At 42.7% G+C, this 288358-nt stretch overlaps 2 protein-coding genes across 2 annotated transcripts; both read left to right on the plus strand.

The window, feature by feature from the left end:
• The first annotated feature begins 7465 nt into the window (after positions 1-7465).
• On the plus strand, positions 7466-142331 carry LOC144694267 (uncharacterized). The gene is made up of 47 exons (XM_078564609.1): positions 7466-7490; positions 11214-11312; positions 11688-11795; positions 12491-12589; positions 12988-13104; positions 13802-13900; positions 18662-18754; positions 23122-23220; positions 23620-23724; positions 30716-30808; positions 39612-39791; positions 43247-43501; positions 44453-44590; positions 50646-50768; positions 54279-54404; positions 55964-56089; positions 59912-60025; positions 60787-60897; positions 61390-61503; positions 64764-64877; positions 66213-66338; positions 72532-72665; positions 74324-74497; positions 77170-77355; positions 81342-81478; positions 81958-82079; positions 96248-96472; positions 99007-99234; positions 100313-100432; positions 101867-102078; positions 106164-106233; positions 107517-107684; positions 109428-109544; positions 109688-109951; positions 112737-112883; positions 114406-114590; positions 114846-115026; positions 118368-118493; positions 119811-119933; positions 121997-122113; positions 125265-125504; positions 127729-127851; positions 132301-132423; positions 134026-134154; positions 135699-135818; positions 138563-138688; positions 142192-142331. Exons 1-47 carry the CDS (start codon positions 7466-7468, stop codon positions 142329-142331), a joined length of 6501 nt encoding a protein of 2166 aa, XP_078420735.1.
• Positions 137852-240148, plus strand: LOC144693881 (mucin-4-like). The gene is made up of 37 exons (XM_078564020.1): positions 137852-138688; positions 140006-140128; positions 142192-142308; positions 145460-145699; positions 147924-148046; positions 152495-152617; positions 154220-154348; positions 155893-156012; positions 162404-162523; positions 164957-165553; positions 167741-167874; positions 174863-175027; positions 178201-178356; positions 179186-179316; positions 185250-185338; positions 186521-186703; positions 187057-187206; positions 187313-187432; positions 189790-189998; positions 190162-190243; positions 191330-191503; positions 194645-194746; positions 197093-197332; positions 197610-197744; positions 199636-199814; positions 202050-202212; positions 202310-202408; positions 205275-205391; positions 212909-213103; positions 214340-214455; positions 217348-217406; positions 223414-223619; positions 224153-224321; positions 227080-227256; positions 228375-228418; positions 235069-235175; positions 239301-240148. Exons 4-37 carry the CDS (start codon positions 145534-145536, stop codon positions 239349-239351), a joined length of 5130 nt encoding a protein of 1709 aa, XP_078420146.1. The 5' UTR covers positions 137852-138688; positions 140006-140128; positions 142192-142308; positions 145460-145533; the 3' UTR covers positions 239352-240148.
• The last annotated feature ends 48210 nt before the right edge of the window (positions 240149-288358 follow it).

Genomic DNA, 288358 nt, shown 5'->3' on the forward strand with positions numbered 1-288358 from the left:
AAGTGAAACAACAGGTATTTAAAATGCTAGCCAATTGTCAATGTTTAACCTTCACTCTGATAAATCATATTTTAAATAAACAGCAGACAATTCTTACCTTGACCATTGTAATCAAATACCTTTCAATATTGCAAAGGTCATCTCAGTTTTCACGATGCCTTGTCTCTGAATACCCTTCCATTTCTATTCCCATAATATTGGTTTAGCCATCAATATTCCAGACATATGCAGACCTATCAACATGTTTGAATTCTTTTCAAATTTTCAATTGTCTTTTTCCTACCTCACAGAATGAATAGAAACTCAGAAATCACAGGTGTGATTGTGCTTCTTGTCACAACAGCTACAGTCACTTCTCCAATCAATATTTGACCCAAAACAAAATCAGTAAATACGCTTACGCAGCAATATTCTTATTTTCCCTAATAATGGTTGTAACTTGTCTCATGACAGACAACTTTGACGAGTTGTTAAAGTTCATTGAAACTTGATATGGTGCATCATCTATCAATAAAGCTCCTTCAGTGGCCAAATATAAGCAACTCATTCATTTCAAATGCAAACTATATGAATTTCCACTCATTGTTCCCCTGAAGAAAGCATTGATCAAACATTTTCAGCTCAGTTCAGTAACATTGTAGTTTATTTTACACATTTTATGACGATACGTATAAGAGCTTTGCACTGATTACTGACATTTCTATGATTAGAAGATGGGACATCTTCTGGAACCTCGGAAGGAAGTACTTCAACAGAGGCAGTCACCACTGTGACCACTTCCCCAGCAACTACAACACCAGAATCAACAGGTATAATCTATTGCAATCTAGCAATCCAATATTATTGAATGCATGAATTACAATACCTTGTTTCCGAAAACTAAATACAATCAATGATCTTCACTGGTATTTTGTAAACTGAAGAATGAAAAGAAACCAGCCAAGTTTATGCTCCCTGTAAAAGTAAACCTTATGATAAATAGAAATAAGTTTTGTAACAACCTGCTTAAAATGCAACGTGTAGTGCTTAAATATAAGATCAGGCACAGTCTCATAATTAATACCAAACCAATACACCATTTTCATGTCAATCATTTTTGTTTATTCATGTCATTGAAATTATCTTCATCATTTGACAGCCTTATAGCGCAATGAACTGGATTAAATGTTTTTGTTAGCTCACAACTCTTTTCACCTCAACAGCTACATCATCATCATCACCTTCAACATCAGAAGAAAGCACCTCAATAGCCCCATCTACAACGGTAACATCTTCAACCGCTTTAGCCTCAACAAGTGAAACAACAGGTATTTAAAATGCCTATCCTTATTTGCTGATGTTTAATTGTCAATGTTTAAACTTCACTCTGATAAATCAAATTTTAAAAAGCAGCAGATAAGTCTTACTTGAGCATTGCAATCAATAATTTTCTGTATTGTAAAGGCCATCTTGGTTTTCACTATTCCTTATCTCTGAGTACCCTTACATTTCTACTGCCATAATATCAGTTTAACTATCAATATTCCGGACGTCTACAGATCTATCAACATGTTTGAATTCCTTTCAAATTTTCAAATCACTTATCCCTAACTCACAGAATGAATAGAAACTCAGAAATCATAGGTGTAATTGTGCTTTTTGTCACAAATCCTACAGTCACTTCTTCAATCAATATTTGATGCCTAAACAAAATCAATAAACACACTCATGCAGCGATATTCTTATTTTTCCTAAAAATGGATATAAGTAGTCTCATGATCGACAGCTTTGCCAAGGTGCTCAACGTTTATTGAAACGTGGTATCATGCATCATATATCATGGAAGCTTCTTCAGTGGGAAAATACAAGCACCTCCTTCACTTTAGATGCAAACCATATGATTACATTATCATTATCCTCATGAACAATGCATTGGTCAAATAGATTCAGTTCAGTTCAGTGACATTGTTGTTCATTTTTCACAATTTATGATGATTACTGTGTGGGATTTACACTGTTTATTGACATTTCCATGATTAGGATACGGGACATCGTCTGGAACCTCGGAAGGAAGCACTTCAACAGAGGCCATCACTAGTGTGGCCTCTTCCCCAGCAACTACAACACCAGAATCAACAGGTATAATCTATTGCAATCTATCAATCCAATATTATTGATTGCATGAATTACAATACCTTGTTTCAGAAAACTAAATACAACCAATGATCTTCACTGGTATTTTGTGAACTGAAGAATGAGAAGCAACCATCCAAGTTTATGCTCCCTGTAAAAGTAAACCTTATGATAAATAGAAATAAATCTTGTAACAACTGCTTAAAATGCAATGTGTAGTGCTTAAATGTGAGATCAGGCACAGTCTCATAATGAATACCCTTCATATCATTGAAGTTATCTTCATCATTTGATAGACTTATCATGCAATCAGCTGGATCAAATGATTTTTAGCTCACAACTCTTTTCACCTCAACAGCTACATCATCATCATCACCTTCAACATCAGAAGAAAGCAGCTCAACAGCCCCATCTACGACAGTAACACCATATTCAACCACTTTAGCCTCAACAAGTGAAACAACAGGTATTTAAAATGCTACCCAATTGTCAATGTTCAACCTTCACTCTGATAAATCAAACTTTAACAAAGCAGCAGAAAAGTCTTACTTGACCATTGCACTCAAAATTTTATTTTTTAGTATTTTAAAGGCCATCTTGTTTTTCACTATTCCTTCTCTCTCAACACCGAAACATTTCTGCTACCATCATATCAATGTTTATCTATCAATATTCCAGACATCTGCAGATCTATCCACGTGTTTGGATTCCTTTCAAATTTTCAAGTCCCTTATTCCTAACTCACAGAATGAATAGCAACTCAGAAATCACAGGTGTGATTGTGCCTCTTGTCACAACACCTACTCTCACTTCATCAATCAATATTTGATGCCTAAACAAAATCAATAAACACACTCTCACAGCGATATTCTTATTTTTCCTAAAAATGGATATAGCTAGTCTTTGCCAAGGTGCTCAACGTTTATAGCAACGTGATATCGTGCATCATATATCATGGAAGCTCCTTCAGTTGGAAAATATAAGCATCTCCTTCACTTTAGATGCAAACTATATGATTGCATTATCATTGTTCTCATGAACAATGCATTGGTCAAACGGATTCAGTTCAATTCAGTGACATTGTTGTTTATTTTTTACAATTTATAATGATACCCGTGTGGGTTTTACACTGTTTATTGACATTTCTATGATTAGAATATGGGACATCTTCTGGAACCTCGGATGGAAGCACATCAACAGAGGCCATCACTACTGTGATCACTTCCCAAGCAACGACAACACCAGAATCAACAGGTATAATCTGTTGCAATCTAACAATCCAATATTATTGGTGGGATAAATTACAGATGTTGATTAAAACTTCTTTCCGAAAACAAAATGAAACCAAGGACGGTTACTGGTACGTTGTAAACACAAAAATGAAAACAACCCAGCCAAGTATATATTCCCTGTAATGGTACAGCTTATAGTAAATAGAAATAAGGATAGTAACAACCGACTTGAAAATACAATGTGTACTGCTTAACCTTGAGATTGGCGCAGTCTCAAAATAAGTACCAAACCAATTCACTGTTTTAACGTCAGTCATGTTTGTTCATTCATGTCATTGAACTTATCTTCCTGCATTGCTGCCATCAACAGGAGCATTATTGCTTTCTTTCACTGACAACTCTTTTAACATCAACAGCTACACCATCATCATCACCTTCAACATCAGAAGACAGCACCTCAACAGCCCCACCTATGACTGTAACCACATCTGCAGCCATTTTAGCCTCAACAAGTGAAACAACAGGTAATTAAAATGCCAGCCAATTGTCGATGTTTAACCTTCACTCTGATAAATCATATTTTAAATAAGCGGCAGACCATTCTTACCTTGACCATTGTAATCAATACCTTTCAGTATTGCAAAGGTCATCTCGGTTTTCACGATGCTTTGTCTCTGAATACCCTTCCATTTCTATTACCATAATATCGGTTTAGCCATCAATATTCCGGACATCTGCAGATCTGTCAACATGTTTGAAATCTTTTCAAGTTTAAATGTCTCTTTTTCCTATCTCACAGAATGAATTGAAACTCAGAAATCACAGATGTGATTGTGCTTCTTGTCACAACATCTACAGTCACTTCTCCAATCAATATTTGACCCAAAAACAAATCAGTAAACACGCTTATGAAGCAATATTCTTATTTTCCCTAATAAGGGATGTAACTTGTCTCATGACAGATAACTTTGACAAAGTGTCAAAATTCATTAAAAATTGCTATGGTGCATCATCTATCAATGAAGCTTGTACAGTGACCAAATATAAGCAACTCATTCATGTCAATTACAAACTATATGATTTTCTATTCATTGTTCTCCTGAAGAAAGCATTGATCAAACATTTTCAGCTCAGTTCAGTGATATTGTTGTATTTTACACGTATTAAGACAATATATATAAGAGCTTTGCACTGATGGCTGACATTTCAATGATTAGAACATGGGACATCTTCTGGAACCTCGGAAGGAAGCACTTCAACAAAGGCCATCACTACTGTGACCACTTCCCCAGCAACTACGACACCAGAATCAACAGGTATAATCTATTACAATCTAGCAATCCAATATTATTGATTGCATGAATTACAATACCTTGTTTCAGAAAACAAAATACAACCAACGATCTTCATTGGTACTTTGTAAACTGAAGAAAGAAAAGAAACCAGCCAAAGCTTATACTCCCTGTAAATGTAAACCTTATAAATCAATAGAAATAGGCATTGCAACAATCTACTTAAAATGCAATGTGTAGTGCTTAAATGTGAGATCAGGTACATTCATGGCTACCAAACCAATACACGATTCTCATGTCAATCATTTTTGTTCATTCATGTCATTGAAATTATCTTTACCATTTGGTAGCTTTATAGTGCAATCAATTGGATCAAACGTTTTTTTCGCTTACAGTTCTTTTCACCTCAACAGCTACATCATCATCATCACCTTCCACATCAGAAGAAAGCGCCTCAACAGCCCCAACTACACAGATAACATCTTCAACCTCTTTAGCCTCAACAAGTGAAACAACAGGTATTTAAAAAGCTACCCAATTGTCAATGTTCAACCTTCGCTCTGATAAATCAAATTTAAACAAGCAGCAGGCAAGTCTTTATTGACCATTGCAATCAATATTTTTCAGTATTGCAAAGGCCATCTTGTTTTTCACTATTCCTTCTTTCTGAACACCAAAACAATTCTACTGCCATCATATCAATGTTTATCTATTAATATTCTGCACATTTGCAGATCTATCAATATGTTTGAATTCCTTTCAAATTTTTACTTTGACTTTTACTTTTATTTTTACTTTGACTTTTAAATTTTTACGTTTTACGTTTAGTCACTTATTCCTAACCCACATAATGAAATCAGAATTCAGAAATCACAGGTGTGATTGTGCTTCTTGTCACAAATCCTACAGTCACTTCTTCAACCAATATTTGATGCCTCAACAAAATCAATAAACAAACTCACACAGCGATATTCTTATTTTTCCTAAAAATGGATATAGCTAGTCTTTGCCAAGGTGCTCAACATTTATAGAAACGGGATATCGTGTAGCATATATCATGGGAGCTCCTTCAGTTGGAAAATATTAGCATCTCCTTCACTTTAGGTGCAAACTATATGATTGCGTTATCATTGTTCTCATGAACAATGCATTGGTCAAATATATTCTGTTCAATTCAGTGACATTGTTGTTCATTTTTTACAATTTATGATGATACCTGTGTGGGTTTTACAATGTTTATTGACATCTTCAGTTTTCACGATGCCTTGTCTCTGAATACCCTTCCATATTCCGGACATATGCAAATCTATCAACTTGTTTTGAATCTTTTCAAATTTTCAATTCTCTTTTTCCTACCTCACAGAATGAATAGAAACTCAGAAATCACAGGTGTGATTGTGCTTCTTGTCACAACAGCTACAGTCACTTCTCCAATCAATATTTGACCCAAAACAAAATCAGTAAATACGCTTACGCAGCAATATTCTTATTTTTCTTAATAATGGATGTAACTTGTCTCATGACAGACAACTTTGACGAGTTGTTAAAGTTCATTGAAACTTGATATGGTGCATCATCTATCAATAAAGCTCCTTCAGTGGCCAAATATAAGCAACTCATTCATTTCAAATGCAAACTATATGAATTTCTACTCATTCTTGCCCTGAAGAAAGCATTGATCAACATTTTCAGCTCAATTCAGTGACATTGTAGTTTATTTTACACATTTTATGACGATACGTATAAGAGCTTTTTACTGATTACTGACATTTCCATGATTAGGATACGGGACATCGTCTGGAACCTCGGAAGGGAGCACTTCAACAGAGGCCATCACTAGTGTGGCCTCTTCCCCAGCAACTACAACACCAGAATCAACAGGTATAATCTATTGCAATCTAGCAATCCAATATTATTGATTGCATGAATTACAATACCTTGTTTCAGAAAACTAAATACAACCAATGATCTTCACTGGTATTTTGTGAACTGAAGAATGAGAAGCAACCAGCCAAGTTTATGCTCCCTGTAAAAGTAAACCTTATGATAAATAGAAATAAGTCTTGTAACAACTGCTTAAAATGCAATGTGTAGTGCTTAAATGTGAGATCAGGCACAGTCTCATAATGAATACCCTTCATATCATTGAAGTTATCTTCATCATTTGATAGACTTATCATGCAATCAGCTGGATCAAATGATTTTTTAGCTCACAACTCTTTTCACCTCAACAGCTGCATCATCATCATCACCTTCAACATCAGAAGAAAGCAGCTCAACAGCCCCATCTATGACAGTAACACCATATTCAACCACTTTAGCCTCAACAAGTGAAACAACAGGTATTTAAAATGCTACCCAGTTGTCAATGTTCAACCTTCACTCTGATAAATCAAACTTTAACAAAGCAGCAGAAAAGTCTTACTTGTCCATTGCACTCAAAATTTTATTTTTTAGTATTTTAAAGGCCATCTTGGTTTTCACTATTCCTTCTCTCTGAACACCGAAACATTTCTGCTACCATCATATCAATGTTTATCTATCAATATTCCAGACATCTGCAGATCTATCCAATTGTCAATGTTCAACCTTCACTCTGATAAATCATATTTTAAACAAGCAGCAAACAATTCTTACCTTGACCATTGCAATCAATATTTTTCAGTATTGCAAAGGCCATCTTGGTTTTCACGATTCCTTCTCTCTGAATACCCTTACATTTCTATTACCATAACATCTGTTTAGCCATCAATATTCTGGGTATCTGCAGATCTATCAACATGTTTGAATCTTCTCAAATTTTCAATTCACTTATTCCTATCTCACAGAATGAATGGAAACTCAGAAATCACAGGTGTGTTTGTGCTTCTTGTCACAACACCTACAGTCACTTCTTCAATCAATATTTGATGCCTAAACGAAATCAATAAACACACTCATGCAACGATTTTCCTATTCTTTCTAATAAGGGTTGTAACTAGTCTCATGACAAACAACTTTGACAAGAACAAAGAACAAACAAAAGTACAGCACAGGAACAGGCCCTTAGGCCCTCCAAGCCTGCGCCAATCATATTGCCTGTCAACTAAAACATTTTGCACTTCTGGGGTCTGTATCCTTCTATTCCCATCCTATTCATGTATTTGTCAAGCTGCCTCTTAAACACCATTATCGTATCTGCTTCCACCACCTCCTCTGGCAGCGAATTCCAGACACTCACTACCCTCTGCATAAAAAATTTGCCTCGCACATCTCCTCTATAGTTTTCTCCTCTCACCTTAAATCTATGTCCCCTAGTAATTTACTCTTCCACCCTGGGAAAGAGCTTTTAACCATCTACTCTGTCCATGCCACTCATAATTTTGTAAACTTCTATCAAGTCGCCCCTCAATCTCCGTCGCTCTAGTGAGAACAATTCGAGTTTCTCCAACCTCTCATCATAGCTAATAAGCTCCAGACCAGGCAGCATTCTGGTAAACCTCCTCTGCACCCTCTCCAACACCTCCATATCCTCCTGGTAATGTGGCGACCAGAATTGCACGCAATATTCCAAGTGTGGCCTAACCAAGGTTCTATACAGCTGCAGCATGACTTCCCAGCTTTTATACTCAATGCCCCTGCCAATGAAGGCAAGCATGCCATATGCCTTCCTGACTGCCTTATCCACCTGCGTTGCCACTTTCAGTGACCTGTGGACCTGTACACCCAGATCCCTTTGCCCGTCAATGCACTTAAGGGTTCTGTCATTTACTGTATAATTCCTGCCTGTATTAGACCTTCCAAAATGCATTATCTCGCATTTGCCCGGATTAAACTCCATCTGCCATTTCTCCGCCCAAGTCTCCAACCGATCTATATCCCATTGTATCCTTTGACAATCCTCTTCACTATCTGCAACTCCTCCAACCTTAGGGTCGTCTGCAAACTTACTAATTAGCCCAGTTACATTTTCCTCCAAATCATTTAGGTATACTACAAACAGCAAAGGTCCCAGCACTGATCCCTGCGGAACTCCACTAGTCACAGCTCTCCATTCAGAAAAGCACCCTTCCACTGCTACTCTCTGTCTTCTATGACCAAGCCAATTCTGTATCCATCTTGCCACTCACCTCTGATCCCATGCGACTTTACCTTCTGTACCAGTCTGCAATGAGGGACCTTACTGAAATCCATGTAAAAAATATCCACTGCCCTTCCATCGTCGATCATCTTTGTCACTTCCTCGAAAAACTCGATCAAGTTAGTGAGACACGATCTCCCCTTCACAAAACCATGCTGCCTCTCACTAATATGCCCATTTGCTTCCAAATGGTAGTAAATCCTGTCACGAAGAATCTTCTCCAATAATTTCCCTACCACTGACATAAGGCTCACTGGCTTGTAATTTCCTGGATTATCCCTGCTACCCTTCTTAAACAATGGAACAACATTGGCCTTTCTCCAGTCCTCTGGGACCTCACCCGTAGCCAGTGAGGATACAGATTTCTGTCAAGGCCCCAGCAATCTCCTCCCTTGCCTCCCTCAGTACTCTGGGGTAGATCCCATCTGGCCCTGGGGACTTATCCACCTTAATATTCTTCAAGACGCCTAACACCTCTTTTTTGATCTCAACATGATCCAGGCTATCTACACACTCTTTCCTAGACAAATCGACCGCTAAGTCCTTCTCTTTGGTGAATACTGATGAGAAGTATTCATTTAGTATCTCTCCCATTTCTTCTGGCTCCACACACAGATTCCCACCTCTGTTCCTGAGTGGGCCTACCCTTTCCCTGGCTACCCTCTTGCCTTTTACATATGTATAAAAGGCCTTGGGATTTTCCTTAATCCTGGTTGCCAGTGATTTTTCATGACCCCTTTTAGCCCTCCTGACTCTTTGCTTAAGTTTCTTCCTACTTTCTTTATATTCTCCACGGGCTTCATCTGTTCCCAGTCTTCTAGCCCTTACGAATGCTTCCCTTTTCTTTTTGGCTAATCTCACAATATCCTTCGTTATCCAAGGTTCTTGAAACTTGCCATGCTTATCCTTCATCCTAGCAGGAACATGCCGGTCCTGAGTTCTTATCAACTGACGTTTGAAAGCCCCCCACATGTCAGTTGTTGATCTGCCCTCAAACATCCGCCTCCAGTCTAGATTCCTCAGTTCCTGCCTAATATTGTTATAATTAGCCTTCCCCCAATTAAGCACCTTAACCCGAGGACTCTTGTTATCCTTATCCACCAGTACCTTGAAACTTACTGAATTATGGTCACTTTTCCCAAAATGCTCCCCTACTGAAACTTCGACCCACTGGCCGGGTTCATTCCCTAATACCAGATCCAGTATTGCCCCTTCTCTAGTTGGACTATTTACATATTGTCTCAGGAAGCCCTCCTGGATGCACCTTACAAATTCTGCACCATCCAAACCCCTAGCACTAAGTGATTCCCAGTCAATATAGGGAAAGTTAAAATCACCCACCACAACAACCCTATTGCTTTTACATCTTTCCAAAATCTGCCTACATAACTGTTCCTCAATCTCCCGCCGGCAATTGGGAGGCCTATAGTAAACCCCCAACATTGTGACTGCACTCTTCCTATTCCGGAGCTCTACCCATATTGCCTCGCTGCATGAGCCCAACGAGGTGTCCTCCTGTCGTACAGCTGTGATATTCTCCTTAACCAGCAGTGCAACTCCCCCACCTCTTCTACATCCCTCTCTATCCTGCCTGAAACATCTAAATCCTAGAACGTTTATCTGCCAATCCTGTCCATCCTTCAACCAAGTCTCTGTAATAGCAATAACATCATAGTCCCAAGTACTAATCCAAGCTCAAAGCTCATCTGCCTTGCCTGTTATACTTCTCGCATTATACTTCTTGCATTGAAACAAATGCATTTCAGACCCCCAGTCTCACTGTGTTCAGTAATTTCTCCCTGCCTGCCCTTCTTCTTAGTCCTACTGGCCATATTCACTGGTTCCCAGTCATTTATTTTACCTGCTGATCTATTGCTCTGGTTCCCACCCCCCTGCCATACTAGTTTAAACCCTCCTGAGTGACACTAGCAAACCTCGCAGCCAGAATATTGGTGCCCCTCCAGTTTAGATGCAACCTGTCCTTCTTGTACAGGTCCCAGCTGCCCCGGAAGAGATCCCACTGATCCAGATATCGGAAACCCTCCCTCCTACACCAACTCTTCAGCCACGAGTTCAGCTGCACTATCTCCCGGTCTGGGAGGAGCTGCAATTGGTTACACTTCTTGCAGATGTAGTTGTCTGGGACACTTGAAGCGGCACAGATTTCCCACATCCCACAGGTGAAGCACTTCACCCCAGCAACTGCCATTTCTAGAACTCAAAGATTATTGAAACTTGATATTATGCATCATATACCATAGAAGCTCCTTCAGTGGCAAAATATAAGCATCTCATTCACTTTCGATGCAAACAATGTGATTGCATTATCATTGTTCTTGTGAATAGTGCATTGGTCAAACAAATTCAGTTCAATTTAGTGACATTGTTATGCATTTTTACAATTTATGGTGATACCCGTATGGGTTTTACACTGATTGCTGACATTTCTATGATTAGAATATGTGACATCTTCTGGAATCTCGGAAGGAAGCACTTCAACAGAGGCAATCACTACTGTGACCACTTCCCCAGCAACTACAATACCAGAATCAACAGGTATAATCTGTTGCAATCTAGCAATCCAATATTATTGGTGGGATAAATTACAGATGTTGATTAAAACTTCTTTCCGAAAACCAATTGCAACTAGTGATGGCCACTGGTATGTTGTAAACTCAATAATGAAAACAACCCAGCCAAGTCTACACTCCCTGTAATGGCACACATTATAGTAAATGGAAAAAAGTCTTGTAACCTCCTATTTAACATACAAAGTGTCGTGCTTAACATTGAGATCCTGAACAGTCCCATAATAAGGACCAAACGAATCCACTATTCTCATGTCAATCATGATTGTTCATTCATATTATTGAACTTATCAATCGGAGCATTATTGTTTTATTTAACTGACAACTCTTTTAACATCAACAGCTACGCCATCATCATCACCTTCAACATCAGAAGAAAGCATCTCAACAGTCCCATCTACGACTGTAACCACATCTTCAAACGCTTTAGCCTCAACAAGTGAAACAACAGGTATTTAAAATGCCAGCCAATTGTCAATGTTTAACCTTCACTCTGATAAATCATATTTTAAACAAGCAGCAGGCAATTCTTACCTTGACCATTGTAATCAATACCTTTCAGTATTGCAAAGGTCATCTCGGTTTTCACGATGCCTTGTCTCTGAATACCCTTCCATTTCTATTACCATAATATCGGTTTAACCATCAATATTCCGGACATCGGCAGATCTATCAACACGTTTGAATCTTTTCAATTGTTCAAGTCTCTTTTTCCTATATCATGGAATGAATGGAAACTCAGAAATCACAGGTGTGTTTGTGCTTCTTGTCACAACATCTACAGTCACTTTTTCAATCAATATTTAATGCCTAAACAAAATCAATAAACACACTCATGCAGCGATATCCTTATTTTTCCTAATAATGTATATAACTAGTCACTTGACAGACAACTTTGACAAGATGCTCAACGTTTATTGAAACTTGATATCGTGCATCATATATCATGGAAGCTCCTTCAGTGGAAAATATAAGCATCTCCATCACTTTAGATGCAAACTATATAATTGCATTACCATTGTTCTCGTGAACAATGCATTGGTCAAACAGATTCAGTTCAATTCAGTAACATTCTTGTCCATTTTTTACAATTTATGATGATACCTGCACAAGTTTGAAACTGTTTATTGACATTTCTATGATTAGAATATGGGACATCTTCTGGAATCTCGGAAGGAAGCACTTCAGCAGAGGCAATCACTACTGTGATCACTTCCCCAGCAACTACAACACCAGAATCAACAGGTATAATCTGTTACAATCTAGTAATCCAATGTTATTGGTGGGATAAATTACAAATGTTGATTAAAACTTCTTTCTGAAGACAAAATGAAACCAGTGATCGTCACTGGTATGTTGTAAACTCAAAAATGAAAACAACCCAGCCAAGTTTATACTCCCTGTAATGTTACACATTATAGTAAATGGAAAAAAGCCTAGTAACAAACTACTTAAAAAAACAATGTGTAGCGCTTAACTTTGAGAGCTGGAGCAATCTCATATTAAGTCCCAAACCAATACACTATTGTAATGTCAGTCCTGTTTGTTCATTGACCTTATTGAAATTATCTTGCTCATTTGATGAGCCTAATGCTGCAATCAACAGGAGCATTATTGCTTTTTTTCATGAATAACTCTTTTAGCATCAACAGCTACACCATCATCATCACCTTCAACATCAGAAGAAAGAACCTCAACAGCCCCATCTACAACTGTAACCACATCTTCAGCCGCTTTAGCCTCAACAAGTCAAACAACAGGTATTTACAATGCTACCCAACTATCACTGTTCAAGCTTCACTCTGATAAATCATATTTCAGTCAAGCAGCAGACAATTCTTACCTTGACCACTGTAATCAATATCTTTTAGTATTGCAAAGGCCATCTCGGTTTTCACAATGCCTTGTCTCTGAATACCCTTACATCTCTATTACCATAATATCGGTTTAGCCATCAATATTCCGGACATATGCAGATCTATCAAAATGTTTGAATTCCTTTCACATTTTCAAGTCACTTATCCCTATCTCACAGAATGAATAGAAACTCAGAAATCACAGGTGTGATTGTGTTCCTTGTCACAGAACCTACAGTCACTTCTTCAATCAATGTTTGATGCCTAACCAAAATCAATAAACAGACTCACGAAGCGATATTCTTATTTTTCCTAATAATGGATATAAGTAGTCTCATGACAGACAACTGTGACAAGGTGCTCAAATTTTATTGAAACTTGATATTGTGCATCATCTATCATAGAAGCTCCATCAGTGGGAAAATATAAACATCTCCATCGCTTTGGATGCAAACTATATGATTGCATTATCATGACTCTAGTGAGCGATGCATTGGTCAAACAGATTCAGTTCAATTCAGTGGCATTGTTGTTCATTCTGTACATTTTATGATGATACCTATAAGAGTTTTAGACTGATTATTGACATTTATATGATTAGAATATGTGACATCTTCTGGAACCTCGGAAGGAAGCACTTCAACAGAGGCAATCACTACTGTGACCACTTCCCCAGCAACTACAACACCAGAATCAACAGGTATAATTTGTTGCAATCTAGCAACCCAATATTATTGGTGGGATAAATTACAGATGTTGATTAAACCTTCTTTCCGAAAACAAAATGCAATCAATGATCTTTGTAAGTATTTTGTAAACTCAATAATGAAAACAAATCAGTCAAGTTTATATTCCCTGTAATGGTAAACATTATAGTAAATAGGAAAAAAGCCTTGTTACATCCTACTTTACATACAATGTGTGGTGCTTAACTTTGAGATCCGAAGCAGTCTCATAATAAGTGCCCACTCACTTCACTTAACTATGTCTTTTTGTAGCCTCCTTATGTCCTCTTCACAGCCTATTTTCCTACCTAACATTGTGTCAACAGCAAATTTGGTAACCATCCTTTCAAACCCTTCATTCAAGTCATTTATATCAATTGTAAACAGTTGAGGTCCCAGCACTAATCCCTGTAGCACACCACATGTTATATCTTGCCAACCAGAAAAGGGCCCATTTATGCCTACTCTCTGCTTCCTGTTAGCCATCCAATCTTCTATCCATGCCATTATGATGCCCTCATACCACGAGACTTCATTTTCTGCAATAACATTTGATGTGGCACTTTATCAAATGTCTTCTAGAAATCTAAGTACAGTACATCCACCAGTTCTCCTTTATCCACAGCATATGTTACTTCCTCAAAGAACTCCAATAAGTTGGTTAAACATGATTTCCCTTGCACAAAACCATGTTGACTCTGCCTGTTGACCTTGAGCTTATCCAAGTGCCCTGCTGTAACTGCTTTGATAATAGCTTCTAACATTTTCCCTACAACATTTGTCAAGCTAACTGGCCTGCATTTTGTCTGCCTCCCTCTTTGAATAATGGATTTACATTTGCTCTCTTCCAATCTAATGGGACCTTTCCCAAATCTAGGGAGTTTTGGAAAATTAAAACCAATGCATCAGCTATCTCACTAGACACTTCTTTTAAGACCCTAGGATGAAGTCCATCAGGAGCCAGGCTCTTATCAGTATCACTTCTCTGGTGACTGTAATTTTCCTGCCTTCCCCCCCCTCCCCCCAACTTCCTGGTTTATACTTGTATCCACTGTAGTGAAAACTGATGCAAAATACCTGTTCAATTTATCTGCCATCTCCTTGTTTTCCATTATCAATTCTCCAGCCTCACTTTCTATAGGACCAGCACTCACTATGTTAGTTAATTTCTTTTTTTAAAGATTTATAAAAAAACTCTTACTATCTATATTTATATTTCTGGTTAGCTTTCTCACACTATTTTTCGCTCCTTATTAGTCTTTAGTCATTCTTTGCTGTTCCTTATAGTCTGTCCAATCTTCTAACCTCCCACTTTGCACAATTGTATGCTTTTTCTTTAAGCTTGATATTATCTTTAACCTTTCTAGGTAACCACAGATGGTGGTCCGTCCCTTGGATCTTTTCATTCTCGTTAGAATGTATCTATTTTGTGCATTCTGAAATGTCCCCTTAGATATTAGCCACTGCGTCTCTGTTGACCTATTCCTTAGCCTAACTTGCCATTCGCTTCCAGCTCAGCTTTCATGCCCTCATAACTGCCCTTATTTAAGTTTAAAAACATAGGGCAGAATTTTGCCCTTGGCGGGGGTGGGTGGGGTCGGTGGGGAAGCCGACCACCGCCCGCGATCGGCTCCACACCGCAATTTCATGTGGGCGGGCCAATTAAGGTCCGCTCTGCATGGATCGCAAGTGGCAGTGCTCAGCGCTGCCTGTGCTAGCGGGGGGAGGAGGGGAAGTCGGATCTAGCGCGTAGTTTGCGCATGCATGAGAAAGAGTGCTTCAATCTCCCTGAGGCACGGAGCTGCCTCAGGAAGATTGAAGCGCTGTGTATAAAAAATGAAGAGAATAAAAATTTAATAAAACATGTCCCATCATGTGACTCTGGCACACGCCTGCTGAACAAAACATCGCGAGGCTGTGCGATGACGTCAGGACGCACGCCTGATGCACGCTATTTTACACTCGGGCATGTTGGGCATTGCCCGCACGCTAAGGGTAATATTCTGCCCGTAGTCTCAGACCCACTCCTCTCTCCCTCAAACTGAATGTAAAATTCAATCATATTACGGTCGCTGCTACTTAGGGGTGCCCTCACTATGAGAGCATTAATTACTCCGATCTCTTTGCACTATACCAGGTCTAGTATAGCCTGCTCTCTGGTTCGCTCCAGAACATGCTGTTCTAAGAACCTATCCAGAAAACATTCAATGTGCACCTCATCTAGGCTATCTTTGCCCATTTGACTTTTCCAGTCTATATGTAAATTAAAATCTCCCATAATTATCGCCGTGCCTTTCTGACAAACTCCAATTATTTCCTCCTTTATGCTCCACCTTAACATGTGGTTACTGTTAAGGGGCCTGTACACAACTCCCACAAGTGACTACTTGCCTTTACCATTTCTCATCTCTATCCAAACCATTCCCACATCCTGGTTTCCTGAACTGTGCTCATCCCTTTCTATTGTGCTAATACCATCATTAATTAACAGAGCCACCCCTCCACCTTTTCTCGCTTCCTGTCCGTCCTTAATATCCTGCACCCTTCAGTATTCAGGATCGCAGGGCACTGGCACCAGTGCTGGGAAAAGTGGACCTGTACCACTGGGACGGTCTACACCCAAACCGTGCTAGGACCGGTGTTCTGGTGAGTCCTCCTATAGCCATGTCTCTGTAATGGCTATACAATCATAGTTATTTATTTCCCAGTGCGCTCTCAGTTTTGAATGCTACATGCATTCAGATACAGAGCTTTTAGTTTTAGCCTTTTATTCTTTTGATAACCTCTTGTTTAATCTGGTGATTTACTATTAGATTTGTACTCTCTATCCCTCTGAGTCCCCTTACCTGCCTCACTCACAGACACACTTTGTCCCTGACCACTGACCAAATCAGAAGACCCTGTCCTAAGAGGTGTGACTGCCTCCTGGTCTGAAGAATCCAGGTAACTTTCCCCCTTCCCTGATGTGCAGCAGTGTCTATAGTTTAGCCCAGCTCATTAAGTCTGAGTTGGAGCTGCTCAAACTTCAAACACTTATTGCAGACGTGTTTGCCCTGGATCAAACTGGTATCAAAAGGTATAATCTATTGCAATCTAGCAATCCAATATTATTGATGGGATAAATTAAAAATGTTGATGATACCTTGTTTCAGAAAACAAAATGCAACCAATGATGTTCGCTGGTGCTTTGTAAACTCAATAATGACAATTAATAAGTTTATACTCTGTGCAATGGTAAGCTTTATATCAAGTAGAAAATGCTTACAACAACCTCTTTAAAATGCAATATGCTATGCTTAGCTTTGAGACCAGATGCAATCTAATAATAAGAATCAAAGCAACACATTACTTTCATGTTGATCATAGGCAGAATTTATAGCCCAGCGGATGGGCGTGTGCCCGACCTGACTGAACGTGAAATGACACGTGATGACGTCAGTCAAGCATGCCGATGTCATCGCACGATAGTTAAAAGGCCTATTAAGGCCATTAAGTTGTCAACTGACTTTAGCTTTTCACTGCCCGTTCAGCCTAGTGGTTGGCGGGCAGGCGAAAAGGCCAAGGGGCCTTTGCATTTTTTTGGAAACCTCATCCATGGGCGAGATGAGGTTTCCAAAAGCAAATGCAAATAAAATAAAAACTTTATGGGCAGAATATTACACTCGGCATGCAGGCGCGCACCCAACACGCCCGAGCGTAAAATGACATGCGTTAACGTCGGGCGTGCGTCCCGACCCATTCGCGCACTCGCACGATATTTTGTTCGGCGGGTGCGCACCGGAGTTGGCTGCGTGCCTGCTGATAATTAAAAGGCCTATTAATGCCATTAACAATCTAATTAAATTCAAATATAGGCAAAAAGGCCATCCACGAGTGGGATGAGGTTTCCTAAAGCAAATAAACATGAAATAAAAACTTTATTTTGGAATTAAAAACATGTCCCATCTTGTGCGACAGAGTCACATGAGAGGACGTCTTTTGTTAAATTTTTACCGTCTTCATTAATATTTTTAAAAAGTGCTTCAATCTCCCTGAGGCGCTCTTTCTCGCGCATGTGTGAACAGCACGCTTGGCCTAGCTCTCCCTTGTCACCCCGCTCACTTAGGTAGAGCTCAGTGCTGCCACTCACGATCCACACAGGGCAGGCCTTAATTGGCCCACCCGCGTGAAATTGCGATGCGGAGCCGATTGCGGGCAGCGGTAGGCTTCCCAATCACCCCCGCCCGCCCCTGCCGAACACTCATGCCAAGGGCAAAATCCTGCCCTATGCTTTAATTAAAAACATGCCCCTGCTCACGTGACTCTGTCACATGAGGGGACATGTTTCATTACATTTTTCTGCTTTTTATTATTTTTAAAAATATCTCTTCATCTACCTGAGGCAGCTCCGTGCCTCAGGGAGATTATTCAGCGCGCTCTTGCGCACATACGCGAAGTTCGCGCTAGGCCTGCTCTCAGTGCCCTCCGGCCCCTTACCCCAGCCCGCACAGCGCTGAGCGCTGCCGCTTGTGTATTACACTGGGCGGGCATTAATCGGCCCACCAGCGTGAAATTGCGATACATTGTGGATCGCGGATGGTGGTCGGCTTCTGGACTGCCCCCGCCGATTGCACATGCCAAGGGCAAAATTCTGCCCCATGTTTTGAATTCATGTCATTGAACTTATCTTCCTCATTTGATGTGCCTTATACTGCAATCATTGCATTCTTTTCTGACAACCCTTTTAACATCAACAGCTACATCATCATCACCTTCAACATCAGAAGAAACCACATCAGCAACTGTAACCACATCTACAACCACTTTAGCCTCAACAAGTGAAACAACAGGTATTCACAATGCTGTCCACTTGTCAATGTTCAACCTTCACACTGATAAATCGTATTGTAATGAAATACAGTAGTCTTATGTTGACCACTGCAAGCAATATTTTTCAACGGTAAAGGTTATTTGTACTCTCATGATTCCATGCCTGTGAAGGGTGTTACACTTCTTTTGCCATAATATCAGTTTAGACATAATTATTGAGAACATAGGCAGAACTAGGATAAAAACAAAATACTCCGGATGCTGGAAATCTGAAATAAAAACAGAAAATGCTGGATAAACACAGCAGGTCTGACAACATCTGTGGAGAGAGAAACAGAGTTAATGTTTCAAGCCTGTTAACTCTGAAATGTGTTTCTCTCTCCACAGATGCTGTCAGAGTTTTTCCAGCATTTTCTGTTTTTATGATAGGCAGAACTAGCATGCTTTCTGATTCCTTGACAAATATCAATAAAAGAACAAAAAAAAATCACAAGAAATAGGAGCAGGAATGGACCGTATGGCCTATCGGATCTGGTCCAACATCCAGTGCAATCATGTATCTTGGGATTCAACTCTAGTTTCCCAACCACTCCCCATATCCCTTGATTCCTTTAGAGACCAAGCATTTGTCTATCCCCATCTTAAATATAGTCAACAATGGAGCATTTAGAGCCTTTAGTCTAATCAGGCACAAAAGATCTGAACTCAAGAGAGTGAGAGTGACTGCCCTTGACGTTGTAGCAACTTTTGACTGAATGTGGCATCAAGAAGCCCTAGCAAAACTGATGTCAATGGGAAGCAGAAGGAAAACTCTTCACTGTTTGGATTCATACCTAGCACAAAGGAAAATGGTTGTGATTGATGGAGACTGTCCCAGGCCCAGGACATTGGTGCAAGAGTTCCTCAGGGCAGTGACTTGGGCCCAACCATCTTTAGCTACTTCATCAATGACCTTCCTTAAGGTCTAACTGGGAATGTTCACTGATGATTGCACGATTTTCAGTACTATTCACAACTCCTTGGAGAGTGAAACACTCTGTGCCAATATGCAACAGACCTGGACAACATTCAGCTTGGGCTGATAAGTGGCAATAATATTCATGCCACACAAGTGCCAGCCAATGACCATCTCCAACAAGAGAGAATCTAACAATCACCCCTTGACATTCAATGATGTTCGCTAAACCCCCCAATAGCAACATTCTGTGGATTACCATTGACCAGATACTAAACTGGACCAACTGTATTAATACTGTGGCGCCAACAGCAGGTCAGAGGCTGGGTATGATGAGGTGACTAACTCATCTTCTCATTCCCCAAAGCATGTTCACCATATTCAAGGCAGGAGCCAGGAGTGTAATGGAATACTCTCCACTTGCTTAGATTAGTGTGACTCCAGCAACACTCAAAATGCTCGACACCATCCAAAACAAAGCAGCCTGCTTGATCAGCACCCAATCCACAAACTTAAGCATTCACTCCCTCCACCACTGGCACACAGTGGCAGCAGTGTGTATTATATATAAGATGCACTATATCAACTCACCAAGGTTTTTTCAACAGCACCTTCCAAGCCAGTGAACTCCACCACCTAGAAGGACAAGGGTTGCAGATGCATGGGAACACCGCCACCTGCAAGTTCCCCTCCAAGCCATACATGATCCTGACTTGGAACTATCGCACCATTCTCTCACTATTGAGGAATCAAAATTGTTGACTTCCCTTCCCAACAGCACTTTGGGTATATCTACACCGGCTGGACTGCAGCAGTTCAAGAAGGTCACTCACGACCAGCTTTTCAATTGCAACTAGGGATGGGCAATAAATGCTGGCCTTGCTAGTGATGCCCACATGAAATCTTTATTCTAATGAAAGAATAAAATATGCATAGGCCTCTGGGGTGGAGAAGTCCAAAGATTCTCAACGCTTTGAGTGAAGAAATTTCTTCTCATCTCAGCCTGAACTGACCGACCTCATCCTGAGACTGTGCCCATGTTCTAGATTCTCCAGCCAGGGAAAACAACCTCCCAGTTTCTACCCTGTCCATCCCCTTCAGAATCTTGTATATTTCAGTGAGATCACCTATTACTCTCCTAAACTCCAGTGTATTTAGGGCCAATTTACTCAGCCTCATCATATGATGACCCTCATATCCCAAAGACCAATCTAGTGAACTTTCGCTTTACTGCCTCCAATGCAAGCATATCCTTATTTAAATATGAAGACCAAAACAGCACACAATCCAGGTGTGGTCTCACCAAAGCCCTGTATAATTATAGCAAGACTTATTTATTCTTGTACTCCAATCCCCTTCCAATGAAGTCCAACATGCCATTTGTCTTCCTAATTGATTGCTGCACCTTGCAAAATTCTGTAGATTCTGGAATGATCCCAGCAGATTGAAAGTTAGCAAATGTGATACTGCTATTCAAGAAAGGAGAAAAAGAGAACACAAGGGAACTACAGGCTAGTTAGCCTGACATTCATCATTGGGAAAGCGCTGGAATTTATTATTAAGGAAGTCTTAACAATGCAGTTAGAAAATCATAGCATGATCAGATAAGGTCAACATGGTTTTATGAAAGGAAATCCTGTTTAACAAATTTATTTGAGTTTTTTTGAGGATGTAACTAATAGGGTAAATAAAGGGGAAGCAGTGGATGTAGTATACTTGGATTTCCAAAAGGCATTCAATAAGATTCCACAGTAGACAAGATAAATGCTCACAGAGTTTGGGTAACATATAAGTATGGAGAGGATTGGTGAATAGAGAGAAGGCGAAGAGTGGGCATAAATGGGACACTCTCAAGTAGGTAGGCTGAGTTCCTTGTACAAGCACACCCAAGTCTCTCTGAACATCAAAATTTACATGTTTCACACCTTTTAAAAATATTCTGCTTTTCTATTCTTATGATCAAGGTGAATAACCCCACAGTTCCCCACATTATACTTCATCTGCCATCTTGTTGCCTGCTCACTAAACCTGTCTATATCACTTTGCAGCCTCTTTGTGTCCTTCTCACAACTTACATTTCCACCTAGTTTTGTATCATCAGCAAACTTAGATACATTACTCTATGTCTTGTTGTCATCAATGTGGATTGTAAGTGGCTGACACCCCAGTACTGATCCTTATGGCACTTCACTATTCACAGCCTGCTTATTGGAGAGTGTCCCATTTATGCCCACTCTTCGTCTTCTGTCTGTTAACCAATCCTCTCCATACTAATGTATGACCCCAACTCCATGAGCATTTATCTTGTCCACTGATTCTGCCTATGATCAACATCCTACTGTTAATTTGCAGCCAGACCTGTTTTTGATATTTACCCAATCAACCTTAGCAACTTCTCCCCGCAAACCTATGTAATTGCCTTTGTTTACTTTAATTATTCTTCTTTATGAGTGCAGTGTGTCGCTTTCAAACTTAACATGGAATTCAATTGTATTATGATCACTAGTTCCCAGCAGATGTTTTACTTTGAGATTATTAATTAACCCTGCCTTTCTTTAAATTCGTTTGTGGGATGTGGGCATCGCTGGCTAGACCAACATTTGTTGCCCATCCCTACTTGCCCTTGAAAAGTTAGTGGTGAGCTGCCTTCTTGAAACACTGCAGTTCATGTGGTGTAAGTACATCCTTGGCGCTGTTAGGAAGGGAGTCCCAGAATTTTTATCCAGCGACAGTTCCAAGTCAGGATGGTGTGTGACTTGGAGGGTAACTTGCAGGTGGTGGTGTTCCCACACATCTGCTGCCCTTGCCCTTCTAGATGGTTCCCATGCTTCTGCTGTCCTTGCCCTTCTAGGTGGTAGAGGTTGCAGGTTTGCCTTATTACACGATACTGAATCTAAAATAGCTTTATTCTTTGCGTTGGTTCCAGAACACGTTTCTCCTGGAAACTGTCACAAAAACATTCTATCAAAATTTCCAGTTTCACACCCCTATCTCACAGAATGAGTTCAAACTCAAAAACACAGATGTGACTGTGCTTCTTGGACTTCCTAATTTCTCCTTCTACAGTCACATCTTCAATTCTAATTTGATGCACAAACAAAATGAATAATCTGACTAATCCAGCCACATTCTTATTTTCTCTAAGAGTGAATGTAACTAGACCAACAACAGACAACTTTGCCCAGAAGTTCAAAGTTTAAGGAACAATACTGTCTCATGTCACAATCACAGAAGCTTCTTCAGTGAGAAACTATAAGCATCTCATGCACTTCAGGTCCAAACTATCCGATTGCATAACTATTATTCTAGTGAAAGCTGCTGTAACCAAACTGCTTGAGTTAAACTCATTGATATTTTTAGTCAGATTGCACAATTTATGATGGTACCTAGAAAGTTTTGCCCTACTTTATTAACATTTCTGTGATGTCTTAGAATATGTGACACCTTCTCAAGCCTTAGAAGGAAGCACTTCAACAGAGGCAATTACAACTGTGATCACTTCTCCAGCAACAACTACACCAGCATCAACAGGTATAATCTATTGCAATCTAACAATCCAATATTGTGGACGGGATAAATTACAAATGTTGATAATACATTCTTTTGCATTGAATTCATCTAATGACCTTCTGAGCTGGTGCTTTGAAAAGTCAACAATTACATTAAACCAGCCACATTTTATACTCTCTGAAATCGTAAACTTTACAATAAATAAAACATCATGTAACAACCTATTTAAAATGCATTGTGCAGTGCTTAACTTTGAGATCAGAATGATTCTCATAATAATTATCAAACAGACACATTATTTTCATGTTGATCATGTTTTTAATTCATGTCATTAAACTTATTTTCCTCATTTGGTGAGCTATATGCTATATCAACAGAAGCTTTGCTTTCTATCACTGACAATTCTCTTAACATCAACAGCAACATCATCACCATCTTCAACACCAGAAGAAAGCACATCAACAGAACCATCTACAACTGTAACCACATCTTCAACCACTTCAGCCTCAACAAATGAAACAACAGGTATTCACAATGCTATCTGATTGTTAATGTTCAAGCTTCATGCTGATAAATCATACTTCAATGAAGAAACAGAAAATAATCTTAAATTGACCATTGTGAACGTTATGTTTCATTGTAAAGGTCTTTTGTGCTCTCGCAATTTCTTGTCTGTGATTAGCGTTACATTTCTTGCCAAAATATCAGTCTCGACATAAATATTAAGAACATCAGCAGGACTATCACGTTTTTGGATACTATGAAGAGCTATCATAATTTTCAAATTCATTTCCTGCCTCACAGAATGGGGTGAATTTTATGTTTCGAAATTGACACCGCTGTCTCCCTGTGCATGTGTAAAATCCAGTGTGGTAACCCAGCATCATCATGCTGGTCTCATATAATGCCAAAGCCAGGCCGGTGTCAAAATCAGCAGCCCTCCCATTTTAAAAACCTAAGTAACAAGCTATTAAGCTTGCTAATAGGGCAATCGACATGAATTTTACATTGCTCACACCATTTATTGGTGGCACATTTGAAGAACTTTCAGTGGGAGTCACGCCAGGCATTAGGATGTGTTGCAGATGCAGATATAAAGGCTCAAAGTGGGACTGTGGCTATATTCAGCAGAAGCCTTTGATGTTGTAGGTGGGAGAGTTTCATAACAGTTTCATAGGAGGAGAGGAGAAGAAGGAGGGGACCTGGCCAGGAACAGGTATGCCCTATGGTCCAGCAAGGTGTACAATCTGCTGCTGTAAAAGGGGTTGCAGAGAACAGACAGCGACATCAGGTAGGCAGAGGCACTACCCTGCCAACCGCGTCTACAGAGTGAGGATGATATACCCCTAGATGTCTGAACGACAGTGCCTTAGAAGGCTGTGTCTCTCAAGGGAGACAGTCACATCCTAGTGTGACATGCTACTTGAGGTGATTCTCTCCAATTGTGTTGGAGATGCTTGTGGTGTTAAAAGTAACTGTGGCCAGGGAGGTGAAGAAATACCTGGACACTTCATACATTTGTGTTGTCTGTTTTGGTCAGTGGTGAGGGACAGGAGGGTGGGACCATGAGTGAGACAGGTAATGGGACCGAGCAGATAGTAGTGGAGGAGCCTCAGACTTTGCAATTGTGCGGATGAAAGCAAGGTCTAGAGAGTGGATGAGCAGACTGGCCAAGGGATGGCGGTACAGGAAGCCATTCAAGTCGGTGGAGCAAAAACGACTGTAGTGATAATAGGGGACAGCATAGTCAGGGGGTTAGACGCTGTTCTCTGCAGACAAGAGTGAGAGTCCAGAAGGCTGTGGTGTCTGCCTGGTGCCAGGATTTGGGATATCTGCTTAGGACTGGAGAGGAACTTACAGTAGCAGGGTTCGACCCAGTCATCATGGTTCATGTAGGTACCAACGATATAGGTAGGGCTAGGAAAGCGGTTCTGCATAGAGAGTATGGGGAGCTAGGTACTAAAATAGCAAAATCTCAAAGGTAAAAATCTCTGGATTATTACCTGAGCCACATGCAAATTGGCATAGGGTAAACAAAATTGGAGAGATAAATGCGTGGCTCAAAGACTGGTGTGAGAGAAGTGGGTTCCAGTTCATGGGGCACTGGCACCAGTACTGGGGTAAATGGGGGATTTACCATTGGGATGGTTTACAGCTGAACTGTGCTGGGACCAGTGTTCTAGCAAGCTGCATAACCAGGGAAGTAGAGAGGGTTTTAAATTAAATAGTGGGGGCAAGGGATCAAATTTGGGAAGATGTGGTAAATCAAAGAGTGGAGACAAGGCAACAGAGAAAGGTATTAATAGGGGAAATCAGCAGATAAGACTACAGGTTGCAAAAATAATAAAGGACAAAACTAAAGGTTCTGCATCTGAGTGCACATAGCATTCAAAACAAAACAGATATACTGATAGCGCAAATAGATATAAAAAAAGTATGATCTGATAGCCATTACAGAGACATGGCTACAGAATAACATAGACTGGGACCTGAATATTGAAGGGTACGTGACATTTAGGAAGGACAGGAAGCTAGGAAAAGGTGGAGGGGTGGCTCTGTTAATTAATGATAATATTAGCATAATAGAGAGGGACAGCTAAGTTCAGGAAATCAGGATGTAGAAGTGGTTTGGATAGAGATGAGAAATGATAAAGGAAAGAAAATCACTTATGGGTGATTTCTAGTTCTCACCGGGGCTCCTGGCCTGCCCGCCAACCTTAAGGTTGGACGGGCAGGTCCACTAATTACTTTAATTGATCTGTCAATGGCCTCAATTGGCCATTGACAGGTTGGTAGGTGTGCAGCAGATTTTGCTGTGCACCCACCTTCCTGAAAATTTAAATGGGGCGCGGTGATGTTGGGAGTTCCACCCAACGTCACTACTTGTCATTTTGCACGTTGGCGAGTGGGCCCCGCCCCCTCTCGCCGATGGTAAAATCCAGCCCATAAAGTCAGATAGTAAGAGTTTCTAGAGGCATTTAAAAAAGAAGAGGAAACAAAGTGAGCATTGGTCCTATAGAAAGTGAATCTGGAGAATTAATAATTGAAAATAAGGAGGAGGCAGATGAATTGAACAGGTATTTTGCATTAATCTTCACTATAGAGGATACAAGTAACACCCAGAAATAGCTGTAAATCAGGAAATAGAAGAGGAGAGAGGAACTCAAGAAAATTACAATCGCCAGGGAAGTGGTACTGAGCAAATTGTTGGAGCTACAGGCTGACAAGTTCCCGGGTCCTGATGGACTTCATCTTAGGGTCTTAAAAGAAGTGGCTAGTGAGGCATTTGATGCATTGGTTTTAATTTTCCAAAATTCCCTAGATTTGGATAGGTTTCATTGGATTGGAAAATAGTGAATGTAACTCCATTACCCAAAGAGGGAGGGACATAGAAAGCAGGAAATTACAGGCCAGTTAGCATACCATCTGTCTTAGGGAAAATCGTAGAAGCTATCATTAAAGACATAAGCAGGGCACTTAGATAAATTCAAGGTAATCAGGCAGAGTCAACATGGTGTGAGAGGGAAATCGTGTTTAACCAATTTATTGGAACTCTGTGAAGATGTAACATGTGCTGTGGATAAAGAGAAACTAGTGGATGCACTGTACATAGATTTCTAGAAGGCAAATAATAAGATGTCAGATCAAAGGTTATTGTGGAAAATAAAACCAAATGGGCCTGAATCTTGCGTTCCAACGTTGGCGTGTGCCCAACCCAAATGCGTGTAAAATTGCGCGAAATAATGTTGGGCGTGCGTCCCAATGTCATTGTGCTCGCGCACAACATTATGGCTGGCGGGAGCATGCGGGAGTCAGAAGCGCGCCCGCTGGTAATTAAATGGGCAATTAAGCTCATTAAGCAGGTAATTGTCAGCGATTTTATGCGGCCCGTCCACCTTTAAGGTTGGCGGATGGGCCAAACAGCCAGGCAGCCTTCACATTTTCACCACAAACTACATCCAGGGCAGGATGAAATGTCCAGGGTTAAATACAATAAAAGAAGGTGTTTGATGGATGATCTGCTATGTAGTCAGCTGCCAGGTGCTTGCATTTACAGTATTGCCACAGTTTGCAGCAGCTTATTGAGTTCATTTCATTTTAAAATTACTGCAGCTCCCTGAGGCAGTTCCACAGCAGCCTCCAGTCTTCAGGGAACCCGAGCCCACACTCTCCCTTCTCTCGGCACCCACGCTCTTCCTGCACCCCCCCATCGGCAACACTGAGCCTTTCTCAGTACGCTATTCACACTGGCTGCCCGTTAATTGGCCAGCCAGCGTGAAATTGTGGTCAGGGGCTAATTGCAGGTGGAACCACATTTTGCATCCGCTTCTGGGCCCGCCGATCGCACACGCCCAACGTACACAGGCCATGGTGTAGGGGGAACATATTGTCATGGATAGAAGCTTGGCTAGCTAACAAGAAACAGAGACTATGCATAAATGGGTCATTTTCTGGTTGGCAAGACGTAACAAGTGGTGTGCCACAGGGATCAGTGCTGAGGCATCAACCTGATACAATTCATATAAATTACTTGGATAACGGAACCAAAGGAATAGTTGCTAAATTTACTGATTACACAAAGATAGGTAAGAAAGTAAGTTGTGAAGAGGACATAAGGAGGCTACAAAGGGATGTGGATAGGTTAAATGAGTGGGCAAAGATCTGGCAAATGGAGTATAATGTGGGAAAATGTAAAATTGTCCATTTTGGCAGGAAGAATAAAAAAAGAAGCATATGATCTAAATGTTGAGAGATTGCAGAGCTCTGAGATGTAAAGAGATCTGGGTGTCCTAGTGCATGAGTTGCAAAAGGTTAATAGGCAGGTACAGCAAGAAATTAGGAAAACTAATAGAATGTTATTGTTTATTGCAAGGGGAATTGAATACAAAAATAGGGAGGTTATGCTTCAACTATACAGGGTTGGTGAGACCACTTCTGGAGTACTGTGTACAGTTTTGGTCTCCTTATTTAAGGAAGGATGTGAATGTGTCAGAAGTAGTTCAGGGAAGATTTACCAGATTAATACTTGGAAAGGGCAGTTGTCTACTGAGGAAAAGTTGGGCAGGTTAGGCTTGTATCCGCTGGAGTTTAGAAGAGTAAGAGCAGACTTGATTGAAACATATAAGAACCTGAGGGGTTTTGACAGGGTGGATACAGAAAGGATATTTCCCCTTGTGCGAGAATCTAGAACTAGTGGTCACTGTTTAAAAATATGGGATCGCCCATTAAATACAGCGATGAGGAGAAATTTTTTCTCTCAGAGGGTCGTGAGTCTTTGGGACTCTTCCTCAAAAGGTGCTTGAAGCAGAGTCTTCAGAGAGGTAGATAGACTCTTGATAAGTAATGGGGTGAAAGGTTATCGGAAGTAGGCAGGAATGTGGGGTTGAAGCTAGAGTCAGATCACCCAACGTCTTATTGAGTGGTGGAGCCGGCTCCAGGGGCCGAGGGCCTACTCCTGCTCCTAATTTGTATGTTTGTATGTCCTGCTCCTCAGAGGTTAACATTGGTCCTTTTTGGGAAACAAATAATGAGAATGAAGGGCACCATCGTCATTTGAGGAGACATCAGAGAGATACGTTTCCTAAAAACACACACGAGACATTGGGAGATGTTGACCAAGATTTGGACCTTAGACTTTGCAAAATTGAGACACAGATTCCTCTCCAAATTCGGCGAGCTTCTAAAGTCAAAGCCCAGCAATGCTACCTCACTGCCACCTACCCCAGTTCCCCAGTAACCCCCCTGCCCCTGACCTTCAGCACTGTGTTCAGGAGAGAGCTATGTGCCCTTACCCTTGGAATCTCACCACCCCGGTGCCTTCCTGCACCTTGCCTCACCCAATCATGATACTTCACCAATTCACTGCCAGTTCCTGCACTTCCTCCTCTAGAGGGGTGAAAATAGCCATGCTGGCTTGACCATCTCTGGTTGTGGCCCTCTCTCAGGAATTATGTGCCCTCTTCTGCAGATAAAGAAGGACATTGTGATGAATATGCTGTGCTAAAATCATGTTTTCAAATGTGTGGCCAACATGTCCTTTATCAGTGGTCAACAATTCTCAATGTTCCTCGCTAACTAACAGGTGGTGCAGTTCAAAAGCTCCCCTCTGCCAGAATCCCCCAGCACCATGCAGAGTACGTGGCATTCTTCTTAATGCCACCTTGTGCATTTGACCAAGACGCTAGGCAATCCTACATTTGACACACATCACATCCTTACATCCTTCCATAAATGCCCATTTCTGCAATAGTTAGTCTGATGGCAGATCATCAGAGGTCATTCAGTCTCTTATGGCACTGCAGCCAAGTCCTTGCGACGACCCCTATCTGCTGACCTGCTCTGCAACCTCCATCCAGGTTGCTTCGGTCAGGTTGGGAATTCCTCTTCCCATCAGCAGGCATGAGGATCTCCTCCCATTCACTCCCAGGACTCACAGGGAGCCATCATCAAACTGTGGGGCCGACCTTGGTCTGGGCCTCTCAACAACTTCTGCCTCTGCCATATGGTGGCCTTACAGCCTTTATGGAGAGACATAGATAGTTCAAGGATGGGACCATAAATCTGAGTCTCTTTCTGAACACTTGGTATTCAGAAGGTAAATGGGTAGGTGCACTCAAATGTTCTTTCCTTCCTGTCAAGGGACCTGAGTGAGACAGTGCTGGCACAATAGTCACCAAAATTTAAAATAAGTTCTTACCTGCTGCTGCTCTAATAGTTCAAAGGATTTAACACTCTTTTGGGTCAAAAATTCAGTCTGAAAACCACTAATTATGGTGCTGTTGCCACCAACCCATACCAGGGTGCCTTTAAATGGATGGCCGTGACCAACCTCTGGTTCATGTCATGCCCCCTCACTCCATGGAGCCTTGGCTCACTGTCCATTCTTCTCATAGGTTGTTGGCTGGCTTCCCGCTGGGTGAGGCTGGAGTTGACAAACCACACGCTTCTGGGTCAGACTCCCAATAACTGCCGAGAAGCAGAAAATTCACCCCAAAGTGTTCAAACTCAGAAAAACAGATGTGATTATGCTTCTTGACACAACATGTGCAACCACTTCCTGGGTCCAAATTTGATGCACAAACTAAATCAGTAAACCACTGATCCAGCATATTCTTATTTTCTCTAACAATGGATATAGCAGACAATTTTGACCAGGAGCTCAAAATTTAATGAACATTGATATCTCATGTCACCATCATGGAAGCTCCTTCAGTGGGAAACTATAAGCACTTCACTTCAAATCCAAGTTATTCAATCGCATAATCGTTATTCCAGTGAACACTGCTGTAACCAAAATATTTGAGTACAACTCATTCAGTGGGATTTTCCAGTCCTACCAGTAATGGGCATTGGCGTGGGTGGGATGGGAAAATCTTTCTTTGCTGCCCGCTATGACGCCCGCCACTGGCAGACTCGGAACATCCTGGCCATTGTCATTTTTAGTCAATTTGCCCAACTTACTGTGCCGAGAAGAGTCTTGCCCTGTTTTATTGACATTTCTATGATTCTATCTCAGAATATGTGATGTCATCTCGAAGCCCAGAAGGAAGCACTTCAACAGAAGCAATTACAACTGTGAGCCCTTTCTCAGCAACACCAACATCAACAGGTATAACCTATTGCAATCTAACAACCCAATATTATGGAAAGGATATATTACAAATGTTGATGATACGTTATTTCATAAAACAAAATGCAACCATTGATCGTCCGAGTTGCTGCTTTGAAAAGTCAAAAATGACATTAAACCAGCCTCTGTGATGGTTTTTTTTACATTAAATGAAACAGCTTGTAACATCCTATTTAAAATGTACTGTGTAGAGTTTAACTCTGGGATCAAGAGCAGTTTCACACTAAGTATCAAACCAATACACTATTTTCATGTTCATAATGTTTCTCGTTCATGTCATTGAATATAACTTCATCATTTGATGAGCTTTATACTGCAAATAACAGGAACATGACAACTCACTCACAACTCTTTTAACATTATCTTCACCTTCAACAGCAGAGCCATCTAGATTTGTAATCACGTCTTTAACCACAGTCTAGTAACCCAACATCATAGAAGAGAAACAATACTAATGTTGGCAATACTTCCTTTGATAAAACTAAGTGCTGCTATTGAGAGCTGCTGCTTTGAAAAGTCAATAATATCATTAAATCAGTCCCTCTGACTTCTATAATGACATCCACTGTAACCTTTTAGAAAAATACTTCTCAAAGAGCATACTTGCAATTTAACTTTGAGATCATGACATACTTATAAGTATCAAACCAACACACCATTTTCATGTTGATCATGTTTCTAAATCATTTCATTAAGCTTACCTTCCTCATTTGATCTGTTTTATTCCACAATCAGAAGGATCATTCCTTTCTTTCATTGACATTTCTCTTCACATCAACAACTGCATGAACATAATCTGCAATATAAAAACAAACTTCAGTAACAGAACAATCTACAACTGTAACCACTTCTTCAGTCAATTTCACCTCAAAATTTGAAACAACAGATTTTCACAATACCATCAAATTGCCAATGTTCAACCTTCATCCTGGGAAATTATATTTCAGTTGAGGTGCAGACAATAGTCTTAATTTGGCCATTGTAAATAAAAATCAATAGCATAAAAGCCTTTTATGCCTTTACAGTTCAATTTCTGTAAATAACTTCACATTTCTTCTGCCATAACTCCAGTTGCGCCATCACCAATAAGCACATCAACAGAAACAACATCTTTGCAGAAGGGATAGGGAGAGGCAATAGAGATTTGATGTGGCAGTTCTAAAGGGTGTGTGGAGACAGAAATTACCTGGGAGTTCATTTGTGTCCATGGATCTCTGAAGGTTATAGGACATATTGAGGGAATGGAAAGCCAAAGGATATGGAATCTTGGGTTTCATAAATAAAGGTATTGAGTACAAAAGCAAGGAACTTATGCTGAATCTTTAGGAAGTTCTGATTATACCGCAACTAGTGCATTAGGTCTATTTGTTCTCATCGCACTTTAGGAAGGATGTGAGGGTCCTTGAGTGGATGCAGAAGAGATTTGCTGGAATAGTTCAGGAATGAGGGGTTTTAGCACAAGGTTGGGTTGGAGAAGCTACGGTTGTTCTATTTAGAGCAAAAGAGATTGAGGGGAGATTTGATAGAGGTGTACAAGATTATGACAGGTTTAGATCAGGTAGACAAAGAAAAACTGTTCCCGTTAGCTGATGGCACAAGGACTAGGTGGCACAGGTTTGAGGTTTTGCACAAGACGTGGGGATGGGGGAAAATTTTTTTTACACAGAAAGTGAGAATGAACTGCAACTCACGTCTCATGAGGGTGGTGGAAGCAGAGATGATGAATGATTTCAAAAGGAAATTGGGTGGGCACTTGAAGGAAAAAATCTAGCAGGGCTACAGGGATACAGCTGGGGAATGGGGCTGAATGGATTGCTGTACAGAGAGACAGCATAGGTTTGATGGGCTGAATGGCCTCCTTCTTTGCCATAATGACTCTTTGATTGTATGACTGAAGTTAATTAAAGTTTTAATCTCAGTTTCCTAGCTCATCATAACATGCATTCAAGGTCAGAAATCACATAAGTGTTACTGCAGTTACAGTTACTTTGTGGCTCCAAATTTGATACCTAAGCAAAATCAGTAAAATACAAATCTGACCATGTCATTATTCTTGCTAATTTTGGACTTTACTGGTCTTAAAAAAATCTCTGACAAGAAGCTGAAAGTTCAATGAATATTGATATCTTGTGTCAAAAGTGATGGAGGCTCATTTAGTTCTTTTTCAAGCATCTCATCCACTTCACTATTGCATAATCATTATTCTCACAAACATTACTGTAATCAAATTACTTGAGTTCAGCACATTAATTTTGTTGGTCAGGTTGCTCAATTTATGATGGTATCTATTAGATCTTTGCCCTGTTTTACTGACATTTCTATACATATTAGAAGCTGCAACATCATCTGGAATGTCAGAAGGAAGTACTTCAACAGAGGCAGCTTCGACTCTGATCTCTTCCACAGCAACAACATCTCCAGCATCAACGGGTATAATTTATTTCAATCTCGTAATCACTTATCATTAAAGAGAAAGATTATTGATTTGATAATATTTCTTAACAATTGCATTGTGCATGAAGAATTCCATGCTTTCCCATCCAGTTCTACCAAAACTAATTTATATTTTAGTTATTACATTAATTCCTGTGTAAGCAGTTTTGTGCACTCTCACCTATCAATAATCAACCAAGAGCATCCCTCGCCAAGAGTGGCTTGGTAAATCCATCCCTCACCAAGCTGCAGGAGTCCTAAAGTACTGGCCATCATTCAGTCCTTTTGGAGACCAAGTGCACTCTGGTGCACTGAGGACACCTTCCACTGTGTTACGTGATGTGTGACACTATCCTGGTGCTTTGTGATTTCATCTGCTTTCGCTCTGACATTCTCGTTGGATAGTGATGATGGATTAAGAATAGTTAGCAGCATGCAAAAGTTACAACTAGTCATAAGTTCGGCTTCTTTCCGGTCAGGGAGCATGGGAAGAATCAATATGTGTGAAGTAGGATATAAATATAATGTTCAAATGCTTTCCCTTCCGACACACTAGCTTTCATACTGTCCCTGATCACCCTCCACCATTAGATTGCGGGCTGTATCACGATGTCAGATGGTGATTAATTCCATAGCTTGCTAGGAACTCCATGAACAGACTGGAAACAAACTGTGGTCCATTGTCTGTAGTAATAGTCCACGGCAGACCCCGTTTTGTAAACAACTTGTCAAGAATGTAATGACCAAAGTGGTGGTTATGGATTTTGCTGTAGTGATTTCTGGCCATTTATTATATAAATCATGAGCAACAAACAAAAAATGTTGATTCCATGGGGCTACTTGCATTTCTCCAAAAATCTCAATTTGGAGTTGTTGCCATAGATTTGTTGCCATGGGATTGGCTATAGAGGTGCAGGATACAGTTTAACAGATTTTTCACTAAGTGGATTTTTCACTACGCAGAATCTAACAAAAACTTCTATGCCACAATCTATTGCTGGTGACCAGAAGACTTCACGGGATCATTGCTTCATCTTAACAACACATTTATGGGCAACATGCAATAAACGTCACTGTAGCTCTTCTGGGATAACTGCTCAAGTTCCGTGTGCAAAACAGTTGTCATCAAACAATGCAAGTTCATTGCGTATTCTGTAGCATGGGACCAGTTCTTAGTACTTTCTGCAGCACCCTGTCTGCCACCAATTTGGCTGCAACTCCCCACGCATAACAAGAAAGTGCTTGAGTCCATTGTAAAGGATGTGATAACAAGACACATAGGAAATATCAACAAGATTAGACAAAGTCAGCATGGACTTATGAAAGGGAAATCACATTGGACAAGTCTACTGGAGTTTTTTGAGGACGTAACTGGTAGAATAGATAAGGGAGAACCAGTGGATGTGGTGTATTTAGATTTTCAGAAAGCTTTTCATAAAGTCCCGCATAAGAGATTAGTGTGCAAAATTAAAGCACATGGGATTGGGGGTAATATGTTGGCATTGATTGAGAATTGGTTAACAGACAGGAAACAGAGTGGGAATAAATGGGTCTTTTTTGGAGTGGCAAGCTATGACTAATAGGGTACCGTAGAGATTAGTGCTTGGGTCCCAGATATTCACAATATATTTCAATGATTTTGATGAGGTAACCCAATGTAGTATTTCCAAGTTTGCTGATGACATAAAACTAGGTAGGAATGTGAGTGATGAGGAGGATGTTAAGAGGCTTCAAGGCAATTTAGATAAGTTGAGTGAGTGGGCAAATACATGGCAAATGCAGTATAATGTGGATAAGTGTGAAGTTATCATTTTCGGTAGGAAAACAGAATGGCAGAGTATTATTTAAATGGTGATGGATTGGGAAATGTTGATATACAAAGGGACCTGGTGTCCTTGTACACCAATCACTGAAAGCAACCATACAGGTACAGCAAGCAGTTAGGAAGGCAAATGGTGTGTTGGCCTTCATTGCAAGAGGATTTGAATGCAGGAGCAAGGATGTCTTACTGCAGCTGTACAGGGCCTTGGTGAGACCACACCTGAAGAATTGTGTGCAGTTTTGGTCTCCTTACCTAAGAAAGGATATACTTACCATTGAGGGAGTGCAGCGAAGATTCACCAGACTGATTCCTGGTATGGCGGGGTTGTCGTATGATAGATTGGGTTGACTAGGCCTGTATTCACTGGAGTTTAGAAGAATGAGAGGGGATCTCATTGAAACATATAAAATCCTGACAGGGCGGAACAGACTGGATGCAGCGATGATGTTTCCTCTGGCTGGAGGGTCTAGAACAAGGGGCCACAGTCTCAGGATACTGGGTAGGCAATTTAGGACTGAGATGAGAGATTTCTTCACTCAGAGGGTGGCGAACCTATGAAATTCCTGACCACTTAATGCTGCGGAGGCCAAGTCATTGAATATACTTAAGAAGGAAATAGATTTCTAGATTCCAAAGGCATCAAGGGGAATGGGGAGAGAGCGGGAGTATGGCATTGAGATAGGGGATCAACCATGATCATATTGAATGGCGGAGCAGGCTCAAAGGGCCAAATGGCCTACTTCTGCTCCTATTTTCTATGTTTCTGTGTTTCTATTAAGATTCACAATCACATGTGAAATCATCATGATCACATAAACTTCAATTTTGCAAGTTGCTTTGCTATTGCTAATGCCGTCTGCAATAATAGCACAGTTAACCATGCCAGTCACTCGATTCCGTGAATCTGCGAGATACTTGACCTCAAAACTGAACAGATGAAGATAATCTGACCATCTGTCGATGCATAGAGATGCCCAGATCCTGAAGCGGCTAACAATGTAGTCAGTGCTTGACGATTGGTGCGGAGAGTGAACTTTCTACCGTAGAGATACATATGTTCACAAGCATACATACAGGCTAGCACTTCCCGCTCTCCATTAAGACCATAAGACAGAGGAGCAGAAGTAGGCCATTCGACCCATCGAGTCTGCTCCGCCATTCAATGAGATCGTAGCTGATCTGATAATCCTCAACTCCACTTTCCTGCCTTTTCCCCATAACCCTTGATTCCCTTACTAATTAAAATTCTGTCTATCTCAGCCTTGAATATACTTAATGACTCAGCTTCTACAGCCCTCTGCAGTAAAGAATTCCACAGATTGACTGCCCTCTGAGAGAAAAAATTCCTTCTTATCTCTGTTGTAAATGGGCACCCATTTACTCTGAGATTATGCCCTCTGGTCCTAGACTCTCCCACAAAGGGAAACAGCCTCTCAGCATCTACCTTGTCAAGCCCCCTAAGAATCTTATTTGTTTCAATAAGGTCACCTCTCATTCTTCTAAGCTCCAATAAGTACAGGCCCAACCTACTCAACTCTCTTCATAAGAAAATCCCTCCATCTCCAGGAGCAACCTAGTGAACCTTCTCTGGACTGTCTCCAATGCCAGTATATCTTTTCTTAGATAAGGGGACCAAAACTGTTCACAGCATTCTAGGTGTGGTCTAACTAGCGCCTTGTATAGTTTTAGCAAGACTTCCCTATTTTTATACTCCATTCCCTTTGAAATAAAGGCCGAAATTCCATTTGCCTTTCTTATTACCTATTTAACTTGTATGTTAGCTTTTTAGGATTCATTCACAGGACCCCCAGATCCCTTTGTGCTGCACCTTTCTTCAGTCTTTCTCCATTTAAATAAAATTCAGCTCCTCTATTCATCCTGCCAAAGTTCATAACCTCGCACTTTCCCACATTATATTCCATCTGCCTCGTTTTTGCCCATTCACTTAACCTGTCTATATCCCTCTATAGACTCCTTGGCGTGGAATTTTCCGGCCCCGTCTAGGGCCAGCCCCACCATGGGCGAGGCGATGCCCCAGCCAGAAGTCCGTTGACTTGTGGCGGGACTGGAAGCTCGCAGCAGAGGGTGGGTGTGGAAAATCCCGACGTTTGTGTTATGCTCACCACTTGCTTTCCCACCTATTTTTGTGTCATCCACAAACTTGGTGATAGTACATTCATTTCCTTCATCCAAGTCATTAATATATATTGTAAATAATTGTGGCTCCAGCACTGATCCCTGTGGCACTCCACTAGTTACAGGTTGCCATCCTGAAAATGCTCCCCGTATCCCAACTCTCTGTCCTTTGTTGGTTAGCCAGTCCTCTATCCATGCTAATATACTACCCTCAACACCATGGGCTCTTATCTTATTAAGTAGCTTTATGCTTATCGAACGCCTTTTGGAAATCCAAATATATTACATCTACTGGTTCCCCTTTATCTATCCTGCTTGTTACCTCCTTAAAGAATTCTAATAAATTTGTCAGGCACGATTTCCCTTTCATGAAGCCATGCTGATTCTGCTTGATTAGATCATGCATTTCTAAATGTCTGCTACTACATCCTTTATAATAGACTCCAACATTTTCCCAATGACAGATGTTAAGCTAACTGGCCTACCTGTTTTTTGTCTCCCTCCCTTTTTGAATAAGGGTATTACATTGGCAGTTTTCCAATCCTCTGGGACTTCTCCAGAATCTAAGGATTCTTTGGAGATTACTTCCAGTGTATCCACTATCTCTGCAGCTATTTCCTTTAATATCCTAGGATGCAACTCATCAGATCCAGGTGACTTATCGGCCTTTAGTCCCATTAGTTTCCCTAGTACTTTTTCTCTAGTGATAGTTATTGTATTTACTTCTGCCCCACTTTTGCCGCATAATTATTTAGTATTTTTGGTATGCTATTAGTGTAGAGTTTGTGTGCTCAGTTTCTGACAACAGGTGTGATGTCTAGGCAATTGGTTGTTTTCTTCCTTCACCGCACTTTGAGAGTACAGCTCCTAGCACATTTCTTGACGCAACTGTTGTGACATTGGTTTCCACATGTGGATTGAAATGTGCAAGGACTGGCAGAGATGCTATTTTCATCTTTAATGTGTCAAATGCTGTTTGCTGTGTGATTGTCCATTTCCATTATGCATTTTTGTACAGTAGCTCCCAAAGAGACTTCATGGACTCTGCGTACTGTTGCGATCTCAGTAGAGACCAGTAACATTTTTTTTTAAAAGGAAATACAAAGTCCTAGTTATTTACTAACAAAATGAAGCCACAAGATTTGTGACTTAAAAGAGAAGCATTTTAACTTCATAAAAGTCAACAAAGCAAACATTAATACTATCTGTCCTATACTCTAACATCCAGAATTGACATGAGTTAAACATGAATTAACAAGCAGATTATGGTTGAATATAAACTATATTTCATGTTAGTAAGTATTTTGACTTCAACTGACTATTTTCAGGATAGGCAGGGAATTCACATTAAGTGGTTCCAAGTTATTCAGAAATCAGAATATACTTGCAGATGTCTTCCTCCAGAGTATTATGAAGTCATGGACACTCTTCATTTCAACAGTGATGCTAATATGTCTTGGAGCAGACATTTTACATTGCGGATATTGAATCATATCCTCCCCAACATGAACATGAAGATAGCAAAGACAAAGGGAGCTGAGAGATTTTCTGATAGTATGCAGTAATTAATGTAAAATAGTCAGGCACATCACTAAGTAAAATAGACTTTATGATTCTTATTACAGAATCCTATACCTGCCAGACGTTTCTTCTTCCTTAGTTCTTTGCCTGAAGGCAGACCCTTGGTGATTATTTGTTGAACCAAGGTAAAGAGCTGGGACTTCTTGCTGTGGGTGGGCTACAGATGCAGGCCTTGAGTCTATCTCAGACAGAATGGAGATCGAGCCCTGTGCTCTTGGCATTAATATGGTCCACATGCTAGTTGTCTAGCCAACTGAGCCTACCGCACCCCCACCCCCCACATAATGATTGCTACCTTTATCGATTTTCTCAAGCTTTGATTGTATCAGCAAACACTTTGCTTTGTTTAACTGTAAATGTCTTAATATTAACGATTACTACAACATCATCTTTAATATCAAAGTAAAACAATCTGCGGCTGTCAACAATGGATTTACAATGATCAAGCAGGAGCAACTCCATGGCATTTTCCATTCAATATGTTGGATCGGCTATAGATTATACAACTTGGGCAAACCTTTAATGACACAGCTGTTAAACTCCTTGCTGCTTAAAATTGTCCTATATGACTCCTTTATCAGTTACGTTCAAGTTGATTTTCATTGCAATTGTGTGAGTACCTGTTAGAAGTTTGCTTCTATCTGAATTAATTTCAAATTGAAATCAGCCTTAGAAATCAACATGGACTAGAACTTCACCTAATACATGACAGAAATAAAAACACAGAATACTAATTCACCACACTCTCTTATTCCCTCTGATAACTTTTATGACTCTGTTTAAAGAATGTTCTTAATCTTTTCTATACAGTTATGCAGAATATGACTACTTCCAGAGCAACAAGCTCTACATCATTTTCTCAACAATTTAGTACTCCAGCATTTGAAACATCTACCATTGACTCCACTATTGTCATTACTACACATTCTCTACCTACCAGCACAACAACGATGATTACCACAGCAACATGCCCTGAATTTACTGAACAAGGTATTGTAGCATTTACTTCTCATATTTATGATTCCTGAGCATTTTAATTATTCGCCCCTTTGTGATTTTATGACAGAAGAATGTAAGTAAGAGACAATCAACTCTGCAATGTTCCTTTTACCCCCAAAGTATAAGCTGAGATTTCAAATGTTCCTCATTGAAAACCAACAAACAAGTCCTAGCTCTTCCCAGTTTTGGTGAAATACCAGGAATCGATAAGGCTGTTGTAACCCAACTATCCAGTACCAAAGCTAAAAACAAATGTCCTGGTATATCCCTAGCACCCCAACTGGGACCAAACCAGAGCTCTTTATAAATCTACCACTACTCATTGGAACCTGTACTTTATCTTCTGACCATTCACCCAAAAATCTTGGGGTAGAAATTTGGGCAACAGTACAAAACAGGCACCATCGCATCAGCTTTCTGTTATCAGTTCTATTGAAGTCATCAAAGCTGAGTATAATTGGCAATTTATGTCCTGCTCATGTTGCACAACCCAAGATAACCTTCTAATCCATTATCTTTCTGATGGCTTCAATGTGGAATCTACCCTAAATCTCTCTTCTGCACAGTCTAAAATTATTAATACGATGAAATCTGACAACACTCTTTCAGCAGAGACCTGCATTCACAGACAGTGTAAATGAGGGAATCAAATCTCTAGGGGATAATTTTAATCTCACCACTACCTCATTTTTCAGCATGAATGATGAAACAGTGATACAAAAATGCTTTTTTTCATAAATCTTGCCTATTTTGAAAAGGCCTTTAATTAGGCAGCCAATGTTCCCACCTGAAACAGATGGGAGGCTCATTAAAATATTTGATTTGGGATTTTATAAGGTATTTAGGATTCCAGTGCAATGTAGGTCTTCACTAGACAGAGCACATACTGTGCATGATTTGCTCAGTGGGACTGGAAATAAAATGTCAACCAATGATCCTTAAAATGACCAATGGAAGCTATTTAGAAAATAGTTGTGGTTGGTTGCTTCTTTTCATTATTTTTGTGGACCAGAAGAGGCAAGAGTGTATCTCCTAGACCCCATCTTGTCTGTTGCCAGCCTGTCTGCAGAGTCGCTGCTTCCTCCACCCCAAGGTGTTCTTGTCAGCTCAGCTCTGTTGAGGAATCACCAGGTTTCCCTTTGCACCCTCACCTCCTAAGTTATATGTCCGTGCTCCTCTTATGTTTCCAGCTGGATAGCTGGGTTGCGACAGGCATTTAACTATAACCAGGCTCAAAATTGATCAATACTTCCAGCAATAATGGACAAGTGGTGTGATTGCTTAGTACCCGCCTAAATCAAGAATGACCCCATAATATTTTAGCACCATCTCCCATTTCCTATGGGCAGAATTTTTGGGTCGGTGGGCAGGTGCGATCGGCAGGCCCGGGATCGGCCGGGAAACGGACCACCGACTGCGATTTCGCGCTGGCTGGCCAATTGATGGTCAACCAGTGTGAAACGCACGCTGAGAAGCTCAGCGCTGCCGGGGTGGGGGGCGAGAAGAGGGCAGGTGCTGACATCAGAGCAGGCGCGGGCGAGGGCCGACAGAAAGCTCCATGAAGGCAGAGAGCTGTCTCAGGGAGCTGAAGACCTGAAAAGCATTAAATAAAGTCTTTAAAACCAGGAAAAAAAGATGTGCAACCATCACTATCAGACGCCTGAACATGTACGTGATAAAAATGCTGTCCTTAGATTTTTCTTTTTCTTTCATTTAGTAACAGGAAATGCATCCTGCCCTTGGATGAGGTTTCATGAAAAATGCAAAGTCCGCCTGGCCAATTCGCCCATCCGCCAACCATAAGGTTGGACGGACCACGAAAAGTCGGAGACAATTGCACCTTTAATTACCTCAATTGGCCTCTTAATTGTCGGCAGGCGTTCTTTTTGACTTTTGTGCCTGCCGACCGAAATAACGTGCAAGCGTGGGATTTTGCACGATTTCATGTCCAATCAGGCCGGGCGCGTACCCGCACGCCGAGCTAAAAATTCTGCCCTATGAGTGCAGCTTCCTGCTGGGGACGTAGACTCACAAAATTACCCCTATTGTGTCACATTTCCACTGTTTATTCCCTTTCCTCAGTCTCACCTTGGTTTCCTTATTGGGAAGAAACCTACTATGTAGTGCTGCAACAAAAGCACTGCTAAAATTTAAATCCTGAATTTCCTTGGGATGGGTGGAATATAATCCAAATAGGTGAAAACAGGTGTATACAAGAGACCCCAGTAAAGTTAAATCTTCACCCAGAGGAGCAAATTGTGGGAGTCTCATCTCCATGGTGCGGATGCGATAATTTTGTCCAGACTTTGGGAACTTGGAATATGAAAAAGAGACAGGACGGGAGGGTGGCATAAATTGCCGGAAATCAGCTTGTTCCTACCATTGCTGAACTGGGTACTGGCACCCAGTTGAGTGGAATTTCTTAATGAGGTCCAAAGGAGCATTACCCTCCCTTTGCCTTTTATTCCATGACATCTTTGTCACTTAATCTCTCCCACCCAGTATCCCAGGCCTTCCCTTTTGTTCTTCTCCCCCCTCCCTCCTTTCAACAGCATATAACCTACCACATTTCTACCCTCCTTCAGTTCTGAAGAAGAGTCATATTCGACTCGAAACATGAACTCTGTTTCTCTCTCCACAGCTGCTGCCAGACCTGCTGAGTATTCCAGCACTTTCTGTTTTTATTTCGGAGTTCGAGCCTCCACAGTACTTCTTTTTATTTTATCCAAAAGAGCATTGCGCATTAAGAACACTTTGAAAAATAATTGACTGGCCAAGTAAAATTGGACACCCGATAAAGGGGACTGATTTCAACTCCACAAGACATTGCAAGCCAGGCTGTCAGCTTTGCCCACATGCAGCTGGCATCCAAGATGTGTTGATACTAATCCTCGTACTTACCAGTTTTATGTAAATGACCTGGCCCAGAAGCCCCAGCAGGGTCAAGATCAGGGTCTAGATTTCTGTCCTGCCATTGTTACCACTACAGAGCAGGACATTCAGCCCCCACATCATCTTCTTAGTTCTTCTTTTCTACCGAGTACACTAACTCCTTGAAGAAGGTTAATCGGTTTGGTAGATATAAACTGCCTTCCATAAAGTCATGCTTTTTATTTCTCTAGGTTCTCATTATTCAGTTCTTCCGGATGCCTTCTAATATTTAGTTACTGCAGATGCCAGGCTTATTGGTCATTATTTTTCTTTTTTTATGGTTCTGTTTTATAATTGTTATGTTCCCTCTTCTCCAGTCCTCAGCATATATCACTGTTTCCAAATGAACCCTAAAATACCAGTCAGAAGATATCTGATTTAATTTGCCATGTTCATAAGTACCTTATTGTGCTGTCCTTCAGGGCTATCCATTTGTCTTGTTCTTAGTGTCAACCTTCCATGCATTACTTTTCATTCTTAATTTCAATTATGCTCTATGATATATTTTATTTTAGATCTTGGAAACATTACAGCAGAAAATGTCGGAAATCAGAGTTTTACCTTAAAATGGTTGGATCAGACCTTAGAATCATGTGGAAGCTATAATATTGAGCAATCACCTGGAGGTGGATCGTTTCTTTGTACTTTCAACTTCAGCAAAAACACCTGTAATTTTGTTGATTTAAGCCCAGGTCGAACTTATACACTGAATATTCACTTTATCGATAAAGACAACAAAACTCTAACACGTACTTTGAATGTTACTACAGGTAAGTTATAAAATAAAACCTAAATTGCCAAATTTCTAATGTTTCCAGGTTTAAGTGCCCCGGGTAGGTGGGAAGGGAGCAGGAGAGAGAGTGAGAGAGTTAACTGTTGGGAAATCCAGATATAAGGGTTTCCTTGTCAAATTTATCGGTAAGACATGAATTAAATTTTTTGAATCATATTCCCAGCTGTGATTAGCCATACAGTATTGAGACATGGCTGGTTGGCCAGTTTCAACTTTAGGCATCAAGGGTGGGGGGGACGAATATCAGAGGACATCAGGCTTTAGGGGATTGAACATCGGAGGGCATATCGCAGGATAAGCTGTCTAATCACAGATGGCTTGGCCAATCAAGGCAGTCGGATTTCCAACTTGGGGTGGTTTACAGGATAGCTGGGGGAAACACTTCTGCTCTGTATAAGATTGGAAGATCTTGGCCTACAAACCATGCTGAAAAGGCATGTTTCATCCAGCCGTTCCCACCTTCATTCAGATGTTGGATTTCCCAAAGCTTGGAAAACACAGGCCCCATGAATTAAATGTAAAACAGAGGTTAAATCTGAGGCAAACAGTCTCTGATATATTTTACCGATGAACCCGTCTCCAGAGAGCTACTTGTGGAGATGCCACTGGTGTAGGCAGCTCACGCAGCGGCTGTGTACCTCTGGATGTGAGCTACCCGGGCAGCACTGAGTCTGTGCCCAAAAATGGCCCCAGAAGAATTTCCACCATCCAATCAGGTTATCTGATGATTTCCGCAGCCAAGCAGGTGTGAAAAGTTACATTTCAAACAGTGGATTTTCACTCACTGGAAGCGAAGTTGCAGAGTCATAATACTTACCTGTTAATGAATGGACATTGTTCATTTACTGCTCAGTGATAAAGCAGTAATGAAACATTGTATAAGTCGAATATTCATATAGCTGAACTGCATGTGTTGTTGAACTTTCAGATTCAGATGAATGCAGCAATGGAGATAATCAGTGTGAGCAGATTTGCATTGAACGCAATAAGTTTGAAAACAGTCGAGGCTATGAATGCAAGTGCAGAACTGATTTTGAATTGGATTCAGATGGAAAAGGTTGCACAGGTAAGAGGAAAGCAACAGAATGATGCTTTTAGTCATTATATTTACCTTAGGCATGTATATTTTATTGGAACCATTTATCGATGATGATCATTCACACCCCATTCATTACATTTCCCGATTATTTAATGCTGTGATGTGACTACAGTACATCAATCTTCAGACTTGAAGCTTTTGATTGAACAATCACAATTTATTTTGTTTTGGAGTTAATTTTCAGCCACTGAGAAGTAGGCAGAAAGGGGCACACAGACACAAGACTACATCTGAGTGAGATGTAGATTGAGTGAGGAGTTGGGATTTTGGTTCAGGTGGGAATTTGGTGTAGAGGGGGAAAGAGGTGCTCCTTTTCCTACTTCTTTTTATCCTCCAATGGATGGTGAGTTTCCTTCCTTGTCTCCAAACTAGGTGAGTGCAACTTTCTAGTACTTTAGCTGTGTAAATTATTAATTAACTGACTAATTAAATAAACAAGGGTGGACAGAAATGGCAGGGTTGGTGGTGTGCTATGACTGCAGCATGCACTGCCAGCTCAGACAACCATATCTGCAGAAGGTGTCTGTAGCTTAGGCAACTTCAACTCCGAGTTGCTGAGCTGGAGTCTGAGTTGCGGGCACTGGGGGGCATCAGGAAGGGGGAGAGTTACCTGGACACTTTGTTCCAGGAGGCAGTCACTCCCCTTAGGTGAGGCAGAACTTTAGAGTTGGTCAATGGTCAAGGACAGGAGGATGTGACTGCAAGTCAGGCAATAAATAAGGGGAACCAGCATGTTGTGATGAAGCAACTTCAGCCCCTGACTTTGTCCAACAGGTATGAGGTGCTTGCTTCCCCTGTGGATGAGGAGAAGGACTGCAAGGTTGATGAGTGGACTGATCTTGGCACAATAGCGAAGAATGTTGTTCAAGTGGGGGAAGTGAAGAAGAATGTGAATGAAGTGAATGAAGAATAGTGATAGGACACATCATAGTCAGGGGGATAGATACTTTTCACTGCAGTTGAGAGCGAGAGTCCAGATGGCTGTGTTGCCTGCCAGGGTTCAGGATGTCTGCTCAGGACTGGAGAGGAACTTGCAGTGGGAGGGGGAGGATCCAGTGGTCATGGTCCATGTAGGCACCAGCGACATAGGTAAGAGCTGGAAAGAGGCTCTGCATAGAGAGTACGAGGAGCTAGGCATTAAGTTAAAAAACAGAACCTAAAAGACAATCATCCCTGCATTATTACCTGAGCCATGTGTAAATTGCATTTGGTAAATAAAATTAGAGAGATGAATGCATGGCTCAAACACTGGTGTGGGAGAAGTGGGTTTCAGTTCATGGGGCACTGGCACCAGTATGGGGGAAAGTAGGGGGTGTACCGTTGGCTTGGTCTACACCTGAACAGTGCTGGGACCAATGTTCCAGCGAGCTGCATAACCAGGGAAGTAGAGAGGGTTTTTAAGTAAATAGTGGGGCCAAGGAATCAAATTTGGGAAGATGTGGTAAACCAAAGAGGAGGGACAAGGCAAGAGAGAAACATATTAATGTGGGAAATGATAAACAGACCATGACAGGAAGGGACAGAAAGTACAAATCTAAGAGTAACTCAGCAGATAAGACTATAAGTTACAAAAATAATGGAAGGACAAAACTAGAGGCTCTGTATCTAAATGCACGTAGCATAAGAAACAAAACAGATGAAATAACAGTGCAAATAGAAATAAAGAAGTACAATCTGATCGCCATCACAGAGACATGGCTGCAAGGTGACATAAATTGGGACCTGAATATTGAAGGGTGCATGACATTTAGGAAGGACAGGAAGCTAGGAAAAGGCCGAGGGGTGACTCTGTTAATTAATGATGATATAAGCACAACAGAGAGGGACAACCTAAATTTAAGAAACCAGGATGTAAAGAAGTTTGCATAGAGATGAGAAATGATAAAGGCAAGAAGTAATTTGTGGGTGTGGTGTGCAGGCCCCTTAACGGTAACCACATGGTAGGATGGGGTATAAGGGAAGAAATAATGGGAGCTCGTCAGAATGGTGCGGTGATAATCATGGGGGATTTTAGTTAACATATAGACTGGAAAAATCAGATGGCCAAAGGTAACCTAGATGAGGAATTTATAGAATGTTTTCGGGTAGTTTCTTAGAACAGCATGTTCTGGTGCCAACCAGAGAGCAGGCTATACTAGACCTGGTATTGTGCAACGAGATAGGATTAATTAATGACCTCATAGTGAAGGTGCCCTTAGGTAAGGGTGATCATAATGTGATTGAATTTTACATTCAGTTTGAGGGAGGGAAGAATGGATCTAAGACTAGTATTTTAAACTTAAATAAGGGCAATTAAGGGGACGTGAAAGTAGAGCTAGCTAAAGTGAGCTGGTAAACTAGATTAAGGGATAGGTCAATAGAGGTGCAGTGACAGACATTTAAGGGGATATTTCAGAATACTCAGGATAGATACATTCCAATGAGAAAGAAAAATTCCAAGGGGAGGACCCATCATCCGTGGTTAACTAAAAAAGTTAAAGAAACTTAAAGAAAAAGCATCTGATTGTGCAATAGTGGGTGGCAGGACAGAACATTGGACAGAATATAAAAAACAGCAAAGAAGGACTAAAGGATTCATAAGGAGGGGAAAATTAGAGTATGAGAAAGCTAGCTAGAAGTATAAAGGCCGATAGCAAGAGTTTCTGTAGACATTTAAAAAAGAAAAATTAACAAAGTGAGCATTGGTCCTATAGAAAATGAGCCTGGGGAATTAATAATGGTAAATAAGGAGAAGGCAGATGCATTGAACACATATTTTGCATCAATCTTCATTATAGAGGATACAAGTAACACCCAGAAATAGCTGTAAATCAGGAAATGGAAGATAGGGAGGAATGCAAGAAAATTACAATCACCAGAGAATTGGTACTGAACAAATTATTGGAATTGTGGGCTAACATGTCCCCGGGCCCTGATGGACTTCATCTTAGGGTCTTGAAAGAAGCGGCTAGTGAGATAGTTAATGCGTTGGTTTTAATTTCCCAAAATTCCCTAGATTTGGCGAAGGTTTCATTAAGTTGGAAAATAACAAATATAACAACTTTATTCATAAAGGGAGGAAGACAGAAAGCAGGAATCTGCAGGCCAGTTAGCTTAATATCTGTCATAGGGAAAATGTTAGAAGCTATCATTAAAGATATTAAAGCAGGGCACTTAGAAAAATTCCAGTTAGTCAGGTAGAGTCAACATGGTTTTGTGAATGGAAAATCATGCTTAACCAAGTTATTGGGGTTCTTTGAAGAAGTAACATGTGTTGTGGATAAAGGGGAACCTGTGGATGTACTGTACTTAGATTTCCAGAAGGCAGTTGATAAGGTGCCACATCAAAGGCTTTGCGGAAAATAAAAGCTCATGGTGTAGAGGGTAACATATTGGTATGGATGGAAGATTGGCTAGCTAACAGGAAACAAAGAGTAAGCATAAATGGCTAATTTTCTGATTGGCAAGATATAACGAGTGGTGTGCCGCAGGGATCCAAGCTGGGGTCTCAATTTTTTACAATTTATATAAATTACTTGGATGGAGAGACCGAAGGCATGGTTGCTAAATTTGCTGATGACACAAAGACGGGTAGGAAAGTAAGTTATGAAGAGGACATAAGGACGCTACAAAGGGATATAGGTAGGTTAAGTGAGTGGGCAAAGATCTTGAAAATGGAGTATAATGTGGGAAAATGTGAAATTGTCCATTTTGGCAGGAAGAATAAAAAAGAAGCGTATTATCTAAATGATGAGAGATTGCAGAACTCTGAGATGCAGTGGGATCTGGGTGTCCTAGTGCATGAATCACAAAAGGTTAGTATGCAGGTACAGCAAGTAATTAGGAAAGTTAATATAACGTTATCTTTTATTGGAAGGGGAAGTGGATACAAAAGTTGTGAGATTATGCTTCAGTCGTACAGGGCATTGGTGAGATCACGTATGGAGTACTGTGTACAGTATTTGTCTCCATATTTAAGGAAGGATCTGCTGGAAGCAGCTCAAAGAAAGTTTACTAGACTAATACCTAGAATGGGCAGGTTGGCTTATGAGGAAAGGTTGAACAGGCTAAGCTTGTATCCACTGGAGTTTAGAAGAGTAAGAGGCGACTTGATTGAAACATAAAATCCTGAGGGGTCTTGACAGGGTGAATGTGGAATGGGTGTTTCCTCTTGTGGGAGAATATAGAACTCAGGGTCCCTGTTTAAAAATGTGTCACCCATTTAAGACAGAGATGAGAATATTTTTTCTCTCAGAGTGTTATAAGTCTGTGGAATTCTCTTCCTCAAAAGAAGGTGGAAGCAGAGTCTTTGAATATCTTTAAGGCAAAAGTGGATAGATTTTTGATAAGCAAGGGGGTGAAAGTTATTGGGGGTAGGTAGGAATTTGGAATTGAGGTTACAATCAGAATAGTCATGATCTTATTGAACGGTGGAGCAAGTTCAAGGGGTCGAGTAACCTACTCCTGCTCCTAATTTGTATATTCGTTTGTTTGTATGTACTGAATAGGAAAACAAATTTTAAGAAGATTTTCTACAAGGTTGAAATATTTACTTGAATATATAATTTTCAATATGCCAAAACTTCAAAACTAGCTAACATTTTAGAAATGACTTGGTGATATTAGTGATAAAATATTTCGTCCATTCCTGATATGTTCCATAATGGGAATAAACATCAAGAGAGAAGAAAAACAGGCTGGCAATTCACCGACATCCTGCACTATTAACGCAATCAGATTTCCACCAATATCAGTTCACTATTTTGTTGCTTTTTAATATTGGAGCTGAGAATTTTGTTTCAGTAGAACTGGGGAATGCCTTAGAGGGCATGATGGGTTCCTACCTTCAGTACCATGGGGCGAAATTTTTAGCTTGGCAGGCGGGCGTGCACTCGACCTGCTCTAGCATAAAATGATGCACGTTGATGTTGGGCGAGTGTCCCGACGTCAACGCTCAGTAGCGTGATATTTCATATGGTGGGCACGCACCGGAGTCAGCAGCATGCCCGCTACCAATTAAAAGGCCTGTTAGGGCCATTAAATTTGTCGCTGCCCGTCCAACCTTATGGAATTAATTAATTATTAATTAATTAATAACATGTCCCTGCTCATAGCCACATGAGGGGACATGTTTTATTACATTTTTTTTTTGAAAATGCGTCAATTCCCTGAAGCAGCTCTGTGCCTCAGGGAGATTATGAAGCATGAACTCGTGCTCATGTGCAAAGGTTGCACTCGCCCCACTCTCACTACCCCCCACACCCGCATAGGGAGCGCTGAGTGCTTCCGCTCGCATTTCACGCTGCGCAGGCCTCAATTGGCCCACCAGCGTGGAATCGCTTTCCGGCCTCAATCGCGGGTAGTGGACAGCTTCCCGACTGCCCCCGGCCAAGCCCACCCAACAGGGGAAAGATTCTGCCCATGGTGTAGGTGTGCTGGTGGCACTGTGCTGTGATTATAAGTTTGATAAATAAATGTTTTTTTTTGGAATCAGACATCAAAGTGTTTAGGTTTTTGTTCCATTTAAATTTAACACATAATGCCAGTGACAATCCTTGCATCCAGCATTGCTATGGTGCAAAACTCAGAAAGTGTACAGGATTTCCGTATTCAAACAATACGCCCGCCCCAATATTTATATTGTTCACTTCTCAATCACGTTTAGTGGCAAATCCCTGAATAGTGGGACAAGAACCTTTATACCATGGAGCTTATGTGGAAAATCCAAGTTTCCATGTTTGAGATATTAGTGTAACAGAATTACTGAGCCTGAGAATGTGATGGTGTTAAATTAATAAACACAATTAAACAAAATAGCTTTCAAAAAATCAGTGAAGGTTAAGAAATTATGTTATTGCTTATCAACTATAATATTAAAAACAAGCATTACTCTATTCAATTCAAGGAGTTTATCTATTTATATCTACATTATGATTGCAAACTTTGAAACAAAAACATCATGAATGCATGGAAGGTGTTATTCTAATAGGGAACAAAAATGGAGTGAACCTTTTAACAATTTCTTCTGTGTCTGTCATTACAGCTATTGACAGTTGCGAACTCAGCTGCACAAATTCAGAATGTTTTATTAGCACATCCTCTAATCAACCTACATGCCAGTGTAATAAAGGATACACTTCGAGTGAACCAGGCACAGTCTGCAGAGGTGAGATATTATGAATACTACTTTTACTTATTTTAAATATATAAGGCATGAAATGGAATGGCGATACCAAAGCTTTCGTGCAGTGCACTGTGCTGCTGGCTGCTTCTGGCACTGCAGTGTTGTGTGAGGAGAAGGCCACATGTAGGAACATGCCCTATGTGTAGGACAGGGCTTTAATCAATGCTATTCTGCCGTCACACAGTCCAACTGGTTTATGTGACGCCAGGATGCCAAATTTCCACCATAAGGGTCCAGGTCACAAATTCGTAGATCACTCTGAAAACAATAAGCATTCTACTGCAAAATGGATCTTGCACAAGTGTTCTTTAAAGGACCAGGTACTCAGTTTGCAGATAAAGCGACTTTCAGAAACCTTTTCTATTGCAAAGGTTCTGGAAGTGCTCTGGAGTGTTTCTGGAGGTGCAATAGTAAGTTAGTGGATATGCCAAGGAGTGTTGCTGCATCCTCATAGGGAGGGCAGAGGAATAGATGACCTGCCCACACAAAAGCAGTATAAGACCAGCAGTGGCAGCGCCTCTGGATTTTCAACATAAGGAGATGGACAAGGAGAGGGCAAGCTCTGCATCTTGATCACTGCCATGTTGAAGCTATGGTCCTTGACAGTGACAAGAGGCTGCCAGGTAGGCCAGCCAATGTACCCAGCATCGCAGTTGTGCATGTCCATCAGCACGCTCCTATACATTACTCCATCCAAGCCCTCATTTGAGTCCTCTGCAACAGAACTTGTCTGCGATCGTCCTCTCCATCCTTTCCCCCGGTCTGGTTGCAGCCCATTCATTCTCATGTGACTCACCAGGTGCTGATCTCAATGCTATACAAGCATCTAAGGAAAGTGCAGTGTCAGTTTCTGAGCTAGTGGCTGCAAGTGTCAGATCAGATTTTGGTGGCCTTGTCATCAGTGCTAAACATGGCCTCTTTCTCTTCCTCCATGGGCTGCTGTTTTTGGGCAGGTGGCAGCCCTTGGGTGTCTAAATGCATGAACTTAGAAGGAAAAGATTGATGTGAGCGAATGGAGCTGGATGGGAAGCAAGAGGTCCTTGGTCACATCATCAATAGATTGTTCATCATGCCAATAGCAGAATGAATGTCTGCTGGGAGTCGAGAAGGGGCATAAGGGAGGACCATGTCATTATCCTCAATGTTCTGAGCAACTCAGATGTCACTGGCTCAGTTGCAGCTGACCTGATGATACAGAAAATCATCTCCTAGGGTTCAGGAGATGCAGGTGTCCTTGACCTCCACCTGTTCAATTCTCCTCCCTTCTGTTGTGTATCACTTTGTTCTGCAACAGGAGGGCAGAATATCAGCAATTGGAACATTGTATTTGGGTGATGTGACTGCCACAGTTGAACAGCTATAGGCATATGGAGTCTGTGAGGAGTGGCTGGGAGGCTGGCAGCATTGGAAGGTGCTAGAAAGAAAGGTAGAATGTCTGGATGTTAGGTGTGAGTTCTGAGTGCCAGGGACTGGTGCTAGAAAATCGATGGGGGTGCAGTGAATTGAGCAGCATGACGGGTTGGTGGTGTGTTGGATAGGAGATGTCATATGATGATGTGTTCACTGACCTTGACCACCTGTGAAAGGTTATTAGACTTTTAGTGGCACTGCTGTAAGTTCCTCAGATCCAGACTCTAGTTGACCTCTGTGGCCACCAGCACCTCCTTTCTGAGAGAGATCCTGCAGGGCTCCCTGCCCCTGTCCCCAATCACAAAACCATATGATCTCTCCTGTCCATCTCCATCACTAATGCCTCCGGCATCGCATTCGCCACCTGGAATCCTTTCTCTTCCCTGGTGTTCACTTTGCCATCTTTTAAATTACAGCAATATTTTTCACTGTTGCTTCTCTTTAGGAGGGACAGCCTACTTTTAAGAAGAACAGGCTGGCTGCGTCCCATGGTACTCCCCACCCACACACACACACACACACACACACCCCGCCCCCCCCCGCCCCCCCACCGCCGGCCATGCTGAGTGCAGAGACAGCTAGCAGCATTAGGAAGAAGACATTAGCATGGGACCCACCTGGCCAGATGCTGCAACCATGAAGATAAGGTGGATGCACCAAATTTGCATGCTGTCCAACTCAATTTGAGTGGGCGTTGGCAAGTTACGAATTGCGACCCAATTTCTAGCCCATAAATATGTTGTGGTACAAAACATATATTTCTGGGTCTGTATAACATTGTGTTTGCAATTTTCTGTCTGTGGCACTATGCAAAAGAGCCTGAATAATAGACTAGAATAATGGAAGTCACTGATTTTGGGAAAGCTAGAAGTTTGGTAAATTTTGTTGCCCTAGTGTCTTTGACAGCCACTAAGTGTGTTGCACTTACGTTACGGTTATAAATAACTAGTTCATGGTTCATAGTAATATCTTAGATGGAATTCTTAGTCCTGGTAAGATTAAAGTTTAACTGTAGAAAATGGGATAAATGCAACTAGGCAGCTTGAAGACTATTACACTTAAAAGGTTGGGGCCATGTTGACTTATGGGGTTAACGGCTAGAAAGGTAAGATCATAAAACAGCAGGCGGAGAATTGGAGACGAGGGCCAGGATTTTGCAGGAGGGAGCTGCCGCGGGCGAGGCAGCGCCCGAGACAGAAGTCCATTGACTTGCGGCGGGTCCGGAAGATCCAGGTGGTGGGCGGGTGCAGAAAATCCCGCCCGAGGTGTCTACAGAGAGTAGTTTTGTTTGAGGAGTTAAAGCTACTATTAATTTAAAGACATTCATTGAGCCCTGGAAAGCCAGTTCGTCATGGAAATGGGTGGAGCTTAAACAGCTCCAGGGTTCTAATTCATCTGTGCGTTTGCTGGTGGAGTAAGCATTCTGCAGCAGGGAAAAGGGCCAAACCAAGAAGGTGCCCAGGCAGCAAAAATGTCGCAGTTAACTGGCTCTGTGCATGATTAAGAAGACCAAATTCACAGGGTTCAAGATAGATTGGTGGTTTGAGATGACATATGAAAAATATTGGTCCAAAAATTACTGGAAAGCTATGCATCCCCTCTCATAATTAGTGCCTAAAAAACAGCAATTTGTGGTGAGTTATCAGTTTGTATTTCCAGTAATTTTTCTCTCCACTGGCTGGCTTAGTAATCATGCCAGCCTGTGCAATGACATGGAGAATCAATGTGTACTAAACATAAATTACATGAGAGAAAAGGCGCTCATATTTTATCTAACAAAGGAGGAAAGTAAATGTGCAATAGCTGTGCTAAAGCTGAAAAAAATTATTTTTATCTACCTCTGGCAAAATAAAAGTAAAATGGTGATAATGAATAATTGCGCTCTTCTTTTTTACCTAATATTTCATACAAATTACTGTAACAAGAAACAACAATATTTTTCCTTTTTATTTCACTAAATTATAAATTGGACTTTTATATGAATGAACATCTAATATTTATCTGAATACAAGAATTTTGTAAAGCAATCTCACTCCATGCTGTAAATAGCTGCCAAATGGTATTCTTTCTCTCTTTACACAGATACCAATGAATGTAATTCACAATTAAATAATTGTGACCAAACTTGTCAAAATACTCTTGGTAGTTTTACATGTTCATGTCAACCTGGTTATCTATTGGATCAAGGAGACAAAGGAAGTTGCCATGGTGAGTCTGAATTTCACTAAAATAGATAGAAAGGACAAACATCACATAACAATTTATGAGATATCAAAACTGAAGGATTCTTAGGAATCAGAAAACAAGGTAGGATGATTTTCTTGCCAATTATTCAATTAGGAGAATAACATCACTTTATCCTTATTTTCTCATATAAAATAGGCTTGGATACAGGATTGATTGAGTTGCTTCTCATCCGCCTCTCGGGTCTATTGCTTAAAAGAAGCAGAACCTTGGTTTACAGAAGCAATTGTTAAATCTTAATGAGAGTATCTCTCTAATGAGAGTGCACTAGTATTTTTTTCACTTGTATGTCCCAAATGACTGTGTTTTAATGATCATTAATAATTAGGGAAGATATGTCGATTTTATATCATTTTTAATACTTCCCATTCTGTGGGAATATATAACTCTAAATATCTAACTAAAGTTTTAAAATGCTGTATATTTTCACCAACCATTTCAGAATTGCATTAACATCCATTTGTTATGTATCTACAAGTTAATAAATAATTCTTATTCTGATTAACTATCATGAGTGCAGGAGCACAATTATCTTGACCAATACAATGAAGATCAATATGTTAAAATGCTATAGAAATACCTAAAATGTTACATGAATTTAAAGTAAAAAGTCTTTATTAGTAATTATGATGCAAAAATGTCGAGGTCTCTTTAGAAATACTATTTATATTTGATTAATGCCAGTTGCAACTAAAATCCATTACACTGTCAATTAGCATGGGCTGACCAGAAATTCCTCCACATATTACATGCATTCCACAGGTAAAGTCATGTATCAGATAATGGTAGCTCATAATTATATCAACAAGGTAACTCTAAAATCACATTCCATAAAAATAATATAGAAATCCTTTATCATAGATCTTTACTTCTTTATTAGTACTTAGCAAAGTTAGACTTCCCAAATTGGCACTCGCACAGGAATAACTAGTATATCTTTTCCTACTATAAGCAAGAATAGAATTGCCTAGCCATAACTATTGTTCATGGGATTGGCTTACTTTTAGAGTTCATTTTCTAGTAGATGCAACTTAAATATGACATATGATACTTTAGTTTAAGTAATATCACCAAAAAATGTTAAATGATGTGCATATAAACATTGTTCATGTACAGAAAAGGTTGGCATAATTTATGGAAAGTTTATGAATTTGGGATCTTAGTGTCAGTCCATAATGAAACTTATTCCTCAATCAGAGCATGCTTTGTGACAGTTTTTTTTAACTGGGTTATATTATGAAATATTATAGTGAAATATTATTTTTGTTTTGTTATTTATGAAATCTCAAACAAATACTTTGAATATTCCCTAAAGCAAGTTTTTTTGTCATTTTAGTATTGATCAATGTAAAAGCTCTCCCTGTGTCAATGGAGAATGTCTTAATGCTGATACTGATTATTTATTGAACTTATATATGAATGAAGTTCCAATATTTATCTGAATACAAGAATCTTATAAAGCAAGCTTACTCTATTTGGTAAACAGGTGTCAAATTGTATTCATTCTTTCTCTCTTTACACAGATATCAATGAATGTGATTCACAATTAAACAATTGTAACCAAACTTGTCAAAATACTCTTGGTAGTTATAAATGTTCATGTCAACCTGGTTATCTATTGGATGAAGGAGACAAAGGAAGTTGCCATGGTGAGTCTGAATTTCACAAAAATGTATAGAAAAAACAAACATTGCATAATAATTTGTGAAAGACAATAAATTGTTTTGATATCAGAACTGAAGGATGTAGTTGTTGAACTGATTGTTGAACTGAATTGTTGAAATGAAGACAGTGTGATAAAGGTTAGTTTATGCACAGTAGGAAACAAGAATAAAGTGCCATTAGTTTGTCAAGTCCTTACATTCAACACTTCAATGTATGATTTCTCTAATTAAACTTTGTTTAACCTCCCTCACACTAGGGAGTTGAATATTCATGTATAAACCTTCCAGGAAACCAAAAACTTAAAATAACAAAGCAAAACCTCCATTATATCAATGTAACCTCAACTTGTATTTTTCAGTTCCACATAATATTTGATCATGACGTTTTTATATACCCTTATTGGGCAGAATTTCCCATGCCCACTGGAATTGGGCATGTTTAGCAGTGTGAATGGACAATATGGCGAGAAGGCCAAAAATTGGTTTCATGGCGTTGTGAAACCAATTTACAATCGTCCGCTCTGCCTGTCATTGGCGGGCCGCGTTTCCCACCTTCAGACATCGGGACATCATTGTAATACATCTGCATATCATAAGCCCAGCTCGCCGGAATCACCCCCCCCTATGCTGGATCATCCGATCACGCCAATGTGTTTCACAACTGTATATAAGCAACATATACCTGGCGAGCTGCACTTTGCTTGGGACTTCAAGGTTTGTTTGCCTACCTTGCTTTGGGCAGCACTCACAGTCATCAGCGCCAGGCTTCGCAGGCAGCACCATATCACTTTTAGGGGATCACATGGACAGGTCTCTACCTACCAAACCAGCCATAAGATGGGGATGGCTTTTCAATGGCTACTGGACTAGGGTTTGCTTGGGTAAGGGGAAGAAGTGGCCTCAGGCAAGGAAAGAGGCTGCAGGGAGAGGGCTGTACAGGGGAAGAAGGTGTCTCCCAGGGTGTGTCTGGGGGCACAAGTTGATCTGCGTAAGTGGCCTCAGATGGTGAGGGTTAAGGAGGCAGTCTTCAGAGGAGATGAGGCCAGATGGAGATGTGAAGGTGTGTGTGTGTAAGAGAGTGAGTGGTAATATTCCTTGAGCTGGCAGTGAATGAGATGCCAGTGCATGTGTGATGGGCTTGAGTGTGTGAGTTTAGAGTGATGAGACGGTTGCTTTACCCTGGCGGCATGGACAAGATCATTCACCCTCCATCTGCCTTGGATGGCCAACATCTTCTGTGTAGCATTGGCACTGATCACCACTGCCATCGCCTACCAAGCTGGAGTAGTAATGTTGCTGCCCCTCCTGCGGCTAGAGCAGGGTTAGAGGGCCTCCATGGCATCCAAAAGGCGCTTGAGGGATGTATCACTAACCCGAGTGTGTTGCAGTCTTCTTGCCTTTTGGGGCCATGTTTTCTTTGCAGCAGTCCTGGTCTGGAAGCACTGAGAGGTGTGCACGCGGCTGCACTTTAAACATGGCGCCCAGCGTGATGAAGCAGCAAGGTGACGGCATGGTGGGCAAATCGAAACTCGCCTGTCGTAGAAATGGTGTGTTTCCAAGGAATGCATGATTAATGAGGTGGGATTGGAACTTTTTTTTATTCATTCATGGGATGTGAGCTTCATTGGCTGGGCCAGCATTTATTGCCCCTCCCTAATTGCCCTTGAGAAGGTGGTGGTGAGCTTCCTTTTTGAACCGCTGCAGATTATGTGGTGTAGGTACACCCACAGTGCTGTTAGGAAGTGACTTCCAAGGTTTTGATCCAGTGACAGGGAAGGAACAGCGATATATTTCCAAGTCAGGATGGTAAGTGAATTGGAGGGGAGCTTCCAGATGGTGGTGTTCCCGTCTATCTGCTGCCTTTGTCCTTCTAGATGGTACTGGTTGTAGGTTTGAAAGGTGCTGTCGAAGGAGCCTTGATGAATTCCTGCAGTGCATCTTGTAGATGGTACAGACTGCTGCTACTGTGCATTGGTAGTGGAGGGAGTGAATGTTTGTGGATGTGGTGCCAATCAAGCAGGCTGCTTTGTCCTGGACGATGTCCAGCTTCTTGAGTGTTGTGGCAGCTGTGCTCATCCATGCAAGTGGAGAGTATTCCATCACACTCCTGACTTGTGCCTTGGAAATGGTGAACAGGCTTTGGGGAGTCAGGAGGTAGGTTATTCGTCACACTATTCCTAGCCTCTGACCTGCTCTTGTAGCCACAGTATTTATATGGCTGGTCCAGTTCAATTTATGGTCAATGGTAAACCCCAGGATGTTGATAGTGGGCGATTCAGTGATGGTAATGCTATTGACCATCAAGGAGCGATGGTTAGATTCTCTCTTGTTGTAGATGGTCATTGCCTGATACTTGTATGGCACAAATGTTACTTGCCACTTGACAGCCCAAGCCTGGATATTGTCCAGGTCTTGCTGCATTTGAACATGGACTGCTTCAGTATCTGAGGAGTTGAATGGTGTTGAACATTGTGCAATCATCAGTGAACATCCCCACTTCTGACCTTATGATGGATGGAAGGTCATTGATGAAGCAGCTGAAGATGGTTGGGCCGAGGGCACTACCCTGAGGAACTCCTGTGATATCCTGGAGCTGAGATGACTGACCTCCAACAACCACAACCATCTTCCTTTGTGCTAGGTATGACTCCAACTAGCGGAGAGTTTCCTCCCCCGATTTCCCATTGACTCCAGTTTTGCTAGGGATCCCTGATCAGTCAAATGCTGTCTTGATGTCAAGGGCAATCACTCTCACTCACCTCGGGAGTTCAGCTCTTTTGAACCAAGGCTGTAATGAGGTCAGGAGCTGAGTGGCCCTGGCAGAACCCAAACTGGGCGTCAGTGAGTAGGTTATTGCTAGGCCATTTCAGAGGGTATTTAAGTGTCAACTACATTGCTGTGGGTCTGGAGTCACATGTAGGCCAGACCAGGTAAGGATGACAGATTTCCTCCTCAAAAGGGGCATTAGTGAACCAGATGGATTTTTAAACAATTGACAATGGCTTTGTGGTCATCATTAGGCTTTTAATTCCAGATATTTATTGAATTCAAATTCCATATATGCTGTGGTAGGATTCAAACCCAGTCCTCAGAGCATTACCCTGGGTCTCTGGATTACTATTCTAGTGACAACACAACTATGCCATCGCCTCCCCCACGATGATACAAGATAATGGTACAGCGTGAAAGCCGCCATTGCAGCCAATGAGTAAAACATCCTTTTTCCAGCCCGCTACCGCACTTAGTGCAAATCTGGGATGATTCCGCCCATTGTTTAAAACTCAAGACAACACAAAAGATACAGATTATGCAAATTATGTCCCATTTACTTTAGAATAAAATTATGACTCATCAGCTTTCTTCAGTAAGCATTTCAAGTTTACAGGAACATTACACCTTTAATCCAGGGTCTGTGTAAGTCATTTCAGTCAGAGTAGTAGCAGGGTTGCAATGACTTATTTCAGCATTATGTGGAAGGGCAAAGTTCGCTGGAGTTCCTGTTCTTGGTCACTCTCTAGCAATATCTGTTGGAAGTATGTATTTCCATTTGTATGGATGTCAGTTGAGGACAAGATTAGTTTTTATTCTGATATCATGTTTTTTCCTCGTCTCCTGGAGTCAAGTATCTTACCAACAACAAGCCTCACATGTGAATAGGCACACAGACTTTGTGCTGGAGTGATCAGTGCCCATATCACAGCATTTTTAAAAATTCATTAGGAGCAGGGAAAAAACAGAAGTTGAAAATGAGGAAATTTTGGTTCAAAATTGTCACTACATTTTTCATATGTTGGCATTTCCCCCCAGATATCAATGAGTGCTTGTCAAGTCCATGCAACGGGAAAGGTTCTTGCATCAACACACAGGGTTCCTTTCATTGCAAATGTGTAACTGGCTGGACTGGGAAAACATGTTCAGAAGGTAAGATATTCCATTAAGGAGACTGTATATCAACTGCAGATTTTCACTTTTTATCACTGCCTCAGAATAGAGTTTTGGTAATCAGAATTTTGAAGAAGCGTTTTGAAATATCTGCTAAAGATAACTTTTAACAATCTTAATGCAATCTTTAACTATGCAAAAAACTCTGGTTGCCTGGACTGTTCTTTCATTATGATATTTGTGGAAGAAAATTACAAATTATTGCACTGTAATTATATAAAATGTCAATTATAAATATTGCCTAACTCAGCAGACTTCAGGTCAGCGCTGAGTCATTGGTGCATTATTATTAGCACCTGCCCAACATCCTGATCCTGACTTATTTTGTGGGGTCACTTTTACTTGATGTTGTTGACTTTCCAGTCAACTTTGGGCCTGGCATTAGAAGCTGCTCAAAGCAATAGATGGATAAAATTTAAAGTTCGTGGCCACTTTAATTCAAGTAGCTGCTCATGTGGGGATAAAATTTTCTTTTGCGAATGCCTCTATTATTTGCTTCTCACTCTCCAGGTGACCCCTTTCCTTCCTGATTGCTTTCCTCTAATTATAATGTTTCTTTTCAATCAATTTAAAACTTAAGTATCCACTCAATTAATATTTTGGCATGTAAAGAATTTAATTTACATAACATGTAAAAATAGCATTTTATTGAGTCAATTTATAATCACATGAAGAACAGGTTTTTATTTTTAAATAGTAATGGAGTCGCTACATGGACACTAATTGTGACTTGTTTTTAGATGTAAATGAATGTTTGGCTAATCCATGTATGAATGGAACATGTTTGAACACACGAGGAAGTTACCAATGCCAATGTTACGGGGGCTTTACAGGACGAAACTGTGAAACTGGTATGCAGTACATTCTGAATTTCTTTGTGAAGTCGAAAAGAATTGTTTTAAGGACCATGGCCGAAATTTTACAGCCCCTCATGCCAGCTGGATCAGAAGATCCCGCCAATGTGAACGGCGATTTCAATGGCTCGCCAGCCCCGCTACAGGGGAGCCCACCGCGGGGGTGGGTGGGGGGTGGGGGGTGGGGGGGGGCTGGAAAATTCCAGCCCGTGATTCAAGATCCTGCCACATTACAAGTATGCTTAGAGTTTAAACTGTTATGCGTCCAGCTTTTGGGAACAATCTGATCCACAATCAAACAAAATGATCTGTACCTGAGATCCACATACAAACATATCAACCTATTTAAACATTTGAACAAGTTATAATTACGCTCCTTTTACTGTATTTAATTTTAGTGTCTTTTTCTATTTATGCAGGAACAAAACATATGAAGTTATTTCAGTAGTGAATATTTTTATGTGTATTTTATTTTGTTTACCTTATCAGATATTGATGAATGCTCCAGCAACCCGTGCAAGAACAAAGCCACCTGCAGAGATTCCACAAATGCCTTTGTCTGCGACTGTTTACATGGATATACTGGTGGACTCTGTCAAAATAGTGCGTTGTATATCAATTTTCTGTTTAGTGAACTAGACAAACAGTTCATTATCATACAATGAGAGATGAATAATACTTCACTCTACGATTTGATTGAGGGTTTTGTAACTTCTCCTTGGGCACGATTTTCCCCTCGTCAGGCAGGAGGGTCCAGGAATGGCCGCGAGACTGACCGCCGACCGTGATCCGGCTCTGACCGCGATTTCAGGCTGGCTGGCCAATGAACGGCCAGTCAGCATGAAATGTGCACTAAGAGCCTCAGCGGTGCCGGGGTGGGGGTGGGAGGAGCGCGAGCGCTGAAGTGTGCGCGTGCGCAGGGGAACGCCCACTGAAAGCTTCCTGAAGGCACCAGAGCTGCCTCAGGGAGCTGAAGATTTTTAAATACATAAATAAACTTTTCCACAAATGATATAAACACGTCCCTACATATGACTCAATCACATGTGAAAAAAGATGTTAAAAATATTTTTTTGTATTTTTTAGTAACCATTGGAAACCTCATCCCGCCAGTGGATGAGTTTCGTGAAAAATGCAGCGGCCGCCTGGCCCATTCGTCCGCCCGCCAACCGAACAGTTGAGCAAGCGGTGAACAATACAACTTAATTAATTGCTTAAGGGCCTTAACAGGCATCTTAATTGTCGGCGGGTGCACTGCCACCTCTCGCGCACGCCTGCCAGCCAAATGAATGCGCGATGACGTCGGGACGCTCACCCGAGGTCATCGCGCACTATTTCACTCCCATTCAGGTCGGTTGAGCACCTGCCCGTTGGATGAAAAGTTCTGCCCAGGGTCTCTGTTTCAAAAACAGCAGAAAGAAAACTGTAACTTAAAAGCCTTTCACTAGGCACTGACTCCCCAAAGCTTCTCCACCATCTATAAGGCACAAGTTACGAGTGTGATGGAATACTCCCCACTTGCCTGGATGAGTGCAGCTCTAGTCACACTCAAAAAGCAAGGCCCACATGCCATGAATAAGTTTTTAAAAAAATAATTTCATCAGAAGGTTGTGAATCTTTGGAATTCTGTACCCCAGAGTGTTGTGGATGTTCCATTGTGGAGTATAGTTGAGTATATTCAAGATTAAGATAGGTAGATTTTTGGTCATTTGGAGGATTGAGGGATATGGGGCATGCCAGGAAAGTGGTGTTGATTGTACTGAATGGTGGAGCAACCTTGAGAAGCCATAAGATCTACTCACGGTCCTACCTCACATGTTCGTACATAAAGATTTTGAAAAATTACTATTATCAATGATATATTTACATGCTTCTTATAACTTGTGCAGATCTTTGGACAAAAACTACAACATTTAGTTGATAGAGCAAAAAAAATAACAATGAAGGTAGAAATGAGAAATCTTTATTTTGCCATCCAGCACATTCAGGGTCATATCTGACCATCTTACACATTTTTTTGAAAAAAAACAAGCAAAATTTATTGCAGACTCTGTAAATCTGAAATAAAAACAGAGAATTCTGAAAACGCTCAGCAGGCCAGACATCATCTGTGGAGAAACAAGAGTTCACATTTCAGGTTGATGACTATTTTCCAGAATTGGAAGATGCTCAAGATGAACCCCTTTTAAGCAAGTGCACAGCCAGGGAAAAAGGGGTAGGGATGGTGAACAGGAAAAGAACAAAAGGGATAGGGACTGACAGTCTGGAGAACATGACGAAGGGATGATAATGCAAGACCAAAGGAGGTAATAGTGGAACAAACACAGAGATAGTTGATAGGTGCAGAGAAAATGCATAAATGGCTGGACATTGTCCGTGAGAAAATGCTAGGTGGTTCTAGAGCAAAATTTCAACACTTCAAGTATTCATGTACCTAATTTCCTAGTGGAGAACATAAGAAATAGGAGCAGGAGACGACCATATGTTCCAATGGGCCTGCTTAACCAACCAATATAATCTTGGCTGACCTTGGACTTCAACCTCATTTTCCTCCTGCTTCCCATGTCCCTTGATTCCATGAGAGACCAAAAACCTGTCTTAGCCTTGAATTTTCAATGATGGTGCATCCACAATCCTCTGGGGTAGAGAATTCCAAAGATTCACAACCCTTTGAATAAAGAAATTTCTCTCCATCTCAGTCCTAAAGATTAGCCCCTTACCTTGAAACTGTACCACCCTTTTCTCGATTCCCCAGCCAGAGGAAGCAACGTCTCAGTATTTACCTTGTCAAGCCCTTTCATAATCTTGAATGTTTCAGTGAGAACATGTCTCATTTTTTAAACTCCAGAGAATATAGACCCAATTTACTGAGCCTCTCTTCATATAACAACCCTTTCATCCCAGGGACCAATCTAGTGTATCTTCACAGTTACTGCCTCCAATGCAAGTGTATCCTTCCTTAAATATGGAGACCAAAATTGCCCACATACTCCAGGTGTGGTCTCACCAAAGCCCTGTACATCATCCCTTTGTCATGTAGCAAGACTTCTTTATTTTTGTATTTCAATCCCCTTGCAATAAATAGCAACATGCCATTTGCTTTCCTAATTGTTTGCTGTTTTTGTGTTAACTTTTTGTCTTCCTTGTATGAGTACACCCATTTCTCTTCAAATATCAATATTTCCAAGTTTCACTTTTAAAAATATTCTGATTTTCTAATCTTATACTCAAAGTGAATAACCTCTACTTCCCCACATTATACTCCATCTGCCACCTTGTTGCCTATTTACTTCATCTGTCTATATCAATTTGCAGCCTAGTTATGTCCTTCTCACAGCTTGCAATCCCACCTATCTTGTGCACTCTAGCAATCCTAGCCCAGGTATTCAACAAACAGATGATGAGGAAAAGGGAGGAGGAAGAAGGGAGGAGGCAGCCAACATATATCTTTTCCAGTCAGGCTATCCCTTATTGTCTCATCCGACTGTGGTACCAGCAAACATAACCCCAATTTCCCATTCCACACACCTTAGGCAAAATCTTGTGCTGTTGCTGGCAGTGAGCTTGGAAGTGGGGAGGGGCATGTACTGAGATGGGATGGTGGCCTACCCAAACCCCACTACCTCCCTGCCTCCATCCAAATTAAGTTCTGGATGGGAAGGCCCATGGTCGACCTTCCTGCCTCACTGCCAATTCAGGTCCCTAAGTGGCCAACTGAGGACCACTTAAGGGCCTCCCGCTGCCACTTGTATTGGCGGGCTGGTCACCATGCTATGTCATAAAGAAGAAGCAGTTTGATGACAGGTTAATTGTAACATATTCTTTATTACAGCCTGATTAACTTTTCCTTTGTTTAAATACAGTAATTAATAACTGTGCTAGCAAGCCGTGCCAACATAATGGGTTCTGCCAGAACCGCGTTAATGACTTTAATTGCATATGTCGTAACAATTGGAAAGGCAAAGACTGCAATACAGGTACAGTAGAAGTATTTTACTTTATTCACTTTGGTTTAATACTAAAGGCAAAGAAACAAAATCATGGAAGGCAAAGAAACAGAAAATGAGAATTATATCAAAGCAAATCAGTAATTGGTTCATTTATATTTTTACCTTACATGACAGGAGTTTTGCTATTTATTACTAATCAACTTGTAAAATTTTAAAATAATATTTTCCCTCCTAATTATTATTGAACAAATAATTACATACAAATAGAACTTGTTGTGATGCTATTAGCTGGTGTTCATATATAGTCGCCTGGAAATTCCTAGGATTAATGTCCACTAGTGTAAGTGCAGTACAGCAGAGCTGCTGTTCACTCTCATCCAAGATTATCCAAAGCCTTATGAATGAGGTCATTTTCATAGCTGGGGATTGCCACTGGTATCTGCAGGAATGAATCAGCCACAGCCTCCCAAGGCAATCTGCTCTTCAGAGGTAAGTGGCATCCACAGCGGTCCAAATTGGCTGAAGATTAAAAATATCAGAATCTTCAGCTCCCATTGGGAGCCATTCCAATTAGAGAAGGTAATTAGTCCTCTCTGAAATCTATTAATTTTCTTTAGTAAAGATTTGGAGCCATCAGAATGCCTCAAATGGACTCAAATTCCAGGCTCAACTGGTGCAAATTCTCCTGTGGGAATAATTGGAGGAATTTGCCAGGGAAGTACCTCTAACATTCCTCTTTGTTTAGGAGGCAGGTGGAAGATGCACCTGCAGTTTCCCGTCCCCCTTCAGAATTTAAAGGTTCAGTCCAAATGGGGCAGGATTACAATGGAGCTGAGGAGAAATAGGGCACAAGTCTTCTCTACCGAGTGGGACGATTCTATCAGAAAGTTTTATACGAAGGTTTAGTAGCCAGGATTTGTAGTGGATGAGTTGCTAAAACCAGCTCTTTCATTTGGGCCAGAAAAGAAGGCAGTGATGAAGGTGATTGCAGTTAGCAAAGAGAAGGAAATGTAGCTTAATACATTTGTCACTCATACACCTGTCAGGCACCAGATCCTACCAGAACGTGAATAGATCTGAAGGGAAGGAAATAGAGAACTGATACTTTGAGAAATAGTTTATTTTCAATTTGTTTCTATCCTAAAGCATCTTAACACACATGCTACCAAATTTGGCATAGCGCACATTGTTTGCTCCGATATAAGTTAACATTTGCTACTCTTTGTATGGATAGTTGTGATATAGAACAAGTATTTTTAGCTTGTTACTTTTTGCTGCTTCTTATTAATAGAGAAATAGGTTAAACAGACACTTGTCATATTATCATTTTAAAATTTCTAAAACTTTTTCTTTCTGATTCAGATGTGGATGAATGTTCCACTGGCGTTCACGATTGTGACCGGAATGCGGGAATATGTAATAATACATTGGGATCCTACACATGTTCCTGTAAAAATGGGTATGAAGGCAACGGCTTCATTTGCAGAGGTACAATTTCATGAGAAAATTATCGTGATCAATATGGTAATAAAATGTACCCAAAATTTAGTCTCCTGATTTCACACCTTTGTCCATAAACTGCAATGACAATCCACAAAAGAATTCATACATCCAAATTATTACTTTATTATAGTCATCTTTAGGATTGATCATTTCAAGCATGAATTATTAAAGTACTAAAATAGATTGCAATAATAGAGTAACATTAAAATAGATCAAAAAAGATAAAAGCAAAAAACTGCGGATGCTGGAAATCCAAAACAAAAACGCATTTTTGTTTTTGATTAAAATAGATCAGTCAGTTTTATGAAGTAATCACTAATAATAATTATTAAAATTTAATGAATCATGCAATCATCTGCTACATTATACAGGTTTAAAAACTTCCCTATGTTAATCCTAGAGTGAGATGTGGCATCATTTTATTGGCATCTATCTTTCATATTTATCCTCAATATAACATTGCTTTTAAAAACACTGCCAATAAAATGATTATTCACCAAACATACCGTAATAATTAGGTAAGTAAAGAACTGACCCAATATTGTGAATGTAAACATGTATAAGACTTGTTCGTGCCACAGGGGAGAAATTTATTCACGTATCACTACATCAAAGCTGCGACAAGTAGACAACGTAGACCCCCAAAGACAGACAACACTGCCGGTTGCTGCCTGCACAGCCCATACAGTGTTCTGCAGATGCAGTGTAACGTGGATAAGTGTGAAGTTATCCACTTCGGTAGGAAAAGCAGAATGGCAGAGTATTAGTTAAATGGTGATAGATTGGGAAATGCTGATGTACAAAGGGAACTGGGTGTCCTTGTACACCAATCACTGAAAGCAAGCATGCAGCAAGCAGTTAAGAAGACAAATGGTATGTTGGTCTTCATTGTGAGGATTTGAGTACAGGAGCAAGGATGTCTTACTACAGCTGTATAGGTCCCTGGTAAGACCACACATGGAGTATTGTGTGCAGCTTTGGTCTCCTTACCTCAGAAAAGATATACTTGCCATAGATGGACTGAAGCGAAGGTTCACCAGACTGATTCCTGGGATGGCAGAATTGTCATATGAGGAGAGATTGGGCTAACTAGGCCTGTATTCACCAGAGTTTAGAAGAATGAGAGGGGATCTCATTGAAATGAAAAAAATTCTGACAGGGATGGACAAACTGGATGCAGCGATGATGTTTCCTCTGGCTGCAGGGTCTAGAACAAGGGGTCACAGTCTCAGGATACAGGTAGGCCATTTAGGACTGAGATAAGGAGAAACTTCTTCACTCAGAGGGTGGCGAACCTGTGGAATTCTCTGCCACAGAAGGCTGTGGCGGCCAAGTCACTGAATATATTTAAGAACAAAATAGATAGATTTATGGGCTCTAAAGGCGTCAAGGGACATGAGGAGAGAACGGGAGTATGTCGTTGAGATAGAGGATCAGCCATGATCATATCGAATGGCAGCGCAGGCTCAAAGGGCCAAATGATCTACTCCTGCTCCTATTTTCTATGTTTCTATGGGGTGAATTTTTCCCCCATCGGGGGGTTGTGTGGGGGCGGGCGCAAACCCGATCAGCGCCCCCGACCGGGTCTGCAACGCCATTTTACGGCCCAGCGTGACACGTGCCCGGAAGCGCTGAGCGCTTCCTGTGCGGGCGGGGGGGGGGAATTCCCTGAGTCGGGGCCTGCGCCCAAGTGCAGAAATCTCCCTGAGGCAGTTTAAGTTTTAAAAAGCTGAATAAAGGCAAGAAAAAATTTTAAGACATGTCCCCTCGTGTGACAGTGTCACATGAGCTGGAACATGTCAATGAATTTTTAAAAAAAATTTTATTCACTTTATAAACACTTCATGAAACCTTATCCCGCCTGTGGATGAGGTTCCATGAAAAATGCAAAGGCCGCCTGGACTCTTTGCCTGCCCACCAACCTTAAGGTTGGACGGGCAGCTCAGTCTATTCGTTTAATTAGTTTTTAAATGGCCTTACTAGGCCTTTGGCAGTTCAATCGGCTGCGCGCCTGCTGAACTGAAAATCCAAATGGCGTGCGGTGATGTCAGGACGCATGGCCAACGTCACCCTGCCTCATTTTAAGCCTCGGCGAGAGGGCCCCACCCCCGCTTGCCGAACCCAAAATTCTGGCCTAGGTTTCTAAACTCCAGTGGATACAAGCCTAGCCTGTCCAGAGTTTTCTCATAAGATAACATGCCCATTCCAGGTATTAATCTAGTAAACCTTCTCTGACAAGCTTCTAATGTATTTACATTTTTCCTTAAATAAAAAGACCAATACTGTACACAATACTCCAGATGTAGTCTCATCAATGCCCTGTATAACTGAAGCATAACCTCCCTACTCTTGTATTCAATTCCCCTCGCAATAAACAATAACATTCTATTAGCATTGCTAATTACTTGCTTCACCGACACAAGAACCTTTTGCGGTTCATGCACTAGGACACCCAGATCCCTCCGCATCTCACAGCTCTGCAAACTCTCACCGTTTAGATAATATGCCTCTTTTTATTCATCCTGCCAAAATGGACAACTTCACATTTTCTACATTATACTCCATTTGCCAGATCTTTGCCCACTCACCTAACCTATCTATATCCTTTTTAGCCTCCTTACGTCCTCTTCACAACTTACTTTCCTACCTATCTTTGTGTTATCAACAAATGTAGCAACCATAGCATCGGTCCCTTTATCCAAATCATTTATATAAATTGTTAAGAGTTGAGGCCCCAGCACTGATCCCTGTGGCACACCACTCATCACATCCTGCCAACCAGAAAATGAGCCTTTTAAGCCTACTCTCAGTTTCCTGTTAGCTAGCCAATCTTCTATCCATGCCAATATGTTTTCCCCCACACCATGAGCTTTTATTTTCCACAATAACCTTTGATGAGGCCCCTTATCAAATGCTTTCTGAAAATCTAATTACAAAACATCCACCAGTTCCCCTTTATCCACAGCACCTGTTACTTCTTCAAAGAACTCCAATGAATTGGTTAAACATGATTTCCCTTTCATTAAGCCATGTTGACTCTGCCTGGCTACCTTGAATTTATCTAAGTGCCCTATTATAACACCTTCAATAATAGCTTCTAACATCTTCCCTATGACAGATGTTAAGATAACTGGCCACATGCATAGCAGCCTCCAACTTATCAAGGTTTACCCTGTGCAATAGAGCCTATCACTCCTCCAACTTTTGTAAAGACAAGATCTGGAAGAGTTCTGAAGCCTCCAGACTGTCTGAATCTGTAAACACAGAGACTTAAGAGAGGGGAGAAGGGGTAGCAGAAGTAATGTAAGTATGTTGGGTAAACACAATTGCATTGTACATATATTATACTACATAGTAAAATGGTCTGGCATAGAAAGGGTTAATGTGGATTGGGTACAGTACTGCCCACACTGTGATATAAAGGAGCACATGACCCAAGTCTAGAGGGCAGTCTTGTACTGTACAGAGACCTGTGCAGAAGCAAGCATGGAGACTGTTCCTAGCTCAAACCTTATACTGTAAATATGCATATAGTTGCTAACAGTTAATAAACACTTACTGCTAAACTATACAAGGATCAGAACCTCTTCATCAGGCCTACTGAACAACACACAACATCTTAAACAGAGTGCTCAACATGCACCTATTTTAGCAGCATAAATTGCAAAAGATTTGATTGCTAACCCGCAATGAAGAATTGGTTTTTACTCTGCTCTGATTGAATTTTCTACCTGCCTCTGCTTCTCATGAGATTAGGTGCACCTGAAATAACTGCTGTTTTTTATATAACATATAAATAGGAGTCATATGGTGTAACTCCTGCCTGCGGCCAGCTTCCCTACATTTCTATTGCAACAGGTCAGGAGTGAGGTCTGTGTAAAAACAGGGCATAAGTTTCCTGTAATGTCTGGCAATTGTCCAGAGAATATTGACAGTGTTTTCCTAATTTGTAGGTGAGTACTTTTAAAGCCTGAATCTAACCTGTGATAGAGGTTTGCAATTTCTGTCCACAGTTGGGGTATCTTTTGGAATTCCACGGTAACCTAGATTATTTGGTGAAGGAAGAGAAGGAGAAAAAATATTACATGCCAACAAAGAAATGCAGCACCTCAGCAGGGGGGCACCGTTCCAGTGTCCAGCGACTGACAGACCTACAAAACATGTTTTAACCTTACTGAGGAACAGTGCTTTCAAAGACTTTGGGCAGAATTTTGCCCTTGGTGGGCATGCGGGCCCCACCGGCTTGGCGGTGGGCGGACAGCCGACCCCGGCCACCGAAACGGGGCCCGCCGCCATTTTGAGTGGGCGGGCCAATTAAGGCCCACCCAGCGGCCTTCCCGACAGGAAGTGCTATGCGCTTCCTGTGCGGGGGGGGGGGGGGGTAGGGAATCCCCAGCTGTCAAAGTGCGCTCTTTCACGCATGCGCACGAAAGAGCGCATTACTCCTTGAGACTAAGTGCTGTCTCAGGGAGATTAGTGAAAGTGCACAAAAGTTAAAAAATAGAAAAATAAAAATGTTATTAACATGTCCCCCTCATGTGACAATGTCACATGAGATGGAACATGTTAATAAAAACGATGTAAACTTATTTATACTTTTTAAAAATGGACATGAAACCTCATCCCGCCAGTGGATGAGGTTTCATGTATTATCAGGAGCCCGCTGGGGCTCCTGGCCTGCCCGCCAGCCTTAAGGTTGGACGGGCAGGTCTTTAATGATCTTAATTAGCCTGTCAATGTCCTTAATTGACCATTGACAGCTCAGCGGGCGGACAGCTGATTTCACTGTCTGCCCGCCTTCCTAAAAATTTAAAGGGACTGGGATGACGCCGGGTGTTCCTCCCTACATCATTCCGCGTCATTTTCCTGTCGGCCAGCAGGCCCCGTCCCCAAATTGCCGACGGGAAAATTCTGGCCTTTATTTTGCCAGGATAGTGATAAGGGAACCTTGTTCTGTGGAATATGGGGAGAAAGAACCTCATGCTCCAATTCATGGCAAGAGCAGTCCTCTTTGTAGCAGTGCATTGAAATTATTTGTTTAACGATCATTTATAGGCTGCCACAAGTGACACAGGATTTTCTGTGTTCCAATTTTGGAGCCACTCTTCAACATAACTACAACTCCTTATTCATAAATCATAGAAATTTACAGCACAAAAGGAGGTCATTCAGCCCATTGTGCCCTGCCACCTTTAAGAATTTATGTTTATGGACAGCAATGTCTGTCTGCTTACCTACACTTTTCAAAATTATATCATTTGTGGTAGTCTGTCTTTCCATATTCATCTTCCTAAAGTGCATCACCTCACACTTCTCTGCATTGCACTATTCTGCCATACCTCTGCCCATTTCACTACTAAGTCTCTATTACCCTGAAGCGTATGACTATCTTCGTCATGATTTACTGATTTACTGAGTTCTTTTCATCTGCAAATTTATAATGCTGCTCCCTAAACCTGCATATTGGCAGTTGAAAAAATTTGCAATGTGCAGTGGATCCAAAACTGACCCTGGGAAGCACCACAGTGAAGCATTCTTGATTCATTCTTGGTATCATTCTATTGATTCTTTTTCCTAATCTTTGCATAGTACTACCTTCCCTATTTAGACATTCCAGTACTTCATGCAAAACTAACTGCATCCTTAATATCTGGTATAAATCCAACATAATTTCTTTGTTTTTATATTCAATTCCGTATGTATAAATATCTAAAATACCATTTGCTTTTTTGGGATATTTTGTCTGCACACTTGTGTTAAAGATATATATGACTGTACCTCTCAACCTCTCTACTTACACCTGTGTTAAGAATCTAACCAATTAGAGTATGGGTCCATTCTTGTTACCCCCATATTCTACAAACCTGCAAAGAATTCAAATACAAAAAGATGAAAGTTAAAATTTAAATAAAACTCTAAGAACAGAAGTCAAATAATTTCTACACAAGGAGTATTAGATTTGTGGAATAAATTACCTGGAAACTTAACAGATAGCAGTTACAACACTTTTATTCTTGTGGCCCTCTTCAAACATTGTTTTTTTATTTGTTCATTAAGTTCTTCTTTTCCCTACCTAGCCATTAATGTTGTCAACAATTGAAAATGAGCTAACGCAACTCATTTGCATTATGACTGCATTTGATTTTAAATGACATAATTGTGCTTTGTCCCGTTGTAGAAAAACGGCTATTTGACTATGGAGCAAATGTTGGGGATATAAAACTCTCTGGAACAACACGTGACTTTAACTCTCCAATCATCAACATCCCATCTGGCTTTCCTTTTGATGATGTATTTTACTACAGATTATATGTATGTTTAAGTGTTTTATTGTAAACAGTTAATTTTACAGTAGAACCTGCTTTAGCACTCACTAGCAGAGATGCTTATTTATATTATGCTTAGTGAACATATTCTACAATTCAAGTGTAAATCAAAATGAATTACAAAAAAAGTTTTAAAAATTGATTTCACATGATAATTTTCCTTTTTGATGCATAAGTTTAGCAATGTTTCATACTTAAAATGCAGAAGATCAAAATTTCCCAATGATCAATTTATTACGTGTATTGATTCATGTGGAATTGAGTCATGCACACAACAAAGGACATAGGCTTGATCCACAATCGGTACAGAGGATAATGATAGTGACACTAGCCATTGGTTTGAACATTCAGGGTTGCAGAGAAGAAAAATCAGTCAGGGTTCCCAATCCTAAACACTATCTAACAGCTTTGGGAGTGTATGCTTGTGAATAGTGACTCAAGACACATTGGGCTCAGCTTGTTGACAATCATTGTGTAAGCTGTCATAAAACTATACAGCACAGGAGTATTGCTGAAAAAATAACAATTTATACCATATGTGAAGAGAGCCCTCTCTTCACATACAGTATAAATTGTTGTTTTTCCCCCTTATATTGGTATTCTTGCAAGTGTCCTGATGAGTGCAAGACGAAAAGCTTAGACATATCTCTTTTTTCAGCAATACTCAAGTTCTGTGCTACCGATCGATAGCACAGGAGGCAGCTATTCAGTCTATGTCAGTGCCAGCTCTTCGAAATTGCTGTCCAACATGTCCCACTTTCCTGCTCTTTCCCTGCAGCTCTGCAGATTTCTCCTTTTCGTGTATATATCCATTTTCCAACATAACGGCTCTCCAAATTTTACCATCCTGCCCACAATGATGTCCGCCAGTGTTGGGGCCAGGAAATTCCACCCTATGTTAGTTTGGATGGGTGAGAAATGGACCTAAAGCTCCAAAAGTGAGGCCCCAAGTTAACTCCTGAGCCTCATTTAAAATCTGTCTGCTGACTTCCCAATCCTTACAGGCAGGATTTTTTTCATATTCATCATGGGATGTGGGCATCGCTGTCTAGGACAGCATTTGTTGCCCATCCTTAATTGCCCTTAAAAAGGTGTTTTCTTGAACCATTGCAGCCCATGTGTTGCAGGGATACCCACAGTGCTGTTAGGAAGAGAGTTTCAGGGTTTTGGTCCAGCGACAGGAAAGGAACTGATGAGAAGCGACAGACAATCATGTGCCACTTGATGACAGCAGGCAGTATCTTTTGCTGTTTTGGGCTTTTTTTTTGCCCTAATATGTCCCATCTGAGTTATCTGCCAGTGGGAACTTTGCAGCCACTTTCTGCTTAGGCCACGAAGTAAGAATTACATTTTGGCCTCAACCATGTCATCGGGGTCCGATAAGCAAATTTTAAAAAAGATCCCTAGCCAGCTTTGGGCTGGTGCCCTTATCTGAGCATTAACTTGAAGGATTTTAACTGGCCACCAATAAGGTTAAAATTGCTCCTATTGCAATTTATTTTTTACCTGTCACTATTCCAAGCAACAGCATTACTGAAAATTCCATAGGAAGCATATCTCAACAAATCATAAGCACATAGCCAATGAATTGCTCTCAGTTGAAACCAAAACAACAAAATTGTATAATGAATTATCTTTATATAGTTTTCAGATAATGGATTGATTACATTTCAAAGACACAATGATTATCTGCAGTATATATACTCAAGTCCATTCTGGGGATTCTTTTCCTACTTTTATTTTCTGCAACCACCGATGATTGCTGTTTTCTGGGATGATGCAGACTTGAGAAGAGGAACAGGATGCATTTACTACCAGGTACGGATCAGACTTCATCTTTACCACAGAAAATACTTTATAACCATCTGAGGATATATGAATAAATAAAGCCATAAGTTGAAACTTCTTATATCTTTCAAATTGTGGATGCATGCTTGCAAAATTTTACCATTAGTAAAACAAATAAAAAAGTCAAAACTTTTGATAGTATAAGGCAATTTAAATGATCTATTTCTACTCAAAATGAAATATAGGCCAGAATTTTTACCTTAATGGGCGGGCGGGCCTCACCAGCTTGGCGGTGGGCGGGCAGCCGAACTCCGCCGCCAAAACGTGGCCCGCCGCCGATAAGGTAAAAATTCTGGCCTAGTTACACATGTTTTAATGAGTACATAAGGCGATAGAGAGACTTACCAGGGACACAGCGGCCGGGATCTGATAGAAACCTGCTATGCACTTCCTGTACAGGGGGGGGTGGAGGGATTCCCCATCTGTCAAAGTGCGCTTTTTCACACATGCGCGCGAATGAGCGCACATCTCCCTGAGACTAAGTGCTGTCTCAGGGAGATCACTGGCAGTATAAAAATATTTAAAAATAGAAAGATATTAAAATTGTTAACATGTCCCCCTCATTTGACAATGTCACACGAGATGGGATATGTTAATAAGAAGCACATAAACTTTATTGAAGTTTTTAAAAACGGACATGGATGAGGTTTCATGTATTATCAGAAGCCCACTGGGGCTCCTGGCCTGCCTGCCAGCCTTAAGGTTGGACGGGCAGGGCATTTAACAAGCTTAATTATCCTGTCAATGGCCTTAATTGGCCATTGACAGGTCGGCGGGCGGACCACTGATTTCGCTATCTGCCCGCCTTCCTCAATATTTTAATGGACTGACGTCATCCCACGTCATTTTCCCGTCGGCGAGCGGGCCCCACCCCCAAATCACTGATGGGAAAATTCTGCCCATAGATTTTTTTTTCTAGGCCAAATTTGAAAACTAAAGCTTCTCTATCTGTCCCAAAGAGTGTCAACAGAGATCTGGAAGCATCGACTCCCAGAATAAAGTTGGCACAATCCTGAGCCCACAGGCAACATTCTCCCCCCGGCAGGGGGGAAGTGCAGGAGCGGGCGCAAGTGGGCAGGTTTCCGATTGGCACCCCCAGTCAGGGGCACGCCACCATTTTACGTGGGTGGGCCAATTAAGGCCCGCCCAGCATGAAGTGCGCCTGGAAGCGCTACGCGCTCCCTGTGCAAGCCGGAGGTGGGGCGGGGGGGGGGGGGGGCGAATTCCCTCAGCCAGGACTGCGCTGTTTTGTGCATGCATGCGAAAAAGCGCACAGATCTCCCTGAGGCAAAGTGCTGCCTCAGGGAGATCGGCTCCGATTTAAAACTTTGAAAATCTAATACTCCTTGTGTAGAAATTTTCCTGCTATGTCCCTCATGTGACACTGTCACATGAGTTGGAACATGTCCATAACTTGTAAAATACTCAGCATTTTTTAAATCACTCATGAAACCTCATCCCGCCTATGAATGAAGTTTCATGTTTTTTCACAAGCCTGCCTGAGCTCCTAGCCTGCCCGCCAACCTTAAGGTTGGACAGGCAGGTCCATTAATGAGTTCAATTGGTTTTTTAATAGCTTTAAAAGGCCATTGACAGGTCGGCAGGCGCGCATCTGAGTAAATGACGCGGGGTGACGTCGGGCCCCGCCCCCACTCGCCGACCGGAAGATACTGGCCCACATGTATGTCAGCCCCACCCTGACAAGACAGGGGACTCCAAGAATCATTCACCTTGAGTTCATTTGCAACCTGACATAACAAAAGGTTATCACAAAAGGTCAGCTTTTCCATTTGTGTTGAACGTTGACCATTCAACAGCTGACTGAAAAATTCCATTTCACAAGGCCCAATTTGTTCCACTAAATAGCATCATCAGCTCTTTAACAGTTGCTGTTGCACAGCTTGCAATCCAGTTCATGAGCTTGTTGGTCAGGTGCAAGTGAGCTTGCTTTGCAAATTCATGCAGGATCAGCTTTTAAACACCACTACAAGCTGGTTCCAACAACTCTGCACATGATCATAAAATTGGCTTTCTAAGCTGACACATAACAACATAGAGCAAATACTCAGAAACTCTATGGAAGATAATGAACTTAGAATCACCTATTGACTGCATTATTTGCCCTTCACTGTTGGTGAGTATTGGAGGGCTTATAGATAAAAGGCAGTCTGCTATACGTGTTCCTTCATCGTCCAGTATCCAGCCACCCTGGGCAGCAATTCAGGAGAGGACTGTGCCCCATAACAAGCATTAACACTTCTCCAAAAAAATGATTTACCTTCCCAAAGTTTTGTTGTGGCCAATCAATTGAAAAAAAATCAAGGTGACCGTAACAGAACCAAGAATTTTTATAGTTACTGCAGTACCAAACTACTGTGAATAATTAATTCTGATCAAAGGTTATCAGCTTGAATATTAACTTTGTTTCTCTCTCTACAAATGTTGCCTGACCTGCTGAGTATTTCCAGCCTTTTATTTTGTTATAGTTACCGCGTTTACTGAACCACGTTTGCTATACCATGTATTAATTGTTGTTAATTATAAATTCCAAATAGTTTGGGGTTTTACACAATTAATTTCATCATAAATTTTCCCTAAGCATGCAAAACAAAGGTGGACTAACAACAGCATTTTTTTTTCAGGAGTTTGATTTCCAAGTCAGGACTGATTCTTATAGTCGGAATTTCCAGAATGATCTGAAAACACAAGTCAATGATTACTATGGGTCGGAACTTGGCAATCCAAGCTTCACGCCCAAGTGGGCACTCAAGATCACCTGGGATAATGTCCTTCCATACTCTGGATATCAAAACGCGGATCCTGAAGATGTAAGTATTTATTAAATTTCCATTGCTGTGTTCAAATTTTCTTGGCTGCCTCTTTACAAGGCCTGTCGATGAATGCTGGAAAGTCTGATGCCCTACTAAAACCTATGCCGAACCCCAGCCATATTCTCCTAAGCCTCCTGAGCTGATCTGGTTAAATTTAAAAGGCCGAAATCTTTATGGGTCTTGCCCTTCTGAAGGTCTCCACATCTCCGCTCAGCGTGCCAGTTTACCAAGCAAAGGTCAGATCCTCTTCCAGTTAAAATCAGGGCCTATGGCCGATACCATAATGATGTGATACATGTGGAATTTTTCACACACCTCAATCAATTTTTACAAACGTGGGGAGAATTAAGGCCCGCCCAGCGTGACGCACACCCGGAAGCGCTGAGTGCTCCCTGTGTGGGCGGGGGGGGGGGGGGGGAGGGGAGGAAGGAGAGTCGGGGCCTGCGCTCTTTCACGCATGCACGAGAAAGAGCGCAGAAATCTCCCTGGGGCACAGAGCTGCCTCAGGGAGGTTAATTTCATCATCAAAAATTGAAAAAAAAGAATAAATAAAATTATTCAGACATGTCCCCTCATTTGACATTGTCATATGAGCTGGGACATGTTTATGAATTTTCTTGAAATATTTTATTGAATTAATAAACCCTTCACGAAACCTCCCGCCCGTGGATGAGGTTCCATGAAAAATGCGAAGGCCACCTGGGCTCTTCGCCTGCCCCCCCGCCAACCTTAAGGTTGGACGGGCAGCCCTGACAATTACTTCAATTAGATTATTAACAGCCTTAACAGGCCTTTGAAAGCTTGGCAGGCATGCAGCCGACTGCGGTGCGCGCCCGCCGAACTAAAGATCGGAATGATGCGTGGTGACTTCAGGACGCACGCCCGACGTCACCATGTGTCATTTTATGCGTTGGCGTGCAAGGCCCACCCCCGCACGCTGAACAGAAGATTCTGGCCTGTGATTCTGGATTAAAAAACATTCAGCCTAACTCTGTCCAGCCATTTTACGTGTTTCTATTTCAATGTAGATCAATAAGTCACACACTATATACTGCTCCTACAGGTGAAGCATAAAACTAACCGAAGTTAAAAGCAAACTAGACCATGTTTTGACATTTTAATGTCAATGAAGATACAAATACAGAGAGCAGAATTTTCCATGCCCCCTGGCGTTGGGCATGTTCGGTGGCGTGAGCGGACAATATGGCAAGAAGGCCACAAATTGGTTTCAGGACGTCGTGAAGCCAGTTTGCGGTCGTCCGCTCAGCCTGTCAATGGCGGGCCGCATTCCCCCCCCATCGGACGTCGGGAACCACATTGTAACACATCTGTATATTATTATAAGGTCAGTTTGCTGGAATCATCCCCCCACACCACCCCCCCACCCCGCTGGATCGTCCGCCCACGTCGGCAGGTTGGCATGCCAATGGGTTTCACAACAGGATATATAAGGCGTGCACTTGGTGGGCTGCACTTTGAGGGGAACTTGGATGTGAGTGCACAGTGCACAGTGACATTGCACAGCCCTCGCGCTCGCCTGTTGGGCTTCAAGGTTGAGGCGCGTTTGGGGAGGGGGGGATGCAAGGGCAGCCCTGCGGTTGAGGTGACTTGGGGGTGTGAGAAAGGGCTGCGCTACAGTTGAAGGTAGTGTACGAGGGGCCTGAGGGTTAGGGAGGTGGCCACGCATTACAAAAACCTTGTATAACGTGACCATTCCTCTGCACCTGAGACAGTTCAGACGCAGCCACATTGAAATGTGTGGAGTTGGTTCTCTAGCTTATCTGCCCACTCAAGCAATGCAGTGGCATGAAAGTGCCACCAAGTGCTCCAGAGCTTTTCACTCCTTGGGCACAGACTGCAAACTAATGAATGTGTTAGTGGACTGCAGAACAGTTGGACAACTGGGCACCTTGTACAGGGCTCCAGAGATGACCTCTGTGGGATATCACAAACCTCCACCGACAAAAGCATCCATGAGGGCACAGATGTCATCCCCGCAAGGGCACACAACTTTGTGCATTTTGCCGGGACCAAGAGAGCCAGGATGCAAGAGTGATTGGATTTGCCCAGATCTCGGGTTTCCCACAGGTGCAGGATGCCATCGACTTCACTCACGTGGCGCTCAGATCTCCGTCGCAACAAGAAGTCAACTATAATAAATAAGGGGTCAACTATGTCAACCGCAAGAGCTTCCATTCGCTGAATGTGCAGCTGGTGTGCGACCACCACAAACGCATCCTGCCAGTCTGTGCACAGTTCCCAGGGAGTGTCCACAGCTCCTACATTCTCAATCAGTCACAGATCCCTGATGTCTTCCAGGTCCATAGAGGCTGCAGGGTTGGCTCCTAGGTGACAAGGGCTACCCGCAGAGGGCGTGGCTGATGACACCCATGCGGCAGCCTCAGACTGTAGCAGAGCGAAGATATAATGAGGCTCATGCTGCAACTCATACCTTGATGGAACAAACCATCGGGATGCTGAAAATGAGGTTCCTGTGCCTGAAGTGGTCTGGTGGAGCCCTGTCGTATAGCACACAGAGGGTGTCCTGCATCGTCATCACCTGCTGCACCTTTACAGCCTAGTGCTGCAATGGGGAGAGCAGCTGGCTGAGGAGCAGATGCTGGAGCTGGAGTTCCCCCCCGATGAGAAGGACATCAATGGTGATGAGGGTGAGGAGGTCCTCAAAGGTGATGATGACAGCGAAGAGGCCCTTGCACTGGCCAGATGACGCAGGTGTGCTCGGGAGGCCTTCATAGCTGCTATATTTGTGGAGGAGGATAATGACGACATGCAGTGAGGAGACACCATGGATTCTCACATTGCATCTATGAACGTTTGACTTCTGTCTGGCTTATGGCAGCGCACATACCCTCTGTGAGAATGCTCCTGTCATTGAGATGCAGTGGAGGCCCTAATAGTCACTCGATTGCAGGAGGATGATGACACTCCTCTGATCTTCACATAACCTCTGAGAACGTCTGACTCTCGTCTGTCTGAGGGCAGCTTACTTGCACTCTGTGATCAGGGTCATATCATGGAGACGCAGCCATGCAACTTTAAAAGCTGGATTGAGACACTTGCATTTGTCTTGTGCATAAAGATTTCACACCTGAGTGACCAGAACACTGCTCATCAGAACCAGGAACCATAGGTAGGGAAATATTCTTGGGAGTTTATTGACAATAGTGAACGTCATGTACAAGTGAATAACACCCATACCCAGGCTGTGCAGCTATATTTTCTTAACTTTCCTAAACCTGCTGCTATGTCTTGGTGCCCTCCGGAGGCAGCCTGCTGACTGCTACGCCCTGTTGTCTGCGATGAATTTAGCGGGCGTTCTCTGGAAGGCCGAGACCTGGAGGGCACTAGCCTGCTTTTGGGGTCCTGCTGTGTGGCAGTGGCACCCTCCTTGGCCTGTGGAGCCGGAGCTGCTGAGGTCACTGGAAGAGGGGATTCAGATGAGGGCTCTGTAGATGTCTGATGGGTTTGTGAGTGTGTGAGTTAAGAGTGATGAGAAGAGTAACTTACCCTGGTGGAACGAAGGAGATCGATCATCCTCTTTTGGCACTGGGTGGCTGTCCTCTTTTGCAGGGCGTTGGCACTGACCAGCACTGCCACCACCTCCCAAGCTGGATTGGTGATGTTGCTGCCCATCCTATGGCCAGAGCGGGGGTAGAGGACATCGCAGCGGCCCTCCACTGCATCCAAAAGGTGCTCCAGGGAGGTGTCATTGAAACTGGGGGCTACAGTCTTCTTGGCTTTCTGGGCAATGTCTTGCGTGCAGCAGTACTGGGACGGAAGCACTGGGAGGTGTGTGCACAGCTGTACTTTAAATATGGCACTTGGCGTGATGAAGCGGCGAGGTGATGGCGTGACGGGTGAATGAGAGCCTGCTGAACCTTATTTTTCTATGAAATTGGAAATGTACCATTGCGCCTTAATTTTACATTAATGGAATGACAAATGTGACCTTTCTTTTCCAGACCAATACGTACCAGGCAGTTATAACAACGGATGGCATCTTCTCCTTCTGTTTAATTCAATTCAAAGATGGTGGAATGAACTGGAAATATCACCTAAGGCCTTCCTATAAAAACTATGCTCTCATGGGATACAATAGGTATTTACAATCTACAGTCTGTGCTGTACTTTAAAAGAGAGATATCTAAGACACTGGTTTCTCAATTCATTATTTTGTTATGGCAGAATACAATATTTCTTAGCAACAGGTAAAGGCATTTGGTGCAACAGGCCTTTGACTCTTTAATTGATCAGAACTCCACCTATGCCTTATATTTTTTAATCCCTAGTCTTTCTGAAACTTATTTAAACATTCTGATGAATGACCTTTCTGGAAATATTTTCCACAAGTGTATTAGTGTTGGGGCAACATAAACCCCCAACTGGAATCTCTTGTTAGCTCAAATTTGTAATTTGTGTCTCTTGGTACTTGGACCCTTCACCATGATGAATTATTTGTCTAGAATGTCTTTTACTGTTGCAATGCTCATTCTCTGCTTGGCTCAGGCACCAGTGTTTATTTTCTGTTCATTCATTGTATTAAAAGTTGACACTATTTCATTTTTATTTCATTTACAGTGGATCTAAAAGTTCACGCCGTGATTCAAATGCATTTCCAGCATTTAATGACCCCCAAACCAGATTTTATGTGTCACCTTATAAAATCTACCACCCAGATAAATACCCAGGCTTTAAAACAGGTTGGTCATTTTTATAGTAATATTAAAACATAACAAAATCTATTAATGCAATGCTGTTTTAAAGGGTTTGTCTACCACAGACAATATCCCCTTGAATAATGTAACATAAAATTGGGAAAACAGTTAAATTGATGTTTAAAATGTTCATCATATAATACAATTTGGTTTCAGTGACAATGCTTGAAGTGATCAGCCAATTGTACTCATTGATCTGTTCTATCACAAATTGCAACCCACAGGTCACTATGAGATTGCATTTATTTATAATGATCACTCCGCTGCTTTTCAGAATTTTAACAGGGATTTGCATCTGCTCCATAGGCCTCATTGTTTTTCAATGATTGAATGCCAGGCTGGGCTATGGCACCAAGCCAGATAGGGTATTGAGGAATGGAGTTCAGGACATTTGTGTTGTAATATGCCTTTAAGGGATAGCAGCATGCCATTACTTTAAGGGAAGTGTGTCATGTGATCCAGCCTCAGTTTCGCTTCAGCCTGGAACAGAAGACAAACACACAGTTCTGCAGCCCTTATGTCGTCAGACTTTCTATCCATGTGTATATATTCCCATGTGCCTGTTCTTAATAAATGAATCCACAACGTGTTTGCACAATCCTTTATGAGCAATTGGTGCCTTTATATAATTATAACACACACAAAAGTTCAAGTCGAACACAGTCTCAGTTGAGGAGTTCTTTCAAAATGTTCTCTCCAGTGAGCACTGACTGCCTCCGTGCCCTTGATGAGCTACCCTCCATTCTTGTCTCTCAGCAGGGTGGGCTCTTGAGTGCTTAGCCACAGATTGTCTTGACCGCGCTGAGAAAACCCCAAATATTATTAGTGTGTATGAACTGGGATCTCAAATGTGAGACTAAGGTCTTGGTTTACCAGGCAGCAGTGATTTCTGTACTTACAAATGCCTTGGAGACTGGCACAACCTATAGCAGGTACCTCAAACCACTGGAGAAGTACCACCAGCAGTCCCTTTGCAAGATCCTCTAAATCCAGTGGCAAGAAAGGTTGTCCATTAGCTGCATCCTCTCTCAAGTCAACATGCCCAGCATCGAGGCATGAATCAGTCAAAAACCAGATCTGTTGAGCAGGACATGTAATCTGTACACCTGACACTCAACTCCCAAAGCAACAGCTCTGCTTGGAACTTGATTGCCGCAGGAGGCTCCCAAGAGGAGAGTGGAAAAACTTTAGGGATAACTTCAAACCATCCCTGAAGAGGTCAAATATCCCTGCTTATGCATGGGAGCCCCAGGCTTGTGACCGACCTAAATGGAAAAGGCTCATCTGGAAAGGCACCGAACACATTGAGAGGCTTCATCAGGAACATGCAGAGGTGAAATCGAGGCGTTGGAAGAAGCGCATAAACCTCAAAACAACCCATCTACTAATCCCTTCAAGCACCCCTGTTTTGCATGTTGCAGAGTCTGCAAATCACGCATTGGACTTATCAGCCATCTCAGGAGCCATTGATCTGGAGTGCAATCAAGTCATCCTCAATCCCAAGGGACTGCCTAAGAGAGAGAATGATCGCTGAGATTTGGTTACATTAGTGAGATCAGTGACACTGTACCCAAATCATTGTCTATTGTTTCATCATGACAAATAATTTCACAGCATTGAAATACTCACCCAAAATCTAATAATTTAGAACTGATTTTACATTGGAAAAACTTGTGTTAGCAGTACCAGTAAAAACATGACTGTACTTCCTGGCCACCAGGCTTTGTGAGGGGCCCAAACATAATTGCCCTTGAGAAGGTGGCGGTGAGCTGTCTTCTTGAACACCACCACCTGCAACTTCCCCTCCAAGTCTTAAACCATCCTGACTTGGAAATATATCACTGTTCCTTCACTGTTGTTGAGTTAAAATCCTGCAAATCACTCCCCAACAGCACTGTGGGCATGCCTACACCACTTGGACTGCAGCTTTTCAAGAATGAATAAAAAAAATGTCCATGTGTTGTAGGTACACCCACAGTACTGTTAGGAAGGGAGTTCCAGGTTTTTCATCCAGCGACAGTGTGGGAATACTGATAAAGTTCCAAGTTAGTGTGGTGCATGTGGCACGGAAAGAAACTTGCAGGTGGCGGTGTTCCCATGCATCTGCTGTCCTTCTCGATGATAGAGGTCATGGGTTTGGAAAGTGCTGTTGAAGGAGCCTTGGTGAGTTGCTGAAGTGTATTTTGTGTATGATGCACACTGCTGCCATTGTTCGTCATTGGTGGAGCAAGTGAATGTTTATGGTGGTGTATGGGGTTCCACTCAAGTGGGCTGCATTTTCCTGGATGGTGTCCAGCTTTGTGAGTGTTGTAGGAACTGCATTCATCCAGACAAGTGCAAAGTATTCCATCACAATCCTGACTTGTGCCTTTTAGCTAGTATTGATGCTACTCACTGCAGAATTCCCAGTCTCTAAACTGCTCTTGTCATCAGTTTCATTTAAGTTTCGATTCAATGGTAAGCCCCAGGATATTGATGGTTGGGGATTCAGTCTTGGTAATTCCCTTGAACATCAGGGCAGCTGGTTAGATTCTCTCTTGTTGGAGATGTTCGTTGTCTGGTTCTTGTGTAGCAGGAATGTTACTTACCATTTTACAGTGTTGTCCAGGTCCTGCACCATTTTGGGCACAGACTGCTTCAGTACCTGGGTAGAGGCAAATGGTATGAAACACAGTGCAACCACCAGCAAACAAATCCAGTTCTGACATTATGATGGAGGGAAGACCATTGATGAAACAGCTGAAAACATTTTGGCCTGGGACACTATCCTGTGGCGAAGTCCTGGGGCTAAAATGACAATCAAAACCTTTTTTCTTTGTGCTAGCAATAACTCCAACCAATGGAGAGTTTTCCCCCGATTCCCTTTGACTTCAATTTTGCTGGGACTCCTTTATGCCACACTCAGTCAAATATTGCCCTTCTAATGGCAGTAATTCTCACCTCACCTCTTGAATTCAGTTCTTTTGTCAATGTTTGGATCAATGCTATAATGAGTTCTTGGTCTAAGGGGCCATGAAAGAACCCAAAATGAGCATTGGTGAGCACATTATTGCTGCTTAATAGTGTGGTCGCTGACACCTTCCATCACTTTTCTGTTGATTGAGAGTAGACTGATGGGGCAGTAATTGGCCAGATTGGATTTTTCCTGCTTTATGTGGACATGACATGCGTGGGCAATTTTCCACATTGTCGTTAAATGCCAGTGATGTAGCTGCAATGGACAGTTTGACGTGGCACATGGTTAGATCTGGAGCACAAGGTTTCAGTGCTAAAGCCAAATGTTCTAAAGGTTCATAGCCTTCATTGTATCGGAATGGTAGCATAGTGGGAACTTTAACTAACTAGTAATTCAGAGGCCTGAAATAATACTCTAGCGCCATGGGAAGGATTTTCAATCACCCGTGGGGGTCAGAATTTTCAATCACCCATGGGGGTGAGGTTGGATGCGAGCATGCTCTGAAAGTAGTATGCCTTAATGGCGTGTCAGTCTTCTGATACCTGTGAGACGCGCTGTTATTTTTAAAGGGAGGGAGCTGGCAAGCCACATGTCTCCAATTAACTGGCTGTTAAACTCATTGAAGAGCTTGTTAACAAGCTGAAGAGGGACAGAATGAAATTTTCAAAGGTAACAATGGAAAGTGTGAATGGTTATGACATGTTAGTGCACAGTTGCTGGGAGCACAGCGGGGAGCGATTATTTATTGCTGATTTTAAAGCTTGCATAAAAAGGAAGGGTCACACTGAGCTGCTCAGGCAGTGGCACAACGTTGCCACCTCTTGAGCAGCTTGGCTTGAGTACTTGAGGAGTGAGCATTTGTGCAGTTGTGTCAACTATGAGGCTGCCACTCTGTTCTCCTGGTTGCTCCATCCCTCCAGGCAATGGCAAGCCCAGAGTGGCTGCTGTTTTCCTTTCAAAATTGTCCGTCACTAGTTCCCATCTTCTCCCCATGTCCACCACCCTTAATTGGATGCCAAACTCACCTCTGGGTCAATTAAAAACAAAAAACTACTGCAGATGCTGGAAATCCAAAACAAAAACAGAATTACCTGGAAAAACTCAGCAGGTCTGGCAGCATCGGCAGAGAAGAAAAGAGTTGACGTTTCGAGTTCTGCTGACGGGTCATGAGGACTTGAAACGTCAACTCTTTTCTTCTCCGCCGATGCTGCCAAACCTGCTGAGTTTTTCCAGGTAATTCTGGGTCAATTAAGGCCATTTTCATTCAAAATTGTGGTATGTGATTGATGCCGTTGAGTTGCTGTGTTGAGATCTGGAAGTGGATACATGTATGAATAAAAATGAAGAAAAAATCCAAAGTCTTCATCGGTTTCTTGATAACACATGGAGTGAATCAAATTGACTGAAGACTGGTATCTGTGATGCTGGGGACCTCAGGAACAGGCCGAGATGAATCATCCATTTGGCACTTCTGGCTGAAGATGGTTGCAAATGTTCCAGCATGTCTTTTGCACTGATGTGCTGAGCTCCCTCATCATTGATGATGGGATGTTTGTGGAGCCTCGTCCTCCAACTAGTTGTTTAATTGTCCACCACCATTCACTACTGGATGTGGCAGGATTGCAGAGCTTTGATCTGATCTGTTGATTGTGGAATCACTTAGCTCTGGCTGCTTTCATTGTTAAGCATGCATATAATCCTGTGTTGTAGCGTCACCAGGTTGGTATTTCATTTTTAGGTATGCCTGGTGCTGCTCCTGGCATGCTCTGCTACATTCTTCATTGAACCAGATTGATCCCCTGGCTTGATGGAACAGGATATGCCAGTTGATGAAATTATGGTTGAATACAATTCTGCTGCTGCTGATGGCCCACAGCGCTTCATGGATGCTCAGTTTTGAGTTGCTAGATCTATTTTGAATCTATCCCATTTAGCACGAAGATAGTGCCATGGAACACATTTGAGGATATCCTCAGTGTGAAGGTCAGACTTTGTCTCCTTATGGACTGTGCAGTAGTCATTTCTGCCAGTACTCTTGTGAACAGATGCACCTCCGACAGATAGAATGGTAAGGATGAGGCAGTTGATTTTTTCTTCTTGATTCTGTCACCACCGTCACAGGGCCAGTCTGGCAGATATTTCCTTCAGGACTGGGCCAGCTTGTTGAGTAGTGATGCTACCTAGCCACTCTTTGTGACAGACATTGAAGTTCCCTACACAGAGTACATTCTGTGCCTTTGCCATCCTCAGTGATTCTTCCAAATGGTGTTCAACATGGAAGAACATTGATTTATCAGCTAAGGGGAAGCGATAGGTGGTCATCAGCAGGAGGATTCCTTGCCATTTTTGATATAGCGTGAGATTTAATGGGGTTCGGAATCAATATTGAGGACTCCCAGGGCCACTCCCCCAACAAACTACTGCTCCTTTGCTACATGCCTGCCTACATTCAGCATTTATACTATCTGTCATTTCACACCTACAATTGAAGGCTTATACACAACTCCTGTTACAGCCTTAATTCCCTTTCTATTTTCTAATTTAACACTAACAGCTCCACTGCCTTCTTAGCTCTCATTATATCTCCCCTTACAATAGAAATGATTGCATCCTTGATCCTTATGGTTACTCTACCTTCTTCACCATTTTCACAAACTTTCCTGTAGACCTTTTAACTTGCCTTATTTAGTCCCCAGTCCTGGCCATCTTGCAGCCATGTCTCTGTATTGGCTACTAAGTTGATTTTGTGCCTGAAATTCATTCAATGTTTCTTATATTCCATGTGTTTGTATAAACATTGGTTATTATGTCACACACCCTAACTGTCCTTCTGTTCTATTTAAACAGAATTAATGCAGGAAAATATGTTGCATTAAGATACTTTGCCTATGGCACATGACATATAACTATATAAGTAAAACATCCTCCTATCCACAGATTATGCTATTATTGTATCTTTTTATAGATGAAATTCGTGAACTGAAGACTACTGCTTCTATGTCAAAGCCAGTATATTATATAGAAATTCAAAGCATGTGTCACATGTGGAATCAACATGTTGATTGTTGAGACCTCACAAATGAGTGGGCCTAGATAGCGGGATTTGGGAGGGAGAGGGGGTCTCTAAATCCTGACAAGCTGAAATGAATTTATTTTATGCCCTACCAGAATCTCTTAAACCAATCAGAGTAAATGTGGCAGGTACAGAACTACTATCGCTTAATTGCAAATTATTTCCAGGCTGTGTTTATTTCTGCTGCAGCAGTAGAGGGAGCACTTCCTGAACATGTGCAGTGTCAGCCTGAGTGTCAGTGTCAGGCAGTCAGCTGCAGCATCAAAACAAGCAAGTTGGCTTGACACGCACAAGCAATGCTATGCAGTCCTCAACCAATTTGCAAGTTTTGGTTTCCACTTCACCTTTCATTTACCAACTGTTCCCTCTGTAAAATACACATCTGATGATTCAGTGAAAATCGCCGTAGTCCCAGGGGATGAGAGAGACAACTGGTGGTGAGTTTAACCTGAGGGTCACCACACCTCAGGCGAGGGGGTGAGGTTGGGAAGGCGGAGCCTCCACGGATGGCCTCAGCCGGTACGGGAGTTGAACCCACACTGTTGCCGTTGCTCTGCATCACAAACCAGCCGTCCAGCCAGTGAATGCTAAAGAAATATAATCAGGAAATTTCAGTAAATGAGATTCCCAACTTCCAATGAACTCTCAGACTGTGGGGAGTTAATGGTAATTTTTTTTGCTTAATTTTTTTTGGTGTTTTGAATAAAATACTTAAGAAGAAATTTATTAGCTTGTGTAGGATTCAAAACATTGCCCTTGGGATTAAGAGCCCAACTATCATCCAACTGAGCTCCCTGGGCTGTGAAGGGCTCCCCGCACAAAGCCTCAACAGGCTGAGGGGAAGATAGCATTTAATAAGCTCATTTATTTTGTTTATTTTCTGGTCTCATTTAATATGTATTGTGGGGAGTTAATTGGAATTCTGTGTGTGCAAGGGGAGGTGGTGGGGGTGGTGCAGGGGGGAGGATTGATGCCTCTGTAGATGTAGCTCTGATGCACAAACATTCCAACCTGCCGCTGGAATTAGGAACAGTTGTACCTGCGCAATCAGCTGTAGTGTGGCTCGAGTGCACATGTGCAGCTGCTTCTGTGGAGCTTTCAGTTGGCGGCAGAAGTTAGAGTTGTTTTCAATGTGGAAGGCCATTGAACATACGGACGTATGAAATAGGAGCAGAAGTAGGCCATTCGGCCCTTTGAGCCTGCTCCGCCATACGATAGGATCATGGCTGATCTTTATGGGTTTCGAGTTCAACATTCCCATCTAGCTCGATAACCCTTGATTCCCTTGCCTAACATGAATCTACCTCTGCCTTAAAAATATTCAGTGACCCCGCTTGCTCCACCCTCTGAGGCAGAGATTCAAAGTTGCATAACCCTCAAAGAAAACATTTCTTCTCGTCACTGTCCTATAAGGGCGACCCCTAATGTTAAAACTGTGCCCCCTAGATCTGGACTCACCCACAAGAGGGGACATCATTTCCACGTCCACCTTGTCAAGATCATTCAGGATCTTATATTTTTCAATCAAATCACCCCTCACTCTTCTAAACTCCTTTGGAAACAAGCCTAGCCTGTCCAATCTATCCTCATAAGACAAGCTGCTCATTCCAGGTGTCAATCTAGTAAACCTCGTCTGAACCACCTCCAATGCATTTAATTCCTTCCTTAAGTAAGGAGACCAAAACTGCACACAGTATTCAAGATGCGGTCTCGCCAATGCCGTGTATAACTGAAGCATAACATCCTTACTTTTATGTCCTTAATAAAGGATTAGCCTTCTTTATTACATGCTGTACCTGCATACTAACTTTCTGTAACTCATGCACGAAAATGCCTAGGGAAGAATTTTCCCCCCGTTGGGGGGGGAAGTTCAGGAGCGGGCGCGCCTCCGATCAGCACCCCTGATTGGGGGCGCGCTGCCATTTTACATGGGCGGGCTAATTAAGGCCCGCCCAGCATGATGTCTGCCAGGAAGCACAATGCGCTCCCTGTGCGGGCAGAGGGGGATTCCCTGAGCTGGGAGTGCGCTCTTTCGCGCATGCGCACGAAAGAGTGCACTCATCTCCCTGAGGCTAAGTGCTGCCTCAGGGAGATCAGAGCCAAATTTTAAAATGGTACATGCAGACAAATGAAATTTTCCTGACACATGAATTGGGACATGTCCATCACTTTTAAGTAAAGTTTTATTAAATTTTTAAAAACCTACATGAAACCTCATCCCACCCATGGATGAGGTTTCATGCTTTTTCTGAAGCACTTAAGGTTGGACAGGCAGGTCCATTAACTAGTCTAATTACTTTTTAAATGGCCTCAATTGGCCGTTGACAGGTCGGTGGGCGCACAGCTGATTCGGCTGAGCCCCCGCCGACCTGAAAATTGAAATGACGCTGGGTGATGTCGGGAGTTCCGCCCGACCTCATCCCACGTCATTTTGTGTGTTGGCGAGTGGGCCCCGTGCTCCCACTCGCCGACCTCAATGTCCTGGCCCTAGATTCCTCTGCACCTCGGAATTCCACAGCCGGTCTTCATTTAAGTAATACTCTGTTATTTATTCTTCCTGCCAAAGTGAACAACTTCACATTTTCACACATTATACTCCATCTGCCATATCTTTGCCCACATCTTCAGCCTATTTATATCTACCAAACTCCTTATGTCTTTTCACAACATACTTTCCTACCTATCTTTGTGTCATCTGCAAATTTAGCTACCATGTCTTCACTCCCCTCATCTAAGGCATTGATGTAAATTATAAAAAGTTGAGGCCCCAGCACAGACCCCTGCGGGACTCCACTTGGCACGTCCTGCCAATCAGACAAAGACCCATTTATGCATACAGTATGTTTTCTGCCAGCCAGCCAGCCAATCTTCTATCCAGGCTAATATGTTACCCCCTACATAATTAACTTTGATTTTCCACAATAATCTTTGATGTGGCACCTTATCACTTGCTTTCTGGAAATCCAAGTACAATATGTCTACAGGCTCCCCTCTATCTACAGCACTGGACTAGTAATCCAGAGACCCAGGGTAATTCTCTGGGGACCCAAGTTCAAACCTCACCATGGCAGATGGTGAAATTTGAATTCAATAAAATGAATTCAAGTGTGATGATGAGCACGAAGCCATTGCCAATTGTCATAAAAATCCATCTGGTTCACTAACGTCCTTTAGAGGAGGAAATTTGCCATCCTTACCTGGTCAGGCCTACATGTGACTCTAGACCCACAGCAATGTGGTTGACTCTTAAATGCCCTCTTGGCCTAGCCAGCGACACCTGCATCCCATGAACAAATACAAAACTACATGTTAATTTTTCAAAGAACTCTAATGAATTAGTTAAACATGATTTCCCTTTCTTAAAACCATGCTGACATTTATTTTTTTCTAAGTGCCCAATTATAACCTCTTTAATGATCGATTCTAACCTGACAGACATCAACCAGCTGGCCTATAGTTTCCTGTTTTCTGCCTTCCTCCCTTCTTGAATAGAGGGGTTATGTTTGCTACTTTCCAGTCTGATGGAATCTTTCCAGAATTCAAGGGCAGAATTTTGCCCTCGGATGGCGTGCGGGCCCCACCGGCTCTGCAGCGGGCGGACAGCCGACCCCCGCCACTGAAACGGGGCCCACCGCCATTTTGAGTGGGCAGGCCAATTAAGGCACGCCCAGCGGCCTGCCCGACAGAAAGCGCTGGGATGCAGGGGAGGGAATGCCCAACTGTCAAAGTGCGCTCTTTCGCGCATGCACATGAAAGAGCACACTGCTCCCTGAGGCAAAGTGCTGTCTCAGGGAGAGCAATGACAGGTAAGAAAAGTCAAAAAATAGAAAAATTAAAAAATTATTAACATGTCCCCCTCATGTGACAATGTCACAAGAAATGGGACATGTTAATAAAAAGGACATAAACTTTATTAGACTTTTTAAAAACAGACATGAAACCTCATCCCGCCAGTGGATGAAGTTTCATATATCATCAGGAGCTCACTGGGGCTCCTGGCCTGTCCACCAACCTTAAGGTTGGATGGGCAGGTCTTTAATTATCTTAATTATCCTGTCAATGGCCTCAGTTGGCCATTGACAGGTCGGCGGGCGGACCAATGATTTCTCTGTCCACCCGTCTTCCTAAAAATTTAAAGGGACCGGGATGACGTTAGGGGTTCCTCCCGATGTCATCCCGTGTCATTTTCCCGTTGGCGAGCAGGCCCCGCCCCAAATTGCCGACGGGAGAATTCAGGCCTAAGTAATTTTGAAAAATAAACACCAACATATCATCTACCTCATTAGCCACTTCTTTTAAGACCCTAGGATGAAGTCCATCTGGACCTGGAGACTTGTCAGCCCACAGCTCCATCAGTTTACTCAGTACCGCTTCCCTAGTGATTAATTTCACCAAGTTCCTCTCTCCCCTCCACCTCCCAATTTACAGCTATTACTGGAATGTTTTTGTATCCTCTATAGTGAAGACAGAAGCAAAATATTTGTTCATTTCATCTGCCATTTCTTTATTATCTACTATTTACTCCCCATTCTCGCTCTCTAGAAGACCAACACTCACTTTACCTATTATTTTTCTGTTTAAATACCTGTAGAAACTCTTGCTACCCATTTTTACATTTCTAGCTAGCTTCCTCTCATAGTCTAATTTCTTTCTCCTGATTAACCTTTTAGTTATTTTCTGCCATTCTTTATATTCTGACCAATCATCTGAGGTGCCACTCATCTTTGCACAGTTATATGCTTTTCCCTTAAGTTTGATGCTTTCCCTACCTTCTTTAGTTACCTATGGATATGGGGTCCTCCCCTTAGAATTTTTCTTTATAGTAAGAATATACTTATTCTGAGTATTCTGAAATATACTCTAAAATGTCTGCCACTGCTTCTCTATTGATCTATTTCCTAGCCTATTATCCCAATTCACTTCAGTTAGCTCAGCTTTCATGCCCACATTGTTGTCCTTATTTAAGTTTGAAATACCAGTCTTAGATCCACTCTTCTTCCTTTCAAACTGGATGTAAAATTCAGTCATATTGTGGTTGCTGCTACCTAGGGGTGCCTTCACTCTGAGGTCATTAATTAATCCTGTCACATTACACAATGTAACCTGCTCTCTAGTTGGTTCCAGAACATGCTGCTCTAAGAAACTATCTCGAAAGCATCCAGGCTACTCTTCATCCAGGCTACCCCTGCCAATCTGATTTTTTTCTCCAGTTTATATGTACCCTGCACCTGCAGAACAAATGAAGCACCCAGAGGCTTGTTGTACAAAAACACATTTAATGATATGGTGCAAAAACAAAAATTGCTGGAAAAACTCAACAGGCCTGACAGCACCTGTGAAGAGAAAGAGTCTGTATGACTCTTCTTCAGACTCTTCTTCTTTAATGATATAGTGCCTGCCATAAAGTTAACAAATGAAATTCAGAGGTGTTCTCCATCACACCAATTAAGAATTAAATTAAAAGTGGGGAAAACAAATATCACCATGCTCAGGCCATGTTATGATTAAGGTGCTTTAAGTTTGTGCTTGCGGGTGCTATGTCTAGGTGCTACCTCCTCGCTGGCACCGGCATTGGAGACAGCCTGCTCACTGTGCTGTCCTGTTGGCATTAATGACTTTGGCAGGTGTCCTCTGGCCCGTGGAGCCTGTGCTGGCACCGCCTGGGAAGGAATTTCTGCCCTCATCCAGAGCGCCCTGAGACGAGCCCGTAGAGACGACAGACAGCTCATGCGCCAATGTGAGGTCGCTCTGGACCTCCTTGCTCAGCACTCATGGATGGGCACCTAGCTGGGATAGTGCCCAATCCATCTCCCACACTGTCGGTGACCACCTGAGGTCATTGCCGGTGTGAGGGCTTGTAGGTCCGAGAGAATCCCCAGGAGCCCCTGATTCAGCTCCTGGAGGAGCCTCTCCATGAGAGTCGCCACTCTCTCCATGCAGGAAGCATTGGGCTTGGCCATGAGGGTCATTGCATTGCTCATGCTCCTCAAGGACTCCTCCACAATGGAGAACATGGCATGCATTCCCTCATGTATCCCTGCCAGATCCTCCCGCACACCCTGCTGGGACTTCCAGCATCTGCTGCCTCAGGGACGACTCCAGAGGCTCATCATCAGCCACTGACTGAGCATTGTCCTGGTCCCCTGCACTCCTCCGACTGCCAGCACCCTTAGCACACCCTGCCTCCGCTTGCACCTCAAACAAGTGTGAATTGCCCTCATCAATGTGCTCCGAGATACCAGCCACTGATCTAAAGCCCACTGAGGTGCTGGTATCTGTGCTAGTGCCTGCTTAGTAGAGATGATGTGACGCAGGTGCATTCTGTTGGGTGCTGTCCTCTGGGGTCAGTGGTGGGCCTTCAGGCTCCTCATCCTGATGGGCTGCTGGTGAGCCTGAAACAAAAAACAAGGACATGTCATTAGTTGAAGTCATTACATTGTGCATGCCTGGCACCCAGATGAGACAGAGATATGCATCAGGGTGCTTTCGTCTTTCCATTATCAATGGGGACTACAGGTTTGAGGCTCACGTCAATATAGAGACTACAGTGGAATGGTTGAAATGACAGACATTCTGACCTCAGTGCACTGCACTCTTACCTCGCTGTGGCACCCCAGCCTCACCATGGCCAGTTGATCTAGGCGCGTGGCGCCTCGCCAGTTCCAAGGCCTCCTGCTCATATCGAGTCAAGATGAGTAGGTGGGGGGGGGTCCCCCGCCATTGCCCACCTCTCAGCATTGTTATGGGATGTTTTCTCCTGAAAGGATAGAGGAGCATTGATTAGTCCACCCTCAACCTGCAGCGCCACTGCAGCCTGGCCAACTCAGCCTGAGGAACACCTCACAGGGCTCAGCCTATTCGTAACCCTGGAGCTGCAAGACACTCATTCCAAGCAGCCATGGCTCACTCCCTTGACCAGATGCTTCCTCTTTGGCATTTGGCACTCACACTGTAAGACCTGTGAGGTCTAAGGGGTTGGGGGGGGGGTGGAATGGACAGCTCTTAACTGCTGTGCTAAGTGTCTAATGCCAAAACAGTGCCCACGCTCCCTGATCGCAGGAGATCATTGAAGAGCTTTCAACACTGGACTCATGTGCGCCTCAACACATCAAGGCAGCTGACCCTGGATGCCACCTCCTCCCAGGCCCTTTTAGTGAGGTGGGGGGCCTCCTCCATCCGTCCCTGGGGACAAGGATTTCTCACTATGCTGCCATCTCCTCCAGGAGGGCAGCAAGGCACCCATCAGAGAAACGCGGGACTGACTGCTCCTCCGACCTGCCCTCCCACCTGCCGTGTCCACCAGCAACCGGATCCATCATGACGGCTTCGCATCCCTCCATGGCAGCCTTCCAGGGGCTGCCTGGGCAGCTTTTTAATTGGTCGCCAGGTTGCCATTGGACCCTGCGGACATTGCACTCCCGCCCCCGCCCACCCCTTCTCGCTGTTGCCGCTGCCCCAATTGGCCCGCCCGCGTAAAATCGCGGGTGGTGCCCGACGAGCGAAAAATTCTGGTCAGAAAGATAGAAAAAGCAAATGAACACCTCCTTCCTTTGTTCACCGCACTCCCCCACTCACCAAACTCCAAGTCTGTACTCAGTTTCCTCAGCTGCACTCATTTGCCTTAGCTGCACTAAAGAACCCGGAATTTATATCATATAAATTATCCCATTAATAGTGTGCTCATGCCATTAAATAGCAGCCTTAACCTTTTTGTGGCAAATTTGATTCAAATTTATAGCTTAAATGCAGCAATTTCTTGAAACTCAGAGTAATTGACAGCAAGCTCTGGTTTTTGCAAGGCCAATATGAAATTAAATTTATCAAGCAATTTATGGTGTTTCACAATTCACAGTGCATCTCTTTCTCAGCACAAATCATCAGATTTTGTATACAGTAACAACACTTTGCTGCTTTAATACACTCTTATTTTGCCATCAAATTTTGCCATCAAATTCTGGCTCTTAAGTCTTTTACTATCAGTTGACTGGAGTTTATGTCCATTCCAAGTCTTTAACCCCAATGAAAATATGTTTAATATGTATTACCATCACTCAGTTGAATTGTGATTTTTGTTTTGTGGGTTGTAGTTTTTGTTGAATTTTTCTCATTTTAAATTATTTACAGGCAAAAATGGACGTTGGGCTTACCGCTTGGAAAGAAATAACCAACTTACAAGAAACCCAAGACAAAAATGCATTGATTGGTATTTAAGTGAACCTGTGCCATACTGGAGTTTATTCACGTCCCCTTGTCCCTGCTCATATTGGCAGGCTATATTTGATCGTGCCTTTATATGGGGAGGCAGCATATATTATTATGGATTTGATGTTAAAGAATCTCAAAATAATGGTAATTGTGTAATCAGAAATAATTATATTAGTAATATTGAACATCAGCAAGCATCTACAATCTAATATGAGGTTTTGTTGTTGAAGTCACTTCAGAATGTTCCAAAATTTTTAGTTTACGGTGTGGTGGGTTTTAAAATTCTTTTTCATCGGATGTGGGCAACGGAGGCCAACATTCGGTGCCCATCCACAATGGTCCTTCAGAAGGCAGTGGTGAGCCTATTATGCAGAAAGAAAATAAATTTTTTTTAAATTTGAAAAATAGGACCTTTTTTTTAAAGGGATAAATGTGAGAAATTGGCTCACATGTTGCTGCTAGACTTAGCTCAGTTTCCCGGGGGCAAGCAGTTACTTGCACAGCCCACACAACATTCAACATTGATATCATTCAAGAAAGCTACACAAATGAATTTATTCGTCTAAATATTTGAAAGCACAAGTTTTGGGGTTGCACTTGATGTGGTAGGAGTTTGTGTATGCTCCTATGACCCTGAGAACCATGCTGGCGGGAGTGTAACTCTCCAGACAAGTTGAAAGGTAGAAGCCAAACTAATAGGAAGTGAATCAGTCTCATGACATGTCCATGTAAAAATGCTTTTTGTTGTGAAAACAGCCCAGAGACAAAAGGAGTCTATTACAGACTTACAAATATAACTGAGGAGAACCACAATAGAGGTTAGGGACAAAGGGAATGTATTCTGTTTGATGGGTCATGGCAAGTAGTATTCCCTAGGAATCTGTACTGGGGTCTCAACTTTCCGTCAATGACTTGAATGCAAATACAGAGAGTCATATATTCAAGTTCACAGGAGGCATGAATAGGTTGCGTAGATGGGAAAAGAAAATTACAAAGGGGCATAGACAGATAGGTGAAACAATGACATGTGAAGCTCAATGTGCGAAACTGATGTCATCCACTTTGGACCTCAAGAAAGACATTCAAATTTTTATTAATTGCAAGAAACTAAGGGCTTCTGAGTTGCAAAAACACTTATGTATTCATCAATGTCCCCTTGATTTTTCTTTTGTTGTGCATGGCCTATTAATTTACAGAACCTGTAAGTTTTTTTGTGTGGCGGTACATTTATGCTATCTTAAAGAGAATGACCTGAGCACAGCCTGCACGATAACCTCCGGATTTGGCCACGCAGCTTAGAGGAAACCTTGATGTCCATGTAAACAAATCACTAAAAGCTAGTGCTCAGGTACAGTGAGTAATGAAAAGGCCAATGGAATGGGGGCTCAAATAGAAAAAGGAGGAAGTAGTGCTTCATTGGACAGAGCCTTGGTCTGACGCTATTTGAAGTACTGCAGTCACTTTTGGGCACAGCTCTTCAAGAAGGATATTTTTGGCCTTGGTGAGGATACAGCACATCTTCAGCAGAATGAAACTCAAGTTTAAAGGATTACATTTTGAGAACAGGTTGTGTAAACGTGGCTTTATCCCCATTAGATTAGAATGCTGAGGATTTATCCGATTGAGGTGTTTAAAAATTATAAATGGATTTGATATGGAGAAAGTATTTCATCTGGTGGGTGCATCCAGAACAAGAAGGCACAATCCTAGAATTGAACGGGGCCATTTAGCAGTAAGCAGGAACCTTCAATTCACCCAAAGTGTAGTAGAAAATTGGAACTTTCTTCCACAAAGGCTGTGGATGCTGGGTCAATTGAAAGTTTCAAGACTGAGATAAACATTGTTCGATAAGGTTATCAAGGGATATGGATAAATGGATTTGAGATGCAAATCAATAATTATCAGGTTGAATAGGGAAACATGCTGGAGGGGCTGAATGACCTACTCCTGTTCCTCTGCTCCTATGATCTATTGGGCATAATGCTAGATGATATTCTGCTGCAGTCAAAGAGCTTTCTGAGCAGAGTGCTGTGAAAGAAATGAGTTTCTCCATGTGTCAATAGGCAGTAGAGATCCTAACTAACTATTCTGGTTTGGAGTCAGAAAGAACTGGGGAAAATGCCAACAATGGCTTCCATTGATTATAATGCCTTAAGTTAAAAAAAAAATCCAGGGTGGTCCACAAGCATTAACACGAGGGTAGGAAAGAAATTAGGAAGAGTAATAAAAGTTTGAGTGGAGAAATATGTTTTGAGGAGGTTATAAAGGTGAGAGAGATGTAATGATAGAGGAGTTTAGGTAGGAAGCTCCCAAAGCTGATTGCCAGAGTGAGCTGAGTGAAAGGGACCTAAGTCAGAGAAATGGAGAGTTCGGGGTGGGATGGAAATAGGGTTGGAGGGCAGTGATAAAGAAGGAGGACAAGGCCATGAAGGTATTTAAAAGTTAGATTGAGAATGATAAATTTGAGGCATTAAGGGACTGGGAACCAATGTAAATCCATGATGACTGGATTGTTCAATTAGTGAGACTTAATAAAAGACAGATTATGTGCAGCAGATTTTTGTAAATGAACGTTAGGTAGGGTGAAAGATGGTAAGACAAGTGAGGGGATGGTAAGACAAGACAGGAGATTGTGTAATAGAATACAAATTAAATGTGGAAAACAATTCTTTTCCCAGCTTACTACATCACAATGCAAAGCAGATTCAGTCAGCAAGGTTCTGGAGTGAGATGTTACTATTCATGGAATGGTGGTCTAATCTATGGTGAAAAAGAAAAATTCCTCCCAACACCATGGACTTACTACAACTGGTGGTTTTGGTGGTGGAGGGGATACTTTTACTATAGACAGCAGTGGAACTATTTTTGGAACACAGTTTTACCATCTCTGCAAAAGCAATACAAAGGTAAGAAAAATACCTTCTACTTTATGTAATGTTTTAAATTACCCACCACAAAAATCAAAGAAAAGTGTTGTACTTTCGAAAATGCTAGAAATACTCACCAGGTCTGGAAGCATCTGTAAAGAGAGGATCTGAGTTAATGGGCTAGATTTTAAAAGCAAGTTGGGGTTTGGATTGGAGGCGGGTGGGCCCGCTATTTTGCGCCAGTGGCAGTTATGCTGGTTTGGTGTCACAGTTCTGACCCCGAGCCATTTTTGGAGAGGCTGGGTCAGGGTTGGAGCTGCTACCCATCCACAAGTGGAGGGTAGCCGATTAAGATTAGGGCCAATTCCACCACCAACAGTTATTTCCAGTCAGCAATGCGGGCAAGAGACATTGGCCTGAACCGTGGCCAGGCAACAATGGAATGTTCAGCTTGGGGAGGTGGAATGGAAGGGTGGGGGAAAGAGCAAAGGAGCACTAGACCCGACTCCCCCACCTCCCCCTGCCCGCACAGGTAGCGGCTCAGCTCTACCTATTGTGTATTATGTTGGGCGGTCCTTAATTGGCCCTCCTGCATGAAATCATGGTGCGTAGCTGATCACAGGCGCGCGTCAGCTCTGCAACCGCCTCTGCCCGCTCCCGCCGAGCCCACCTGACCAATGAAAAATCCTGGCCTATGAGTTCAAGTTGGCCCTGATGTTACAACCCCTGGATTATGCTACAGTCTGACTAGATATTGGCCAGTAAAAGGATCCCTGATAATAAGGGATGCTTAGGGGATTATTAATAATCAGTAGGATTGTGAAACTAAATACCAACTGGTTGCTGTAAATCTCTGGCAACTATTATTTTCATTTCATAAAATAGAACATTTCCAGTTATCTGTGGATATTAATGTGATAACACTGCAATGGTGTTTTGTTTAGGATAAGACAGCCTTTTTAGGAAAAACTCTCTTTCTTACTAGGGCCAAACCTAGAAATGGAATGGGCCAGGGAAAGTGAGGAGTATTCCCCATATCTAATGCTAGCATAGGACATGTTCCTTGTTAATCCTGATTATTTGTTGTTGTTAAACTATTTTTTCTGGCACTGTTTAGAAATGGAAGTTGACCCATACCATGACTGCTGCCGAGACTCTGGAGATGCTTTTTACTGTAATCTTTATCGATCGAGGAGACCTCTGGATTTCTGCTTCGGATATATTCCTCCACGGATAGGTATTTCATTTAAAGAATACACCTCACTTTGGATATATTTTTCCTTTCAGCCAAAATTTTCCATCTTTTCTTCATCAGCCTGAACTCATCAGTTTTATTCTCATGGTAAAGTCTTCAAATTTACATAACTCGCACAAAAAAAGAATGATCTTTTTTCACAATAAAATAAATTTTCAAAGAGTACGGAACATATCCTAATTGACTTCAAATAACAGTGTGCATATCTGAACTTAATTTCCATCAATTGTGCATTTAAGTAGTTTATAAGCAAAGTATTCAATCTTAACCATCAAATTCTAATCTGCTCCAGCCTAGTAAGGAAATGGTGGCATCCTCACTTAGATCCCATTTAAAATGCAATCTAGATCCTATTTGTTCTGACACAGCAGTTGGTAAAGCTGAGTTATTTAAACATCCCAGAGGGAAACTTTAAACAACTGTCATAACTTATATTTTTAAGTGGTATGTTTGAGATGCAGCTCTAAACTCAGGCGTAAAACTACCAGTTCTCGAGAGGTTTTTATATCAAACTGCATGAGACATTTATTAATTTACATAAGTTAAATATATACGCATGGCTACAAATTACTATAATCATAACTTTTAAATTCCCAAACTAATCTCCATTAAAGCATCAACAATCTATAGACTTCAAGCAGACACCAAGCAAAGCATTTTCACCTTACAAATTCAAAACGAAGTTCCTTTCACTTTGGTTCCTTTGCAGATACAGTTGTAGGCTTACAGGTTTTGATGTTACACGCCTCTGCTCTGCACATACAAAACTGCTGTCTGTTATTCCCAGTGCATGTTTTTGAATGTAAGTTCTCATTGTATCACCAGCCCCTTTGAACTCCACCTCTTCGAACAATAAAAACCCCTTTCATTGTATCAAATTTATTAGTAATATAAACATTGCTTGGTCTCTGCTATCTAGGTGCTAGATTTCACTCCCATTCTTGAATGCTCTATTCAACAAAATGCAAATGGACTTTTAATTCCAAAATTTTATTGAATTTAAATTTCACTATTTGCCATGAGGTTCCTAGAGCATTACATCTCAAAACTAGTACACATCAAAGCACCCAGTCTAGCTGGCTTTAATCCAATTAAGACACACCCCAGACTAAACCTCTTTTTAAAAAATTAATTTCTAACATTATATACATTAATAGCTTTATGACATATTGCCTTCATAGAACTTTGTTGAGTATTTATTTATGTAGGAGGATTTTTTCAGAGTGTAGCAGGTATTTCATGCATCCCAAAGCCAGCAATGTTAAATGGGAAGAATCAAGCAGGAAATTGAGTCCCTCAATTTTAACTACATGGTGACTCCATTCACAGCCAACAAAGATAGTTAAACTTTCCCTCAAAGTTTCCATTTTAACTTGAAGAAAATATTTATGAAGCAATTTTTTTTCAACTCACCAGGTTTTTTCTTTGGAGATCCTCATGTCGTGACCCTGGATAATGTAAAATATACCTTCAATGGCCTGGGAGAATTCATCCTATTAAAAGTGAAAGATGAAAATGATACGCTGGTGTTCAACTTACAGGGACGAACCCTCAGAGCTGGAGAAAATAGAACATCACAGGCGACAAGCTTTGTAGCGTTGGCAGCACAAAGATCAAATGGAACAAAGGTGATTAGTGCTGGATATAAGAAATTCACAGTGGACTGTGCACTAAATATTGTACATTTTTGTAATGAGGTACTAACCTTAGTTGTAGCACTCATGCCTTAAAGTTAGAAGATCTATAGGTTCAAGTCCCTCTCCAGGATTTTAGCATCTAATCTATGTTGACATTTCAGTGCAATACTGAAGGAGCGTTCAATTGTTCGAGCTGCCATCTTTTGGATGAGACATTAAACTGACATCTGCCGTTCAGGTTAATATAAAAGATCCCAAGGCACTATTTAAAGAAAAACAGAGAAACTCATCTGGTGTCCTGGTCAGCATTCCTCTCAATGGGCATCAATAAAAATAAGTTAACTGGTAGCTTAGTTTGTTGTTTTTTGTGGGACCTTGCTGCGAGAAAATCAGATTTGTCTGCATAGCAACACTCACTACACTTCACAAATAATTCATTATTTGTGAGGAGCTTGAGATATCCCAAGGAAGTAAAATCTGCTATATAAATGCAGTGTCTTCTTTTTGTGATTATCTTTACTAACCATAAAACTAACTCTTGAACGCAAATGTGGTCTTGACCCACCAAATATCCTGAGAAAAAATAAAAGAATGGCTTTCATTTAAATAGTGCCTTTCATGACCATTGGCTATCTCAAAGTGCTTTACAGCCAATAAAGTACTTTTGAGATGTAGTCACTGTTGTTATGTAGAAATGTGACAGCAAGTCCCCTCACAGAGCAATATGATTTTCTTTTATTTGTTCATGAGATGTGGGTGTGGCTAGGCCAGCATTTATTGCCCATCCCTAATTGCCCTTGTTCAGAGGGCAGTTAAGAGTCAGCCACATTTCTGTGGGCCTGGAGTCACATGTAGGCCAGACCAGGTAAGGATGGCAGATTTCCTTCCCTAAAGGACATTAGTGAACTAGATGGTTGCAACAATTGACAATGGTTTCATGGTCATCATTAGACTTTTAATTCCAGAATTTTATTGAATTTAAATTTCACTATTTGCCGTGGTGGGATTTAAACCGAGGTTCCCAGAGCATTACCCTAGGTCTCTGGAATATTAGTCCAGTCACAATACCGCTATGCTACCACCTCCCCAAACGATGGCCAAATAATTTGTTTTGATGATGTAAATTGAGGGACAAAAATTGGCCAGGACACCAGACATAAAACCTCTGCTCTTTTTCAAAATAATGCCGTGCTACCTTTTACCTTCACATGAGCGAGCAGACAGGGCCTTGATTTAATGTCTTATCTGAAAGACAGCACCTCCGACAGTTCAGCACTCCCTCTGTTCTGCACTGGAGTGTCAACCTTGATTTAGTGCTCAAGTACTGGAGTGGAACTTGAACCTTCTGACAAACTGAGCGATTACTAAATCTAGAAGCAATGTTCTATCTTATGCTGTTGAAATTAGTAATGTATATTTCCAACATTTATATGGCTGCATTACTCTGGGGTTGGATTTTTGTCATCAGTTCGGGAACTGCAAGTCCAGCCATTTCCCGATGTTCAGGTTCCGACTTCTAAATGCCAGCCCGTACATCTGGTATTTTGGTTTCTGGGAATTGGGTGTGGGCTGGAGTCATGTCCACTGCTTCCTGAGGAAGCAACGGAGGTGGGCAGGTGGTGAGGCCAGTACGTTAGAAAGCCTGCCTACATTTACTGAGACATCACCCCTTTTTTCTCATTTATATTAATGCGGGTATCGCTGGCTGGACCAGCATTTATTGCACATCCTTAATTGCCCTTGAGAAGATGGTGTTGAGCTGCCTTCTTCAACCGCTGCAGTCGATGGGCAGAATTTTACATCCGGCGGGTCAGCACGGGATCGACCCAATCGAGCGTAAAATAGTGCGCGATGATGTCGGGTGAATGTCCCGACACCATCGTGCATTCCTGTGATATTTCAGTCAGCGGGCATGCACGAGAGTTGGTAGCGCGCACACTGACGATTAAGAGGCCTGTTAAGGCCATTAAAGTATTAATTGAGAGAGATTTTTCACTGCCCGCCCAACCTTACAGTTGGCAGGTAGGCGAATCGGCCAGAGGGCCTTTGCATTTTTGAGGAAACCTCATCTGCACGCAGGATGAGGTTTCCGACATTAATTTGAAAAAAATATGTTTTGACATTATTTTCATTATGTTTGTGTTCATGTGAGTGTGCCCTATGTGGGGACCTTTTTTTCAGATTTTTAAAATCTTTATTTTTGGTTTTAAAATTCTTCAGCTCTCTGAGGCCGCTCTCCACCTTCAGGGAGCTTTCAGTGCACGCACCCCCACGCCTGTGCTGTCGTCAGCGCTCGCCTTGTTCCCGCCCCCACTCCGGCAGCGCTGAACCTTTCAGCACACATTTCATGCTGGCTGGCCGTTAATTGGTCGGGGGCCGATCACGGGCGAGGACCCTTTCCCAGCCGCACGAGGGCCTGCCCGCCGTGCCCGCCCGAGAACCCGAAAATCCTGCCCCATGTGGTGTAGGTACACCCGCAGTGCTGTTAGGAAGGGAGTTCCAGGATTTTGACCCAGCGACAGTGAAGGAACGGCGATATATTTCCAAGTCAAGATGGTGCGTGGCTTGGAGGGGAACTGCTGCCCTTGTCCTCCTCGATGGTAGAGGTCACGGGTTTGGAAGGTGCTATCAAAGGAGCCTTGGTGAGTTGCTGCAGTGCAACTTGTAGATGGTACATGCTGTTGTTACTGTGCATTGGTGGTGGAGGGAGTGAATGTTGAGTGTGGTGGACAGGCTGTCGAGCAAGTGGGTTGCTCTCCCCTTGATGGTGTTGCGTTTCTTGATTTCAGTTCACTTCATGGTTGTTAGGCTGCTAACCCTCTCATCTCACCCACTCACCCACCCTCCATGCCTCCTCATATCTCCTATGGCCCCTCCATGCCCCCATGCATCCTCCATATCCACTCACCCAGTATCCACTAAGTACAGGACCAATGAGCCATATATAACACAAAGAAGTCTTTGAAATGCTCATGAATTTGTTAAAAAACACAATCAGGCATTCAACATTCCCTCTGAAGAAACCTTTAATCTTATCCACATAAACACATAGGCTTTGAAAAATCACTTCAAATGGACAGCAGGGTTATAGTATGAGGAGAGATCGGGACAGGCCTGTATTTACTGGAGTTTAGAAGAAAGAGAGGGGATCTCATTGAAACATAAAATTCTGACGGGGTGGATAGACTGGATGCAGGGATGATGTTTCCTCTGCTGGGGGGGGTCTAGGACAAAAATTGCTAGAAACCCAGTAAAATAGTCAGAAGTGTTTCTCTTTTGTGCTGTTTATAATGAATTGTAGGTACTTTAGTTTGGAATTAATTTACAATTTCACTGGCAATAGAAGGGAAATCATTCTGCTCTGTTTAGAAGTTGACTGACACACAGTGAACAAAATACATCCTCCTCATTCTCATTCGACTTTATTCTAAATCAGCACTGATATTCCTGACCAGGCACCCTCTGATGCTGACATTAGAGTCTAACATTTCTGAGTACATGTCGACATCAAGAAACCTTACCTGCCACCAGCAGAAATCACAAAATCACAGGCATCTTGTATTAGTGCTAATTCTGGCCCACATGTAAACCTACCTTCCTGGCCCTCAATCCAAGTCCTGGCAGGGTTGATCTGATGGAGAAGCCATCACTGCCCCCAATTATTCAGGCCTCAGATTAAAATCGCAAATCGGACCATTATGAAGTCATTGAAGCCTGACCCGAATATTAAAAGAGGCCCCTCCAGCATAGGGCAGGTTTCACTTCCATCTGCACTATAAAATTATATTCAGTCAGATGGAAAGGAGTAGATAAGTTCCCAGCTCCATTTTAACTCTTCCCATCCCACTTCACTTCTGTTTAGTTTCTGTCAGGCAAGGGTAAAACCAACATATGCTCAGAAAATGTACTCCAGTGTCCAAAGGGGATTTTTCTATTTCTTCTTCAGCACTTGCATGACCCCAAACTTTACAAACAAGATTTTTTAAAAAGCAATAGAGTGCATATGACTGCATTTGCAAAGATTTGCTATCTATCAGTGGGTAAGTACAAGTAGTGAAATTATTTTTCTTTTACAGGTTCAGTGGAACATCAATGATAACGATGAAATAATTCTCATGGTTGATGGAAACATTGTAAACGTCACAGGTTAGAGTGAATAGTTGAACTTTGACTTCATTCATTACTGTCTGCAGCAGCCACAAGCCAAATGCATAAACGTCTAAGGAATCTACAGTGGTAATAAGAAAAATCAAAGATATTTCGTGGAATTTATGGGGGAGAGACTCAATTTTGGTGCAGAATGGGCATGAAGTTGGTGACATGCCAACTCTCCAATTGGGAGGCACAGACTTCTTTCAGGTTTAGGCCTCATTCAAACATTTTCGCCAGGCTGGTTTCTCAATTTAGAAAATCACCACTTTGTTGTTTGTTGTTGGAAAGGGGTGTTGGGGGGGGTGTGCTGAGAATGGGCAAAACAGAAGAATATTATAGGAGCCCAAGGGGCACCCATCCTCCTGGCCCCACAAAAATAAGTGATGATATCCCCACAAAAGCTGTATTTTGGGAGCGGCTTCCAGCATTCCACTTAAGGACCATCCAGCTTCACCTCTCAGCACAGAGAAAGGTGAAACTGAAATGTGCTGTGCATGCCCCACCCATTTTTCTGTGAAAGTTGTAAGCAGGGCCCTAAAATAAGGGTAGGACCCTGATCTGCATATCTAATTAGCCTCCTGGATGGTTTGAGCCAAAGACCTGGGAATCCATTTAATGATCTATCTGAAATATGATTCAGGCAGGCAAATGGGTGTATAAGATCGCTGATCGGCAGTTTTTTTAGTTGAGAAACAGGAATCCGGTATTCAGACCCTTGCTCAATTTCACTGTTGAAGCTGAAAAGTTCAAAAAAGCTAATAAGAGTTTTGTTTGCTGATAATCTCGGCTTGTTATATCACAGTTCATCATCTATCCACTGCATTTATTGATATCTAGATTTTCTATATTGGCATATGAATGATATCATTGTTTTAATTTACAAAGTTCCCACATTGGTATGAATAGAACTGTGCATCCAATCATTCAATGTTGATGAATGTGTGTATCAGTTTTTAGTTATTGTTAATTAAAGGCATCCTAGACTCAATTTATAACTATCTCTATTCACAGAAATACATGATTATCAATTTTTTATAGTCTACAGAGCTGTTGATCTGCAACAGGATTTGATCTTAATATATTGATTACAGTATTAATTGATAATTTTCCATTGTCCTTTTTTTAACATTGCTTTGTTTTAATGTGGGACTTGATTCAAAAAAATGTATTTCTTATGAATGTTAGATTTATTGAGAAAACTGTAAATTACTTGAACTGGCAATATAGGAGATAAAACATTAATTAAATTAGATTTTTGTAATCATTCTTCTTTACAGAAAATTCTACCTTTATAAATCAAGTGACCTTACAAAAGACAAGCAACAATGAAACAGTGGCTACTTTTGAAGGTGGAACATCTGTCACTGTCTCAGGAACAAAGGGGACTTTGGCTTTCACTACTTCATTAGATAATTCTTTAAAAAATAAAACAGAAGGTCTCTTGGGTGAGTGATGACACCACTTTCAAAATGTGTCCTTATTACAACTTAACAATTTTACACTTTGTACAATTGTTACACGTTTTAATTCAAATACAGGAGCATTGTAATTTGAATACTGGAAATCTGAAATAAAAAGAGATGTTAGGTGTGCTCAGCAGGTCTGGCAGCATCTGTGGAGAGAGACAGATTGAGCCCAATTTTAACTCTGTGCAAGTGGATGGGTTTTGAGTGAGTTAAAATCTCACCCATTCACTCAAGGCCCATTAACGGTGTTTCTCTTTCCACAAACCTGCCAGACCTGCTAAGTATTTCCAACATTTTTTGTTCTTCAAAGATTCAAGGAAATTCACTTGTAATGTAGGTTAGATTGTCTGTCAGTTATTAGGAAGGAGCAGGAACCCTTTCCCAGCTAACAGGAAATACGATACATATTTAATGACTAAGCAAAGGACAGTAACAGTGGATCTTCCAGCCCCACCACTGTATAAGCAACAAACACAAGCAGTAATTTTAAATTTCAGCAATGGTTTAAACTGGGCAATATCAGTTCGACTGCCTTTTAGACGCCCTACTTGAAATTGGCCAGTGTGTATAACAGGTGGTTGACCCAACATTATCACTGAAAGCTAAAGTTGCCCCATGGTAGGTAATTTGAACTTCTATCTCTGGGCAAAAGAAATAGGCAATAGTGAATCGGACACTCATTTTACACACAGCCAATTTTTAAAACGGGGGTGGGGGGGCAACTCGCTATAACTCATTTTTTCATCTGCCACTGAAATGACCCCCACTGAATTTTCACCAGGTGGCTCAACAGGTAATCTCACCTGTAATGGCATGTAATGTGGTCCTTTAAGGAGAAAGATAATTTATTGTGCGGACTAGTTTAGGTTGACGAAACTACAGTTTAGCAACTCGGTTAATTCGCTCAATTAAACAACTCACACAGACTAAGGCAGAAATTTTCTCATAATTGATAACAAATCTACACATCTTAATATGGCACATGAACAATGATATGCCATACAAATATTTACAATGACATGTGGACTCATAAATCATAAGTTCAGCTTGCAAACTTGATTTATTACTTATTATTATTGATTTAAGAAAGCTCTTTGTAAAATCATTTTATTATCAATTGATGTTGTGAAATAACTGTTTAGCATGTTTGAAATAGAACTGAACAATCCAGATATTTCAACAGAGAGTGAAGACTAGGCTCAATCATGGCTTTGCTTTAGTCTTTCAGATTAGACTCAAGTGGCTGTAAAAGATCCCGCTTAAGTAGAGCATGAAAGTTCTCCCTGGTGCCCTGGCCAATATTTTTTCCCCAGCCAACATCACTAAAAATGGTTTATCTGCTTATTATCACTTTGCTGTGTGCAAATTGGCAGTGATTCTCCTACATATGATGTTGTGACTATACGTCAGAAGTGCTTAATTAGCGGTAAAGTTCTTTGGAACGTCCTGAGGTCACGAAAGGTTCTACATAAGTGTAAGCTCTTTCTTTATTTTAGTGCCTGAGCTAAAGCTCTGGATGAGTTAGAGCTGAGATGCATCAGTTTTGAAATTCCACATCAAGGTTACCTCCAGTGTTGCTTTACTTTTTCCATATGTTTATCTGTTGTCGTTTTAAGTGATAATATGAGTGAATAATTATAACAATCCAGAAACAGAAAAAGGTGTAGGAATTAGTACTAGCTTTCCACGTAATACAACATTATTTTCCATTTCTACATCTAGGTGTCTGGAATGATGATAAAATAGATGATTTTAAAGCCGCCAATGGAACGTACCTTGACTTTGATGGAACAAATTTGCCCAAAGAAGCTCAGATATTCTTTGATTTTGGCCTGACATGTAAGCACAGCTTTCACATTTTTCAAAACCTTATTGCTAGGTGATAAGTAATGAATAATATGGATGACTGATTCAGCATCTAACTAATTATATGACAATGACAATATTATTCTTATTACATTTATCTTTGTGTGTGTTTTTAGGGAAAACAACTGTGAACAACAGTGTATTCACATATAACACAACCCCAGGAGAGTCTTGGTACACCTATAACAACAATACTTTTGTACCTAAGTTTTATGATGAGCTTTTGCTAACCACTGAAAAAGAGAAAATCGACAAAGCTAATGAAACTTGCCAAGGAAACGATGACTGCATTTTTGATGTTTTAAGTACAGATGATTTTTCTTTTGGAGCAGCAACATTAAAAAGTCTGACAACATTCGCAGCACAGAACAGCACAATGAGTATGTATGCATGCCTGTTAAATAATTAAAGTATTGTTGACACATAGTCATTCACAATATTTGATAGAACAGTGGTTCTCAGACATTTTTGGTTGAAGGACCCCTTTTCAAATGGATGAATATTCACAGACCTTCCTATCTAAGTATTGTGGAGTAGACCATCAGTGTTCTTAAGCAATGGTTCTGTTACCTGGACCATCAATGGGGAGCCTCACAGTACTCAACGGAGCATGTATTATCATTCATGAAATAAAAACAGGAAGTGCTGGAAATACTCACAGGTCTGAAAGCATTTCTGGAGATAGAATCGTTTTGAGTTGAGTATGAGTCTTCGGAACTAAAGGAAGGTAGAAATGTGAAAGCAAAATACTGCGGATGCTGGAAATCTGAAATAAAAACAGAAAATGCTGGAAAACTTCAGCAGGCCTGACAGCTTCTGTGGAGAGAGAAATAGAGTTAATGTTTCGAGACCGTATGACTCTTCTTCAGAGCAAGGTAGAAATGTGATGGGTTTTATGTCATTGAAAGGGAGCTGAGGGAGGAAGAACAAAAGGAAAGGTCTGGGATAGGGCAGGCGGTGGGATAGATTAAATGACAAAGATGTCATGCAACAAAAGGTAAAGGGAGTGGTAACAGTTATAGTAAAGAAATAAAGCATTTGTCCAGAGTGAGTGCGAATGGCACAATAATGAACAGCTCTGTCCAAAAGCAAAAACATGAAAAACAAGATTAAGACTAGCACATGGCAGAAAAAAAACAGAATCAAAATGGTGGGCAGAATTCATGGTCTGAAATTGTTGAACTCAACGTTGAGACCAAAAGGCTGTAAAGTGATTAATCAGATGAGGTGCTGTTCCTCGAGCTTGCATTGAGCTTCACTGGAACATGGCAGCAGGCTGAGGACAGAAACATGAGTGTGAGAGCAAGGTTGTTAATTAAAATGGCATGCAAATGGAAGCTCTAAGAATTGAGCAGAGGTGTTCCGCAAAGCGATCACCCAAGCTGCACCCCCCCAGTGTAGAGGAGGCTGCATTGTGAGCAGCGAATACAGTAGACTAAATTGAAAGAAGTACAAGTAAATTGCTGCTTCACTTGCAAGTGTTTGGGGCCATAATTTGGTGAGGAGATAACAGGGCAGGAGTTACACCTCCTGCGATTACATGGGAAGGTGCTGTGGCCTCATCATTGAGGTTACGGAAGATGGTAGTTTGTTGTGGTCTGTCACATCCTCCATAACCTCACTATTATGAGGTCACAGCCATTCCTATCAGGCATATGGAGGCCAACTTAGGAGGAGGAGAGGAAGAAGCAGAGGAGGAGGAGTCAGGGGACAGATATCCAGGATCTAGGTGCCCCAGATGGGTTGTCTTTGAGTGCCTACTCAGAGATCATTTCCCTTAGGATGTCATCCCTTCACCACCATGGCTCCATATTCCCCGCATTCCTATCCATCTCCGATGTTCTACTGGAGCATCCGCTAGGCCAAAATCCTACAATTGAAGATCATTTAGATCATAACATAACATATTATCTTTATCCAACAACACAAAAATTATACAAGTCAAACTGGACTATTCACAATTGTGCATTGCCATGTTGCCTGCCTGTCCTAATGCTCTTGTGCATAGCTACCTTAGTGGCTGCAGTTTGGCTGATGGAAGGTTGCTGACTTTCACTGGAGAGCTTCCAGATGGCTTTGCAGGATGACCACGACTAGCTCTTTGGACTACACATCTCAGCCTGGGCAACAGCAGTCTTGGCTGATTGAGAGGCATTAGCCAGGGCACTGGCAGAGTGGCAGTAGTTTAATTAACCACCTCATGAATGTTGTCATCTTGAGAGAGGACAGCAGGTTCATATGCACTGTGCCATTGTCACCCCATGGGGCGGCATTTCAGCAATCCTAGTAACCTGTTGGAGAACAGATTGCTGGACTACTTTGAAAGCCCCTTTGAACATTGAGATCAATAGCCATGATGGCAGCAACCAAAGTGGCAGCAACCATGGACTTCATGGCCTCAGTATGACCTTTCACTATAAAACCAAGATTGGATGGCTGTGCTGTCATGGAAGCTGAGACAACAGCCACCAAATGCTGCACCATAGCTGGGTCCACAAGTGTTTTCACAGAGTTAACCACCTCTTTCATGATGGAAGGATTGGGTTCCAAGCTCTGCACAATGCCCTGTGCTACTTTGGAGCTGGATTACACTATATTCCTTGACAGTGACAAGAAGCTGTCGGGCAGACCTGCTAATGCAGCAAGCATGTCAGTGTGAATGCTCATGTGACTCAAGTGACAGATTTTCTTCCTCAGTGGTGTGGTGATGCTTTCACCATTCCTTCCAAGGTTGCTGCGGATGGACCTCTGAAAGCAGAAAAACAGAAGTGGAGGGTTAGGGTGAGAAAGGGGAGTGAGATGGAAAGCAAGAGGTCCATAGTTGTATCAACAAACTGCCATTGAGAGCCGGAACACATGTTAACCTAGCACATTGCTGGAATCTCTGTTCAGTGTTCAGTGAGATAACAGCACAGGAATTTGGAGGGAGCACAAAGTTTGTGTGCTGTCAGTCTCCATGGGACCAGACACGGGCAGATCACAAATTGCAATGTCTGCATCCAAGAAAGTGAGGTGACCAATTTTTAGCTGCCCATCTTTTAGTATCTTTGAATTTCTCATGCCTGAAAAAGAACACATCATGGTGTACATTACCTTAAATTTTTTTGCAAATTAAATGTGACTTCACACTGAAAGCTCTCAATAACATTACTGTAACGTTCACAGATAATTTCCCACCTAACATCACTGGAGATTCAACTATTCAAACTCGCCTTGATGAACCGACATTCGTTCTTTTTACTGCAACTGATAAAAATAATGACAAGGTGACATTTTCAGTGGTGACTGATTCTCCAGATATCACAATGACAGGTAAGGTTGGACTACCAATGGTTTTTTTCAGGTGCATTTATGGTTCTAGTCAATTACTATTTTGGCATTCAATCTAGACCAAAACTGATATTTTGAATATGCATTGGTGTTTTACTAGGCACATTAGTAGCAAGGAGTAGATAAGAAAGGATAGAAGAAAGCAAATTTGCAGTGAGAAAAGATAAATGGAATCATGGAAAGATAAATGCTTTGTCTCAGTTTTCAAAAGAGTTGGATACTGAAATTGTTGAACTGCCAGAGATGGCTGTAGAATATTTACTATTCAAAGTGAAATATTATTACATAAATTATGCAAACTATTGATAGATGAAACACCAGCTCCTAATTTACCCATTGTTCTCCATATACATTTTTTTATGAAGTAACGGCCGTTCTCCCTAAAATTCAAATTCCTTCTGCAAAGATAAAGAATTTTCTGAACTAATATGTTTATTTAAGTACCGGGGTTGACAAAATATTGTGGTTGGCTGTTAGCCATTGACTTGGGCTTCAATATAGTCACAGTATAAAAGAGATGAGAAACAGAGGCAGTCCGATTTGATCTACAAGCACAAACATTATGATTATGCATTCAGCTACTTTCTTTTCTTTAGTTTATTTGATTATTATAATTGTATTATGAATCATGGTGTTTGCTGGAACCATTAGAATGGCAATAGATATCTAACAATCATTATCACTAAATAGATTATTTTGCCATCAATTTCATTGCTGTTTGCGGGACCTGGCTTGGCAAAATTGGTTGCCGCATTTCCCTGTTATAACAGTGAATTTGAAATTACTTAATTGGCTGTAAAATGATTTGGGATTTCCTGAGGTCATGAAAGACACCATATAAATGCAGTTTTTATTTTTGTTTGTGTCAATCCAGGACATAAGGTATAATATCAGTTTATTATGTATAGAGCACAGCTGATGGTATGACTTATTTGAAATTACTTTGAAATTTCAGACCTTAATTCCATCAAGTAATAATGTCTACTTCCATTCCTTATATAATCTTCCTGTTTAGCATGGAGATGCTACTAATTGTATGATCATAAATGTGTTAATAAAAAAAAGTTAGCTGATGACTCCATGTTCTGTGACAGCATTGACAGGAAGAGGTTAACTCATTAATTATATAGCCTATATATAGGCTAATTTAGAATGGGGAGGTGGCAGTGTAGATGTTAATATACACTGAACTAATCGATGTTAAAAATGGCTTGATGAGCCAAAATCATGCTTCTGGTATCTCCCTAGATGGAGAATGGTGAATTTTCAGACTGTTCTTTGATGTGAATTAAATGTGAAGAGTTTAAAAATGGTATCTGGTATCCTTCAGTTAATATCCATTACAAGACAAATTGATCTATTGATTCTGGTATTCTTATATTCTTCAGATTATTTTGTTTTGGGGGGAATTGACATTTTGTAATTTCGATAGATAAAGATATCTAGATATGAATGCACAGCATTTCTGAAAACCATGTATGAATTCTTTCTTTTATGCCTGTAGAAAATGGAAACTTTTCTTGGAATCCAACAAGTGCCACTCCTGTGTTTGCCATAGTACAAGCTAATGATTCCAAGGCTGTTTCTGTGTTAGGGCTGACACTTATATTGTGCAACTGCAGCATCAATTCAACCTGTAATTATTCCAGATCAATTTTAAGCATTGAAAAAAACAATACTGTCTTTAAGGTAAGTTAACTCTAAAGCATTTCTTATTTCATATTTTAGTTACGTGATTAGAACACACAGTTGCTAAGAGAGTAAATAAATTCATTGGGAAGTTCAAAAGTATCTACAGTTTTGCTAGTCTATCTTCAAATGTATTTGAAAATCTAGTGATAGGGTGGGAAGGGACAGGGAGTAGAGATATAATGATCAGAACAGAACAAAAAATTCTCCACCTAAATCATATATCAATCTAAATCCTGTATGTTCAAAATTTAGGTCCCAGCATGTAACTGTACACCTGCTTATGTGGGTGATTACTGCACTGAAGATTTTGATGCTTGTCAAGACAACCAATGTTTCCTGAATGACACTTGCAAAGACCAACCTGCACCACTGGAGAGCTATGAGTGCGATCCATGTCCAGAAAATTTAAAGGGAGACGGACGAAAGTGTTTTGGTGAGGAACATTTCTCTTTCTTTCTTGTGTACTTGAAATACGTACACAACAATAATCAATTAAAAATTGGGAATAACAGAGATAATGATCCTTCGACAGAAAGCATTATTGAGATTCTATTGACATACATGGAGCATGCATGCTAGTTCTTTACCTCATGGAACGTCCTAAGTATTCTATCCTTGAATGTAGTACTCATGTTCATAGAATTTATGGAATATAAGGGGTCAGATTTTCATGTCGGAGGTGGAAAGTCAGAGACGGGACTAATGCCATCTTTGTGATCCTGCTGCTGTCTTGAGACTGCTAGCAGGCAGGATCATTCCAGGGTCCAGGCCTTTAGTAGCCTAGAGCTGGGCCTGCCTCTTAAGGCAGCAGGCCAAAGGCAGAAGTGGAAATGGGCCTGGTCCAAAACCGGCAGATTAGAAGGCCCGCCTTCCTTCCCAAACCACCTTAATCCGGTGCTTCCAAGGCAATCAGTAGCTTGACATTTACAATTGAATCATCTGACCACTTCAGCCTCCCCTCACCCCCTTCATCCGCCTCACCCGCTATCCAGATTATGAACAGAATTCACAAGCTCCATTATAACAGTTGGAAGCCATTGACTAGCCCATAAAACTGTCCGCATAAACAGAATATTCAAAGTGGCTGTATAAACAATGTGAAACACTTGTGAAATAATTAGAGTTGGATTCCAGCCAAAAGCTCATAAAATTCCCTGAGTAAACAAACAGATTTCAGAACAAATGCCTAGATTGAATACATAAAAACAATAGGAAAAGATACAACATTTGTACTTGGTTATCACCCAGGCTACCTTTTCAATAGTTTGAAATTAATTCTACCTTTTTATCCATTAGATTGAATTATTTTTGAAATCAACTGATGACTTCTCTACATTTACAATGTCGATCTTTTAGTTGACATCTTGCCAGTTCACAATAGTAACAATCTAGCAAACACATTGTTTAAGGGATAGTTACATCTTCCACACACAACACTGTCACAACTCACCTTAATGAACATATACAACTCATGTTACAGCATTTAATGATGAACCGTAAAGGAGGCAAAACTATTTTACTTACCTTTCAACCTCTTCCCATCTCCAATCCATTGTTTCTGCCTGTACTCAACAACTGCTAGATTTCAGCCGCTCCATGAAAATTTATTAAAAAAACTTACCGGGCCGGCTTTCAATGAGCCCATTGTCAGTTTCATTCTTCATAGGAGCAAGCATGTTCCAAGATCCACTCTCTGCGCACCCTTGCAAAAATGGCTGAGGGTGGGAACGAGGCGGGACCTCTGGCTGGTTCACTTAGGGGCCATATTTTTTTGGTCCCAGGTCTATGAAAATCCAGCTCAAGATATTTACTCAAGGTATCCTAATTCAAGTAGTATTAATATTACAGCTAGAACTTACGGTGTCCATTTAAAGCTAAGAAAGTATTTTACAGAGCACCATATTCCTCACACACTTCCATCCCTCCCCAATTAAAAAAGCAGTTGGGGTCCAGCCCACCAAAAAGCTGGCTGTCTGACAGCCTTTCTAGGCTTAGAGGGGTTTTAATTGGCTCAGGGTGAGACTTTGGCACCCATCTGATTGGCTGGCAGCTCAATAGTGCCAGCAGCACCAGGTTTAAGTGGTGGCCACTGCGGGAACACAGCCAGTCCCAAGCAAGAGAAGATTATGCAGCCGGACTTCATGGTAGGTCAAGGATATTGGTAGGGGCCAGACTGGCAGACAGCAGCCAGTCTGAGAGGCTGGGGAGAAAGGTTAAAGTGGTGGGGGCAGGAATATGACCTTGGGAGGAGTGTGTCCAATGGACACAGGGGACTCTGAAAGGAGGGCCCGCCCTCTTGCCTGACACCAGCATGTGCAGTAAAAGCAGCCGGTCTACCAACCTGGCATGGACCTCCCCCTAACATGGGCAAAGTAGCAGCGGAGGTGGAATGAGGCACTTGAGTCGCTATTGGTTGGCCACTTAAAGGCCTCACTAGGCCCAAGGGCAGGCTGGCCATCCAAAACCACTGCCGCTCTTGTAAGATGGGAGACAGATCGGGGGCAGGTAGGAAGCCAGCAGGCCATGCGCTGAACTTTACGAGTCCCCCACCCCACCTTCAAACATGCCAGGAGGTGGGGAGTAAAGTCCAGCCAATGGTCTTCATTAAAAACTCAAAATTTTATTTTATTTTCATTTGTCTATTGGTATAATTATTTCATACAGTTGAATACACTGCAGTTCATAAGGTTTTGTTGCTTTTTGCTTCTATTCTCTTTATTTCAGTTTATTTTAGTTCAGCATTTGAATTTATAACCAGAGCAAGCAATGTTCTGTTCTCAATGAACTATTCCAAATCCATAAAATTAATTTGATCACAAGTTGAGCAAATGATCTGCAAAAGTAATTTTCTAAGATTTTCAAAATTCATTGAGATTTGTTGAATACTGCGACACAATACAAATTACAGTGTAGGAGTTATTATTAAATGTATAGGAAATGTATTTAAAGCACCTTGCATGTATCAAAATGGAATCAGAAATTATTTTAGAAGAAATCAGTTATTACATAGCATAGCATTACTTGTTTATTAATTCCTCAATGATATTCATTCTCACCTTTTGATAGATCAGCTCATTCAAAATTTAAGTGACACAGTTAAGTAAATGTATGTCTCCTGAGAAAGGTCCATCATATTGCATAGAAATGTTGATGCCGACCAAGGGATTGGCCCATTGGGCCCATCGAATCTGCACCTGCTCTCTTAAGTAGAGTTTCTCATTTCTCCTCTTTTTGTTCTCCACCAAGTAGTGTCCTCTATTTTATCCTCTTCCAGAATTGATCTCCTCCCATTCAGCAAGGTTCCTTTTTTCTCTAAAGAGACTACCAGCCAGGACTCTCTGCCTACTTCCTGCCCAGGGAAGCAAACACAAGAAAATCAATGTTTCGAGTCCGTATGACCCTTCTCCAGAGCAGTTAACTGTTTCTCTCTCTCTCTCTCCAGAGATGCTGCTGGACCTGCTGAGTTTTTCCAGCATTTTCTGTTTTTTTTTTCAGATTTCCAGCATCCGCAGTATTTTGCTTTTATACAAGAAAACCAACCCTTGAAATATGTCATCAATTTTACTTTTGGGGTATACAGAATTAGCGGGTGAGGAATTGTCATAGTAGCTGCTATTTTAGTGGAACTTCATGAGGGAGGAAAATTAAAATGACGAGAAGTGTTTTACTTAATAGGATTAATACATAATAATGGTAGGCAATCATCAACTTAGTTGCAAAGAAAATGTCTGACTTTTCAACAACTAATTTGCATATTTTTGTTTGGCATTCTAGACATAGATGAGTGCCAGGATAAAACGGACTCTTGTGAACAGATCTGCACAAATGTTTTTGGAGGGTTTAACTGTAGCTGTAACAAGGGTTACACAGTAAACACATCAAACAGCTCCCTGTGCACTGGTAAGGTACCAACGTTTATTATCTGACTAAAATATGTTTTGTGGAAGAGATGAACAGGCAAGGCAAAAAAAAATGCTTCTATGTTATTTAAGCACCCTGAAATACATATTGTTCAATTTTACAATGTTGGATCAGTTTTATTCAAATTACACTGTAGCTCTTACTTCCAGAGGTTGCTATTGATAAATTTGGTTGATTATTTGATTGAGACATGGAGCCATTATTTTGCTCTTAATCATGATAATGTGTAGCCCAATGAACTCAATACATGAACCATTTCAGCAAATAGCCAGGGACAAGAAAATTGCACCTATGGTACATTGCCTGTTAGGCATTACCAACAGACACATAACAGAGAAAAATCTGCCCTTCCCTCTGCTTGCTTTTTGCAACAAAATCAGATTATTTTGCTTGCATTTATGATTTTATTACAATTAATGAACAGAGAATTCAAGGTTCTGAGGGGGCTTGGCAGGGTAGATGTTGAGAAGATGTTTCCGGTCATGGGGAATCTCAAACTAGGGGACATAGTTACAGAATAAGGGGACACTCGTTTAAAGCTGAGATGTGAAGGAATTTCTCCTCTCAGAGGGTATTGAATGTCTGGAATTCTCTACCTCAGAGAGTTGTGGAGGCTAGATCATTGGAAGTCTTTGAAGAGGAGGTAGATAGATTTTTGAAATATCGGGGAGTTGAGAGCTATGAGGAGCTGGCAGGAAAGAGGAGTTGAGGCCTGGAGCCGATCAGCCATGATCTTAATGAATGGCGGGGCAGGCTTGAGGGTCTGAATGGCCAACGCCTGCTCCTATTTCCTATGTTCTAGAAATTCTTCAGCCATAGTTGAAATCAGGGTTTTGGACTCAAAGGTAATGGGTGTCAATTGGCTAATTAATGAGCGTAATTGACATACCGCTGCTGCCAACCAAAATCCTGTGTCATCCCCTTTCACCCTCTGACTTAATCAAGGGGGAGGTTTTGCTGCCACCAGGAGACTGATGCAGGACCTCTCCTGCAATTAAGTGGGCCCGGCCACCATGTTTGCTGATGGGTTGCATTAAATCTATCCCTTCTTTCTTCTCCTCCAGAGAGCAAATCAATATATTGTACCAACAAGCTCTCCTGATACAACTGTGAAGCAAGTATTATATTCCATTAAAATTGAAAGGAGTGTCTTTTAAATCCTGCATGTGAAAATACCATAGGCAAAAATGGAAACCTTATCCTATATATCTCACTCCCAATAATGCATTTTAAAGAGGACCAGGAGGCTATGAAAGTGAACATTGACTGATAGTCATTATTTCAATCCTTTTTCAGACATTGATGAATGCAGTAATACTTCCACGTGTCCCCAAAATGCAGTCTGTATCAATTCAATAGGGAACTACTCATGTACATGCAAGTCTGGATATGAAGGAGAGCCATACAGGTTCTGCATTGGTATGATTTTTTTTATTTCACTATTTTGTATGTAAGCAATAAAACTTAATTGAATATTTAAAAATTAATTCACAAGTATAGTAACATTAAAATAAAATGCATGTTAAATTTGTTTCCACCACCTTTTGTCACACCGTTGCCAACGGCATAAAATTCTGTCAATTGGAAGCACAAAATATTCCCATTGTACTTTTGAGACACAACCTATTCCCTCTTAAATAGACAGAGGGGTATATATCATTGCTTGAACTCTTGTAATGCAAATATTCTTACTCTTAAAGTTATGTTATACTAATCATAGTAGGCACAGATCAAAACTTCTTAAATTATTGAAAGGCAATTAGGGCCCAACAGTCTTGTGAGCAATGTTATAGTTCATACAATAAAAGGGGCAATAGCAACATTGATATGGAATTGGCTGAGTGACAGGTATCGGAGAGTTGTGATTAATGCATGTTTCTGAGCTGGAGGAAGGTTTGCAGTGGAGTTCCCCAGGGGTCAGTATAGGGACCCTTGCTTTTCCTAGTATGTATTAATGACCTAGACCTTGGTGCGTAGGGCATAATTTCGAAGTTTGTGGATGATACGAAACTCGGAAACATTATGAATCGTGAAGAGGAGAGTGCAAAACTTCAAAAGGACATAGACAAGTTGGTGGAACAGGTAGACAGGTGACAGACAAAGTTTAATGTGGAGAAATGTTAAGTGATTCGTTTTTGTAGGAAGAACATGGAGAGACAGATTAAAGTAAAGGACAAAAATTAAAGAAGGCACAGGAGCAGAGGGACCTGGATATATATGTGCAAACGTCATTGAAGGCAGGGCAAGTTGAGAGCACGATTAATAAATCATACAGTATCCTAGGCTTTACTCACAGGGGCAAAGAGTACAAGAGCAAGGAGGTTATGTTAAACTTGCGAAAGACACTAGTCCAGCCTCAGCTGGAGTATTGTATCCAGTTCTGGGAACCACACTTTAGGAAAGATGTGAAGGCGTTGGAGAGAGTGAAAAGAAGGTTCACGAGAATGGTTCTAGGGATGAGGAACTTCAATTATGAAGATATATTGGAGAAGTTAGGACTGTTTTCCTCGGAGAGAAGATGGCTGAGAGGAGATTTGAGAGAAGTGTTTAAAATTATGAGGGGTCTGAACAGAGTAGATAGGGAAAAAATGTTCCCACTCATGAAAGGACTGAGAATGAGAGGGCACAGCTTTAAAGAAATTGGCAAAAGAAGCAAAAGCAACATGAGAAAAGAACGTTTTCATGCAGAGAGTGGTTAAGGTCTGGAATGCACTGCCTGAGAGTGTGGTGGAGGTAGGTTCAATCAAAACATTCAAAGGCAGCTTATACTGTTATCCGAAAAGGATGAATGTACAGGGTTTTGAGGAGAAGACAGGAGAACGGCACTAAGTGAATTGCTTATTCGGAGAGCCGGTGTAGACACAATGGAGCAAGTGGCCTCCATCTGTGCTGTAACAATTGTGTGATTCTGTGGAAGCGTTCGAGTTTGTCTGTTCACATGTAAATATTTTTTTTTGCATGGTGTTAAGTCTTAATTACGGCCAAACAAGCTCCCAGGCATTGAAAATTTACTTTTTAAAGGGTGGAGTCTCATCCCTTCAGACTTTAATTGTTGCTGAAGATTTTTAAAAACTTTTTCTTTCTCTTTTATCTCTCTCTTTTAATTCCATCTTTCTTTCCCTCTTTTTATTTTCCCTCTATATATAATTTGGCATTGAATTAAATATTCTAGCTTACCCTTCCTTCTTTAGGCTCTGCGCATATCTTAGTAAGGATTCATAGTCTGATTGGTTGAGGAAAAAATGCCATTTTCTCAATTCACCCATGTTTCAGATTCACGCACTGTTTTGATTCTCGAGCAACCACAAATTGTGGCACAAAAGCCCACAGAAAATCTGTGGCAAATGTTAAGTGGAATAGAAGGCAAGCACCCTCCCTTCTCCATTGACTGCAAAATCCAGGCCAATATGTTTTTTTTTTATAATTTAGCACTATACAAACTACCATATTACATTTTGTTATTAATGTGCTTATTCTTACAGATATAGATGAATGTCTTAATACCAATTCATGCCCAGGCAGTAATTCCATCTGTACTAATACTGAGGGCTCTTTCAACTGTACATGCCTAAGTGGATATGAAAAACCCAATTGCACAGGTGAGGAATACATAAATATATAAGGCTGTGCCACTGGAAACATTGATCTTGTCACAGTGGTTGTTCACATTGTCTACCTGCTGTAAAACAAAACCACTAATTTAGTCACTTTTTGGAGGTCTAATGGCGCAGTGGACCGCATCCCTGCCTCTGAGCCAGAAGCCCTGGGTTCCACAAGTCTCATTCCAGAAAATGATGGCCAAGGAAGGTGCATTCATAACGTGGCCAAACAGGTTGAGTATCAACTTGTAAATACACTAATGGCAGGTGGTAAGGGTGGGAGAGATTCCTGGTCAGCCATGTGATGGAAAGAAATCGGAGCCTCTATCATGACTCTCCATAGATCCAGGCTACAACATGCATGTAAGTGTGTGTTGCCACAGTAACTCAGACTTCTTGGGGGACCAGTTGGCTGGACAGGCTGGTGTGGATCAGACCCTTGTTCTGGCTGGGGTGGATTCAGGACCTGCCTCCTTTCCCTACCCATGGGGATGGAGAGTGTGACGTTGTGGGTCAGACTTGCCTTTGGGCAGAGAACTAAAGAAGGAGACACTTTTTATCACGAAATACTCATACAATACATAATTTAGAACTTATGGGGTAGATTGTCTACTCCTCTCCAGAGCATAAACTGGAAATAAGGATTGGGTAGTTTCAATAAAAGGCAGTTAAAAATCATTGTGCTCTCAGTGGGATATATTATTTGCTTCCTCTTATATATATTCCATGCAAACTGCGCTCTTAGAGGTTTCTTTATCTGACTCCATCCATGTTTCACAAGATTCCATCCCCTGCTCTATATGGGGTAGAAATTATTGTTGGCAATGTCATACTAACCTCAGCTGTAATGTACCAAAGGTCTCTGCTATTTTAATTAATACACTTATCCATGTTAAGTAATGAATTAATGCATACATTAAAATAGCGCAATGTGAGTTTCACATGAGCTCACAAACATTGCAGGCAGTAATTTCATCATATCATATCTTTTAATTTCTCTATTGTTTCAATAGTCGGGAAGGGTTGGTGGGGGTGCATATTTTAACTTCTAGTGGATTTCTGATGAGAAAAGGTGGCTTTGAGTTAGATTCCCACTGTCTGCAGCAGAATGAGGTCATAATAATTTTAACCACGGGGCTTCATTAACATGCTGCTGGCTGACTTCTCACTTGGAACTTGCTACCAGCTGTAGAAATGTCAGCATTGGTACTAAGGGTTTTGGGAGTCTCATGTACAGGAGGTGGGAGGATTCTGAGTCAGGGGAGGCTTAAACTTTCTTTGTGACACCCACATTTATGCAGAATGACCACTCATACTTTCAATCCTCTTCTCACTTGACTTTATGTGACCAGAAAGCCACAGCGACTTCCCCACTAAAATTGCGAATTAAAATGGTGGGGCCGAATATTTATTTGAACTCTGGGGCAATATTTAATGCCCTCCCCTATGGTGATTCTGGTGGAAGAAGAGCATTTAATCGGACAGGAGGTAGTAGGTGGGGACCCCACCTCCACCCTAATTAAGTCAGTGGTGGGAAGGCCCAAGGATGGCTTTCCTGTCCGTCACCAGTTGAGGCCTTAATTTGACAATTAACGCTCACTTAAGGGCTTCATGCCGCCACCACTGGTAATAACCCAGCAGCGGGCTTGCCATGCAGAGAGCACAACAACCTATGCAGGGTTGCTTGCTCAGTCCCTCATTTACAGGCACAGAACCTTAACAAGTGACCCAGCATTGGAAAGGGGGTGGGGCCAACTGTGAGCCACTCCCTTGCCCTTCCTGTTGACTCCTTTTATCCCCTTTCCCCTGCAACCCCCACCCTGCAATCCCCTTTCCATCATCACTCACCAGTGACCTGGGATCCAGCAACAATTCTCGGCCTCGGGTGGGTGTCATACCGGCAGCAGCCACCACCGACCCCAGTGGCGCTGCCATTCAGTAGCTCCGTGAGCCTCTGATTGGCCAGTAGCTCCGGTGACAGTACCTCTGGAGTCCTCGATCCCAGGGAAGGCCCATCAGTGTCACTGAGAGCGACACCTAATTCAGCAGGCCTTTCCTAAAAAAGCCAACATGGGGCTCTCCGTGCTCCCCAGCTTTCAGGTGAGACCCTCCTCGCCTCCAGTAAATATTGCCCTAATCTCCATTTTTTAAAAGGGAACTGCCTGCTCAGAAGAGTCGGGTTAAATTGAAGACATCACTGGGTAAATCAGCTCCTCAGTTTTAATTGCCTACTTTCCTGACCTCATGTGGATGGATAAGGTTAAAATCAGTCCCCATGTTGCAGAGATTCCCCTATTTGTCCCTGCTCCCTGAGATTTTCACCTTCATGTATTTTCCAGGTGATCAATAGCCATGCCCAATATTTTGGAGATTATTTAATCAGACAGAAGGTGGTGAGTGGGGACATCACCTTCACCCTGATTAAGTTCGTGGCGAGAAGGCCAGTTCACCCCAAACCCCACCATCATTCAAGAATCTCCAAGGCTTCCCATTCCTTTCTATTTCATATTTTCTAATAAATGTTTGCCCTACTTCCCTCTACAGATTTCCCCTGTGCGGCAATCACCTTGGCCGTGAATTTTTTCACATTCTGTACATATGCATGAAATAACCGCTGCTGATACCTCATGCCCCTAAGAATCATCTGCGCCTCCTCTTTGCCTTCAAGGTTTCATCTGTCAATCATGTCTCTGAAGTGCTCTTCCCCTCTCTGATATTTGTACCCGTACATTTTCAATCCTTCCTAAACATCTTAAGTATCATTTTATAAATCGGCTATATTACAAGCCATTTGCACTTGCTAACCCATCTTCACGTAATGCCTCCTAATACCTTTTTTGCTGCCATGATCCCACTCTCACGTTCCTACTGCCCTAACATTAGCATTAACCAATTCTTTGTAAGCCTATAACTGGCATTTACAGTGCTGGGATATCCCTCTCCTGTAATACTTCAGGGAAGTGAAAGGCAAGGTCAATATGGGGCATAAATAGGAACCATGGAGAGAAAGGATGGTAGGATGAAGGGACTGATCACAATTAACCAAATGTGTTGGAAAAAAACTAAAGCGCAGTAGTGAAAGTTGTGTCATACTTTTTCTTCATTTTGTGAGATTTAATATTTTCTACTTTCCCTTTTTAAATGAATACAGATATCAATGAATGTGCACAAAATCAGAGCAATTGTCCCTTGAGTTCTTCATGCAGCAATACAGATGGGTCATACATGTGCCAGTGTAATAAAGGATTTGAAGGCCCTAACTGCACTGATATTGATGAATGTGGCAAATTTCTGTTTGACTGTCCTAATCACGCTAGCTGTCAAAACATACCAGGTTCATTCATGTGCTCCTGTCTGCCTGGATACAAAGGAAATGAAACACTCTGTGAAGGTACTGACTGCTAAGCCATATATTTGTTACCATATAGCAGACTATTTTAATGAATCTAAATATTATTGTAAAGAAGTTAACACTTCTTTAAAATAATGGATCACAGAATATTATGGAAGTGTGTTCTGAATTAAGTCATTATGCAATCAAAACGGTTTTAATATGTGTAACTGACTGAAAAGAACGAAACAGACTGTGTCGAGTACAGAAGCAAAATACCGCAGGTGCTGGAAGTTGAAATAAAAACAGAAAATGTTGGAAATGCTCAGCAGGTTAGCATCCGTGGAGAGAGAATTAGAGCTAACATTTCAGGCCGATGACCATTTGTCAGTTATCCTGAAAGGTCACCAAGCTGAAAAGTTGGGTTAGATTTTCGTCTGTGGGTCCCAATCCTGTCATTGGGAGGCACAGTGCGTCAGGCACCTGCGCATGCTAGCAATGGAGCCCAGAGGGCAATCTCTGGGTGTCCTATTCAATTAGATCCAGCAGATGGGTTCCTGAAGCTGGAGGGTGAACAGGAGGTCTTCTAGCACTAAGAAATCAGCAGCCCCACCAGCAGAGGTGGGAGCTGTTGATGTAGGTAGGAGAAAGAGAGGGCACCTCAAGATGAAGGTGCTGTTTGAAGAGCTTTTATAAATTTTTAAAATCAAAGCTTTGAATTTTCATGGGGATAGTGTCTCCGACTTACCCAAAATTGTACTGAAGCACCGATGCCAGCAGTCCCACCCCCGAACCCATGATCCACGAGTTTCATCACGGGGAGGGTGGGGCAGGGGGGAAATAGGGGCAGGTTGCAGTGTGCACATCCGTGGTGGATGGGGGTGCATGGGATGGCATGAAGTGGCACTAAGTTGGCATTGGGGCTATAAAGGGCAATGGGGAATAGGTAGAGGGGCATAGGTTGCCTTAGGGGGTATGGGGGGCCATGGGAGGTGGGTAGAGAGGCTTGGGTTGCCACAGAGGGTATAAGGGGCCATGGGAGTGCATGGATGGGCACGGGTTGTGTGTGGCAGAGGGTGAAAGAGCGTGAGGGGTGACAACTAGAGGGCTGTTTTTAGTTTTATTATTTTTCTTACAAGCTCCGGAGCACTGAAGATGGCCTTCCAGACAGCCCACCCCTGTACCCAACAGTCTCTCCTGCTGCCTCTGCACTGTTTCTGGGGGAGGGCGGGCCTGAACCTGATTAACACCTGCCTCTCCAGAACCAAAATCTGACTATCAGGGGCAGTTTCTCAGGAGTCAGGTTTGTGGAGTCAGGACTGACCCTGACTCTGTGCTTCTGATGCGAGAGTAAAAATCTAGGCCAAAGGCGCCACAACTGCCAGGCCATCATCGTGGAGAGCCAACCACTCCAATGGATAGCCAGCAATGACAGCTGTGGCCCTATGGCTACGGCAGGTGTGGGAGGAGGGGTGAGGTGGGGTGGGTCCCTACTTAGGTAGAGCACTGCCACCACCCCCTAGGGCTGCTGTCGGATGGCCACTTACACCCCTCAGCCGTGTTTTGGTCTCAGCATGCTGAAAGTAAAATTCCAGTCCATGTGTGCAGATTGACCTTAATAGGCCATTTACTTGGCCTAATTGGCTACCCACTACTTGCAGGATCTTAATCCTGCCTCCATGAAAATTGCCTGGAAGTGAGATCATGGTGGGAGACCAGCACAACAACTTGTTGTCAGAAATTGCGGGTTTATCCACCTCTGGCCCTGCTTCCACATTGGAATGAAAATTCAGCCTGTTAACTCTGCTTCTCTCTCCACAGATGCTGCTTGGCCTGCTGAGTATTTTCAGCTTTTACTGTTTTCATTTCTGCCAAGTACCAATTGATGGGGATCCACATTGTTTTTTTTCTTAACACAAAATCTATAATGCTACATCAACATAATTGCAATAAATAATTTATCCGAAATGAAAAATGTACAGCAGTTTCTCCATATTAAAATCTAACAGTTTTAAATACCTGGAGAATTAGATTTTCCTTCCATCAACTTAAATAGAGGGAAAGTCAGGCAACATCACTCTGTGAATATGTACTTCTCCTCCCATACTCCTTGAATTTCCTGCATTCGCTATAGCCAGGCAACCCATTAGCCCCAGACACACTATTAGGAACTTCTGCCCCTGAATATCCTCAAAGTAGCTTCATTATGAACTTAATATGGGTAAAATAAAATGCAATTGTTTTAATAATGTGTATTCCCTAATGGAATTTCCTTGTGTTGCAGATGTTGATGAGTGTGCAGAGGGCATTGCAAAGTGTCCTTCAAATGAAACCTGTGAAAACACGATTGGGAATTATACTTGCATTTGCCCTGCTGGATCTAAAAGGGTAAATGGCTATTGCCAAGGTAAGCGACGAAAGGTCTTTTCGTTTGTGCCTTTAAATGAGCATGTGACGTAGGTATCTAATATTCAATGAAGATTCCATGTGGGACATCATATAGCATAAGTAACATCTGCAGCTGTTCTGGAAACATACTAGGACAACACCTTAGCTGGAACTTCCTTTCTTCTTGAGTAGTTGTTTCCTAGGGGTGAATGTTTCTATTTACCATTGGGCCAGAGAGGGGCAGGAACAGAGCAGCTGCCCATTTTACACACAACCCAATTGTCATTTTCATTAATCATTCGATTTCCAAAATTGAAACCAATCTGTTCCTGCTTGGTGTTTAACATCACCCGTGTGTATCAAGTACATAGATCTGTGTTTAATATCTTCACACTTTATAAATAATGGTACTAATTTAATGTTTTTGACATTTTACAAGCTTTGTAGTTTTCCACTCACAACTATTGACAGTAACTTGCATACTTTGTGTAAATGCCATTTTGTAAAAAGCATGTTAACTACAAAACTAATTGTTCTCTCTGAATACATTTTCCTTTTTCTATTTTTAATGATTGGAAATTCCCATTTAAATAGGTCAGTTTTTAAGTGTTACACCTCACATCCCATGATGCTTATTAAACATAAAAACTATATAATCTAAAACTAATATAACAAACACTTGTATCCTCTAGAGTTTAGAAGAGTAAGAGACGACTTGATTGAAACATACAAGTTCCTGGGGGGCCTGACAGGATCGATGTGGAGAGGATCTTTCGTCTTGTGGTAGAATCTAGTACTAGGGGTCACTGTTTAAAAATAAGAGGTCGCCCATTTAAGACAGAGATGAGGAGAAATTTTTTCTCTCAAAGGATTGTGAGTCTTTGGAACTCTCTTCCTCAAAAGGCAGTGGAAGCAGAGTCTCTGAATATTTTTAAGGCAAAGTTAGATAGATTCTTGATAAAGGAAAGGCGTGAACGGTTACTGGGGTTAGGCAGGAATGTGGAGTTGAGGTTACAATCAGATCAGCCATGATCTTATTGAATGGCAGAGCAAACTCGAAAGGCCAAATGGCTCCTAATTCATAAGTTCGTATGTAACACCAAAGAGTAAGAAGGAATTAAGGGGACAATTTTCTCTCCATCGGGGGGATTGTGCAGGAGCGCCCGCGATCGGCCGCCATTTTACGTGGGGGGGGGGCCAATTAAGGCCCGCCCAGCGTGATGCACGCCCGGAAGCGCTGAGCGCTCCCTGTGCAGGCAGGGGGGGGGGATTCCCTGAGCCGGGGCCTGCGCTCTTTCGCGCATGCGCGCAAAGGAGCACGGAAATCTCCGAGGCACAGAGCTGCCTCGGGGAGATTAGTTTAAGTTTAAATAATTTTAATAAAGGGGAAAAAAAAATTTCAAGACATGTCCCCTCATATAAAACTGTCACATGAGCTGGGACATGTCTATGAATTTTATTTAAAAATTTTCAAACCTTTAAAAACCTCCATGAAAACTCATCCCACCCGTGGATGATGTTCCATGAAAAATGCGAAGGCCGCCTGGGCTCTTCGCCTGCCCCCCACCAACCTTAAAGTTGGACAGGCAGCTCAGTTTATTGTTTTAATTAATAGCTAACTGGCCTTAATAGGCCTTTGAAAGTTCAGCGGGCGCGCAGCTGACTTGGGTGCGCGCCCGCCGAACTGAAAATCTGAATGACGCGCAGTGACATCAGGATGCACGCCCGACATCACCGCGCGTTGTTTTGCACCACGGTGAGCAGGCCCCGCCCCCGCTCATCAAGCCAAAGATTCTGCTCTCAGCTTCAGAGTTTTATTACTGTAATATTATCCTCATACATTTTAAGCTGTTATTTTGCTGTCTTTTTCATGTAAGTGAAAAGATTGCTGTGAGGTTGGATCCTTCTATCTTACACTCTAGGGGCAGAATTTTTAGCTCGGCGGGTAGGCACACGCCTGACCCGACCGAGTGTAAAATGACACGTGTTGACGTCGGCCAATCGTGCCAATGTCAACGCGTAGTCGCGTGATAGTTCGGTCAGCAGATGCACACTGGAGCCGTCAGTGCGCCCGTCGACAATTAAAAGGCCTGTTAAGGCCATTAAGTTATCAATTGTCCTAAATGTTTCACTGCCCATTCAACCTAACAGCAGCCGAAAAGGCCAAGTGGCCTTTGCATTTTTTTGGAAACCTCATCCATGGGCAGGATGAGGTTTCCTAAAGCAAATACAAATGAAATAAAAACTTTAATTTTTAATTAAAAACATGTGACAGAGTCACATGAGGGGACATGTTTTATTAAATTTTTCTGTTGTTTGATAATTTTTTCAATATATTCTTCATCTCCCTGAGGTAGATCTGTGCCTCAGGGAGATTATTCAGTGCTCTTTCATGTGCACACAGTGCGCGTTAGGCCTGCTTGCCCTCCTACCCCCACCCGCAGAGGCAGCACTCAGCACTGCCGCTCATGTATCACACTGGGCGGGCCTTAATTGGCCCACCAGCGTGAAATCATGGTGCGCTGGCGGCATTCGGCTTCCCTCCCACCCCCGCCGATCCTGCACACCAAGGGCAAAATTCTGCCCCTAGGTGTTGGACTTGGTTCTTAGACAGACTGTAGATTACTCTGGTATCTGCTCAACACATTTATTAGTACTATATCTAAACAGATTACAGAGCAGTCACATAGCTCCCAGGCATGATTCCAACCTCTTTATCATTATTGACTGATGTCAGTAGTACACCCTCATCTACATCATACATTTTCATATCCTGTCTGTTGAGAGCTGTTGACTTTTAGCAGCTCTCCAAATTTTCCCAGATTTGCACCCAGAGCATTAACAAACTGAACAATGCCAGGCCCAGACTGACAAAAAGTACCTGTCTATTGTCTTTGCTTGTGAGTTGATGAGGAAGAAGTGATTTCACTAACAACACGAGGAACTGAACAACCATCGATCTGTGAGGTTATCCATTCCGCAACAAAGGCAAAGGATGAGTAGCAACAATTACCACAACAGCAACACTCGCCATGGCAACAACATTCCCTGCAGACATAATATCACCCCATGAACAAGCGGACACCAGACGAACAGCCAAAACAACTTGCACGAGTACCATTATAATACCTGAATGCTTTAAAGATTGTGTGTTAAATTGTTAAATGCATATGTAATAACAAATGAAAGTGGGGCAGGCTTCAACAGTTTGCTGTACATGCGTGATGATTTTTATTGTAGACCATGTATGTGTGTAACTTGCAACTGCAATTGATAGTGTCTGCAGGTTGCTTTTCTTTCTATGTAAACGAGGATGTTTGGAGAAGTGCCTTTGTGCATGTGGCTTGCCATTGGCTTGTCATAGTCATGTAACCTCTGGTGTCAAACTTTGTATATAAAGGCTTGAGAGCAGGAGCTATTTCATCCACCACTTGGAACAAGCTGCTTCCTACTGATGCCTTCCCAGATGTTTATCGCTGGAAGGTTCCCCCACCACCTTCACCCCCACCCCTCCCCCAGGTCGCAGCCTCTCATCAAAATATGTTTTCTCTTCTCCTGCATGGATATAATACCTTGTGTGGAGATGAGGAAAGGACAATATTTGTAGAGGGTAACCTATGAGGCATGGGTGCAAGAGGGCAATAGGCTGAAGTTGAGTGTAAGTGTTGGCTGTTCAGATGGGAATGCAAAGTGAGTGGAGAGAGATGAATGGACGCAGCTGCAAGGTGTCTTCCAAGGACTGCTGTACAAGAGAATTCTGAGAAAGTCAGTGTGTAGGACTTTGCACCTACAAGTGCAATGCACTCACTTTTCCTGCCCTCCTAAGGCCCCTGGGTCTTCTTGGTGCACTATTTCATGTTGGAGGAACCACACTTCAGCAGCTAACATCAGTTACTTCCACTGATGCCTGCTTTATTGGTGAGGTTGTCCTCTTCCTCACGTCCTTGGGAGAGCTCATCTCACTGTGGCCCCTCACACACCGCAGCAGGACCTTGAGGTAAGAGTCAGAGATGAAACAGCCTTCCCAGGTCTCCTCTCCAATGCTATGCTTGCTGCATCCTAAAAATCCAAATGAAGTGAGCCTTATAACTCATAAATTAGAAATCCTTCCTTTCATAGGATGGCTGTGCCATCCTGAAGACCCTCCCTGATTGGCTGGGGAACCCAGAGATGAGATGCCAAAGTCATGGCTCTGGGAAAGAGTCTCAGCTAAGCTTGATAATTAGTAATTTGGGTTCTTGAACCAAAAGTGCTTCTGTTGTAATGACTGATATTTATGTCGTTCGAGTCAATGGCAGCAGATAGGGTATAAAAACTAAATTACAAAGTTTGCAAAATGTGCTGTAATTGGCATTGGGAAAGTTGACTGCATTACAATCTATCCCTGTTCATTTTCAATTATTCAACCAGCAAAGAATTTAAAAAGACAAACTTGTTGCACAATTATATTGTTCTGTTTTCATTTCAGATATTGATGAATGCCAAAACCTAGTCTATTGTTCAAAACCTGGGCAACGCTGTGTTAACACTGAAAACTCTTTTAAATGTGAATGCAAGAATGGATTTGAAAATAGCAATGAAACATGTAAAGGTACATAAAGATTGTAAAAGAACTTCACCTGATACAATTGACAATCAACAACTTATGATAAATAACAAGTTAGGATTAATGTTGCACTGGTGTAAAGGGATTTTGAATCAATAGTTCAATAGGAGTAGTTCTAAAATTACCCCAACTATTGTTTTGTTAGAGTCATGTTATTCATTCAGCTACGTATTTGAGTTAACCTTTAATATTAAAGCTGTTAAAAATGGGGCAAGTTATTTTATCTCACCCTGCACCATATCACCCAATGTACTATTTTACAAGCTGAATTTTATCAGCTCACTGCAGACAGGCTTTGAGGTGGGAGACCGTGTAAAATGGTGGCAAAGGGTATTTGAAAGGAAGACAGACATCTTCCCATCACCACAAAATATTATCAATGCCTGGAATGGCAGAAGATGCAGACAGCCAATTAATTAGCCAGTTAACGGCCACTTCCCAGGGATCCCACCAGATATATCGGGGCAGCAGCCTTCCAGCAGGTCCCTAGAAGGGGCCTTCCATTATGGCCGCTCCATGGCCCATGGAGAGGGCCCCCTGTGGCAATGGTTCCCCACAACTCTGACAGCATTGCTGGAGAGCTCATCCTCCAATTGCCAGGGCCTGCCTGCCTGGCTGGCTCCGAAAAAGTGAAAAAAACTCTGGCCTGGACTTGGAGGGCACATCAGCTTAGAGGCACCATCATCTTCTCCCTTCAGCCTCAGCAGCAGCCACCAGTATTGATGGTGCTGCTGAGGCTGTCAGGGACTGGGCCCCCTGATTGTGCTGCCAGCTCTGAGAGGCAAGCAACTTTAATTGGCCCCCACCAGTAAAATCCCATCCGGGCTCCCACTGTCCACCTATGTAGGCTCTGGACCCGCTTTTAGTCCCGGCAATGGGCCTACCTAGATGTTGGGAAAATTAAACCCGACGTGCAAGCCTGGAGAGTGAAACTGGCTATTAATTCATCAGAAAATACAGCTAAGCTTATATAGAACTTCCCATATAACAACATATGTGCACACTGAATAATAATCAGGAGTGGCAACCCTGACAAGTTTTCCCCTCAATAACTTGAGGATGCTGAATTCAACAATAGGACTGCCAGCGTCTCAGCTAAGACCAACCATCTCAGCAAAGGTAATAAACAACAAATCTGGACTCTTCTAGGTTTGCCTGGGCTTTTGTTTGTGGACCAAACCTTGTAATTACTTAATGAGATAAAGGGAGTCGCTTGCTAAACTTAAATAGCCTCTATATTAGCATTGCGAAATGTAGCTCTACTCATTGAGGAGTTGTGCAGTTTCATCTCAACACTTTTTGCATCCTGCTGTGCCATTTTTCCTCCAACACTTATAAACAAACTTGAAGTATCAGTTCAGAAGCCTTAATGTTTCTTTGCACAATTCAGAATTGGGGATAGTTGAAACTTCAAAGTTGCAAACGCAGAAATATGGAAAATTAAACCCTTTTATTTCTGTTATTTTTTAAAATTTTAATAAGGTCACATAAAATAGCTCTTTATATAACCCAGTCACTATATGAGGCCTAATTGAGAACTATATGAGTGGATACCCAGTTACTAATATCAGAAATTATACTTTGCAGATATAAATGAATGCCTGAATGAAGAATTAAATAACTGCTCCAAAACTCAAGGTCTCTGCGCTAACGTGGAGGGTTCATACAGCTGTCAGTGTAAGGCAGGTTATTCTGGAGATGGCATTACTTGCAGTGGTAAGCATAAAATCGCTCAATCTATATATTTTTGTGTTGGCTTTTGCAAAATTTACAGTTTCCAGTAAACAAATCAGGCCAAAACTCAAACATAAAAAATTGGCCCAAATCTTCCAGTCACTAGATGGTCAGAGATGGGAAGTAAGTTGGGAGATGTGTGTCAGGAGCCTGTGGAAGTCCTGACACTCAGACATACACAGAAATTGCCCAGGGACTTCAAACTTCTGATGGACTGGTTTCCTCTGCCCAGGACCCTCTGTGAATGTCTCTGACTCTAAGCTCAGAGCAGAGACTTGGGCCAGATGCACAGGATTTATGTGCATACTTACCCTGGAAATGAACACAGTTCACCTGGTGTAACTGAGTGGTTAGCCAGTGTAACTCAACTAAGCACTGCAACCAACACACCCGACTATCCCCCAAACACCCGACTACCCAGATGACCAGATCCAACTAACCCCACTGATCATTCCAACCACCCCGCCAACCAGAACCGACACCCCTGCCCAGCACCCTATTACCCATTGACCACCTGATTACCCCACCAAACCAACAACACCCCACCCCACCCTGACCCAACTACCCACTCACCCACCTACCCTCCTCACCTACTCCCCCGCCTAACCATTCACTAACTTACTCACTTACTGGAAGACTTTAAAAACTTCTCTGAATATGGAAGTTACTGGTTGTGAAAAGGGAGAATGTCCCTCCTTCTTCTGTCTCTCCTTGTGACTGATGATCTTCCCCTGGAGAGGTTGCAATGACCTTTTGACACTTCAACCGGGATCATAAGATACGGCTGGAAAATCAAAAAAGAATCGGGTCACAGAAATCTTCGTGGCCAATGTGTACGGGGGAGATTGTGACGCGGTGGTAATGTCATTGGACGAGTAATCCAGAGGCCCAGGCCAATGCTCTGGGGACACAGGTTCAAATCCCACCACAGCAGCTGGTAGAATTTAATTTCAATTAACAAAAAATCTGGAATTTAAAGCTAGTCTCACTCATAGTGACCATGAAACTATCATTGATTGTCATAAAAACCCAACCAGTTCACTAATGTCCTTTAGGGAAGGAAATCTGCCATCCCTACTTGGTCCGGCCTACATGTGACTCCAGACTCACAGCAACGCAGTTGACTGTTAACTGCCCTCTGAAAGGGCCTAGCAAGCCCACATCCCATGAAAGAATAAATGTTTAAAAATGTGCTCGGCATCGACACTGAAAGGAAGATTTGGTCCATTGATTTTACTTTATCTCCATGGATAATTACCCAGGACAAGCAATGAAATAAGTCATTTTCTAAAGCAATATAATAATACATCATTATGATAAACATTCTTTAGATTTAGTCCACTGACAGCATATGTAAAAATGGAAGTTGGATATTTATCAGACGTAAAGCTTCAAAAAATTACGGCTCTGAAAATTTCAGTGTGTCTCAGGAGGGTCACATACAGAAGTACTGTTAATGTAACCATAGATCATCCTAATTCTCTTGGAATTAATAACAACATTATATTTCTGTGCTATTCTATCAGATGTGAATGAGTGTCTTGACAGTAACGTCTGTTCAAAGAAAAACAATACCATGTGTGTCAATTCTGAGGGCTCTTTCAACTGTACGTGTTCAAAGGGATATGAAGGACTTAACTGCACAGGTGAGGAATGTAATTACATACAGGACAGTGTCCTTGAAACAACTGGTCCTATAACAGTTTTTGTTCACATTAGTCTGTCTGCTCTGAGCAAAATTGAAAGACTTAAAAAAATGCATACAAAAGATATATTGGAATAATATGGTCCCATGCATTCATTCATACAGTTGTACAAACATGCAGACGACATTTCTCGCACTGGTGTATTAACAGATGCATTATCTATTTAGAAAATTGGCCAATTATTTCTTTAAGACAATGGGAAAAGGAATTTTGTATGAGTGCATTAAGTATACATTCAATAACCTTTCCATCAATAACATCTATTCTTCTATCTGAGATACTGGCCCCAATATTCCTCTAAACAATACCAAGGAAACATCTATTATATTGGGCCACTGTCTGTGTTATCCTCTATTCTTAGGACCTCCCCATAAAGAAAAAGTAGAGCCTGAGGCAGCAAGAACTGGGGCTGCAGCACTGTAATGTTAGATGAGACAGCGGAGGTGTCCCCAGGCATATTGCCTCAATTTCCATTGAGATATTATTCCCAATATTCTTCTCTATGGTGCCTTGGGAATATCTGTTACATTGGATCTTTGCGCCTATTGCCATTTATGAGGCCTTTAGGTCTCCACAAGGAGATTGTAATGTATGTTCATAGAAAAACAATACCATGTGTGTCAATACTGTGGTGGCCTTCAACTGTACGTGTTGAAGGGGATTATGAAGGACTTAACTGCACAGATGAGGAGTGTAATCATGTACATGCCTGTGTCCTTGAAAGAATTGGTCTTGTTACAGCTGTTGTTCACACTAGTCTTTCTAGTCTGAATAAAACTATCAGTATAGTGGGGAGGCGATGGTGTAGTGGTATTGCCGCTGTACTAGTAATGCAGAGACCCAAGGTAATGCTCTGGGGACCCAGAATCTGGAATTAAAAGTCCAATGATGAACATGAAACCATTGTCAATTGTTGTAAAAACCCACCTGGTTCATTAATGTCCTTTAAGGAAGGAAATCTGTCATCCTTAAATGGTGCACCCTACATGTGACTCACGATCCACACCAATGTGGCTGACTCTTAAATTTCCTCTGAAATGGCCTAGCAAGCCACTCAGTTGTATCAAACCACTATAAAGTCACAAATAGGAATGAAAGCGAACAGACCACCCGGCATCAACCTAGGCACCAGAAACGACAACGGCAATCTCAGTCTTGTCGACCCTGCAAAGTCCTCCTTACTAACATCTGGGGGCGAGTGCCAAAATTTGGAGAGCTGCCTCACAGACTGGTCAATCAACAGCCTGACATAGTCATCCTCACAGAATCATATCTTACAGATAATGTCCCAGACACCACCATCACCATCCCTGGGTATATCCTGTCCCACTGGCAGGACAGACCTAGCAGAGGTGGCGGCACAGTGCTATACAGTCGGGAGGGAGTTGCCCTGGGAGTCCTCAACATTGACTCCGGACCCCATGAAGTCTCATGACATCAGGTCAAACATGGGCAAGGAAACCTCCTGCTGATTACCATGTACTGCCCTCCCTCAGCTGATGAATCACTGCTCCTCCATGTCAAACGCCACTTGGAGGAAGCAGTGAGCAAGGGTGCAGAATGTACTCTGGGTAGTTGAATACACTGCAGTTCATAAGGTTTTGTTGCTTTTTGCTTCTATTCTCTTTATTTCAGTTTATTTTAGTTCAGCATTTGAATTTATAACCAGAGCAAGCAATGTTCTGTTCTCAATGAACTATTCCAAATCCATAAAATTAATTTGATCACAAGTTGAGCAAATGATCTGCAAAAGTAATTTTCTAAGATTTTCAAAATTCATTGAGATTTGTTGAATACTGCGACACAATACAAATTACAGTGTAGGAGTTATTATTAAATGTGTAGGAAATGTATTTAAAGCACCTTGCATGTATCAAAATGGAATCAGAAATTATTTTAGAAGAAATCAGTTATTACATAGCATAGCATTACTTGTTTATTAATTCCTCAATGATATTCATTCTCACCTTTTGATAGATCAGCTCATTCAAAATTTAAGTGACACAGTTAAGTAAATGTATGTCTCCTGAGAAAGGTCCATCATATTGCATAGAAATGTTGATGCCGACCAAGGGATTGGCCCATTGGGCCCATCGAATCTGCACCTGCTCTCTTAAGTAGAGTTTCTCATTTCTCCTCTTTTTGTTCTCCACCAAGTAGTGTCCTCTATTTTATCCTCTTCCAGAATTGATCTCCTCCCATTCAGCAAGGTTCCTTTTTTCTCTAAAGAGACTACCAGCCAGGACTCTCTGCCTACTTCCTGCCCAGGGAAGCAAACACAAGAAAATCAATGTTTCGAGTCCGTATGACCCTTCTCCAGAGCAGTTAACTGTTTCTCTCTCTCTCTCTCCAGAGATGCTGCTGGACCTGCTGAGTTTTTCCAGCATTTTCTGGTTTTTTTTCAGATTTCCAGCATCCGCAGTATTTTGCTTTTATACAAGAAAACCAACCCTTGAAATATGTCATCAATTTTACTTTTGGGGTATACAGAATTAGCGGGTGAGGAATTGTCATAGTAGCTGCTATTTTAGTGGAACTTCATGAGGGAGGAAAATTAAAATGACGAGAAGTGTTTTACTTAATAGGATTAATACATAATAATGGTAGGCAATCATCAACTTAGTTGCAAAGAAAATGTCTGACTTTTCAACAACTAATTTGCATATTTTTGTTTGGCATTCTAGACATAGATGAGTGCCAGGATAAAACGGACTCTTGTGAACAGATCTGCACAAATGTTTTTGGAGGGTTTAACTGTAGCTGTAACAAGGGTTACACAGTAAACACATCAAACAGCTCCCTGTGCACTGGTAAGGTACCAACGTTTATTATCTGACTAAAATATGTTTTGTGGAAGAGATGAACAGGCAAGGCAAAAAAAAATGCTTCTATGTTATTTAAGCACCCTGAAATACATATTGTTCAATTTTACAATGTTGGATCAGTTTTATTCAAATTACACTGTAGCTCTTACTTCCAGAGGTTGCTATTGATAAATTTGGTTGATTATTTGATTGAGACATGGAGCCATTATTTTGCTCTTAATCATGATAATGTGTAGCCCAATGAACTCAATACATGAACCATTTCAGCAAATAGCCAGGGACAAGAAAATTGCACCTATGGTACATTGCCTGTTAGGCATTACCAACAGACACATAACAGAGAAAAATCTGCCCTTCCCTCTGCTTGCTTTTTGCAACAAAATCAGATTATTTTGCTTGCATTTATGATTTTATTACAATTAATGAACAGAGAATTCAAGGTTCTGAGGGGGCTTGGCAGGGTAGATGTTGAGAAGATGTTTCCGGTCATGGGGAATCTCAAACTAGGGGACATAGTTACAGAATAAGGGGACACTCGTTTAAAGCTGAGATGTGAAGGAATTTCTCCTCTCAGAGGGTATTGAATGTCTGGAATTCTCTACCTCAGAGAGTTGTGGAGGCTAGATCATTGGAAGTCTTTGAAGAGGAGGTAGATAGATTTTTGAAATATCGGGGAGTTGAGAGCTATGAGGAGCTGGCAGGAAAGAGGAGTTGAGGCCTGGAGCCGATCAGCCATGATCTTAATGAATGGCGGGGCAGGCTTGAGGGTCTGAATGGCCAACGCCTGCTCCTATTTCCTATGTTCTAGAAATTCTTCAGCCATAGTTGAAATCAGGGTTTTGGACTCAAAGGTAATGGGTGTCAATTGGCTAATTAATGAGCGTAATTGACATACCGCTGCTGCCAACCAAAATCCTGTGTCATCCCCTTTCACCCTCTGACTTAATCAAGGGGGAGGTTTTGCTGCCACCAGGAGACTGATGCAGGACCTCTCCTGCAATTAAGTGGGCCCGGCCACCATGTTTGCTGATGGGTTGCATTAAATCTATCCCTTCTTTCTTCTCCTCCAGAGAGCAAATCAATATATTGTACCAACAAGCTCTCCTGATACAACTGTGAAGCAAGTATTATATTCCATTAAAATTGAAAGGAGTGTCTTTTAAATCCTGCATGTGAAAATACCATAGGCAAAAATGGAAACCTTATCCTATATATCTCACTCCCAATAATGCATTTTAAAGAGGACCAGGAGGCTATGAAAGTGAACATTGACTGATAGTCATTATTTCAATCCTTTTTCAGACATTGATGAATGCAGTAATACTTCCACGTGTCCCCAAAATGCAGTCTGTATCAATTCAATAGGGAACTACTCATGTACATGCAAGTCTGGATATGAAGGAGAGCCATACAGGTTCTGCATTGGTATGATTTTTTTTATTTCACTATTTTGTATGTAAGCAATAAAACTTAATTGAATATTTAAAAATTAATTCACAAGTATAGTAACATTAAAATAAAATGCATGTTAAATTTGTTTCCACCACCTTTTGTCACACCGTTGCCAACGGCATAAAATTCTGTCAATTGGAAGCACAAAATATTCCCATTGTACTTTTGAGACACAACCTATTCCCTCTTAAATAGACAGAGGGGTATATATCATTGCTTGAACTCTTGTAATGCAAATATTCTTACTCTTAAAGTTATGTTATACTAATCATAGTAGGCACAGATCAAAACTTCTTAAATTATTGAAAGGCAATTAGGGCCCAACAGTCTTGTGAGCAATGTTATAGTTCATACAATAAAAGGGGCAATAGCAACATTGATATGGAATTGGCTGAGTGACAGGTATCGGAGAGTTGTGATTAATGCATGTTTCTGAGCTGGAGGAAGGTTTGCAGTGGAGTTCCCCAGGGGTCAGTATAGGGACCCTTGCTTTTCCTAGTATGTATTAATGACCTAGACCTTGGTGCGTAGGGCATAATTTCGAAGTTTGTGGATGATACGAAACTCGGAAACATTATGAATCGTGAAGAGGAGAGTGCAAAACTTCAAAAGGACATAGACAAGTTGGTGGAACAGGTAGACAGGTGACAGACAAAGTTTAATGTGGAGAAATGTTAAGTGATTCGTTTTTGTAGGAAGAACATGGAGAGACAGATTAAAGTAAAGGACAAAAATTAAAGAAGGCACAGGAGCAGAGGGACCTGGATATATATGTGCAAACGTCATTGAAGGCAGGGCAAGTTGAGAGCACGATTAATAAATCATACAGTATCCTAGGCTTTACTCACAGGGGCAAAGAGTACAAGAGCAAGGAGGTTATGTTAAACTTGCGAAAGACACTAGTCCAGCCTCAGCTGGAGTATTGTATCCAGTTCTGGGAACCACACTTTAGGAAAGATGTGAAGGCGTTGGAGAGAGTGAAAAGAAGGTTCACGAGAATGGTTCTAGGGATGAGGAACTTCAATTATGAAGATATATTGGAGAAGTTAGGACTGTTTTCCTCGGAGAGAAGATGGCTGAGAGGAGATTTGAGAGAAGTGTTTAAAATTATGAGGGGTCTGAACAGAGTAGATAGGGAAAAAATGTTCCCACTCATGAAAGGACTGAGAATGAGAGGGCACAGCTTTAAAGAAATTGGCAAAAGAAGCAAAAGCAACATGAGAAAAGAACGTTTTCATGCAGAGAGTGGTTAAGGTCTGGAATGCACTGCCTGAGAGTGTGGTGGAGGTAGGTTCAATCAAAACATTCAAAGGCAGCTTATACTGTTATCCGAAAAGGATGAATGTACAGGGTTTTGAGGAGAAGACAGGAGAACGGCACTAAGTGAATTGCTTATTCGGAGAGCCGGTGTAGACACAATGGAGCAAGTGGCCTCCATCTGTGCTGTAACAATTGTGTGATTCTGTGGAAGCGTTCGAGTTTGTCTGTTCACATGTAAATATTTTTTTTTGCATGGTGTTAAGTCTTAATTACGGCCAAACAAGCTCCCAGGCATTGAAAATTTACTTTTTAAAGGGTGGAGTCTCATCCCTTCAGACTTTAATTGTTGCTGAAGATTTTTAAAAACTTTTTCTTTCTCTTTTATCTCTCTCTTTTAATTCCATCTTTCTTTCCCTCTTTTTATTTTCCCTCTATATATAATTTGGCATTGAATTAAATATTCTAGCTTACCCTTCCTTCTTTAGGCTCTGCGCATATCTTAGTAAGGATTCATAGTCTGATTGGTTGAGGAAAAAATGCCATTTTCTCAATTCACCCATGTTTCAGATTCACGCACTGTTTTGATTCTCGAGCAACCACAAATTGTGGCACAAAAGCCCACAGAAAATCTGTGGCAAATGTTAAGTGGAATAGAAGGCAAGCACCCTCCCTTCTCCATTGACTGCAAAATCCAGGCCAATATGTTTTTTTTTTATAATTTAGCACTATACAAACTACCATATTACATTTTGTTATTAATGTGCTTATTCTTACAGATATAGATGAATGTCTTAATACCAATTCATGCCCAGGCAGTAATTCCATCTGTACTAATACTGAGGGCTCTTTCAACTGTACATGCCTAAGTGGATATGAAAAACCCAATTGCACAGGTGAGGAATACATAAATATATAAGGCTGTGCCACTGGAAACATTGATCTTGTCACAGTGGTTGTTCACATTGTCTACCTGCTGTAAAACAAAACCACTAATTTAGTCACTTTTTGGAGGTCTAATGGCGCAGTGGACCGCATCCCTGCCTCTGAGCCAGAAGCCCTGGGTTCCACAAGTCTCATTCCAGAAAATGATGGCCAAGGAAGGTGCATTCATAACGTGGCCAAACAGGTTGAGTATCAACTTGTAAATACACTAATGGCAGGTGGTAAGGGTGGGAGAGATTCCTGGTCAGCCATGTGATGGAAAGAAATCGGAGCCTCTATCATGACTCTCCATAGATCCAGGCTACAACATGCATGTAAGTGTGTGTTGCCACAGTAACTCAGACTTCTTGGGGGACCAGTTGGCTGGACAGGCTGGTGTGGATCAGACCCTTGTTCTGGCTGGGGTGGATTCAGGACCTGCCTCCTTTCCCTACCCATGGGGATGGAGAGTGTGACGTTGTGGGTCAGACTTGCCTTTGGGCAGAGAACTAAAGAAGGAGACACTTTTTATCACGAAATACTCATACAATACATAATTTAGAACTTATGGGGTAGATTGTCTACTCCTCTCCAGAGCATAAACTGGAAATAAGGATTGGGTAGTTTCAATAAAAGGCAGTTAAAAATCATTGTGCTCTCAGTGGGATATATTATTTGCTTCCTCTTATATATATTCCATGCAAACTGCGCTCTTAGAGGTTTCTTTATCTGACTCCATCCATGTTTCACAAGATTCCATCCCCTGCTCTATATGGGGTAGAAATTATTGTTGGCAATGTCATACTAACCTCAGCTGTAATGTACCAAAGGTCTCTGCTATTTTAATTAATACACTTATCCATGTTAAGTAATGAATTAATGCATACATTAAAATAGCGCAATGTGAGTTTCACATGAGCTCACAAACATTGCAGGCAGTAATTTCATCATATCATATCTTTTAATTTCTCTATTGTTTCAATAGTCGGGAAGGGTTGGTGGGGGTGCATATTTTAACTTCTAGTGGATTTCTGATGAGAAAAGGTGGCTTTGAGTTAGATTCCCACTGTCTGCAGCAGAATGAGGTCATAATAATTTTAACCACGGGGCTTCATTAACATGCTGCTGGCTGACTTCTCACTTGGAACTTGCTACCAGCTGTAGAAATGTCAGCATTGGTACTAAGGGTTTTGGGAGTCTCATGTACAGGAGGTGGGAGGATTCTGAGTCAGGGGAGGCTTAAACTTTCTTTGTGACACCCACATTTATGCAGAATGACCACTCATACTTTCAATCCTCTTCTCACTTGACTTTATGTGACCAGAAAGCCACAGCGACTTCCCCACTAAAATTGCGAATTAAAATGGTGGGGCCGAATATTTATTTGAACTCTGGGGCAATATTTAATGCCCTCCCCTATGGTGATTCTGGTGGAAGAAGAGCATTTAATCGGACAGGAGGTAGTAGGTGGGGACCCCACCTCCACCCTAATTAAGTCAGTGGTGGGAAGGCCCAAGGATGGCTTTCCTGTCCGTCACCAGTTGAGGCCTTAATTTGACAATTAACGCTCACTTAAGGGCTTCATGCCGCCACCACTGGTAATAACCCAGCAGCGGGCTTGCCATGCAGAGAGCACAACAACCCATGCAGGGTTGCTTGCTCAGTCCCTCATTTACAGGCACAGAACCTTAACAAGTGACCCAGCATTGGAAAGGGGGTGGGGCCAACTGTGAGCCACTCCCTTGCCCTTCCTGTTGACTCCTTTTATCCCCTTTCCCCTGCAACCCCCACCCTGCAATCCCCTTTCCATCATCACTCACCAGTGACCTGGGATCCAGCAACAATTCTCGGCCTCGGGTGGGTGTCATACCGGCAGCAGCCACCACCGACCCCAGTGGCGCTGCCATTCAGTAGCTCCGTGAGCCTCTGATTGGCCAGTAGCTCCGGTGACAGTACCTCTGGAGTCCTCGATCCCAGGGAAGGCCCATCAGTGTCACTGAGAGCGACACCTAATTCAGCAGGCCTTTCCTAAAAAAGCCAACATGGGGCTCTCCGTGCTCCCCAGCTTTCAGGTGAGACCCTCCTCGCCTCCAGTAAATATTGCCCTAATCTCCATTTTTTAAAAGGGAACTGCCTGCTCAGAAGAGTCGGGTTAAATTGAAGACATCACTGGGTAAATCAGCTCCTCAGTTTTAATTGCCTACTTTCCTGACCTCATGTGGATGGATAAGGTTAAAATCAGTCCCCATGTTGCAGAGATTCCCCTATTTGTCCCTGCTCCCTGAGATTTTCACCTTCATGTATTTTCCAGGTGATCAATAGCCATGCCCAATATTTTGGAGATTATTTAATCAGACAGAAGGTGGTGAGTGGGGACATCACCTTCACCCTGATTAAGTTCGTGGCGAGAAGGCCAGTTCACCCCAAACCCCACCATCATTCAAGAATCTCCAAGGCTTCCCATTCCTTTCTATTTCATATTTTCTAATAAATGTTTGCCCTACTTCCCTCTACAGATTTCCCCTGTGCGGCAATCACCTTGGCCGTGAATTTTTTCACATTCTGTACATATGCATGAAATAACCGCTGCTGATACCTCATGCCCCTAAGAATCATCTGCGCCTCCTCTTTGCCTTCAAGGTTTCATCTGTCAATCATGTCTCTGAAGTGCTCTTCCCCTCTCTGATATTTGTACCCGTACATTTTCAATCCTTCCTAAACATCTTAAGTATCATTTTATAAATCGGCTATATTACAAGCCATTTGCACTTGCTAACCCATCTTCACGTAATGCCTCCTAATACCTTTTTTGCTGCCATGATCCCACTCTCACGTTCCTACTGCCCTAACATTAGCATTAACCAATTCTTTGTAAGCCTATAACTGGCATTTACAGTGCTGGGATATCCCTCTCCTGTAATACTTCAGGGAAGTGAAAGGCAAGGTCAATATGGGGCATAAATAGGAACCATGGAGAGAAAGGATGGTAGGATGAAGGGACTGATCACAATTAACCAAATGTGTTGGAAAAAAACTAAAGCGCAGTAGTGAAAGTTGTGTCATACTTTTTCTTCATTTTGTGAGATTTAATATTTTCTACTTTCCCTTTTTAAATGAATACAGATATCAATGAATGTGCACAAAATCAGAGCAATTGTCCCTTGAGTTCTTCATGCAGCAATACAAATGGGTCATACATGTGCCAGTGTAATAAAGGATTTGAAGGCCCTAACTGCACTGATATTGATGAATGTGGCAAATTTCTGTTTGACTGTCCTAATCACGCTAGCTGTCAAAACATACCAGGTTCATTCATGTGCTCCTGTCTGCCTGGATACAAAGGAAATGAAACACTCTGTGAAGGTACTGACTGCTAAGCCATATATTTGTTACCATATAGCAGACTATTTTAATGAATCTAAATATTATTGTAAAGAAGTTAACACTTCTTTAAAATAATGGATCACAGAATATTATGGAAGTGTGTTCTGAATTAAGTCATTATGCAATCAAAACGGTTTTAATATGTGTAACTGACTGAAAAGAACGAAACAGACTGTGTCGAGTACAGAAGCAAAATACCGCAGGTGCTGGAAGTTGAAATAAAAACAGAAAATGTTGGAAATGCTCAGCAGGTTAGCATCCGTGGAGAGAGAATTAGAGCTAACATTTCAGGCCGATGACCATTTGTCAGTTATCCTGAAAGGTCACCAAGCTGAAAAGTTGGGTTAGATTTTCGTCTGTGGGTCCCAATCCTGTCATTGGGAGACACAGTGCGTCAGGCACCTGCGCATGCTAGCAATGGAGCCCAGAGGGCAATCTCTGGGTGTCCTATTCAATTAGATCCAGCAGATGGGTTCCTGAAGCTGGAGGGTGAACAGGAGGTCTTCTAGCACTAAGAAATCAGCAGCCCCACCAGCAGAGGTGGGAGCTGTTGATGTAGGTAGGAGAAAGAGAGGGCACCTCAAGATGAAGGTGCTGTTTGAAGAGCTTTTATAAATTTTTAAAATCAAAGCTTTGAATTTTCATGGGGATAGTGTCTCCGACTTACCCAAAATTGTACTGAAGCACCGATGCCAGCAGTCCCACCCCCGAACCCATGATCCACGAGTTTCATCACGGGGAGGGTGGGGCAGGGGGGAAATAGGGGCAGGTTGCAGTGTGCACATCCGTGGTGGATGGGGGTGCATGGGATGGCATGAAGTGGCACTAAGTTGGCATTGGGGCTATAAAGGGCAATGGGGAATAGGTAGAGGGGCATAGGTTGCCTTAGGGGGTATGGGGGGCCATGGGAGGTGGGTAGAGAGGCTTGGGTTGCCACAGAGGGTATAAGGGGCCATGGGAGTGCATGGATGGGCACGGGTTGTGTGTGGCAGAGGGTGAAAGAGCGTGAGGGGTGACAACTAGAGGGCTGTTTTTAGTTTTATTATTTTTCTTACAAGCTCCGGAGCACTGAAGATGGCCTTCCAGACAGCCCACCCCTGTACCCAACAGTCTCTCCTGCTGCCTCTGCACTGTTTCTGGGGGAGGGCGGGCCTGAACCTGATTAACACCTGCCTCTCCAGAACCAAAATCTGACTATCAGGGGCAGTTTCTCAGGAGTCAGGTTTGTGGAGTCAGGACTGACCCTGACTCTGTGCTTCTGATGCGAGAGTAAAAATCTAGGCCAAAGGCGCCACAACTGCCAGGCCATCATCGTGGAGAGCCAACCACTCCAATGGATAGCCAGCAATGACAGCTGTGGCCCTATGGCTACGGCAGGTGTGGGAGGAGGGGTGAGGTGGGGTGGGTCCCTACTTAGGTAGAGCACTGCCACCACCCCCTAGGGCTGCTGTCGGATGGCCACTTACACCCCTCAGCCGTGTTTTGGTCTCAGCATGCTGAAAGTAAAATTCCAGTCCATGTGTGCAGATTGACCTTAATAGGCCATTTACTTGGCCTAATTGGCTACCCACTACTTGCAGGATCTTAATCCTGCCTCCATGAAAATTGCCTGGAAGTGAGATCATGGTGGGAGACCAGCACAACAACTTGTTGTCAGAAATTGCGGGTTTATCCACCTCTGGCCCTGCTTCCACATTGGAATGAAAATTCAGCCTGTTAACTCTGCTTCTCTCTCCACAGATGCTGCTTGGCCTGCTGAGTATTTTCAGCTTTTACTGTTTTCATTTCTGCCAAGTACCAATTGATGGGGATCCACATTGTTTTTTTTCTTAACACAAAATCTATAATGCTACATCAACATAATTGCAATAAATAATTTATCCGAAATGAAAAATGTACAGCAGTTTCTCCATATTAAAATCTAACAGTTTTAAATACCTGGAGAATTAGATTTTCCTTCCATCAACTTAAATAGAGGGAAAGTCAGGCAACATCACTCTGTGAATATGTACTTCTCCTCCCATACTCCTTGAATTTCCTGCATTCGCTATAGCCAGGCAACCCATTAGCCCCAGACACACTATTAGGAACTTCTGCCCCTGAATATCCTCAAAGTAGCTTCATTATGAACTTAATATGGGTAAAATAAAATGCAATTGTTTTAATAATGTGTATTCCCTAATGGAATTTCCTTGTGTTGCAGATGTTGATGAGTGTGCAGAGGGCATTGCAAAGTGTCCTTCAAATGAAACCTGTGAAAACACGATTGGGAATTATACTTGCATTTGCCCTGCTGGATCTAAAAGGGTAAATGGCTATTGCCAAGGTAAGCGACGAAAGGTCTTTTCGTTTGTGCCTTTAAATGAGCATGTGACGTAGGTATCTAATATTCTATAAAGATTCCATGTGGGACATCATATAGCATAAGTAACATCTGCAGCTGTTCTGGAAACATACTAGGACAACACCTTAGCTGGAACTTCCTTTCTTCTTGAGTAATTGTTTCCTAGGGGTGAATGTTTCTATTTACCATTGGGCCAGAGAGGGGCAGGAACAGAGCAGCTGCCCATTTTACACACAACCCAATTGTCATTTTCATTAATCATTCGATTTCCAAAATTGAAACCAATCTGTTCCTGCTTGGTGTTTAACATCACCCGTGTGTATCAAGTACATAGATCTGTGTTTAATATCTTTACACTTTATAAATAATGGTACTAATTTAATGTTTTTGACATTTTACAAGCTTTGTAGTTTTCCACTCACAACTATTGACAGTAACTTGCATACTTTGTGTAAATGCCATTTTGTAAAAAGCATGTTAACTACAAAACTAATTGTTCTCTCTGAATACATTTTCCTTTTTCTATTTTTAATGATTGGAAATTCCCATTTAAATAGGTCAGTTTTTAAGTGTTACACCTCACATCCCATGATGCTTATTAAACATAAAAACTATATAATCTAAAACTAATATAACAAACACTTGTATCCTCTAGAGTTTAGAAGAGTAAGAGACGACTTGATTGAAACATACAAGTTCCTGGGGGGCCTGACAGGATCGATGTGGAGAGGATCTTTCGTCTTGTGGTAGAATCTAGTACTAGGGGTCACTGTTTAAAAATAAGAGGTCGCCCATTTAAGACAGAGATGAGGAGAAATTTTTTCTCTCAAAGGATTGTGAGTCTTTGGAACTCTCTTCCTCAAAAGGCAGTGGAAGCAGAGTCTCTGAATATTTTTAAGGCAAAGTTAGATAGATTCTTGATAAAGGAAAGGCGTGAACGGTTACTGGGGTTAGGCAGGAATGTGGAGTTGAGGTTACAATCAGATCAGCCATGATCTTATTGAATGGCAGAGCAAACTCGAAAGGCCAAATGGCTCCTAATTCATAAGTTCGTATGTAACACCAAAGAGTAAGAAGGAATTAAGGGGACAATTTTCTCTCCATCGGGGGGATTGTGCAGGAGCGCCCGCGATCGGCCGCCATTTTACGTGGGGGGGGGGCCAATTAAGGCCCGCCCAGCGTGATGCACGCCCGGAAGCGCTGAGCGCTCCCTGTGCAGGCAGGGGGGGGGATTCCCTGAGCCGGGGCCTGCGCTCTTTCGCGCATGCGCGCAAAGGAGCACGGAAATCTCCGAGGCACAGAGCTGCCTCGGGGAGATTAGTTTAAGTTTAAATAATTTTAATAAAGGGGAAAAAAAAATTTCAAGACATGTCCCCTCATATAAAACTGTCACATGAGCTGGGACATGTCTATGAATTTTATTTAAAAATTTTCAAACCTTTAAAAACCTCCATGAAAACTCATCCCACCCGTGGATGATGTTCCATGAAAAATGCGAAGGCCGCCTGGGCTCTTCGCCTGCCCCCCACCAACCTTAAAGTTGGACAGGCAGCTCAGTTTATTGTTTTAATTAATAGCTAACTGGCCTTAATAGGCCTTTGAAAGTTCAGCGGGCGCGCAGCTGACTTGGGTGCGCGCCCGCCGAACTGAAAATCTGAATGACGCGCAGTGACATCAGGATGCACGCCTGACATCACCGCGCGTTGTTTTGCACCACGGTGAGCAGGCCCCGCCCCCGCTCATCAAGCCAAAGATTCTGCTCTCAGCTTCAGAGTTTTATTACTGTAATATTATCCTCATACATTTTAAGCTGTTATTTTGCTGTCTTTTTCATGTAAGTGAAAAGATTGCTGTGAGGTTGGATCCTTCTATCTTACACTCTAGGGGCAGAATTTTTAGCTCGGCGGGTAGGCACACGCCTGACCCGACCGAGTGTAAAATGACACGTGTTGACGTCGGCCAATCGTGCCAATGTCAACGCGTAGTCGCGTGATAGTTCGGTCAGCAGATGCACACTGGAGCCGTCAGTGCGCCCGTCGACAATTAAAAGGCCTGTTAAGGCCATTAAGTTATCAATTGTCCTAAATGTTTCACTGCCCATTCAACCTAACAGCAGCCGAAAAGGCCAAGTGGCCTTTGCATTTTTTTGGAAACCTCATCCATGGGCAGGATGAGGTTTCCTAAAGCAAATACAAATGAAATAAAAACTTTAATTTTTAATTAAAAACATGTGACAGAGTCACATGAGGGGACATGTTTTATTAAATTTTTCTGTTGTTTGATAATTTTTTCAATATATTCTTCATCTCCCTGAGGTAGATCTGTGCCTCAGGGAGATTATTCAGTGCTCTTTCATGTGCACACAGTGCGCGTTAGGCCTGCTTGCCCTCCTACCCCCACCCGCAGAGGCAGCACTCAGCACTGCCGCTCATGTATCACACTGGGCGGGCCTTAATTGGCCCACCAGCGTGAAATCATGGTGCGCTGGCGGCATTCGGCTTCCCTCCCACCCCCGCCGATCCTGCACACCAAGGGCAAAATTCTGCCCCTAGGTGTTGGACTTGGTTCTTAGACAGACTGTAGATTACTCTGGTATCTGCTCAACACATTTATTAGTACTATATCTAAACAGATTACAGAGCAGTCACATAGCTCCCAGGCATGATTCCAACCTCTTTATCATTATTGACTGATGTCAGTAGTACACCCTCATCTACATCATACATTTTCATATCCTGTCTGTTGAGAGCTGTTGACTTTTAGCAGCTCTCCAAATTTTCCCAGATTTGCACCCAGAGCATTAACAAACTGAACAATGCCAGGCCCAGACTGACAAAAAGTACCTGTCTATTGTCTTTGCTTGTGAGTTGATGAGGAAGAAGTGATTTCACTAACAACACGAGGAACTGAACAACCATCGATCTGTGAGGTTATCCATTCCGCAACAAAGGCAAAGGATGAGTAGCAACAATTACCACAACAGCAACACTCGCCATGGCAACAACATTCCCTGCAGACATAATATCACCCCATGAACAAGCGGACACCAGACGAACAGCCAAAACAACTTGCACGAGTACCATTATAATACCTGAATGCTTTAAAGATTGTGTGTTAAATTGTTAAATGCATATGTAATAACAAATGAAAGTGGGGCAGGCTTCAACAGTTTGCTGTACATGCGTGATGATTTTTATTGTAGACCATGTATGTGTGTAACTTGCAACTGCAATTGATAGTGTCTGCAGGTTGCTTTTCTTTCTATGTAAACGAGGATGTTTGGAGAAGTGCCTTTGTGCATGTGGCTTGCCATTGGCTTGTCATAGTCATGTAACCTCTGGTGTCAAACTTTGTATATAAAGGCTTGAGAGCAGGAGCTATTTCATCCACCACTTGGAACAAGCTGCTTCCTACTGATGCCTTCCCAGATGTTTATCGCTGGAAGGTTCCCCCACCACCTTCACCCCCACCCCTCCCCCAGGTCGCAGCCTCTCATCAAAATATGTTTTCTCTTCTCCTGCATGGATATAATACCTTGTGTGGAGATGAGGAAAGGACAATATTTGTAGAGGGTAACCTATGAGGCATGGGTGCAAGAGGGCAATAGGCTGAAGTTGAGTGTAAGTGTTGGCTGTTCAGATGGGAATGCAAAGTGAGTGGAGAGAGATGAATGGACGCAGCTGCAAGGTGTCTTCCAAGGACTGCTGTACAAGAGAATTCTGAGAAAGTCAGTGTGTAGGACTTTGCACCTACAAGTGCAATGCACTCACTTTTCCTGCCCTCCTAAGGCCCCTGGGTCTTCTTGGTGCACTATTTCATGTTGGAGGAACCACACTTCAGCAGCTAACATCAGTTACTTCCACTGATGCCTGCTTTATTGGTGAGGTTGTCCTCTTCCTCACGTCCTTGGGAGAGCTCATCTCACTGTGGCCCCTCACACACCGCAGCAGGACCTTGAGGTAAGAGTCAGAGATGAAACAGCCTTCCCAGGTCTCCTCTCCAATGCTATGCTTGCTGCATCCTAAAAATCCAAATGAAGTGAGCCTTATAACTCATAAATTAGAAATCCTTCCTTTCATAGGATGGCTGTGCCATCCTGAAGACCCTCCCTGATTGGCTGGGGAACCCAGAGATGAGATGCCAAAGTCATGGCTCTGGGAAAGAGTCTCAGCTAAGCTTGATAATTAGTAATTTGGGTTCTTGAACCAAAAGTGCTTCTGTTGTAATGACTGATATTTATGTCGTTCGAGTCAATGGCAGCAGATAGGGTATAAAAACTAAATTACAAAGTTTGCAAAATGTGCTGTAATTGGCATTGGGAAAGTTGACTGCATTACAATCTATCCCTGTTCATTTTCAATTATTCAACCAGCAAAGAATTTAAAAAGACAAACTTGTTGCACAATTATATTGTTCTGTTTTCATTTCAGATATTGATGAATGCCAAAACCTAGTCTATTGTTCAAAACCTGGGCAACGCTGTGTTAACACTGAAAACTCTTTTAAATGTGAATGCAAGAATGGATTTGAAAATAGCAATGAAACATGTAAAGGTACATAAAGATTGTAAAAGAACTTCACCTGATACAATTGACAATCAACAACTTATGATAAATAACAAGTTAGGATTAATGTTGCACTGGTGTAAAGGGATTTTGAATCAATAGTTCAATAGGAGTAGTTCTAAAATTACCCCAACTATTGTTTTGTTAGAGTCATGTTATTCATTCAGCTACGTATTTGAGTTAACCTTTAATATTAAAGCTGTTAAAAATGGGGCAAGTTATTTTATCTCACCCTGCACCATATCACCCAATGTACTATTTTACAAGCTGAATTTTATCAGCTCACTGCAGACAGGCTTTGAGGTGGGAGACCGTGTAAAATGGTGGCAAAGGGTATTTGAAAGGAAGACAGACATCTTCCCATCACCACAAAATATTATCAATGCCTGGAATGGCAGAAGATGCAGACAGCCAATTAATTAGCCAGTTAACGGCCACTTCCCAGGGATCCCACCAGATATATCGGGGCAGCAGCCTTCCAGCAGGTCCCTAGAAGGGGCCTTCCATTATGGCCGCTCCATGGCCCATGGAGAGGGCCCCCTGTGGCAATGGTTCCCCACAACTCTGACAGCATTGCTGGAGAGCTCATCCTCCAATTGCCAGGGCCTGCCTGCCTGGCTGGCTCCGAAAAAGTGAAAAAAACTCTGGCCTGGACTTGGAGGGCACATCAGCTTAGAGGCACCATCATCTTCTCCCTTCAGCCTCAGCAGCAGCCACCAGTATTGATGGTGCTGCTGAGGCTGTCAGGGACTGGGCCCCCTGATTGTGCTGCCAGCTCTGAGAGGCAAGCAACTTTAATTGGCCCCCACCAGTAAAATCCCATCCGGGCTCCCACTGTCCACCTATGTAGGCTCTGGACCCGCTTTTAGTCCCGGCAATGGGCCTACCTAGATGTTGGGAAAATTAAACCCGACGTGCAAGCCTGGAGAGTGAAACTGGCAATTAATTCATCAGAAAATACAGCTAAGCTTATATAGAACTTCCCATATAACAACATATGTGCACACTGAATAATAATCAGGAGTGGCAACCCTGACAAGTTTTCCCCTCAATAACTTGAGGATGCTGAATTCAACAATAGGACTGCCAGCGTCTCAGCTAAGACCAACCATCTCAGCAAAGGTAATAAACAACAAATCTGGACTCTTCTAGGTTTGCCTGGGCTTTTGTTTGTGGACCAAACCTTGTAATTACTTAATGAGATAAAGGGAGTCGCTTGCTAAACTTAAATAGCCTCTATATTAGCATTGCGAAATGTAGCTCTACTCATTGAGGAGTTGTGCAGTTTCATCTCAACACTTTTTGCATCCTGCTGTGCCATTTTTCCTCCAACACTTATAAACAAACTTGAAGTATCAGTTCAGAAGCCTTAATGTTTCTTTGCACAATTCAGAATTGGGGATAGTTGAAACTTCAAAGTTGCAAACGCAGAAATATGGAAAATTAAACCCTTTTATTTCTGTTATTTTTTAAAATTTTAATAAGGTCACATAAAATAGCTCTTTATATAACCCAGTCACTATATGAGGCCTAATTGAGAACTATATGAGTGGATACCCAGTTACTAATATCAGAAATTATACTTTGCAGATATAAATGAATGCCTGAATGAAGAATTAAATAACTGCTCCAAAACTCAAGGTCTCTGCGCTAACGTGGAGGGTTCATACAGCTGTCAGTGTAAGGCAGGTTATTCTGGAGATGGCATTACTTGCAGTGGTAAGCATAAAATCGCTCAATCTATATATTTTTGTGTTGGCTTTTGCAAAATTTACAGTTTCCAGTAAACAAATCAGGCCAAAACTCAAACATAAAAAATTGGCCCAAATCTTCCAGTCACTAGATGGTCAGAGATGGGAAGTAAGTTGGGAGATGTGTGTCAGGAGCCTGTGGAAGTCCTGACACTCAGACATACACAGAAATTGCCCAGGGACTTCAAACTTCTGATGGACTGGTTTCCTCTGCCCAGGACCCTCTGTGAATGTCTCTGACTCTAAGCTCAGAGCAGAGACTTGGGCCAGATGCACAGGATTTATGTGCATACTTACCCTGGAAATGAACACAGTTCACCTGGTGTAACTGAGTGGTTAGCCAGTGTAACTCAACTAAGCACTGCAACCAACACACCCGACTATCCCCCAAACACCCGACTACCCAGATGACCAGATCCAACTAACCCCACTGATCATTCCAACCACCCCGCCAACCAGAACCGACACCCCTGCCCAGCACCCTATTACCCATTGACCACCTGATTACCCCACCAAACCAACAACACCCCACCCCACCCTGACCCAACTACCCACTCACCCACCTACCCTCCTCACCTACTCCCCCGCCTAACCATTCACTAACTTACTCACTTACTGGAAGACTTTAAAAACTTCTCTGAATATGGAAGTTACTGGTTGTGAAAAGGGAGAATGTCCCTCCTTCTTCTGTCTCTCCTTGTGACTGATGATCTTCCCCTGGAGAGGTTGCAATGACCTTTTGACACTTCAACCGGGATCATAAGATACGGCTGGAAAATCAAAAAAGAATCGGGTCACAGAAATCTTCGTGGCCAATGTGTACGGGGGAGATTGTGACGCGGTGGTAATGTCATTGGACGAGTAATCCAGAGGCCCAGGCCAATGCTCTGGGGACACAGGTTCAAATCCCACCACAGCAGCTGGTAGAATTTAATTTCAATTAACAAAAAATCTGGAATTTAAAGCTAGTCTCACTCATAGTGACCATGAAACTATCATTGATTGTCATAAAAACCCAACCAGTTCACTAATGTCCTTTAGGGAAGGAAATCTGCCATCCCTACTTGGTCCGGCCTACATGTGACTCCAGACTCACAGCAACGCAGTTGACTGTTAACTGCCCTCTGAAAGGGCCTAGCAAGCCCACATCCCATGAAAGAATAAATGTTTAAAAATGTGCTCGGCATCGACACTGAAAGGAAGATTTGGTCCATTGATTTTACTTTATCTCCATGGATAATTACCCAGGACAAGCAATGAAATAAGTCATTTTCTAAAGCAATATAATAATACATCATTATGATAAACATTCTTTAGATTTAGTCCACTGACAGCATATGTAAAAATGGAAGTTGGATATTTATCAGACGTAAAGCTTCAAAAAATTACGGCTCTGAAAATTTCAGTGTGTCTCAGGAGGGTCACATACAGAAGTACTGTTAATGTAACCATAGATCATCCTAATTCTCTTGGAATTAATAACAACATTATATTTCTGTGCTATTCTATCAGATGTGAATGAGTGTCTTGACAGTAACGTCTGTTCAAAGAAAAACAATACCATGTGTGTCAATTCTGAGGGCTCTTTCAACTGTACGTGTTCAAAGGGATATGAAGGACTTAACTGCACAGGTGAGGAATGTAATTACATACAGGACAGTGTCCTTGAAACAACTGGTCCTATAACAGTTTTTGTTCACATTAGTCTGTCTGCTCTGAGCAAAATTGAAAGACTTAAAAAAATGCATACAAAAGATATATTGGAATAATATGGTCCCATGCATTCATTCATACAGTTGTACAAACATGCAGACGACATTTCTCGCACTGGTGTATTAACAGATGCATTATCTATTTAGAAAATTGGCCAATTATTTCTTTAAGACAATGGGAAAAGGAATTTTGTATGAGTGCATTAAGTATACATTCAATAACCTTTCCATCAATAACATCTATTCTTCTATCTGAGATACTGGCCCCAATATTCCTCTAAACAATACCAAGGAAACATCTATTATATTGGGCCACTGTCTGTGTTATCCTCTATTCTTAGGACCTCCCCATAAAGAAAAAGTAGAGCCTGAGGCAGCAAGAACTGGGGCTGCAGCACTGTAATGTTAGATGAGACAGCGGAGGTGTCCCCAGGCATATTGCCTCAATTTCCATTGAGATATTATTCCCAATATTCTTCTCTATGGTGCCTTGGGAATATCTGTTACATTGGATCTTTGCGCCTATTGCCATTTATGAGGCCTTTAGGTCTCCACAAGGAGATTGTAATGTATGTTCATAGAAAAACAATACCATGTGTGTCAATACTGTGGTGGCCTTCAACTGTACGTGTTGAAGGGGATTATGAAGGACTTAACTGCACAGATGAGGAGTGTAATCATGTACATGCCTGTGTCCTTGAAAGAATTGGTCTTGTTACAGCTGTTGTTCACACTAGTCTTTCTAGTCTGAATAAAACTATCAGTATAGTGGGGAGGCGATGGTGTAGTGGTATTGCCGCTGTACTAGTAATGCAGAGACCCAAGGTAATGCTCTGGGGACCCAGAATCTGGAATTAAAAGTCCAATGATGAACATGAAACCATTGTCAATTGTTGTAAAAACCCACCTGGTTCATTAATGTCCTTTAAGGAAGGAAATCTGTCATCCTTAAATGGTGCACCCTACATGTGACTCACGATCCACACCAATGTGGCTGACTCTTAAATTTCCTCTGAAATGGCCTAGCAAGCCACTCAGTTGTATCAAACCACTATAAAGTCACAAATAGGAATGAAAGCGAACAGACCACCCGGCATCAACCTAGGCACCAGAAACGACAACGGCAATCTCAGTCTTGTCGACCCTGCAAAGTCCTCCTTACTAACATCTGGGGGCGAGTGCCAAAATTTGGAGAGCTGCCTCACAGACTGGTCAATCAACAGCCTGACATAGTCATCCTCACAGAATCATATCTTACAGATAATGTCCCAGACACCACCATCACCATCCCTGGGTATATCCTGTCCCACTGGCAGGACAGACCTAGCAGAGGTGGCGGCACAGTGCTATACAGTCGGGAGGGAGTTGCCCTGGGAGTCCTCAACATTGACTCCGGACCCCATGAAGTCTCATGACATCAGGTCAAACATGGGCAAGGAAACCTCCTGCTGATTACCATGTACTGCCCTCCCTCAGCTGATGAATCACTGCTCCTCCATGTCAAACGCCACTTGGAGGAAGCAGTGAGCAAGGGTGCAGAATGTACTCTGGGTAGGGGACTTCAATGTCCATCACTAAGAGTGGCTCAGTAGCACCACTACTGGCCAAGTTCTAAATGACATAACTGCTAGACTGGGTTTGCGGCAGGTGGTGAGGGAACCAACAAGAGGGAAAAACATACTTAACCTCGTCCTTGCCAACCTGCCGGCCGCAGATGTATCTGTCCATGACAGTATTGGTAGGAGTGAGCACTGCACAGTCATTCTGGAGATGAAGCCCCACCTCCACATTGAGGATACCCTCTATCGTGTTGTGTGGCACTACCACCGTGCTAAATGGGATAGATTTCGAACAGATCCATCAACTCGAGACTGGGCATTCATGAGGCGCTATGGGCAATCAGCAGCAGCAGAATTGTACTCGAACACAATCTGTAACCTCATGGCCCAGCATATCCCCCACTCTACCATTACCATCAAGCCAGGGGATCCACCCTGGTTCAATGAAGAGTGCAGGAGGGCATGTCAGAAGCAGCACCAGGCATACCTAAAAATGAGGTGTCAATCTGGTGAAGCTATAACACAGGACCACTTGCATGCCAAACAGCATAAGCAGCAAGTGATAGACAGAGCTAACCAATCCCACTGATCCAACGGATCAGATCTAAGCTCTGCAGTCCTGTCACATCCAGTTGTGAATGGTGGTGCACAATTAAACAACTCACTGGAGAAGGCTCCACAAATATCCCCATCCTCAATGATGGAGCAGCCCAGCACATCAGTGCAAAAGATAAGACTGAAGCATTTGCTACAATCTTCATCCAGAACTGTCGAGTGGATGATCCACCTCAGTCTCCTCCAGAGATCCCCAGCATCACAGATGCCAGTCTTCAGCCAGTTCGATTCACTCCATGTGATATTAAGAAGGCAATAGATACTGCAAAGGCTATGGGCCGTGACAATATTCGGCAATAGTATTGAAGACTTGAGCTCCAGAACTTGCCGCACCATCAGTCTACTCTCGATCATCAGTAAAGTACTGGAAGGGGGTCATCAAAAGTTCTATCAAGCGGCACTTGCTTAGCAGTAACCTGTTCACTGACGCCCAGTTTGGGTTCCGCCAGGGCCACTCAGCTCCTGACCTCATTACAGCCTTGGTTCAAATATGGACAAAAAAGCTGAACTCCCAAGGTGAGATGAGAGTGACAGCCCTTGACATCAAGGCCGCATTTGACTGAGAATGGCATCAAGGAGCCCTAGCAAAACTGGAGTCAATGAGAATTAGGGGGTAAACTCTCCAGTGGTTAGAGTCATGCCTAGCACAAAGGAAGATGGTTGTGGTTGTTGGAGGTCAGTCATCTCAGCTCCAGGACATTACTGCAGTAGTTCCTCAAGGTAGTGTCCTAGATATCTTCAGTTGCTTCATCAATGACCTTCCTTCCATCATAAGGTCAGAAGTAGGGATGTTCGCTGATGATTGAACAATGTTCAGCATCATTCACAATTCCTCAGATACTGGTTGTCCCTACAACCACCACCCCCCCAACTTCTCTCCCCCCACCTTAAACCAGCTTATATTTCACCCCTCTCCTAATATTACTCAGTTCTGTTGAAGGGTCATGAGGACTCGAAACGTCAACTCTTTTCTTCTCCGCCGATGCTGCCAGACCTGCTGAGTTTTTCCAGGTAATTCTGTTTTTGTTTTGGATTTCCAGCATCCGCAGTAGTTTTTTGTTTTTTCCTCAGATACTGAAGCAGTCCATGTCCAAATGCAGCAAAACCTGGACAATATCCAGGCTTGGACTGCCAAGTGGCAAGTAACATTCACACCACACAAGTGTCAGGCAATGACCATCTCCAATAACAGCGAATCCAACCATCGCCCCTTGATGTTCAATGGCATTACCATCACTGAATCCCCCACTATCAACATCCTGGGGGCTACCATTGAGCAGAAACTGAACTGGACTAGCCATATAAATACTGTGGCTACAAGAGTTCAGAGGCTAGGAATCGTGCGACGAGTAACTCCCTCCTGACTCCCCAAAACCTGTCCACCATCTACAAGGCACAAGTCAGGACTGTGATGGAATACTCCCCACTTGCCTGGATGAGTGCAGCTTCCAAAACACTGAAGAAGCTTGACACCATTCAGGACAAAGCAGCCCACTTGATTGGCACTACATCCACAAACATTCACTCCCTCCACCACTGATGCACAGTAGTAGCAGTGTGTACCATCTACAAGATGCACTGCAGGAATTCACCAAGGCTCCTTAGACAGCACCTTCCAAACCCATGATCACTACCACCTAGAAGGATAAGGGTAGCAGATAGATGGGAACACCACCACCTGGAAGTTCCCCTCCAAGTCACTTACCATCCTGACTTGGAAATATATTGCCATTCCTTCACTGTCGCTAGGTCAAAATAATTTCCTAACAGCACTGTGGGTGTACCTGCACCACATGAACTGCAGTGGTTCAAGAAAGCAGCTCACCACCACCTTCTCAAGGGCAACTAGGGATGGGCAATAAATGCTGGCCCAGCCAATGAAGCCCACATCCCATGAATGATTAAAAAAAAACTTAATATCAAATGTTATAAAGCATACATACAAAAGATGGGTTGCAATAATGTGAACCAATGGCATTTTGCTTTCCTTCATGTTTTTCTATACTCAGACCAAATTCTTCTCACTGTTATATTAACAAAGGTATTGATCTATTTAGATAAATGACTAATGGTTCTTTTAAAAGAGTGGGTAAAGGAATTTAGTAAGCTAGGATTAAGTATAAATACATTAGCATTTCCAACAATAATATCTATCCCTCTATCTGAGATACTGGCCCCGATATTCCTCTGTAGAGAGCTTAGAGAACATCTGTTACATTGGTTTGCTGCCTCAGTCATCCTCTGTGCGATCTTAAGGCCTCCCCATATAGAAAGACTAGGGCCTGAGGCAGCAAGAACTGAAGCTGCAGCAATGTAATGTAAATAAGTGGAGATGTGCCCGGGTATACTGCCTCAATTTTCTTCTACCATGATCAAGGGCATTCACTTCCAGAAGCACTCTTGATTGCTATCTGTCTGTGATCCGATGGATGATAAGATGGAGAGAGATAGGCTTAAAAGACAGGAAGGTTGTGAGGGCAGTCAGATTTGCTGAAGAGAACACCGTGAGGCTTTTGTCCTGGCTGAAAAAGTAATTGGTGGAGGACCAGTTATGTGACTTTTGTTGATCCATCACATTGGGAAGAATGGCATGTTCTTTGTTTTATTGCATTTCATTAAGATCATTCACATTGATTGACCAAGTGAATATGATCATAACTATTACCCTATATGAAATAAAGCAACTTAAAGGTTTGTAAGAAGCCTGACTCAGTCATTTATCAAAATGTTTAAAAATATTGATTAAATAATTACACTTGTTTCTTCATGCATCCGTCATAAATATCAGAATTAAGAAAAGAAGCAATATCAGAATAACATCCCAATGATTCATGTACAATAAAAGAGGCCAGTTTTCAACTTATCTTTGATATGTTATATCACTCTAAATTTGAAAATGATGCCTCCTCCATGGACATAAAATATTTCTTCCCACATAACCATTCCATTCTGCCTGCTTCAAGTCTCTGAAGATCTACCACCCAATCCTTCTAGAATTTAGGACAAAGATATCTTGCTTTTAGCTGTTCAAAATCCTCCCAATGTTCCTGTAACTGCATTTCTCCCATTCTCACTATATTTAAGATTAGATTGCCCTACTACCAAGTAATGTGCATCAAGACTGAAGCCTCCCCACCTTGTCAGGGAGCAGAACTCTCCTCGCCCATGACTTACTTCTAAAACTGCCGCATCAATTTTTCAGTCAACTCTATCAATGGGACATTTCATTTCTAACATATATATTTTCTTAAAATTTGCTACCACAAATACTGCAGGGTAAAATACAAGTACTATCTGTAGATTATCCCTAATACTTTTGGAATTAATAACAATAATTTACATTCTTTTTCTGCACTATTCCTTCGGATGTGGATGAGTGTCTTGATGGGAATGTTTGTTCATGGAAAAACAATTCCATGTGTATCAATACTGAGGACTCTTTCAACTGTACAGGTCTAAGGAGTATGATGGACTCAAGTGCACATTTGAAGAATGTAATTACAAACAGGCCCGTGTCCTTGAAAGAATTGGTCTTGTAACAACTGTCGCTGTCCCCATTAGTCTTTCTACTCCGAATAAAATTACCACTTTAGACAAGTTATATCCAAGTTCAAAAATGCACGTATAAAAGATCATGTATTATGAAAGAAGGCAATTTTAAGCAATCTTTGTTAAGTTATGCCACTCTAATTTTGAAAATGACATCTTCTCCAAGGAACATGTTACATTTCTTATCTCATAATCATTCCATCACATCTGCTTCATGTCTCTGAAATTCTATCACCTGATCCTTCTATATTTCTGCCATAGCTTTCCTGCTTTATACTCTCCAAAATCCTCCTAATCCCGCTGTATCTCCTGCTCCTCCCATCCTCACTGTTTTTCAAATCATATTCCCCACATCCCGAAGGAATGTATGTCAAGATTGCCCTCCTACCATCCAGTTTTCAGGAATCTCCATGCCCATTCCTTTCCAAAATTGCCACATCTATTCATCAATAAACTCTTTCAGTGGAACGTTTCTATTCTTATTTACATAAATGCTACACTGTAAAATATAATTACAACTATAATTCATCAAACAATGGTTTTGGAATAAATAACAATTTACATTGTTTTTCTGCATTAATTTTTCAGATGTGAATGAATGTCTTGACAGTAATGCATGTTCATGGAAAAACAATTCCATGTGTGTCAATACTGAGGGTTCTTACATCTGTACATGTCGAAGTGGATATGAAGGACCCAACTGCACAAGTGAGGAACAATCTTTTATACTGCACTGCAATTTTGGTGGACATCCTTTCTCTGCCTTGTTAACAGAAGCATTGATGCATTTAGAGTAAATTCTAAATAGTTTCTTCAAAAAGGAGGGAAAAGAAATTTAGTATATGTTGAAATAATTTTACTGTTCTGTCTCTGGGTTAGGTAGCAAGTGGAAATAGTGAAGAGTGAGTCAACGCCAATAAACGTAACACAATGGGTACATTCCCAAATTGCTGCTCAGGTTTATATCTAACGTTGCAGATCAACCACCTATTATTGAGACCACCTGGTTTTCCTTTTGATTGATTTCATTGGAATAGAAAGCCAGGCAACAAGTTGAAATCTGGTCCACTCAGGCACTTTGAGATACAACTGATGCTACCAAACACTAAAAGCTATTTGTATCAGGCCTGCACGTTTCATAGATACGCACGTCTTTCTTTCCTCTATCATACCTTGCTTTTACCTATGAAAGGCCAAGTACATGTGAAAATGATTAGGTTTCTTAACTTCAAAATAGCTGTCACTAATTTTGTAATTAGTGCTAAACTAATGTTGGACAAATTGTCTGATAGGACAACCATTAGGATCTTGAAAAAAGCACCAGGTGCCCAGTGCAATGTTCAAAGCAGAGAGAAGTGTGCATGTAGAGAGGGGACCGGGAAGGTGATCAAAGAAAATACATTCTGAGTACATTGATTCATTGGAGTCAGCAGAAAGGGAAAAAATTGGCAGTGTTAACCTGATTTTCAAGAGGACAGAAAGCTCTCCTGACTATTACCATCATGCTAATCCCAGCGGAAGGTATCTAATGCTTTAATTCTTTAATAGGATTAGCATGCTGTCAACTGCCACATTGTACCTACTGAATCTTACCTGTCTGTGAAATGTGAGCATTCAACTCAAGTTGAGATCTTTCATTTGCATGCCAATGCTTTGCAACTGCCTATTCAGTCATTCTCCTATTCCTGGCTATCTAAAGGGCATTCCACAATCTCTATATCTGCTGATAGACTGTCACCACAATGACGGTAGAAATCTGGAACTCTCACACTAAAAACTGTGCTGAGTCAGTTGTAAATTTCACAGGGCAAACTTTATGGAGGCAACATATGCCTTGCCCCGCTGGCTGGAGAGCCGGTGAGAGACACGTGCTGCCTTCTTTGGGGAAGGCCTGGTGATTTACTGGCCAATCAGGCACTTCACAGGCTACCGGCAGGTCTTCCACAGGACCAAGATCCCGGGAGCAAGAAGTCTACCTTCATCTCTTTTGCTCAGCAGCACCATCAGGAAGGTGGTGGTTGCTGCTGGAACGGCACCCACTGGAGGCCCAACAAGGAGTGACCCAAGCCAGAGGTACATACGAACATGTGAATTAGGAGAAGGATTAGGCCATTTGGCCCATCCAGCCTGCTCTGCCATTTGATAAAACCACAGCTGATCTGAATGTGGCCTCAACTCTACTTTCCTGTCTACCCCCTATAATCTTTGACTATCTTGCAAATCAAGAATTTATCGAGCTCAGCTTGAAAAATATTCAATAACCCTGCCTCCACTGATCTCTGTGGAAAAGAATTCCACAGACTATAAAATTTCTCCTCATTTCCATCTTAATTGGAAGACCCTTTATTTTCAAACTGTGTCCCCTAGTTCTATTCTCTCCCATACGGGAAAACATCCTCTCAGCATCCACCTTGTCAAGTCATTAATTAATTCTATCTCATTACACATTACCAGGTCTAGAATAGCCTGCTCTCTGCTTGGCTCTAGACATGTTGTGCAAAGAAATTGTTCCAAATATACTCAATAAACTCATCTTCCATGCTACTTTTGCCAATCTAATTTGTCCAATCTATATGTAGATTAAAATCACCCATGATTATGGCCTTACCATTTTTACAAGCTCCATTACTTCTTCCCACATATTCTGTCCTACACTGTAGCTACTGTTAGACAGCATATAAACTACCCCCACCAATGTCATGCACTATGTTTCAAACGGCAGCCAGGTCATCACCAAGACTGCGTTCTTCCAGCTCTGAATCATCATTTACCTCTGTGTCTGTTTCACCTTTGCTACCTTTCAATCCTTCAGCTATGTCTTTTTCACCTCCAGTGGTTTCGATTTTACTCTTAAGTTCCACTGTTTTTCTTTTACAACCTCCGCAGTTGCCCATATCCTCATCTACACATCCCCCTACAGTCCCTAATTCTGCAATCTTCTCCTCTAGTTTCCTAATTAGTACCTTCCACTCTTTTTCCCATTTAAGCCCCCCTTAAGCTTCAAAAACCTCCTCAAAATATATTTCTTTGACCAGAGCTTTAATGCCCCTTAACTATTGTCTTGTATTTGGAAACGTTTTTGGATGTCTCATTATATTAAAGTCATTATACAATTGAATGCTTCTATACGTCTTCCCATAGTCACTGTTTCAACATCAAGTACTTCAAGTGCATCAGCCGATCGAACACCTAGTCCTACATCACTACCTGTACCCTCAACAGATGGTACCACAGCTGCACCTACCACTGAAACTTTTACCACTGAAAAACATACTTCAGTATCAGCAGTTCCAACATCAGATCATGCATCTACCAGTGCTACTAAAGAAATAAGCACTGTACCTTCTATTCCTGCAGTTACAACATCTACAACAGTTGGCCCTACAACCACAGGAATTCCCACAACTACGTCAACCACCACAACATCAACACCCGGAGTTACATCAACCACAAAAACGATGGAAACAAGTACAACTAGAGCAACAATCCCTGCAGTTACAACAGTCAGTCCTACAACCACAGGAATCTCCACAACTACTTCAGCCGCCACAACTGCAACACCCAAAAATATTTCAACCACAGTCCCCACAACTCTGACAACCACACCAATCATTACAACTACTTTTACTACCTTGACGACCTCGACCACTGCAACTACCATAGTGCACACAAGCACCACCACCTTGCCTGCAATTACAAAACCATCAACTGTCCAAACAACTGAACCTATTCTAGTATGTAAGTACTGCCATTATCAATGGTGAACTGAAATGAAGTTTGGTGTGAAACTCCGGGGTTCGTGGGTGGGGGTGGAATTTTGGAATTTTACCAGGACCCTCAAGGTGGGTTTTGGGGTATGTGAGTAAGCACAATTGGAGAAAAATGCATTGAGCTGGATCCCCGACAAGTTCCTACATGATTCCCAAGGGCAGTGCAATTTTGAGAGTGTTATGCAGGCCTCATGCTCTGCCAGAATATCAGCTACTCAGAGGAGGGCAGCTTCACAGTGGGAGATCAGAGCAGCATGAAAATAAGATGCAATCTGGCCGTTTAATGGTGCACACAGCATGACTAAGGATGCTCACAGGCAGAAGCTTGCCTTTATAATAGTAGCTCCTGGAGACTGCTCTAACAGAGAACGCTCATGCTGCAGAGATGGCTGCAGATCCCCTCAGTACTTTCTCACAGTCATTTTGTTCCACCCTGCTTTGAGGTTTTCACCTCGGCAACACACTGACACACCACCTACTATGGAAGCTGTCCATGCACTCATTGACCCTCCCTCCCTCTCAACCAGTTCACTGTCCCTAAATGGATGGCAAACCCAGAGGCACCTGCTAATTGGTTATCTTCCAGAAAATTGACCCAGTAAGTGCGAAGCTCTGGCAGTCAGGTTATAGATCAGCAAATGATCCAGACAGACAGAAATATTCAGTGAGCTGGATTTTAAGTAAATGTGCGATGTACATAAATTCCAGCGGTGGCCTTGATAATCACCCCCAAACTGTCTGAAATCTTACAGGGGGCGGCAAGGTGACAGGTGGCCTGCCCTTGGACCTATTGATGGCTATGCGGGAAGCCTAGCAAATTTAGCTGTATGGGCTCTTTTCAGGCAAAGCCAGGGGCAGAGGAAGACTTTCTTTGCAGGTCCCTTAGGCCCATTGAAAGCACTCTCCTCCCAATGTCATCCCACCTTAAACTCTTCCCTGGGCCTCTTGAAACCAGCCACCCACCCCTCTCAGCTCCTTGCTGAGGAACTCTGACCCTGGACTTACCAGGGCTCCTCAGCATTGGGGACTGACTGTAATCCCATGTGTGGCCACCACTCCTGGCTCACTCCGCTGGGACTATAGAGCTGGCACCAATCCGATTGGCTGGCAAGACTTCCTCCTGAGAAAGTGGTGAAAGTCTTACCTTAAAAGCAAATAATGCTGCTCCCAGGGTCAAATTGTTGTGGGGCAACCACCACGAAGGTGGGTGGGCTCTGACCCCTCCACCCCCCCCAAAACCCCACTCCCCCCACAACTTTTTAGCTGGGGGCAGGAATCATGGTGCCCCATAAAATCCAGCCCAACACATGGAAAATTCAGCCCACTAACTCCATTGCAGTGATGATAGTGTAAATTTTCTCTTTCGGTGTTCCATGTATAGAAGCACATATCGGGAATTTAGCTGCATGCTCCTCACCATTATTTTCCATTTTAATAGACATAAAATCATGAGGGAGGTACATTTGTGCCTGAATTATCAATAGCCGTGACTCCACATCCTGCACATGGAAAATCACCAGCTGCTTGTCCCTGATTTGCTGAGCTGGATGTGCCATGACAGCAAATGTATTCCTGCCCACATTGCTCTTAATGGGAAGCATGATGCACTAAGGTGGAGAATTTATACCACCAAAGCTCCCTCAGTTCTGTACCATAGCATAAGCTTAGATTTTTGTCCAATAGTGAACTTGAATCTACAGCCTTCTGGCTCAGAGACAAGAGTTGCTACCAACTGAGCTACAGTTCAGTACATAAACATTTGTGTACATGAGACAGGGGTACAACAAGCATAAAAGTAACTAATATCTAATACAATGGAGCAGATCTCCTTAAAAAGGAAAAAATTGCATAGCTATAGGGAAAGAGTAAAGGAATGGGCGTGACACAATGGAACAAATGCTGTACAATTGTCTGAAGTTCCACACCAACATGTTTTACTCTTAGCTGCTCTCTGAAGTGGGCAGCAAGCAACATGCAGTGGTTCAAGGAAATTTCCAACTTTCACCTTCTCAGGGCAATTACAAACGGGCAATAAATCTTAACCTTGCCAGCAACATCCAGAAGTTGAGAATTAATTTTAAAAAATTAAGTTTCTAGCATTTTTAGTGAAAATGTTTCTCTAATTTCACGTTCACATATTTTTACTTTTGGTTAGCTAACAGACTTTTTGAATATGGAGAGAAAGCTCATGATAAAAAGCTGACAGCAACTAGTCCTGATGTGAAGTCTCCTGTTTTTAAGCCAGAGATTGGCTTTCCTTTTGGGAACACTCAGTATCCTTTGCTTTATGTAAGTATTGGAAGTGGTTTTAACTAAAGCTCTCGTTCATCACAGATTGAATATAAACATTTATGTACATGAGACAGAGGTACAACAAGCATAAAAGCAATTAATATCTAATACAATGGAGCAGATCAGCAACACAGTGCATCAATTATACATTGCCAGAGAGAATCATGTCCAATTGAGCATCTGCATAGAAACATATAGCTGGATTTAACACTACCTGGCGGGTGGGTTTGAAGGCAGAGTGCACGTTCTGCCACCTACCTACTCGCTGTTGTTCCCACCACAATTATCAACAATGGAGTACCATTGGGTGACCTGCCCACCAGTGGGCCAACTGAGACTTTTAAGTGGGCAATTATTACCGCCGTTGGATTTAACTGGCAGTGGGGGAGCCCCACACCAAGCAGCCAGCCCAGCAGGTTTCCCTGCATGTGCTGGTGGCTGGCAGAAAGGTCCTTCCTTAATGGGCTCATGGGCCCATTGGAGGCGCCCTCCTCACCCCCCCACCCAACCCCAAAGTGTTATCCCTCCAGGATCCCCTCCTCCAACCTCCAATGGCCTTTCAAACCCCAGCCTCCCACTCCCCTCACTGTGGCCAGCCAGCTTGGCTCCAGCAAGACCCCAAAGACTCAAAGCCTGCTTCCATCGCTGATGCCTTCTCAAGCCCGGGTTTAGTACTGGCAGTGACCACGGTAACCTTTGGTGGTGCCATTAATGAAGAGCGGCTAGCCTCTGATTGGCTGGCAGCTCCCTGAGGCAAGACTTCCTATCCCTGGAGGGCAAAAGTCCCACCTCCAGTCTATTCATGAACAATTGGCCGTTAAATGGTTGTGGGGCAGTCGTTCTTCCACTGGGTGGGCTCCCCTACCACTCCGCCCCCCGCCCATGACTTTTTAACCGGAGAGTGGGGTGGGGGGGGGATGGCACCGGGTAAAATCGAACCCATTGAAAACATAGAACATTTATTACACGGAAGGAGGCTATTTATCCCATTGTATGTCTCTCTTTGTGTCAACTGAAAAGGAGGTGCCCAGCCTAATCCCACTTTCCAATTCAAGTGCCTATCCAAGTAATTTTTAGACACAATTTGGGTTTCTCCCCCTACCGCCCTTTCAGGCAGTGGGCTCCAGACCCCCACCACCCTCTGGATGAAAACATTTCTCCTCAACTCCCCTCTAATCCTTCTACCAATTACTTGAAATCTAAGTCCCCCTGGTTCTTGACCTCTCTGCTAAGGGAAGTAGACCCTTCTTATCCCGTCTATGTAGGCCCTTCGTGGTTGCATACACTTCAGTTAAATCTCTCTTCAGCCTCTTCTGTTGCATAGAAAGCAACTCCAGCCTATCCAACTTTTCCTCATAATTAAAATTCTCCATTCCACATAAATTTCCTCTGGAACCTGTTTTGTGCAATTACATCTTTCCTGTGATGCAATGGTCAGATCTGCACACAGTGCTCTAGCTGTGATCTAACTGGTGTTTTGAACGGTTCTACCATAACCTCCCTGTTCTTATATTCTATGCCTAAGCTAATAAAGGAAAGTTCCTGTAAGACTTTTTCACCACCTTACCTTCATTTCCTGCTACCTTCAGGGATCTATGGACATGCACTCCAAGCTCCTTCTGTTCCTCTTCACTTCTCAATATCCTACCATTTATTCCATACTATCTTGCCTCGTTTGCCTTATCCAAATCCATTACTTCATATTCTCCAGACTGAATTCCATTTGCCACTTTTCTGCCCACCTATCCAGTTAATTGACATCTTCCTGCAGTCACAAAATCTTTACAGTGCAGAAGGAGGCCATTTGGGCCATTGAGCCCACACTAACTCTCTGAAAGAGCATTCTACCTAATCCCACTGCCTTGCCTTATCCTCCTAACCTTGCAGATTCTTCCTTTGCAGATAGCAATCCAATTCCCTTTTGAATACCTCGATTGAACCTGCTTCCACCACCCTCTGAGAAAATCCTTTCCAGACTCCAACCACCCTCTGGGTGAAAATTTTTTTCTTCACATCATTTTTACTCCTTTTGCCAATTACTTTGAATCCATGCCCACTAGTCACACATCCACAAACATTCATTCCCTCCACCACCGACGCACGGTAGCAGCAGTGTGTGCCATCTACAAGATGCACTGCAGGAATTCACCAAGGCTTCTTAGACAGCACCTTCCAAACCCACTACTACCTAGAAGGATAAGGATAGCAGATAGATGGGAATACCACCACCTGCAAGTTCCCCTCCAAGTCACTTACCATCCTGACTTGGAAATATATCGCTGTTCCTTCACTGTCGCTGGGTCAAAATCCCTGGAACTCCCTTCTTAACAGTACTCTGGGTGTACCTACACTGCAGCACTTCAAAAAGGGAGCTCACCACCACCTTCTCATAGGCAACTAGGAATGGGTTCAATCAAGCTATTCAAAAGGGAATTAGATTGCTACCTGTAAAGAGAGAATGTGCAAGATTATTGGGATAAGGCAGGGCAGTGGGACTAGTTGGAATGCACTTTTAGAGAGCCAGTGCAGACTCGTTGGGCCGAATGGCCTTCTTCTGCACTGTAAAGATGCTGTGATACTGTGATGATCACTACCACTAAAAATCTCTCCCACTGATATTTTCCACCTGCTCAGCTTCATTCTCTCAACTTAATTCCAAAACTGCTGCTCCTCTTGTTGGGCTTGCTATATATTGGCTAAAAATATTCTCCAGAATGTTGTTTACAAGTTCTGTATGCTCTATACTTTTTATACTGATTCCACCACAGTTAATATTAAGGTGGTTGAAATCCTCTACTATTACCGTTGTTTCTGCACTTCTCAAAAATTTGCCTACATGTTCACTTTTCTACCTTCCCCTGACTGCTTGGGGTTCTATCATATACCCCCAGCAATGTGTTTGTCCCTTTTTATTCCTCAGTTCAATGCACATGGCCTCATTTGATGATCTTTCTAATTTATCATCCCTCCTCAGAGCTGTGATTGTTTCTTTAACCAATAGTGCAACCTCCCACAGCCCTCCACTCATTTTAATCTCTATCCTGTCTGAAAACCCAGTAATCAAGAATGTTTGAGTTGCCATTCCTGCCCCTCTTTAAGCCATAGTTCAGTAGCAATGACATGATCCTTCCAAACATCTCTCTGTCCCCTCGGCTCATCTATCTTATTCAGTAGACTCCTTCCATGAAAATATATACCTTTAATCACAAATAACTCCTTTGTTGTATGTTTTCTAGCTTTTGTTTCCTCAGCCTTTCATACTCATGGTTTGAGAATTGGTTAGCAGACAGGAAACAGCGTAGGAATAAACGGGTCTTTTTCAGAATGGCAGGTGGTGACTAGTGGGGTACCGCAGGGATCAGTGCTTGGGCTCCAGCTATTCACAATATATATCAATGATTTGGATGAGGGAACCAAATGTAATTTTTCTAAGTTTGCTGATGACACAAAACTAGGTGGGAATATGAGTGAGTGGTGAGTGAGAGGCTTCAAGGTGACTTAGACAAGTTGAGTGAGTAGACAAATACATGGCAGATACAGTATAACGTGGATAAGTGTGAAGTTATCCACTTTGGTAGGAAAAACAGAATGGCAGAGTATTATTTAAATGATGATAGATTGGGAAATGTTGATGTACAAAGGGGCCTGGGTGTCCTTGTACATCAGTCACTGAAAGCAAACATGCAGGTGCAGCAAGCAATTAAGAAGGCAAATATAACATTGGCCTTTATTGCAAGAGGGCTTGAGTACAGGAGCAAGGATGTCTTACCTCAGGTGTACAGGACCTTGGTGAGACCACACCTGGAGTATTGTGTGCAGTTTTAGTCTCCTTACCTAAGAAAGGATATACTTGCCATAGAGTAAGTATAGTGAAGGTTCACCTGACTGATTCCTGGGATGGCAGGATTGTCGTATGAGGAGAGATTGGGCCAACTAGGCCTGTATTCAGTAGAGTTCAGAAGAATGAGAGGGGATCTCATTGAAGCATATCAAATTCTGACAGGGATGGACAGACTGGATACAGGGATGATGTTTCCTCTGGCTGGGGATCTAGAACAAGGGGTCACAATCTTAGGATACAGAGTAGACCAGTTACAACTGAGATGAGGAAGAACCTCTTCACTCAGAGGATGGTGAACCTGTGGAATTCCCTTCCCAGAGGGCTGTGGAGGCCAAGTGACTGAATATATTTAAGAAGGAAATAGATAGATTTCTAGACTCTAAAAGCTTCAAGGGGTATGGGGAGAGAGTGGGAGTATAGCATTGAGATAGAGGATCAGCCATGATCATGTTGAATGGCAGAGCAGGCTCGAAGGGCCAAATGACCTACTCCTGCCCCTATTTTCTATGTTACTCACTTATAGTTTTCAGCTTTCCATTTCCAGCTTTTTTTCTGTTCCTTCTGAATTTATGCTCAGGTTCATATCTCCTGCCAAGTCGGTTTCAACCCTCCCTAACAGCATGAGCAAACTTCTCTGTGACGATATTGATCCCAGCCCCGTTGAGGCAACAACCCATCCATCTTAGACAGGCCACACCTTCCCAAAAACTGGTCCCAATGCCTCAGGAATCTAAAGCCCTCCCTCCTGTAACATCTCTCACAAGAACATACAAATTAGGAGCGGGAGTAGGTTATTCAAACCCTTCAAGCCTGTACTGCCATTCAGTAAGATCATGTTTAATTAATTGTGACCTCAACTCCACTTTATTGTCTGCCCCTCCCATAACCCTTAACTCCCTTGTCAATCAAAAATCTATCTCACTCAGCCTTGAATATATTCAATGATCCAGCCTCCACTGCTGTCTGGGGAAGAGAATTCCATAGATTAACGACCCTTTGATAGAAAAACTTTCCTCATCTCAGTCTTAATTGGAACAATGCTCATTTTTAAACTGTGTCCCCTAGTTCTAGACTCCCCCACAAGGTAAACATGCCCACAGCACCCATGCTGTCAAGTCCCCTCAGGATCTTATATGTTTCAGTAAGGTCACCTCTCATTCTTCTAAAGACCAATGAATATAAGCCAAGCCTGTCCAACCTTTCCTCATAAAATAACTCCTTTATCCCAGAATCAGTCATGTGAACATTCTCTAACCTGTTGCTAACCCAATTATATCCTTTCTTAAGTAAGGAGACCAAAACTGTACACAGTACTCCAGATGTGGCCTCACGAAGGCTCTGCCCAGCTGTAGCAATGCTTCTCTACTTCTATCCTCAATTGCATTTGCAATAAAGGCCAACATTCCATTTGCCTTCCTAATTACTTGCTGCAACCTGCTTACTAACAATTTGTGATTGACGTACCAGGGCACCCACATTCCGTTGTGCCATAGAATTCTGCAGTCTCTCCATTTAAATAATATATTTTATCTAAATCCCTATGTAGACTCTTTATGTCCTCTTGACAACATAATTTCCTAACTACCTTTGTGTCATCGGCAAATTTAGCTACCATACAATTCAGTCTCTTCATCCAAGTCGTTGAATGCCCTGTAGTTGAGGCCCCAGTACTGATCCCTGTGGCACTCCACTAGTTACAGTTTGCCAACCTGAACACATTCTCCAACAACATATTCATCTCTACTATCCTCCTATTTCTATACTCAGTAGTGCATAGCACTGGAAGCAATCTGAAGGTTGCCACTTTTCAGGTTCTCCTTTTTAATTTCTTTCTTAGCTTCCTAAAATCTGCTTTCAGGATCTCATCACTCTTTCTAACTATAACTTTGGTACCAAAGTGGTCCATGACCTCTAGTTGTTCACCCTTCCCACTCAGAATTTTATGTAGCCGCTCAGTGATATCCTTAACCCTGGCATCAGGGAGACAACACATCATCCTGCAATCATGTCTGAGACTGCAGAAACACTGTCCGCTGACTAACTATTGAACCCTCTATCATTATTGTTTTCCTGTCCTTCCTCTTCCCGCCCTGTGTAGCTGAGCTACCAGTGTTGCTGTGGCCATGACTTTGGCTGTACTTCCCCAGAGGAAAACATTGCCCTTGTCAGTATTCAGATTTGAATATCAACTCCTACATTACCCACCTGCTCCTCCTTGTGTGTTTGGCAGTCACCCATTCCTTCTCTAACAGCTTAAACTGTGAGATAACCACTTCCTGAAACAGGCTATTCATGTGGCTTTCAACCTCACAGCAGCTCCTGCCTAAACTCCAAAATCTGGAGCTCCAGCCCCTCCAGCTGCTGACACTTCTTGCATATGTAACTGTCGAGAACACAAATGGCACAGGATGTTCATTCAACATATCAAGGTGCCCTGGAAATCTGCTCACCTATAATAATAATAGAAAGTTTTTGTCTGTCCTCACTTTTCTGATCAGTTAATGAGTTGCTTTCTTGGGTGGAGCCTGATGCAGACGGAGGCATGCAGGATGCACGGAGGACTGGAGCGTGTAATGCACATGCAGCTGGCAACAGTTGGTGATGGCAGCAGTGGTGGGTTGGGTGGGTAGGTGGGGAAAAAGTGCAACTGAAGGTGAGGGGAGCCCAACAACAAAGTTATCCTGCTGGAGATATTGGTGGGGGGGCTGGTGTGTGGACAGTATAGGGTGGAGCAACATGTGAGAGGATGGGGGGAAGAATTGGAAGTGGGTGGGGAGATGGTATGAGGGGACATTATGGGGGAGCAGAACATTTAGGTGGGATGGCATGGGAGGGGGCACAGCATGGTATGGTGGAATGGGGATGGCACAAGAAGAATAAAATGGGAAAGACAGAGTGTCATGGTATGGTGTGGCACAGGAGGGAAGGGGTGGCATGGGAGGGGGGATGGAATGTCATGGGAGAGGGAGGGAATGTGTGGAGTGAATACGATGCTAGAATTGGTTAAGTGTACTCATTTGACTGCAGATGTTTTGTGGGACTCTGCTAGTATTGTTTATACTGCCTTGATACTGCTTTTTCCCCCCTGCAATACAATTATGCTATTTTTTAAGTTATTAAAAAATCTTTTATTTTGATTGGCAGTTTACAGACAATGGCCTGATTGTTTTTCCATCATCGGAGACTGAGATTTTCTCTTATACGAATCCACCAGTTAATGGATTTACTGCAAGTTCTAAACCACCTATGATTGCAGTATTCTGGATTGATGCAGACCTTTCAGGCAGTGTTGGAAATGTTTTCTATCAGGTACAATCACTATTGAACAATGATAGTAATTTATATTGTCAATCAGTTTAACTAAATTAGATAAATGTGATTACTGGAAAATATTGAAAAATAGGTGTGAGGATGTAAGTAAAATGTAGGGTGACTTCTTTGCCAGACTGAAACACTGCCTGAATATGCTACCTGTGAAACTAGATTCATGCACCAGTTACCAACCAACAAAATAATTGAAAATATAGATTTGTTATGATTTTCAGAGTTTGTGAACAACTCAAAAAGAATGAAGTCGTAATAAATATAAGACCTTTCTCATTCTCACAATGTCACAACATGCTTCATGGCCAATTAAGTACATTGGAAATCTCATGACTGTAGTGTATTGAAATATGGCAGCTAATATACAAAGCATCTTACCAGCAGCCACAAGATAATTGACTAGATCATGTGTTTTAGTGGTGTTTTTGAGACATAAATATTGACTAGAATACCAGTAAATTCCCTTAATCTTAGAATAGTATCATGGGATCTTTTACATAGAATAGGGAGGGCCTCAGTTTAATGTCTAATTCAAAAGATAACACCATCAAATGTGTAGCACTCCCTCAATTGTGCACTGAAATATTAGCTTGTATTGTAAAATCTAAGGGCTGGAAATTGTATGAACCTATTCTTTGAGTGTGTAGTTCACAAGTCATGAGCTTCCCATGCCTGTTCAGATCAAGGTGGGCAACATGCAAAATACATGTGCTCACCTCTCTGAATGATTATCGAGCTGGCTGCTATGCTATGCTATGTCTGCTCTGGAATGCTGTCCATAAGCTCTGCAACAGGCCCTACAGACCACGTGAAATAGGCAGCATACCCTCCTAAAGGCAGGCTGATTTAAAAGGGACACTGCACAAAAACATTGCTGCAATGTAAATTGTTGCAAAGTGAGCACAGAGGCAGGCAGAGGGATCCATGGAGATGGATGCAGCACTGGAGGCATCAGCAGTGTAGGTGAATAGGAAGAGATATGCCAAGGACCCATGGGTGAACAGGAAACTCACAAAAACCGCCCTCAGAAGGAATTGGGAGCAGGTGACCAGGAATGTCAGCTGCTGGAGTCTGGACCTGACGACTTGGTACTAGGGCTACAATGACCATTAGAAATGGAGCCAAATAACTTAATTTTGCACAATAACTCTATGGTAGTTGGAATTAATTCTTATGAATAAGTGACAATTAAGTCCCATTGCCAAGGACCAAAATGACAGCCAGACCCACTTTGGTGACCAGCAGGACCCTGGACAGGATATTGCCAGTGTCAGCCAATTAAGAAGCTGCTTTCTTGACTGCCAATTGAGGATGGCGGCCTGCCCCAAAAGTCGCTGGCCCAATTAGAGGGCTGACAACTCAGCCTCTACAGTACAACTGCTAGATAGTGGTGGCCAGTGCTGAGGCTGCAGCTCCAGGGAGAGGGGGTCTTAATGATTCAATGCCCTCAAGGAGAGGTGACTTAGGCTGGGGGCCACATAGGCAGGGTGTCATGTTTCAATGGCAGTGCCATTGCTACAGGGGCGACCACTGCACCATGAGCACTCTCCATAAGCCATTGGGTATTCATCAAGGTGTCCTCTTCTCCCCCAAACTTGGAACCCACTGGCAGACCATCTGGGTTTTGGTGGTGGTTTCCCCGCATAGTGGTGGGCACCCCTAACACAGACAAAATGCCTGTAGGGTGCAAAGTTGCCCTTAATTGGCCATTTAAGTTGCTCAGTTGGTTGCCTGGGAGGGCAGTCGTGCTGCCAAGCTTTCTGCTGCAGGCAATATGCCCTGGTGGCAGGATGATACGAGATCCTCTGCAGCACCTTTTCCCGCCAGCTCTCCTGCCGCCCAGCCCAAACTCAATGGGCCAGGAAAATTCAGTCCAACGGGCCAAAAATTTCCTTAAGGACTCTTCCAATCTCCTCTAGTCTCCCAGAACTCCAGCAAGAGGCTGATTGATGGAGCACCGCAAAAAACAGAGGAGACTTGATTGTGCAATTATGCAAAAATGTTGATTATTTTCCTGAATGAAATGAAGGGATTAATGGTATGGTTCTTTTAAGAACTAAGCTTTATTAGGGATGATGTCTGGTAAAGCACCTTGATCATGTGACCAAATTGCCTGGGAGATAAACAATAGAAAAATGGTCAACAAGAAATTAATTACAGGGTTGAGTAGATTGTGGGTGTGACTCTGGTTTCACATTGGGTTTTTATTTTTAGAATACTTAAAATTCTGGGTGCTGGCCAAAGGAGTTTCAGCCTCTTATTAAATGAAGGACTCCTAAACAGTGAATTGGACTTCTGGGATAGCCAAGCTGATAAGGGAGAGAGAGAGAGCATTTTAGATGCAAGATGTCAGACTTAAAAAATATTAGAACCAGGAGAGTTCTGATCCAATGTGGCTATGCTTAAGACACTAACAACACCTGTGTTGAGCTAGGAATGTATAACTGTGAGATGATTGGAGGAGGTTTGAAAAGAAAACCTTGCTGCAAGTAAGTGGAAGGACCAAGAAACCTCTGCCCTTATATGAATCTTTGAATCAGTGGTCAATCTTCCAATGTTGGATAAATAGCTGGCTTGAGTTTATTGGAAGTATAAGCCAAATGGGCGTAGAAGGAAAGTTGAGTTAAGAAGCTCAGTTTAAAGTATAAGTAACTGTGTTTATTGTACTTTTAATATATTTAACGTGACTGACTACTTAAGATAGAATGCAGTTATTAGTTATCATGTTCTTTGATTTTTGTGCAGTAAAATTCTTTCCTTTTGTTTTAAACTGTGAATCTTGTGGCTTCATTCTTTTAGTAAATACCTTGGCTTTTGGATTTCCAAAAATAAAAGTCTCGATGGGAACATAACAATCGGAACAATTAAATTGATATCAATTTAAGGCATCTTGGTGATGAGAAGAGGTTGAAGAGGTTGATTATTTATTCTGGAGCAGGGAAGGCATAGGGGAAACAATGTTCAATTGTTCATGATCCTTCAGGGTTGATATGCTTGAGTTACCACAAACTCTACAACCTGAAGACACAACTCAAGCTTAAAAGATATTTCATATTTAACTACTTTAAGCAGAAGAGGGTGAAAGTGACAGAGCAGAATAGTAATAATTTTGGATGAGGTAATGTACATTCCATAATCACTGCACTTTTATTTTATAGGAATACAAAACATATGGTAACGAATCTTTTAACCTAACGCAGAGATTAGAAACAACAATAAAAAGGTACCTTAATTTTGAATATAAGGCCAAATGGACCTTAAAGATAACCTGGGATAAGGTACCTGCATTCCCTGCTGCCCAAACAGATGTGAAGGTATTACTACATAATTTAAGTGAATCATGTTATGATTGTATCACCAATGGCCATCAGCTTAACATAACTGGAAAAAAGAGTAATTTGAATAAGTTAAATACTGCTCATGGGTGGCCATTGTGTTTTCGTTCAAACAAAGTTGAAAGACATTTCTAACACCTGCAGTATTTTGCATTCTCTTTTCCTAAATGTTGTGCCTTTTTTCCCTGACAATTTTCAGTGGGGCTTGTAGGATCTGGTTGTTGGATTTGTATTCCTTACTCCGTAATACCCAATTCTACAGTGGCTGAGTACCTTCCCAGTACTATTTGTATATAGCGTTTGCAGCGCAGAAACAGACTATTTAGTCCAACTAATCCAAGTTGGTGTTTATGCTCCACCTGATCCTACTTCATTTAACCCTATCCCATTCCTTTCTTTCTCATGTACTTATCTATTTCCCCCTTAGTTGCATCTATGCTATTTGCCTCAGCTACTCCATATAGTATTTGAGATGCTTGGTTTTAATTCATAACTGATTAAAGGATTTGGTGCTTCTCCTTTTTTGAAAAATGGCCTGCATACTCACTTTTAACCCAAAGATTGAAAACATCAAAACCACACTTTATTACACCCAAGAACCTTTAGTAACCTATAAGTAACCTCTGAAATGCGTTATTATATGTTATATACCTGCATTAAAAAGTGATAATTTTATAGTATAATCTAAGCACAACAAACTTGATATTATGAAAACTATTTTCTGTTCAAAATTAATACCATAATTTATTACACTATTTTCAATGTCAGACTAAAAATCTAACAATTATATTCACTGCCTTAATTGTAGACAAACACCTACCAAGCAGTTGTATCTACAGATGGCAGCTCCTCGTTCGTTTTAATGTTATATCAGGCTGGAGGAATGAACTGGGATGTATCAACACTTAGTTCTAAAAATGTTGTTATTGGCTACAACAGGTAAGCTTACCCCTCTGTCCAGTAAGTTTTGCTAAGTTTCTAGCATGAAATTCATAAAGCAATTTTGTTTTACAATTTGATCTAAGGGGCAGAATTTGCTGCCTACCGGGCAGGCGGGCCCGAACCAATCTCCGGTGGGCGGGGAGCCGATCCCTGCTGGAGAAGCAGGCCCTGCCGCCAATTAAGGTCCACCCAGCATGATGTCTGCCGGGAAGCGCTATGCGCTTCCTGTGCGGGCGGGGGGGAGGGATTCCCCAAAAGCGAGAGTGCGCTCTTTCGTGCGAAAGAGCACACATCTCCCTGAGGCTAAGTGCTGCCTCAGGAAGATCGCTGACAGTTTTAAAAACGTTAAAAATAGAAAAAAAAATCCTTAACATGTTCCCCTCATGTGACAGTGTCAAATGAGATGGGACATGTTCATAAATTACACTAAAACTTTATTAAACTTTTAAAATCCCTACATGAAATCTCAACCCGCCGGTGGATGAGGTTTCATGTTTTTTCTATTGCCCGCCGGGGCTCCTGGCCTGCCCGCCAACCTTAAGGTTGGTCGGGCAGGTCTTTTAATTGTTTCAATGATTCTGTCAATTGGCCATTGACAGATTGGCGGGCCCGCAGCTGATTTTGCTGCGGGCCCGCCTTCCTGAAAATTTAAATGGGGCGGAGTGACGTCGGGGGTTCCACCTGACATCATCCCGCGTCATTTTACGTGTCGGCGAGCGGGCCCCACCCCCTGCTCGCCGACAGCAAAATTCAGCCCAAGGTGTTTACCAATGTTGCTGAAAGTTCTTCATCTTTTTTAGAAACTGTGCAGAGATAGACCATAATATCATGTTTTTTTTTCATTAATCAGACATTTTATCACCAGTGCAGTGCTGCCTTGCTTTTGGGGTTTTTTTAAAAAACAATAATTTTTTACTTAATCTCATTCAGGCTGACCTATTTATGTTTGGATGAATCAAATTGACAAAGGTAGCCTGGAGTATGAGTTTATAGTGTATTCAGGACAGTTTCTTAGAAGAATGCATTCTTGACCAGCAACAATGGGTTATTTTAGACCTGGTAATGTGTAATGAGACAAGACTGGATTAATTAATGACCTCACAGTAAAGGATCGTCTCGGTAAGAGTGATCAAAACATGATAGAATTTCGCATTCAGTTTGGGGGTGAGATGCTTCTCTAGTGATGTGATGCATCAAGTGTATTAGCGTAGAGTGTGGTGCATAGTAGTCACTCTGTTGCCTCTTGCTTTCAACTCTCACTGCTGGGTGACAATGCAAGTATTATGAAACAAAAATAGTCAAGTGTGTAAGCTAAGTACACAGCTTCTCCATCAGCAAGCCCTAGATAGTTTATGTATGTCGCCATGGGGAGGCACTATGTACCCTGCAGTCCCTGGCTAAACTACAGGGGACTCAGAGGAGATCTGGCCCCCAGATGTGTTACATATAGGCCCACCTGCATACGCCTTGGTGCCCATGAACCAGACCCCGCCAGCTATGGGTAAATAACCTTACTGGCTTGTGGGAGAGAAGAAGGCTAAAGGAGTAAACCCCAAACAGAAAATCCAGCAATCCTGCAGCAGAGTGGGTACCAAACAGCACTGGTTTTATCCTTTCTTTTGAATAATACCAGCAATACTATGAGGGAGGGTCCTGATGCTTGTGCAACTTAGAGTGTCCATATAGGGTGCCCAGGCCTGCGCCCTGAAGAGGACACTCCAGCTTTGTGGTTTATGTTGACACAACATGGGAAGCAATAGTTATGAGTTAGAAGCTATCACGCAATTGGCGTATAGTGTGAGCATGAGGGGTTATTTCTGATGGCAAGAGAGATCGTCATATCTCAGTGGATAGTTAATGCCCATCTCAGGTTGGGCAGTGCCCAGTCAATTAAGTGCTGTTCTGCCACAACCTGTTTGCTTCAATGGGTGCTTGGAGCTTAGAGAGTCATCTCTCGCCAGGCAGGTTCTAATCTATGCACCAGACAAGACAAGCTCAACAAAGAAGACACCAGCTTTTCGAATTGCAAGCTGGAACATAAGGACCTTGCGTCCTGGCCTTACCAACAACCTCCTGTAGGTTGATGATGCACGCAAGACAGCTGTGATTGACAAAGAATTTATAAGGCTCAATGTGAACATTACTGTGTGCAAGAAATTAGGCTCACTCAAAGTGGATCCCTTAAAGAGAAACACTACACGTTCTTCTGGCAGGGGAAATCTGAAAAGGTAACACAATCATGCAGGGATAGCACTGTCTGGAGCACTAGGTCAGGCAAAGGTATACTCAAGACAGGCACTAAGGGAATGTAGAATGGTGTAAAGTTTATTTTTGTTTGTATAAGTGGATGTGTTTTTGAGTAAAGTTCTCATGGAAGGGTTATTTTTGGCAGCTTTTATTGAAGGATCAGTCAAGGGGACGTTGTAATGGACTGTCCCCATTGTAATTAATGATGAACTGGGATATAGCAAAACTGTGATGGTGAAGGTAAGTTATCCTATGGGAAGTGGAGTCCAAGCAGGCACTCTCAAGCAACACCTTTAGAGCAACAGTGCCCCTGATGCCTCCTCTCTGCTTCTGCCTCCTCTTTCTCTTCCTCCTCTTCACTGCCTTCCATCACTTCCTCCCCCCTCAAAGTGGCCTCAGGATTCCTGGTGACAATGGCTGTTGTGTCGTGATAGCGCTGTTATGGAGGACCACACACATTCCAGCATATATGGTGTCCTCCCCCACTGTTGGTTCAGCACACCAATGGTCTACTTTGCAATGTCCCTTGTAATTCCATGGCTCTCATTTTACACCCCTTGTCCTTGCCTGGTTGGGTTAAAAGGGGTGGATCATCATAGTAGTAGGGATAATCTTTGTCCCTGAGTAGCCACCCTCTGGTTGTTCTGGGCGGTACAAGGACTGTTCTGTTGAAGGGTCATGAGGACTCGAAACGTCAACTTTTTTCTTCTCCGCCGATGCTGCCAGACCTGCTGAGTTTTTCCAGGTAATTCTGTTTTTGTTCTGCAAGAACAGCTGTCTGCCTCAGAATGAAAGTATACTGAGTAATGTCTGAATAGCAGGAAGGTATACTATGCATGGTACCATTTGCACTTTGATGGAATGGTAGCCCTTGCAGTACTTACAGCTGGCACCATTGACTCAGGGGGGCCCGAAGAGCCAGGCATGTGCAGTTGATGGCTTCCTGCACCATTGTAAATCCCACTATCCTGGCAAATTCATGTGCCTGCTCCTGTTGACATTGAGGGTCTCTGTTACCTCCTGGATGCATTGATGGACAGCATATCGGGAAATGTTAGATATGCGACTCACACCCATCTAGAAAGATCCAGTTGCATAGATGTTTAATGCCACTGTGGCCTTTATGGCCGGTGACAGTGCTATCCTTGCTATAGTCTGAGAGTCCAGGTAGTTGTGAATGACATGGCACCCTTATGTTAAAACTAGACAATGACCTTTTAAAAATGACTGAAGCCATGCCTAGCTGTGGCCTTCAAACAACAGGAACTAATCCGGCAGTATCGAAGAAATTTGTGCCTCATTATCTCTGAAGAGATGCTAAAGGCTCTGTGGGTTACAGAGACCAAATTCAAAAGGAATAATACAAAGGCACTCTACATTTCATAAGCCAGGCCTGGCCATTGAAGCCTACTAGTCTGCTAGGACAAAGAGCCCAACAACTTTCCTTTGTAATTATTAATGGTTGTTAACATTAATAACCTCAAGAACCCAGACAAATGAATATACACCCTTTGTCAAAGTAGAAAAGCGGGAGTCATATGACATAACCCCCCCCCACCCCCACCGCCTCCTTAGCTGGGAGAACCTGTGGTATTGCCTTGTGGAGCGGTAAAGCTCAGTCTACCATCTTCCATCTAGCAAGCAGCAACTCAGAAGAAGGGCTCTGTCCAGCTTTGAATGCCTGCCCCCATCTACACTGTTTCTACTGGGAATTTGAAACTTCTATACAATTGCCAACAAGACCAATTAATCTCGGCGTGCCTATCTCATTGTGGAAATCATTTTTACTGGAAAAGTGAATTATCCAGCATCAGTTTCAGCCTGCCAATCTCTGTGAAGGAATGTACCATTGAACTTTGATTCTGGACTCTGGACGCACATGAAACAATAATTCTTTACTCTGTGATCTTTGCCCTATAAATATTTCTTTCTGCATCCCTCTTTTACCCCCTCCCACATTTTGAGTGTGCGAATAAACTAACCCTGTGAGTTTACCCATCTTAAGTTTGCTGTAGAGCTATTAACAAAAATTGGATCACACCAAAACTGGGGGGTGTTGGGAAATATGCCACCGTTTATAAAGGGGTAATGAAAATCAAAATACCTTTCTGTTTATGGACTGGCGGTGACAGGAGAAATTAGGACTGTTTAAATTAAACCTCCTCCTGTCCATAACAACCTCCTTGAGACAACTCGGGCAATGCTCCTGGCTCAAATAGAGATATGTCAAATTGGAAAACATGTGATTGGTAGCTCCTTCTGCGAATGATCCTCTTCCTCTCCCTCTTCACAAAGGTTCCCCTCTCTGCAGCCTTTGCTCTATTTGTTGGTCATGTGCAGACTCCGAGGTACTGCAACAAGAGCCCTCATATCTCCTGTAGACCACAAGTGACAAATCCTTTGCCTTCCCTGAATGGAAACACATACTCACTTCTCAAACACAAGCCACAGCACTTCCACCAACTTTGCAATAGCAGAAGTCAGTCAAAAACATCTCACCTGCAATTTTGGTAGCTGGCTTCTTAAATAACATGAGTGTGCCCCCTCATGCAGCTGTAAGTTCTGTTGGCCTGCGTGGTCAAAGTTTCAGCAAAGTGCTGAAATCAGCTGGAGCAGCTGACCTCTCCTTACTCAACCGCCACACAAATGCCACACCTACATTGACACCCTGCCCAGCACAGGATGTCCGATGGGACACACCGGAAATTGCTGGCAGTGAAGACCATGTCATTTATATCTTTGGGGTTTCCATAGCGCCAACACCAACAGTTCTACAGAGCTCAGTTTTGTGGCCCTAGACTGTAAACTTGAGACTAGTCATTACCTATGGTAGCAAAGGATGCACCTTGTCACCCACAAACCATATATTCATTTGAAGAGTATGGAGAAGGCCGAATTTATTGGATAATTACATAATTGAAAATCTGGCATTATTAACATGAAAAATTTCCACCTACTCAGATACAATCTGACCATTTCGCAACTTCTAAGAAAATTAAGGAGATAACGGTAGGTGCTCATTGTGATACAATGATGCCATTTTTTGCAACCAGCACTTTGTGTCCCAACAGTGCAATAACATTTTTGCCTTCCTGTCACATAAAACTGGGTGAATTTCCCATCTTTCTCAAAAAGTACATCAATTGTCTGATTAATACAGGCACAGGTGGCAGCACGGGTCGGATGGTGTGCAGGTACAGCATGGGTAGAATGCTGGATGCTGCACAGATGGTAGCACAGTTGGGACGCTGCACAGGTGGGACGCTGCATGGGTGGGACGCTGCACAGGTGGCAGCACGGGTGGGACGCTGCACAGGTGGCAGCACGGGTGGGACGCTGCACAGGTGGCAGCACGGGTGGGACGCTGCACAGGTGGCAGCACGGGTGGGACGCTGCACAGGTGGCAGCACGGGTGGGACGCTGCACAGGTCCCCTGCAGCTCCTTGATAATGAACTCTCAGCAACATTGGTAAATAGCTCCGATCAGGTTGTAAAACAGCACAGCCACTACAGGATGGAAAGCCAGCAGAAACAGGAGCCCCCCAGAATCCTTGCACAAAATTGCCATATGAATTTCACGCTTCCAAAAAACAATGACCAGTTTTGGGCCATTTTCTTTAACTTAGCATATTTAGCAGACAGAGCTGACCTAATGATATATTTTTTCTTGTGTTTTGTGGTAGTGGCGACGGATTTTTATTGAATAATGTGCAAATGAACCTTTCTGCCACTGAAAGATTTCGACCCGATAAATATAAAGGACCAAACACAGGTTTGTTTCTATTTATTCTATGCTAACAAAAAATGATAGTTATACACATTTTTCTTGCTATCTAAATTATAGAAAGCTATGAAGTCAAGATTTTATGAAAATTAAGTACTCATGAGATGATCGAACCCACTGAAGTTTTCTAATGTGGTGCTCAATGTCTAACGTATGATGGCCTAACAAATATATTCCAATTTCAAAATCAGATCATATAATTTCTTAATATCCTATTACACAATCATAATGCCTAATATGCGAGGGATATGGGAAATTCTAGTTTGGTCATTTCCATCATGGCCTGACCCCTTCATGTCAGTGGCCTTGTTCAGCACCAGTGGAGTCTCTGCTCCAAGTAAAGATCATAGAAATTCCTCATGGAAGCCTGAGCCTGGGATATCCTGGGCCCAGTCCAGTTTGCAGCTTTTCCACTGCACTCATTAATGCAGGAATATGCCAGAAGATCCAAGGCTTTTTGGTCCCCAAATGTTTACACTGAAACTTGTAATTAAATTTGACAGTTTAATTTTAATTCAAGATTATGGGCCTGAACTTCTGTGGAGTGGCAACAGAGTTGGGGGGGGGTCGCGGGGTCGGGTGGTCAGTGGTGGGAGGTGGGGTCAGTCGGTGGTGGCGGGTCGGTTGGGAGCTTGTCAGTCTCGGGGTGGGGGGGAGGGGTTAGTTGAGTGGTTGGGGGGGAGGGTGTCACGTGCACAATGGGGGTGGGTGGTCATAGGGGTGTCAGTCAGAAGGGGGTTGGTCAAGGGGGGCTCAGTCGGGGGGGAGTAGGGTAGTCAAGGGGGGGATTTGGTCAGGGGAGCTGTAGTCGGCGGGGGGAGAGTGGGTGTAGTCAAGGGTGTGTGCAGTTGAGAGGGGTGTTGTCGGGGGAGTCCTGTGCAGGTCGGGGGGGGGGGAGGGGATCGGAGCATCCCATGGGTGGGGGGATGGATGTCAGGCTGGTGGGGTCTAATGGGGAGGTGGTAGTTGGGAGGCTCTCTGGGGTCAGAAGGGATGTGGGAAGGGTCTCATGAGGGGTCGGGGATGGGGTAACCCCCCCCCACCCAGATACACTGCCCGGAGCTTTGAAGATATAGGCCTAACTATAAAGAAATATAAATCATTAAATTTTGAAGATTAGCACTGAAGTTCAAATACAGTTAAATACCAATCTATTTTGTACTCCTTTAGGTTTGAAAGGTGTACGACTGCATAAACTGATTCAGGGTACTCCACGGGTAAATTACAAAGCAAACTGTCTAAGTTGGTTTACATTAGAGCCAAATCCATCCAAATGGAACCAAAGTTTACTTTCCTGTCCATGCACCTTTCCTCAAGGCCAAGCAGACAATCGATTCCGAAACTACAATCTGGGTAAGGATTTCTTAGGTCTCTTTCTTTTGAAAGTACAATCTCAAGATTTCTTCATATGCTAAGAAACTTTAGGGAAGCTGAAAGGCTATAAACGAACAAAATTTCCTATTCTAATTACAGTATTATGTGAAGCATTTTATTAGTGAGCGTATCATCAATTCAGTTATTTTCTATAACTATGAACATATAGGAAGATTTAACTGATAGCTTCTCATCATCGTTTGAGCAGTAGAAAGCACAGCTACTGACAAGAAATTTGTGACTGGCACTGCAAGGTGGTTATTCTAATTTGTCAGCAAAATTGCAATGAGTTGTGTCATTATGTTAAGGGGTCTTTTGTTAAATTTACCCAGGTACTTCAGCCAAGGTTCTTCGAAGTGCCAGTCCAAATGCATTTGGTGCTGGTCAAAGGTGTACTTACACCGAGAGGAATGCATTAATTGAAGGTTGGCAGGAACGATACTGGACATCTACACAATCAGCATCCTCAGCCCAGAATAAAAGTAGGTTTTTATTTGAAATTGTTACAAAATATTTTTCTACTTGGTTTTCCATCCTCACAGGTGCACAAATGTACAATTCATATACGTTATCAATCTTACCTCACAGAATCTGACCTGGATCCATACACCTGGTGCTGTGAAAACGTTGACAACCCATCATTCTGCGAATATTACAGAAATAAAAGACCAAGCATTAACTGTAACAACTACAGGCCACCAACTCGAGGTAATTTACTGTATTTAAGCAACAACGCTGATAATTTCTTCAGTAAAGTTACATTATTAAAAATTGAGTGGGTTGCAGTATTCTGTGCCAATATGCATTCTAATCTATCTGATGTGAATCTCTGACAAAAATTCATTAAACAGTACAAGAACTTGAGTACAGTAGCACTTATTTCTATGGCAGTGCTGCGATGTACTTTTACAACAGTTACAATTTCTATCATGTAATATTAGTTGCATAAATCATAACTGGTACTGACCCAGAGCCACATGTACTTGCACGACAAAAGCATGTGAGTGGCTGTGCTGGAATTTTAAAAGCTACCTTGCATGACATTAATGCCATGTCCAAAAGGTCTTGGCTTATTAAAAGAAAAACTAACTCTATTTGTCAGAAATTCAGGCCTCAATGCACTTGAAATTCAAATGAATTGCAGCTGCGGCGAAAATTCCATTTCTGTTTCAGTTTACCACACATCCACACTGACCTCATCACTAAACTGTTCATGTACCCCACCAGCAAAGTTCATCATACACAATGACTCCACCTTTTAAGTGTTGGTTGTCTCAAGTCCCCCTAGCCACTATCTGAACTGTCCCATCACCGATGTGCTTTTGCTGCCCAAGCATCTTTGCAAATAACTCCCAGCCAGGCTGCTCTCACCTGCACTGTTTCAATTTTCCACACAAGTCCATTGTTAGGGTTTCTCCAGACTGCACCCCCCCGCCCCTCCAACCCCGAACAGAGGGCAAAATCTTCCGTTGGGGGTGAGAGACTCACGTGCAGGCTGGCTGGAGAGCTGGCGAGAGACCCGCACTCCCTCTTCTTTGGAAGGCCCACCAGATCTCACGCCAATCAGCAAGATCCGGGGACACCAGCGGGCTTCCCTCCAGAATCAAGTCCCTGGAGGGGAAAGCCCCCCCACCCAGAGCTGCTGATCAATCAGGGCATGGGAGCTCCTGTGATCGACAGCAGCACGGTGGAGGCTGTGGCTGTTGTAAGAACCCCCAGATCCCTGAACCCAGGAGAAAAGTAAGTGATGTAATGGGGTGTGTGTGTGTGTGTGTGTGTGGGTGGGGGAGGTGGTCATAAGTAAGGGCAGGAGGGTACCTGCTGAGAATCACACCTCTGTCCATGCCCTCGACATTATGAGTGCCTTTGATTGAGGGACTACTCCCACTCATCCCTGCCCCACCAAGTGCCATGGAAGCCTGCACTGTTTTACCAGTCATGCCAAGGCCATGTGTTGACAGGCCCATCCTGGAGCTAGGTGAATCCCAGCAGCGACGGGAAGAGGCCCTTAAGTGGTCATTAATTGGCCACTTAAGGGTCTTAATTGGCAGTGTGGCAGGGAGGTCAACCGTGAGCCTTCCCATCCAAAATGTAATTATGATGGAGGTGGGAAGGCAGCGGGGTTCAGATACGCCACCCTCCCCCACAATTAAGTGCCCTTCGCCTTGCCAAGCTCGCCACCTCCAGGAGCAGAAGATTCCACCCAGAGGTTCAGATCTGAGACAGAGTTAGGCCAGGTGAGCTGATATCCCCCCACCCTCAGGTGAATTTGCAATTAGGTACGAGGGAAAGGGATTTGAATCTCAATACCTTAGCCTACCAGCACCCTGCCTCAAAAGCCAAATTTGGTGAGAGGGAGAAAAAGGGGAATTCAATGTTATCCTTTCATTCATAAAGATATAACAAAAACACAGAGTGAAGGAAAAGCAATTTGTCTGCAGACATCTCCCTGACTATGCCCCACTGTGGCCCTGAAGCTGAAATGAAAATTGGGGCCTGTGGAAGGCAAGACAAGTCCTACATAACCGCTCCCCCTATTTAGATAGCTTTCCTCTAACTCTATCCTTTTTCTTCCACCTAACCTTTCCTGTCCTCCTTTTTCTATCTCTTCAACCTCTTTCATCTCCCATGCTCCTCCTCTGCCCCTCTACCACATCCTCCTTTTTCATTCTCCCCCACTCTCTTCCATTTACCTTCTTCCCATCTCATCTGGGTCTGCAAATACCTCCAGCTTTAATTCTTCTTGACCTGAATAATATACTCAGTTGAGACTCACATGAGATCTAGTTGATATTAAAAGCAGCAAGGAATTGGTTTAATTATTTGTTTGGGATAGTTTGTTCTTTTATCCTCAATGCAAAACTTTTGAAATAAACTGTATTGAATAGGAATTAGGCTTACGATTGAATCTCATTCTGAATTCAGATCAATTTGGATGACACAAGTATTGAAATGCAGTTGCAAAATATAGGCTGAAACAATTAGGAGGTAACTGCTTAAAATTTCATTTTGAAGTCTACTACATTGTTCAATCTTCACATGTCTTTTTTGTGTTACTATGGCAGCCATGATGGTTGGAGACCCCCACTTCACTACTCTTGATGGACTTCGTTACACTTTTAATGGCCTTGGAGATTTTGTACTGCTTAATGTTAATGAATCCAATGGCAACACTATTTTTAAGCTCCATGGTCGCACAGTCCAAACTGGTGCAGCTCTCGCCACAAATTTCATGGCATTCGCAGCCCAGCACATATTAACCAAAAGTACCACAGTAAGTAAAGATTTTACTTAAAAAAACAGAAAAGCATAAGAATCAATGCATCTTTGAAAATTAATGCACCTTTGCTTTGCCTGGCAATAATGTGCACCAGAAATGGTATTCTAGGTGCTGTGACAATTGTTTTAATTGGTGATGTTAAATGATTTCTCACCAGGTCCAGATGATTCTGAAAAACAATGATTCAATTGATGTACTATTAAATAATGAAACCAAGCAATTTGTGCCTTCCACTGAGGGTGAGGCTAATTTATTATTCCTACTGTTTCAAAAATATACAGATAACTTGTAAAATAATTATAATATTGCAGTTTATGGTAATAAGCTTCAATGCTAGTCAAAGATCAAACAAATATAACTAAAGTTGCACAATATACATGGGGCAAAATTTCTTGTTTCTCCCCATTCCCCCATTCCTCCCCATCCGCATCACTTACATGCTTTCTAGTCCACACCTTTGGAATGTGATTTCCTGATCCCTTAGACATAGCCCAGGACACCCGCGGAGCAGGTCCAGTCCCACCACCACCTGCCAGGACCTAGTGTCAACGGAAGAGGCAGGAGACGAAAGCATAGCTACAGGCCTGCAATTACAGTTCATGACAGTGATTAGCAGCAAGAAAGCTTTGATTACCCGAAAGCATCCTGTGCAGTGGGGGGGAGTTACCATTCTGTCACAAAATTGGGGTTCCAAGCCCACACTTGCCAGCAGCTCCCAGGAGGCGGCATCCTAATTGGCCACCTGCACAGTCGCTGGCCTGAACTGCAGGCCCAATTAGAGGCTGGCGGTTCTCAAGCCTCACCAGTCCAACAGGCAGAGGTGAACATTGCTAAAGCGTGTCGGGGACTATGAGGACACCTTAGCATGGAGGCATTCTCGCTAGCCCGCACAGCAGTGTAGAAATCTCAGCTGGCAGGCCTATCGAGATGGAGAGGAAATCCCTCTGATGGGATTCTGGCCTTTCATAATTGCCCCATCAATGGAGCATGGAGTCTCTGGGTTCTCCCCCCCACCCCCCACCCCCCCGCCCCACCCAAAGACCTGCAGCTGGACACCTCCACACGTGGTAAAATAAAATTGTCCCCAATTAGGTCTTAACCAGTATAATTGGCTGATCACCTTCATGGAATGAGCCGCCAATCTGATTGGGAGAGCTTGCCAATGGCAGAAATGTGTCAGGGAGCCAATTCATCGTGGCCCTCCCTCTATTTTCCTGGCTTCCCCGCCTCCAGGTCTGTCATCCCAGAACGGGGAAAATTCAGCCTTTTGTGCCGAATGAAATGTAAAAATATATAATGCCTCCTGTGTTATTTTATTCTCATAGATAACAAAGAAATATTTCGCAATGGTACCTTTTATATGGAGAAAAACGGAAATGCATCAATAATCGTTTCATTTGGTAGTGGAATCTCACTAACAGTAAAAGCACAATATGGGATGTTACTTGCAATCACCAATTTGCCAGCAGATTATCTGAACAAAACAGAGGGTCTTCTTGGTAAGTCACCTTTTTCTGATGACAAATATGAATTCCCTTCTCAACCTTTTCTTAGAAACAGGGCTGAATCTTCTGTGGAGTGACAATCACCCGTTGGACAATGGAGCTGCATATTTCTTGCCTGGAATTCCAACCCAGGCCTCCTGAGAAATGTGCAGCGCAGCAGTTCCTGAAGTCCTTCATGTGCAATGCAGGATTGTCGGTGAAACAAAGCCACTCACCCTTTTTAAGGCACTAACTGCAGTAAATGGATAAGTTTAAAGGCTCCAGTCACTTTGACATGGAGAGAAGGTAGGCGTGTAAGGTAAGTGCATAGGATGGGTCGGGGAGGGGCATCAGGTGGTCTGGAGGGTGGGTCGGGGGAAGTCAGGTGGTTTGGTTAGGGTGGGGGGATGTCGGGTTGTCAGGGAAGGGGTGGGAGAGTTGGTGTGTAGTTGAGGGGGGTGCTGTGGGGGGTGGGGATTCCAGTGGTCAGGGTGGGTGGGGAATAGTCATGAGGGTGGATTGAACAGTTGGAGTTGGGGTTAGTTTGGAAGGTGGAGTCAGTGGTGGGGGGCTTGAGGTGGTCAGGGCATATGGGAATATTTGCGGGGTGTGAGGGGTAGTCGGGTGTGGGCGGATAGCCAGGGAGTGGGGGGGGTGTTCAGGGGATGGTGAGGGTGAGGTGGTCAGGGTGTATGGGAATATTTGGGGGGCTAATCGGGTGTGGGTGGGTAGTCAGGGAGTGGTGATGGAGTGTTCAGGGGATGGTGGGGTGTAGTCGGGGTTGGAGGATTGGAGGGTAGTCAGGGTTTGGGAGAGGTCTTGTGGTCAGGGGGCCTGGAGAGTAGTCAGGGGGTGGATGGGGGTGTTCGGGGCAGGGGGGTTCTAGTGGGCGATCGTGGGGATTTCATTACCATAGTTACCCGGGAATTAGAAGTGGTTTTAATCCTTCCAATTTATCATGGGTCTCTATTCTTGTAAGAGAGCAGGAACCATCCGAAGTCTCCAATTGAAATCAGAGTTTCGGATGGTTCCAGGTGCAGGGCAATTGCCCAATGGGGGCCAGACTTCCGAGGAGTGACAATCACAGTCGGATTTAACTTACACTGGAGTGCAGCTGCACATTTCTCGCTCGATCTTGTGACTTGGGCCATGCGAGAAATGTGTAATGCAGTGGGTTCCTGAGGCCTTCAGTCATTAGCAGCAGCGTCGGGGAAGTGAAGCCACACCCCCTTTTAACAGCACTAACTGTTAAAAATAAGGTAAGTTTGAATGTCCCAGCCACTTTTGAGAAGCAAGGGAGAAGGTAAGTGTGTCAGGTAAGTGGGTAGGATGGGGTTTGGTGGAGCCTGGTTAGTTCGGTGAGGGGGTATTGGGTGGTCAGTCGGGGGCATTCAGGTGGTTAATGAGGGTGTTCGGGTGATCAGCGGCGGTGTTTGGGGGTGGTCAGTGTGGTGGGGGGGGTGGTCGAGTGGTCAGTAAGGTGGGTTAGGAGTTAGTTGGGGATTCGTGAGGGTAGTCGGGGGTCGGGAGGATAGTTGGAGCGAGTAGGGGGGTAGTCAGGGGATTGGGAGGGTAGTTGGAAGTAGGGGGTGGGTCAGTAGAATAGTTACCCAGGAGTTAGAAGCGGTTTTGATCCTTCTAACTTTCCCTGGGTAACTATTCTGCTAAGAGAGTCGGAACCATCCGAAGTCTCCAATTTAAAGCAGAGTATTGCATAGTTCCCTGTGCATGGTAATTACTCATTGGAAGATTGAATTTTCTGGGCAATTCCTGTGCAGTTCTTGCATATAGCATATCTTCTGGGGTACCTCCAGGGCACGACCTCCCGCCCCATCCCTGGGGAATGGAAGATCTGGGCCATAGATAGATTATCTTAGAGCATATACTTCTCGTGGAAGGAAACACAACAAGTGTAATTTATCTATCACTTTATCATTCTATAATTCCACCTGAAAATTACCTGACTTTATTTTTTGGGTTGATTCAACCAGAGGTAGTGAAAGAATTAAACAACATAATAATTGTAAGAAACTTTATATAAAGAACCTGAAAATTATCCAAGGTTCTATCTAAATGTTAATAGAAGATGTTATGACCGATGCAGTTGGTAAAGCGGAGTTATTTAAAAATCCCAGAGGGAAACAATAAACAACTGTCATAACCTATCATTTTAAGTGTTATGTTTGAGATGTGACTCTAACTTCAGGAATCAGACGGTTCTCGAGGTTTTACATTAAACTAAGTGAAACATCTTATTAATTTACACAGGTTAAAATATGGCTACAAATTACTACTATCATAACTTTTAACAAATTCCCAAACTAATCTCCATTAAGGCAACAGCAACCCATAGACTTAACCAAACACTAGGCAAAGCATTTTCACCTTACGAATTCAACATGAGGTTCTTTCACTTTGTTTGCTGTGGAGCCAGTTGGAGGCTTACAGCTGCCTTTTGATCTCACATTGCCTCTGCTCTGCACACCCGAAAACTACTGAAGTTATACCTACCAGCCCCATTGAATGTTAATTCTCATTATATCAACAACCTCTAAACTAAACCTCTCTAACAATAAAACCCCTATCATAGTACCAACTTTATTAGTAATCTAAACATATTGCTTGGTAGCTGTTAGAAAGGCCTGAGTTTTCACCCCACTACTTGAATGCTCTATTCAAAAAATGCAAATGCATGCTATCTCTCTTACATATCAAAATTAGTATCCATCAAAGCACCCAGACTAGCTGGCTTTAATCCAATTAAGACACACCCGCAGACTAAACCTCTATTTAAAAATATATATATTTTCCAAAATATTATATACATTAATAGCTTCATAACAAAGCTCCTGGTTCCTCATGCTGCTTCACCTTTTCAGTTCTAAAACATTTTTTATTTCTAACTTTCTTTATCTACCTGTTATTATTCAGAGCTTTTTCATTACCATACATGGAAATACAAATGACTTGAAGGTTTATTTCAACAGATAGCTGTCTGGAAATATTGTAATGTTAAAAAGTAGAATTAGTTCAGGTTGTAATTGGGAAATCTGCACAGTCTTTTAAAGCAACTTCTGTCATATTTCACAAGTTTTTATAACACAGTCAAAATCTAAACCTATTACAAATGTATTTATTTTCTTTGTTTGCTTATAGGTGTATGGAATGGCAATCCAAATGATGATTTCACAATGCCTAATGGCTCTGTTATTCCAGCTAATAGCAAGGAATCTACAATTTTCAATTATGGAAAAACTTGTGAGTTCAATAAAGATTCTGAAATAACAGCTTAGCTATGTAAAAACATGACTGGATAAGACAAAAAACAACTTACATTTATATACAAGGGGAAGATTTTATCTGTTGAAACCACAAAGTATTTGTTTGTTTAACATGTGTTTTGGAGTTTAGTCTATCCAGAGGTTTAACGGAAATGTGCATTCTGCTCATCGTGAATTCAGATATTGTGAAATGTCATTTACAACAAATCATTTCCAATTAATTCATTCACTTACCATGTAACATGGTCATCTAAAGAATCATGTTGGAAGGGGTTTTTATGGAGGGTATTGTATGGGTAAGAGAAGGTTTTATGAAGACAGGGCAGTGAAAGCGCAACCCAAATAGTTTATTAGTCATCAAACACTGAGACTAAATTTGCTGCCTGTGATCCTGCATGAAATTGTATTAAATAAAAGCTTCCTTTGCCCACAGTGCTTATTTTTATTATTGGCTAAGGCACCAAAATTACAGGAGCTCACTGATTATTAGGTCATGACATACTCTAATGTGGGACCTCCAGAAAATTTGCTCTTTCAAAAAAATTGCCATTCTCTGTATATTCCATTCAAGGCAATAAACAGAGTCATAATTGCCTGATATCTAGCATATTAGCAACAATTGGGATGGACCTCCTGATATTACCATTGATAAATAGGTTTAATATAATGCACCTGTTCTCGGAATGCAGTGTTATTTTGTAATTTAATTTTGTAATACTGAGATTGGTTCGCCCAATTCCCTCAATTTATTAAAGAGGTAAGTAACTGAATCATAATAACCAGGAAGGTGCATGTTCTATCACCATTCTGTGCTGATCTAACCAATCCCAATCGGGAGAGTCATAGGGTCACGTCAGTTAGACTTGCTACCACCTGGCTGGGTGGAGTGTGAGAAATTGTTTAGGATTGCTGCTACTGATTTATTATCCAGCAACGTCAGATGAAACAACTGCGTGGTGTAAATATTGAGTAAGTACAAAATTGGTTTTGGCATGTCAGGCCGTATTATCAATTAACCTGTGAACAGAAGTGTGGATGCTTACATATGAAGAATAGCCACTTGATTGAAATTTCAGAGGTTTTACGGATTCATACATCAACAACAATCAGCACCTTAAGGAGGGAAGAACATAAAGTGTGAAAAAAGCACCTTTCTTTATTTCATTCACTTTTTTTTATGTATCCTATATCTCCTGGCTGTAATTTCCCATATCTTGAGCTGGGAACTGACTGAATATTTTTTTAAAAATCATAAGTTTGTATTACTTAGCCAACTGGTTTAAAGCAGTAGTGGCAGGCTTTAGCTTTAAACTGATCCCGACATGGCTCAAGTTTGAGTCCTCTGGTGATTATATTAACTTTTTGATATCATTCCTAAATGGGGGTGAAATTAATCCTTGTGGTAGATGGAAATGGAAAAGCAAATGGGGTTGCTGATTCTCTATCGCCTACTTTGTGCTATGCACAAGACGAATTTCACAACCAAATGCCTTTTCTGTGCAGTAAAAAACATATGTAGAAATGAAAAAGAAAATGGATTCCCTACCTTTAATCATGTCGCCTTCATTGTTTTAAGTGAAAAATCCATCACACACCATAAGAAACTAATTCTACAACTGGTTTTTCTGGAGAAATCAAATGAAGAACTTGAAAAATGTGACATCTTAAGACAATTGGTTATTCACACCCCCTATAAAAGATAGTTAGCATACGGAGTAGTAGTTCATTACAGTATTTAGATAGTGATACATCATTATCATAAAGAAAAATATTTATTTTAAAGATTTTAGAGATACATGGGAGTTTGTGAAACATACTTCACTTGTAGAATGAAGCGCCACTTACCAAAATAGGTAGGACCTTTTTTTCCTTCATCTTGCACTCTCCACACCTTCCAGGGGCATGAATAGGTCATGTCCATCCAGCACTGAAACACATGATAGTATCCATATGATTTTTGAACCCTTTTTTCAGGATTAGCAAAACCATCATGATTAGTCTACTGACGGTAATCTCTGACGCAAGTTTATTTCTTCCTTTTTCTTAAAAGAACAAAGGTGCTAATGGAAAAAATTAGGAAATAATAATCTTAGCTTGTAATCAGGTTGAGTAGTATGTGACTTGAAAAGTAGAAATGGAAAATAGAATTATTCAAACATGATGTAATACTACACAATTAGAATTGTTGCGTGTGTTGAAAATTTGCACGTAGAGAATACAACTTTCTTTATAACACCATATAGCTCTTTTCACGGCATTATACAGTCAATATGTAGAATCCATCAACCTAATCCATTGCTCATGTTGTTACCTTGATCAACAGGGGAAGTGCCCTGGAACAGTTCCATTTTCACAATTGGAAGAACCGCTCCAAACAATTCTTTTACACCTCTCTACCTGGATAATCTCTATCAAATGAATAAGACCTTGTATAACATATTGGCCACTGAGTGCAAGAATAACACTCAATGCATTTTTGATGCAATCAGTACAGGACGAAAAGAGGTCGGATTGTCCACAGCAGAGAGAAACATAGAATTTCAGGAAGTCAACAAAAGGCTAAGTAAGCAATTATGACTATCTAAAATAAAGAGCCCATTGTTTGCTATTTATCTGTTTAAGGTAGGAAAAGAAAACCTCCCTATTCAATTCTGGGCTGACATTTACTTGTAAACTTAGCATCCTGAATAGGCTTTGTATAGCTGGAAAAGCAGCTAGTTTGTCTGAAAGTCTTTAAGTTGTGTGGTGCCTGCCTAACATCAATATTATACTGATAAGAATTTACCACCTGGATATTTGCCAGTATTTAATCATTTATGTCATATTTTCATCCTATTTAGATTCATATCCACCGATCATTCAAGGACCAAATGTGATTTATACACAACTGTTTCAGCAAAACATTTCTTACTACACAGCAACAGGAAAAAATGTTACATTTAGCCCTTACATAACCAAAGATCTGAACGTAACAGGTAACTGTAGTACAATGGGGAGAATCAGGGGGGAGATGTAGAATAAGGGGTTAATTCTAACAGCTAATGAGTATACATCATCACACAACGTGGTGCAGTGTCTTGTGATCTTTCTCTCTCTCATTGAACCTCATGGCAAGATGAAGCTATTGTAAGATGGTTCTTGATAAAGTTAGTGTTTTCCTCATCTCAGCAGACTCTGTAAATAAGGGCATAAGAACTTAAGAAACAAGAAGAGGAGTAGACCATTTGGCACCTTGAGCCTGCTCCACCATTCAATAAGATCATGGCTGATCTTCTTGTGTTTTGATTTCCACATTCTCATCTCACTCCGATAACCTTAGATTCTTGTTAAGCAAGGGTATCAATCCACCTCTGCCTTAAAAATATTCAATGACCCCACCTCCACCACCTTTTGAGGCAGAGAATTCCAAAGTCGCACGACCCTCTGAGAGAAAAACTTTCTTCTTATCTCTGTTCTAAAAGGGCAACCCCTAATTTAAAACAGTGCCCCCTAGTTCTGGACTCACCCACAAGAGGAAACATCCTTTCGACGTCCACCTTGTCAAGGCCGTTCAGGATCTTATATACTTCAATCAAATCACCCTTCACTCTTCTAAACTCTGGTGGAAACAAACCCAGTCTGTCCAACTTTTCCTCATAAGGCAACCCACTCATTCCTGATATCAATCTATTAAACCTCCTTTGAACCGCTTCCAATGCATTTACATCCTTCCTTAAATAAGGAGACCAAAACTGCACACAGTATTCGAGGTGCGGTCTCGCCAATGCCCTGTATAACTGAAGCATAACATCCTTACTTTTATGTTCAATCCCTCTCCTAATAAAGGATAGCATTCCATTAGCCTTCTTAATTACTTGCTGTACCTGCATACTAATTTTTTGTGACGATGTACTAGAACACCTAGATCCCTCTGCACCTCAGAATTATGCAGCCATTCTCTATTTAAGTAATACTCTGCTTCTTTGTTCTTCCTGCAAATGTGAACAACTTCACATTTTCCCACATTAAACTCCATTTGCCAGATCTTTGCCCACTCACTCAACCTATCTATATCCATCAGCAAACAAATATTCTGTGCTAGCATACGAGAGCAAGAACACTACAGTAATGTTTTTCCAAGCATGGTGTTCATTTCAAAACATTATGGCTTCTAAAACAAGCTCATTATTTTCAAATCCAGCCTAGCCACATGAGTTTAATACACCTTTCATGCAATGCCTACAAATGAATAGAGCCTGGGCCATTTTAATCACAGTTAACGGCAAAGATGAGTTTGTAGCATAAACCTTCTCATGGTTTGGACATCACGTTGCAGAAAATAAAGTAATAGATAGCACAGTTCAAATATCCACACTGATTCAAAAGGAACTGTTCTTCTCAAGGGATAATTAATATCCTTATAACAAACTTTTGGGTGTGTTAGTACACCATCATCAGCCAAAATCTAGCCCAAATAGTGTACATTTAATAGCAGTTGTGGTAGATAATAAACTTGTGGGTGGTCACAGTCTTGATTAAAATTATTCTGCTTTGGATGTTAAATGGTTACCAAACCAGACAAACTTCACTGTTAAAAGGAAAACTAATTAAGTCGAGATTTTAATATTTGATCGATTTTACAAATGAGGTTATTGAATATATTTGTGCCATAACCAATGAAGATGTATAAAATTTACTCTAGCCTGTCTTAAGATTTCCTCATTCAATGGAGTAAACTTGTTATTCAGCAACTGTTAGTGAAGTTTTATTTATTTAGTCAAAGTCAATTATTTGTATTTACAAAGTGTGAGTAATAAGAGAGATTAATGTAAACAATTTATTCCATCTTTTTTACAATGCCTTTAACTTTTTTTTTAAACTTAACAGAAAATGGAACTTTGATCTGGCATCCAAAGAGCATTAGTGGAGTATCATTAGAAATTGAAGCAATTGGGTCCAATAACCTGTCTTCAGTTCTTAGACCCCAGTTGGTGATACATAACTGTGGTAAGAATGGAGTGTGCATCACCAGTGAAACCACTCGAATCAATGGCTCTTCAGTCTATGTGAGTGTATAATTGAAAAAATAGATTTAGATATAACTGACCTATCAACAACTTTGGTACCATCATATTATGTTACAATACTAATGGTAGAACATGAAATGCAATTAAACAGGTGAAGCCCAAATATTTGCAGGGGTTGGGGGGTTGTCCTGGATCAGCCAACTCACTCCAGTGTCAGAAAAAGGAAAAAGATATTATGCCTAAGATAAAAGCAAAATACTGCAGATGACATTATGCCTAACACTTTTATCTCTAAGGGATATGAAACAAAGGTGGGTATATGGAGTTAAGTTGTAGATGAGCCATTATTTTTGTATGGCGGAGTAACACACTTGAGAGGCTAAATTGTCTACCCTTGTTCTTATTTAGTTGCTAGTTCTATTTTGAATCTACCCCATTTAGCACAGTGGTAGATTCATACATCATGATGGAAGATTTCCTTTGTGAAAATGGGAATTCTTCTCCACAAGCATTAAGTGGTGGTCACTGCTGTACAAACTGTCATGGACATAGATATCTATACCAGGTATAAAGTTGATGAGGATGAGGTCAAGTTGGATTTTCCCTCTTGTTGGTTCTGTCGCTTCAGGCCAAATCTGGCAAATATATCCTTCAGGACTTTGTCAGTTCAGTCAGTAGTGGTGCTACTGAGCCACTCTTGGGGACAGATATTGAAGTTACCCACCCAGAGTACGTTCTGTGCCCTTGCTATCCTCTAAACCTCTTCTAAATGCTGTTCAAATTGGAGGATGATTCACCAACAGAAAGAAGATGTAAGTGTTAATCGGCTTGAGGTTTCCTTGCCCATGTTTGATCTGATGCCATGAGTTTTCATGAGGTCCGTAGTTAATGTTGAGGACCCATAGGGCCACTCCCTCTGAACTCTATATTATTGTGTTGCCACCTCTGATGGGCCCTTCCTGCTGGTGAAACAGGACATTCTCAGAGATGTTAATGCTAGTGTCTGGGACATTGGCAGAAAGGTATGATTCTATGAGTATGACTGTGCCAGGTCATTGCTCACCAATTTTGGCACAAGTCTCCATTAGTTAATGACCAGCGCTGTTCAGAGTTGCCTGGGCTGGTAGTGCCTTTGTCATATCAGATGCTTAGATAGATGCTAGGTCGGCTGTCTGGCTACTTTCTTATTGTCTTTTGTGGTGGCTTGATAGGCCCTTTGAGAGAGCAGTTAAAAGTGATCCACATTGCTGTGGACCTGGAGTCACATATAGATCAAACCGGGTAAGAGCTGTAGATTTCCATTCCTATAAAGCATTAGTGAATAAGCATAGGCTTTTGTGACAATCCAGTGGCTTTGTGGTCATCATTGCTGTTACTAGCTATTCATTCCACATTATTTGATTAACTGAATTATAATTTTCCTTCTGCCATGGTGGAATTTGAACTCGTATTTCTGGATCATTAGGTCAGGTTTCCAGATTACTAGACCAGTAACATAACCACTGTACTGCCATACTCTTAAAAATCTATCTCAGTGAAACTTGGAGAAACATTTCATAGTGCTCTGGGTGCAGCAAACCGTCAAGGATTTCTTTATTAGTCCTATACGTATATCAAACTGCTGTTATTTACTGAATTGTACAGTATTCTATAATGGCATACACAATAAATCTTTATGTCCTAGAGCAGTGAAATATTTTATCTTGGATTACAAGAAAATTATAAAGCATATTATTCTTTTGGTGCTCACTGAGATGCTTTGATGCACTTATTGTTCAATTTAATAGTGAGGAGGAGGAAATCTGGTTATTTTGAACTAAGGTGTACTTTGTTCCCTTCTGCTCTAAAGCCAATTGCAAATATGTGTGTAGAATCAACTTAGGTAGCTTGTATTCTATTTTGCCAGGAACACTGGTTGTAGAATTACATTGGGCCAGACCTAACTGTTAGAGCAGCTCCAGCAGTTGCTGTGCACCACGTTAAACTCATAAATCATGGATTATTGCTAAGGAAAATACCTGAACACACCTTATCAATTCTGGCACTTTTTTTTCCCTTCACCTCTCTGGGAGGTAGTCTTGTCCCATCTTAGCATACGTTTCCAGTGGTAGGACTTTGACAAAGTATTCAGTGTGTATTGTATCTCATCAGCAAGTCAGCAAGTTGTGCCTTCTCATAAGCCTGCATTTGTTTTATTTAAGAATGCTAACTTTCAATTTCCAAATGAAAAATATTAATAATAATCCAAAATTGTTGTGCATTGCCTTTCTACAGAAAGCTGCTTGTAATTGTACAGCTGAATTCACTGGTAGCGACTGTCAAACTAAAATTGATCCCTGTCAGACTATCAGCTGTTTCCCAGGAGTAAACTGTTTATCTTCTGGGGTTTGTGGCACCTGTCCCACTGGATTGACTGGGGAAGGCATACATTGCTCAGGTAACCTACTTCTAATGGTCATGTTTCACAAAATATTAAGCAAAATGTATATATTACACAGATAAACACAGTTAACTTCATTCATATTTCCTAACAGATATAGATGAGTGTAAAGATAACAAACTGTGTTCTCTAAATGCAACATGCTTCAACACTGTGAGCGGTTATAACTGTACCTGCAACCCAGGATTTTCAGGTATGTGTAATGCAAATAATAGGTAAAGTAATTACATACATGTTTTTTGTCTAATTATTTAGATTCCTCAAACAAAATGAAGAAAATTCATTAAGTTTACACTTCTGTTAAGTTGAAAATCACAAATTTCTCGGTAAAATATAAATAAAGTATATAAAATTATTTTATATAGGTGCAATTTCATGACACTTATTGTCATACTTAATCATAGTCAAACTTATCCAAATGTTTCCAATTAATTGATTGGGTGAATCCACTTCAAATAAGTTTTGTTTAGATGAATAAATAGTTTGCAAATGTATTCCTAATCTATTTCATTAGAAGAAAAGATAACTCATGAAACAAACAGTTTTTAAAGCTGTCAATCAAGTCATTTTATTTATCAGTCTTTACTAATGCAAAATTAACATTTTAAAGATGGTAAAACATTTTAATAATGGCATAGGCCAGAAATCCTCCCCCACCCCCGCCACTGCTGGGGGGGCTGTGCAGGGGCGGGCGCGAACCCAATCAGCGGCCCCGATCAGGTCCGCGTTGCCATTTTACGTGGGTAGGCCAATTAAGGCCTGCCCATCATGACGCTCGCCTGGAAGCGCTGTGAGCTCCCTGTGTGGGCGGGTGGGGATTCCCTGAATGGCTCCCTACGCTCTTTCGCACATACGCGCGAAAGTGCGCAGAGATCTCCCTGAGGGACGGAGGTGCCTCAGGGAGATTTGTTTCGGTGTTAAACTTCTAAATAAAGAATTATTCAACTTTTGAAACATGTCCCCTCATGTGACAGTGTCACATGAGCTGGGACATGTTAATAAAATTTTGGAAAAAATTTTACTGACATTTTAAGCACTTCATGAAACTTCATCCAACCTGTGAATGAGGTTCCATGAAATATGCGAAGGCCTCCTGGATTCTTGACCTGCCTGCCAACCTTAAGGTTGGACGGGCAGCTCACTTAATTGTTTTAATTAGTTTTTAACAGTACTTAATAGGCCTTTGACAGTACAGCGGGCGCCGGCTTGTGCGCCCGCCAAACTGACAATCTAAATGATGCGCAGTGACGTCGGGACACACGCCCGACATCACCGCGCGTCATTTTACGCGTCGATGAGCAGACCCTGCCCCCACCCCCCCCCCCCACCCCCGCTTGCCAGCGGTAAAATGCTGCCCGTAATTAACAATGCCAGATTTAAATTTGTCAGTGGGGCACAGGCCTGAACTGGTCTATATTATACATCAAATAACAAACTGATTAATAATAACTACAGTGATAAATAGGGGGGAAATTTAATGCCCTGCCCCAAGGCAAGTTTGATTGCAGGATAGACATTTAATCAGGCAGGAGAGTAGCAGGTAGGCACTCTGCTGCCTTTCAGCCTCAATCAAAATTAAGCTTGGGTGCGGGAAGGATGGCCCTCCCAACCCTCCATCGATTAAGGCCCTTAAGTGAGCAATTAACCCAGCAGCAGGCAGGCCCATCGCCACATCGGGAGCCTTAGCAGAAAAACCTGGCAGGTTGCTTTCGGGCTCCAGGGGTGGGGGGCGTCCCATGTTGTCAGCCACCCAGTGCCTGATCAAGGGACCTGGCATTGCGAAGGGAGTGGCCTGCAGAGAGCCATCCCTTGTCCTATCTGCTAACCCCCTCACCTCCCCACAAACCAGCAACCGTTTCCCAACTCTCATGCCACACTGACTCATCTGTTGAGTTGGATCCAGTGCTTGTCCTCGGCTTCTTTAGTGCAGTGTAGTGCCATCAGGAGCCACTACACCTCCTTGCCAGCCTCAGCTCTCAGCAGGCCCACATTGCTGGCCGCTTAAGTGCCTGAGTGGCACTTAATTTGCCATGCTTTCCCTAAAAGAGGCAATGCAGGGCCCTCGTCGGCTCTAAAGTTGGTGGGGGAGACCCCCAATCCCCTCCATTAAATACAGTCCTGAATTTCCACAATATCTGGAGTATAATTCTGGAGTAGAGGGTTTTGCTGAACTCACTTAGTCAAATTTACAGATGATACCACATTATAAAAGATGAGGGGAGGCAGTAACATAATGGTATTGTCACTGGGCTAGTATTCCAGAGACCTAGGGTAATGCTCTGCGGACCTGGGTTCGAATCCAACCACAGCAGATGCTGAATTTGAATTCAGTAAAAATCTAGAATTAAAAGCCTGACAAAACCATCGCCCATTGTCCTATAAGCCCATCTGGTTCACCATTGTCCTTTAGGGAAGGAAATCTGCCATCATTACATGGGCTGGCCTACATGTGACTCCAGACCCAAAGCAATGTGGTTGACTCTTAAATGACTCTGAACAAGGGCAGTTAGAGATGGGCAATAAATTCTGGCCTAGCCAGCCATCCCATGAATGAATAACAAAAAAACAATGCTCTCCAGATCTTTTCTGCACAGAGGTTACAGGAAAAGATCAGTTGAATATATGTAAAAAGTATATGAATAAGAGATAAATACATTTGAGCACTAAAACTCCAGATGTAGGGAGAGGTTTCCAAAATCCCTTGGAAGGGATCAATTGATGGCATTCTTTAAAATTTTGTCTCCTTGAGTTTTCTGTCATTCCAATTTCAGGGTCAATACCAAAAGGAAACTATTAACATATACCTGAAAGAAATACTCCAGGGTGGAACTTGCAGATGGTTTATCTTCAAGTGTTTACATTTATTTTTAAAGTGATAAATTATCATTTTTAAATATGTTTAATTCGCCATCACGTTGCCAGCTTCTTGAATAAACCACCAATGACATCAAGCTAATTGTGGGTTGAAGCAGATTGCTGAAGTTTAAAGAACATAAGAAGGGTAAGAATTTAGGATTAATGTAAATGTTTCAATCCAATTTTCCATTTGTCAGTTCGAGGCAATGGGAAATTCTGCACTGCCATTGATGAATGTGGCAGTTCACCGTGTTCACCCGATGCTACCTGTAGTAACATAACAGGGAGTTTCAGCTGTACATGTAACACAGGATTCACAGGTAAAATAGTCACCAATCTGATCAGTTATAATATGCTCCTTCAAATGGAACGTTCATAATTAAGTTAAGCCAGGCCTCGGAATTGTCCAACCCAATGATACTGCAGTTATTGCTGGAAATATTTTTTTTACCAAATATCCAATGTAAGCTTTTGATTACTAATGAGTTGGTCTCCCGTGACAGTGCTCCAGGTAAATCAAGTGTCAAGCAAATGACTAATTATTGGAGTGTTACACAATGGCCCAGACTTTGCAAAAGTAATGACGATGAAACTATCAGTGTTCGCAGTCATTATTCATTCGCAGTCATTATTTGAAACTGACAGCAACTTTTGAACTCCACTTAAGCACCATTAATCATGGAATTCCAGATGTTACTATCAACATTTCCATGGTTCTGCCTAAGGCCTGCTCTTGAAGTACACCCAGACTGCAATCAATTGAAAATTGCGAACTGAGGGGTACTTGTCCTTTCACACTATTAACCTCACCGTGAAAACATTGAAACATTTACACTTTGTTGAATGAGGTATAACTGGTTTAATTGTGCATGAAATTCATAGTTGCTGCTGAACAGCCTCACTGGCAACGTACCCCCTAAACCTTTTTGGGGGTGCAAGGGTGATTTATTTGAATGTGTGATATCTGTCAATTTTTTTGTGCAGCCAGTAACTTAAAGGGAGAGATTTGTGTGCACTTGAATGTGAGCCTTTGTGTTTCATGCAGCCACATGGCCACATAGCTTAGAGGTAGCATTGCTCACTGGCCCCGAAAAATTAATTGTAGGTTTGTGGAATTGTCAGTATTCCCCATTAAGGTAAGAAATTCAATTTACCTTAAAATTTTAAAAAGGAAGTTTTTTTTTAGCAACTGTCCAACGTACGTTTTTTGATAGCAAATGAGTTGGACTCCTGTGGCAATGCTCCAGTTCTTCAGGCTAGTCTCCTTGGCCCAACCACTAATGCCCCTTTTGAGGAGGAAATCTGTCATCCTTACCTGGTCTGGCCTACATGTGACTCCAGACCCACAGCAATGTAGTTGACACTTAAATGCCCTCTGAAATGGCCTAGCAATAACCTACTCACTGATGCCTAGTTTGGATTCTGCCAGGGCCACTCAGCTCCTGACCTCATTACAGCCTTGGTTCAAAAGATCTGAACTCCCGAGGTGAGGTGAGAGTGACTGCCCTTGACATCAAGGCAGCATTTGACTGAGTGTGGCATCAGGGAGCCCTAGCAAAACTGGAGTCAATGGGAAATCGGGGGGAAAACTCTCCGCTGGTTGGAGTCATACCTAGCACAAAGGAAGATGGTTGTGGTTGTTGGAGGTCAGTCATCTCAGCTCCAGGACATCACTGCAGGAGTTCCTCAGGGTAGTGCCCTCGGCCCAACCATCTTCAGCTGCTTCATCAATGACCTTCCTTCCATCATAAGGTCATAAGTGGGGATGTTCGCTGATGATTGCAGAATATCCAGGCTTGGGTTGACAAGTGGCAAATAACATTCGTGCTACACAAGTGTCAGGCAATGACACAACAAGAGAGAATCCAATCACCGCCCCCTGACATTCATTACCATCACTGAATCCCCTACGATCAACATCCTGGAGGTTACCATTGACCAGAAACTGAACTGGACTAGCCATGTAGCCATGTATAAGAGCAGGTCAGAGGCTAGGAATCCTGTGGCGAGTAACTCATCTCCTGACTCCCCAAAGCCTGTCCACCATCGACAAGGCACAAGTTAGGAGTGTGATTGAATGCTCCCCACTTGTCTGGATGAGCGCGGCTCCAACAACATTCAAGAAGCTTGACACCATCCAAGACAAAGCAGCCTGCTTGATTAGGCACCCCTTCCACAAATGTTCACTCTTCCACAACCAATGAATAGTGACAGGAGTGTGTACCATCTACAAGATGCACTGCAGAAACTCACCAATGCTCCTTAGGCTTCACCTTCCAAACCCATGACCGCTACCATGTCAAAGGACGAGGGCAGCAGACTCATGGGGTCACCACCACCTGGAAGTTCCCCTCCAAGCCAGTCACCATCCTGACTTGGAAATATATCGCCGTTCCTTCATTGTCATTGGATCAAAATTCTGGAACTCCCTCCCTAACAGCACTGTGGATGTACATGCGCCACAGGGGTTGCAGCAGGTCAAGAAGGCAGCTTACCACCACTTTCTCAAGGGCAGTTAGGGATAGGCAATAAATACTGGCCTAGCCAGTGATGCCCACATCCCATAAATGAATTTTTTTTAAAATCAGATGACAACTAATAACCAAAGTGTCACACAATGGCTCAGACTTTGCAAAAGTACTGACAATTAAACTGTCAGTATTCAAAGTCATCATTTCTCTGAAACTCACAGCAACTCCTAGACTCTGCATAAGCACCATTAATCATGGAATACTAAATGTTGCTGTCAGTATTTCCATGGTTCTGCCTAAGGCTCGCTGTTAAAGGACAGCCAGACAGCAATCAATTAGCAAACACAAACTGATTTATCTATCTTAATCCTCTATGTATGCTCCAGTCATTTATTCAACTTCGTAATATTTAATAAGAAGTGAATGAAAAATACTGATTTTTACTTCCTGACATGCTGTTTGTGAGACTACATCAATGTGATTGGCTATTTACCCTGCTTGATGACATTACTTGCTGGACGCCTGCACATCCCCTTGACTTGGCACCAAATTCAAACTATCATTGCAAAAGGGGAAAACCATGCTACAGATATCTTTAGATCCTTCTGGACAACTGTCTTTGAGGTTAGCAGCAAGCAGTGTCACTTCACCATAAAATCCAGTCCAATGTAAGAAATGGTGACCCTGAATTTCCTCAGTGTTCGATAAGGTACCATACGTAAGGCTACTTAATAAGATAAGATAGCATGGTGTTGGGGGTAGTATATTAGCATGGATAGAGGACTGGCTAACTAATAGAAGACAGAAAGTTGGGATATGGGGGCATTTTCAAGATGGCAACCTGTAACTAGTGGAGTGCCTCAGGGATCAGTGCTGGGGCCACAATTATTTACAATATATATTAATGACTTAGATGAGGGATGTAAATGTACTATCGCCAAGCTTGCAGATGACACAAAAATAGGACGGAAGGCAAGTGGTGAGGATGACACAAAGAATCTACAGAGGGATTTAGACAGGTTAAGTGAGTGGGCAAAAACTTGGCAGATGGAATATAATGTGGGAAAGTGTGAGGTTGTGCACTTTGGCAGGAAGAATAGAGGAGCTGAATATTATTTAAATGGAGAAAGACTGAAGAAAGCTGCAGCACAAAGGGATTTGGGGGTCCTCATGCATTAATCCCAAAAAGCTAACATACAAGTTCAGCAGATAATAAGGAAGGCAAATGGAATTTTGGTCTTTATTTCAAAGGGAATGCAGTATAAAAATAGGGAAGTCTTGCTAAAACTAAACAAAGCATTAGCTAGACCACACCTAGCATACTGTGAACAGTTTTGGTACCCTTATCTAAGGAAAGATATACTGGCATTGGAGGCAGTCCAGAGAAGGCTCACTAGGTTGATCCTAGAAATGGAGGGATTTTCTTATGAGGAGAGATTGAGCAGGTTGGGCCTGAAGTTTAGAAGAACGAGAGGTGACCTTATTGAAACATATAAGATTCTTAGGGGGCTTGACAGGGTAGATGCTGAGAGGTTGTTTCCCCTTGTGGTTCTAGGACCAGAGGGCATAATCTCAGAGTAAGGGGGCACCCATTTAAAACAAAGATGAGGAAGAATTTCTTCTCTCAGAGGGTAGTCAACCTGTGGAATTCTTTGCCACGGAGGGCTGTGGAGGCTGGGTTGTTAACTATATTCAAGGCTGAGATAAATTTTTAAATCAGTAAGGGAATCAAGGATTATGGGGAAAAGGCAGGAAAGTGGAGCTGAGGATTATCAGATCAGCCGTGATGTCATTGAATGGCAGAGCAGATTCGATGGGCCGAATGGCCTACTTCTGCTCCTACATCTCATGGTCTTATGGTCTTAAAATTTGGAGTGTAAATCTGGATTACAGGGTTTTCTTCACTTCAAGTGGTCATATTTGCAGATGATACCATACTATGAGGATAAGAGCCAATGAAATCAGGGAGCCACCTCAAATGTTACAAAATGAGATGAGCAAAATATAAATGAATTGGACAAATGAAGATGAGATACATCAGGGCACATTTGTTCTGGGGTGGGGCTGGTAATTGACAAAACCCCCTTGGAAACTACATTATTGGCAACTGTTACATTAACTCCTTGAACTTTCAGTGAGTTTCCTGCCAGAGTAATGGGAAGCTGGATTCTTCCAGAATTTCAGGGAAAATTAGTGTAAGAAGATTATTAACACATACTCAACAAAATAGTCCAGGATGAAGCATGCAGATGGTTTATCTTCATGTGTGTACATCAACTTTTGAAGTGATAAATGATTGTTTTTAAATATTTTTAACTCTCTATGCGGTTGATACTGTCTTGAAATAACCACCAAGAGCATTACGCTCATTGTGGGGTAAAGCTGCTTGCTAAAATTTAAAGAAAGAAGGGTAACAATTTATGATTAAGAGAAACATTTCAATACTAAAATCCAATGTTCCATTTCTCATGCAATTCTTAGCAATGGAATGTTCTGCACTGCCATTAATGAATGTGGCAGTCCACCATGTTCACCCAATGCTATGTGTAGAAACACAACAGAGAGTTTCCGCTGCATATGTAACACAGGTAAATAGTAACCAATTTGATCGGCTATAATATGCTCCTTCAAATGGAACTTCCAAATCTAAGATGTAGCCAAGCTTTTGGTTATTGCAGTTATTGCTTAAAATTTCCTTTTTTCCAAATGTCCAATGTAAATTTTTGTTAACTAACAAGTTGGTTTCCTGTGGATTTGCGCCTAGAGAATCAGATTACAAGCAAATGAACAATGACAAGAATGCTACAGAATGGCCTAGATTTTGCGGAAGGAACGGCAATGAAATTGTCAGTGTTCACCCCTGTCATTATTTCTCTGAAATTGACAGCAACTTCTGGACTCTGCAGATGCACAGTTAAACGTGGGATTGCAGCTGTTGCTGCCAGTCATTTCATAGTTCTCCGAAGGGATTTCTGTTGAAGCAGCTCCAGACTGCAAACAATTAGAAATCAAGGGCTGGTGTGAAATGGTCCTTTTATGCTGTTAGTCTCACTGTAAAACCTTTAAAATTTAGACAATGTTGAATTAGGCATAACTGGATTTTTAACATTGTATGAAATTCATAATTGCTGCTGAATACCTCACTGATAACATATCTTGCATTTTATTTGATTGTGAGGGCAATTTGTTTGAGTGAATTATCCGTTTAAATTTTTTGGCACAGCCACAGATATGTGGTAACTGTCAGGGACTGAGTTCTGCACAGCCAGTGTGGGAAATTTTTGGTTGCTGTGCAGGCACATAGCTGTACAGCTTAGAGGGAGCATTGCTCTCTGGTGCCAAAAAGCTGATTATATATTTGTGGAATTGCTAAATTTCTCCATTACGATAAGAAATTCCATATAACCTTTTCTAAAAAGTGTAAGTTTATTTATGATATTTGGCTTCTACCTTAATCCCATATGTGTGCCCCAATCATTTATTTCTCTCTCTGCAAAATTTAAGTAAAAGTAAAGGTTAATTAGTGTTTTTTTACTGATTTTCTGCCTGTGAGAATTCCTCAATCTGATTGGCTGCTTACCTGCCATGACATTACTGTCGCTGAAGGCCTGGAGATCTCCTAGAATGGGTGCCAGATTCAAACCAACATTGGGAAAGGGGCAAACCATGCCACAGACATCATTACGTCCAGTGGGAAACTGTCTTCAAGATCAGTGGCGAGCAATGTCATTTCGCCATTGACTGAAAAACCCAGGCCAGTGTAGCAAACGGTGACCCTAAATTTCCTCAATTGGTTTTGATCAGGGCAGAGAGGCAGGGGGAACTGGGAAAACCCCCAGAGAAACTCCATTAATGTCAGTTTTCTAACTCTTCCCTTATTTCTGCCAGAATTACAGGAGCCTGAAAAAACCCATGTGAAGGGGCAATTAGTGTAAGGACATTATTAACATATACCTAAAGAAATAGTGCAGGATGAGGCATGCAGATTGTTTTACCTTCAAAAGTTTACATCTACTTTTAAAGGGATAAATAATCATTTCCAAGTATTGTAACTCACTATGAGGTTGCTACCTTTACAAATGAGCCAACAAGAGCATCAAGCTCACTGTGGGGTAAAGCCTCTTGCTGAAATTTAAAGAACATAAGAAGGATCAGAATTTAGGATTAATGTTAATTCAATACTAAAATCCAATGTTCCATTTTTCACACAATTCTAGACAACAGATTGTTCTGCACTGTGATTGATGAATGTAGCAGTCTACTGTGTTCACCCAACGCTACCTGTGGTGACACAACAGGGAATTTCAGAAGCGTATGTAATGAAGGTCTCACAGGGTAAAAGAGTAACCAATTCTGATCAGCTATAGCATGTTCTTCTATGTGGAACTTTCATAATTAAGTTAACCCAGACCTCAAGAGGTAGCCAATTCGAAAGATATGGCACCTATTGCTTGAAATTTTCTTTTTCCAAATGAACAGCATAAACTTGTTAACTAAGTACTTGTTACACTCTGGCATTACTCCTAGAAAATCAGATGACAAGCATATTATTAATGTTAGGACTATCATAGATTGTAAGACCACAGTGATCCTAAATTCTCTGAAGAGCTGGAGTGTAATTCCAATTAGTTTGGTTCACAGAGCAACAGTAGAGCCAGGACCCAGAGGTGCTGGATCTCAGCTCCAAAGGGAAATAAAAAGGGAATTTCCACAGGCAGGAGAAATGGTTCATCTCATAGATTTCCTGAATGCTTAACTTGTTCTTCACTCGAGTGCTCATCAACATGACTTAACAGTACCTGATATCCTACAGTTCAATTAAAAATAAAGGGCATTGTCATTGAGAGAACTTCTAGCAATGGTTGATCAAGTTAGTAAGAAATGCTACACTCGGTATCGCAGATGGTCTTCTAATGTTGGTTTAATGTGAGTTGATAGAGCAATATGGAGGGGGTTTTGCGCAACTCCAGTATGTATTATACCAAACTTGGAACTGCTTGATGCTGACATTGAGTAGCATTGTACACGGAATTCTTCTTAATCGAACTGAATTACTGTAAGACTTTGCTGTCCCCTCAGTACTTCAAAACAAGGCTATTTATATGTGGATATGTTGCATATGTTCCTCCTTGTCTGAAATATTGTGAGAACCACAGTGTGTTATATTTTCCATCCTAACAAAGTGATTTCTTTTGCAAACTGAAGAAACGCAGTCAAATATATATTTATATAAAAGGAAAAGCAATGAATTAGTTAAATAAAAATTGAAAACAAGCATTATTTTACAATACCCATCTGCATCTATTTAAAATACTAATATTTATTATATTCATTTAATTTTAATACTTTGAACTGCCCTACTTTAGGAACTGGTACAACCTGCTTTCCATTGCCTGATTCATGTAGCTCTTACCAGGGGCATTTCTCATTCTGCAGTAATGGAGGAACCTATGTACTCAACCCTGCCAATGGCTGCAAACCATTCTGCCAATGTCCAAGTCAGTTCAAAGGAGAGAAGTGCACGGAGGCAGAACTTGTGTTCTTTGCACAACCTTTGCCAAGTATGTTTAAATATTTGATGTATTGTAACTTCAGAAAAAAGGTTGTAATTCCATCTCATTATTATTAAATAATTGTCAACACAAGTAGGACTTTCTCATTGTTTTAAAATATGAGTCAGATATTTGCTTTTTGCTTAAGAAGTAGATGGTTATAAAATTAAACTGATAATAGAAAGAAGGAGTTGTCATTATAAAGCACATTTCACATATTCAAGATGCCTGTAGTGGCTTCACAGCCAATTAATTACTTTTGAAGTACAGTCATCTTTGTTTCAAAGGCAGACACTGTAGTCAGGTTAAATACAGCAAGGATCTACAAACAGCAAATGAGAGTAATTACTTTGTTAATGAAACATGCTAGTATCCAGATAATCTACAGTGCAACAGAATATATTTTATTTGTTTACATTAGATTGAACATCTTTAAATATTTCCTATAGAGAAATACTGTAGAAATACTTAAGAACAGTGTGATTAAATCTATTTATGAATGTGTTTTGATCTTGTGTTATCACAAATAAGTACAAATGTCTCAAATATATCTCAAATATCTCATGAAGCCCCTTGGGATGTTTAATTACATTGAAGGCACTGTATAAATATACTGTTTTTTGTATGATATCCTACTTAGAAGATCTATTCTTCTTTGCCTATTATAAATTTGTCCAATTCAGACGTTATAATTTTATCAAAAATTATCACAGTCACAACAAGCTACATGGAACTGAAAAATTGTTACATTACATTTTCTCCCCATATTCAAAATTCTAACAGAGAGTTTTTTTTTCATTGTATTTTTTGTTTATATTCCATAATGGAGCTTTTTCCTGCTAGCATGATGAAAAAAGCATCTTATGGTGCAGAGGAAACACAAGAGGCTTGTTTCATTTCTAAATCATTCAATAGTATCATTTTATAATGGAATTTAATACATTCATGACTATTGAGGATTCGGTTTCAAACACTCTAGACTTAGACTGGTCATGAGCTATCAATATAATATTGTTGTAATGTCACAAAGGTACTGCTTGGAGATTGGAATTGGACCACGTTACCTTATAGGAGCAATGAAAGAACTTTACCTTATCTAATAGAAGTTTGCTTTGTGAGTGGGTGAACAGTAGAAAAAAATCATCACATGTCAGGATTTTCTTCCTTTACTTCAAGTAGCAACTACACATGCAAAAGCATTATTAAATATCAATTGTGAGAAAATATATTTTGATTTCTTTTCAGCTATTCCAAAGAGATCTGTCACTATTACATTGAAAGTACAAGATGTTGGTGTGAGTGTCTTAAATGACAGAAACAGTACAGCCTACAAATCTCTGACACATACCACTGCAGAAAAGGTATGATCTGATTTTTCATTGCTTGTTAAACATATGCTTTGTGAAAATCAATGGGGCTTCAACAAACTAGGCACAAGTAAATTGTTGTCAGGCAATAAATTCTTACAGGTGTTCACTAATATTCTAGAAATTCTTACTGTAATGCTCACTTTTACTCTTTCTAATGTCAGCAGAGAGTGGGCATGAATTATTTCTCAACATTTTAAATGGAGCCCATATTTGGAAGCCAGTGAATAAAGTTGAAACTAGTGCATTTCAATTGACCCTAGGCTGACAACAACAAAGGAACAGACAGTATAACTTGGGTCAACTGACCATTGCAGTATACAGGTATCAGCTCTGAAAATATGGCGATCAACAATTGGCATCTTCAAAAAAAGCTATATGACTTATGTTGAGAAACGCAAACAAGAGTTACGGAGATATTTAACACCATGGCCGGGATTTTCCGGTCCCGTTGTGGGAGGACCCACCGCGGGAGACTTGGCGGCCCAGCCAAAAGTCCACTGATTTTCGGCGGGACCAGATGACCCCGGTCGCAGGTGGGGCCTGAAAACCCCGCCCTATGTGATTAGGTTGAATTTGAATGGAAGGTAATATCCATTAAGTCAGAGATCAACAGCCCATGATAAGAATGAGGCCTGTTTAGAACGGGCTTTTCAGTCAGTTTTCTCATTTTTTATTTTTCTTGCCTTGACTATTTTTTATTGGAATATGCACATTGTCCCCAATGAAACACTGGAGCCTAAATGAAATATAAGCTATTATGTTTTCCAGCTTCAGTTACAACAGTTCATTGGTTTAACCACGCTGAAGTAACAATTAGGTTCTAAACTTTTCTACCCGGCTATGTGGAAAACCGCCCAGGTATGTCCTGTACACAAAAAGCAGGACAAATCCAACCCGGCCAATTACCACCCCATCAGTCTACTCTCCATCATGATTAAAGTAATGGAAGGGGTCAGCAACAGTGATATCAAGCAGCACTTGATTAGCAATAACGTGCTCACTGAGGCCCAGTTTGGTTTCCACCAGGGCCACTCAGCTACTAATCTCATTACAGCCTTGGTTCAAACATGGACAAAAGAGGTGAGCCCCCAAAGTGAGGTGAGAGTGATTGCCCTTGACACCAAGACTGCATTTGACAGAGTGTGGCATCAAAGAGCCCTAGCAAAACTGGAGTCAATGGGAATCAGGAGGAAAACTCTCTGGTTGGAGTCATACCTAGCACAAAGGAAGATGGTTATGGTTGTTGGAGGTCAGTCATCTCAGCTCCAGGGCATCACTGCAGGTGTTCCTCAGGGTAGTGTCCTAGGCCCAAGAATCTTCAGCTGCTTCATCAATGACCTTCCTTCCATCATAATGTCAGAAGTGGGGATGTTCGCTGATGATTGCACAATGTTCAGCACCATTCGCGACTCCTCAGATACTGAAGCAGTCCATGTACAAATGCAGCAAGACCTGGACAATATCCAGGCTTGGGTTGACAAGTGGCAAGCAACATTTGTGCCACACAAGTACCAGACAATGAACATCTCAACAAGAGAGAATCCAACCATCACCTCATGATGTTCAATGGCATTCCCACCACTGTATCCCCCACTATCAACATCCTGGTGGTTACCATTGACCAGAACTGGACTTGCCATATAAAAACATTGGCTACAATAGCAGGTCAGAGGCTAGGAGTACCTCATCTCCTGACTCCCTTTAGCCTGTCCACCATCTACAAGACACAAGTCAGGAGTGTGATGGAATAATCCCCACTTGCCTGGACAAGTGCAGCTCCCACAACACTCAATAAGCTTGACACCATCCAGGAAAAAGCAGCCTACTTGATTGGCACCCCTTCCACAAACATTCACTCCTTCCACCACTGACACGCAGTGGCAGCAGTGTGTACCATCTACAAGATGCACTGCAAGAATTCACCAAGGCTCCTTAGACAGCACCTTCCAAACCCACGACCACTACCACCTAGAAGGACAAGGGTAGCAGATAGGTGGGAACACCACCACCTGGAAGTTCCCCTCCAAGTCACTCACCATCCTGACTTGGAAATATATCACCGTTCCTTCACTGTCGCTGGGTTAAAATCCTGGAACTCCCTTCCTAACAGCACTGTGGGTGTATCTACCCCACATGGACTGCAGCAATTCAAGAAGGCAGGTCACCACCACCTTCTCAAGGGCAACTAGGGATGGGGCAATAAATGCTGGCCCAGCCAGTGAAGCCCACATCCTGTAAATTAATTTTTAAAAAACTTCAATTATTTGTGTTATAAGTTAAGCCAGTGTTCCCATCCAGTTCCTATCATTGATGGGACCCCATCAACTCACCTTGGGCTTACCACTGAACAGTTGGTATGTTCACTGAGTCATGCAATCAGGAGTATACTGGGCCCTGCCCGCAGCTGTCACCAATGCCCCTGCTGCCAACATTCCTGTGGCTCAAAACTGGTCCGTTTGGCATCCACAGCTGACCAGTTGGACTCAAATGAGGCTCAGGCCTTAGAACCTTGGCTCCAGTGGTCTGTCCAAAAGTAAAAAGCTACCATCTCTGTGTTTTCCAACAAAACATTAGAACGGGAAATAGTTTATATTTTTTCTAGCAAATGCTTGGTTTGGCTAACTGTTGCATGGTGTACAATGCATAGTGCAGTAACTACAAGGTGTGATGTAAGTTTTTATTGTAGGTGATGCCTTTTTACATATCTAATTTTAAAATGGGATGATTTTAAAGAATCTGATTGTTTCTGAAAGATTATACAAAGAGTATGTAATAAGTTTTACAATTACAATATTAATTTACCTGATAATTCAGGCAATCGTTATGTTCTAAGATTTAACATGAAGATAAACATTTAGCTAACTGTTCCATTAAATTTCTTAGGTCCTTGGACTTCTGCGTAACATAGAACATTTTTCTGAAAATTTGGAATATGTTTTCTGGTTGGTACAGTTTAAGCTTTGATCAATATATATTTGTGTCTATTCTAAAAACAGTAAAAGTTAGAAATATTTTTCAAGTCAAACATGGGCAAGGAAACCTCATATTGATCTCCACATACTACATCCCCCCCCACCCCCCGCACCCAACTGATGAATCAGTACTTCTCCATGATGAACACCACTTGGAAGAAGCACTTAGAGTGACAAGGACACAGAATGCACTCTGGGTGGCAGACTTCAATGTCCATCGCCAAGAGCAGCTTGGTAGCACCATTCCTGACTGAGCTAGCTGAGTCCTAAAGGACATAACTGCTAGATTGGGTCTGCAGCAAGTGGCGAGGGAACCAACAAGAGGGAAGGACATACTTGACCTCATCCTCACCAACCTGCCTGCTGCAGATGTATCTGTCCATGACAGTATTGGTAGGAGTGACCACCGCACGGTCCTTGTGGAGACGACATCCCGTCTTCACATAGAAGATACCCTCCATTATGTTGTGTGGCACCATGGTGATGGGATAGATTTCAAACAGATCTTGCAACTCCAAACTCGGCATCCATGAGGCACTGTTGGCCATCAGCAACAACAGAATTGTATTCAACCACAATCTGTAACCTCATGGCTAGGCATATCCTCCACTCTACCATCACCATCAAGCTGGGGAATCAACCCTGGTTCAATGAAGAGTGCAGCAGGCATACCTAAAAATGAGGTGTCAACCTGGTGAAGCTACAAAACAGGACTACTTGCATGCCAAACAGCAAAGCAGCATGCAATAGACAGAGCTAAGTGATCCCACAGTCAATAAATTAGATGGAAGTTCTGCAGTCCTGCCACATCCAGTCGTAAATGATGGTGGTCAATTAAACAACTAACTGGAGGAGCAGGCTCCACAAATATTTCCATTCTCAATGATGGGGAGCCCAGCACATCAGTGCAAAAAACGAAGTTGAAACATTTGCAGCCATCTTCACCCAAAAGTGTCGAGTTGATGATCTATCTCAGCCTCCTCTTGAGATGCCCAGTATCACAGATGCTAATCTTCAGTCAATTCAATTCACTCCATGTGATATCAAGAAATGGCTGAAGGCACTAGATACTGCAAAGGCTATCGGCCCTGACAATATTCCGGCAATAGTACTGAAAACTTGTGTTCCAGAACTAGCAGCACCCCTAGCCAAGCTGTTCCAGTACAGCTACAATACTGGCAGCTACCCGACAATGTGAAAAATTGCCCAGGTATGTCCTGTCCACAAAATACAGGACAAGTCCAACCCATCCAATTAGTGCCCCATCAGTCTACTCTTGAACATCAGCCAAGTGATGGAAATTGTCATCAACAGTGCTATCAAGCGGCACTTATTCAGCAATAACCTGCTCATTTAGGCTGAGTTTAGGTTCCACCTGGACCACTCAGCTCTGGACTGCATCACAGCCTTGGTCCAAACATGGACAAAAGAGCTGAACTCAATAGGTGAAGTGAGAGTGACTGCCCTTAACATCAAAGCAGCAATTGACCGAGTGTGGAGCCCTAGCAAAACTGAAGACAATTGGAATCAGGGGGAAACTCTCTACTAGTTGGAGTCATACCTAGCACAAAAAAAGTAATTTGTGGCTGTTGGAGGTCATTGTTCTCAGTCCCAGAACATCGCTGCAGGAGTTCCTCAGTGTAGTGTCTTAGGCCCAACCATCTTCAGCTGCTTCATCAATGACCTTCCCTCCATCATAAGGTCTAAAGTGTGGATGTACAATCATCAGTGAACAATGTTCAGCACCATTCGTGACTCCTCGGATACTGAAGCAGTCCATGTCCATATGCAGCAAGACCTGGACAACATTCAGTCTTGGGCTGGTAAGTGGCAAATAACATTCATGCCACAAAAGTGCCAGTCAATGACAATCTCCATCAAGAGAGAAGCCAACCAGCTCTCCTTAACACTTAATGCAATTACCATAGCTGAATCCTCCTCTATCAATGCCCTGGAGTTACCATTGAAAGAAACTGAACTGGATCAGCCATTCAAATACTTTGGCTACAAGAGCATGTCAGAGGCTGGGAATACTGAGAGTAATTCACCTCCTGACTCCCCAAAGTCTGTCCACCATCGACCAGGTTCAAATCAGGAGTCTGATGAAATACATTCCACTTGCCCAAATGAGTGTGGCTCCAACAATGCTCAAGAAGCTTGACACCATCCAGGACAAAGCAGCCTGCTTGATTGGCACCCCATCCACCACTGTAAATATTCTCTCTCTCTACCACTGACGCCCAGTGGCAGCAATACATGTGTACCATCTACAAGGTACACTGCAGCAATTCCTCAAGGCTCCTGCGACAGCAAATTCCAAATTTGTGACCTCTACCACTTGAAGGACAAGAGCAGCAGATGCATGGCAGCACTACCACAAGTAACTTTCCGTCCAAACCACACAACATCCTGAATTTGAATGTTATTGTCGTTCTTTCACTATTGCTGGGTCAAAATCTTGAAACTCCCTTGCTTACAGTACTGTGGACGTACCTACGCCACATGGCTGGCAACTGTTCAAGAAGACAGCCCACCACCACCTTCTCGAGGGCAATTAGGGATGGATAATAAATGCTGGCCTAGCTAGCGATGCCCACATTATGGGATGAACTTTTCCCTCGTTGGGCGGGCGCGCACCCGACCCGAAAGAGTGTAAAATGACACGCGATGACATCGGGTGAGCGCCCAATGTCATCGTGCAATCGCGCGATATTTCAATTGGTAGGTGCGCGTGGGAATCAGCAGCTCAGCCGCTGGCAATTAAGCGGCCTATTAAGGCCCTTAGTCAATTAATTGATTGGAAGTTTTCTCTGCCCATCCAACTGTTTGGCTGCATTTTTGGCGAAACCTCATCCACGGGCAGAATGAGGTTTCGACCAGTGATTTAAAAGAAAACTTGTAACACTCCTATTTAACATGTCCTTGCTCATGTGACAGAGTCACATGAGGGGACATGTTTTTCATTATTTTAAATATTTTTATTGTTAAAAATCTTCACCTCCCTGAGGCACAGAGCTGCCTCAGGGAGCTTTTACTGCACACACCCCTGCTAATGCGCACACCTCCACGCTCGCGCTCCTCCCACCCCCCTCCCCCCACCCTGGCAGTGCTGAGCGCTGCAGCGCGCGTTTCACGCTGGCTGCCCGTTAATTGGCCAGCTAGCGTGAAATCATCGTCAGCTTCGCGACCGCTCCCGGGACTGCCCACCTGCCGTGCCCGCCTGACGAGGGCAGAATTCTGCCCCATGCGAAAGAATGAAGTCATATTTATCCTTCACTTATGGCTTTGAGTTCAAATTCAGCCCATGAATGAGAGCAAATAATTACTAGATTGGGTTTTAAAGTAATATGTTTTTTTAAAATTTGTTATTTATATACCCCATGCATTTGTTATCTTGCTTTTATAATTTTCTCAAAGCCATTCTGGTATGCTGCAGGTTTATCTACAGATATACTTCAAATAAAAACCCACATAGGATTTCCTGATTTGATTGTATTATCTCTCATCCATAAATTAATTCCACTGATTACGTATGCCTCTTATTAGCCTTTCAGCAGGCAATCCATGCCCTAATTTACACGACTGAAGAAGCTTTTGGAAAATTCAGGGATTAGATGTTTAATGAGAAGCATATCACAGGGTTGTCACAAAGAAGTTGGAAAAAATATTTCCTCATGGAGGATTTTTAAAACATTTAGCACAAGTTACCATTGGATCAACAAATATAACATCACTTAAAAGGGAATTTGATGGATATTCGTAAAGTCGAAGTATAAGAGGATATGAGGAAAGGGCAAGGAAACCAGTTTAGATTAAGCATCTTTAGTTGAAGTTTTAACATAGGAACAGGCATGATGGGCAGAATGACCTCCTTCTATGCTATAATTTATAAGCTTCTGGATCAATGAAATCAGTGGTGAAAAATTTAAAACTCCAAATATAGAAAGGTCAGAACAATGTACAGCCATGTAAACATGAGTAACAGTTGCCGAACAATTTATGACACAAACTAGGCTTAAATTTCTAAGAAGAAACACCATAGGACCTTATCCACTCTTGTTTAGTACTAGCTGCCTAATACCATACCATGGAATATTATTGAGTGGATGAAATCTTGCAACAATTCTTTTCACTTTTGTCTGTGGGGTGGAAGCAAAAGAATGCTTTAGATGGTATCATGATCTATAAAGTGTAAACCTGGTGACTGGTGTGGTTTATGCATTTGTATCATTATTTTTCCTGCAGACCTAAAATACTGGATAAATATAAACATTGACATGTCTGGTTATAGAAAAGGTGTTGAGCCAATATTTCTAAAACATTTTTATTGATGTGTGTAATGTTGTCTACAATGAGGGAATTCCCTGAAGTCCACTCATCACACTGATACTATCCCCTAATATTTTAAAGCCAGATTGTTCAGGCATCTGCCTAATTTAGCTGGAGGCCTCTTCAATAGAAAGGCTTCTAACCAGTAGAAGCTGCTGAACACCCAGTGTAAGTCCTGCCGGAGAAATTGAAAACAATTTTGTGGGACTAGGAGGAGCAACAAATGCTGGGCTATTGTCATTGCAGGGCCTCCCCTCTTCACCCCCTTTCATCATCCCCAACCCCCTAAACCCCTCCCAGATCTTTGCCTCTCCCTGGCATTGTGTGCTGTCTTCTCCAAAAGGAGAGGAAGCAGAGTTATGAGTGTTAGAAATTTATTATGTGAAGATGAGGGAAGCACAACATTTGTACAGGCTGTGTGTGAGGCATGGGTACAAGAGGAAAATAGGATGAGGGTGAGTTTGAGTGTTGTCTGCCTAGATGAATATGTAAAGATGTCCTGGAGAGAGGCGAATGAATAGAGCTGCAAGGTATGTTGACCTGCAACGTGCTTCATAGTAGAATGCTGGGTTAGTCAGTGTGTCAGGGTTGCCAGCCGAATGTGTCACGCCACTCACCTTTCCTGCCCTCCCAAGTCCCAGCTTGTCTCCAGCTTGGAATGACTACACTCTGTTGCTGACTTCCTTGGCCTCATCCATCCAAACTTGAACAGGTTGTCCTCTTCTTCCAATCATTGGGAAAGGTCACTTTACTTCAGTCCCTTAGATTCCAGAGCAGCACCTCCAGGTAAGAATGAGAGACCTGAGAGCAGCCTTCATGGGTTTCCTCTCCATTCTATGACTGCTGCAACCTCAGGACTCCATGTCTAATGAAGATCTCTAATCTTTAATTTGTGTTAAAAATATGAAGGGAGATGACATTCACTCAACTGGAGCTGGAAACTGGGAAAGGGCCAATAGGATTTAAACCTGGAGCACCATGTCTGTTTCAGCCTTTCTAACTGATGCTAGGGTGCCTTGAAATAGAAACCCTTCCTTTGACATCATCTCAACCAATTCTGCATCATCTCAACCAAGTCTGGGCATCATACTTTAGCAAGGATGCAAACACTTTAGAGAAAGTGCAGAAACAGTTTCCAAGAATGATTCCGAGGGTGTGGATTTTAGTCACGTGGATAAATTGGAGAAGCTGGGATTGTTCTCCTAAAAGGAAAGAATGTTGAAAGGAGATATTTTAGAGGTGTTCAAAATCGTGAAGGGTCTAGACAGATTAGATAGAGAGCAACTGTTTCCATTGGCAGAAAGGTTGAGAACCAGGGAATAGATTTAAAGTAATTGGCAAAAGAATCAAAGACAACACAAGGAAAAACTTTGTTACACAATGAATGTTTAGAATACTGCCTGAAAGGCTGATGGAGGCAGACTCAATCATGGCTTTCAAAGGGGAATTGGATAAGCGCCTGAAAAGAAAACTTTTGCAGGGCCTCGGGGGAAAAAGGTGGGGAGAGAGGGACCAGCTAAATTGCTCTTGCAGAGAGCCAGCATGGATTGATGATCAAATGGCCTCCTTCTGTACTGTAACCATTCTATGATTCTATGATAATATGTAAACAACTTGACTAATTTATTTCTCTACTGCACACCAACAGGCCAAGCGGAAAAATAGTAGTCATTACTGTTGTGTCATATTTCAATTACAATGGAAATAAGACAGTAATTGATTTCCTAAATGAAGAGTTACATGATAAAATTCTGACTGCTTTTAATGGCAAACGACTGTTTACACGTGCTCTGAATGCTGATAATATTACTTTTGAACGATTAAATGAAACGGACGTTCAAAATAAAGCTAACTGTAAGTGTAAGATTTTGACATTTGATAGGTGATATATGATAACAATGCTTATCTGATTTATTTAAAATTGGCTTTGGTGTCCAGCTAGCCCCGGGGCTAATACAACAAGCCCCAAACAACATTAATTAGAGATAAAGCTCAATAAAAGCATATTGTCAAATAAATCCATCAACAGTTTATCAAAGTGTATTATGTGTGGATTTCTATTTTGAAAGAATCAGGAATGTCAGATAAATTACAAAGCAACCCAAAATATCAAAACAGAGAGTAGCAATATAGACGCAATAGATTAATGACTGTGTTAATAATTTTTCAAATGTCCAGCATTTTAAAAAAAAATCCTTAGTCTGTTTCCTTTGCTCTTATCCAGAAAGCCTGAAAATGACCAACCCTCCAACGATTGTTTCAACATATAATTTAATTGTTTCTCTTTCCTAAAGATTAGCATTAATATTTACCATAATCCAATGCCTAAACAATATTTGAATTTACTCACTGGCTAAAAATATTGACTGATTTCTTTCTCATTTCAGTATCATACAGTGAATTACTGGATTACTTCAGCTGTAACAACACAGAATTTGCTGGTTACGTGCTGCAATGGGTTGACCAAATTGGAGTGGTTTGCCAATCTCCCTGTGGAATAAACTACTGTCTCAATGAGGCAAAGTGCCAACATCTGAGAACAGGACCTTTGTGCGAGTATGAAATCCATTTATTTTAAAGCATTGAATGCTTTTTTACCAAAGTACAAGGAAATTGTATTTATTTGCATGCATGGCATCATTGCAACATGTGACAACCTCATACTATAAAGTATTATCTCAAAATGTGCTCATATCGTTTATTTATAGTCTTCTTAAAATAATTGAGCTTTTCCTCGATAAGTACTTCTCCCAAATAAAAAGTGAAATGAAAAGTGCATTCCACACCTCTCCCTCAAAATATAATCCTCACACTTTTATAGGTTATTCAACATTCTATTCAGTGAAACCTATCCACCAAAGTAAAAACTAGGAATTACTGGAAATAGTCAGCAGGTCAGGCAGAGAGAAGAAGGGGTGGGTTGGGGTGGGGTGGGGCAAGGCGGGGAGGGGAGCGGTTAACATTTCTAGTCTATGATCCTTCATCAAAACCCCACCAATCATTTCTCAGATACCTCTGGGTTATCTCAGAAAGATTGGCAGATGGTGCATATGCATCATTTCCTAGAATACTTCTTCAATTTCTGCAGATCTGCATTAAGCCCAAGAAAGTCTCTCAAATTGTTCTCACTTAACATGTCAACTTAAAAAATCTGGGATTGTTTTATTTCTGTTCGATGAATGTTTGATTTTGTTTAGGCAGCTAACCCTGCCTGAAAATTTTAATATCATTTTTACTTTCAAATGTACCCAATGCTCTCAATTACAATTTGACATCAAAAGTTCTAATTTGGAATGAATTTGACATCAAATTTGATAATGCGCTCAAAACCACCCATTGCACTCAAAACTATCCAGCGTGTTGAAAGCCATTAAATGAACTCAGCAACCTGCATTGAAAAATACAAGGAAGTTAATTACCTAAATAAAATCTGAACTTATTCAGTTTTATATTTAGTCCATAAAAATTGTTCTGAGAGCACCAACTGCTCCCAATCGGTTCTTAATTCAAAACTTTCTCCACCCCCCCCCCCCACCCCCCTCAGTCTCAAGGCCTAAACACACTCTCTCCCCCCAGTCTCAGGGTCTAAACGCTCTGATGTTAAATGATAGCTAAATGATTATTTTTGAGTGCAACTGATATCAAATGGGCGCAAATGAACGCTGTTGAATGCAAATGATGTCAATTTTTTCAGGTAGGGAAGTACACAGATTTATTCGTTCCATAAAATTTAAATTAAGCATACACACAACTGAAAATTGTTGGGAAGGCTTTCTAAAGTTTTCAGAAATGGCTCAGACATAATGAGACAAGAAGGTAGTTAAAGTAGTTCTCATATGGACCTCCTAGTTTAGAACAGGTCTTCACATATTGCATTATATACCATTAAACTAACAAATTTGCCTAGTTGTTCAGTCTGCATGTTGCAGGAACAACCTAGTTCCAAAAATGAGAATCCCTAGTGGCTGTTCTATCCAGAGTGAGAAAGAGTAATGTCCTCGGGAATGGCTATTGTGGTACCCACCATGGGATCCAAGCTAGGATTTGGCCTAGTCCATTAAGAAAATGAAAGTGGGTGGGACTTTCCAGCCCCACCCACCACCGGGATTGTCCAGTCCTGCCGAAAGTCAATGGATTTTTGGCTGGGCCACCGAATCTCCCGTGGCGGGTCCCACCACGGCAGGGTTGGAAAATCCCATCTACTTTCTACTTGTAACTCATTTACAATGGGAGTCATTGTATTTGAGAGGCTATGGAAACTCCTGAACTTGGGAGACCTTGCTCACCTGCATTTCTTCATCCAGCCCCTTGTCCTATGTGACAAGCGCCTTGTTTGAGGTGATGGAGACTTCACCCTCCACGCCTCCGCAACAAAAGCCATGGGGCAACATTTTCCCCCCATCAGGGGGGGTGTGCGGGAGTGGGCGTGGGCGGGCGCATTCCTGATCGGCGCTCCCGGTCAGGGGCATGCCGCCATTTTATGTGATGTCCACTCGGAAGCGCTGTGTGCTCCCTGTGCAGGCCAGGGGGAGGGATTCCCTGAGCCGGGAGTGCGCTCTTTCGTGCACGCGCGCAAAAGAGCGCACAGGTCTCCCTGAGGCAAAGTGCTGCCTTAGGGAGATCGGCTCAAATATGAAAAGCAGTTTAAAAGATAGAAATAAGTTTTACTGAGATGCCCCCTCATGTGACACTGTCACATGAGTTGGGACACGTCCATAACTTTTATTATAAAATATTCTGAAATTTTTAAATCCCTCATGAAACCTTATCCCACCCGTGGATGAGGTTTCATGCTTTTTCAGAAGCCCGCCAGGGCTCCCAGCCTGCCCGCCAACCTTAAGGTTGGACGGGCAGGTCCATTAACTGGCTTAATTAGTTTTTCAAAGGCCTTAAGTGGCTATTGACAGTTCGACGGGCGCGCAGCCGACTTGGCTGCGCGCCCGCCGAACTCAAAATCCAAATGACACGGGGTGACATCGGGACCCACGGCCGACGTCACCCCATGTCATTTTACGCATCAGCGAGCGGACCCCGCCCCCCTCTCGTCGACCAGAAGATGCAGCCCATGGGGAATTCTCAAGCTTTACATTTCCAAATTATAGTTTACATATCTAATCGTACTCACCAAACCCTGAAAATGGAAATAGTAATTAAATTCATGTTGTATCATTGTTCTGGTAGAGTTTTATGACCAGTGCCCTTGATATGGTTATAGCCTCAACAAAAGCTTCCCAAGAGATGTACGATAGAAATATCTTGTTCTGTGGTATTTCAATGATATCAATGCCTAATGCTGTTCACTGTTTACTTCCAGATGTGTTCCACGCACAATTTATTCAAGTTACGGTGATCGCTGTGAAGAACTATCCATAGAGCTCAGGGCATTTTTTGGCATTCTATTTGGAGCCTTAGCTTTGATGTTGGCCATATTTTTCATTGTATGGAAGTGCAAACCACGTGGAAGGGAAAGACTCACAAATGACACAACCAGGTAAAATATATTTTATATCTCTTAGAACATTGCAGGGAATTGTACAAAATGTTGCTACTTTTCCATCTTAGATTGTATGCAAACTTATAATATAATTTTCAAACCTAATACACGCAGTTATGTAACATTTATCACCAAACCACAAATCATGAAATTGTGCCATGAACTAATGTTACACTGCCTAACTCTGAATTGCAATTTAAACTGTAAAAAAAAAAATCTGACTAGAGACTTAATTTGACTGTTTTGTACACATTGTTGTCTATTGTAATTGAAAATGCATTAGCAGTCATATAAAAATTCACCACAACCTGTGAATTAGTTTCAACTTTTGGGAATTGAAATTCTGGCTCAAGTCAAGACAAAACTAAGGCAGATCTCCAGTCAAGGAAACCAGAAAATGATGCAGAATGAGGTTGCATCAGTGTTCCACTCCATCTTTTAACTTCAACTGTTTTCTGGTGATTTGGGTGGGGGTGGGTGGGCAGTAATGGGGGGTGGGTGGGGGGGGTTTCTGTCCACTCCCGCAGCCCCCCTCCCACCCCCAATGGAGAAGGGGCATGCCTGGGGAAATTTTCTGGATTTTCTGGATCCCCAACAATGCTGCTCTTTATGCCTTCTGTAGAGCACAGTAATACTTAGGTCATTGAGATTTGTAAAAAGAAATCCCAAATATTTACAAGGACAAGTTGATCAATCCCAGAGAGGATCATCAACTTCCATAAGAGACCTGCTTGCTCCATAGGGAGCAGGTGTGAGGAGAACAGAATCTCATTGCGCTTCCTTTTGCTGGCAATTCAAAACAGGAGTTGATGGTTCAGCTTTGCAACCTCAGCCCTGCAGATGACCCCCTATCTGAAATTTGGGACATGGTCTCCAGACCGAGGTTGGGGTTCCAGCAGAATGGATTTCCAACAATTTCTGGCCCTTAAAGATTTTTATGACAGATTGTCAATAATCATTGAGAATTAAAATTGTTGAAATCATAAGGCTAAATTAAAAAACAATTGTTTATTTCTCAGACTGTTTATTAATAATCCAGAGCATGATTAGTTAATTAGAATGTTCCCTTTGTACCATTCCTGTTTGCTGACAGCTCAGAATTATATTTTTTACAGCATTGCAGATAGTAATACGACATTCTCTTTTAAAAGTCATCTATGTGAGTATTATAATTATTATCTTCTATATTTACACCTCAGACTGTCTACAAACTAAGCATGAGTTTTGTGTCTGCCATCATGTATAACTCGGCCATTGTATAATTGTTGCATTTATTTGAACATTTATGTATTTTTGTTTAAGGTGTAGGGCGGAACTTTCTATTCCGGCACCAAGTCCCGTGGCGGAGTTTCCCGCCATGGAGGCTAGTGGGAATTCGCACCATACCGTACGACGCTGGCCTAATTATTTATGCAGCTGGGGGTTTCCTGAGGTTTTGCGCAGTGGGGTAGGCTGGATGGCTCATGCCCTGCCATCATAGTCGGGCACCATTTTTAAAAAGCACCTGGACATCAATGACCCACTGTTGAAGTTAGAAGATCCACCTCCTGGAAACTCCTGAAGACAGATGATCCACCTCCTGGAAACCCCTGAAGACAGATGATCCACCTCCTGGAAACCCCTGAAGACAGATGATCCACCTGGAAACCCCTGAAGACAGATGATCCACCTGGAAACCCTTGAAGACAGATGATCCACCTGGAAACCCCTGAAGACAGATGATCCACCTGAAAACCCCTGAAGACAGATGATCCACCTGGAAACCCCTGAAGACAGATGATCCACCTGGAAACCCCTGAAGACAGATGATCCACCTGGAAACCCCTGAAGACAGATGATCCACCTCCTGGAAGATAAAAGATCCGCCTCCTGGGAGCTGCTGCAGCCCAAAGATCCACCTGGTAGATGCTGCACCCACCCACTGCTGCACGTGGCGGTCCAGGTTCCACGGTCACTGGAGGCCTCCATCCCGATACCCGCAGGCTGTCCCTCGCCGCCTTTGGTTAAGTCCCAACATGCCCACGCCATGTTGATCCAGACGTGTTCTGGACCAGTGTGATATCCCACTGGTAGTGCGGACAATCGGAAGGGGAAATGATTCCAGTCAGGCCTTTATTTCATCCCATTAACAGGATGCAAAACGGTTTCCCACCAGCCTCTGGTGGGAAAGGCAATCCGCCATGATGGGCAGGAGCGCAAGTTCCTGCCATCGTTTTACGTTGGCAGGAAAGTCACATTTTCCTGCCCTGCCTACAGTTAAACCCACTGCAGGGTGGGGGAGCTGAAAAATTCAACCCGTAGTGTAACCTGTAGGATTCATACATAGTGGGGTTCATTTCTGGTATGCTTGCAATAAAAATAATTGTTTGAGTTTAATACTAATAGTTCCATCCTTTCAGTAATAAAAGCTGATACAGTACAAACTCACAAGTTGACCAACCCTCCTAACTTGACCATGGGCAGAGTTTTACATTCCCCCGCTGGCGGGTTTGTAGGTGGGGCGGTGAGTGTAAAATTTGTCGGAGGGCCTTCCTGATTGGTTCCCACCCACCCTGGCCTCTCTGCAATTTTACACTGGGACAGGTGAGGTCCACTCGCCTTTCCCCCAATTGAGGCCCTTAAGCGGCCAATTATTGACCACTTAAGGGCCGTTTCCTGCCCAGCCTCAATTTCAGGCTGGCAGGAAGAGTTCTGGGATATGGGGAAACCCAAAAGTAAATCGGGTTCAGGCCTCGGATGGGAAGGGGGGATGGGGAGGGCCGCCTCTATCAGCAGCCACCATTTAACCTCGGGACTTTTAACTGCAGGACCTCCCTACCCCCAACACCAAGCCCCCCCATTTTCTCCACCGACACCCCAAGCCCCCTCTGTCCAGCCCCACCAGCCTTCCCCTCCCCTCCCTGCCCTGCCCTGAGACCCCCAAACTTACCTGTTCCAAGAATCACGGGACTTAGGCTCTGGGGGCTGCTGGCAATGCCAGTCCTGGCTACTGCAGCTTCTGGCACTACACAGATTAGAGAGCTGTCAGCCAATCAGATTGACTGACAGCTGTCTAAGGTGGGACTTCCTCTTGAATGAGGGGCGGAAATCCCGTCTCCAGCCAATTAACGTTCATTGGAGCGTGAAATCGCTGTGGGGCAGGCCCAATTCTTCAGATGGCGGGAAGGGAAACCCCACCATCCTAAAAATCCTGGCCCCTATTGTAAAGTTGACAGTGTTTTTCTCTAAACCCTGGTTTAAAATTAATATCAGGAAATCAATTTTGTCCCATTAACGCAAGAGTCCTAGTAGTCACAGACTGGATTTTCTGCCCTGCTTTTGGACAGCAATTTAGAGGTTTGGGGCATGAGGCGAGGCAGGAGTTCCCCAGGATCTGCCAACAATTCCAGAATTTCCAGCTGTAAGTAACAACAACAATGGCTGCAGGTTGACCAAGGCTGGGAACTGAATATCCAAGGGTACTCGGTATTTAGGACAGACAGGCACAAAGGAAAAGGAGGTGGCATGGCGTTGTTAGTTAAGAATGAATCAGTGCAATAGTGAGAGAGGATATTGGCTCAGAAAATCTAGATGTAGAATCAGTCTGGGTAGAGCTAAGAAGCAACAAAGGGTGGAAAACTTTTGTGGGAGTTGTCTATCGGCCTCCAAACAGTAGTGAATAAATTTCTGGAGTGTGTACGAGATGGTTTTTTAGACCAGTATGTCGAGGAACTGACTAGGGAACAGGCTATCCTAGATTTGGTACTGTGCAATGAGAAGGGTTTAATTAATAATTTTGTTGTGCCAGACCTTTAGGGAACAGTGATCATAACATGATTGAATCCTTCATTAGGATGGAAAGTCAAGTAGTGCAATCTGAAACTAGGGTCCTAAACCTTAACAAAGGAAACTACGAAGGCCTGAGGTGCAAGTTGGCTAAGATAGATAGACTTCATTAAAAGGTATGACAGTGTATAGACAATGGCTAATAGTTAAGGAACTCGTGTATAAATTGCAACAGTTATACATTCCTTTCTGGCGCAAAAACACAACAGGAAAAGCGGCTCAACCTTGGCTAACAAAAGAAATTAAGAATAGTATTAGATCCAGAGAGGAGTCATATAAAGTTGCTAGAAAAAGTAGCAAGCCTGAGGATTGGGAGCAGTTTCGAATACAGCAAACGACCAAGGGGTTGATGAAGAGGGGAAAAGTAAGTATGACAGTAAACTTGCAAGGAACATAAATGCAGACTGTTAAAGCTTCTATAAGTATGTATAAAGAAAAAGATTAGTGAAGAAAAATGTAGGTCCCTTACAGTCTGAAATGGGAGAATTTATAATAGAAAACAAGGAAATAGCAGAGAAATTAAACAACTACTTTAGTTTTGTCTTCATGGAGGAAGACACAAATAACTTCCCAGAAATATTAGACCAAGGGTCTAGTGAAAAGGAGGAATTGAAGGAAATTAGCATTACTAAAACAATAGAGCTGGAGAAATTAATAGAACTGAAAGCCGATAAATCCCCAGGACCCAATAATCTGCATCCCAGGGCGCTAAAGGAGGTGGCCATAGAAATAATGGATGCGTTGGTTGTCATTTTCCAAAATTCCTTAGATTCTGGAACAATCCCAGCAGATTGGTTCGTAGCAAATGTAACCCCATCATTTAAAAAAGGAAGGAGGGAGAAAAAAGCGTATTACAGACCAGTTAGCCTAACCTTAGTCTATTAAAAAGAATGCGATAACAGGACGCTTAGAAAATATCAACGGGATTAGATAAAGTCAACATGGATTTATGAAAGGGAAATCATGTTTGACAAACCTACTGGAGTTCTTTGAGGATGCAACTAGCCGAATAGATAAGGGAGAACCAGTGGGTGTGTATTTGGATTTTCAGAAAGCTTTTGATAAAATCCCACATAAGAGGTTAGTGTGTAAAATTAAAGCGCAAGGGATTGGGAGTAATATATTGGCATGGATTGAGAATTGGTTAGCAGACAGGAAGCACAGAGTAGGAATAAATGGGTCTTTTTCAGAGTGGCAGGTGGTGACTAGTGGGGAACCGCAGGAATCAGTGCTTGGGTCCCAGCTATTCACAATATGCATCAATGATTTGGAAGAGGGAACCAAATGTAATATTTCCAAGTTTGCTGATGACATGAAACTTGGCTGGAATGTGAACGATGAGGAGGGTGTTAAGGGGCTTCAAGGTGATCAAGCAAGTTGAGTGAGTGGGTAAATACATGGCAGATGCAGTATAATGTGGATAAGTGGGAAGTTATCTACTTTAGTAGGAAAAACAAAATGGCAGAATATTATTTAAAAGGTGCTAGATTGGGAAATGTTGATATACGAGGGGACTTGGGTGTCCTTGTACACCAGTCACTGAAAGAAAGCATGCATGTGCAGCAAGCAGTTAAGAAGGCAAATGGTATGTTGGCCTTCATTGTGAGAGGACTTGAGTACAGGGCCTTGGTGAGACCACACCTGGAGTATTGTGTGCAGTTTTGGTCTCCTTACCTAAGAAAGGATATACATGCCATAGAGGGAGTGCAGCAAAGGTTCACCAGACTGATTCCTGGGATGGCAGAATTGTCGTATGAGGAAAGATTGGGCTAACTAGGCCTGTATTCACTGGGGTTTAGAGGAATGAGTGGAGATCTGATTAAAACATATAAAATTCTGACAGGAATGGACAGACTGGATGCAGGGATATTTCCTCTTGCTGGGGGTCTAGAACAAGGGGCCACAGTCTCAGGATATGGGGGAGAATTTTCTCCTCGTCGGGGGGATTGGTAGGAGCAGGCACAGGCGGGCGCGCAGCCGATTACTGCCCGCAATCGGCCGTGTGCCGCTATTTTACGTGGGTGGGCCAATTAAGGCCCACCCAGCATGATGCGCACCCGGAAGCGCTCAGCGCTCCCTGTGTGGGCGGGGGGAGGAGGCTGAGTCGGGGCCTGCACTCTGTTGCGCAGAACTGCCTCAGGGAGATTAGTTTGAGTTTGAAAAATTTTAATAAGACATGTCCCCTCATGTGGCAGTGTCACAGAAGCTGGGACATGCCAATGAATTGTATTGAAAATTTTTATTCAACTTTAAAAACCTCCATGAAATTTCATCCTGCCTGTGGACGAGGTTGGTTTCATGATAAATGTGAAGGCTGCCTGGCCTCTTTGCCTGCCCACCAACTTTAACATTGGACGGCAGCTTTAGTTCATTTTTAAGTGGCCTTCAAAGGCCTTTGACAGTTTGACGGGCATCACCGGCTCTGCTGCATGCCTGCTGAACTGAAGATCTGAATGATGCGCGATGACATTGGGAAGCACGCCCGATGTCACAGCGCGTCATTTTATGCATCGGCAAGCGGGGCCCGTCCCCACACACTGACCCGAAGATTCTGGCCATGGAGTAGACCATTTAGGACTGAGATGAGGAGAAACTTCTTCGCTCAAGAAGGTGGTGAACCTATGGAATTATCTACCACAGAAGGCTGTGGAGGCCAAGTAGCTAAATATATTTAAAAAAGAAATAGATTTCTGGACTCTAAAGGTGTCAAGGAGTATGGCGTTGAGATAGAGGATCAGCCATGATCATACTGAATGGCGGAGCAGGCTCGAAGGGCCGAATGACCTACTCCTGCTCCTATTTTCTGTGTTTCTATGTATCTGACCATAGTTGGGCAGCATATTTAAATCAGACAGTAATGAGGGGAAAACTCCACTTGAGAATTTCCCCTCTTTGGCAGCTTGACGACATTAAAAGCTGAATTTTCCCTGCCTCTCGATGGCAGGCTTGAAGGCGGACATGCTGAGAAAACAGGGATGACTACCAACATGCTACCATACCGAGAGGTTTTCCATGGTGAAGTAGCCCCACTCCTCCTCACCCCACCCACTCCAGCTCAATGGAGAAGGCATCATTACTGCAGTCCAGGGAGCTGTCGAACTCAGAGGCTGCAAACTCAGGGGAGGGTGCCGCTGACGGGAAAGCTGTGCCCATGACCCAAATGGTCCATCCAGAGGGTTTCCCCCTCTATTTCAAGGGGCCTAACCACTTTGGCCATAATTACTTTAACTTCAACACACGTGTTTGGGGGCTCCTCCATGTTGATGCATCCTCATGGCCCCTGACCTGCCTCAGCCGCACCCAGCTCTCCTCTTTGGGTTGCCATGGTTACAAAGTTGCTGCCCCTCCGCTTGGGCCAGCAGCATCGAGGGCCTTTGACAGCAAGTGCAGAGACGGCTAATTAGGAGGCTGGTTTGAGGACGATTGTGCCATTGGGCATGCTACCTGTTACACATGAGCTTGGGATCCTAATTTTTTCCCAGTGCCAGATTCCCGAAACCTGTGGAAAAATCCAGCCTGACATGTCAGGAACTTTGGCGCCTTTCTGACACCCAGCATTGCTAAAAAGCAGAGGGGAGTTATAAATACAAGGAGCTGCCTTGCTCAGTGTAATTCAGCTAGTTGTAGTAGGCAAGGAGAAAGTCAAAACTTAGCCAGCGCCACCAACCACACTACAGCAGAATACAACACAGTGTCTTTCCTCCCTTCAATCCTGCCGGTTAACCCATAAAGTCATGTAAGTACTGTCAGTAAGACTGGCATAATTAGTGATTCTGTTATGCGTAGGGCACATTGAACATGTGTTCCTAAACTTCTGTTGTTCTTTTCATGTACTGTGTGCATATTATTAAAATAATATCCTTCACTTATTGAATTTTTATTTTGATGCCTTGAGTTTACGTAATTGTTCACTGAAATTTATTCATGTAGTTCAACATTTTGCATATTAAATATAATTTTAATGTAATTAATTTACCATTTCAGTTTCTCCCAAGATGAAAGATACCCATATCTTGCCTACTTTGGATGATAAAGATGTGTCTTATGACGGCTGGACACCAAAACTTGATAGTTTCAACCCAAATACAAAGGTATTAAATAGCACAGAACTCAGCACGGCTTCTCAAAGCGATGCGAATAATGTATAGTTGGGATATAACAGGCATTCTTCTATGGCATAGTTAATTGCACTAGTTTTGAATCTTGGTTCAGGAATATTGTCGTTAAAGTACTAATGTCACAAACCACAGTACTGTACTAATGTTCACTTTCAATATGACATAAAAAGACACCAACACTGTGGTTGGATGCTTTTGTGCTCCATGTTTAGACTAAACCAAAAGTATAAAAGTGATATTCTTTACTGAACAATTGCAAAAGAGCAGCTACACTAATTGGTCCAGGCTTCTCTATCTTATTCTATACCTTTATTGCTTCACTGCTTTTTCCAATGCCCCCTCTCTTTCACTCATGCACATAAAAAACTACAGAAGTCTATCACAGGTGAATAATTTTAAAGTGATTGTCATTACTTAGCATAAATGTGAATAAACCATTAACTGATCTCAAGAAGCTACTGATTTTTTTATGATTTTTAAAGTTGTAGGAATTTCACGAAATAGGCCATTGGTCCCCTCGTCATACTTTGAGATTCCTCTTTTCTACTTACTACATGTCTCTAAGATCCAACTTCCTGCCTGCTCTAATGGTCTTTGAGATTTCACCAACTTAATCATATCTTTAAAAATCCTCCACTGACTCTCTGGCATTGGAATCCTCAATGTTCTCTGTGTCTCTCAACTCCTTACTGTCCACCTGGGATGCTAAAAGACAGGGGCGCATGACACCATGGAGCTAGGAGTGGTCTCTTGGTGATATGAAAGGGTTGAGAAATTTCAGATATAGAAAGACCGGGCACAATGTGAGATAGAGAAAATAGGGAACTCAGAAACAAAGGACGAGAGATGTCAGAAACAAAATGATGAGGTTAAATTGATCCATGCCAGGAGCACAAAATAAGCTCTTAGCCATTCACCAGTTGATGTTTCACTCTGCCCAATCTTCTTTCCGTTAAAATTCACAGGACGATAGTTCAAACTCTTTTTGGACTCTTGGTTCTTAGGCTCACTGTCACTTTTACTTGGTTTGAAATTAAAAATCTTGCCAATCTTGCTGATTCACTGCAAGTCCGTTTTGCGCTGCTGGCATAGACCAATGGTCACATTTGCATTTTGTTTCTGAGATATCTCATTGTTTCTTTGTTTTTGAATTCCTTTCTCTCCCTATGTCTGAAATTGTGGGCTGGCCTTTGCTTATTTAATATTTCCCAGTCTTTTCACATCACCAAGAGGCCACTCTTAGCTCCATGTTTTCTTTGCACTCTCCTTCATCTAGCATTTTAAATACTTACTCTATGTCACAGAAACACTCCCTTGCTTTCCATGTGTCTTAAAATGTTATCTTTAACTCAGATACTTCATTTTCAAGTTTTCGCACTTCGTGCAATTTCAGTTTCAGGCTTAGAGTCCACCCACTCTATTATCCTACTACCCATCTGCTCCATATGTTTTCTTGGCCCAAACCTTCCAGCCTCCAGGTCAGGTATGACCTAAGATGCATGTCGGGACCCTGCAGAAGTCCTGATCCGCAAACCTCTGTGGGAATTGCACATGAGTTTCAACTCCCAGTGGGCAATTCCCTCGCTCCCGGGGACCCTTCATGAAATGTCTCCAACTCTGAGTTAGAGTCAGAGACTTCAGACAATTTTGAAGTACTGACCTGGGTAGTTATCCAAGAAAAGTTAGACAGATTAAAACATAATTGAACTCCTGAATAACTCTAGAACTGCCTCATACTGATACCCTGACTTCCTGACCTCCAAACTACCCCTCTGATCACCACTCCGACCCAACCAGACTACCCCTCTCAACCACATTAATACTCCCCAACCACTCGACTAACCCTCCCAACTAGACCTAACTAGCCCCAACCTGACTATCCCTCCAAACCTGACCAGACACCCCCCCAACCCACCTACCCAATCACCCACATCACCCACCTGTTCCCCTACTCACCTACCACCCACCTGTCAGCCTACCCATTTGCCACCTGCCACCTTGCCTACCCTAAACATTTACCTGCCCTGCCACCCTACCCATTCACTCATTCATCTACTCACCCATTCACTTACATTCACACTGGACCTTTAAACTTACCATATGGTAGCTAGTGCCCTAAAAATGGGGTGTGCTCAGTCTTTCTCCCCAACTCTACAGTGCAGCGACAGAGCTCTTAAGTGCCTAATAGGTTTGTAAACATATAAGGAAACACATTAAAGATACATTCTATTATAGACTCTTAGAAGTTTCAATAGATCTTGGATCAATAAGACCATCTGGTGAGCTGAAGTGTTTGAAACCCAGCCAAGAATTCATAATAGAACAGTTGTCATAAAATCTTATAGCTCCACTGACAGAACAGATACCCATTTCCATTTCAAAGCAGAGTACCTGTCAATCAATTGAAGGGGAGCAGGTGCAGACAATTTTTCATACCTTCATTCTTCCAACCTTTTTTAAACAACCAGATCTGCAAGTCGAGCACAAAAACATGACAGCAAAGGGCTATTTTTCTCTACATTTTTTAAATACTTTCTGGCATTTTCCCCATGTAAGTTTCTAGAGTTTAGAAGAATGAGAAGGGATCAAATTGAAACGTATAAAATTCTAACAGGGCTAGACAGACCAGGATGTTTCCCTTGGTTGGGGAATCCAGAACCAGGGGCCACAATCTCAGGATATGGGGCAGGCCATTTAGGACTGAGATGAGGAACAACTTGTTCACTCAGAGGGTGGTCAACCTGTGGAATTCTCTACCACAGAAGGCTGTGGAGGCCGGGTCACTGAGTATATTCAAGAAAGAAATTGATAATTTTTTGGATATTAGAGATATGGAGAGAAAGCGGGAATTTGTTATTGATATAGAGGATCAGCCATGATCATACTGAATGATAGAGCAGACTTGAAGGGCTAAATGGCCTAATCCTGCTCATAGTTTCTCTGTTTCTATGTAAGGGTCAATTTATCTTTGCAGGACAGGTCCCTCTGACGAATCAATGCGTGAAAAATGCATCTACATTATACAGCACATAATAGTGACAGTTAAACATTTTACATTTAGCTTTCAGAATGTTCCCAATTCCTCAGCAGGCTTTCCATTTTCTTCACTAACTCTCAAACCTGGTGTGTTTTCAATGGGCTTCCAAAAACCCCGCACCACCAGAAAAAAAATGGTGTATGGGAGGAAGACCAATTTTGGTCCACCATTTAAAATGAGGAACCTGACCTCAGTGGATGCGGGTGTGCATTTGGCACATTAGGTATTCCTGACCCGCAAAAAGGTGAGAGGAAAATGACGCAGCATTGGAAATGTGGAGGAAAATAGGATTCTCTGAAAAAAAATCAAAGTGCGACCATTTGTGAACCAAAAGGCACCTCCGGACCCAGAAAATTAACCCCAGTTTTCCACCATCTGTCATTGATCTGACATTGTCATTGACAATGTGGTTGACCCTTAAATGCCCTCTGAACAATGGCAATTAGGGATGGGCAATAAATGCTGACCTAGCCAGCGACACCCACGTCCCATGGATGAATATAAAAAAAAGACATGTAATATTGTGGTTGAGACATGCTCAGCCAGCACATGGAGCAGGAGGATTACTTGAGTCAGTCTCAGCCATAGCATCTCAAATACAAGTGGTGCATACAGAATCTCAGGGAAACAAACAATTTGCTATAACAAAGATATGTGGCCCTTCAAGCACTGAGGAATGTAAACTCAATTGAGTTTGGAATCCTCTCTGACTTGCGTCTAAGTTCAATTGTTCTCACTTCACGTTGAACTACATTTTCACTGTTTTCATAACAAACAGTGAATGAATAAGCCAGGAAGGATGTTTCTGACATTGTTCCCTGACTGTTATGGAAACAATGCCTCAATATAGTATATGAATCCATGCCTTGCATTTGTAGGAAATGTATATTGGCAATATGCCTATATTATTTTAGCCACTATTCTAAACTTATGATGCTTCTGAGCAATGTTTCCCGTTGGAAGCTTGAAAACATCTTATATTCCCTCTCTTATGTAAAACCATATGTGATATATTGAAATTTTAAGTATAGTATCTACCTAATGAATATGATCTTTTTTAGATAAAAATTCAAAGACCATCACTCAAGGAAAATGGCACTGAATCAGCATAACACTGAGGAACTTATGCTTCTGTCAAAAGCTTATGAAAAGTGACACCTTGGCATAAAGGAGTAATTGCACCATGAATGTACTATATGGATACAGGTTCATTAGATATGAATACCTGGATACAGATATATATACTTGAATCAGTTTTCAATTACCTATACTCTAAATTAACAATATCTTCCAAAATTATGGTTTTATATAAATATATCATATTATAGTAAACACTTTATGTTCATTCATAACTAATACTCTCTGTAATGATGCTGTAAGTAAATTCCATAAAGGTTCATATGAATTAGAGGGTGTGTTTCATTCCTGGTGTCTGATAATATCAGTACCTTACAGTTTACAGTTAACTCTCACAGCGTAAAGAATGGAAATTATCAGTAGGATACCTGCTGTTCAGAATACCATCTATTGTCCTAATATAAAATTCCTCAATATTTCTTCCAAGTTGAAATTTACAAATCATGATTACAATAACCATTAAAACATTCCATGTATGTATTCTTAGAGCACTATTTTTATAACGTTTGTATTACTATATTTGATATGAAGACTGGGTCATCAATTTGCACAGGTCATGTTACTGTATTCGAATCTGAATTTTGTGGTAAAATACAGCTTGAATGTGTGAGGCCTTTGATGAAGGGCATCGGAACATATTTATGTGAAAAGGCACTAAAGGAGTCATATTTAATATAATCTTAAGCATATCATTTAAAAATTCTATACAAAATTTATATAAGAATTATATAAGAATTTTAAAGATTTAAATAAAAACAATCAACTGATCTAATCAATGGTAGATTTTTTTATTTGCTCATGATGCAGTTAACAATAGCAACAACACATCCCTAGCTGCCCTGGGGGCATTAGGAGTCAACCATATAGCAGAGGGCTAGAGTCTGGGGTAGGTCAGCCAGCTAGGGGTGGCAAGTTCCAGTTGGGATTTTTCATGTAGCTTCCATAGTCATTCTTCCTGATGCCAGCCCACTAACTACCAGATTTATTGGGCTGGATTTTACACCAATGTGTTTGAAAGCATTGAGGAGGGGTGGTGGGGTGCGAACACAGAGTCCAGCCAGTGGCCTGCTAACCATACCCGCCCATTCCCACCTTGTCTGAAATTTTATGGCAGACGAGGGAGATGTCAGGTAGCCGCCTGCCCTTGGGCCCACTGAGGTCATGAAGTAACTAATTAATGGCCGCTTAAGGGCCTCATCCCACCAGTATTTTACTCTTAGTGGAGCGAGGGCTAAGCCATAGGGCTAGGCAGGCAGCTTTAGCTCAGCAGGCCGGTGTCGGGCAAGGGTCTGCGGGGGAGAGGAGTAGAGCTTCCTTCACAAGCCCCTGGGCCCATCGAAGGCAACTGCCAAATCCTTTTCCCCCTTAAAACCTTCCACTGGTCTCTTGAACTCAGTCCCCAACCACCCACACGTCCTCCACCAAGACCTTACCTGGGCTCCTCAGCATTGGGATAAAAGCAAAATACTGCATATGCAGAAGATCTGAAATAAAAACAGAAAGTGCTGGAAAAGCTCAGCAGGTCTGGCAGCATCTCTGGAGAGAGAAGCAGAGTTAACACTTTGAGCCTGTGCGACACTTCTTCGGAATTTCTGAAGAAGCCGTGTTCAACTCGAAACATTTCAAATCCAACATGACTTCTTCAGAAGTTCTGAAGAAGAGCCAAATTGGGCTTAAAGTGTTAACTCTGTTTCTCTATCCACAGATGCCATCAGACCTGCTGAGCTTATCCTCAGCATTGGGGGCTACCTGTACTCCCAGCAGTGACCACCACTCCCAGCTAACGCTGCTGGGACCACAGAGCTGCTGCCAATCCAATTGGCTGGCAGCTCTCGAAAGCAGGACTCCCTCCCACTGCTCCCAGCATTAAATTGCTGTGGACCAGCCATGGAGAATGTGAGGAGGCACTCCACCGACCTTTTAGCCGGGGGAGGGGACCGGCGTTCTCCATAAAATCCAGCCCAATGAATTGAGCTTCACCATAATTTGACTTGAATTTGCAGACCTGGATTTGCCTTTGAATTACTGCAGCTCGGGCGCAATTTTGGGGTAGTAAGCAGAGGGGAATGTTTTCTTAAAAGCTACCAGCTCAATTTCTCACAACAAAAACTACATTTGAATCCTCCCAAAAAAATGCCAGTCACCTTTAAAGCCAGCCACAAATTTATCCTACCACATTTAAATTTCAGTTTTAGAGGGAGTGGCTGGCCACTGCACACCCATCCCCTTCATTTCTACCTCAAACCTTGTTCAAATACTCACCAGCATTATATCAGTGGTGGCAAAAGCTGCTGCAAGCAATCCCTGAAGTGGACACTACATTGAAATTTCCATTTTCATGCCGTTACTAAATGTTCCTTTATCTTCACAGCTATATTTTTATTTCTTTGAGTATTGAATGGGGACTTTTGCTACTGCTGTTACCCAGTGCTGCTGCTAGGGTGCCTGTAGAGACAGATAATGTTTAAATATAAAGTAAAACTTCCAATTAATTGCTGAAAAGGATGGCATGACAAGATTTCATGTTTTAAAACTTATACTGTAACAAATGACTAAAAGCACTTATTTATTTTTGTAGGCAACTTATACTTCAAAATGCAGAAAGGAACGTTACCCTTATAGCACACACTACACTCTCCATGGGATTGCTTAAGTCCTTATATCAAAAAGTCCACAGTCACTTCCAGCATCCAATGGGTTCATGTTTTCCTGTTTCACACGAGTAATAGCTTTGAGTGACCATCTCCAGGCACTTCCCTCAGTTTTTGGAATTTCTTAATTCCACTACAGGCAGTCCAGCCGACACCAATGCTTCTTCTTTCCCTCTGGCCATGCCAGGACGAACCACCCAGATTCCTTGGAAGGCTGCGAAATACCTCTCTCTGACTAGAGGCCGCCTCCCTCTCGCATCTGGCTTTGGTAGCTGGCAAAGAACCTGCAGTCCCTTCTCTGTGCTGACCGCACAAACTGCTGTTTCTTCCCCCCTCTTTTTTTCTGTCCTGCGCCAAAGCTTGGAGCCAGCCAGTCTATTTACTGTTAACACAACTTCTTTTGCCCTCAAGTGTGAGAACTTTGTACCTCGCAAGTCCCTTGATTTGACTCTCTTGTTCCCATAGCAACTAAACCAGGGTTGCTGTCAGGCAGAATTCTAGTCACATGGCACACTTCATTTCAATGTAAATTTAAAGACACAGTCTAAAAGTTTATAATTTAACTTCATAATTGTATCGCTGCTCTGAGTACTGCTTTGCACTCTAAATATACGAACATGCGAAATAGGAGCAAAAGTAGGTCATTCAGACCCTCGAGCCTGCTCCACCATTCAATATGATCATGGCTGATCTGTTTGTGTTTCCAATTGCACATTCCCATCTCCCCCCAATAACCTTTGATTCCCTTGCCTAACAAGAATCTATCTACCTCCACTTTAAAAATATTCAATGACCCCACCACCACTGCCTTCTGAGGCAGAGTTCCAAAGTCGCACAAATCTCTGAGAAAAAATTTCTCCTCATCTCTGTGCTAAAAGGGCGACCCCTAATTTTAAAACGTGCACCCTTGTTCTGAACTCACCCAGAAGAGGAAAGATCCTTTCCACATCCATCTTGTTAATATCGTTCAGCTTCAATCAAGTCGCCCCTCACTCTTCTAAACTCCAGTGGAAACAAGCCCAGTCTGTCCAACCTTTCCTCATAAGACAACCCACTCATTCCAAGTATCAATCAAGTAAACCTGCTCTAGACCACCTCCACAGCATTTGCATCCTTCCTTAAAGGAGACCACCAAAACTGCACACACTATTCAAGATACAGTCTCACCAATGCCCTGTATAACTGAAGCAGAACATCCTTATTTTTATGTTCAATTCCTCTCATAATAAAGGATAACATTCCATCAGCCTTTTTAATTACTTACTGTACCTGCATACTAACTTTTTGTGACTCGTGCACGAGAACATCTAGATCCCTCTGCACTTCAAAATTATGCAGTTGTTCTCCATTTAAAGTAATACTCTGCTTTTTTGTTCTTCCTGCCAAAGTGAACAACTTAACATTTTCCCACATTATACTCCATTTGCTAGATATTGTTCACTCACTCAACCTACCTATATCCATCTATAACCTCCTTATCTCTTCTTCACAACATACTTTCCTACCTATCTTTGTGTCATCTGCAAATTTAGCTACCATGCCTTCATTTCCCTCATCTAAGTAATTGCTGTAAATTGTAAAAATGTTGAGGCCCCAGCATAGACCCCTGCAGGACTCCACTTGTCACACCCTGCCAATCAGACAAAGACTAGTTGTGCATTTGTGCATTTTTCTGCCAGGCAGCCAATCTTCTATCTACACTAAAATGTTACCCCCAACACCATGAGCTTTTATCTTCTGCAATAACCTTTGATGTGGAACCTTATCAAATGCTTCTGGAAATTCAATTACAGCATGTCTACTGGGTCCCCTTTATCCACAGCATATGTTACTCCTTCAAAGAAGTCCAATAAATTGGTTAAACATGATTTCCCTTTCATAAAACCATGCTGACTCTTCCCAATTACCTTCAGTTTTTTTAAGTGCCCAGTTAAAGCCTCTTCAATGATCAATTCTAACACCTTCCCCATGACAGACATCAAGCTAACTGGCCTACAGTTTCCTGCTTTCTGCCTCCCCTGCTTCCTGAATAGGGGGCTTATATTTGCTACTTTCCAGTCTGATGGCACCTTCCAGAATCTAGCAAATTTTGGAAAATTAACACCAATGCATCTACTACCTCATAATCACCTCCTTTAAGACTCTAACACCAATGCCTCTTCTACCTCATTAGCCACCTCTTTTAAGACCCCTATAGCTTCCTCTAATGAAATATATTTATTTGAATGCAATGAGGATGATCAGGATGAATGCATGGCCAGTCTCTTGACCAGTCAGGCAGCTGCAATGTTATCTCCTTCCTGCAGGTAAACATTCATTTCCAGGATTTACAAACCAAAAAATCTTGCTTAGGGAACCAAAAGAAGGTTTGCATGCTCGTGAAGAAGTAGAACATGATAACCAACAGCTAGAGCAAGGAGAACACAAATCAGAGCTATTCTACATTAGTGAAATGCCACTCATTGTGTGGAATTTCATGCCCTCCCCCTTGGCAAGTTTGGTTGTGGAGGCATTTAATCAGGCAGGAGGGGAACACCACCATTTTCCGTCTCTGCCCTAATTAAGTCCATGGCAGGAATGCTTGTGGAGGGCTTTCCCTCCCCACCACCAAATGAGGCCTTTAAGTGGACATTTAATGTCTACTTCAGAGCTTCACCCCCCTCCCGGCACTGGTATTCACCCAGTGGTGTGGATGGGGATTCAGCATGTGGGAAGCCTGAAAAGCAAACCCTGCCAGGGTTGCCTGCCGTCTTCCGAGAGGGGGTACCTCATCCAAAGACACTCAGTGCCTGATCAAGGCTACCAGCACTGAGAAAGAGGGAGCACTGAGAGCCATCCCACCTCTTCCTGCTGACCCCCCTCACCCCGTGATTCCCATCCCATCATCCTCCTCCACCATCACTCACCTATGGCCTGGGTCCTTCTGCAATCCTGGGCCTCACTGGGTGCATTACCAGCAGCAGCCACCACATCATTGGTGGCGCTACTGACTTTAATATTATTGGTATTGTTCAACTAATCCAGAATATCTACTGAGACCGCTGAGGTAAGGAAAGCACTGGGCAGATTCGTCCCAGATTTGCACCAAGTGCAGTAGCAGTCAGGAGAAAGGATATTTTACCTGCCGACCTCAATGGCAACTTTTCATGCCATATCATCCCAATCCCGCCACATTAATTATGCATTCCCAGGAAGCACGCCATTTCAATGGCGGGTAGGTGGGCTCTCATTCGCCCACCACGCCAGCACCTCACCACTTCCTCACGTCGGGTGCTATATTTAAAGTGCATCCACGTGCACACCCCTCAGTGCTTCCAGTCCAGGACTGCTGCACAGAAGACATGGCCTGTTATGACATAGCAGGTGATGTATGCCAGACGGACCAAATCCATAAGGAAAACTCGGCCACATTATCACAACGGTTTTGCAATTTGTATTTATTACAAGATGTGTGTATTGAATTCAGAAGTAATAAGTCCACCAAGGCCTTTAGAGATTTGAAAAATTAAATTAAAATATTTATTAACAAAATATAAAAGATTTCAAGCACCTACATATGACTACGATTATTTACTATGATAATAACTCCTAAAATTCCTAATTAACCTGATGCCCATTTATACTCCCTTCAAGGCAACAGTCCAAAATAGATTTTAGATTTTAAACATATCCAGCAAGTTAACACAATACCCTGGACAGTGGAAATCAAAATATCCCTTCATTTATCTAAAAATGCAATTCCCTTCACACCTTACATGCTAAGGCAGCATCCATGTTTGCTCATTAGCATGTCAAACTCCTAGCTTCTTTTGATGATCTCAAACTTACAGTCTACTTGACTCCAAATATAATTAATTCACAAACAGGCCCAACTATACTTACCCCCATAAACCTATTTCACAATAAACCAGGAAAATATTATGAAAATTATTATACTTTCATCACATGGCCCTGAAAGGCAAGAAGACTGTAGTCCCCTGGTTTAGTGATACATCCCTTGAATGTCTTTTGGATGCCGTGGAGGCCCGCCATGATGTCCTCTACCCCTGCTCTGGCCGCTGGAAAGCCAGCAGCACAACCAATCCCGCTTGGGATGCAGTGGCAGTGGTGGTTCGTGCCAATACCCTGCAAAAGAGAAGCCACCCAGTGCCAAAAAAGGATGAATGATCTCCTCCATTCTGCCAGGGTAAGCCACTCTTCTCACCACGTTCAACTCACACACTCACAAACCCATCACACATCCACAGGGATCTCACTCACTGCCAGTTCAAAGGACAGACCATTCACTCTCTCATACACACCTTCATTGTCCTCATCCCATCCGTGGGACCACTTCCATCCACAAATGCCAGGCATACTTATTATCTTGCCTGGCAGGCATCCTGCTTACACTCCCTCCAAGTCTATTCATGCAGGACAAGCTGGCACACAGCAACAGGGAAAGGTCACAGACTGGTAGATGAATGCCTGGAATCAAAGTCTTTATGAACTTTGAAAATAGAGCCATCTAGCTTGCCAGCAAAGATCTGGACCATTCCTGTGCTGATGGTGAGCTCGGCGCTGCTCTGCCAATTGAGGATCCAGCTGTGCAACATCCATCAGACAACCATGCTATTGAGTGATGTGTCCTGTTTCACAGGTCACTGTCATGCATTAATTATCTCTCCGTGCTTTTGCAGGCACATCTGGGAAATAGTCAAGGGGGGGTCCACGACTCAAGTCCTCGACTCAAGCCCCAAAGAAACCTCAAGAGGAATCTGAAGATGCCTTCATTGAAGACCCATCACAGCGCTCACTCACACCTTCCACCAGCACAGAGACACACACCTCAGTGGGACCTAGCTTTAGAGTAGCCTCGAGATCACAATCTGGTGAGCACATCACACCACTTGATCCACAGCAGGCGACGGCTGGGACCTCCCAGGAGGCCAGAAATCTGCTGAGTCTGAGTCAGATGACGAGCCTCTGGACTCGGTCATACCTCAAGTTGCTGGAGCTGCAAAGGCAAGCTAGGGAAAATCAGGAAGGGATGTTCACTGTACTCTCAGATTCCAAGGCATGATGGAGGAGTCCACCCATCTTCAGGCTGAAGTGATAGCGCTGGCATGCCAATGCACCAAGGTCAACACTGGTAGGATGGTGGCCGCCATGGAAACCTTGCTCCGGGACATCACTCCTGCACTGCAGAGCAGGATGAACTCCATCACTGACGCCATAATTGGCCTCCAACAATGTCAATGCAAGAGGAGTGTGGGGCAATTCGATCTCACTCCAGCTATCCCTTCTCCTCAAGGAGTCAGCCAGGGGCCCTCAGGCACCCATAGGGAGGAGGATCAGGAGGTGCACCCAGGTGACTCTGGGAGTGTCTGGCCCATCCGAATCCCCTCTTCCTGTAACCCCAGCAGCTCCAGCTCCACAGGCTGAGGTGGATGGCACTGCCACACTGCAGGACCCCGAAAGCAGGCTGGGGCCCTCCAGGTCTCGGCCCTCCAGAGGCCATCCGCCGAGGTCATCATAGGCAGGGTTGCAGTCAGCAGGCTGCCTCCACCTCTGCTGTTGATGTCTGGGGAGCACCAAGATGTAGCGGCAGGGTTAGGGAGGTTAAGGAGATCTAGTTGCACAGCCTGGGAATGGCTGTTAATCATTTGTACATAATGTTCACTATTGTAAATAAACTCCCAAGGATGTATCCCTGCCTATGGCTCCTTGTTCTGATGAGCAGTGTTTGTGTCACTCACTTGGTTCCTGCACAAGATAAAGCCAGTTGTCTCAGTCCAGGGCCTCTCCTCTGTGCTTTGTGCAGCCTTCAGACCAAAGTCCACCTAACATTCCCTGGGCACATTAGTGATGCCTGCACCTCAATGGTACTTGCCATTGCTGCCAGAATGCCGTGGGCATCCTTCTTTCTGTGTACTCTCAGCAACTTTAAACTGGGGCTGGCACCCATATTATCAGCATCTGTGACGGGTGATGCTGTGCTACTGAAGTGGTCAGGTGCTGAAGGCTGACAAAGGATCAGATGCATTTAAAGTTTCACGGCTGCGTCTCCATAATATGACCCTGGTCACAGAGCGCAAGCAAGCTACCCTCAGCCGGACAGGAGTCAGACATTCACTGAGGCTATGTGAAAATCTATGGAGTGTTCTCATTGCATGTCATCACCATCCTCCACAAATCTATCTGCCTTGAGGGCCTCCCGAGCACGCCTGCCTCGTTTGGCCAGTGCAATGGCTTCATCGCCTTCAAGGAGACCCTCGTCCTCATTGCGACCGGGTCCTCCTCTTCGGAGGAGTCCTCCAGCTCCTCCATCTCCTCCTCAGCCAGCTCCTCTCCGCATTGCAGTGCCAGGTTGTAAAGGGCGCAGCAGGCAACGATGATATGTGACACCCTCTGTGGACTGTATCGCAGGGCTCCACCAGACCAGTCCAGGTACCGGAACCTCATTTTCATTATCCCAATGGTCTGCTCCACCAAGTTGCGAGTTTCAGCATGAGTCTCGTTATACTGTCGCTCTGCTGCAGTCTGAGGCCGCTGCACGGGTGTCATCCTCTGCTGGACTCATCACCTGTGCCCTCTGCAGCTGCATCAAGATCCTCTTCGTCCAGTGAGTCCCCCCTTGCCAGTGTTTGATTGTGGAGATCTCAGCATGCAACCATGATCAGTGACACCCGCTCTGGGGGGTATTGTAGTGCTCCCCCTGAATGGTTCAGGCATCAGAAATGCATCTTGAGCAGATCTATTGTCCTCTCTACCACTGCACTTGTGGAGGCATGGCTTTTATTATAATGCTTCTCTGCCTCTGTTCTTGGGTGGCAGAGAGGCACATGAGCCAGCTTTTCAATGGATAGCCCTTGTCACCCAGCAGCTATACATCCAGCCGGGCTGGAGCACTGAACAGCCTCGACACCTGGAAGTGTCTCAGGACATATGCATCATGGGAGCTGCCAGGGTGCCTTGCACAGACTTGCAGAATCTGCATCCTGTGATCACACACTATCTGCACGTTCATGGAGTGGAAGCCCTTCCTGTTGATGAAGGCACCCATCTGACCTGCTGACGCCTTGATGGCCAAATTTGTGCAGTCGACTGCACCCTGGACACGAGGGAGCTCAGCAATCGCTGCAAAGCCTCTGGCTCACTCAGCCTGGCTGGCTTCATCCTTATGGTAAAGAATAAAGGTCAGTACCCACCTGAACAGAGCTTTTGTCACCTGCTTGACACAACTGTGGACAGCTGATTGGGAGACTCCGCACAGATTCCCCCACTGAGACCTGGAAAGAGTCGGAGGCATAGAAGTTGAGGGCCACTGTGATCTTCAGAGCCACTGACATGGGGTGTCCACCCACACAATCGGAGCTGATCTCAGACCCAATCATCTGACACTGATCCTTGAGAGGCGGAGCCTCCTTCGGCATTGCACCTCGGACATATTGAGGTAGCTGCATCGCTGCCTGTAAATCCTGGCAGCAGGATAGTGGTATCTTCTGCAGCCCTTTCTGCCTTGGACTTCCTGCTGGCCCTACGCCCCTAGTGCCTGCACCTCTCCTCCCACAGGTCCCTCCCCTGGAAGCTGCATAGGGACACATTGCCTCCCCTCCCTTCTGCCCCTTCCTTCCTCCTCAGAGGAGGTGCCTCCAGCCCATTACCAGGGTTACAGAAGGCTGTCTGAAACCTGGAAGGGTCCACAAGGTCTGAATCCTCTGGGGGCCTTGGTGACGCACTGAGTCCTGAAATGAAGCCTGGAAATGCTAACAATGAAGCCCCGAACGGAGATGACGCTGCCAAGTACCAGTAAGTCATCAGCAGCAAACTATGTGCCAAGCTCCCCACTACTGACACCGGCAATGCTGCTCACCCCTTTTGTAACGCCCGTGGATGAGGGTTTTGAAAATGTCACCTGGCCGATTGCCCCTGCAACGTGTGCGAAATCGCATGGGCAATGAAAAACTGGCGTCAATTGGCTTTTCAATGGCCTTAAGTGGCCTGTTAATTAATGGCAGGCACGACTCCGGCACCCACGCATACCCACCAATTGAAATATCGCGCGGGTGTGCGATGACATCAGGGCGCTTTCCTGATATCATCACGCGCTATTATATGCCTGATCGGGTCAGGTGCGCACACCCACCCAGGGGATGTAAAATTTTGCTCGAGGGATGAAAAGCTCTGGAGCACTTGGTGACACTTTCATGCCTCTGCATTGCTTGATGGGCAGATAAGCTAGAAGCCTGACTTCAAGCATGTCAATGTAGCTGCGTCTGAACTGTCTCAGCTGTGAAGGAATGTTCACTTTATATAAGGTTTTCTTGCTGTGTGGCATCTTCCCTCCCCTGAGCCGCGCACTTGCTTGTGCACTACCATCAATCGCAGGGCAACCCTTGCCTCCAACACCACCCCCCTCAACTCGCCTGAACCGCAGGGCAGCCCTTGGCCGCCCCCCCCACCCCCCCCCCCCCCTCAAAATTCGCCTCAACAGCAGGGAACCCTTGCTCCGCCACCAACTCACCTCAACTACAGGACAGCGATTGCCCTCCCGCCCCCAACTCCTCCCAACCGCAGGGCAGCTCTTGTCCCTGCAACTCACCTCCACTTGAAGTCCAACTGGTGACACTGGTGAGTATTGCGCAACCTTACTTTGCACTCACCTCTGAGTTCCCCTCAAAGTGCAGCCTGCCAAGCGCCCGCCTTATATATGCTGTTGTGAAACACGTCGGCATGATCGATCCAGCGTGGAGGGATGATCCTGGCGGGCTGGGCTTATAATGAGATGCAGATGCATTACAATGAGGTTCCCGATGTATGACGGTGGGAAACGTGACCATTCACGGGCCGAGCGGATGATTGCAAACTGGTCGTGAAACCCATGTTTGGTCTTCTCACCATATTGTCCACTCACACTGCCGAACACGCCTGACGCCAGCGGCCATGGAAAATTCCGCCCACTAACTTTATTGCAACACATCTTACTGTGGGCTACATCTTACAAGAGGGCAAGATCATGTGATATTGCATCACTTCCTGTGATGACACACAGTATCTGATTAGCAAATTACGCTGTTAGAATTAACCCCTTACACTACATCTTCCCCCGGGTCTCTAATTTTAACCCTTTATACTACACCAGGCAATGAAACCGGCCTCTTATTGGCTGACAGCTCTTAACGCCTCCAGGGATCTTGATCCCATGTAAGGCCCACCATTACCCAGTTAAGTGCCAGATTGACACTTAAAGTGGTGGGCCTTCCTGAAAAGAAGCAATGCAAGTCTTTGGCTGGCTCTCCAGCCAGCGAGTGAGACCCCCATTACTTACTTTAAATTCCGTCCTTGCGTTTTCATTACTGTTGCATATCCTGCATCTTAATTTCTAAAAGAATTATTCGGTCACTTCTGTATTTTTTACATTATCTTTAAATTTTCTGATCTACCATATTGTTTATCGATTAAAAATGAATTCCAAGAAATTTTTCAGTACTTTCTGCAGCTCAAAAGATCACAATTTTCACAGTTCAATGTAACATTTCTCTGCAATTTTTTTCAAAAGGCCGCAATTTAACCTCTTAGCCTATCCCTTTTATCACTGTGGAAACTCATGATACTTCTGCCATATTGCTTTACCTCTTTGATTGTTTATATTATATAGATGCACAAGCCCTCACCTAGAAGACCATTTCCTACCCCAAGCATGGCATTCAGTTCTCACAATTACTGATGTTGCATACACGTGCTATTATGCAAGCAGGAAATTGTTCAGCATTTACTGTACCTCAGGTTCAGGTTGTTTCTATGGACACATCATTCAATTCTATAACGGCAATACACAAATGAACAATCAACTTGCCACACACAAATGCGGAAACAATTTACTTATTGCTGAACATGAGAGACATGTTACAAAAGCTTATCATCTTACACTCAACAGGACAAACACAGGATGAATATGAGATTAAAAGCTTCGGCAACAAGTCTCTCTTTTCAGCAATATTCAAGTTCCAAACAAATCAGACAATAGTGCTACAAAATGACATCAACACAAATTCCAACCAAAAAATTAATGAAAAGTGTTCCCAAATAAATCATTAGGTGACAAAAACTTTTGCGCCATTTTTTGTCATGTTCCTGGTTCTTACATATTTCCCAAAAACACACCCTAAATCACAACATTTGGCCATTATTTTGCATTATTTTTGATCGAACCCAAGAAGCAAGTTTCCACCTGTTATAAATTTTCCAACAGTATCATAACGTCTGTAAAATGAAGTGATATTGAAGCTTTGATGTATTATGGGTGGAGGTTATAATGTTGGAATTGGATTGTCAAAGACATCAGCAAAACACCTTTTAACAAGAAAAACATTTCCCAAGGTGGTTCACTGGTGCATAATCAGACAAAAATTGACACAGAGCTAAAGGAAGAGGCATTAGGACAAGTTGACCAAATGCTTGGTCAAAGAGCTAGGTTTTAAGCTGTATCTTAAAAGAAGAAAAAGGTTGATTAGACTTTATTGGAAATTTGCAAAGACCAGTGTTAGATTAAGAGAAATGCTCAGATCACAATGTAGAATCTGTTTCAATCAACAGTAAGATAGATGTTTGTGATTATGAGCCTAGCAACTGATTAGCTATTTAATATAACTCAATACTTATCAGGAGTTAAATTCTTCCTTCAATGCAGACATTGTATTAATAGGGCCAGTATCCCAGTGAAAAGTATAATTAGGGGGATGGAAAAGCCTTTAAATTAGTAAGATGGGGGAGGGATCCACAAGAAATGAAATAAGCCTAAATATAAATGAAACTGAAAAAGAAAGCTCAGACTAAATGACGAGGCAATAAATAGAGTTATAGAATAGGAGTGCAAAAAAACGTTAAAAGTGAGTAGAACTGCTATTAAAAACGAATTAAACTGCCTGTACAGCAATGCACACAGTGGCCATAATAAAACTGGAGAACTGGAGGCAATAATATATTACAAGGAACCAAATGTAGTACAGATTATTAAGACATGGCTGTAGCAAAATCAGCACTGGGTAGTAAACATCACAGGGTATAACATATTTTGAAAAAATAGAGAGGGATAAAGCAAACGTTGAGTTCCTGTACTTATTAGAGATAACATAATGACAGTAGAATAAAGTGATGTAGCTACTAGTAAGATAAAAATAGAATCCATGTAGATAGAGGTAAGACATAATAATGGATCAACCACATTAATAAGGATAATCTACAAACCATATTATGATTGAAGGGAGAACAAGGAAGAAATATGCAAACAAAGTAGGAAAAATTTAAAAAACATGGAAAACAATTATGGGGAAATTTTAACTACCCTGAAATAAACTAGGCAGAAGAGATAGGTAAAGTGGATAAAGGAATGGAGTTTCTACAAGGTGTACAGAACTCCTGGCCAGTCCATAAAAGAAAAGGAAGAGTTGGGGAACACTCAAGCAATAGTGACCATAATATGCTTTAAGATAATAAAAGAAAATGACATAAGCATGACAAAGACCTGAGTAATAGATTGAAGAAAAACTGCTTTGAGGGACTGAGAATGGAACTTGGGAAAATAAAGCGGACAATATTGGCAAACAACGATGCAGAATAGCAAATGGAAACTATTCAAATGGTATTCAACAGAAGCCAAGGAAAGTATATTCCCACTAAAAAAACAAGAACAAACTAAACACTAAGAGATGCCATGGATGAATAAAAATATAGGCCTGAATTTTACACTCCTCACCAGCAGGTTTGTAGGCGGTGGGTGAGCATAAAATTCTTCGGGTGGGCTTCCCGTTAGGTTCTCGCCCATCCCGACCTCTCTGCAATTTTATGCTGGGGTGGGTGAGGCCTTGGACAATCCGCCCACCCTTGCTCCAGTTGAGGCCCTTAAGTGGCCAATAATTGGCCACTTAAGTGCTGTTTCCCACCCAGCCTCAATTTTTAGGCTGGCTGGCTAGAGTTCCTGGGTATGGGGGAAGCCCAGCAATAATCAGGTTCAGGCCTCGAGCGGGAAATGGGGCTGGGGGCGGGTGGGGGGGTGGGGGGGGTGGGGTGGGGTGGGGGTTGGTGGTGGTGATGCCTCCATCAGAAGCCTGCTTTTAACTTCGGGCACCCCTCCCCACTCAGGTAACATCAGGACTTCCCTCCCACCCCAGCCTCTTCCCCACACCCCAATCCCCCACTGTCCACCCATCGCCACCGCCACCCTCCCCGCCCAGAGACCCCCAAAACGTAGCTTTTCCTGGAATCCCCAGACTTAGGCTCTGGGGGCTGCATGCAGCCCCAGTCCTGTCCACTGCAGCTCCTGGATCTCCGGCAGCTCACTTAGGCAGAACTTCCTCCCAAGTGAGGCGCAAAAGTTCCGCCTGCAGCCAAGTAACGCGCGTTGGAGCGTAAAATCACTGCGGGGAAGACAGTGCCGGTGGGGATGTGTTCCCCACTGACTCTTCAGATGGAGGGACAGGAGACCCCACCGTCCTAAAGAACCTCGGCCATAGGGCATAAACTGAGGGTAAGGGATGAGACATACACAAAGTACATGAGGAGCAGGGGAGAGCACTGTAGGCCTACTTTTGGCAATCACTAATTTTTGTAATTTTATTTCTGCTTCACGTTTGATTTTTAAATGAACCTTTATTGAATCTTACTTTGTAGACATTGATTTAAACCTAGGTGTTAGTGTGCTTTGATTAACGACCAATTATATAATCAGTAATATTATTAGCTGTAGACTTGGACCTTTTCCCAAGGATTTTTCTTGCGCCTCATATTCACAGTTGCTTTTTTAAAATTTATTCTTTCAACGGATGAGGGTGCTGTTGGCAATGCCAGCATTTGATACCCATCCTTGAACTGAATGGCTTGCTAGACCATTTCAGGAGGTAGTTAAGAGTGCTGTTTTGACTGAACATTGTTTTTTTTCCTAGATGCACCGCATAAGGTATTCAGAGACTTGGGGCAGAATTTTACCCTTGGCGGGGATGCTCAGCAGGGACTGGCAAGGCAGTCAGGAAGCTGATTTCGATTTTACCCAAGCGGGCCAATTAAGGTCTGTCCAGCAGGAGGCGCTGTGAATGAGCGCGAAGGGGCGGGGGCTTAATGTCTGCCGGCTCCAATGGCATCCCAGCGGCTGATTCAAAAGCGGTCTCGGCAGCCCCTGGAAGGCTGCCACTGAAGGATGCGGAAGTCCTGTGCATGGAGGCCGTAGTGGGTGGACACGGCAGGCGGGAGGGTAGGTCGGTGGGGCCGACGGCCCTGCGTTTCTCAGACGAGTGCCTTGCTGCCCTCCTGGAGGAGGTGGCAGCGAGGAGAGGAGCACTTGTGCCCAGGGACAGGAGGAGGAGGAGGCCCCCCCATCCTCACCAAAAAGGCCTGGGAGGAGGTGGCATCCAGGGTCAGCAGCCATGACGTGGTGAGGCGCACATGGGTCCAGTGCCGGAAGCGCTTTAACGATCTGATGCGATCGGGAAGGGTGAGTACCGTGTTGGCATGGGTCACTTTGCAGAAGAGGTAAGAGCTGCCCAACCCCCATAGACCTCAGAGGTGTTAGAGTGTGAGTGGCAAATGTCAATGAGGCAGGATCTGGCCAAGGAGGCGAGCCCGGGCTGCTTGGGCTGAGTGCCTTGTGGCTCCAGGGTTACGAATAGGCTGAGCCCTGCGAGGTGTTCCTCAGGAGGGATTGGCCAGGCTGCAATGGCGCTGCAGGTTGAGGGTGGACTAATCAATGCTCCTCTATCCTTTCAGGAGAAAGCATCTCATAACAATGCTGAGAGGTCGTGGACTGGCGGAGGACCCCTACACCTCCTAACCCTCAGTAGATACAAGCATGAGGCCCTGGAGCTGGAGAGGTGCCATGCATCTCGGTCAAACGACCACGGTGAGGCTGGGGTACCAGAGGGAGGTAAGAGTGCAGTGCACTGAGGTGAGAATGTGGCTTTTTACAACCATTCCAGTGTAGTCTCTATATTGATTTGAGCCTCGAACCTGGAATCCCCATTGATAATGGAAAGACGAGGGCACCATGATGCAGATCTCTGTCTCATCAAATTGCCAGGCATGCACACTGACAGTCTAATAAGTTAAACTAATGACATGTCTATCTTCTCCCTTTTAGGCTCACCAGCAGCCCCTCGTTCTGAGGAGCCTGAAGGCCCACCCCTGAACCCTGAGGACCAGCATGCTGATCGTGCACCAGTGTCACACACTCTCTGTCAAGCAGGCACCAGCGCAGATACCAGCACCTCAGTGGGGATAAGATGGGAGTCTAGTGTCTCGGTGCACATTGGTGAGGGCACTTCACACTTGCTTGAGGTGCAGGCGGAAGCAGAGAATGCCCAGGGCGCCGACAGTCAGAGGAGTGCTGGGGTCAGGGCAATGCTCAGTTGATGACTGATAATAAGCCTCTGGAGTCATCGATGAGGCAGCAGCTGCTGAATGTCCAGCAGGGTGTGCGGGAGGATCTGGCAGAGATACACGAGGGTATGCATGCCATGGTGTCCATTGTGGAGGAGTCCATGTGGAGCATAAGCACTGCGTTGACCCTCATGCCCGAGCACAATGCCCCCTTTATGGAGAGAGTGACCACTCTCATGGAGAAGCTCCTCCAGGGACTCAATCAGGGTTCCTGTAGATGCGCTCAGGCCTGAAAGCCCTCACATCGGCAATGGCCTCAGCTAACCAGAGTCAGTGTGGGAGATGGATTGGGCACCCAGTATCCCAGCTAGGTGCCCGTCCATCAATGGTGAGCAGTGAGGTCCAAAGTAACCTGATGTTGGCGCACAAGCTGCTTGTTATCCCTGTGCGCTCCTCTCAGGGCACTCCAGATGACAGCAGCATCCCCTCCGCTCCTCTGCCAGTGACCGTCACATCTGATGAGGCTGCAGCGACTGGAGGGAATGCCAGCCATGGAACTGGCCGCTCCCTCCCAGGCGGGGCCAGCACAGGCTCCACTGGCCAGAGGACAATCACCATGGTCATCAAGGCCAACAAGACGGCAGAGTGAGCAGGCTGTCTCCAATGCGGGTGCCAGCAAGTGGGGAGTACATGGACATAGCACTCGTGAGCGAAAGCTTTTTTCGGCGCCATTTTACATGGGCGAGCCAATTAAGGCCCACCCAGTGTGACGTCCAAAGGAAGCGCTATGTGCTCCCTGTGCAGGCGGGGAGGGGGAATCCCTAAACCCGAGAGTGCGCTCTTTCTCGCATGCACACAAAAGAGTGCAGTCATCTCCCTGAGGCTAAATGCTGCCTCAGGGAGATCGGCGCCAAATTTAAAAATGTTACCAATAGAGAAAAAAAATTCCCCTGACATGTCCCCTCATTTGACACTGTCACATGAGTTGGGACATGTCCATCACTTTCATTAACACTTTTATTAAAATTTTAAAATCTACATGAAACCTCATCCCACCCGTGGATGAGGTTTCATGCTTTTTCCAATGCCCGCCAGGGCTCCCGGCCTGCCCGCCAACCTTGAGGTTGGACGAGCAGGTGCATTAAGTACTTTAACTACTCTGTCAATGGCCTCAATTAGCCAGTGACAGATCGGCGGACGCACAGCTGATTCTGCTGAGCTCCCGCCCACCTGAAAATTGAAATGCCGCAGGGTGACGTCGGGGGTTGTGCCCGACATCATCCCGTGTCATTTTACGCATCGGCGAGTGGGCCCCGTGCCCTGCTCACCAACCGGGAAATCCTGGCCTTGGGGCAGAATTTTTCGCTCGGCGTGCGGGCGGGCACCCGACACGCTTGAGCATGAAGTAGCCGCGCAGTGACATCAGGTGAGCATCCCGACGTCATCGCGCACCCGCATAATATTTCACTCAGCGGGCACCCACCATTAATTAAGAGGCGAGTTAAGGCCATTAAAAACTCAATTGACGCTGATTTTTCGTTGCACATGCGGTTTCGCGCTCGTTGCACGGGCAAAATGGGCAGGTGGCCAACTTCATCCGTGGCCGAGATAAAAAGGGTCAGCAGCATTGCTAGTGTGAGTGGTCAGGAGTTTGATAGATAGTTTGCTGCTGGTGACTTACTGGTACTTGGCAGCTTCATTTCTGATCGGGGCTTCATTCTTAGCATTTCCAGGCTTCATTTCAGGACTCCTTGGTGTCTCCAAGGACCCCGGAGAATTCAAACCATGTGGGGCCTTCCAGGTATCAGACAGCCTTCTGTTACCCTGGTAATGGGGTTGTCGTCTCCGCTGGAGGCACCTCCTCTGAGGAGGAAGAGAGGGGCAGCAGGGGGAGGAGGCCAGGTGTCCCAATGCAGCTTCCAGGGGAGTGACCTGTGGGAGGAGAGGTGCAGGCACAGGGGACGCAGGGGGCAGCAGGAAGTCCAAGGCGGAAGGGGCTGCAGAAGATGCCATTGTCCTGCTGCCAGGGTTTACAGGCGGTGGCGCAGCTACCCCAATGGGTAGAATTTTGCCCTCGTCAGGCGGGGACGGCAGGCAGGCCCTGGGAGCGGTCATGAAGCTGACCGCTGCCCGTGATCGGGTCCCGACACGGATTTCACGCTAGATGGCCAATTAACGGCCAGCCAGCGTGAAACTCGCGCTGCGGCGCTCAGCGCTGCCGAGGTGGGAGCGGCAGGACGCGAGCGTGGAAGTGTGCGCATGCGAGGGGGTGTGCACAGTAAAAGCTCTGTGCCTCAGGGAGCTGAAGAATTTCGAAAATAAAAAATAAAGAATTTAAAAATGTTAATAACATGTCCCCTCATGTGACTCTGTCATATGAGCAGGGACATGTTAGAAAGTAGCTCGACGTTTTTTTTTAAAATTACTGAACGAAAACTCATCCCACCCGTGGATGAGGTTTCACAAAATCTCAAAAGGCCGCTTGGCCTTTTCATCTGCCTGCCAACCAAAAGGTTGGATGGGCAGTGAAAAATTTAATTTAATTAGAACATAAATGGCCTTAAAAGGCCTGCTAGTTGTCGGCGGGTGGGCTGCCAACTCCTGCACGCGCCCGCCGACCGAAATATCACAAGTGCGCAATGACGTTGGGACGCTCGCTCGACATCATCATGTGTCATTTTACACTGGTTTGGGTCGGGTGCAAGCCCGCCCGACCAGTGCAATATTCTGCCCAATATGTCTGAGGTGCAATGCCGAAGGAGGCTCCGCCTCTCAACGGAGACAGTGATCTCAATCTGTTGATTGGGCCTGAGATCAGCTCCGACTGTGTGGGTGGGCACCCCATGCCAGTGGCTCTGAAGGTCACAGTGGCCCTCAACATCTATGCCTCCGGCTCTTTCCAGGGCTCAGCGGGGGATCTGTGTAGACCCAATCAGCTGTCAACAGTTGTGTCAAGCTGAAGACAGAAGCTCTATTCAGGCAGGTCTTGACTTGCATTCATTTCCGTATGGACGAGGCCAGCCAGGCTGAGCGAACAAGAGGCTTCGGAGCGATTGCTGGGTTCCCCCGGACCCAGGGTGCAATCGACTGCACACATGTGGCCATCAAGGCGCCAGCGAGTCAACCGGGTGCCTTCGTCAACAGGAAGGGCTTCCACTCCAGAACGTCCAGTCACCATACGAGGTACCCTGAGAGAGGGGTTGTAGTGCCGAGAGGGGTTGTAGTGTGGAGAGGGGGGTTGTAGAGGGAGAGGGGGGTTGTAGTGCCGAGAGGGGTGTTGTAGTGATGAGGGGGAGGTTGTAGGGCTGAGAGGGGGTTTGTAGTGATGAGAGGGGGGGTTGTAGGGCTGAGAGGGGGTTTGTAGTGATGAGAGGGGGGGTTGTAGGGCTGAGAGGGGGTTTGTAGTGATGAGAGGGGGGGTTGTAGTGATTGAGAGCGGGGTTGTAGTGATGAGAGGGGGGGTTGTACTGATGAGAGGGGGGGTTTTAGTGATGAGAGGGGGGTTGTAGTGGTGAGAGGGGGGATTATAGTGCGGAGAGGGGGGTTGTAGTGATGAGAGGGGGGTTTGTAGTGCCGAGAGGGGGTTTGTAGTGATGAGAGGGGGGGTTTGTAGTGATGAGAGGGGCGGTAGTAGTGATGAGAGGGGGGGTTGTAGTGATGAGAGGGGGGGTTGTAGTGATGAGAGGGGGGGTTGTAGTGATGAGAGGGGGGGTTGTAGTGATGAGAGGGGGATTGTAGTGCCAAGAGGGGGGGTTGTAGTGCCAAGAGGGGGGTTGTAGGGCTAAGAGGGGGTTTGTAGTGATGAGAGCGGGGTTATAGTGATGAGAGGGGGGTTTGTAGTGATGAGAGTGGGGGTTGCAGTGATGAGAGGGGGGATTGCAGTGATGAGAGGGGGGGTTGTAGTGATGAGATGGGGGGTTGTAGTGATGAGAGGGGGTGTTGTAGTGATGAGAGGGGGTGTTGTAGTGATGAGAGGGGGGGTTTTAGTGATGAGAGGGAGGTTGTAGTGATGAGAGGGGGGATTATAGTGCGGAGAGGGAGGTTGTAGTGATGAGAGGGGGGGTTGTAGTGATGAGAGGGGGGGTTGTAGTGATGAAAGGGGGGGTTGTAATGCGGAGAGGGGGGTTTTAGTGATGAGAGGGGGGTTTGTAGTGCCGAGAGGGGGTTTGTACTGATGAGAGGGGGGGTTTATAGTGATGAGAGAGGCGGTAGTAGTGATGAGAGGGGGGGTTGTAGTGATGAGAGGGGGGTTGTAGTGATGAGAGGGGGGGTTGTAGTGATGAGAGGGGGTTGTAGTGATGAGAGGGGGGGTTTTAGTGATGAGAGGGGGAATTATAGTGCGGAGAGGGGGGTGGTAGTGATGAGAGGGGGGGTTGTAGTGATGAGAGGGGGGATTGTAGTGATGAGAGGGGGTGTTGTAGTGATGAGAGGGGGGGTTGTAATGTGGAGAGGGGGGTTTTAGTGATGAGAGGGGGGTTTGTAGTGCCGAGAGGGGGTTTGTAGTGATGAGAGGGGGGTTTGTAGTGATGAGAGGGGGGGTTGTAGTGATGAGAGGGGCGGTTGTAGTGATGAGAGGGGGGGTTGTAGTGATGAGAGGGGGAGTTGTAGTGATGAGAGGGGGGTTGTAGTGATGAGAGGGGTGGTTGTAGTGATGAGAGGGGGGTGGTAGTGATGAAAGGGGGGTGGTAGTGATGAAAGGGGGGGTTGTAGTGCCGAGAGGGGGGTGGTAGTGATGAAAGGGGGGGTTGTAGTGCTGAGACGGGGGTTGTAGTGATGAGAGGGGGTGTTGTAGTGATGAGAAGTGGGATTGTAGTGATGAGAGGGGTGGTTGTAGTGATGGGAGGGGGGTTTTAGTGATGAGAGGGGGGGTTGTAGTGATGAGAGGGGGGTTGTAGTGATGAGAGGGGTGGTTGTAGTGCCGAGAGGGGGGTGGTAGTGGTGAAAGGGGGGGTTGTAGTGCTGAGAGGGGGGTTGTAGTGATGAGAAGTGGGGATTGTAGTGATGAGAGGGGTGGTTGTAGTGATGAGAGGGGGGGTTTTAGTGATGAGAGGGGCGGTTGTAGTGCCGAGAGGGGGTTTGTAGTGATGAGAGGGGGGGTTTGTAGTGATGAGAGGGGCGGTTGTAGTGATGAGAGGGAGGGTTGTAGTGATGAGATAGGGTTTGTAGTGATGAGAGTGGTGGGTGTAGTGCCAAGAGGGAGTTTGTAATGATGAGAGGGGGGGTTGTAATGATGAGAGGGGGGGTTGTAGTGATGAGACGGGGTTTGTAGTGCTGATAGGGGGGTTGTAGTGATGAGAGGGGGGTTGTAGTGATGAGAGGGTGGTTGTAGTGATGAGATAGGGTTTGTAGTGATGAGGGGTGGGTGTAGTGCCAAGAGGGAGTTTGTAATGATGAGAGGGGGGGTTGTAGTGATGAGAGGGGGGGTGTAGTGATGAGTGGGGGGGTTGTAGTGATGAGTGGGGGGTTGTAGTGATGAGAGGGGGGGTTGTAGTGATGAGTGGGGGGGTTGTAGTGATGAGAGGGGGGGTTGTAGTGATGAGTGGGGGGGTTGTAGTGATGAGAGGGGGGTGTAGTGATGAGAGGGGGTGTTGTTGTGATGAGAGGGGGGTTGTAGTGATGAGAGGGGGGGGTTTGTAGTGATGAGAGGGGGGGTTGTAGTGATGAGAGGGGGTGTGTAGTGATGAGAGGAGGGGTTTGTAGTGATGAGAGGGGGGGTTTGTAGTGATGAGAGGGAGGGTTAGAGTGATGAGAGGGGTGGGTTGTAGTGCCAAGAGGGAGTTTGTAATGATGAGAGGGGGGATTGTAGTGATGAGAAGGGGTTTGTAGTGATGAGAGTGGTGGGTGTAGTGCCAAGAGGGAGTTTGTAATGATGAGAGGGGGGGTTGTAATGATGAGAGGGGGGGTTGTAGTGATGAGAGGGGGGATTGTAGTGATGAGAGGGGTGGGTGTAGTGCCAAGAAGGAGTTTGTAATGATGAGAGGGGGGGTTGTAGTGATGAGAGGGGGGGTTGTAGTGATGAGAGGGGGTGTTGTAGTGATGAGAGGGGGGGTTGTAGTGATGAGTTAGGGTTTGTAGTGATGAGAGGGGTGGGTGTAGTGCCAAGAGGGAGTTTGTAGTGATGAGAGGGGGGGTTTGTAGTGATGAGAGGGGGGGTTGTAGTGATGAGAGGGGGTGTTGTAGTGATGAGAGGGGGTGTTGTAGTGATGAGAGGGGGGGTTGTAGTGATGAGAGGGGGTGTTGTAGTGATGAGAGGGGGGGTTGTAGTGATGAGAGGGGGGGTTGTAGTGATGAGAGGGGGTGTTGTAGTGATGAGAGGGGGGGTTGTAGTGATGAGAGGGGGGGTTGTAGTGATGAGAGGGGGGGTTGTAGTGATGAGAGGGGGGGTTGTAGTGATGAGAGGGGGTGTTGTAGTGATGAGAGGGGGGGTTGTAGTGATGAGAGGAGGGCTTGTAGTGATGAGAGGGGGTGTTCTAGTGATGAGAGGGGGGGTTGTAGTGATGAGAGGGGGGGTTGTAGTGATGAGAGGGGGGGTTGTAGTGATGAGAGGGGGGGTTGTAGTGATGAGAGGGGGGGTTGTAGTGATGAGAGGGGGGTTGTAATGATGAGAGGGGGGGTTGTAGTGATGAGAGGGGGGGTTGTAGTGATGAGAGGGGGGGTTGTAGTGATGAGAGGGGGTGTTGTAGTGATGAGAGGGGGGGTTGTAGTGATGAGAGGGAGTTTGTAGTGATGAGAGGGGGGGTTGTAGTGATGAGAGGGGGGGTTGTAGTGATGAGAGGGGGTGTTGTAGTGATGAGAGGGGGGGTTGTAGTGATGAGAGGGGGGGTTGTAGTGATGAGAGGGGGGGTTGTAGTGATGAAGTAGGTTACATAAATAGGGAGGTAAACAAACAGAGCAATGAAGGAATTTAAAATTTAAGCATTGAAAATTGGGAGGCAATGGAGGCCGGCAAATAAATAGTGAATGATAAGCAGGACTTGGTACCGGATAGGATACGGACAGCAGAGCGAATTCCTAGTTAACAAAGATAGAGGAAAAAGAAAGAAATGCTACAGCATTGAAAGCAAAGGATTAAAGATTAAAAGCAGTAATTCCATCCAGATCTTTCAATTGTATCAAACATTCCAATTGCTCAAATTTCACACCTGTGTTTCTGTAATACTCTAATCCTCTCAATTGGATTACTTCCTTGTACTTCACTCCATTCTCTTTTGTATCACCCCCCGCACTCTCACACATGCAAAACTGGTAACAACCATTGGGCAAGTACACACATTATGTCCTGGATTTTCACCGATTCAGGTTGACTCATGAGACCTTTAAAAGGGCAGGCAGGTCCCACTTCCGGGATTCCCAACCCCATTCCTGGACTTTATCATTTTCAGGAGTACCTTTAAAGGGCTGATTCCTGTCAGAAGCCGACACTCCCGATTTGGCTGGCTCCATTGTGGAGATAGGTATCTCCTACTCCTCTACAATTTCCATGGATTTGGGCCAGGTTTTTAAAGAGTCATGGTTCACGGTCCCTTGGAAGAGTCATGAGCCCTAGAGTGTATGAGAGGACCTTATAAAAGGTAAGTTCAAAAATTCCCCCTCATGCCCTCTATACCAGGTTCCACCCAAATATCCACCCCCTAAGTCCCTTCATGTCTCCTATGCCAAGCTCTGTCCTTCCACCCACCCCATGTCCCCTTATGCCCCCTATGCCAAGCTATGCCCATCCACCCACCCCCTCAGTCCGTTCATGACCCCTATGCCAAGCTCTGCACTTCCATGGCCAATGACACTGTATACTTTCTAGAACCAATCAACACCAGTGTTCATTATGTATGCTTGGCTGAGAGCCCAGACAGCTATAGAATTACAGAACACCTGCTCCCCAGAGGAAACATTGTTTGGTTGACAGATCAGGCTCTCTGATCTCTGCAGTCAATTTCACAATCTTTGTTGACATAAGTTAAGTGGTTTCAAGGGTTTGTGGTTTTTGAAACTTCAAAAGGTCTGGATGATTATCGCTTTTATTAATTTGTCCAGACTTGTTTCCAAGCATAGGAGAAATTTATCAATAGATTACAGTTTTTAAAAAGCTTTTTTTGAACTTATCACTATACACTGTGATGTTGATTGGTTCGAGAAAGTGTACACTAGGTCAATGGGCATGGGATGGTAGAGCTTGACATGGGGGCATGAGGGAACATGGGGGAGGGTGGAAGGACAGAGTTTGGCATGGAGAGTGTTTGGAGTGTGAAGGGGGTGTGAGGAGTGAGGGCTGGAGGGTCTTTGAGTTTTATTTTTCACTAGGACACAATCCCATGGCACCGAGGTAGGCCTTTTAAACACCTGCCTCCACACCCGGCAGGCCCTGTGCCTCCATACTTCTTCCAGGGTTGGCTAGCCAAACACCATCTCACACCCAGCCCCCAACAACGAAGGTCTCACCTTCATGGGCACTTTGTCCGGAGGCGGGCAGACCAAGCTGCAAATTTTTCCCACTCCCCTTACCCGCCTTGAGGATGAAATCCAGGCCTATGAGTTAAAGAAAGAAGGAATTTAAATTTATACAATATCTTTCACACACATAGGACATAGCAAGCACTTTGCAGCCCATGCATTAGAAATGTAATCGCGTTGTGATATGAAATTTAGTTACATACAGCAAGTCCCACAAACAGCAGTGAAATAATTGATCAATCTGTTTTATTAACAGTGCTCGCAATCGGATAAATGGAGAGACTAGGAGAATCCTTTGTTCTGCTTTGTGTAGTGCCATCAACCTTTTGCACCTACCCGAGATAGCAGATGGGGCTCCGGGTTAACATGAAAGATGACATCTCCTACAGCACAGCGCCTCTTCAGTACTGCATTATGTATTAGTCTAGATTGTGTGTTTGAGACTGGAGTGGGATGTGGAATTCAAACCCTAGCTTCTGTTTTGAAACTGCAGGGTGCTAAATAGTGAAGACTGAATGCTGTGACTGCTTTTAAAAACAAAGGGTTTTCACAGAATTGAGGGAAGACATCAAGGCAACCATTCCAAAGACAACTCGGCAGAAGATTTACTTGTGACTCCCTCACTAACAACGAACATCATTCCAGCAGCTTGAGGGACTGAGCAGTTAATGAATTACCACCTTACGTAACTGGGATTTGCAGTTACCAGCAACCTGAGTTACTGTATGGCTGTTTGAGATGATGGAACCAAAACCTCTTCTAACGCATGTGTTAGATTGGTCAATAGAGTGGAGGGCACTTTGATGAAAATAAAGGATGTTTAAGATGGTTTTTTGACACACCTTCAAGCTTTTGATTTTTTCATGCCTTTGTTAGTTTACTTGGCTTGTTTGTTTCTCTGCTTTAGAGTATACACGAGGGTGGCTCTAAGGAGGTGAAAGTACATCATTGACAAAGGTGGAGCCAAAAATCAGGTTGTATGTCTATACCAGGCAGTGATAGGCCAATATAAGCGTGTTCTAACCTTTCATGGTATTTTCCTGTCTGCTCTCCACCAAGACAGTGCTTCGTACTTGGGTGATATAGACGAAAAATTACCTCAATGCATTTGCGTCAAGCTCTCAGTGGGATATTTCTGTCTCTGATTTGGAACAAGCCAATGGTAGGAGAACATAAAGTGGCTGTAGTGGGCCACAGGCTGCTATTGCAGTACAGGTCCTCCATTGGCTTCCAGGTCTGGCCCCAACGAAATTTAACAAGAATTTCCACTCCCTCCTCCCCAAATACAAGTATTCAACCTTGAGTGAAAGTTTGCAAGTGAATTGAAGCATTTGGCATGCATTATCAATAGCTTGCCTTGTGAACTCTAATGAACAGAACATTATGGGCTGCAGGACCCTAATCTTCCTATAAACTCTGCACTGGACATCTCCTGATTACAGGATCACTCCTATTAATCATTTAAATATTTAAATTCAGGTCAAAGAAACAGTGGGAATAATTCATAAGTGGTTCTTCAATAAATTAACAAGTTTGAAGACAGCAAAGGTTAAGAATGCAGTTGAAAAATGAAACTCCTCCATTAACAGTAACTAGTGTTTTTACTTATGTAATGTAGATCAAAGTAATAAATAAATTATTATATAGTGCCACATAAGTTAAGCATGCTTCACTTTTTGTAAGGTTTGCAGCTGGAAGTTCAATACCAACAGGAAGATGCCTTACAAATTCAGGAAATTGAAACATTATAAAGAAGGAAAGCAGCAATAGTGCATTCACTAAGCAGGAGCACTGACACTCAGTTTGGGTTGTGCCAGGGCAACTCAGCCCCTGACCTCATTACAGCCTTGGTTCAAACATGGACAAAAGAGCTGAACTCAAGAGATGAGATGAGAGTGACTGGCCTTGACACCAAGTTCACATTTGACCGAGTGTGACACCAAGGGGCCCTAGTAAAACTGAAGTCAATGGGAATCAGGGGAGAAAACTCTCCACTGGTTGGAGGCATACCTAGCACAAAGGAAGATGGATGGGGCTGTTGGTCCCAGGATATCACTGCAGGTTAGCATCCTAGACACGACCATCTTCAGCTGTTTCATCAATGAATTACCCTCTATCATATGGTCAGAAGTGGCATAGTTTGCTGATGATTGTGCAATATTCAGCACCATCCTCAGATACTGAAGCAGTCCATATCTATATGCAGCAAGACCTGGACAATATTCAGGCTTGGGCGATTAAGTGCCAAGTAATATTCATGCCACACAAGTGCCAGGCAATTACCATCTCCAACAAGAGAGAATCTAACCATCTCCCCTGACATTCAATGGCACTACCATCACTGAACCCCCCCACTATCATCATCCTGGCAGTTACCATTTACCAGGAACGGACTTGGCCAGCCACATAAATACTGCGGCTACAAGAGTAGGTCAGAGGCTGGGAATTCTGCAGTGTGTAACTCACCTTGTGACTTCCAAAAGACTGCCCACAAGGCACAATTCAGGAGTGCAATGGAGTACTCTCTGCTTGCCTCCAACAACACTCAAGAAGCTCGACGCCATCCAGAGAAAGCAGCCCACTTGATTGGCACTCCATCCACTAGCTTCAACATTCACTTTCTCCACCACCAACACAGTGGCAGCAGGATGTACCATCTGCAGGATGCATTGCAGAAACTCACCCAGGCTCCTTCGACAGCACCTTCCAAACACTTGACCTGTACCACTTAGAAGGACAAGGGCAGCAGATGCATAGGAACACTACCACTTTCAAATTCCCCTCCAAGCCATAGACCACCCTCACTAGGAACTATCCTAGAAGGAAAAAAACAGTAAAAACTGGGAAATAAGAATACTGGTCTGAACTGGCCTTGTATACCTTAAAATGGAACACTAGTAAAAACTGGGAAATAAGAGTACTGGTCTGAACTGTTTTTTCCTTCTGGGATATCACTATTCCTTCACTGTTGCTGGGTCAAAACCCTTGAACTCCCTTCCTATCAGTACTGTGGGTGTACCCACACCACATGGGCTGCAGCAGTTCAAGAAGGTGGCTCACCACCACCTTCTCAAGGGCAATTAGGGATTGGGCAACAAATGCTGGCCTAGCCAACATTGCCCACATCCTCTGAAAGAATAAATTAAAAAATTTAAAAATGGCTTTCGTCTAGTCTTGCAGAAATTTCCCCTGAGTTTCTTCCATTTTGTCATTGTAACTTCATTGGAAATATAGTGGAAACCCTGAGGGTGACAGAGTGAGAGCAGCTCTGAGAAAATTCTTGGTCCAAATGTTAACAGTTCTGTGTTTATCAGTGCTGATGCAAGTTTTGGGATAAGGGTATTCTTTGTTCTTTAATGTACTTAAATTCTTCAATGTTTTTCTTAGTTAGGCTATCTAATACCTGGCTAAAGGAGGGACAAAACTGGCAGCTAAATATCCCTGGTTATAGAGTCTTCAGACACGATAGAGTAGGAGATAAAAAAGGAGGGGGGTAGCACTAATGGTTAAAGAATCAATTCCAGTTGTGAAAAGGGATGGTATACTAAATGGGTGAACAAATGAGGCTTTATGGATTGAGCTTAGAAATAAAAAAGGGGCAGTCACACTACTGGGAGTATACTACAGACCCCCAAATAGTGAAAGGGAGATAGAAGAACAAATATGTAGGCAAATTTCTGCTTGTAAGAACAAGAGGGCAATAATAGTAGGAGGCTTCAACTATCCTAATATCAACTGGGATTCAAACAATATAAGGGGCACTGAGGGAGAAAAATTTATGCAGTGCGTCCAGGAAAATTTTTTCAACCAATTAGTGACAAACCTAACGAGAGGAGATGCAATTCTAGACCTAGTCTTGGGGAACGAAGAAGGGCAAGTGGGTGAAGTGACAGTTGGCGACCATATCGGGGACAGTGATCACAATTCACTTAGATTTAGCATTACCATGGAAAAGGACAGAGATAAGGCAGGAGTAAAAGTCTTGAACTGGGGGAAGGCAAATTTTGCAGAAATGAGAAGGGACTTGGCTGAGGTGGACTGGCCACACTGCTGGAGGATAAAACAGTGGAAAACCATTGGGAAGCACTAAAAAGTGAGATCCTAATTGTACAAAGTAGACATGTCCCTTACAAAAATAAGAGTGGTACTGCCAAATCTAGACCCCCTGGTTGTCAAGAGGAATACAGGGGAAGATCAAACAGAAAAAGAAAGCGTACGATAGGCACAAAGAACTAAGCACTGCAGATAGCCTAGACGAATATAGGAAGTGCAGGGATGAAGTAAAAAAGGAAATAAGGAAATCAAAGAGAGGGCATGAAAAAAGATTAGCAAGTAAAGTTAAAGATAACCCAAAGATGTTTTACCAATACATTAATGCTAAAAGGTTAGTTGAGGAAAAAGTGGGACCTATCAGAGATGAAGATTGAAACTTGTGTGTAGATGCAGAGGCTGTGGGAAGGGTTTTGAATGAATATTTTGACTCCGTGTTTACAAAGGAACGGGAGGATGTAGATATAGTAGTCCAGGAGGAACACTGCGAGATATTGGACGGGATAGTCATAAAGAGAGAGGAAGTACTCGAAGGGTTGAAATCCTTGAAAGTTGATAAGTCACCAGGGCCAGATGGATTGTTTCCAAGGCTGCTGAAGGAAGTCGGAGGAGATAGTAGATGCTCTGAGGATGATTTTCCAATCTTCACTAGATACAGGAGAGGTACTGGAGGACTGGAGAAATGCAAACGTAGTTCCATTGTTTAAAAAGGGATCAAAGGAAATGCCAAACAATTATAGGCTGGTTAGTCTTATATCGGTGGTGAGCAAATTAGTAGAATCAATCCTGAGAGATAGGATTAACTGACATGTAGAAAGGCATGGACTAGTCAGGGATGGTCAGCATGGATTTGTAAAAGGAAGGTCTTGCCTCACAAATTTGATTGAATTCTTTGAGGAAGTGACAAGAAGGGTTGATGCAGTGGATGTTGTGAACATGGATTTTAGCAAGGCATTTGACAAGGTCCCACATGGCAGATTGGTCAGGAAAGTAAAAGCCCATGGGATTCAGGGTAATGTGGCAAACTGGATAAAAGGTTGGCTTTGGAACAGGAAACAAAGGGCAAAGGATGGATGCCCTTGCAAATGGAAAGTTGTCTCAAGTGGTGTTCCACAGGGCTCAGTGTTGGAACCCTTGCTGTTTGTGTTATATATAAATGATTTGGATGTGAACGTGGGGCGAACGATTGGAAAATTTGCAGATGACACAAAGATTGGCCGAGTAGTGGATAGTGTAGAGGATAGCCATAATCTCCAAAACAATATAGATGGGTTGGTGGAGTGGGCGGTAAAGTGGCAGATGGATTTTAACATAGAGAAGTGTGAGGTCATACATTTAGGGAGGTCAAACAGTTACAGGGATTACAAAATAAATGGGAATACACTAAGAGGGGTAGACGAAGTGAGAGATCTTGTCGTACAATTGCACAGGTCCCTGAAGGCAGCAGTTCAAGTAGACAAGGTTGTAAAGAAGGCATATGGAATGCTCTCCTTCATTGGCAGGGATACAGAATATAAAAATAAGGATATAATGTTGGAATTGTATAAAACACTGGTGAGGCCACAACTGGAGTATTATGTGCAGTTCTGGTCACCACATTACAGGAAGGACGTAATAGCTCTGGAGAGAGTGCAGAGGAGGTTTACAAGAATGTTGCCAGGGTTAGAAAAGTGTAGCTACGAGGAGAGATTGGATAGGTTGGGGTTATTTTCCTTAGAACAAAGAAGGCTGAGAGGTGACTTGATTGAGGTGTACAAAATTATGAGGGGAATAGATAGAGTGGACAGGATAAAATTGTTTCCCTTGATGGAGAATTCTGGAACTAGGGGACATAGATTCAAGATAAGTGGCAGAAGGTGTAGGGGGGACATGAGGAGGAACTTTTTTACGTAGAGGGTAGTAGGTGTCTGGAATTCACTGCCCAAGTTGGTGGTAGAGGCAGAAACTTTAAACTCTTTTAAAAAGTACCTGGATCTTCACCTTAAGTGCTGTAAGCTGCAGGGCTATGGGCCGGGTGCAGGAAGGTGGGATTAGAAAGGGCACCTGGGTGTCATTGGGCTGGCATGGACAAGATGGGCCAAATGGCCTCCTTCTGTGCTGTAACTTTTCTATGGTTCTATGGTTCTAACACAGATACATTCAATCTCCTGACTTTCTTTTTTGAGGGGTATGGGGATTCAACTACTAACTCCACCTTTGTGCATCGAGATGCCCAATAGTACCATGGTACCATTTAATGGTGTGATATATTTTGTAATATATACCTCGCTCCCTAGGGCTTGGAATGTTAAAGATATTTCTCTCCTTTCTTTTTTTCTATGAAGCCTTAACCACACAAATTATAGCTGCTTTGGGTCCCCTAGATGGAACGCATTGAAAAATAATTAGTGCCTGTTCAGTATTTAGAACATGCACGACCAAGTTTCCAAGCCTATAGAATAAAGCATTGTTATCTATTGAAAAAGACTCAGTTAAACATACCCCTTACTTACGCATGTTCAACCAATCTGGAAAACTGTTCCCACCCTTTTTTGAATGAATTGTTGAAGTCATTATAAGATACTCTATGTGATTATAATTCAGTTCATGAGAGATGCAGAAACAACATGTTGTGGATCTACTGTATTCTCTTAATTGCTTTCACTCACGGACAAGAATTTTCAGGTAGGAAACAGATTCTCAAATCTCTTCTGTTGGGATTGTGGTTCTCCTTTCTTCTTGCAAGCTATTATTTAAAGTTTTGTAAAGGCATGAAAATGTAAAAAGATTACAAACATCCAAAAAAATAGTTGCAAGCATTGGAGTATTCAATTCTAAACAACTGAGTTCCAACAAGATTTCAGGTTTTTTTCCCCAACAGTTCCTTTAGTGCACAGGTCCTGACCATTACTCAGGTACAGTTCCTTGCACACCCATGTCCTTTAGTTCTTCACTCAGTTCAAGCAGCCATTCTGTATGCATGATCCAAGGCAGTGCATATCAGCGAGCTAATCACCAATATATTTTGAAGCCTCAATCCTGTCTTCCTTGTACAACCACACATTTAACTTTTCAACACAGTCTGTGGTAATGACCATGAAACTGAATCCTGGCTAATTTCTAAGCCTAAGGGCAATGATAGTGCACTAACTGATGTCCTGCAGAAATCAGCTAACTCAGCACCGAATAGGAATAGGAGCCTTGCCCTATGACTCTACTGGAGAACCTCAAACCTAGAAGATAAACAAGGAAATTAAAATAAGTAGATGTAAGTGATGTTCTTGCAAAGCTATAAGTCACTTGGCCATGAGTAACCTGAAAGTTCCTGTGCCAAGCTGCACACATGTTGGTACCTTTGATCTATCTGTGCACACTTTTAAAAACAGTTTAGCCTATACTCATCATCAGCAGATTAGGGCATGGAGAGGGACAGTGCTAGGTTCTTTCACGTTACTATCCAAGAATTTCACTGCATCTCTTAGCAATATTTAGATTGTATTTGTACAAGTGTACGACTACATAGACACAGAGCCAGTGAGCTGCAGAGTGTGGGACCAAACTAAGACATGCTTTGATCAGGCAGCTGAGTGGAGGCGTGCAGATAAGCCTGGTGCTAAAAAATCACCTGGATCGTGTGCCTATGAAAATTTCTCTTGCCTGCCCAGTTTCTGCTCCTAGCTAAAATTTCAGGCAAATATTGATAGAGTTTCTAATAGAGTTGATGTTGTGATTTTTTTTTTACTTAATTAGTGACTTTGATATTTCACTGGATTCTTAATACTATTGTCGCAGTAATATTCACAGTAGGCGTGTTGTTCTTGGTGTACATGGCAAATCTTCACAATCACAAAGCAAGATAGTCAAGTTTTCAGATGACCCCTGCCGAGGCGCTGTGACGTTATCTGACAGTGAGCTTAATAAAAGTCTGTGCTCTGGCCTGAGAGGAAAATTAATTTCAGTATAAACACGTTCACAGTAACTTACTTTTGTTAAGTTGTTGTTTGTTAGGTATTTGTTAATTTTTAATTTATTGCCTGGACATCAAACTGGTCTTGCAGGTACTTGGTTAAATTGGTGACTCATTTGATTTTAAATCCTCAACGTCATTCTAAAATTGTACAGTGCCTTGGTTGGATTACATATGGAGTTCTGCAGGCAGTTCGGGACACTCAATGTATGAGAACAACCCAGGCCCCAGAAAGAGAGTACAGCAGAGTAGGGAGTCTCATACTTAGTCAGAGAATGAATAATTTGATAAAGGAGGGCTCTTTAGTCTTGAAAAGAGGCATTGCAGAGTGAGACTTAGAGGGATCTTTAAGATATTTAATGAGATATAGAAGGCCAATTAAAAACAATGAAAAATGGTTAGTTTATCATGAAAAAACTGTAATGGAACAATGATGATCTTTAAGGAAGAGATGTTTCAGGTACAGGCTAGGTATATTCCAACAAGAGGGAAAGGCAAGGAAACCAAAGCCAGGGCACCTTGGATGATGAGGGAAATAGCAAAGAAAGAGGGTATAATGCATGTTGCATCAATTCTTCAAGCGGGAACCAGGTCAAATGTAATGATTTGAGAGAGGAAATAAAGAGGAAAATAGGACCGGCAAAGAGAAAATATGAGAATAGAATGGCAGTTAACATAAAAAGTAACCCAAAAATCCTCTGCCGGCATGTGAATAGTGAGCAGGTAATAAGAGGTGGGTGAGGCCTACTGGGGACAAATCACAGAATCATAGAATATTTATGGCGCAGAAGGAGACCATTTGGCCTATCGTGTCTGCACCGGCTCTCCAAATGAGCATCATGACTTAGTCCCATTCTCCTGCTTTTTCCCAGTGCCCTTGCACATTGTTTCTATTCAAATAATCATCTATTGCCCTCTTGAATGCCTCGATTGAACCTGCCTCCACCACACTTTGAAGCAGTGCATTCCAGACTCGAACCTCTCGCTTTGTGAAAAAGTTTTTTCTCATGTCACATTTGCTTCTTTTGCAAATCATTTTAAATCTGTGCCCATTCGTTCTCAATCCCTTGATGAACGGGAACAGTTTCTCCTCATGATTTTGAACACCTCTATCAAATCTCCTCTTAGCCTTCTCCTCTCTAAGGAGAACAGTCCCAACCTCTCCAACCTATCTTCATAACTGAAGGTTCTCATTCCTGGAACCATTCTTGTAAACCTCTTCTGCACTCTCTCCAATGCGATCACATCTTTCCTATAGTGTGGTGCCAGGACAAAGATGGTGATATATGTATATATATATACATATATATATGCACAGGGTAAGATTAGAATATTTTATGAGTACTTTGTATCTGTTTTTACTAAGGGAGAGAATGGTGACGAAGTAGCAATAGAAGCAGCGATGGCAGAGACAATGGATTGGGCGAAAATTGATCGACAGGATGTATGCTGAGAGTGGACAAATAATCAGGGCAGGATGGCTTGTATGGCAGGTTGTTAGGTGAAATGAGAGTGAAGCTAGAGGAAGGACTTGCTATAATTTTCCAATCTTCCCCAGATACAGGGGCAGTGCCAGAAGTTTGGAAAGTGGCAAATGTGACACCCTTGTTCATGGGAGGGTGCAAGGACATTCCTAGTAACTACAGGTCAATCAGATTAACATTGTGAGTGCATAAAGTTTTAGAAATAACAATCAGGGAAAAAATTAACAGGCACATTTTTTTATTATTGATTCACAGGATGTGGGCTTTGCTGGCTGGGCCAGAATTTATTGTCCATCCCTAGCTGCCATTGAGAAGGCGGTGGTGAGCTGCCTTCTTGATCCGCTGCTGTCCATGTGGTGTAGGTACACCCACAGTGCTATTAGGAAGGGAGTTCCAGGATTTTGACCCGGCACAGTGAAAGAATAGTGATATATTTCCAAGTCAGGATGGTGAGTGACTTGGAGGGCAAAATAAGTTCCACTAAAAGGAAAAAACAAATTAAAAAACAGAGAGACAAACAGAAGAGTGCAGCATAAGAGAGATTAGGAGTGAAGTCAAAAAAACAATTGGGAAGGAAAAAGGAACTATGAAATTAAATTTTCAAGGAATGTTGAAAAAAAATGGTTTACAGGCTCATCAATAAAAAAAAACCAAGGCTGTGATTGGAATAAGGCCATTGAGAAATAGATAGGATAATACCACAGGTAACGATAGAGAGATGGCAGAAATATTAAATAATTATTTCACTTCGGTATTTACCAGGGAGACAGAACAGGTAGACATGACATTGAATGATGAGATGAGCAATGAGGCAAGTGAATTTTAAATTAGAAAAGGGGACGTGTCTAATAAACAAAGCAAAAGCAAACAGGATAAAAACCCTGGTACACATGGATTGCACCACATATTTTAAAAGAATCTAGGGCAGTGATAATACCAGTGATTGGTAGTACAGCACATATTTAGGAAAATGTGTAGTGTCATAGAATTGGCAGGTAGCTAATGTAATTCCTGTATTTAAGAAAGAGGACAGAACGTGTCCACGGAATTATTGACCAGTCAGTTTAGTGCCAGTGGTAGGAAAAATAATGGAATCCCTACTAAAGCACAGAACAGAAGAACATCTAGAAATTAAAAATATAATAATGAATAGTCAGCATGGATTTCAAAAGGGAAAATCTTGCTTGACCAACCTTATTGATCTTATTGCGAAGGTGATAGATGATTAGACGTAATAGATGGAATTTATAAGGTGCTCCATAATAGACAAATGAATAAGGTCAGAGAATATGAATCAGGGGACAAGTGGCAGAATGGATTGCTAGCTGGCTTCAAGACAGAAAGCAGAAATAGGGGAGCTATTCAGAGTGACAGAAGGTGGGAAGTGGTGCACTTACAAGGGTCAGTGTTGGAACCATTGTTGTTCATAATTTATATTAACGATTTGGACTTTGAAATCAGAAATACAATTTCCAAATTTGCGGATGACATCAAATTAGGGGGGGATAGTCAACACTGATGAGGACTGCAACAAATTACAGGTGGATATTAATAAAATTGCAGAGCAGAACAGGCAAATAATTAGCAAATTAACTTCTAGACAGATAAATCTGAGGTAGTATATTTTGGTAGGAAAAATGGGAAAGTCAATTATTACTTGGAAGATGCAAGTCTAGGTGGGGTAAATGAACCAAGGGATCTTGGAGTAGAAATACACCAATCACTAAAAGGTGCACCAAAAAATGCAAACCAAGCACTAGGCTTAATTTATAGAGTGGAGCAGGTGCAAGGAAGAACTACAAGGGTGATACCATAAATGTGTATAAATATTAATATCAGGAAAGCATTGACAGACTGGGGGCGGAATCATCCCAGATTTGCACTAAGTGCCAGAATTTGCATAAGGTGCAAATCCGGGATGGTTTTTTGTGCCGTGTCATCCCAAACCTGCTGCATTAATTATGCATTCTTGGGCTACACATCGCTTTGATGGCGGCCGGGCTCCAATTTTCTTGCCACGCCGTCACTTTGCTGCTTCATCATGCCAGGCACCACATTTAAAGTACAACCACACTCAGTGCAGGACTGCTGCAAGGAAGACATGGCCCCGAAAGGCAAGAAGACTGCAGCCCTCGATCACCCTTTGGATGCCATGGAGGCCCATTGTGATGTCATCTACCCCCGCTCTGGCCCCAGGAGGGGCAGCAACATTACTGTTATGACCGATGCAGTTGGTAAAGCGGAGTTATTTAAAAATCCCAGAGGGAAACTTTAAACAACTGTCATAACCTATAATTTTAAGTGTTATGTTTGAGATGCAACTCTAAACTCAGGAATCAGTTCTCGAGGCTTTACATTAAACTAAATTAAACATTTTATTAATTTACACAGGTTAAAATATATGTACACATGGATTCAAATTACTACTATCATAACTTTTAACAAATTCCCAAACTAATCTCCATTAAGGCAACAGCAACCCATAGACTTAACCAAACACCAGGCAAGGCATTTTCAAATTCAAAATGAGGTTCTTTTCACTTTGGTTCCTGTGGAGCCAGTTGGAGGCTTACAGCTACCTTTTGATCTCACATTGCCTTTGCCCTGCACACCTGAAAACTGCTAAAGTTATACCTACCACTGCCCATTGAATGTTAATTCTCATTGTATCAACAACCTCTGAACTAAACCTCTCTAACAATAAAACCCCTTTCATAGTACCAATTTTATTAGTAATATAAGCATATTGGTTGGCAGCTGCTAGATAGGTGTCAGTTTTCACCCTACTTCTTGAATGCTCTATTCAAAAAATGCAAATGCACGCTACCTCTCTTAGATATCAAAACTAGTACATATCAATGCACCCAGGCTAGCTGGCTTTAATCCAATTAAGACACACCCACAGACTAAACCTCTATTTTAAAAGAAAAATATTTTCCAATAATAAAATAACAATTCCAAAAATAACATTAATAGCTTCATGACAACTACCATTCTGGCTTGGTAGACGATGGCAATGGTGATCAGATGTTGCAAATGTTGCACTGAAGAGTTCAGCCATCCAAGGCAGATAGAGGATGAATGATCTCATCCATGTAGCCAGGATATGGCAACCAACTCATCACTCTAAATTCATACATTTAAGCCCATCACACATTCACTGGCATCTCACTCACTGCTAGCTCAAGGGATATCATCGCCCATTCTCATGCACATACCCTCACATGTCCATCTGGCCTCATCTCCTCTGGAGGCTACCTCCTTAGCCCTCACTATCTTGAGGCCACTTGCACAGATCAGCATGTGTCCCCACATACACCTTGGGATACCCTCCTGCCCCAGTACAGCTCTCGTCCTGCAGCCTCTTACCTTGCCTGAGGCCACTTCTCCCCCTTCCTCAAGCAAGCCCTAGCCCTGCAGCCATTGAAAAGCCACCCACATATGGCTGATCTGGTAGGTAGATACCTGCCCATGAGCGACCCTAAAAGTGAAGTAGTGCTGTATGTGAAGCCTGGCACTGATAACTGCAAGGGCTGACCGAAGCAAGGTAGGCAAACAAACCTTGAGGTCTGAGCGAAGTGCAACCTGCTAAGTGCCTGCCTTATATGTGCTGTTGTGAAACATGTTGACGTGTTTTCCTGCCGATGTGGGTGGACGATCCAGTGGGGTGGATGAGTCCGGTGGGTTGACCTGATAATGATATGTTGATGTATTACAATGAGGTTCCCGACATCCGATGGCAGAGAATACAGGCTGAGCAGATGATCGCAAACTGGTTTCATGATGTCATGAAACCGATTGTTGGCCTTCTTGCCATACTGTCCGCTCATGCCACCAAATGTGCCTGACGCCAGCAGGCACAGAAATTCCCAGCCTGGGTCTCCTTTCTCTTGAAAAAAGATTGAGGTTGACTTCATCGGGGTCTTTAAAATTATAAAAGGTTTTGATAGGGTTGATACAGAGAGAATGTTTCCTCTTATGGGGAAAAGCATAGAGACCATCAATATAAGATAGTTACCAAGAAATCCAAAAGAAACTCTGAGGATACTTTCTTAGCCAAAGAGTGGTGAGAATTTGGAAGCTCACTACCACAAGGGAGAGGTTGAAGTGAATAGTTTGGATGCATTTAAGAGGAAGCTAAACAATCAGATGAAGGAGAAGGAAAAAGATAGTTACGATGATAGATATAGATGAGAAAAGGTGGAAAGAGGCTCAAGAGGAACATATATGCTGGCATGAACTGGTTGGGCTAAATTGTCTGTTTCTGTGTTGTATATCTTATGTAATCCTATGTCGGAGTTAATTAAGGAGAGATAGCATGGATTTGTAAAAGGCAGATTGTGTTTGGCTAATCTAATTGCATTTTCTAACAAAGAAGGTTGATGAAGGGAATGCAGTGGATATTGTCTGCATGGATTTTAAGAAAGCATTTGGCCAATTATCCACATAAAGGGTTAGTTAATCAGGTTGAGGTTCATGGAGCAGGAGGATCATTGTGAAGCTGGATAAAAAGAATTGGCTTAGGAACAGAAAACAGCAAGTCAAGGTAAATGGTTGCTATTCAGACTGGAGGACCCCAAGGGTCAATGCTAGGACCACTGCTTTTATCAATTTATATAAATGTCTTGGATATTGGAATGCAGAGTAAAATTTCAAAATCTGCTGATAATACCAAACTTGGAGGTGTGGCAAACAGCAGGGATGATACCATTCGACCCCAGTAGGAATTTAATGGAAGTTAATCCAGAGAAGTGTGAGATGATGCATCTTGGCAGGACTAATAAGGAAAGGTAATATATACCTAATGGCACAATTCGAAAGTGTGCAGGGATAGAGGGACCTGGGGGTTTATGTGCAGACCTTTGAAGGTGGTAGGACATATTGAGAGAGTAGGACATGTTGAGAGAGTAATTATAAAAGCATATGGGATCTTAGCCTTCAGAAATAGAGATATTGAGTACAAAAGTCGCAAAGTTATGCTAAATCTTTATAAAGTTCTGGTTAAGCCATAACTGGAAAACTGCATCCAGTTCTTTAAGATGGATGTGAAAGTACTTGGGAAGGTGCAGAGGAGATTTACCAGAACGGTTCCAAATATGAGGGATTTTTAGCTTCAAGGTTAGATTGAAGAATCTGGGGCTGTTTCCTTGGAGCAAAGGAGATTGAGGGGAGATTTGATAGAGGTGTACAAGGTGATGGCCGTTTTAGATAAGGTAGATAAAGAACAGCTGTTTCTATTAGCTGATGGTACAAGGATTAGGAAATACAGATTTAAGGTTTTGGGCAAGAAATACAGCACAGGGGGAATATGAGGAAGAACTTTTTTATGCGGTGAGCGGTAATGACTTGGAACTCGCTCTCTATAAGGGTGGTGGAAGCAGAGACAATGAATGATTTCAAAAGAAAACTGGATAGGCACTTGAGGGAGATAAACCTGCAGGGCTATGCTGATAGAGTGGAGGATAGGGCTGACTGGATTTTTCCACAAAGAATTGGAATGGACTTGTTGGAATGAATGGCCTCCTTCCATGCCATCATGACTCTATAACAATACCTAGGTATACCAAACAGCATGAGAAGGCAGCACAGGTTCATAATTGTGAAGTATGGATTTAAGATACATATCAGGAAGTAACTTTCTTACACAGGACTGGGTTGTCTGGAAGAATAGTTCAGGACCATGGACTGAACTGAGAAACTGTTAAATGTTGTAATGAGAAAATGGTGAGATTAATAGTTTGGAAAAGATGTACCTGCACTGTAATTTGTCATTAGTATTCAGTTGAAGGTCAGTGACACATTAATGTTTGTAGTACTAGCAAGTGGAGATTATAACATTAATGGGTCACTAAGTTTTACACTTACTATGGAACTGTTGGGACTCATGTAGGCAATATAAAAGATATCTACATTAAATAGTGAATGTAAGTTAATTATTTACAAAATTGTTCCATTTCTATCTTTGTTACAGCCCTTATTAACTACTGCCAGAAGTAAGCACAAACTTTGCATTTCATTTGAGAAAATTATAAAAGGAAAATTGTGAGCTCAGCAATCCATTTACCTACAGTAGGTGGGCTTGAAATTCATGCATTAAAAATGGCAAATAAATAGATTGAATTGAAAAAACTAAAGAATGCACAGGATTGCAGCTAACAGGTGAAACTCTTTCAAGTTATCAACAGTCACAGATTGCAACTCTTTTGAGTACAATCACAGTTCTTGGTTTCCGGGAGTGGGACATGAACCCACAACCCTCTGATTCAAAGGCGAGGGTGCTATGAACTGAGCCACAGCTGACCACCTCCCAGCTAACAGGTGAAATTGGACCAATTATTAAGATCTGTAAAGCAAAGACAAACAAGCATTACCTTGTTATTTTGTGTCATTGAATGACTAATCTGTAAGGTTTTATGTAATTTCTTTTAGGCATCGCCTAATAGAACAGGCAGAAAAGAATTAATTCCATATGAAATATAAAAATAGAAGAGAGCAAGAAAGGATTACAGACAGTAAAACACTCTGGGCCTCAGGACATGTTCAAACTGCTCATGTTTCATTGTCATTTATGATATCCTCCAAACCTCTCAAATTAACTGCTTCTTTGCAGTTTACCCTTCTGTTCAATATTCTCTATGCACTCACAAAGGAAAACAAATGCAAACAGGGAAGTGGAAACAATTCTGAGGTAAAAGTAACACCAAGCTTGGAGGATAAATTTAAAGCAAGGATGTAATAACTTACAAAGCATAAATCATCAACAAATATCAAAAATTCTAATCTAATTATCTGAACATCAAAATAAGGTGAAAAATTATAGACCATCACAATATTCTAGTGACAACAGCAAATAACTATTTCTGTTCTGCAGTTGTGCATAGTTTGCTGATCCACCAGACTAATATGTTTTCTAAAGAGCACCTCATATAAAAAAATTAATGTGGTTAAAGCTTCATATTGTAACTATTTATGACAAATTTCATGGTGTCATCGTTGCTTTAAGACACACCACCATTGTTCTTCATTTTCTCAATATATGAAATCATGTCATTAATGTTGCCTTTGACATTTTTGCCATGAGCAATAAAATGAGTGAAGGATCTGCTTGGTTTAACTCAGAATTTTCTTTGCATCAACAAAAGCAATAGCATCATCTGAGTCACCAGAATGGAGCGGACCAGAAGAACTGGCAACAAATTCTTCAACCAATACAACATCAATAACTGAGGAAACAGGTAAGAATGTGTTTTGTACATAACCAAAAACAATGAAAAGGTCAAGTGTGACACACAGTGTTGCCATTTATGTTTCGATGGTACTGATTTTACTTTAAAATATAATACTTACTTTTCAATTGTTTGTAGTTATTGGGGTTTTGTTCATTACAACAAATAAAAGGAACCTTGGCACCTGAAAATTCACATAAATTCTATCGAATTAATAGACTTCTTTATTATTCTAACCCACATGTTCAAAATTATCTTAAAAACAATATCATTAAAAACAGCTGCAGGAGAATTAGAAATAGAACCAATAACCTGCTAACTGAAACTCAGTTTGTACTGTGTAAGGGCTTGAGAGTTCCTTGAGGAGTCTCACTTAGGTTCAGAGCTGCATTCTGGATGAACAGGAATGAGTGACTCAATACCAAACAAGATGTGAAAACAACAATCTTTATTAAATTATTAATGATCAAAATAAAAAATAAAGATAACTTTATTAAAAAGAAAGAAAGGAAGAAGGAAAAACAAAAGAAAGGACAGAAGACAACTTTATTGTGTAACCCCAGATTGGTCTGTCCAAGACAATTCCCCCAAATGGTAAAATTCCCATTGGTTCATACATGACCAAGTCTCTGAATAACCTTGCACGGGAATGGACTCTCCGGTCAGTCACCGTCGACGTCCCTGTTTAAAACTGTTTAGATGAAACCTTATCATTTTGCTTATTTAAAAAGTGTACCTTGCTGAACCAAAACAAGGCTGCTACAGGTCACATGGTTCAGAAGTTGGTTACAGTGTCTGGAAATTTTCAATGGCAGTTACAGGACAAAAGCTTAACCTTCATCCGTGTGGAATCTCACACCCCTCATTGTGAGGCCACTTTACAATTAATGAAACCAGAGACCAGCAGACAATCCATCTCCCTAGCCTGGACAAAAACAAAGGGAGAGCCATCGAGACTCGTTATACCAGCACAGGCGCTAAACTTCACCATCTATCTCCAGAGGTAAACAATGGATTTTGACCAGAGGTATAGAAACTGCTTGTTAGCCTGCAACTAACTCAATAATGGGCCACATCACATCACATGGCCTAAGCTTCTGGTCTTTGGCAAGTTTAAATATTACATTTCGAGGTTCACAACTTCAGCCTGCTGTTTAAAAGCAAAGCAGGACTCCAGGCTGACCAACAGACTGCATGAAGCCTAAGTCCCCTCGAACCCTGTTTCTCTGAAAGATTCCTGCCCTGGCCTGCCGAGTAGATCAAGTCTCGATACTAACCTCATCTTGCTGTGTCACCATCAACTTTAAAGGAATTCTGCAAAATCCTTCTTCAGATAGTACACCTGTAGCTCCTCCATGAAGGAATCCTCACTGGACTAGGACTTTCTGGCATCTGACAATCACATGAACTGATATCTATATCCGTGCTGCTTTTTCTTTTACGTAATAAAAATTTCTCTTTCATATCTTCTCATTGGGCAGAAATTTCCCCCCAATTGAGGCCCGCCCAGCGTGACATCAGCACGGAAGCGCTATGCGCACCCTGTGCGGGTGGAATTCCCTGACCCGAGAGTGCGCTCTTTCACGCATGCGCACGAAAGAGCGCACTCATCTCCCTGGGGCTAAGTGCTGCCTCAGGGAGATCAGCTGTACATTAAAAAATCTAAAAAAATAGAAAAAAAAATTCCCTGACATGTCCCCTCATGTGACACTGTCACTCAAATTGGGACATGTCCATGACTTTTACATACACTTTAATTACATTTTTTAAAGCCAACATGAAACTTCATCCCGCCCGTGGATGAGGTTTCATGTTTTTTCTAATGCCCGCCGGGGCTCCTGGCCTGCCCATCAACCTTAAGGTTGGACGGGCAGGTCCATTAATTAGTTTAATGACTCTGTCAATGGCCTCAATTGGCCATTGACAGGTCGACGGGCGCACAGCTGATTTTGCTGAGCCCCCGCCTACCTGAAAATTGAAATGAGGCGGGGTGACGTCGGGAGTTCCGCCCGACATCGTCCCACATCATTTTATGCGTCGGTGAGGGGGCCCTGCCCCCCACCAACCGGGAAATCCTGGCCATTGTGGGTTAGTGTGTGTATATGAAGTTGCGACCATTCCCCAGGTTCGAATTTGTGAACAAACTTTATTTCTAATTTAACCCTAAAGCGAGTTAGCTGAAAGTCACTTTAAAAATTGGCCTCACAAACAGAGGGTTTGGGGAAACATGCCACAGCCTATTTCAAAAATTAAAACACCTCTGCTTACGGACAGACGGTGAGAGAATAGAGTTCAGTTTTGCCTCCCTCCCCTGTCTGTAACACAAGTCTACAGTTAATAATATCACTACTGATTACCACTGATTAATTATTTGACTTAATCAAAGCATAATCACATTTAGTTTTAAATCAAGGTCTACAAAGTAATTTCAAATATTCAATGCGGGCTTAATGCAAGTTTCTTAAAATCAAGAACAAATAAAAATAAAATTTCAAAAATACTAAATTGCAAAAATTAGTGGCTTCAGGCCTCAGGTTTACAGCTGCTCCTGGCCAATTCAATTCTAAATCTCATTACAGCCTTAGTGCAAACATAGAAAATTCAGCTAAATTCCAGAGGTGGGGTGAGAATAACTGCCCTTGGCCTTGGACTGTATTCGACCACATGTGACACCAAGAAGCCTAGGTAAAATTGGGCATGAAATCTCGAATGGCAGGAGTCATACTCAGCACAAAGGAAGATGGTAAGGGTTGTTGTAGGTCAAGCATTTCAGCCAAGTACATCTTGCACAAGTTTCTCACAGCAGGATCCTAGGGTCAAACATCTTTAGCTGGTTCGCCAGTCACATTCCCTCCAGAGTAAGCTCAGATGTGGGGACGCTTGCTGACGATTGCAGTGTTCAGTTCCATGTGTAATTCCTCAGAAAATGAAGCAGCTTCAAATCAGCATTTCTACATTCTTACCAAACAGTCAAAGATATATACTCACCCTTTAGAACAAAAACTGGATCTCTGTATTGAGAATATTCCAAATTCAACTGAATCAAAACAAGAATTTCATCTTTTCAATCCACTATCAACATGATCTTTCACGTAGTGGCACCAACAGCTGACAATGCAGAATCCAGGACATGTAGCAGCTATGAGGAGAAATGCTGACCACATTTGTCAGGCCATCTGCGGTCTGAAACATGTCCAGACCAACGGAAAGAGAAGCAGATTCTGGGGGGGCAGCAGAATTTGGTGTGCAGATCCACTCTCACCGTGGTGGGCTCCTCAGCAAGATAGGGGACGTGGACATTCACCTGCATAGGATGGAGGATGATGGGGGCAGATTGAAGAGTAAGCATGGGAAGGTCATATGTTACATCTGGGGGTCAATGGTTAAGGGGAGCAGGGTGTGGTGTAAATGTATTGGACTGGATTTTGAAGGTTACAACAACCATGGCCACTCACAACGATGAAGAGCCTCCTGGCTGAGATCTCAAAATGCTGCATGGGGGTTGGGTCAGCGGGGCTGGGTGAAGCAGCAGGTCAGCTCAACTGGACAACGGAAGGGGAACCCCAGGATGTAGTACTTACAATACTAATGTATATGTGAAGGGCAAATGCTCAGCGTGCGGGAGACTTCTTGCATGTAGCTCGCAAGGGCCCTGGCAAATACCTTTGGCTCTCTGCACATGCACAATTCTATGGATATAGACCCAGTCTGGGGTGTCCCTCTGAAGATGGTAGGGGGGACAGGTGCGCACAAGCTTAAGGACTACAGATCACAAATAAACCACATCAGACCTTATTAAAGCGCAAGTGTACTATATTTACAGAAGTGTCATTATATTAACAATCATAGTGCACCCATGCAACCACATGTGAAATGAAAACTTCTTAACCTTGCGTTCCTGACTGCTTCTTCTAGGTGCTCCCCCAACATCTGCAACAGCAGTGGAGGCAGCCTGGTGATCAATTGGCCTAGCTGTCTTGGGAAACCTGAGGCCTGGAGGGCCCCGCCGTACTTTGGCTGTCCTGTTGTGGGGCAGCTGCTCTCTATGCGGTCACAGAGGATGAAGCTGAATGGGTCACAGGCAAGGGGGATTCGGAAGGGCTGGACACCCTCAGAGAGTTCTGAGTGGGGGTCCCAGCACTGTCCAACAGCCGCTCCACCTCCCTTTGGGTGCCCGAGGACCCATGCCTGACTCCTTGAGGGGAAGGGGCACCTGGAGGGAGGTCGAGGTGCCCCACACCCCTCTCGCATAGCCACTGCAAAAACTCACCCTTGGCTACAGTGATGAAGTGCAGGTCTGTGCGCATCTCCGGCAGAAACTGGGCGTTCTGCCGGGCCAAGTTCTCCATGGTGTTCTGCCACCCTTCCCATGGAGACTTCAATGCATGCACATGTCGGCACCACTTCATCAACAGCTGCCAGGCAAGGCTCCTCCACCTCACGTGCCACTCTGTTGAGGGCCACCAACACCTCTGCCCGATATTCCCCCACCTCTTGCAGCTTCCCCAGCATCTCATGCAAGGCCCATCCCAGAGGCTTGCCATCTGGCTTGGACGCCACAGCTGCCTCTTCCCCAGCTGTCCTCTGAGTGCCAATGAGCTTGGCTGACCTTGCCTTCTCCTGCTGTGGACTTGTGTCCATGCGGTGACCACCAGAATATGAGAATCGGCCTGAACTATATTAGCACCCACCGAGGTGTGTGTCTCTGCATTGGTGGAGTGTGCAGGTAACTGCTGTGATGCCTCTACAAGTGTACATTCTTCCTCCTCCCCAGTGTCTTTGGTGTTCTGTGGGCTGGATGAACTGCTGGACATGGGCTCCTCTTATTCCCTTGCCCTTTTCCTGCTGGCCCCTGAAAGTGAGAGAGGGGGGAGAGATTAACTGCATGAGCTACCTCCAACATGGAGGAACACATGACCCTTAGATTTCTATGCGACATACATGGATCCTGACTGGACGGAGGCCGCCCCTCAACCTCTCCATCTCTGCAGGCTCGGTCTGGCTCCTCCCAGACAGCTGGGCTGCCCATTCAATGAAATCAGTGAGATTCTTGAGGTCAGGCCAGTCCTCCTCTCTCCTGTTGTGCCTCAACTTTTCCTGTGCAAAGAGAGATGGGATTGAGAGATATTGGGTTTCATGTATCTTTCTCATGCTTCCAGTCTTACAAATAACCCATTGGTTTTGTGCCATCTGATTGATGCATTGCAGGTTGTCTAGAAGGTTTCTGAGGCAGCACCTTCCTGAGCAGTGAGCCCACACAGATAGAAGGATAAGGCTCATGGGGGTATGTCTTTAGCGGTTCAGACTAGTGGCCTCAATGCCGAACCCCCTTCCCCCCCACCACCCGGCCTCCCAGCCAACATCTGAGCTCTCTGTGTGGAAGGGTCATAGTGGCCTCTCAACCTGCAGACTAGATGGACTGCAGTGGGGCTATGAGGCAATACCATACCATGTTGAGTAGCTCTTTTACATATGGGTGGCACGGATGGTACCCTCGGCACTGAGGTGAAAGTGAGCAGTTGAGTGCTCACTTACCCTGCTAGAGCGGATGAGATCATTCATCCATTTGCGGCATTGCAGGGTAGTCCTCCTCTGGTGGAGGTCCTGGGCTCTGACCTCCCTGGAGACTTCCTCCCTTGCAGGGTTAGTCTGATGGCGCAGCCTCCTCCTTTCACCTTCTGGGTAGAGAACACCCCTCTTGGCCTTCACTGCATTGTGCTGGACTTCCAGGAATGCATCACCTAATTTGGGGGCCGGACTTCCCTCTGATCAGCAGGCCACCTCCTCCTTCAATGGTGAGTAAGTCGATGTCTGGGCACCTTTTAAACATGCAGCATTAATCCAGTAACGGTAGGCCTCAGGCTTATGTTTTCAGACAGAGTGAAATGGCAAACAATGATTGCCATTGCTCCCGACATGGTTGTCATAAATTTAAAAGGCAGGAATTTTAAATGTCTTGACTGGTTGACAGATGGCTTTGACAGTTCATTTTGACACTCTTGACAATTGCCATTGCCAGTTCATTTTGACACTTTTGACAGTTCCAATGAGCTTGGCAGTTAATGGGTTTATGCACTATTTACGCACATTCATGCCTTCTTTTTAAAATTCCAAAGGACACCCAACCTCTCCCAAGCAGCACCTTACCTCTCCCAAAGGACACCTGACCTCCCCCAAAGGTGTCCTGGGACCATATCCATATCTTAGATCTCCAAAGGATTCCACAAAGTTCAGACCTGCTTCTACCAGGTCTAAAATTTACATGTTGTATTCCACACACCTGGGTCAACAAAATTCAATTTAAGTGGAGGCACAAACCACAAGCCTCATTACAGCCTTAGTCCAAACATGGACAAATGAGATCAATTCCAGAGATGAGATGAGAATAATTGCCCATGACATTAATCCAACATGTTACAATCTCCAAGGCTCCAAGGCACCTTAGCAAAATTGAACTCAATAGTGTTCAAGGCTAAGCTCTCCACTAGCTGGAATCTTACCTAGCATAATGGGAGATAGTAGGGATTGTTGCATGTCAAATCTCCAACAAGAGAGAACCTAACCATCACCCCTTGACATTCAATGGCATTACCATCATTGAATCCCCCACTATCAACATCCTGACGGTTACCGTTGACCAGAAACTGAACTGGACTAGCCATATAAATACTGTAGCTGCAAGAACAGGTCAGGGGCTAGGAATCCTGCATCAAATAATTCACCTCCTGACTCCCCAAAGTCTGTCCACCATGTACAAGGCACACATCAGGAATGTGACTGGATATTTTCCACTTGCCTGGATGAGTGCAGCTCCAACAACACTCAAGA

This window comes from Cetorhinus maximus, chromosome 19 (genome assembly GCF_964194155.1).
Source record: "Cetorhinus maximus chromosome 19, sCetMax3.hap1.1, whole genome shotgun sequence".
NCBI classification, from domain to species: domain Eukaryota; kingdom Metazoa; phylum Chordata; class Chondrichthyes; order Lamniformes; family Cetorhinidae; genus Cetorhinus; species Cetorhinus maximus.

Excerpts from the sequence above, each read along its gene's own strand:
- LOC144694267 (XM_078564609.1), top strand. The coding sequence starts at position 7,466 with ATGAATGGAAACTCAGAAATCACAG. Across the intron at positions 60,898-61,389 it reads AGGACGAAACTGTGAAACTG|ATATTGATGAATGCTCCAGC; the intron begins GTATGCAGTACA and ends TTACCTTATCAG. Across the intron at positions 132,424-134,025 it reads TAGCAATGAAACATGTAAAG|ATATAAATGAATGCCTGAAT; the intron begins GTACATAAAGAT and ends TATACTTTGCAG.
- LOC144693881 (XM_078564020.1), top strand. The coding sequence starts at position 145,534 with ATGTGCCAGTGTAATAAAGGATTTGAAGGCCCTAACTGCACTGATATT. Across the intron at positions 165,554-167,740 it reads AACTGAACCTATTCTAGTAT|CTAACAGACTTTTTGAATAT; the intron begins GTAAGTACTGCC and ends ACTTTTGGTTAG. Across the intron at positions 190,244-191,329 it reads ATTTGTGCCTTCCACTGAGG|ATAACAAAGAAATATTTCGC; the intron begins GTGAGGCTAATT and ends TTATTCTCATAG.